Source organism: Theropithecus gelada, chromosome 3 (genome assembly GCF_003255815.1).
Source record: "Theropithecus gelada isolate Dixy chromosome 3, Tgel_1.0, whole genome shotgun sequence".
Taxonomy (NCBI): domain Eukaryota; kingdom Metazoa; phylum Chordata; class Mammalia; order Primates; family Cercopithecidae; genus Theropithecus; species Theropithecus gelada.
In genome coordinates, this window is record NC_037670.1 from 158,497,984 (window position 1) to 158,786,341 (window position 288,358).

Here is a 288,358-nt window from a genome sequence, read left to right on the forward strand (position 1 = left end):
ACATCTGGAATAAAGCAACAGTCCCACAGCTGATGTTTATATCTCTTGGTCTCTTCCCTTCAGCCATCCTTTGTGATGTAGATAGACTAATCATCCCAAGATATTGCTTCTCTTAATTTTTTGCCCAATCCTTAGAGTGACTTTTTTATAAATATACTATTTGGCCCAAACTTGTCAGGGTTAAAGAAAAATTTGCCTGATAACTGTTCTTTCTTAATTGGCCAGCATCTTCTCTCATTATTTAACCTTATGTTCCCACTGATTTAAGAGTCTTCTTTACGTGTGACTCACGGTCCATCCTCCAGGCCTTCTTTATTCTGGCTGTTCTGATTCATTCTTCAACTCCCAGCCTTCAGAACACATCACACTCGCACCCCTCCTCTGGAATAATTGACTGCTCCAGTTGACCCTCATTTTTCGGTTTTCCAAAGTCATTGGCATGTTACATGAAACCTCCATAATGAAGCACAAGGCATAAAACAGATATTTAATAATATTTGATCATTTCAAAGATAATTTTCCAACCAATGAAACTGAAGAGCAATAAAGGCATGTCTTGGGGAAAGCAGGTAATGATAATGGCAAAGTAATGAGTGCACAAATTTTTAGCAATATGTAGCTAATTCTGAGGTAACTAAAGCTCAGTTAATATTTGTAATATTGTTTGTCAGCAAAGAAAAATATGTGAGCATGTTTCAGGATGATACTTCTAAAGGATAGTCAATCACCTGTGGTACTATCATCAATGGTACTATTATTGGTCAGCATATGTGGTATCAGTGGTCGAGCCTTCTGTTTAATCAGGTGAATATTTAATATAACTTCCCAGATCTAATCCTTGGCTGAACTGTGACACGCGATCAGCTGGTGTGTACCTTTGCCCTCTAATAAAGCCGAATTATGCATTTTCCTTCCCCTCCCTAAACTGATGGTAAAAACCCACCAAATTTGCATATAGCCACCTCTCCCCGTGATTATGACATGAGATGTTTATAGATAGTTCTGTTTGAGTTGATCCTAAATAAGGGAAACTTTCACCATTGTAACTGCTATTCCCAAAGGATAACATACACTGCTTTAGTCAGCAAAATATATATATCATCTTTGCCTTGGTAGATATTGAATTGCTGACTCTCTCTTCTTTAGACCCAGTAGTCATTTCTTTACCTCCTTAATTTATGCAGGAAGCCAAAAGAAAAATTACTTCATATTCTTAATAAAAACGGCATAAGGTTTACATAATTTTTTACTATATGCAGTAAAAATGCAAATGTGTGTGGCTTATTTGCAAATGTAGACATTAATAACTGATATTTAAACAGGCTGGATTAGCAATTTTACTGATATATTTAAGAGATTTTTCCAATAATTTGCACACTCAAAATCAATTTGAATACAACATGTAAATTGAATTTAATTTTTTGATATAAAATTGTGGTTATCAGCTTGAACCATTAAATTTACTATTTAATATATGCTTTCCAGATCACTTGGTTAGAATTTCATTGCACCTTATCTATATAAATTTAATTAGGCTTGATATCATCAGTATATTATAGAACTAATTAAAGATTTAGATAAGTGCTGAGGGGGCTTATTGAAAACTCCATAAAGTTCCATTTGGAAAATGAGATATTCTTCCTTCAGTTCATTGTGAGAGAAGGAAACAGCAAGAATGTTTCTTGCAGTGTTTCTGAAAAATTATTTAACTGGATTTAATGGGCTTATTCCATTCTTTGAAGAGCTTTTTAATTACTCTGTATCTTTGTGCAGTCCAACAACAGTTACAATCTTTATTTAAAGGCTTTAAAATCCTCATTTCCCTCTTCTCCCACTGAGCCAGCTGTGTTACATTCTGCTGGGCGTATGTGCAGGTAGGCAGTACAGGGTTTGTGTACCCTGATTGCAATCATATAATATGTAGTGGCATTTGTGGGGAAGTCTATCTAGTCCTCCCAAGCAGAATAAACATTGAGAAAGATCAGCGAGCACTGCCATAAATGTCTTAGGAAAAGAGAAAAGAAAGAAACCCTGGCCCAGGAGGATACCTGGGAAAAACTGAGGCTTCTACTCAAAAGATACAGTGACTTTGAGTGAATCATTTTGCAGAAATCACTTTTGAATTCCCTTGTATCTGCATCTCTGCTATAGAGTATAAAGCAGATTAATTTAAAAGACTATTATTTCAACTAAGTGCTTTGTGTCTTCATTACAAAGTGCAATAAAGCTTTTTAATACAATAAAGCCTCTATTACTTTCAATTGAATATGCCTGGAAATAAAGCTGCATCAACCGCATTTCCTAGTGTGCTCAATGCTCTTGTCAAAAGCACTTTTTCTTCATTGCAGATTGAGTGACACAATGCATGCTATGAAAAAAAAAAAAAAAAAAAGGAAAGTGAAAGAACGCATGACAAATGTGGGCCATCTACAACTGGGCACACTGTTGATTATGACAGAGGCCTGAGGAAGCCAGGGAACTGGATAAATTGTCAAGAGCCTGTGTGGTGTAGTAGAAAGGTTAGAGGCTTTGGGCTCAGGATATGCAGATTTAAGTGAGAGCCCTGCCACTGATTAGCTGTGTGATCTGGACCTCGTCTTTCCGCACCTAAATCTCATTTCCTGGAAAATGGAAATAATATTAATAATGCTGCCTGGCCAGGCATGGTGGCTCACGCCTGTAATCCCAGCACTTTGGGAGGCTGAGGTGGATCACCGGAGGTCAGGAGTTCGAGACCAGCCTGGCCAACATGGCAAAACCCCGTGTATACTAAACATACAAAAATTAGCTGGCCATGGTGGTGGCATGCCTGTGATCTCAGCTACTGGTGCAGGGGGCCGAGGCAGGAGAATTGCTTGAGCCCGGGAGGCGGAGGTTGCAGTTAGCCAAGATTGTACCACTGCACTCCAGCCTGGATGACAGATCAAGACTCCATCTCAATCAATCAATCAATCAATCAATATAATGCTGCCCCTTCCCCCACTGCAGTTTCCCTCATAGGTTTGGATGGTTTTTAGACGTGATATATTCTAGTCTACTCCATTTTTTTCCCAGATATGGAAACTGAGGTACCGTGGGATTGTGTGGCATGATCGTGATCACTAGTGAGCTGGTGCTGGGGCAAGGACTGGAATAGATGCCTCAGAGATGTCATGTCATGTCTGCGCTGTCACACAGCACATAACAGAGCAGATAATAATTTTCTTAATGACACCCTGGCATTTGACACCCTGGCATTTGGTAGGGGTGGGATTTTTTTCCCCCAAGCAACGATTACTGAAACACATCACTGCTGTTTTCCTGCTCAAATGGTTTGTAAACATTTACATCCCCCAGCCTGAGAAAATATTCGCAGAAACATTTGGGTCACAAACCAATGTTTGTATCGCCACCACATTTGAAAGATTTCTCTTTGAAAACATTAGAATGTTTGTCAGTAAAACAGATTCTCAACAGAAGTATAAATCTGGAAAGGGAGGGACACCCACAGCCACCTGGTTTGGGGCATTCAGGGTCCTCCAGGGATAGCAGTTTCTTCCTGGCCCCTAGGAATGTGTGACACCTCCCAGCATCACCTTAGACTTTGACTTTTCTCGGGTGTAAACTATTAGGGGTACCTTGAGGAGTGCGATGGTTTTGGGGGAGGTTTGGCGGTGGCAAGTGAGTTCTCTCATGCAGCTGTGAATGGCCAGGGCAATCTCCCTGTAGAGAAGGACAGGCTGAGGCTTACTTGATTCTTCCTCATTTTTTCCCTCACTTCTCAGCACAGCCTCTGCAGCTCCAACACAGTTGTGCTGATTGGAAGTGGGGTCTTTAAAATAACCTTGGTTTGTAGTGCTGGCCTGATCAGTGATGAAGCATGGTCTAGGAACTGGGTCAGCAGTTCAGAGTCCAGGCAGAATGGGCAGAATCCTAACTCTATTTCTGACTCATGGATAATCTCAACTAATCCACCTTGCACTGGGTGAAGCCTAGTGGAGAAGAGCTCAAAGGAGCCTGTCCAGAGTTTGCCCAAGGGAGTCCTTGTCACCACCTTCCTCCCATTTTGTTTTCTCCACTGATATCCAGGTCATGAGAGCAGCCGTTCCTCTGAGCCACAGGGAAGTAATCAATAAGGCCACATCCCGCTCACTGACATCCCCACTGAAACAGGTGAAGCACCTGTGGAAGGCCATGAGATTTTTGAAAGCACTGGAAATTACAAGACTAATTCTGAAGGTAGCAAGTGTGACAGAAATGGAACCTCTGCTGCGTCGTGCCTACCACCATCTTCTGCAGGATTTGTGGAAAACTAGGTTCAGGTTTCCAGGCTACTTTTGCTGCCTTTTGAACAGTGTCTACTTTTTCTACTAGGGATCAGCATGTATTTTCTTTGACATCTGTATCTGCTGAGATCACAGGCCATCCTGGTTGCCACCTTGCTGTCTAGAACAGCCTCAACTCAACTGTGAACAGTCATCCATTACCACGAATAAAGATCTGAAGGTCTGATCTGTGAAAGAGCAGACAATTGCAAGGCATCTCCCCCTTCACTTTAATGTAGCACAAGTTAGCACAACATGCACACTTGGAGCCGTCAGCCACACCCCAGTTTCCTGCTCCCCCCATCCAGTGCTGTTAATATGTTCTTGCTAGATACTTATATTCACATAGCACTTTACAATCAACATAGAGCTTTCACAAATATGATTTCAGTGGGTCTCTTGATGAGTAAACATTTTTGTCTCCCCAAGCATTTTCTGATTTGAACTGTTTTCTCACAGCCTAACTCAGCAGTTTTTCTGGAATGATGTGTGGGAGGTAGGGTATGATAGTGTCTTGCTATATAGTCAAACTTTAACCCTGAAAGAATAACAGAATTCAATCCTGGTGCCAGCCAGGTGACCTTAGGCAGGTGTTTTGCCTTTGGAGCCTCAGGTTGTGAGGACTAAATGAGGTGTATGTGAAAGGACCTGGTATATAGTAAGTGTTAAATGCTAATTGTTCCCTATAATTATGGTCCTTCTTATAATAAACATTAATAGAATCTTTAGTGAATCTTTGACTGAATTATATTTCTATCGTACATAGAGTTGTTCCCAATTCTAACCTATATTTCTCGTAAGGGTTACTCATTACTAGTTGTTACCAATGTTTCTTGAGAATAGTATGTAGGGATGGAGAGAGTTCAACGGCATTTAGTACAAAGATGCTGGGGGTCAGTTAACTTACAAAAGTGTAGAGCCCTGAGACATGACTGTAATACATTTCTGGGGCACTTAGTGAAAATGTGAGCTGGCGAAGATGTTGCCATATCTGTCAGCTTACAGAATCTCTGCAATTATCACAGGAGAACATGGAACTGCAGCAAACGTCTCAATTAATGGATCAGACCTCACAACAGTATTGGCTGTGGACAGATGTCTTCTGTATAGTTAAGAAGTCAGGGTTCTAGTTTATAAGATTTGCATTTTTATAATAGTTTTATCAAGATATAATTTACATACCATAAACATTAACCCTTCTAACGTGTGCAATTCATTGGTTTTTAGTACAGTCACAGAGTTGTACAGCCATCATCACCAGCTAGTTTTAGAACATTTTCATCTCCCCCAAAAGAAACGCCCGTATCCATTAGCAATCACACCTCATTTCCCCTAAACGCTACCCCTGGCAACCATACATCTACTTTCTCTCTCCGTGGGTTTGCCTCTTCTGGATAGATCATAGAAGTGCAATTACACAATATTTAGTCTTTTGTGGCTAGCTTGTTTCAATTAGCAGAATACGTTCAAGATTTATAAAATTAGCACAGGTATGACACAGTTAAAAATATACTCATATACACATCCCAACACCTGGCCTACAGCCTGCTCTCCGTTTCATTTCCTTTTTCTGTAGGGGTGGGGAGAAGGAAGCTAAGGTGTTTATAGTGAGTATGGCATACACACAGTAAACTGCACAGATCTTAAGTACACAACTGGATTCCTCTTGACAAAGAGAATACACCCTTATAACCATCACTCCTGTAAAAATACAGAATGTTGAAACCACCTCAGGGCCGGGCACAATGGCTCAGGCCTATAATTCCACCACGTTGGGAGGCCGAGGCAGGCGGATCGCTTGAGGCCAGGAATTCGAGACCAGCCTGGCCAACAGGGTAAAACTCCGTCTCTAATAAAAATACAAAAATTAGCCAGATGAGGATAGTCCTAGCTACCTAGGAGGCTGAGGCAGGAGAATCGCTTGAACCTGGGAGGCAGAGGTTGCAGTGAGCCAAGATCACACCACTGCATCCCAGCCTGGGCGACAGAGTAAGACTCTGTCTCAAAAAAAAAAAAAAAAAAAAAACCAGCTCAGATTGCCCCCCTCCTAGTCATTGCCCTCACCACAGGCATTTCCTAATTTTGTTTGATTTTTTTTTTTCTGAGTTTGTTTCCGTATATATCTGTTAATACAGGCAGTAAGTATGGGGTCCCCTGAGCCTGGGAGACCTTTCCCCAGTACTCCAGGCCCCGGTTACCTGAGTTCGTTAATGTTGGTTCCCAGAGAAAACAAGCAGCATCAAACACTCAGGACCCACAGCCTCCTCTTCTGAACCCAGGGACTCCCATGCCTTTGTATTTTCTCCTCACTTTTGTCCCCAGCTTTGCTTCTAAACACCAGCGAGCTCTCAGCACAGGTCATTGCAAAAAACAATTCAGGGCAGTGGGGCGGGCTGTGGAGGGCAGCATTAATCCCCAGCAGGGACAGCTGGGGGCAAATGTTGAGCTCCAAAGGCAGGTGTTTTGAGGAGGACTCCTAATTGTGACAGAGGCAGCCCCTGCACACTGGATGCCGGCCAGCCTCTGCCATTAACTCACCTTCCTCCTCACTGGTGCGATCAAATCGGTACTGCTCTTATGAAATTATGTGTGTTAGCTGGCTCTTCAGAAATAAAATATCTTTTCTTAAAGAAATTAAGGTTTCATTTTAAATTCACTTTATGGTCTTTGAAAAACTTTAGTTTTTGTGTGGTCCAGAGCTATAGGTTAGCATTAGCATTTAAATAGAGGCATTAAACTTGCCTGAAGACCTTCCTCTCTTAATGTTGCCCTTTCTGAGAGGTTTTTTCAAATCAGATACTTTTTCGTCCTAAAAAATGAATGCAAATGCTCTCTATATTTTTCCCATCAAAGGCCTTTTTTCTTTATATATAGGCTTAAGAGAGCCACATTATGGAGCAGCCTCAGTATTAGTCTTTTTGTATGGAAAGAGCCACTTAAAAAAAATTGCTATTTTCTCCTGCAATGCCTGATTTTCTCTGCTGACTCTCAGGATGTATTTTCCTGTGGTTAATTTTATCCTATTATATGTCATTCCACTCCAGACACCCCCCCAAGGCACAAATCCCAATTCCACAACTAAGAATCTAATGTAAACTCCTGCTGTGTAACAGTGACTCCAGGAGTTCCCATTGCCCCCAGCAAATCCCCATAACTTTAGTAGAATCAGAGCTTGAGCTTTTGAATTGGATAAACTAGAGTTTGAGTCGTGTTCATCACAAGGAGGTTTCGTGACCTTCTTCTCTGACCCTTTATTTATCTGCCAAATTAAGGTTATCAAGCGTTTCTTGTATGTTTGTCAAGAGTTTAAATGAGATCATATTTGTACTCCTAATTTATACTCTGTGCTCTTAGGTCCTGTAACCTAACTGGACAGGTTCTTCCTGCCTGCTGCACAAATAAAGACCATGGCATTGCAGTAAAGAAAGAGTCTAATTGATGTGAGGCTGGCCATGTCACACAGTGGATGGAGTTGTTACTCAAATCAATCTCCCCAGAAATTCAGGGATCAGAGTTTTTAAGGATAATTTGGTGGGCAAGGGATCAGAAAGTGGGGGGTGCTGATTGGTTGGGTCAGAGATGAAATCATCGGGAGTTGAAGCTGTTCTCTTGCACTGAGTCATTTCCTGGGTGGGGGCCACAAGACCAGATGAGCCAGTTCATTAATTTTGGTGGTGCCAGCAGATCCACTGAGTACAGGGTCTGCAAAGTATCTCAAGCACTGATCTTAGTTTTAACAATAGTGGTGTTATCCCCAGGAGCAATTTGGGGAGGTTCAGAATTTTGCAGCCTCCAGCTGCATGACTCCTAATGCATAATTTTGAATCTTGTAGGTAATTTTGTAGTCCTGCAAAGACAGTCTAGTCCCCAGGCAGGAAGGGGTTTGTTTTGAGAAAGTGCTGTTGTCATCAAAGTTTAACTATAAGCTAAGTTTCTCTCAAAGTTAGTTCAGCATATGCCCAGGAATAAGCAAGGACAGCTTGGAGGTTAGAGGCAAGATGGAGTCTGTTAAGTCAGAGTCTCTTTCACTAATAACTTTCTCAGTTATAATTTTTGCAAAGGCAGTTTCAGTCCCCCTCCCTCACATTTCAACCAGACCAGTTGAGGAGTAGGTTAGGAGGAACCTTTGAGTAAAAGGTGTCCTCTTATTTCTTATATTCTCACTGCTAGCCTTCTCTTTCCTCTCAGATACTGGCCTCATCTCAGTACAGTTGTGTGTATGTTAATGGCCCCAGGTCACTGTTGACCTGAAGGAGACATACTAGAGGTGAGAGCCTGATGTGTTGTTCTTTACTGAGGTGCTGGCATCCTTCCCTCTTTGAGGTTGATTTTGTTTAGCTACAAGCTTGGGGATGTGGAGTTGTGAGGAAACCTTCTAGAAGATTGGCGTGGTCTGATACTAGAAAACAAAATAGCCAAGTTGCCCAACAGTCTGAAGGCTTTCTTACCCTCAGGTCCATCCACCATGCTGCAGCTAAAAAGGTCTTTCTAAAACACAGTTGTCATCACGTGTGACTTCTTTCTAAAATTGTTTCCAGATTCCTCCCTGTCATTGGTTCCAAATGCCAGGGTGTATGTAAACTGAAGCTGATTGTCCTTATCCATGGGAAAATTAGAAAAATAATGACTGTACTTTGTGAGTTTCTCATAAATAATGACTAAAAGTTTCTGAGTTTCCCACGCAACAAAACATTTGACCTTTTTGTTCTGAGATTATTTTCTTTCCACTTAAGGTGTGTTAACATACCTTCTTTTATCAAATCCTGGTAATAATAGATGGTAATTGTTTTGTTTGAATTATCTGGGCAAAATAAAGGTTAATTCACCTTCCTCCTTCCACTCACCCATGAAAGTCCAAAGTCTTAGCATGGCCCACAGGTCTGTTATGCTCTGGGCCCAGCTTTCCTTGCCCACCTTTCCCCTTCCTTGCCCACCTTTCCCCTTCTTTGCCCTTCCCCACGCTCCATGCACTCCAGTGAGCAATAAACCACTTGTCGTTTTCCCCAAATACCGTATTCTTCCTACTCTCCCACCCAGTTCACACATTCTGTTTCCTTTGCTTGTGGAGGATTTTCTTTCCTTCGTATTTGTCTCATTATTGATAACTTCTCCTTCTCTATTAAGCCTTCCCTGGCTGCTCTCAGAAGCCTACAACCCTTCCTGCCTGTGATCTTAGAGAATCTCCTCCGTACCTTTATTATAGCCACAGTCACATTGCTATAAGTACATACAGTGCCTGGCTACTTTCACACCAGACTCTGCATTGCCAGAGAACAAGGACTATGTTTTACTTACCTCTGCATCCACAGTGTCTACTGTATACTGCCTGATGTGTCATTGATGCTGAAATATTTGTTGAGCAAGTAAACAGATTTAAAAAGGACTTTGAAAGGCACTATATAAGCAGTGAGGATGATACAAAAAGTCGTAAGACACAGTCTTTGACATCAAGTAGCCTGCAGTCTAGGTGAGGATAATAAATACGTATAATGGTACATCCACACAATTGAGTACTCTGCCACCATTGAGAAGAATGAGGCAGGTTGATATGAACTGAAATGGAACCTTCTCCAAGCTCCATTGTTTAGTAGAAAAAGTAAGGTGCAGAACAGTATGTAAACACCATTTATCTTTAAATATATTTGCGTGTCTATATATACACACACACTCAAGAAAGACTGCTTGTATATGTATAAAATATATTTGGAAGGATACCCTGGAAACTAGTAACAGTAATTGTCTCTAGGAAAGGAAATGGTGGGAGAGAGGCTTTGCACTATATGCTTATTTTGTACCTTTATCTTTTTACGTAACAAGAATGTTACATGCCAGGTACTGTTCTAAGCACTTTACAAATATTAACTTGCTTAGTCTTCTTAACAATCCTATGAGCTAGGTACTATCAATATCCTCATTTAACAGATGAGGAAACTGAAGCCTGTAAAGGTCAAATAACTTTCCCAAATTCACACAACTAGTAAGTAAATACCCTAGCAACCTTTTTTATTGTATCATCAGCTCAAAAAGAATATTAAGAGTTGTTTTTTAATAAAAGGTTTGATTCTACACGATAAATGTTAAGTGGGTGACCCATGCAGTAAGTGACAGAGAAGAAATAAATTGCTCAGGATAGCTTCAGAGAGGGTAGAGGATTTAACGATTTTGAACATGAAGTAGGCTCTGGATACTTAGAGCCAAAAAGTACTAAGTATTATTCAGGGGACAGTGAGGAGCTCAATTTGGCTTGAATGGCAGGTTGAAGCAGGGAAGAATTGGGAGAAAAGGTGGAATACAGGTCAAGTCTTTAAAAGGCCTTGGATGTCAGTGTTGGAAGTTTGGACTTGATTCTGTTAGCACTAGTGAACACACAATGTTTTTTTTTTTTATTATTAAATACAGAATAGTGATATGATCCAACTAAGAACTGGGGGTTAGTCTAGGAGGAGTGAGTGAGTGAGGTGGCCAGTTAAGAGGCAACTGTAGCAATCCAATGAAAAGTGTGTAGGACCTGTGATAGTGAGATTGGAAAGAAGAAATGAACATGAAAGATGTTGCAGTGATAGACCTGGTAACAATTGGACAAAAGAAATGAAGGAGAGCGAAGATTCCAGGTGACACTGAGATTTTGAGGTTTTGCAAGCTAGTACCGTTAAGCAAAATTCAGAGGCTAGGGAGGCCACCTGACAAGGGCAGCTGATAGAAATGTCTGCAGACAAGTGAAAATGAAGCTTTAATCTATTGAGAGACCAGATCTTGAGAGAGACATCTGAGCATTACATGCACAGATAAGACTTTCAGAAGCAGAGGGAGAAGAATGGAGGGCCACCCCCCCACCCGACTGGCAGGAACACCTGCAGCAAGCAGACACAGAGCCAATAGCAGAATCAGAGAAGAAACTCAGAGGGAGCTGGGAGAAGTGCCTTAAAAATGTGGCTCCATAGGGCCGGGCATGGTGGCTCATGCCTATAATCCCAGCACTTTGGGAGGCCGAGGCAGGTGGATCACTGTCAGGAGTTCAAGACCAGCCTGGCCAAGATGTGAAACCCCATCTCTACTAAAAATACAAAAAATTAGCCGGGCGTGGTGGCACGCACCTGTAATCCCAGCTACTCCGGAGGCTGAGGCAGAGAATTGCTTAAACCTGGTGGGGCAGAGGTTGCAGTGAGCTGAGATCGTGCCACTGCACTCCAGCCTGGGAGACAGAGCGAGACTCCGTCTCAAAAAAAAAAAAAAAAAAAAGTGACTCCATGGGCTGGCGCAGTGGCTCACACCTGTATTCCCAGCACTTTGGAAGGCCAAGGCGGGTGAATCATGAGGTCAGGAGATCGAGACCATCCTGGCTAACATGGTGAAACCCCTTCTATACTAAAAATACAAAACAATTAGCCAGTTGTGTGTAGTCCCAGCTACTCGGGAGGCTGAGGCAGGAGAATGGCATGAACCCCGGAGGCAGAGCTTGAAGCGAGCCGAGATTGCGCCACTGCACTCCAGCCTGGGCAATAGAGTGAGACTCCATCTCAAAAAAAAAAAAAAGAAAAGAAAAAGAAAAAAGAAATGTGGCTCCATGACAGTTGGGTTTAGGATGGAAAACTGTCAAGGAAAAGAGGACTTAGGAAAAGCCGCTGTGTGTGTCCATGAGGACGTCGTTGATGACCCTTTTCATAGATGCAGTGGAGGCATAGAAAGGACAGGCAGTGAATACAAATGATTTGTTCCAGAAATTCAGCAATGAAAGGGAGAAAAGACACAAAAGGAGAGATGGAGTGGACATGGGATCGTGTAAAGGGTTTGGGGTTTGTTTCTTGATTTGTTTTTCCAAAATGTGAGAAGCAGAAGGATGTTTGAAGCAGACATGAAAGAACCAGTGAAAAGGGAAGATACTGGATACAAGAATTAAAAACAAAACAAAAACCCAGCAGAGTCTTGAAAGCATTGGGAGGGGTGAGGATCAAAGGCATAGGGTTAATCTTATAGAAAGAAAAGAAACCCCTCTTCTTCTGAGTCGAGGGAATGTTTTTTAAAATGTATTTCGGTACGGAGGATGTGATACCTCATACAACTGTGAGACCCTTAGAGATAATGTATACGTGAACGTTGGCCAGTACAGACTACAGAGGAGTATGCAACCAAAGTTAGCAATTATTTTTATCATTTGTATTATATTACATAGCAGGTGTTCTATCATATCATTTGATTAGTCTTCAAACCTAATGTGATGTAATATTATTTATCCCATGCCTAAATGAAAAAACTGAAGTTGAGACAGGTTCAGAAATTTCCAGTCATGCATTTTAGGTAAAAGATGTAGGATTCGTGTCTAAATCTGCCAGAGAATGAAAAGCTGAGAAGGATTACAGATCACTAGCCAAAACATGGATCTCTGTGTCACCCCCTTTTCCATTAGCGACCATTATCCTGACCATCTCCCCCTGGAGTTACATCAGAATAACGTTTTGTGTTTTATATGGATCAATTATTTCATTCATAGTTCCTCTCTTCCCAGTGTCAGAGAATCATAGACTGCTTTTTAGATCGTATGCCATACTTAATGACATGTATAGACTATCAGCTCTCTCATTCATTCATTCATTCATTCTTTTTCATTTACTCAGCACTCACTAGTTACCGTCTCCTTAGACCAAGGGGTAAGAGCAAGTTGAATATAGAATTCAGCCCTGCTCTAGAGAATGGCGTGAACCTGGGAGACGGAGCTTGCAATGAGCAGAGATCACGCCACTGCACTCCAGCCTGGGCGACAGAGCGAGACTCCATCTCAAAAAGAAAAAAAAAGAAAAACAGAAGTCAGCTCCGCTGTAATAGAACCTGCACTGGAGGAGGGGGAAGCAGATACTTGTTTATGTACTAAATGCTTCTACATTCTTACTCTGTGTAGCCACTGTTCTTAATCATTTAAGCCTTGGAGCAATCCTATGTTACTATTTCCTTTTCTCAGATGAAGAGAACAAGGCACAGAGAGATTAATAACTTGTCCAAAGTCATACAAATAGGAAGAGGCAGAATTGGGTTGAAATCCCAGGCCACTGGCTCCTGAGTCCATGATCTTAACCATTGTATATGCTGATCAAAGTATCTCTGATTTTATATTTAAATATATAATTTTAAATATATTTTGGAAATACATTTTTTAGATGGAGATGAATGCTGAAAAGAAAATTAAAGCTTATTTAAAGGACAAAGCTTGATGAGGATGGAGCAAGTATCATTTAAAATAAAGGTGGTCAGGGAAAACCTCGCTTATTGACAAGCAGACATTTGAGCAAAAATTGACCTGAATCTCTCTTAATCTTCTATTTTCCCCCAACCTCCTGTCCCTTTAATCCCATCTGAGCCTCTTTTCTGATTTTCTTTCAGTTGGCTTACAGTATAAAGCAAAAGAAGAACTATGAAGTACAACAAAGACAAATCATTGTCACTTCCTTGCTCTATAGCTGGTACTTTTTCTTCTACTTTATTTTTTAATTATTTTTTCTAAGATGGAGTCCCGCTCTGTCACTCAGGCTGGAGTGCAATGGCATGATCTTGGCTCACTGCAACCTCCACCTCCCAGGTTCAAGCGATTCTCCTGCCTCTGCCTCCCAAGTAGGTGGGACTACAGGTGCACACTACCACGCCCAGCTAATTTTTTATATTTTTGGTAAAGACATAGTTTTGCCATGTTGGCCAGGCTGGCCTCGAACTCCTGACCTCAGGTGATCCACCTACCTTGGCCTCCCAAAGTGCTGGGATTACAGAAATTGTACTTTTTAAATAGGAAATAAGAAATGCTCTGGTTCCATGGCCCTTACCACCCACCCCAACACACCCACCTCCTCCTCCCCCCCACCCAGTGACCATTCACCCACCTGTTCTAAGGTTTCTCCCAACTATTGAATAAATATAGGAGGTTAGAATTTCTCCCAAACAAATTCACTTGGGTTTTTCTAAGATGAATCGCCTTTCATTACTTGCTTCCCATAATTCCAGATTCCCTGGGGTCCTTGATGTGATTTCTCCTTTTTTGTTGCCGTTCACAGCCCTTCCCCATTCACTAACATTGGCCCCTTTCACCACTCTGTATCTTCCTGTCCATTAATGAAGGTATTAAGTGAGATCAGTTCTAAAGCCAGCATCCTTAGCATTCACTAGATGCTTCTCTTCTGCATTTGTTGACTTGCCGTTATCATTACCCTCTGTTTGTTTTTCAGCCTGTGTCCTATCGAGGGTAGCCATTCAGAATAAATTCATTTTGCTAGCTATATTTTTCTAGAGGCACTGCATCAAATGGTTCACTGACATTCAAATATATATCAGCCACGGTAGTCTTTTCATCCACCAAATTCACATTGTTATCCAAAGCTATCCATCACGTTTGTCAGAGTATTTGGGTCTTTAATTAAACCTGCTGGATACTGTTCATATTTCCATTAGCTCCTTTCTAGTTAGTCTATTATTTTTCTAATTGACATCTGTTCTGAGTCACATGTCCTTGAATCTCAGGTGGCCCATTTTGTAGCTTTGGTTTATTTAGCTTTTCTGTCTTTCATAAATTACCTAAGGGCTTAGTTAATACACCCTCAAGTGTTTGCCAGTGGGACCTGCTGATTTGCATATGCTCACACTTCTCAAATATTCCAGAGTTTTTTCGTTCTTCTACGAAATCATTTTCCTTTGTGGCCCTTCAGTCCTGTAAGAAGTGATCTTGTGTCTCAGCAAGGCAGAGAGATCTACAATTTCAAGAACTGTGCCAGAGTCACTAACCAGGACCAGAGGGTCAGGAATCAGGGTTTGAGTGACTCAGCCAAGTGATGGCTGAATAGCAGTCCTTGCATCTTAAAACTCCCAGCAGCTGTAGTAGGTTGCAGTGAACTCTCCATTCAGCCTCCCCCAGCCCTGTCTTAACATCATTGTGAAATAGCTGGCTAGGGGCAGAGTCAGTGGCCAAAAAATAGAACGAATTGGCACCTGCCAGAATCAACCATTACCTTGGCCTCGCTGGCATCATGCTCATCATGCTCTCGTTGATGGGAGCATATGTTCCCATCAAAGCCATGCAGGCCATGCCTGTTGCCACTGACCATTCTCCTCACACACCCACAGGTAGGGCAAGATCCAGTATTATAAATACAGGAAGCCCCTTACCCATTCACTTCACCATCTCATTTCCAACCCTGGTCGTCATTTGGAGCAGAAGCGTTGTTTTTATCCCTTGTCTAGGGCACTCCAACTCTTTGTGCCCTTCTTATGTACCAGGAGACAAGGGCAGGCAGGCAGACTGCCAAACCCTAGATTTCCTTTACTTTAAATTAAAATGTTTGCTTCATGCCTTGGGTATTTTTGATCTGGGCCTGGATTGGATTTTAAAAATAAATAAATAAAGCTTCTTGAAGCCAAGGACTATACCTTTCTATATCATATTAACATTTAAAATGTTATTGGAGTTTCCTAAGCATTAGTAATAACATTAGGTTTTGCTTTGAAGAAATCCTTTGCATTATTTATTAAAAAATTAATGATGTGATTTTATTACTAAAAATTGAAAAAGCCGTAGGGCCTCTCAGCAGTTGTTTCCCGGATTGCTAATCTGAAAAATGTAGCTAATACACACTACAAGAGTCTTGTGCTAATTGGGTTAAATGATATGTAGCTTTGTGGTCACCAAAGTATATAATACAATGTCCTTTTTATCAACCTATGATATTAGATAAATTGTCTTTAAAAATCAGAAAGACTCTCTAAAGTGATATTTGATTAACTATTTTCTTAAATTGAAAAGACTCTAAAGTGATATTCAGCCCAGAATAGCATTCCTTAACCTGGACTCACCTTTTGATAATCAAAAGAACATTTACAGAAGTATGAGACAAACACAATTATGAAAGTAAAATGAAGGCCCTAAATAAAAAATCACAGAACAAGAGGGTAATTCTATTCACTCTTTCATATTTCATTATTTGATAACATCAGAAGATGAATCCATCAGAATTGTCTTGGCAAGTGCAAACAGAAATGTGCCTGATCAATATTTATTAAAACCTTCAAAATGGGAGAAGGAGTTGAGCAGACTTCTTAATGGACTGAATAATTATTCATACAAATAGGGTTTGACCAAAGGCAGTGCCAGACCAAAGAGACACAGTTTTAATTGTACTGAATTTCAAATGCAGATCTTTCTCCAGCCCTGTTGTAGAAAACGTAATTTTAAAAATTATCTGATGTAGCGGAGAGTGACATATGAATCCTTAAGTTGTTGAAGAGGACATTTCAACCATAGATGTTTATAAATTTAGAATGTGTTCCAAAGGCGGGGAGCAAAGTTGCTAGCTAGCTAAGGAAACAAAAAGAAATTTTAGCCCTATTTCAATGGCTGTAACCAAGCCTGGGAGTGTGTCATCATCTCGACGCTGATGGGGATGTCCTGGAGGAGTTTCTTTGTTTCAAGTGGTTTTATTTTCTGACGAGAAATAAAGCAAGGCTCTAGCTGCTGCTGTCTATCAAAAATGTCAGGATACCTACCTTCCTGAGAGGAGTGAAACAGCTGATTTTAACTTTCAGCGCCTCCCAGGAGAGCCCAACCCCTGCAGTACTGCCGAGGCCTGATGGTTATCAGAACAAGGCCAAGAGGTAACTGGTAACTGCCATTTAAGGATAGCGCCATTGACAAAGGGTGGGTGCGTGCATGTGTCACTATATATAAAAAACAGGTAGGTACATGACCGATCAAAGAAGCCCAAGCAAACCTTAAAGCAACAGGCTCCCAGGCTATCTTTACCTCTTGAATGATTTTCTGCTGCCACCAGCTGAGGGAATATAGGCAATATCTTTTCTAAAGACCATTCTTTGCTTCTAGCATGTCCTGGTCACAGCAAAAACCTGTACAATCTGTTGTGAGAAGTGGAAAAAAAAAAAAAAGAAACACTACCCCGATATAGAATATACACCTAATTGTGCCATGAACTGTCTGAAAATTATTTAGCTTTTCTCTACCTTAGTTTTCTCATTCCTAAAATGAAAATAACTTCAGCTCATTTTAAATTGGAATTTTCAATCATGTTTGTAATAAACTCTAAGCTCTTCGAAGGGGAATACAAATAAGAGCAATTAGATAACACTTTTTAATAAACTAATTTATTCTTCTGACACACAGATTACCATCCATTTTATTATTGGTCTGGAAAGTCCATTTGAGCTGAGATTACACTTGTTCAGAGTTTTCAAATCAATTGCTACTGCCTCTTGTCTACCATTGCTTGAAGAAAAACAGCATCAGCTAATTCTGATGGGAGCCCCATGATTTTAAAGGACCAAGCAGGGGATGCTGTAAAGGTTTAAAATCCAAAAATGCCAGTGCTTATATAGCATCTGCTGTAACCTTTCTGCTCTGGACTTGAGAAATAGATCCAGAGAGCTGATGGTATTTGCCCAAGGTCACATGGCTAGTTAGTAGTGAGGAATGAAAGACTTATCCAGGATCTGAGTTTAGTTGATCTCTTAAATATTTACCTCACTAAGTTGTTATGTTATAACCATGACCTCTCAATTATTTATGGATGTTATAACCATGACCTCTCAATTATTTATGGATGATTACTCTTTTTTCTCTTGTCATTTCCCTGTTATTATCATAGGTACCACTGAGTGGGTGGAGAATACAGGAGTTCACTGCTTCACTTGACAACTTAGTGACCTGTCTACCATTGGGTTTTTATTAAAGTGCTCAAAATGCTATAGATATTGGCTAAAAATAATGTTGGGAGCTATGGTCAATACTAAGTTTTATTCAGCTCAATTTTTCTCCCTCTCAAATTTGTATTTCAAAAGTCAGATTCAGCACATAATTCATTTGTTGACATTAATACTGGAACTTTATCTTGGGAAGGACTACAAGAGAAAGTCTTTACAATGAAAATAATTGTCTCCCTTCCCCAAAAATGTACTGAATCAGAGGGACAGTCAACTTTTGGAAAGAAAGGTTACTTCATCCATTACCAGCTTGAAGGGGCAAAAAAGGAAGAAATAAAAGAAATAAAAAGAAATAAAAAGCGAAAAAATCTTTCCTGTAAACTCCCAAATTAAGTGTTAAATTTACAACATGACTGCATTACTTGGTTTAGAGCACCGAATTCCCAGATGAAATCCAGTGTTGTTCAAATATAACCGCAAAGTTTGTACAAACGAATTTGAATTGCCACAATACTGGCTCATTGCATTACAATGAAAGGCAGAGCTGAGTATGGGAATTTTATTTAATTCATATTTGTGTACTCAAGACTCAAATGAGTCAGCGATAAAAATATTCTTTTCAGTTCTTTTGCTTTTTATAGTTTCAAATATTTTTGTATTAAGGTGGTTTTAGAGTAAATACAGGGCTCAAAGTCTTTCATTTTGAGGCCTTAGACAAATCACTCATACTCTGTAGAGCTCAGTTTTCTCATATGTATAATGTAGATAATTGTAGTACCTATTTAAAAGGATTTAAATGCACCTAAAAGCTAGACATTATTATTAATATTCTACAATCAAGACAGATTCCAAAACCCAGCATGAGATGTAGCTATATATTTTAAAACACAGTTTCCATCCCGGGATCTAGGACCTGAATTCTACAAAGTAAAGGAAGGCAACAGGCAAAGCTTTCCTCAGGGACCTTGGACAGTTCCCCAGTCAGGGCCTTGCTGTCACCCCTACAGGCAAAGTGTATTGAACGCCTACAAGTACAGGAACAAGAGTTGCCATGGGTGGGAATAGTTTATGTTAGTGAATATTGCTTCCCTCAATTTGCAAAGCAGGGAACTGAAACTTTCTAATCACTTTCAGAGATACAGTACTAATTTTTGCACTGAGTATGCCAACGTGGGAGGTAGAACCAGGGATGACAAAACTCCCTGGCCTCTTGTCTATGAAAATTTATGAAAAGCTTTTAAAGAGAAGTCAGAAAAGCACTAATACTTAAAGATCGAAAGATACCAACAATTCATTTATACATACACACATACCTACATACATTAAAAACAAGTCGATGAAAAATTGTTCAACCTCATGCAAATTCAAAAGAATGTGAGTTAGATGCTGCCCATATGTTGTTGATAGGAGGATAAATCGATAGAGCTTTTTTAGCAAGCAACTTGGCAGCATTGTCGAGTGTCCTCAATAATATACTTATCTTTTAACTAATTCTGTTTTTAGAAATCTGTCCCTGAGAAAGTAAGTCTTTATAATTGGAAACAATTGAAGTATCCAATTGTGTTTCAACCTAAATATTTCAACTATAAGAAAAAAATTGGCTAGAACCCTACATGTGGTGGGGGCAAACTACAAGAAAATATGCCAAACTGTGGTTTGTCTTTATGATGGAATTCTGAGAAATCTTTCTCTATGGCCCATATATTCTATATGGCACATGTATTAACTTTCCAATCAGAGGAAGATAAAATTTTATTTTAAAACTTTAAAAATATCTGCCCACCTTTCCAAAATACCTTGCATTTCCTTCCTGGTAGAAATGCTTTCAAACAGAATGTATGGGGGAGAAAGAGTCACAGTGCTATACCGTTAAAATAAAGCACAAAAGAAAAAGCCACAGAGAACAGTCTGTTGATAAAGCAAACATGAGGAAGATAAGAGAAAATGATCTGTTTGCACCAGAACAAAGCATAAACATTGTCATGTTCTAGACTCTGCACATAAGACCAGTCTGTGAAGTCACACCTCCATTTCTTTGTCGCTCCACTCCCTCACCCTCTCTGCTCATAATACTTTGGGAACTGCTGCTCAAAGGCACACAGCAAAGGGTAGGAGAAACCACAGCAAGGCACACATCTCCTTCCAGAACGTTCCATCCACCAGGGTGACATGAAACTCTTTGGTCTCCAGAATAAGATATTTGGTGTACATCTAGCAATTGGCTGCAGAATATTGTAGGCTATGAAGAGGCTGTGAAGGGCTATAAGCCCTGAGCCAGAAAATGTCTCAATCAAATGTGCATTCACTGATCCCATCCAGGCAGCCCGAGCAAAGTGTCATCAAATGGAAAACGTGTTGCCCTGGAAGCCATGACTGCTATTTTAATGCTCAATAATGAAGACCAAGCTTTCAATTTCCTGGGGCCTCAATAAGTGTTGATAAATTACTTACCCCTATTGGGTGACATGATTTCATTTTGGTCTGTCAGTGTTCATCATGGAAGCTCATTCTAATGGTATAGTTTGGGGCATTTTTCTATTTTCTCTTCAGGGCACCTGGTAGCATCTTTTCCCCACCTCCAAGTGAAACTGTTGCTATGTCAGTGTAGTCATCTTTGCCCCTGGGTACCATTCTGAAAGACAAATGAATTTTGTTCTGTCTTTAAATATTTATGATTCTTTATGATCTAATATATCATCATGGTTATGGAGGAATTTTTTCTCCGTAACTATAGAAAATACACCATCAGTTACCTGTCAATTTTGTTGAATAACTCGCTTTGCAATTCAGGGGCACTGTTCATCTGAGGCTCTTGAGGACTCTTAGTCTCTCAGTCCACTTCAGACTGTCATTCTGGGATTTATAAAGGTCTTCATTGCACAGAGGATATTGAAACATTAAGGACTTAAGCAGCATGCCCTTTATCACTCATCACACTGGACGAGCCAGGAGTAGAAATGCAGGCATCTTTGTTTTGTTGTTTGCTCCCAGCGTGGAACAACAGCCTCTGTAGAAAAGCAGCCAGTATCCCTGGAAACAATTCATCAGATTTTTCAAAAGAAATCCAATTTCATCTGGCATGATGGGTTCAGTGTTGCTTCTTAAGATAAATGATAAAAATACCAACATCCTAATACAAAGAAATCCAGTTATTTTGGTTTAATCTCAGTGAAAAGCATCACAAACCTTTTATTGCTTCTGTAGCCTTCCCTGATGTGTTTAGGTCCTTGGCTGGAGGAGACAGTAGTTCTGTAACTGTTTGTCTACCAAACAGAGTCTGGCTGACTCGTGGCTGGTTCAGAACCTTTAAAAAGCACGTATCTGGGGATGGGGCCTCAGGAATCTGCACTTTTCATAAGCACCCCAAGGTAATTCTTAGTTAGGTACCCTGAAGTTCAAGAACTGCTAGTCTTGAAACCACAGCTTTCAAGTTCCTTCTAGCTTTAAAAAAATCGTGAGCCCCAGATTCGCTCTCATTTCATTTGGTGAATCTCGATGCATGTATGAGCTCTTCTTGGGCAATTTTTAAAAATGTATACTCTTAGGAAGTTTCATTAATAGACAACTCTCTCCTTCACCTGTGCATCTACAGGGAACAGAGTTAGATGACATAGGGCATCATTTCTCAAAATAGGGGCCAATATCAGTGAGAGCCAGGGGACATGCAAAGCTGTAGGATAAATATTAATATGATGCATCTTCCTGCAGCATCAAGTTTTTCTTAGAAACTGTATTTAAATTACAGCAGATACATTGAGGAGTAGAATGCAAAGTTCATGTGAGTTTTATGCTAAACATGAAACTTCAAAAGATTTACTGATTGTAGCTGATACTGGGGTCTCACACCTCTGGAAGTGGAGTTTTTTCTCCTCTTCTACCAAGCATTTCTGTCGATATTCAGGGTCGCCCTCGACCAGTGATTACTATATATCTGGTTCTGTGATGCCAAAATGAACATCGTTTGAAACCACTGTAGAAAATTAGCCCCCTGTGCCAGGTGCGGTGGCTCACGCCTGTAATCCCAGCACTTTGGGAGGCCAAGGCGGGCGGATCACGAGGTCAGGAGATCGAGACCATCCTGGCTAACACAGTGAAACCCCGTCTCTACTAAAAATACAAAAAAATTAGTCAGGCGTGTTGGCGGGCGCCTGTAGTCCCAGCTACTCAGGAGGCTGAGGCAGGAGAATGGTGTGAACCCGGGAGGCAGAGCTTGGAGTGAGCCGAGATTGTGCCACTGCACTCCAGCCTGGGCAACAGAACGAGACTCCATCTCAAAAAAAAAAGGAAAAATTAGCCCCCTGTACACAAGGAGGCTGACCAATTTGCTCCCAGGAGATCCTCATTAACTTAAAAATCTACAAAGAGCCCTTTGAATTTCTGCCACTATTTGGGGAATAGTCACAAAAGATTATTCTTTCCCCTATTTTTTAAAAGAGTGTGTTAGTTAGAAAAGGAGGCTTAGCAGGAGGAAAAGAAGCTAACCATGTGAAAAGACACTGCAGCTCTTCCTGACCGCATTCCCCTTGCACCAGCAATTCAGTAAAACAGGCCTGAAATTATGGAGCTCCTAGAATGTATTTCTTACCACAAGGATAGCTTCATTTCCCCGTAGGAGGCTCTTTTTCTTCAAAATGTTCCTGATGAGAAAGAAACAAATTCATGGCCCTGAGTCTAATAATACAGGATTTCTGAGCCACTGATCCTGTTTGGTCTGGAAGATTCTTTCGCCCCCAAGAGTTGCCTTGAGTGCACTGCCTGGTTCTGTCCCCTCAATCTTGGCAAAGTTACCCTTCACATCAGAGAGAAGTGAGTAACACTCTTCATTTCTCTGACAAGCTGTGATAAGCCTTGCTGGCTCAGAGTCTGTGTTGAACTTGACCTCCTGGGTAATTTGGAGTGGCTGTGCAAGTCACAGCCTCAGAGTCCAGTAGACTCTGAGAGAGAGCAGTGGCACAGTATTGGCTTAAAAAATGGTGAGTGGTCATCTTCTCCACTTCCTGACTCCCACCTTCATCTTCTCGCTGCATTGAAGAATCACTCTAATGCATATTTCTGTTATAGGCACAAGTCTTTCTCCACCGCCCGGGCCAATGGCCTTGCCATTAAGTGGCTGTCAAGTCTCCTCTTTCTGCTAGAATTGTAACCAATGCCCTCCCAGACCATTCTGCATCCCGTTGTCACATTAGTCTTCCAGAAGCACAACTTTGAATGGCACCTCTGATCTCTGGAAAAAGGAAGTCCTTTATTGGCTTAAGTAGGTCTAAAGTCATAGCCTGATGTTCAGAGGCTTCAACTGCCTTATCCCAGGACTTTCTGCTATTGCTCTGCACTCCCCAGTCTAACCAGATTACTCATCCATGCCTTTTCTCATGCTCTTCCCTCCAACTAGAATTTCCTTTGTGGAAGCCCTGCCTGACAATCTTACCCATAGGACGTCTTCCTCAGTCCCACACCATCCCCTCAGCATGGTGCAATTTCTCCTCTTCTGCTATTAATTCACGGTACTAGGACCTCACTTACAGCACATAGAATATTCTTGGGAGTTGTCAAATGTCCATGAAAAAACATTCTTGAACTTAGAGTCAGAAAACCTGGATTCAGATCCTGGCATAGTCAGCCCCTGTCTTTGTGCCATGGGCAAGCCCTGTAACTTCTCCATGCTCTGGTCTTTGTGTCTGGGAAAAGGCAGGCGTAGCCCCTGGGTGGAGTGAGGGGTAAGTGGCACAGTGCATGGGAATGAACTTGGTCAACAGCACTGAAATCCTTCTGTCTCTGCTTTCCAGGACCTTTCCTCCTTGTCTCTGAGCTACTTGAGGAAAGGGGCTGTGTCTTGCCCATCCTTATGTACTACTATTAATTTTATCACATTACTATCACACATTAGCATCATTATAGTTCTAATACTAATAGTTAATCTTTATGAAGCACCACCACTCTGAGTGCTTTGTATGTATTAATTAACTCAACTATTTCAATAACCCCAAGAGGTAGGTACTATTATTAACCCACTTTATGGAGCAGAAAACCATGTACAGTATTTCACAGAACCTCCAATGAATAATGAATGAATGAGGGATTGAATGAGACAAAAACCTGTTAACAATGCCTTCTCTCCTTCTTCAGGCTATGCCCCTACTTTTCTTTCCTCTCTCCCACGGTAAATGCAAAATTAGCAAACAATGTAGAATAAACTGAGCCACTGAAAGGTATGCAGCCTCCCTGGGTCCTCACTTAGACTTCTCCTGAAGAGAGCTCCTGTGAGCTCCAAAGGACAGAGCTTGTGGCTGTCATGTTCTTTATTCTATTGGTGGGGCCTAGAACACTGCCTGCTGATCAATTTTTATGAAGTAAGTAGAGGAATCAATGTATGGACAGCACATTTGTCCCCTCGAGACGGATGTTACCAATGGTGGAGCTGGTGAGCAGTGTTCTCTCTTGCTTTCTCAGGCAGTACTACGAGATGCTTTACAACACAGCTGACGAGCTCCTGAACCTGGTGGTGGACCAGGGTGTGAAGTACACGGAGCTGGAGTACATCCACGCCCTGACCCTGCTGCACCGCAGCCAGACAGGGGTGGGGGAACTGACCACCCAGAACATGAGGCTGCAGCGGCTCAAAGAGATCATCTGCGAGCAGGCTGCCATCAAGCAAGCCACCAAGGACAAGAAGATAACTACCGTTTAGCAGGGCCTACTTCGGTTGGTAGCTGGGGTCCCCTCAGTCACACTCACTTTTTCCCTTGGTATGTTATTGGTATATTCTGAGCTTAGTTTTCTCTACACTGTTGCTTTAGTGGAGAGGAGGTATAAGGATTTTTTCTCTCTAGTTTGACTTTTCATATAAATGCTAAAGGAAGGCAACAGTACTGACTGTTTTGGTTGAACAACTACTTTAATGCAGTCAAGTCTAACGGGACTAGGGTGGGATAGGGAGGAAGGTGGTATCAAATTGCTGGACTCTGAAAAACGAGTGGATGGATTACTAATATTTCATTTATTACTCTCTCTATATATATATATATATATAAAATTCCAGCCTTGGAAAGTAGACTGCTACCTAAGTTTTGGTCCCTTCCTAAAACCATTTAGTAGGGTTCTATTACATAAACAGTAGGATTTTTTCCTCTCCTGACCTTATCCATTTACAGTTCAATGAAATAAGTGTCTGTGCATTGCTGTCTGTCTCTATTGGCAAAGTCAAATAAATGGCTTCTCAGCTGCTGTTTACAACAAACTTCCCTAACAAAACAGAACCTCTAATTTAGGGCTGGGAATCGAAGTCTTTTGGTCCCAGTCCCCGGACATTTTTGTATGCTATATCTTGTACACAGGTTGTAGGTTGGTTTATTGCCATTTTGTTTTATTTCTGCTATATAAAAACCAAGAGCCATACAATTAGACAAATATGGAGGAATGAAAGGCAATTCAACCATCTGCTTGATTTCCACCCCCCCACCCCCACCCCCGCCGCCCTAATTTCGGAGAGAATAACGGTTAGAGAACATTTCATCTCACTTGAAACATCCTTTGGGAGTAAATGATTCTTAGGTGCTCACTTGGTCTGAGCTCAGCTGAATGCAGGGAAGATGGGACAGAGTGACATTTCTCCTCTGTGTGGCCTCCAGCTGAGCCTGTCCCTGGATTGTCCTCTCCCCCGCATTGTGGGCATTTACCGTGTTCCTGGCACACTGGACCTCACCATGTCCCCAGTCCTCTTGCTGGCCATGGTTCATAGGTCACAGAAGGCAGCAAAGCACTGACTGGGCCACATCTTGAAAACTCGTGGAAAGGGGAGGAGGAGGGACTTTGAGCACACACAGTGATGCCTCATACCCTGAAGGTGGGGGATTTTATACCTGTTTGTACAACTTCGGTCTTGATGGGAAAATGGAATATTAAAAAGTGTTTTGAGAAGCTTAAATGTTTCATGTTATTTTTCTTGTATTCTTTATTCAGCAAATATTCCCCAGAAGCGTAATATGTGCTCCATGCTGCCACACACAGGAGCAAATGGATACATGAAGAGGACACCCTTATTATCTAAGAGTGTGGGAACTGGACTGGAGTCAAAAATCCCAACAGCTCAAACTCAGGGCTGGGTCAGAATCAGGTCAGGCAGTGGGGCTGCCGTGAAGGGGATTCACTGGGCAGCTGGAGGTTCCAGGGGATTCTGGTGGGAAGGAATGTAGTCAATCTGGCTCCAAGGGCCTAACTGGGAAGAAGAAGAATCTCTGTAGGAGACAACTGTGGGAAAACATACTGCCCTAAACAATATCATAAGAAATAGTCTACCCTAGAAGCAGTAGTGGGAGAAGGGGGATGAGAGGAGACTAGGGTTGCCTAAGCTGCTTCTTCATGGCCATGACCCCCAGCATTGATTCTGTACCTTTTCTTTTTCTTCCTGTCCACTCCAGGTGGAGAACCCGGAGTGGTGACAGTGATGGCAGCAGAGCCAGGGTGGGACTGAGAGTGCTCAGACTAGTTTTTTTGGGGTGTGGAAAGAGACATGGGTTTGGATTGAGCAGAATGTCAAGAGCCCTGAGAACCAACCTGAAAATGACAGATGAGCTGCTTCAGGGGCAACATTTAGGAAAGTGAAATCCCTGCTTTGCTTACAATGACGGGACTGAACACGGTAATTCTGCACAGAAAAGGGGCTCTAGGACTCTTCCAAGACATTTAGGACATCCAAGTTTCTTTGAAGGTTGGCACATCAGTCTTTATTCTTCCACAGGTAAAGAACAGCCAGTGACACACTCAGTGGATAGTCAACGTCTACCTCAGAACCTACATGCCTTTGAAACACAGTGAATATTTCCACATTTTGATCCTACTTAGGGGTATTTTGTGAGACTGTTGTGCTGTTTACAGCCTTGACCAACCAGAAAGAGCTAGAGAGAGCCAGGGTCTGCCAAGGACAGGGCCCACCAAACACATACAGAGTTACATAATGTTCTTGCATGAAGACCTCTCCCTAAGTGTGCTATTGCAGATAACAAGGCCAACAAAGACTGGGTGCAGGACTCACGCCTATAATCCCAACACTTTGGGAGGCCAAGGCGGGCGGATCAGGAGGTCAGGAGTTCTAGACCAGCCTGGCCAACATAGTGAAATCCCACCTCTACTAAAAATACAAAAATTAGCTGGGTGTGGTGGTACGCACCTGTAATCCCAGCTACTCAGTAGGCTGAGGCAGGAGAATCACTTGAACCCGGGAGGTGGAAGTTGCAGTGAGCCAAGATTGCCCCACTGCACTCCAGCCTAGGCAACAGAGCAAGACTGCGTCTCAACAAAAAAGCCAATGAAATAGGCCTTACCAGAAGGGGTGCTGGAAACAAAGCAAACCATTTTCTCATTCTTATACAGAGGTACAAACGGGAGGGACATGTGGACTGCTGCCTGCATCACTAGTCACTGCACCGTGGAGAAGGCCCACAGGAGTAGGAGGGATCCTGAGATGAGAAATCAACATGACCATGAAGAAGGAAGGCTTTGGAGTGATGTCATCTGACTTGGTTATCCGTACAGCAGCTCCCAGAGAGCACTTCCTTCTGCTGACACTGTTATCTACTCTCTGGTACTTAGCATGTCTTCCCATTTTGTCCTCACAGCAACCCATGTCATAAATATTACTTTCCTTTCTTCCATACCCAAGGGCCCCGAAACTACTGAAAGAATCTCTTCCAAGTTAGCCATCCTTGGAATAAATTCCTTGAAAAAGAAGTGCTAGTTCATCAACTGGGATCCAACTATTTTATATATATATACATATGTATGCACACACACAGGCAAATTGTGTTCTCAGACGTGCAGGTAGTGGTTTCTTCTACATTTTGTGGTTACTTTTAGCTATCGTATTATTGCCTGTCAGTATACCTTTTAATTTATAAATGAAACTACTCTTTGGATGATATTGTGCCCCTTACCCCACAGGCACTTCTTTCTACCTGCTCTATTAATACAGTTTCTTTCAGGGTCTTATCCTAGGACAGTGTTTTTATTCCCGCCTCACAGTAGGGTTTTGTTATCTTACTGCCCAACTAGAACGTTTTCCCCTCCACACTGATTTCATCCCAATGATTAGACAAGGATTGGTTCCTCAGGTTGCCCTTGCTGTAAGAGGACAAGCCCTGCTTCCAGGCTCTGAAAGACAAGTTTATTTTTTAGTATGTCCAGATCAGCTCAAGTTTCGTGGTAAAACCAGGCCTGAGCCGCTACAGCCCTTACTCTTGAAACAGCCAGTGACACCGCACTGGAAAAAGCAGAGGCTTTTCATGAGCTTTCCTGCTTGTTTCTGACCTACTTGAAGAAAGGGGCTGATATGGTTTGGCTGTGTCCCCACCCATATCTCATCTTGAATTGTAGCTCCCATAATCCCCACGTGTCATGGGAGGGACCTGGTAGGAGATTAATGAATCTTGGGGGTGAGTTTTTCCAGTGCTGTTAATGTGATAGTGAATTAGTCTCACGGGATCCGATGGTTTTATAAAAGGCAGTTCTCCCACACACTTCTTGCCTGCCGCCACGTAAGATGTGACTTTGCTCCTCCTTCACCTTTCGCCATGATTGTGAGGCCTCCCCAGCCATGTGGAAGTGTGAGTCCATTAAACCTCTTTTTCATTATAAATTACCCAGTCTCAGGTATTTCTTCATAGCAGTATGAAAATAGACTAACACAGGGGTTGTGTCTTGCCCATCCTTAGGTACTATTACTTCTACTACATTACTACTAATCTGGTAGGACCCTCTTCTGGCAGTTACTGCCCTCTGCAGAGTAACCCCATTCCAAGAACCCCCAGCCTCTCTCCAAGACTTTATTCTTGCCTGAATGTTTTCTGAGCCTGACAGTCCTTATTTATGTTTCAAATAGCTTGGGAGGAAAAACTCCAATACAGACAAGTTGAATTGGCAACCAAACCCTGATGCTACTTACTGTCAAGTCATATCCATGAATTTCATAGCATTAATGCTTGCATTCAGTCAGTCAAATAGATAGAATTGCCTGTTACAGCTCAGGTTGATACGGGAGTCAAACAATGGCAGGCAAAAGAGACAGCCCCTTGTGACACAAAGCTTATACTTCCACTGGCTTCTTACAACTCCTCTCTGATACACCCTTCCCAGAGTCCTTATTTCCCACCTCGATTCTCCGAGACCACCCTTTCATTTCGGAAGACAACTCGAATCTTCAGCCTGACTCTGTGCACTCTCTTCTGAGCTTTGCTTCTCTGGAAGCTTAAGACTCTCACGATCCACTAGCACACCTAGCAGTTCACCCTTTACCATTTTTTGTTCCTCTCCTCGTTCCTCCTCCCTCCTCCTCGTCTCCTCCTTCTCCTCTTCCTTCTCCTTCTTTCGTCTTTCTTCCTTCTTCTTCTTTGAGACAGGGTCTCACTCTTTTGCCCAGGCTGGAGTGCAGTGGCACCATCTCAGCTCACTGCAACCTCTGCCTCCTGGGTTCAAGCAATTCTCATGCCTCAGCCTCTCGAGTAGCTGGAACTACAGACCACGCCCAGATAATTTTTGTATTTTTAGTACAGATGGGGTTTCACCATGTTGTCCAGGCTGGTCTCAAACCCCTGGAGCTCAGCCTCCCAAAGTGCTGGGACTGCAGGCGTGAGCCACCACACCTGGCCACTTTACCATTTCTTGATGGAACTAATGGATCCCCACCCCCACAGCCTTTATGAACGGACCGAGGCCATTGAATTCAGGATTCTTGCTCTGGTGTGTAGCTGTGGCTGCCTCCCTAGGACCAGGGCACAAAATTTCACAGTAACCATGAAGGAGACGAGAGGCCAGCTCCAAGCCAGAGTCATTTCATTCAGGGCAGATGTGATCAGAAGACCAGCCAAGGAGCTGTCCCTCTAGCAGGATGTGAAAATAAGGAGAGTCCTGGTCAACACAATTTTGCTTTCCGAAGCAAAGTGAATGCTGAAATACACACACCTGAGAGTGATTGTCTTAATGTGGCAGGAATGTAAAACAAATTGGACATAATTGGGAGGGAGTGTAATGAGGTACCAAAAACAAGAAAACATAAAGAATCACTAGGCTCGGCAAGGTGTCAACCCTGTCCTAATTAGGCACAGTTGTTATAAGAAGTACATGATTAATAAGCATGTGACCAGATGTGGAATACAGCAGAGGTTTTTCCTGAAATGGAGGCGGGGCGGGGGGGGGGGGGGGGGGGGTAATGAACTGTGCGCAGCTGGAAGTAGTTGTCCTAATTTGGCGGAGGCAGAAGGCCTGCCTGGAATTTTGAAGAGGTGTAGTAAGATGCACACCACAGGTTTACACCTGAAAACAACTAATCCTATTCCAACTGGGCTGGGGTGTAATGGGATAGAACTAATTATCAAGAGTGTAATGAGATGCAAAAGCCATTGGAACTGAGCTGGAAATTTCTTTAAAAGTGAACTAAGACACAAACACCAGGAGAGAATTTCTGCTAATGGAGGTAGGTGTGAGTGTGATGAAACTACACGATGTGGGGAGGGGCCGTTTTCGTATGTCTGGGCCAAAGACACATCTGTAATTAAAAATATTGCCAGGATATTCACACACCTGGAGCAAGAGTCCCCGGGAACCTAAGAACGCAATAACTTGTAAAAGCCACATGCATACTATTAAGATGTATGTGACCGCTTATGTGTGTACAAATAACCCAAAAAAAAAAAAAAAGGAGATTAGGTGTTTTCAGGTGAGTGCTTGATCCCCTTTAGAAAAATGACCTCAGATTCCTGCTGACTTTGCAATAGATACTCTAGCAGGAACCTGATTCCAAACGGAAAACCCGGCAATCTCCTCATCCCAAACTGATTTAATTATCACCAGCTCAAGTTTTCTTTCACACAGGATTTATGTACTGTGTGTGCGAGATCAGGAAACCATTAGTAGCTGGTTTTTGTGGTTGTTTTTATTTTATGATTGCTGCTATGTTATTCTAGACACCATTTATGGAACCCTTCATGTGTATCAGGTTCTGTGCTAAATGCTTTACCACATTATTTCATTTAATCCTCACAATAATCTGACAAGATGTATACTATTATCATCCCAACTTTACAGAGAAAACTAAGGCTCAGGTTAAGGGCTTTGCACCAGACCTGGTAAGTGTGCCAGTTCTGCCCAACACCAGAGTTCATGCTTGGAACCATAGCCAAATCCAAAGCTCATACCACTCGTCTCACAACAGCCAATAAGACAAGACATACTCAACTATTTTTTTCCAAATAAAGGAAAGTGACTTTATTTCAGGAAGCTGGCAAACCAAGATGGCGGACTGGTGTCCTAAAGAACCATCTTGAAAGGTATGAATCCCAAGCTGCTTTTTATATTGGGTAAAGGGAACAAGGAGGGGGTTACAGTCAGGAGGTGACAGGTGACCACGGACATCTGGGTGTCAGCAAGAGTCTGAGGGAGTTTCATAACTTCTTTATCCTTGGTCAGGTCACAGCGCTCCTATAGGTCTTTAGCATAACATTGTTACTTGGTTGTATGCCCTCCTTATCTCCTTGGGGGTTACTTTGGGGAAGGCCCTGTTATCATCCCTGCTTTGAAGTTAAGCTACACACTAAATTCCTCCCATGGTTAGCTGGGGCTACACACAGGAATGAGCAAAGACAGTTTGCTTGGGGGTTAGAAGCAAGATGGAGTCAACTACACTAAATTTCTCTCACTGCTACAGAAACCCCCTCTGCTCTTATTTTGAGCCAAACTCCCTTGTCTAGTGTGGCAAAGGCAGGGACTCTCACATGCTATACTTGAGCCCCAACTGACACTGTTTGGTAGTCTGACTCATCCATTCACCCTGTCCTCTCCTGTAACCTCCAGCAGGAACCATTTCTGGACTACATTTGGGGCCACCATTGCCCACTCTCCTCTCTGCTTCTCTTCCACCCCCAGCTGCCCAAGCCCATCCCTGTAGCCAGTACATTGACAGAAATCTTGGAAACACAAACCTTTGGTTCGGGGGCTGACCCCAGCCAGTTGGAGACTGGAGATAACCCCGAGAGGCTGAGGCTAAATGCTCAGGTTCTAGAATCTGGTGTATCTTGGTTCAACATATTGCCTTAGCCTTTGTAGGGAAGGCAACTTATCTTTTCCTTCTATCCATCTTAGGTTCATTGACTGGAACCTCTGTAACAAAAGACAGGTTAAGAAGAAGAAAGCATGCTAATTTAATATAACTTATACATGGAAAAAAAATAAAGACCCAAAGAAGTAGTTAAACCTGGGTGGGGTTTTGTTGTTGTTTACGGTGGTGGTGGTGGTATTTCAGAGGCAGGGTCTTGCTGTATCGCCCAGTCTGGTCTCTCACAGGAGGGTCTTAGGCCTGCTTCAGGGGAAGGTCAGAAAAGTCTTCCTAGGTTTTATGACCTGCTTCAGAGGGGAAAGAAGTGGGATGGCAGGGGGAGGTCAGAGAAACCTTCCTGCACATGCTGTTTTTTTGATGTGGTTGCATGTGCTTAAAAATGCCCTCAGTTGCCTCATCTTTGAAATGGGATAACAGTGATACTAATAGCTCCTGTCCAACAGAGGCGTTCAGGGCCTGGCATGTCATAAATATTATATATACATAACAAATAATATCTTGTCTGTTTATTTGAGGAGTTTCAGACACACTGTCAAGAAAGCCTGCTGTGTTGAAGTGTAGTAAGAGTGCAACCCCTCTTACCACACTTCTTAGAAAAGCCCAGGCTAGGCTGGGCATGGTGGCTCATGCCTGTAATCCCAGAACTTTGGGAGGCCGAGGCGGGTGGATCACTTGAAGTCAGGAGTTCGAGACCAGCCTGGCCAACATGGTGAAACCCTGTGTCTACTAAAAATACAAAAAGTTAGCCAGGCATAGTGGTGGGTGCCTGTAATCCCAGCTATTCAGGAGGCTGAGACAGGAGAATCACTTGAACCTGGGAGACGGAGGTTGCAATGAGCCAAGATCGTGCCATTGCACTCCAGCCTGGGCGACAGAGTGAGACTTAGTCTCAAAAAAAAAAAAAAAAAAAAAAAAAAAAAAAACCCAACAAAACAAACAAAAACAAAGGAAGGCCCAGGCTATGGCAGGGTGGACCCAAGATTGTTACTTGCTGTATGTGGACACCTGAAGGCCCCCGGAACCGGATGTCCTCATCATAGGAACTGGATGTTCTGATCTTACACAATTGTTTCAGCCCCCTCCCCACACAGGCCGACTGCCCTCAGTGTCTGGCTCCTTAAGCCTGCTTCCATTTTAGCTATTAGCGAGGGTTTTGCAGCATATTATGAGCATCTCATTAACTCAAGGCTCCAGTACCCTTTAGGGACCAGACCTTCACAGACGTAATGGCCTTCTGCCTGGGGTTTGAGTTTGCTGTTACTCTTTCTACCTCTGCTGAGGAATGTCAGCCCCTGGATTTCTAATAAGTTCACAAATTGCTCTATGAAATTGAGGTGAGAAAAATGTCATATTCCTTTTTTTTTTTAATTTTAAAAATCAAATCTGGCTCTGAGCCCCCGCTTGCCATTCTCGCAGAAGTCCGACTCCAGTCATTGTGAATTCCTCACGGGCCGGGGATGGGGGTTTTGGGGAGAGGCCTCCCCTTCATCGGGTTGCACCAACACCCTGCTGCTGAAGCAGGTCAGGAGAGCGGGGTGAGCACTACATCATCAGGGCATCCTGATCACTCTGTCCCCGTGCTCCTTCTGCGACACAGTGAAGGCTCTAAACACTGTCTGGTGCTGTCCTCAGGCCCTGTGCTCCAACGCAGAGTCCTTTCCAGTGTGCCCAGGCTTGGTTCCGGGGACCTCCAAGCCTCAGTGTCCATCCACCACAGGCATCCCTCACAGCTGCCCGACACAAGGGCCTGCCCGCGTGGGCACTGTGAGCTAGATGCCGTGGAGCTCCCGTGCACGCTACAGCCCTTGTCTCTTCCCAGCTTTGGGGGATCCAACACTCCAGGTTGGGCAGCTCTCTCCTCTTTCCTCCCAGTGCCAAAGCCTCTTTTCCTTTCTGCCACTGGGAGAGCAAAGCCTCCTTCCCTGGGCCTATACCTTTCAAAACAATAGGCTGCTGGAGGGAGTATCTGAGTGAAGATAAGTTTTCTCTCTCCCCTCCCCTCTCTTATTCTCCCCTTTTTTTTCCTTCTGCCCTGAAACAAGAAGTTTGTTAACCAGACCTCTGAGGATAAAGAGAGCCTGGACTCAAGAGCAATCCCCAAGTAACCCTACAGGGTGGCAGTGGGAATCTTTTATCCTAATTTGGGATGGGGGGTTGGCATCAATTACTTTTGCAATAACTTACCCTGTTTGGATTCAGAGAACTGGATATAACTTGAGAGAGCTTCCATCCCAACCATCTCATTTTTCAAAGGAGCCAGAGGAGCAAAGGGAGCAGGCCCAAGAGAAGAGAGTGGGGATGCCTAGTTCATGTCTGAGCCAGGACCAGCATCCAGGTCTCGACTACCATTCCCAGGGTCCTGCATTTGGGAGCCCCCATGTGAATCACGCTGTTAGACTGCCAAGTAGAGGGATAGAAGGGAAGGTCCTGCCTTAAGAGACATGACTGTTGCATGGAAAGAACAGGGCAACACACATGAATCCACTATGGAGTATGGTAAGCCAGTGTACCACTGAAACCTCACTGAGTGGTTTCTGAGGAACTCAGAAAAACGAATAATGATTGTAGACTATCGTTAGTCAAATACAACTTAATTGGGAAAATGGAACTGGACCATGGTCTTGAGAAACAAGTGGAGCTACAGAATCAATGTGAGGGCTGAGATGAAGGTATGCATTTTGTCAACCTCCACAGGCAGTCAGCAGATACATGGGATCTTTGAACCCTCTAGAATTACATGCATACAGCATGGGTGATTGGAGGTGATGGTGTATAAGTGCATTATATGAAATCAGGTCTGAGGTTTTCATTAGGTTCTCAATATATCTTGCTCTTCCTCTTCCAGGAGTATAGTAGGATTGCATTTCTGAGCCTGTATTGATCCATTTTCACACTGCTGATAAAGACATACCCAAGACTGAGTAGTTTATAAGGAAAAAGAGGTTTAATGGACTCACAGTTCCACATGGCTGGAGGCCTCGCAATCATGGTGGAAGGCAAAAGGCATGTCTTAGATGGCAGCAGGTAAGACAGAATGAGAGCCAAGTGAAAGGGGAAACCCCTTAGAAAACCATCAGATCTCATGAGACTTATTCACTACCGCAGAGCATTGTGGGGGAAACTGCCCCCATGATTCAGTTATCTCCTACTGGGTCCTTCCCACCACATGTGGGAATTATGGGGGCTACAATTCAAGATGAGATTTGGGTGGGGACACAGCCAAACCATATCAAGGCCCTTCTGTGTTTGGGTGGTACCATGTGATTATTTGGCCAATAAGTTATGAGTAGAAGGGTGTCACTTCCCAACCAAAGCCATTTAATTACCTGTGTGAAACCCTCCAGAGCTCAGTGCCCCCTCTGTCACAATGACCAGCAATGTTCCAGATAGTGACCACTCACTCAGCTAGGGTTCCAGAGGGAGGAAGATGCAGACCAGAGCCCCAGCTGACCTGCAGTGGACACATGAGGTAAGTAAGAAATGCATCTTTGTTGTTTAAAGCCATTGACATTTTGAGATTGTTTGTTACTGCAGCATAACCCTGCCTATCCTGACTGATACACACAACAAAGAGGCTGATCATGGTGAGGAGAGCAGAAAGAGCAAGGGAATTTTAATGAGGGATGAAATTTTGGCTTTAAAGAGAACTAGTTGAGTGGAGGATTGAGAATAAGAGCCAAATTTTGAGGCTGAAGGGGGAGAAAAAAGATAGTGCTTTCCCAACAAGTCCTCAGTCAGTACATGTCTGTACTAAAGACAGAAGCAACAAGTATGCGTTGTTCACTCAAGGAGTGTATTAGCCAGGGTTTTCTGGAGAAATAGAACCAATAGGATATATATATGTATCTTTAAGATATATATATCCAACATATAAACAAAAATATATAAATATGTATCTAACATATAAACAGAAAAAACTATTGTCTATAATTTTATATATATACATGTATGTATATCTCAAACAATAAATGAAGAACAACAAATATTCTTGACTTTTTTGTTCTTACCTTGTTAGAACTCAGCAGATTCATGGAATCTTTGCACCCCTAGTATTACATATACAGATGATCCATGACTTACAATGTTTTGATGTAAAATTTTTTGGCTTTACAATGGTTCAAAAGCAATACTCATTCAATAACACTGCTTGACTTACATCCTGTTAAACACATCATAAGTTGAAGGCCTGCATATATGTGTGTGTGTGTATAAAAGAGAGAGCAGAGCAAGACAGAGAGAGAGACGAGGAGACAGAATTATTATGGGAATTGGCTCACGTGATTATGGAGACTGAGAAGTTCCATAATCTGCCATCTGCAAGCTAGAGAATCAGGAAAGCTGGTGGTGTAATTCAGCCCAGGTCTGGAGGCCTGAAAACTAGTAGAGCCAGTGGTTTAACTCTCAGTTGGGGAGTTGAAAGTGGGGGACTGGTCTAAGTCTCAGAGTACAAAGGCTCAAGAACCAAGAGCTCCAATGTTTACAGGCAGAAGAATATGGATATCCCAACATAAAGAAAGAGGGAAAGACTTGTCCCTGCTCCACCTTTTTTATTCTAACAGGGCCTTCAACAAGTTGGATGATGCTTACCCACATTGGTAAGGACAGATCTTTACACAGCCTGCTGCTTCAAATGCTAAGCCCTTCCAGAAACACCCTCACAGACAGACCCAGAAATAATTTATTACCGGTGATCTGGGCATCCCTTAGCTCAGTCAAGTTGACATAAAAAACTAACCCTTGTTACAGGATTCAGGAGGACAAGAGAGACCTCGGGTTGAAACAGGAGAATCTTTATTGAGTGCACTCAGGCCCAGCTGACTCATCCCCAAAAAACTGGACTTGGAACAGAGACTGCACTTGACTTTTATACACACTTCACAAAAGGGGATGGGCTAGCTTGAAGCAAGCTCACAGCGGCATGAAAGCAGGGATACAGACGCAGGACAAAGACAGGATTGCACATGACTGTTGCCAAGCAACCTAGATATTCATTCCCTAGGTTTGTCTGGGAATGGACCTATCCTATAACCTTCATTCTGGTGCCCAGGCAGCTGTAGTTCAGGCCTACTCAGGCTTCTCATGACCTTCGTTGTACTTCTTAGATAAAACAGAATTCTTTAAGTCACTCGTTACAGAGAACAGGAATCTATAAACTCATTCCATAAAACAAAGGAAAATTTGTTTTTCTTCTCCTTATGTTGAAGGAGTGCTGGGAGAGTCTCCAGAGCACATTACATATTACCAAGACTTTTCCTGGGTCTGGGCTGTGCCTGTTGCTGCCTCTGGGGTAAGTCAGACTAATACAGGAAAACTTATTTCTCTTTCTTTTTAATTTATTTTTCTTTAATTTCCTGCCTCGACCATCACAACAAGCAACCCTGGATCCCCCTAGTTTATTTGTGTCTTTTGCTTTATCCACCTTTTTCCTTTATTTGAACTCCTATAGTATTAGTGGGCTCAAATACATAGGTCTTAATTCAGTGTCTCTGAGTATTCATAGGAAAGCCTCTATGTAAATCCAACAAACAGAATAAAACTATAATAGTTAACTATGTATAATATTATAATATTATAGATAGATATTATAAATCTGCTATCCATAATAATTAGCTGTTATGGAAGCTTAAAACCCCCTACAAGATGCCACACATCCCTGCTCCAAAATCCTGATGTCTAATTATCTCACTGGACCAGCCCCTTTTTCCTTAGGAACTTTCTATTTCAGTATCATTTATTACCCATCCTCAGCAGTAAGTGTTTACCTTCTAACAACGTAGGCCCAATCACCAAAACATGAAAAAGATTCAGGAAAAGAATGTATTTTTCTACCCTCCTCCCCAACAACTTAGAGTTCCTTGTATTTCTCTGATATCCCAATGGATGTAAATGCTAATGGTTTTGAATGAGATTTGAAGTTGCAATCTTAAAATGAGGAAACATAACACTTAAATGCTGTTAACTCAGCTCGCTTTAAGAGACTAATAAAGCACAAGGTACTAGCCTCTTAGCAGTTAAAGAGCAATTCATCATCTATGATAACAGCAAACATTAAAGTGTTTTCATAGGGGATATAGAAATTCTTGCATCTTGCAGTTGTATTAACTGTCATCGTTTTCTTGTATTTTCATTTCCGTGTTTTCTGGATGCCCCTGAGGTGCTTACACACTGTTCCAGACCCTACAGAGTTCAGAAGGGAAGTAAGAGTAGTTACACCATTCGCCCCACATCCCACCCTCCATCGAGGACTGATCTAGGGCAATTTGACATTCCTGCTGTCCAAATTCCTTCAGTAAACATCAGTAGCCTTCTGCCATAAGCAGAGATGGAAGCAATGTGGCTCCTCCTCACAACTTTGCTAGAAGGTAGTATGCTACAAAATAAACAGTCCACAGACAACATTCATTAGCAAGCGAGCACAAACATCGTCTTCCAGCCTGCTCAGGAAGCACTCTCTGTCCCTATTCTCTGTCCAGCACCTTATTGGAAAGTTTCCTCTGAGGCAAGCACAACGATGTTCTGTCAGCAGGATCAGACCCACCTTCTAGTTTTATCTAGAGACAGAGTTCTGCATGCGTTCTGGGTGCTTGAGGACCCCCAGTGCTGTTTCATAGCTGTCAAGTACTAGGTTTACTTATTTTTTTAATTCATTCACAAAAAGTTGCTAAAGCCCATAAAGTCTTACCAGCCCACCACGTCTTGAACAATTTCAGCACTCATTTCTTACCCCTTTTATGCTGATTAACCAACCCTCCAGTACTATTCCTGTTTAGATGGCAGTCCTTGAAAACTTTGCCACAGCCACTTCTGGGAAGTGTGTTCTGGAAGGAGGCGCCTGAGTCTGGTCTTTAAGGATGTCATTTCTCAGGGAGCTGCCCAGTTTGGGCTATCCTGTCCCTCCTTAATAAATGCCGTGCCCTTCAGATGCAGTGTCAGTTCCTCTGGTCCTCCACAATAGGACATCTACTAACCATGACTTTCCCAGTTATGGGCATGAGTTTGCACTGAGCCATCCACATGTCCTTGGAAACTTCAATGCAAATTTTCAAGGCAGGACCCAGGGAGCAGTCCTAGCCTGCCTCAGAGCACAAGGGATGCTAAACACATTCACCAGAAATACCCTCCTGCCCGCAAAACCTAACCCCTGATGCTAGTCCAAACAGGCTCCCTCTCCAAGGATACAGAGCCTTGGACTCTGATCACGCCAAGATCTAGAGTCCATCCAGCTTATGCTGTTAATAGCTGGGGCCGTGCTACCAGACCATAGCTTATTAACAATGTATAGCTGCAGCCCCTGACTTAGTTCAGCTATAAACATTCCTCACCTGCATGATTAGCTCCTTTCTTACTGATTAGAAAGCTTCATCCTGCCACAAAACCTACCCTTTCTGAATGAATGGCTCTTTTAAAGGCAGCCAAGTTCTCTAAAACACATCTCAAACCCAAATAAAAAAGAATCTACAACAAAAACAAAATTCCACTATTTTCTTTATGGAATGAGAAAAAAAAGAGCTTCAGAAGGTTTTTAAAAGTTCAGCTCCATGCTTACTGAAAGGACTAAAAGTAGTTGTGACTACAACTGGGGACTTGGAGAGATAAGGTTGGAGAATAATTCAGTGGCCAGTAGGAGATATTAATAAGTATATATTTTTTTATCTTGAGGGATCTGGTGTAACCACTAAGGAGTTTTAAGCAAGAAAGTAGTATTGGGTTTTGACTTTACAGATATCACCCTGGAAGATGGATAATGGATTGGAAGGCAGATGGCAGGAAGACTAGTCAGTGGTCAAGGAGAATGACAGTAGTGGCTTCAACTAGGGTGGTAGTAATACAGATGGAGGGAGGTGGACAGATTCAGGAAATACTTAAAAACACAATGGCCAGGTGCAATGTCTCATGCCCATAATCCCATTCCTTTGGGAGGCCAAGACAGGATTGCTTGAGCCCAGCAGTTCCAGACCAGCCCAGGCAACATAGCAAGACCCCATCTTTAAAAAAAAAAAAAAAAAATCTAAAAATTAGTCAGGCATGGTAGTACCCACCTATAGTCTCAGCTACTTGGGAAGCTGAGGCAGAAGGATTGCTTGAGTCCAGAAGTTCGAGGTTGAATTGAGCTACGATTGTAGGCTATGGCATTCCAGCCTGGGCAACAGAAATGAGACCCTGTCTTTAAAAAATTGTAAATACGTAAATAAAAGCGTGATTGCTCCCTCACCTCCTTTAGGTCTCTGCTTTAATTTTACCTTCTAAATGATTCCTTTCTTGACCACCTATTTAAAACAGCAGCTCTGGCTGGGCGTGGTGGCTCACGCCTGTAATCCTGGCACTTTGGGAGGCTGAGGCAGGTGAATCACCTGAGGTCAGGGGTTTGAGACCAGCCTGGCCAACATGGCAGAACCCCACCTCTACTAAAAATACAAAAATTAGCTGGGTGTATTGGCACATGCCTGCAATCCCAGCTACTCAGGAGGCTGAGGTGGGAGAATCACTTGAGCCCAGGAGGTGGAAGTTGCAGTGAGCTGAGATTGCACCACTGCACTCCAGCCTGGGTGACAGAGCGAGACTCCATCTCAAAAAATTAAATAAATAAATAAATAAATAAATAAAATAGCAGCCCCTTCCCCACACCATAAACTTTCTCTGCTTAATTTTTCTCCATGGTTTTTATTGCCATCTGGCATTCTGTACAACTCAATCCTTAATTTGATTATTGTTTGTCTTCCCCAACTAAAGTATACACTCTTTGAGGGCAGAGGCTTTTATATCTTTTGTTCTCTGTGGCTCCAATACTTAGAACAATCCCTGGCACACAATATATGGTCAATAAATATTTTTAGAATGAATGAATAGGTGAAAGATGACAGAATTGACAGGACATGATAATTGGTTGAATGGGAAAGGGTAAGAGGAAGTGGTAAAGGAGCAAAGGTAGGTTCCCCGGTTTCTAGCTAGGTTAACTGAGGGGATGGCCTGCTATTCAGTGAGATAAGGAACACTAGGCAGGATGGGGAGAAGCAGGTTTGGAGGTAAAGGGTTGGAGGTGAAGGAGGTGATAATAAACTTGAGGCACTTGTGGGCCGTGTACAGAAAGATGTAGAGGCAACAGGACTTTGGGCTGAAAGAATAGATTGTGCAGCCTTTGGAGTCCTTATACATTAAAAAAAAAATTGTTGTGAACCCACTTGGTTCCAGACCCTACACCAAGCATGTTGGATACACAGATGAGTAAACAGGTTGTTACCAGAAAGGGGTCCTGATCCAGGCCCCAAGAGAGGGTTTTCGGATCTCACACAAGAAAGAATTCAGGGAGAGTCCATAAAGTAAAGTGAAAGCAAGTTTATTAAGAAAGTAAAGGAATAAAAGAATGGCTACTCCATAGGCACAGCAGCCCTGAGGGCTGCTAGTTGACCATTTTTTTGGTTATTTCTTGATTATACGCTAAACAAGGAGTAGACTATTCATGAATTTTCTTGGAAAAGGTGGGCAATTCTGGGAACTGAGGGTTCCTCCCTTTTTTATACCATATAGGGTAACTTCCTGGTGTTGCCATGGCATTTGTAAACTGTCATGGCACTGATAGGAGTGTAGCAGTGAGGATGGCCTGAGGTCACTCACATGGCCATCTTGGTTTTGGTTGGTTTTAGCCAGCTTCTTTACTGCAACCTAGTTTTTATTGTTGTTGTTGTTGTTGTTTGATACTGAGTCTCGCTCTGTCACCAGGCTGAAGTGCAGTGGCATGATCTCTGCTCACTGCAACCTCTGCCTCCCGGGTTCAAGTGATTCTCCTGCCTCATCCTCCAGAGTATCTGAGACTACAGGCACATGCCACCAGGCCCAGCTAATTTTTGTATTTTTAGTAGAGACGGGGTTTCACCATGTTGGCCAGGATGGTCTCAATCTCCTGGCCTCGTGATCCACCCGCCTCGGCCTCCCAAAGTGCAGGGATTATAGGCATGACCCACCACACCCAGCCTACTGCAGCCTCTTTTATCAGCAAGTTCTTTATGACTTGTATCATGTGCTGACCTCCTATCTCATCCTGTGACTTAGAATGCCTTAACCGTCTGGGAATGCAGCCCCCTAGGTCTCAGCCTCATTTTACCCAGCTCATATTCAAGATGAAGTTGCTCTGGCAAAGGCCTCTGACAAGGTCATGCAAATGGATGACATTACATATAAAGTCACAGTTACCACACAGTTGATAACAGCCAGTGTTACTGAGGGGGCAGTAAGTAAGCACTCTCATAGACTTTGGAAGCAACTGGAAAAGGGTGGAATCTTTCTGGAATACAATTTGACAGTGTGTATCAAAAAGTTTAGAAATTTACATATCCGTGACTCAGCAATTTTCCTTCTAGATATATATATTTGCTAGTCATAAGCACACGATTTGCTATTCGCCAAGAGGATAAGGGAGGGTATGACCAGCTAGTGTACTAAGCAGACACCTAGGAGCCCCATTCAATGATGCACCAGCAGGACACCCTAAGAGAGGTTATATGGGCCCCATCTAGATGCAGCTGCAGAAATGTAAGGGTCTATCTCTGGTCCCTTGCTCATGTCTAAGGCAGACTCTCACAGAAGGGCAGCTGGCTCCCTGTTCTCATTATTTGTCTCTGCAAAACAAACTAATCCAAGACTTAGTAGCTTAAAACAGTTATTGTATCTCATGATACTATGGGTCAGGAATTTGAGGGGTGATCAGCTGGGTGATTCTTCTGTTCCATATGGCACCAACTAGTCACCTGATGGTACTAAGCTGATACCTGGGCCAGTTTGGAACATCCAAGATGGCTTCATTCACAAGCCTGACACCTTGGTGGGAACAGCTCTCAGGCTGTAGTCTCAGAGCCTATCCATGTGATCTCTTCAGCAGGGTAGTTGAACTTCTTAAACAGTGACTCAGGGCTCTAAAAAAAACCAAAACAGATGTGACCAGTCCTTTTAAATGCTAGTCCTAAAATGAGCATAGCATCACTTTGACCATACTCTGAAGGTCAAAATGTAATAGTCCAGTCATAGATCCAACCTCTCAACATGAGGAATATCAATGAATTTGCAGCCATCTGTAATCTGCCACACTGTCTGGTTCAGGATTTTCAAGGGGGCAAGGTCTGACGCATATATCCAAGTTGTTCTCCTTCTGCTCCTCTTACTGTGTGGGCCAATTTCTCTCCAGAAGTGTCTTGCAAAGTCAAAATCTCTCCACTTCCTTCTTCATAGGAAATGAGGCTTATTATAGCAAATAAAAAGGATCCCTTATGCTATCACTCTAATACCAAGGCTGTCTGGCTCCAGTGAGATGCTAAGCTGGCTCTCCCGAGAAGGCCATTTGCTGTGAAAGAGATGTAATCAGCCTGGAAACATGACTCATCCAAGGGTGTGGAGTTTCTACTGATCAGTTATCGCACTGGTCACCGGCAATAACTGGCCATTCTGAAGGCAGCTGCTGCTAAGCCAGACGTGCAGACCTTGTTTATAATTCGGAATATTCTTGTGAAAGTCATTGAGACTTCCTTATTTCCCAATAGTGAAGAGATATAGCTCTTGCCAGTGTTACAGACAGTTTAAAATCTCTTAGGGCATCACGCAGTACACAAAAAGTGCCTGAGGGGTGGCCAAAAGTGAGAAGATAGCTACAAATTGGTGAGGCACCATCAAGGCAAGGAGAAGAGCGACTAGTGGCACTGGGAAACCTCGCTGAGAAAGCTGATCGGAGAGAAGGTCCCCAGAGGCTGGAAGATCCTCTCATCTCAGGCTGACATTAGGACTCCCCTTGGATTATCTTTGTATCAGTAGGGCCTCAGGAAGGTTTCTCTGAATGTGGATACCTTTCTACCTTGCAAGGCTGGCAGGTGGTTACAAAGGGCACAGGCTTTCCAAGTGCTCAAAGAGAGGACAGGTGGCTCATGCCTGTAATCCCAGCACTTTGGGAGGCCAAGGCGGGCAGATCACGAGGTCAGGAGATCGAGATCATCCTGGCTAACACAGTGAAACCCCATCTCTAATAAAACTACAAAAAAACTAGCCGGGCATGGCGGCAGGCACCTGTAGTCCCAGCTATGCGGAAGGCTGAGGCAGGAGAATGGCGTGAACCCGGGAGGCAGACTTGCAGTGAACCGAGATCGTGCCACTGCACTCTAGCCTGGGTGACAGGGTGAGACTCTGTCTCAATTAAAAAAAAGAGGGAAAGGACAGAAACTTCTGGAAAAGCATTTGGTGCAGCTGTAAAAAATTTAAAAAAATGAAAAAATAAAAATAAAAATTCACCAAAAGGACAGTCTTCCCATCCCCTTAATTCCATTGCTAAGCCTCTGTTAAAAGAAAAACTTCAGCCAAATTAAATTTAAAGGAGTTTAATTGAGCAATGAATGATTCACGAATTGTGCAGCCTTCAGAATCACAGCAGATTCAGAGAGACTACAGTGATGCCTGGTGGTCAGAACAAATTTATGGACAAAGAAAGAGAAGTGACATACAGAAATCGGAAGTAAGGCATAAAAACAGCTGGGTTGGTTACAGCTGGGCATTTGCCTTTTTTGAACACATTTTGAACACTCAGCAGTATATGAGTGGTTGAAGTATGGCTGCTGGGACTGGCCAAGACTCAGCTATTGTTACAGGTGCATACTCCTAAATGAGATTTTTAATCTTGTCTACCTATCCAGTTAGGTTACAGTTCATCCACAAGGACTCAAATATAGAAGTATGGAGTCCTTCTCAGACCATGTTTAGTTTGCTTTAATACCTCATAACTGTTCATTGCAGCTCTAGGTCAGGTTGAGAGGTTGGAAACTTCCAGAATGGTGAAGTAATAACCTTCCCAAAATCCACTATTAAGAATACATGGCCAAAATAATAATAATAATAATAATAATAATAATCAACTTTTTTAAAACTCTGCAATTAACCAAAGGCTTGCAAAAAATCCAAGGAACATTTATGCAAGAAAAACTGCTGAATCTTGGTAAGAATAGCAAAATGTTGTAACATGATAACTTGCACTATTCCTGTACTCCTCACTCCCACTCTGCAGAAACCTTGAAAACAGCAGCTCTGCAATTATGGAAGCTATGAATATGAGCAGCCTTACTGCCACCGGAGGTATAACCTGGGTTTAGAGCTCCCCCAAAAGCACATCTCCTTAGATTTGTCACTATTTTACCTGTCTTTCAGCTCCCTGGAAAAGCTCCATTCACAGGATGTTATTGCCATTATTTGATCTGATTCACAACTCATTGCTTGGGATCTGGGGAGTAGAACTTATCCCTAGGGTGTTTGTCAAAAACAACCAATAGCAATGATTTAACATGTGGCTGCCTGAGGCTGCAATACCAGTTGGGGCAAATGGGAGCCTGGCAAAACATTTAAAAGGAAGATCTTGGGAAGGGGATATTCACAGGGGGCTTTGAAAAGCTCCAACATATTACAGGGGATCTGGAAGGCCATACACATGGCGGAGCTGTGTGTGCTCAGGAAAGACCTAAGTGGAACCTAACTTCTCACCTCTGGCTGACCTTGCAAGCAGGAAGTCATACCAGAGCATTGAAAGTGTGCCCCAGCACATAGCTAACAGTACCCCTTGGCTAAGGTTAGAGACTTATTAGTTCAAAGATCTTAAGAAAACCTCTGTTCAATTATTAGCTGACCACTAAGTTAACTGAGTAGGACTTCAATCATAATAGGAAATACTTATTTACAGAATTTGTCCAGGAAAGTTACTAAACAAACAGTAAAAACAACAAAACAGCAACAACAAACCCTGGATACAGAGGGTACAGGTTGAGCATCCATAATATAAAAATCTGAAATTTGAAATGTTCCAAAATTTGAAAGTTGAGCACTGACATGATGCCATGAGTGGAAAATTCCACAGCTGACCTCATATGACAGGTCTCAGTCAGAACTTTGTTTCATGCACGAAATTATTAAAAGTATTATAAACAATTACTTTCAGGCTCTGTGCATAAAGTATGTAGGGGAGCAAACATAATTTCTTTTCCTTTCTTTTTTAAGTTCTTAATTGAGACACCCTCCTGAAAACAAAAGTAAGATTAACAGAAGAAAAACAAGTAGAAGTTTAGTAATGCATGCTGTACCCATTGCAGGGAAAGCCCTCAGTTCAAAAGTATTTCCCTCTCAAGGCAGTGGTACTGGGGCCTTGCTTAAATAGTATTGTTAACAAGAGAGGGGTCCTGATCCAGACCCCAAGAGAGGATTCTTGGATCTTGGGCAAGAGAAAGTTCAGGGCGAGTCCACAGTACAAAGCAAAAGCAAGTTTATTAAGAAAGTAGAGGAATAAAAGAACGGCTACTCCATAGACAACGCAGCCACAAGGACTGCTAGTTACCCATTTTTATGGTTATTTATTGATGATATGCTAAACAAGGGGTAGATTATTCATGCCTCCCCTTTTTAGACCATATAGGGGAACTTCCTGTTGTTGCCATGGCATTTGTAAACTGTTATGACACTGGTGGGAGTGTAGCAGTGAAGACAACCAGAAGTCACTCTTCATGGCCATCTTGGTTTTGGTGGATTTTAGCCAGCTTCCTTACTGCAAACTGTTTTATCAACAAGGTCTTTATGACCTGTATCTTGTGCTGTCCTCCTGTTTCATCCCATGACTTAGAATGCCTTAACCATCTGGAAATGCATCCCAGTAGGTCTCAGCCTCATTTTACCCAGCCTCTATTCAAGATTGATTTGGTCTGTTTCAAATGCCTCTGACATTTCCCCCCACCCCTTCTTTTAAAAGACAATCCTAATTTCAAGGTTTGCAGAGGAATGAAGATCTATCTTCTGTAACTTCTTCAGGCAGAATAGGGGCAATGATGTTCATGCCTAACTATTAGAGTCTCTTGTATTTGGGGTAGAGAACAGCTCAGTCAGAAAGCATTGGTATGATGAGGGCCATTCATAACTTTTGAGTTCCAACAAAAGGTGATATCTGGAATATTAATAAGTGTTCAATTTAAGAAAACATTGAGTAACCTCATCCTCATTCCTACACAAAGAGTACAACAGCAATATATTACACAAGAGTAAGGCAAAATAAGTAAAATTATCCCAAGTAAACTAAATTAGAAGGCTTTCCATGAACTGGTCAGCTGTTGGAACCAAGCTGATATGGGGTTGCTAGATGATTTCAATATGTGCCTAGAATTAGAATATTGATCCAGATTTTTACATTACCCATGCCTCTTGTTTCTTCTGAGCAGCAGCCAGAGATCATTGGTTGGTTCACAGGAATAAGCAGGATCAGTCTTAATTGCAGGAAATAAACTGATAAACAACTAATGAGACTAGAATTTAATAACAAGTGTACCATAGTTCTTGAAACATAATTTTTCTCTCTCCAGTTTCCCATTTTTATTAAGATAAATCATGGTAAGACTGATTTGTTTTATTTTACTTGGCCTGATTATTTGTATAAAGTGCAGCAAGAATAATTATTTTTCACATAAGCTGTCTTTAAATTGCCATTGATGGAACTCTGTTCCATAAAAGGAATCTTAGATAAGAATTTTTTAGAGCTGAGCCCTGCCATGGGTTTATACCCTCAAATACCTGTAAGTTGAATAAATTCCTCTCCTCTTGAGGTTTCAAGATAACTTAGCTCTCCAGGCCTGATAGAAAGTGACATTCTTTACTTACGACATGTCAGGAACCCTGTACAGGGACTGTGTAGACAAGTTATGAAGCCAGTTTTCCCAAGGGACTTTTATTGGCCCTGTAAGTCAAATTTAATTCCTTAAAGGAAAACACACCATTCCAGTCAAAGCCTTGGTAAAATAACTAGTTTTTCCAATTGTGTCCTGTTACAAAAGAAAACAGATTCTTATTGCAAATAACTTATGCAAATAACTATATTGCCATAAATTAAGATTATTCACATGTAGTTTCCAAATTCTGGAGAAACAAGGTAGAGAGAAACAAATATGCTCCAAATTGGGTTCATAGGAGTATACTTTACCTAATTGATAAAAGCCGTAAATAGCTTAAAATTTGTTTTCTTGACTTTGAAAAACAAAACAAGGCATCAGCAACGTTTTAAGCAAAAAGTTAAAAAGATTACTTTAGACTTCTTTTAGTTTACTCCATGCAGTTAATTTCTCTTCTGTTTGATATTCATGAACATTTCAGTTCTCCATGAGAGTTATGAAAGTTGTTTCTTCTATCCTAATGTCACAATTTTCAAAGTTATCAGAAACCTGCATTTAAGAACACCTGTTAGAGTTCTATAGCTGACTATAAGCCACCTTTTGAAGAGGATTAAAACAAGACAACAATTGTTTGTGGATGACAAAGTGTTTTAGGACAACAACAGCCAAAAACATGATTGAAAAAGAAGTTTGGTTACCTCTGTGGCATACAATGATTTTATGTAACAATTATAATTATTAATAACCTACAATAAGTTTTATTATATTTGTCAGTGCTTCTTGTATGATTTTACTATACCAAACAAAGCAAATTTTACCTTTGCATTAGTGTACTGTTAAACCCAATTCTTAATAAAACCTTATACATAAATCTGTCCAATCTTAATCCATTTGACCATAAGATAAGATTTTCATAAATCTTGTATAACCCTTTACAAATTTTTATTAAGAGCAGATTATAAGCAGGTTTTTGCTTTAAGAAAAACTTGTTGTTCTTTTATTCCACTGTTCAATTTATGGAAAAACTGAATGATACCCCTTTAACTTCAGCCAATATGTTCACACACAGAATCTCTTTTACAACTAATTTTTCACAAACCTTCCACAACTTGCTTAAATCTTCAGCTTTACCTTATCTAACTTAAAACAATCCTTTAACACTTTAGGCATAAAAAATCCACATTCCTATGACTTCTTATAATCTTTTACCAAAAACACATTTCACTTTCTTTACACACCTTGCACATAAAACTGTTTTTTAGTCTCAAATACATGTTACACTGTTAACTCTTAGCAACTCTTACTTCTGGTGAAAAGCCTGGTTAGTAAGCCATTTTAATTATGTACTAGTATGGAGCCTAGGACCCAGACAGAAGTGCAGATAAGTCCTTACTCTTTTCAACATCTAACTTCACATGTCCCAAGCCTTACCTAGCTGTAAAGCAGGCAAGTTGTACAGTTAAGCATCACAGTAGTATTCTATGAAGCATTTAGGAGGCCTAATCACCTTTAAATTTTACATTTCTTGCATAAATTCCCTGTTATGGGAATTTCGTGACCTACACAGACTATCTACGACATACTTTGACTTTGTGACTTATCCTAAACATCCCTTTTTTTAAACAACCAGTTATTTTAGTTTAGGACAAGAATTTACCATATAAGATCCTTTCTTATATGAAGTCTCTTTTCTTTATAAACTTCTTTGCATAGCTATGGGGTATGGCTAATTCTACATGTCTCCAGGCCTTATCTAGAATCTAGTGCTTCAAAGTAGGTAGACTGAACAATTTTTAAAAGTCAAAGAAGCAGTTTATGACCTTAAAGCATTTAGTAAACTTAATATCTGACCTGCATAATTTAGACCAGATGTTTACATTTTGGAGGATATTTTTATTTTACCAATAATTTAAAAAACCATCTCTATTTTCCAAAGATTATTAAAGTCACATGAAGTAAAAGGCATTACACTTTCTACTTTTTTTACAAAATATTTGATTTAAGCACTTATTTTTAAGCCAATTAATCAAAGCTCTTTCATATATAATCACACACACAACACATATAAATACACAGACAGACAGAAGATAAAGGACTCATTCTCTAAGCCAGGAATTGGACCCTGAACCCAGGCCACCATTGTGAAAGGAGAAAGCACAGCCACATGGTTACAAGGTCAAGCTCCCAAGGACATACTAGACAAGAAGGAAACCTCATCCAGTTTTTTTCAGGGACCTGCAGCAAAGTTTGTAGCTGACCAGTTTGTTGGGCCATTTTGAAAAGCCCTATCCTAAGGTACCCCTCTTTATGACAGAACTATCCTAAGGTACCCCTCTTTATGACAGAACAATACAGAAAAACACACAAAGCGCACCAGATTCACTACAGCTTAACACTAGTCTCTCAAATCCTTTTTCCATTAATCATAACTTTACAGAGGAGATAAATGTGATTTTTACCATTAATTCAACTGGTTAGCATAGAAAGACAGACAGAAAGAGAAAGAAAGCATTGCCTGAGGCAGGGTGGGGAAGGCGAAGAGCTCAGGGAGACCAGAGAAAGATCCACCCATTGCTCAAATGTTCAGGCAGCTGCTTGTTGGTCATGAACGGATCTTTTCCAGCAGTTTCATCAGCTCTTAGGTTTTCCCTTTTAGGGAAGAAGACACTCCCCATGTCCCATGATCCTGCACATGCCTAATCCTGTCACCCACAGCCATCAGCAATGAGTGCAAGGTAGATTAATTCAAAGAGAACAGCAGTTAGCATCCCATAGTGCCAAACCCATCCTTAGCCAAAAGAGACTTTACCAAGAGGGGCCTCTAACCCAGTTTGTCTTAGGAGAGACTCTAACTCCCCAAAGTTGAGCCTCTAACCCAATCCCATTCTTTACCCAGGTATATGCACCCCACTTACCCAAAGTCAGCCAAAATTGGTGCGAGCAGATGATTTTTAGTTGGGATTAGGGGTCTCTTCAGTATCATCCCTTCATGGTTGCCAGAAAGATGTTACAGGAAAGTGGTCCTGATACAGACCTCAAGAGGGGGTTCCTGGATCTTGGGCAAGAAAAAATTCAGGGCGAGTCCACAGTGCAAAGCAAAAACAAGTTTGTTAAGAAAGTAGAGGAATAAAGGAATGGCTACTCCATAGATGGAGCAGACACAAGGGCTGCTGGTTATCTATTTTTATGGTTATTTCTTGATGATATGTTAAACAAGGCTTGATTATTCATGCCTCCCCTTTTTAGACCATATAGGGGAACTTCCTGTCATTGCCATGGAATTTGTAAACTGTCATGGCACTGTTGAGAGTGTAGCAGTAAGAATGACCAAAGGTCACTCTTCATGGCTGTCTTGGTTTTAGTAGGTTTTAGTCGGCTTCTTTACTGCAACCTATTTTATCAACAAGGTCTTTATGACCTGTATCTTGTGCTGAACTTCTATTTCATCTTGTGACTTAGAATGCCTTAATCATCTGGGAATGCAGCCCAGTAGGTCCCAGCCTCATTTTACCCAGCCCTTATTCAAGATGGAGTTGCTCAGGTTCAATGCCTCTGACAGTATTTTCACAAAGACCCATAAATCTTATATAGTGACAAGACAAAGAAGGCTTCCAAAAGGCAGGAAAATGTGGAAAGGTAAATTTATGAGAAGAGTAAAGTCTGCTCTAGATGATCTAGCAGCACTGTTTCTGACTTCTGTCTCTCAGTTTATAAGCAAGCATTATAAAGGGGCCCATCTTTAGGTGGGAAAGGCAGAGAGCAGGGTCAGAGTGTGCCCCTGTGTTTAAACCTTTTATAAGACTTAACTAAAATCCCCAGTACTTTAGAGAGGAATATTTTTGTTTCCTTCAGCTGTATATGAAACACAAATGAATTTAATATTTAGACTTGGGTCCCATCCCCAATATATCTCATTGTATATATGCAAATAATCCAAAATAAATCCAAAATCCAAAACACCTTTGTTCTTAAGCATTTTGAATAAGGGTTATGTGACTTGGTCTGATTTCCAGAGTTACTACATTACATTATTTTAAATGTCCAGTTTTGAATTACTAGGTAAGGGGTTTCTTTTTGGGTTGATGAAAGTGTTCTGGAATTAGTGGCGATGCTTCCAGAACCTTGTGAATGTGCTAAAATCCACTGAATTATATGAACATTTTAAAAGGGTCAATATTATAAGACATATTTCAATTTAAAAATTTTAAAGAAAAAAAGTCCAGTTTTTAACAAAAAAACTTATGAGATGCACAGAGAAATCAGAAAAAGACGTACACAGGAAAAGACGAGTCAATAGAAATTGAGGAAATCCAGATACTGGACTTATTATACAGATACTTTTAATCATCCAATATGAATATTTTCAAAGAATTAAAGGAAATCATGTCTAAAGAGTTAAAGGACTGCATAATAATAGTATCTACTCAGCAAAAACCTTATAAGCCAGAAGAGACTTGGGGCCTATTTTCAGCATTCTCAAAGAAAAGAAATTCCAAACAAGAATTTCATATCCCACCAAACTAATCTTCACAAGCAAAGGAGAAATAAAGTCTTTTCCAGACACGAAAATGCTAAGGGACTTCTTTACCACTATACTAGCCTTACAAGAGATCCTGAAGGGAGTTATATACATTGAAACCACCTGGCCAACATGGTGAAACCCCATCTCTACTAAAAATACAAATATTAGCCAGGTATAGTGGTACACGCCTGTAATCCCAGCTACTTGGGAAGCTGAGGCAGGAGAATTGCTTGAACCCAGGAGGTGGACGTTGCAGTGAGTCAACATTGCACCACTGCACTCCAGCCTGGGTGACAGAGTGAGACTCCATCTCAAAAAATAAAATAAATAACATAAACCAAAGAATGATACCTACTGCCAGAAATACATACTTAAGTACATAGACTACAGACCCAATGGAGCAAAAACACAATAGAAATTACAAAGCAAAAAGCTAACAACTTCACTATAGTATCAAAACCTCACACATAAATATTAGCCTTGAATGTAAAAGGCATAGAGTCGCAAGTTGGATTAAAAAAACAAGACCCTTCCTTCCATGTGCTGTGTTTAAGAGACCCATCTCACACATAATGGTGCCCAACGGCTCAAAGTAAAGGATTGGGGAAAGATCTGCCATGCAAATGGAAAACAAAACAAAACAAAAAGCAGGGGGTCACTCTTCTTATAACAGATAAAACAGAGTTAAAACCAACAACAGGAATAAAGGACAAAGAAGGGCATTACATAATGATAATCCAATTCAACAAGAAGAGTTCATTATTCTAAATATATATGCACCCAACATTGAAGCACCCAGATTATTGAAACAAGTATTTCTAGATCTACAAAAAGGTTTTAGACTGCCACACAATAGCAGCGGGGGGCTTCAACAACCCACTAACAGCATTAGACAGGTCATCGAGGCAAACAACTAACAAAGAAATCCTGGACTTAAACTCAACACGTCACCAATTGGACCTATTAGATATATGCAGAATACTCTACTCATCAACCACAGAATACACATTTTTCTCATCTATATATGGAACATACTCCAAGATTGATCAGATGCTCATTCATAAAGCAAGTATCAATAAATTTTTAAAACTCAAAATTATACCAACCATACTCTCAGACTACAGTGGAATAAAAATAGAAATCAATACCAAGAAGACTCTTCAAAACCACATAATTACATGGAAATTTAATGACTTGCTCCTGAATGACTTTTGGGTAAACAACAAAATCAAGACAGAAATAAAATTATTTGAAATAAATGAAAACAGAGATGCGACATATCAAAATCTCTGGCATGCAGCAAAAGCAGTGTTAAGAGGAAAGTTTATAACACTGAATGTCTACCTCAAAAAAGTTATAAAGATCTCAAATTAGCAATCTAACATCACACCCAGAGGAACTAGAAGAATAAGAGCAAATGAACCTCAGATCTAGCAGAAGAAAAGAAATAACTAAAATCAGAGCATAACTGAAAAAAATTGAGTCCCAAAAATCCATACAAAGAATCAACAAAACCAAAAGTTGGTTATTTGAAAGGATGGACAAGATTAATAATCTGCTAGCTAGGTTAACAGAAAAGATCCAAATAAGCACAATCAGAAATGACAAAGATGACATTATAACTGATTCCACAGAGATACAAAAGATCCTAAGAGACTATTATGAACACCTCTACACACACAGACTAGAAAATCTGAAGGAAATGGATAAATTCCTGGGAACACACAATCTCCTAAAACTGAATCAGGAAGAAATTGAAATACTGAGCAGACCCATATCGAGTTCTGAAATTGAATCAGCAATTTAAAAACTACCAACCAAAAAATGTCCCAGACTGGGTGGATTCATAGGCAAATTCTACCAGACATACAAACAAGAGCTGGTACCAATTCTGCTGACACTGTTTTAAGAAATCAAGGAGGAGAGACTCCTCCCTAACTCATTCTGTGAAGCCAGCATCAGTTTTGATAACAAAACCTGGCAAAGACACAACATAAAAGAAAAACTACAGGCCAAGATCCTTGATGAATATAGATGCAAAAATCCTCAAATGCCAATCATTAAATGCAAATCAATAAATGTGATTCACCACATAGAATTAAAAACAAAAACCATATGATCATCTCAATAAATACAGAAAAAACTTTCAATAAAATCCAACATCCATTCATAATGAAAATCCTCAACAAACTAGGCATCAAAGGAACATATCTATGACAAACCTACAGCAAACATCATACTGAATGGGCAAAAGCTAAAACCATTTCTCTTGAGAAGGGGAACAAGACAAGGATACCTTCTCTCACTACTCCTGTTCAAGATAGTACTAGAAGTCCAAGCCACAGCAATCAAGCAAGAGAAAGAAATAAAAGGCATCCAAATAGGAAAAGTTAAACTATCTCTCTTCATGGATGATAGGATTCTATACCTTGAAAACCCTAAACACTCCACCGAAAGGCTCCTGGAACTAATACATGACTTCAGCAAAGTTTCAGGCTACAAAATCAATGTACAAAATCAAATACGTAATTTCTACACACCAACAACAATATTCAAGCTGAGAGCCAAATCAGAACACAATTCCATTTATAATAGCCACACCAAAAACAAAACACCAACAAAAAAATCCTAGGAATACATATAACCGAGAAGATGAAAGATCTCTACAAGGAGGACTACAAAACACTGCAAAAAAGAAATCATAGATGGCACAAACAAATGGGTAAATACTCCATGCTCATGGATTAGAAGAATCTATGTTATTTAAATGGCCATACTTTCCAAAGCAATCTACAGACTCAGTGCTATTCCTATCAAACTGCCAACTTCATTTTGCACAGATTTAGAAAAAGCTATTCTAAAATTCGTATGGAACCATAAAAGAGTCCAAGTAGCCAAAACAATCCAAAGCAAAAAGAACAAAGCCAGAAGCATCACATTACCCAACTTCAAATCATACTATAAGGCTACGGTCATGAAAACTACATGATACTGGCTCAAAACCAAACACATACACCAATGAAACAGAATAGAGAACCCAGAAATAAAGCTGCCCACCTGCGGCCATCTAATCTTCTACAAAGTTGGCAAAAATAAGCAATGGGGAAAAGACTTTCTATTCAATAAATCTTGCTGGGATAACTTGATAGCCACATGTAGAGAAATGAAACTGGACCCCCACATTTCACCTTATAAAAAAATAACCCAAGAGGCATTAAAGTAAATGTAAGACCCCAAACTTTAAGAATCTTAGAAGAAAACCTAGGAAACACCATTTTGGACATGGACTCTGGGAAATAATTTATGACTAAGTCTTCAAAAGCAATTCCAATAAAAACAAAAAGTGACAAGTGTGACCTAATTAAAGAGTTTCTTCATAGAAAAAGAAACTATCAACAGAGTGAACAGACAACCCACAGAATGGGAGAAAATATTTGCAAACTATGCATCCAACAAAGGTCTAATTTCCAGAATTTATAAGGAACTTAAATAATTGAACAAACAAACAAAAAACATTGAAAAGTGGGCAAAAGACATGAACAGACACTTCTCAAAAGGAGACATACAACAATATATGAAAAAATGTTCAACATCACTAATCATCAGAGAGGTGCAAATCAGAAGCACAATGAGTTTTAATAAAAGGAAGAACTTTACCTAGGAAGACTAGCCCACAATAGAGTAAGTCACATTTTAAAGTGGTGTGCTGCTTTTCACTTAAATACTTCAATCCAAGATAGAGGGCCATTTATCACAATGTTGAATGTGATTTTCTTCTCTACTGGGTAGAGGATTTTTTAGAAGACCTCTTGTATTAGTCAGGATTCTCTAAAGGGACAGAACTAATAGGATATAGGTGTATATATGAAGGGGAGTTTATTAAGGTGTATTGACTCATACAATCACAAGGTGTAAGTCCCACAGTAGGCCATTTGCAAGCTGAGCAGGGAAGGGAGTCCATCCCAAAACCTCAGATGTCAGGAAGCCAACAGTGCAGCCTTCAGACCATGGCCAAAGGCCCGAGAACCCCTGACAAACCACTGGTGTAAGTCCAAGAGTCCAAAAACTGAAGAATTTGGAGTCTAATGTTCATGGGAAGGAAGTATTCAGCATGGGAGAAAGATGTAGGCTGGAAGACTCAGCAAATCAAGTCCTCCCACATCCTTCTGCCTGCTTTATTCTAGCCTCGCTGGCAGCTGATTAGATGGTGCCCACCCAGACTGAAGGTGGGTCTGCCTCTCCCATCCACTGACTCAAATGTTCATCTCCTTTTGTAACACCCTCACAGACACAACCAGGAACAATACCTTGCATCCTTCAATCCAGTCAAGTTGACACTCAATCTTAACCATCACAAGTCTGTTTTCAAGTTGACTTATAACTTGACATCCACCACCACCACCATTTTTTTTACAGAAAAAAATATGAAGTAGTATGGAATTATGATATATACACATTAAAAAGATATAAATTTTAAAAAACAGAGCTCAGAAACCACATGGAAGACTTAGGAGAGTAGCAACAATTAAAATTAAAAATTTGAGCTTATGGAAGTTCAAAGAAGAAAATTCAACTCCCAACCATTGGAGATGTTGATTTAGTACATCTGGAGTGGAACTGGGTAATATAGTCTTTTTTTAAGCCTGTTATCTAATTCTGGTTAGAGATCGACTGTCTCAGACTGTCTCTCCCAGCCCTTGGTCATCTCCTCCATGATTTTGTCAGGGGCTAAACGTTACCCAATTTAAGGTAAGCTTAAGAGTATTCCTGTTACAGATAGAAGAAAAAAGTTCATGGGCAGCAGTTCCCAGAAGGTGGGTATGAAATGCCTAGCTCCCTCCCTAATGGAGAAAAGCAGATCTCACCATTCATTATTCACAGGGACTGCTTTGTAGTTCCCTGAAGCAAGGTTGTTTTATCCTGCCTAACTTGGGAGGCATTCTCTTTGGTTCACTCTAATGGAAAACGGAAGAGAAGATGGTTTATCGACTATTCTTGCTGAGACAAGCCTCTCAGTGACCCAAAACAAAAATCAACTAACCAATCCCAAGGCTTCCTACACATTGGCTGGAAATCTACCCCCACAAGTTGACGTGGGAGGGAAACACCCAAGTTTCCAGAAAATCCCATTTATCCATAAGACCCTTCTCCTGGTTATTTCAGCCTCCCTAGGGATAGACACTAAGGTGTTATAGCTCTGGTCCATTGCATGAAGAGTTTTCCGGGGCCTGGAAGATGTTCATGGTGGCATCAACTGGCCACCTCAGTCATAAATGGTCCTGGAAATCCGACTTGGATCAGTACTGCCTTCTGATCAAAACTCAGATGATCAGTGATATCCAAGGTCCCTAATAACTACTGGATTCTCAGATTCCAGTGTGTGAGCATGAGACAATGAAGGCAAATGGGTAGAACCTGGCACACACACATCCCAAGCACTGTCACGAAAGGAGGATTCATACATACCAACATAAAGTCTCCGACCAAAGCCAAGAAACAGCACCTGATGTTCTTTTCAACCAAGACCCCTGCTTAATTCCAAACATATTCTTCAGGCTGGATGTCGGGCAGCTGAAGGGTGATCAGTCCTCTGCTGGAATTAAAGCCTGCTGTGATGTTAATGAAGAACCGCCAGTGGGTTTGCTGGAAGGTAATTTAGATCTACATAATTATGACTTAATCCCTCACCCGGTGACATCAGAAAGGTCCTTACCCAAGTGCAAGCTGCATGATTTCATGCCACAAAGAGTACAGCTGTGTGACTCCTGTTCTCTTTTGTGAGTAGTGCTCACATCAGACATGATAGCTTTATTAAATGGTGTAACCCAACCCAATTCTTGCACACGGAGTGCTATTTCCTAATCAAAACTGCAAAATGTGGCTGAGCAAGCTGTGAAAAGAAAGCTAGGTCTGCATCTTAAATAGCAGATTAACTGCTCTGCGTGGGAAAGTTGCTGGGGTGGAGGGGTGGGGACAGCTGAGAACATCAGTACTTCAGGGGTGGCAGTTGGAGGTAGTGCCTCTCTAGCAGGTGGAAGTGAAGAAATCCTCACAGCTGTCTTCAGAACTCTACCTCTGGTTCTGGGGACAACTGTCATGGCAGGGACACACATTCAGCCAGTTCCCAGGGCCAACGAGAGCTCTCACTGAAGTGTTTATGCTTCTTGTCCTCCATCCTCCAAGGGAGATGACACATGGGTGTGAGAAAGAGAAGCCCTTTAGAAAATAGCTTGGAGCCACGTCCAATACAGTGCCTGACTCAAATGCAAAGCCAGTGTTTTGTGCCATCACGTATGATAAAGATGTAAGAGTTTCTTAGGCCAGAGGCATTCAAGGAGGGATAGAGTTTATGTCAAGCTTGGGGTATGGAGGTGGGGAAAGGGTCAAGGTTGTTTCCAGAAGGAGATGGCGTTTGGGCTTCACCTAAAGGATGGTGTTATGAGTTGAACTGTGTCCTGAGCCAAAATGCGTATTTTAAGTCTTAACCCCCAGTACCTCAGAATGTGACCTTATTTGCAATTAGGGTTATTGTAGATGTAATTAGTTAAGATGAGGTCATACTGGAGTAAGGCAAGCCTCTAATCCCATAAGTGGTGTCCTTGTAAAAAGGGTGATGGGACTCAGGACATGCTACCGAAATTGTGGCACTTTGGCATTTGAGAAAACAGCAGAAGCAGGAAGGTCATTTTCACCGTCCTCCTCACCCTTTGTCCCTGAAGCAGGCCATAAAACCTAGGAAGATCACTCTCTGACCTCCCTCGCTTCTCTCCTGGAGATGCTCATGTGACAGCTGTCCTGTCTTATACCTAGAGGGAAGGAAAGTCATACAGGGACACCAAGAAGGAGCTAGACAAACAGGCCTTCTAGCTCCCCCCAGTGTATTATCATTAGATGGTTCCCTTTGCTCCTTCCATCACACTTCTTTTTTTTTTTTTTTTTTGAGATGGAGTTTTGCTCTTGTCGCCCAGGCTGGAGTGCAATGGAGCAATCTCAGCTCACCTCCACCTCCTGGATTCAAGTGATTCTCCTGCCTCAGTCTCCCAAGTAGCTGCGATTACAGGTGCCCGCCACAACACCCGGCTAATTTTTGTATTTTTAGTAGATACAGGGTTTCACCATGTTGGCCAGGCTGGTCTCGAACTTCTGACCTCAGGTGACCCACCCGCTTTGGCCTCCCAAAGTGCTGGGATTACAGGCATGAGCCACTGCACCCAGCCCTCCCATAACACTTCTGCACAGGTTTTCCTGGTTCTTTGGGTCTTTATTTATTTATTTATTGAGATGGAGCCTCACTCTGTCGCCCAGGCTGGAGTGCAGCGGTGCAATCTCTGCTCGCTGCAAACTCCGCCTCCCAGGTTCAAGCGATTCTCCTGCCTCAGCCTCCTGAGTAGCTGGGATTACCACGCCCGGCTAATTTTTGTATTTTTAGTAGAGATGGGGTTTCACAATGTTGGTCAGGCTGGTCTCCAGCCCCTGACCTCGTGATCTGCCCGCCTCAGCCTCCCAAAGTGCTGGGATTACAGGCGTGAGCCTCTGTGCCCGGCTGGATTTTTATTTCTAAAGTCTTCCATGTCACATAAAACTTAAATAAACATATGCATTTTTCTTGCTGATATGTCTTTTGTTATAGTGGTCTCAGCCATGAACGTTGTTAATGGGTGAGGAAAATACCTTTTTCTCCCTACAGGGGGAAATTTGGAGACAGACACATACATGGGAAGATGCCATGTGAAGTCTTGAGTTCTGCTGCCACAAGCCTAGGAACCATTAGAAGCCAGGAGAGAGGCCTAGAACAGCTCCTTCCCCAGCACCTTCCGAGGGAGCAAGGCTCTACCAACATACTGATTTTGAACTCCTCGCCTCCAGAACTGCGAGACAATATATTTCTGTTGTTTTAAGTCACCCAGCTTGTGGCACTTGGTTACAGCAGCCTTGGGAAACGAATACAGGTTTGTAGGACTGTATTTTTAGAAATGGGAAGGAGAACCTCAAGTGGATGGAGGAGCATGAGCTTCCTGGGGTAAGAATATGTTGAGAGCATTCAGCAGTTTGGTTCTACTGGAACCAAGGTCTGTAAAGGAGCATGGGAAGGTTATTGTGGCCAAGTAACAGAGGCTTTGAATGCTGAAAAAGACATCTAAATTTTGGGGCCAGGCACGGTGGCTCACGCCTGTAATCCCAGCACTTTGGAAGACCAAAGTGGGTAGATCATGAGGTCAAGAGATCGAGACCATCCTGGCCAACATGGCGAAACCCCATCTCTACTAAAAATACAAAAATTAGCTGGGCGTGGTGGTGGGCCCCTGTAGTCCCAGCTACTTGGGAGGTTGAGGCAGGAGAACTGCTTGAGCCCAGGAGGTGGAGGTCGCAGTGAGCCAAGATTGTGCCACTGCACTCCAGCCTGGCGACAGAGCAAGACTCTATCTGAAATAAAAAATAAAAATAAAAATAAAAAAAAAGACGTCTACATTTTTATCTAGCGGAGTTTGCTTGTTTTGTGTTAATATTTATTTCTATCTATCTTGGCCTAAAATGATTTGAGGTGGCTGACCTTAGCATGTAGATCATGGCAAAGCAGATTGTGGGCCAGGAAGTGACTTGATCAGCACCTGCACAGGAAGATAATCTCGGATGCAACTCCTTGGAGAAACAGAGCCAAGCAGCAGCCTAGGTGAGAAGCTGTGGCCATCATCTGAAAACTATGCAAAGCAGGTCTGAACTAGGAAAAGGGCAGCAGGTCAGAGAAGAGGGGATAAAGACAAGAGGTGAAATGATAGGTTGACCTGGCAAATGCTTGCATGTGGGAGGAAGGGAGAGAGAGGAATTGAATGGAACGTGGTCAACATTTCAGCCTGGTGACTGTGAGGACAGTGGTGCCATTTGCAGATTTAGGAGGAAGCATCACGTGGGGGAGGTGGAAGAGTTTGTTTTGCACACATTGACTCTGAGGTGGTGGAGGGGTCCAGCAGGCAGTTGGACTTAGGAGAAAATGCACCATTTTTCTTTTTTTTTTTTTTTTTCTTTGAGACGGAGTCTTGCTCTGTCGCCCAGGCTGGAGTGCAGTGGCCGGATCTCAGCTCACTGCAAGCTCCGCCTCCCGGGTTCACGCCATTCTCCTGCCTCAGCCTCCCGAGTAGCTGGGACTACAGGCGTCTGCCACCTCGCCCGGCTAGTTTTTTGTTATTTTTTAGTAGAGACGGGGTTTCACCATGTTAGCCAGGATGGTCTCGATCTCCTGACCTCGTGATCCACCCGTCTCGGCCTCCCAAAGTGCTGGGATTACAGGCTTGAGCCACCGTGCCCGGCCAAAATGCACCATTTTTCATCCAAACAAGAGAATTGAGGTTTTGAAGCAGCTAAAAAATAATGGTTCTACTCTGCAAGAAATGAAGTGAAATGGTTAAAAAAAAATACACAAAAAAGCAAAAAACAAAATAAATTAATCCATTTAGAGGTTGTTCTCATCTAGTCAAATGTGTGTGTGTGTATGTGTGTGTGTGTGCACTTAGGTACTCTTAACAAAGGAAAGGTCTGGTCAGTGGCAAAAACTACTTGAACACTGCTTTTAGCGAAGTCATCCCTCTCTTCAGAAGGATGAAGTACTCTTGTTTGTCAAGGAAGGTCCCTCTCAACTAGAAAGACAGATGCAGGAACTCCAGCCCGAGGTCCCCGCAGCCCGCAGGGGTGATCTCTTGCTTTGTTCTCCTGGCTGTCTCAGGAAGCAGAAGTGGAAACATTTGAGATGATGGCAGCTCTGCTTTCTTTGTAGAGTTAATTAGCTGGTGAAGACTGAGTTCTCCCACAGAGAGGAAGCTCGGGTTATCAAAGTATTATTAATTGATGCATCTGGAGAAAGAGAGAAGCAGCCCCATCTGGATAGAGCTTGGATGCTTTTAGCGCCAGAATGGAAGAAAGGCCTTTCCTTAAAGTACAGTAAGAAAAGCCTGGTTCAGCTAAACAGTGAGGGGTAGTAGAATCTAACTCACACTCAACCCTACTCAACACCTTCTATTCTTAAGTATTTATTAAGCCTGGTACAAGTGACAAATACCACATGTGATCTGTTGTCACCAAAACTCATTAAGACAAATAATATTGAATAAGATCACATAGGATGGCTTGTCGTGGGAACTACTTACTACTTCAGGCCGGGTGCCATGGCTCATGTCTGTAATCCCAGCGCTTTCGGTGGCTGAGGCAGGTGGGTCACCTGAGGCAAGGAGTTCAAGACCAGCCTGGCCAACATGGCGAAACGCCATCTCTACTAAAAATACAAAAAATAGCTGGGCGTGGTGGTGGGTGCCTGTAATCCCAGCTACTCAGGAAGCTGAGGCGGGAGAATCACTTCAACCCGGGAGGCGGAGGTTGCAGTAAGCCAAGATTGCACCACTGCACTCCAGCCTGGGCGACAGAGCAAGACTCCATCTCAAACAAACAAACAAATAAACAAACAAGCAAACAAACTACTTACTACTTCAGCAGTCTCCAATAAAAATAGAATACAAGCCACATATAACTTTAAACTTTCTTTTTTTTTTTTTTTTTTTTTTTAGAGACAGTTTTGCTTTTGTCGCCCAGGCTGGAGTGCAGTGGTGCGATCTCAGCTCACTGCAACTTCCACCTCCCAATTGGTTTCAAGCAATTCTCCTGCCTCAGCTTCCCAAGTAGCTGGGATTACAGGAGCCCACGACTACACCCGGCTGCTTTTTTGTATTTTAGTAGTGACAGGGTTTTGCCATGTTGGCCAGGCTGGTCTCAAACTCCTGACCTCAGGTGATCCACCCACCTCTGCCTCCCAAAGTGCTGGGATTACAGGCATGAGCCACAGCGCCCAGCCAATAATTTTAAACTTTTTTGTAGCCACATTTAAAAAAGTAAAAAGAAACAAGCAAAGTTAATTTTAATAATATATATTATTTAACTCAGTGTGTCCAAAATATTACCATTTCAACATGTAATCCATATTTTAAAATTATTGAAGTATTTTACTTTTTTTTTTTTGGTGTGAAGTCTTCAAAATCCAGCATATACTTTACACTTAAAGTGTATCTCAGTTTTTTGTTTTGTTTTGTTTTGTTTTTTGAGATGGAGTCTTGCTCTGTCGCCCAGGCTAGAGTACAGTGGCGCCATCTCGGCTCACTGCAAGCTCCGCCTCCCAGGTTCTCGCTATTCTACTGCCTCAGCCTCCTGAGTAGCTGGGACTACAGGCGCCCGCCACCATGCCTGGCTAATTTTTTATATTTTTAGTAGAGACAGGATTTCACCGTGTTAGCCAGGATGGTCTTGATCTCCTGACCTCGTGATCCGCCTGCCTCGGCCTCCCGAAGTGCTGGGATTACAGGCGTGAGCCACCGCGCATGGCCACATATCTCAGTTTTAAGTGTTTGAGGGTCCTACGTGGCTGGTGGCCCACTTATTGGGAAGCACAGCACCATCTCTTCTGAACAGAAGACTTCAGTCCTTGCTATTTATACAAACCCATTCTCTAGTTATGGCATCACACCTCATTTTCACAATGGATGATCTTTCTTCTGATTGAAAAAAAACTTTAGACAAGATACATTTAACAGAACTGGTTTGAGCAAAGAACAATTCATGAACTGGGCAACAGTCCAAAGCAGGAAAGGTTCAGACAGCTCTGTAGCTGTAGCAGCATGAGCAGTGAGCTTTTATAGGCTGGCATGGAAGTAACACAAAGAAAATCTATTTCATTGCTTACAGTAGAAAGATCTTAGTTGGAGGTTTATTGGCAGTTTCTGGTTGGTGAAGTTTTTAGTTTTGTTTTGTCGTTTACATCAGGCTTTGGTCTGCTTACGTAGAAAGTTAAAATGTTGGAGTCACCCCAGTCTAATGATTCCCCATTCCCAGATTTTTTTTAACACTTCAAAACGTGTGACCAGTTAATTTTCTAGAGATTTCTTCAAAATTATAAGGTATTTCCTCCTGTTTGAAAGCTACAGGACTCAGAGCTGTAGGTGGTGGCTCATGCCTATAATCCCAGCACTTTGGGAGGCCAAGGCAGGCGGATCACTTCAGTTCAGGAGTTTGAGACCAGCCTGGTCAATAGGGCAAAACCCAGTCTCTACTAAAAATACAAAAATTAGCCATTCATGGAGGCATGCACCTATAGTCCTAGCTACTAGGGAGGCTGAAGCATGAGAATGGCTCGAACCAGGGAGGTGGAGGTTGCAGTAAGCTGAATTGTGCCACTGCACTCTAGCCTGGGCAACAGAGTGAGACTCCATCTCAAAAAAATAATTAAATAAATAAAAGCCACAGGACTCAGTTTACAGATATTATTTTGTGCTGATGGGGTTCGGGATTTGCTACTCCAAAATATGGCTACCTTGACATATCGAATATTGTAGGCTGAAAGAATTTGAGAAAACCAAAGAAGCAGGAGGGTCACTTTCTGACTCTCTTTCACACTTCTCTTCTGAAGCATAAAACCTAGGAAGGATTTTCTGACCTTCCCCTGCAGCAGGTTATAAGACCCTTATTCAAGAGGTGCCCTCTCTACACCTGCAGGAAAGGAACATTCTTATCTTTGAGGATACAAAGACACAGAGAAGAATCTGAACAAATAGACCTTGCTGAGATCTCCCTAGTTTATTACCATCAAATCATCCCCCCTTTATCCAGTCATATTTCTCTATGACTGTCCATTCTTCACTAAACTTAGCATTAAATTATACTTAAAGTATTTCTTTGGGTTATTTTTTTATAAAGGCTCCATGTGTGTAAAACTTACTAAATAAATTTGTATGCTTTTTCTCTTATTAATCTGTCTTTTGTTATAGGGGCTTTAGCCATGAAGCTAACAATGGATGAGGAAAAGATGTTTTTGTTCCCCTACAGTGCAAAGGCAAGCTTGAATCTCAAATTTTAATGGAAAGGAACTGGGGAGAAGGAGAACATTTACCCAGTGTTTTTACTATGTGCCACATACCATGCTAGGCACTGCATTTACACTATTTCAGGTAATTCTTACATTCAGCTGAGCAACACATAGATTAACACCATTTTTCTGTTGGGAAAACTGAGGATATAAGAGGATAAATGCCTTGCCCAAGTACATATTACCAGTAACAGCTGGTGTTACCAGTAAAGGCCCTAATTTTCAGTATTACTGGTCCTTTTTACTGTAAGCATCATAAGGACAGAAGCCAACTCTACTGGCAGTACTTGGTAGATTTTCGTATCTCTGTCATTGAACAAGTCACATGGCATGTGTTACAATGTGCTCTTTTAGTTTTGCCATCTGTAGGTGGCTTGTGTTAATCAGTTCAATTAGACCCTGTGCCTTATCACAAAGACAGAGGGCTTTCTGTATTCGGGGGTTCTTGCCTTACTGTACTGGAAAAATTGAATCACTCATGGGCTTGGAGAATGAGGGCAAGGTTTTATTGAGTGGTCAAAGTAACTCTTAGCAGATGGACGGGAGCCAGAAGCAGGGTAGCCTTTCCCTGGAGTCACGCCCCTCAGTGGCCAGGTTCTTTTCCAACCACCCTTGACTGAACTCCACATTGTCCTGTTGTACATGACCTGCCAGTGTCTCTGGTGCCTGCCGGTGTGCTCTTCTGCCAGTGTGTTCCTCTTGACGTCCAACCACTTGTGCCTGTGCCCGCTAGGGTTTTGGGGTTTTCATGGGCACAGAATAGGGGTGTGGCAGGCCTGGGTGGTCTTGCAAAATGCAGCATTTGGGTATGAAAACAGAAACGCCTGTCCTCACTTAGGTCCGTGGGCACAGGCCTGAGGGTGGAGCCCTAACCAGGGACCATGCCCTTCTCTACCCAGCACTTTCCTGCCCCTCTCCTGTATCAAATGCAGGCCATGTGGTGTCCAAGCCTGTCTCACATTCTCATCAAAGTATGTGGCTCATTGGATGCAGCCCATCCCACTGCCCCCATCCCAGCCCACAACAGTACCAGCAAATCTCACTCAACCCAACACTGAAGCCACGTACACCTACTGATAGGGTAGGGCAGACAGGGAACCTTATTCACAGACAGAAGCCAAGGCATCTGCCCACTCTCTACCCTGGGAAGCCCCAGCCCCTCTTCTGTTAAACTCTTGTTCCCTCAGGTGATGCTGAGGGATGAGATTTTACTCAACATGCTGGAGCTGGCTCTTCCTCATGCCCAGCCTTAGAAGATCCCAGGGAGAAGGGGTGGCAGCTAGCAGCAATAAAATATGTTACTGGTGGAGGGTGTCCAGGCTCTTGGCATATTTTTTTTTGGAGACTGAGTGTCACTCTGTTCCCCAGGCTGTATGTAGTGTAGTGGCGCGATCTCGGCTCACTGCAACCTCCACCTCCCTGGTTCAAGTGATTCTTCTGCCTCAGCCTCCCAAGTAACTGGGATTACAGGTGTGTGCCACCATGCCTGGCTAATTTTTGTATTTTTCGTAGAGACAGGGTTTCACCATGTTAGTCAGGCTGGTCTCGAACTCCTGACCTCATGATCCGCCCACCTCAGCCTCCCAAAGTGCTGGGATTAAAGGCATGAACCATGATGGCCAGCCAGTTCTTGGCATCTTGAACAAAGAATTGGACAAAACGCACAGACAAATCAAGGAAAGAATGAAGCAACAAAAGCAGAGATTTTTTGAAAACGAAAGTATACTCCACAGAGTAGGAGCAGGCCAAGCACAGGGGCTCAAGAGCCAGTTACAGAATTTTCTGCCATTTAAATACCCTCTAGAGGTTTCTACTGGTTACTTGGTGTATGCCCTATGTAAATGAGGAGGATGAAATAAAGTTACAAACTCATTTACTTGGTGTATGCCCTGTGTAAATGGAAAGGATATTTCCTGTCATAGCTGAAATGTTTCCATTTGATTTAGTTCTAGGAAGTCAGCATGAATTGGCCTTATGTTCCCTGCCTCCAGATCCTATTCTCCTGCCTCAATACTACATTTTAAAAAGTGGTTGAAGAGAGCTCCTCATTGCAGAGGGAAGGCAGCAGTGCACAACAAGGGGCAATGGGCTAGTTAAGAAGAGAGTCAAGAAAAGGGTGAGGTGGAAAAAATAGTGGGGGGCCGGAACCTGCAGTGTCCTGCAGTTGATCTGCAAAGTGAAGGAGGCAGAAGCTGACTCCCCTCTTCTGCCCCTCTCCCCCTGTCTGCTCACCCCCAAGGCTCACCTGCCCTTTCTTCCTCAGCTGGTAAAAAATGGTACCCTGATTTGTACTCTCTGCTTACTTTACCCTGATTTATTTCCCTTTCAAGAGTATAAGCTGAGGGCAGAGACTTGACTTTACTGGAGTTTATATCTTGCATCACACTTACCACAGTGCTTTGCACATAGTAGGCAATCCACACTATTTGGTGAATTTAGTGATGAAGATCTGGGGTGCCCTGTGAATTTAAGATTGTAAAGGGGTTAAGAGTAAAAAGACAGAGAATATTGAGACATTTCGTTTGCATCTGAGAGAGAGGAGTGGGAGGAGGATACAGAGAGGAACCAAATTGGGACAAGAGGTACAAATAGGGTGCAGTCTGCAGACCCTTGAAAAGCCCCAGAGAAATCTGAGACCTAGCATTATCTCATTATCACATTAAAGAGCTCCAGCCTGAATGACTGCTTTTTCTTGACAGATACCTGTTTGATCTTACAAAAGACCATGGGGAGATCTGCATTTCAGAAAGAAAGCTGTGTAAATTACAAGAACAGAAATGAATGTGTAGTAATTAATTGCCCCAGATTCTCAAAAAAAAAAAAAAAAAAAAAAAAAGAAAAAAAATTAAAAGCCCCAATTTCCAAAAAAAAAAAAAAAAAAAAAAAAAGGCAACATAGTTTAAGTAACCATTTAGCCATTGGAAACATCCAAAGGCAGTTACTATCATCAAGGGAAATAAGGAAAGGTCCAAGCTGGTTTTCTGTGGGATGCACAGAATGTGGTAGAAAGAGCATGGGTTTAGGGATCGGAAGACCTGGGTTGACATTTTTTGCGGCACCACTGAGTAGCTTATGTGCTCTCAGTCTTAGGCAAGTCACCTAAACTCCTAAACTATGTTTGTTCCTCTGCAAAATGGGGATAATAATTCCCACCGTTATAAATATTAAGAAACAGAAAGTGTGTGAAGAACTCAGTATAATGCCCGGATTATAGAAGGTGCCCTTACTGTGAAATCCCTTTATTCTATATATGTCCAAAATGGTGGCAGTACCTGGTGGGCCAGCTGCTTATTAATTTGCTAGCGGGTTGACATCCTAGATTTGTTTTCAGAGGAAATGCAATAAATAATTTACAGTTCACAGTGTCCACAGAGAAAACTGGTAGGATTGCGTATCTTCGTAAAATATTGAGGAAGGGAGGCACCTAGAGCCGGTCAAGCAAATTAGGAGGCTCAAACTGAAAAGGAAAACATTGGCATGGTTTCTCTCCTCACTAGGACTTGGTACTCCACTTGTTCACTAGTCTATGAAGTGAGAACTGGTGGGTACAAAAAGAGCTCCAGTGGCCCCCATTTCTGCTGCTTTCTGTTAGCCCCTGGTCCATAGCTCCATTAGTACATAATCGCATTGTATTACCACAGCCACCCAGCTTTATGAGTCGTCTGGACTTAGTTCACTTTCTTCTGCTAGACCACGGGTTAGCCTAGGCACTTTTTAAAAAACTTTTCTTATCTTCCTAAGGGAAATCCCAGGAATCTAGAAGCTTCTGTGTAGTATGTAAATTACAGAGAAAGACTGCCGTTTTCCAACTGAAATATGACCCCTTCTAGTGCTGTGATGGGGTCACGGGATGTTCATTTCCTTGTGTCTTTAAGGGATAGCCGCAAAGTTAACAGAGCTACTTTCAGAGGAGCCATTAGGAAGGCAAGGGAGGGCCGGGCGCGGTGGTTCACGCCTGTAATCCCAGCACTTTGGGAGGCCGAGGCGGGCGGATCACAAGGTCAGGAGATCGAGACCACGGTGAAACCCCGTCTCTATTAAAAATACAAAAAATTAGCCGGGCGTGGTGGCGGGCGCCTGTAGTCCCAGCTACTCGGGAGGCTGAGGCAGGAGAATGGCGTGAACCCGGGAGGCGGAGCTTGCAGTGAGCTGAGATTGCGCCACTGCACTCCAGCCTGGGGCACAGAGCCAGACTCTGTCTCAAAAAAAAAAAAAGGAAGGCAAGGGAGGGCTAAGGCTCTGACCCACATTTCATTTTTGTAAGGGTCTGCCATTTTCTTGCTGAGTCGTTCCTTTTTTTTTTTTTTTTTTTTTTTTTTTGAGACAGAGTCTGGCTTTGTTGCCCAGGCTGGAGTGCCACGGCACAATCTCACCTCAACGCAACCTCACCTCCCAGGTTCAAGTTATTCTCCTGCCTCCACCTCCTGAGTAGCTGGGATTACAGGCACCCTCCCCTACTCCCAGCTAATTTTTGTACTTTTAGTAGAGATGGGGTTTCACCATGATGGCCAGGCTGGTCTAGAACTCCTAACCTCAGGTGATCTGCCTGCCTCGGCGTCCCAAAGTGCTGAAAGTGCTGGGATTACAGGCATGAGCCACTGTGCCTGGCCTTATTCCTTTATTTTCTTTTTTCTTTCTTTTTTTTCTTCTTTGTTAATCTCAGCCTCTCATGGCAGCTCTCTAACTGTTGGTCTTTGAGGGGGAGTTCTTGTTCCTCTATTCTAGTAGAGTGGCTCCGAGTTTATGGAATCAGCTTTCTTTGATTTGCTGTTGTTCCTCTAGAAGTTGTGTGCTTACCAGAGCTGCTTTAAGAAGAATGTTTGATTTTCTAGTAATAGTCTTGAGTTGAGCAGTGGTGGCTTCATCCTTGTTTTGCATTTCTACACATTACTCATGCAGTGATACTTCTTCACCTTAGACACTTTGGTCTTTGAGTGGTTGAGCTCAGAATTGTAGCTTTGACAGTCTATAGCCAAAATTCTACAGTTTGTCACATAATTAAAATGCCTGTGCTCTTTTGCCCTCAATTAATATATCAACGGGCCTGCTTAACAATGAAATGTATCCAGTTTCTGTATTTATTATCTGAAATCGTGAACAAGGTAGGTGGGTAGCCCTGGTGATCCTAATAGTAGACCAGCATTTGTTTTGGGAAGGGAAGGCAGACTAGGATGGGAAGGGGTAATCAGGCTGCAAACCCAAGTCCTGTGCCCTATAGGAGAGGAAATTGTCTCCTTCTACCCATCTTAGGTGCATTGGCCGGGGCCCCAAAAGACAGGCAAACTTATTTAATATAAGTTTTATGTGATACAGGAGCCTTCATAAAGAAGACCTGAAGTGGTTAAACCTCAGTATTTTCTCTTTTTTTTGGAGATGGAGTCTTGCTCTGTCACCCAGTCTGGAGTGGAGTGACGCTGCCTCGGCTCACTGCAACCTCCACCTTCCGGGTTCAAGCAATTCTCCTGCCTCAGCCTCCTGAGTAGCTGGGACTACAGACACATGCCACCCACACCCAGCTAATTTTTTCTTTTTTTTTCTTTTTGGATTTTAGTAGAGACGAGGTTTCACCGTGTTGCCCAGGCTTGTTTCAAACTCCTGAGCTCAGGCAATCCGCCCACCTCAGCCTCCCAAAGTGTCGGGATTACAGGCGTGAGCCACCGCACCTGGCCCTGAGTATTTTTTAATAGTAGGTTTGATGAAGAGCAGAAAATTGTGGAGAAATATGATAGGGCAGAAAAGGAATGATCTAATGGTAATAAACTGAGGGAAACTTAGCAAGCCCTGTTCAGATTCTTCTTGCCATCTCTGTGTCTTCAAAGATAAGAATGTTATTTCTTCCACATGCAGGTGGGCACCTCCCACATTAGAGTCTTTTGACCTGCTTCAGGGGAAGGTCGGCAAATCCTTTTTAGGTTTTATGATCTGCTTCAGGAGGTTGGGGAGGGTGGGTGGCAGTCAGAGTGACCTTTCTGCTTCTGTAGTTTTCTCAAATTCTTTTGGTGTGAAATATTCAGTACCTCAAGGTGACATTTTGGGGTAGCATTTCTCAAACCCCATCATCCCCAGGTAAGTTCTGGGCACCAACTAATATCTCAATGATGGAAGTTTGCTAAAGGCTTAAAGCCAATAGCCACACTGTCACTTGAAGGTAAGCGGACTTGTCTTTGATCTTGAATAACATGACTTTCCCTGCTAAAGCACCTGATCCTTTTCTGGACAGTACCTGGCCCATGCCCACGTTGGTGTTCAGCGCTCTCTTCCCCTGGGTTGAGGAGCTTGCCTCTGCTCTTTCTTCTTGCCCTCCCTCATTCGTTCCCTTACCCCTGGAAACGGTATTGCTGCTTCCCATCTGAGTCTGCTTATGCAATCAAGACTCGACATAGACCATGGTGTATTCCTTTCTCTCCCTATCTTTCCCCTCTGTTCATCTATTTCTTCCTAAGCAATTCAAATGACAACCTCTTCCTACAATGGCAGCCTGTCTGGTAGATACTGTTGTAAAACAATATAGATCTTTTTCTTCTTCACTCAGAAAAACAAATGTCTTTTGTGGTCAAAAGAAAATTAGTAGCAGCTAAAAGTGGAATTTTAATGACAAAACAACCTAATTGTTATTCAGCTTTAACTTTCCATCCTACCTCCTCTTCCACAAATTCCTATTAATTCATCAGCTAAATAATATGGCTTCTGCTAAAGATTCTGACATCTAATTCTCTGCCTGTGCAGGTTTATTGCCAGGGTGAAAAATACTTTGTCTTTATATTTTCATTTTTAAAAACAAGCATAATGAAAATATAAAATATCGTTTAGGATTTATCTAAGAAGATTTGGCAGCTTCTTTGAGAAATGTTGAGATAAAGAAATATGTATCAAATTTAGAAGTTGTCTCTCCTAGCCTTAAGTCATTATTTCAATACATATAAGCTGATTAGATGGGGAGAAGATCTCTCTATCTATAGTTTAACTGTGATCCATGTCCACTTATTTATTTTTAAAAGTTTAACATAAAGAGTAATTTTTGAGACAACAAAGGATTAGGAAGTAGTCATGTAACTGTGTAAATTGTGATGGTTATTATCCTTGAAATAGGTTGGGTTTACAACGCTCATGCCTGACTGGCTACCTACTGTAACAGGAGGATACAATCCCTTTGAAAGAGGACTAAAGGAGCAAGAACAAGAGAAATAGAACGCTTTGGTAGTCCCAGATTGGTGTCATAGCTCTCATTCACTTATGATATGATAAATTTTGGTTAATGTAATCCAGTCCTGCATTCACTTGTTATGTCCAAATTATAAATGTATTTCTGTGGCTGAGTGATACATAAACAATGCTTAACGTCTTGTCTGGGTTTAGGGAGACTGAAGAAACCCTCCTGGATCCTTTAAGCTGCTGGTAGTGTAAAATCCTATTACTTGTCTGTGTATAATAACTATATGAATCACCACTCAGTAAGAGATGTTGGTCTCTTACATCAAGTTTTCCCTTTGGAATCCTAGCCTTTAAAACACACACACACACCCCCCTCACCTCAGAATTTCCCTTTCCTTTTTTCCCTCACAGTTCCCCACCCCCATACAGAAAAAAAAAAAAAAGGAAAGAAAAGAAAAATAAGAAAGAAAAGAAAAGAAAAAAGAAAAATAAAAAGCACAGGAGACATGACTCCTGGGTCTCTCTCACTTAACCGTCAACTTCCAAACAGGATGTAAGTACCATAGTGAATATCTCTCTAGACTAATTAGTTTTGTTGGCTCCTTTCAAATGGTTGTCTTTATGTTCACATACCATTCTTATTGGGCAGGAGCCCAGCAGGAAACATTTGACCCACTCAAAATTCTGAAGAGAATTTAATAAAGGGTCGATGTACAGAGGTATGGGCAAGGTTAAGGAAACCAACAAAGGATGCTGAGGTCCCTGGGGCCTAGCCACAGCAGGAAGCTGAAGGATGAAGAGAAGCAAACAGTATATTTTTAAAAAGCAGTAGGGTCTTTTCAACAGATGATGTTGGGACCACTGGATATCCACAGGTAAAAGAATGAAATTGCACCCTTATCTCACACCATGTATAAAAATCGACTCAAAATGGATTAAAAACTTGGCCAGGCATGGTGGCTCATGCCTGTAATCCCAGCACTTTGCAGGGCCAGGGCAGGTGGATCACCTGAGGTCAGGAGTTTGGGCTCAGCCTGGCCAACATGGTGAAACCCCGTATCTACTAAAAATACAAAAAGTATCTGGGTGCAGTGGCACACGCCCATAGTCCCAGCTGCTCGGGAGGCTGAGGCAGGAGAATCGCTTGAACCTGGGAGCAGAGGTTGCAGTGAGCCCCAGATCGCACCACCGCACTCCAGCCTGGGTGACAGAGCAAGACTCCATCTCAAAAAAAAAAAAAAAATAGCGATTAAAAACTTAAACATGAGACTTCAAACTGTAAAACTACTAGAAGAAAGCACGGGAAAAAAATGATTCTTAATGTTGATCTTGGTGTAAGCCAAAAATAAAACTCTAAGCTCTCCCCCTGATCCCCAACTGACTGAATGACTACTCTCTCAGCCAAGGACATTCCAAAGTAAACCTGAAAAACTAGTTCAGGCCATGGGGGATCAGACATTATACCCTCCTCCCTTTAGAATACAAACACAGCTGACCAACATTAACATTAAAACAGAGATCTTAAGACTGACAAAACAGACTCTTGTAACAATAAGATACTGAATTCCAACCTGACTCTAGTATACCATCACATGACAGGTAGCAGGCCCTGAAAGAAATCAAAGTGTTTTACCCCAAAATATATTTCTTTGACATATTTTGAAATGGCCCTGCAAAACTGTTTCTTGCAGGGAAAATTTACATTCTGGAGAGAATCCCCTTCCATTTCCAGTTCACTTCCTGATCCAGGAGAGAACTAACTAAGAGTCTGGCACCTTTTTAGGTCTGATAAGAGACATTTACCATCCATCCTCTCTGAAGCCTGCTACCTGGAGGCTTCATCTACATAATAAAAACTATGGTCTCCACAACCCTTTATCTTAACCCAGACACTCCTTTCTATTGATTCTAGGTCTTTAGATAATTACTTAACTCTTTCAACCAATTGTCAATCAGAAAATCTTTGAATCCACTTATGACCTTGAAGCCTGCACTTTGAGTTGTTCCATCTTTTCAGACTGAACACCTTACATATATTGATTGATGTCTGATTGAAACTTCTGTCCCCCTAAAATGTATAAAATCAAGCTGTAACCAACCACCTTGGGTACATGTTCTCAGACCCTCCTGGAGAATGTGTCATGGGCCTTGGTGACTTATATTTGACTCAGATATTAAACCTTTTTAAATATTTTACAGTTTGACTCTTTGACTCTTTGTTGACACTGGTCTTGGCAACAATTTTTTGGATATGACAGAAAAGCACAGGCAACAAAAGCAAGGATAAACAAGTGGCATTGCATCAAAATGAAAAGCTTCTGCACCACAAAGGAAACAATCAACAGAGTGAATGAGAGAAAATGTTTGCAAACCACATATCTAATAAGGTGATAACATCCAAAATATACAAGGAACTCGTATAACTCAATAGCAAAGAACACAAATAACCTAATTAAAAAAGGAGCAAAGGACCTGGGTAGATATTTTTTCAAAGAGGACATACAAATGGCCATAGGTACATGAAAAGATGATCAACATCACTATCAAGGGAAACAGGGGTTGGTGAGTGATACGGTTTGGCTCCATTTCCCCACCAAAATCTCATGTTGAATTGTGATCCACAGTGTTGAAGGTGGAGCCTGGTGGGAGGTGATTTGATCATGGGGGTGGTTTCTAATGGTTTGGCACCATCTCCCTAGTGCTGTCTCATGATAGAGTTCTTGTGAGATCTGGTTTTTTACAAGTGTGTAACACATTCCCCTTTGCTCTCTCTCATGCCAGCCACGTGCTTACTTCCCCTTCAGCCTCCACTATGATTGTCAGTTTCCTGAGGCCTCCTCAGAAACAGAAGCCTGTACAACCCACAGAACTGGGAGCCAATTAAGCCTCTCTTCTTTATAAGTTACCCAGTCTCAGGTATGTCTTTATAGCATTGTGAGAATGGATTAATACAGTGAGGATGTGGAGAAAATTGAACCCTTGTACACCATTGGTAGGAATGTAAATTGATACAGTCATTATGAAAAACAGTATAGGATTTTCTTAAATTAAAAATAGAGCTATCTTGCCCGGCTATTTTTTTTATTTCTTAGTAGAGACGGGGTTGCCTGTAGTCCCAGCTACTCGGGAGGCTGAGGCCGGAGAATGGCGTGAACCCGGGAGGCGGAGCTTGCAGTGAGCTGAGATCCGGCCACTGCACTCCAGCCTGGGCTACAGAGCGAGACTCCATCTCAAAAAAAAAAAAAAAAAAAAATAGAGCTATCCTGTGATCTGGCAGCTCCACTGTGGGCACATAGCCAAAGGAAATGAAATCAGAATTTTGAAGGAATAGCTACATTGCTATGTTCATTGTAACATTATTCACAATAACCAAGATATAAAAACAACCTAAATGCCCATTGGCAGTTGGATGTGTAAAGAAAATGTCAGATACATGTGTGTGTATATATATGTGTGTGTGTGTGTGTGTATGTGTATGTATATAACATTGTGTGTGTGTGTGTGTGTGTGTGTTTTGAGATGGAGTCTTGCTCTGTCACGCAGGCTGGAGTGCAGTGATAAGATCTTGGCTGACTGCAGTCTCCACCTCCTGGGTTCAAGCAATTCTCCTGCCTCAGCCTCCTGAGTAGCTGGGACTACAGGTGTGCACCACCACACCTGGCTAATTGTTGTATTTTAAGTAGAGATGGGGTTATGCCATGTTGACCAGGCTGGCCTCAAACTCCTGACCTCAGGTGATCTGCCCACCTTGGCCTCCCAAAGTGCTGGATTACAGGAATGAGCCACCAGTCCTGGACAGTATAAAACATTGTTGATTTTGATGTTTGATGCACATAAGTTTTCCATTTTGATATCATCTTGCTACTTGTCATCTTTGCTTTTGTTTCCTGTACTTTTATGTCATATCCAATCATATGTATTATATATATACACATATACATATATATACAACAAACATCTATATAAAATGAAATATTATTCAGTCTTAAAAGGGAAAGAAATCCTGTCATTTGCAACAACATGGATGAAACTGGAAGACATTATGCTAAGTGAAGTAAGCCAAATACTGAAAGGCAAATAGTGCATGATCTCATTTATATGTAGAATCTTTAAAAAGTGAAACTCATAGCAACAGAGAGTAGAATGGTGGTTCCTAGGGGCCTGAGAGAGGACGAAATAAGGAGATTTTAGTAAAGGGTACGAAGTTTCAGATATGCAAAATGACTAAGTTCTGGAGACCTAGTGTACAGCATAGTGACTATAATGAACAATACAGTATTGTATTGTATACTAAAATTTGCTAGTAGAGTAGATCTTAAGTGTTCTCACCACACACGCACACACACACACGAAAGAAAATGATAACTATACAAGCTAATGATATGTTAATCAGCTTGATTGTAGTGATCATTTTACAATGTGTACTTATATCAAAACATCAGATTGTATACCTTAAATATATAAAATTTTAATTTGTCAATTATACCTCAGTGAAGCTGAAGAAAAAGAGGGGAAAGGCTTAATGATATTGGATTTGGCAATGACTTTTTGGACATGACAGCAAAAGCATAGGCAACAGAAGTAAAAATAGATAAACTGGACTACATCAAAATTAAAAACTTCTTTGCATCAGAAGTCACAATCAACAAAGTGAAAACACAACCCATAGAATGGGAGAGAAAACTACTTGCCAACCATGGATCTGATAAGAGGTTAATATCCAAAATATATAAAGAACTCCTGGCTGGGTGTGGTGGCTCACGCCTGTAATCCCAGCACTTTGGGAGGCTGAGGTGGGCGGATCACAAGGTCAGGAGTTTGAGACCAGCCTGACCAACATGGTGAAACCCCATCTCTACTAAAAATACAAAAATTAGCTGGGCATGGTGGTGCACGCCTGTAATCCTAGCTACTCAGGAGGCTGAGGCAGGAGAATTGCTTGAACCCAGGAGGTGGAGGTTGCAGTGAGCCAAGATCTTGACATTGCACTCCAGCCTGGATGACAGAGTGAAACTCCATCTCAAAAACACAAACAAACAAAAAGACAAAACAAAACAAAAACTCCTACAGCTCAATAATAACAAAACAAATAACCCAATTTAAAAATGGGCAAAGGACTTGAATAGACATTACCCCAAAGAAGATATACAAATGTCAAACAAGCACATGAAAATATGAAAAGATGGTTAACATCATCAATAATTAGGGAAATGTAAATGGAAACCACAATGAGAAATAATCTTGCACCCTTTAGGATGGCTGCTATAAAAAACAGAAAATAAGTGTTGATGAGAATGTAGCAAAATTGAAACCCTTGTGCAGTGTTGGTAAGAATGTAAAATGGTGCAACCAGTGTGAAAACCTATATGGCATTTTCTAAAGCCAGTGTATTACCATATGATCTAGCAGCTTGACTTATGGGTATATACCTCAGATAATTGAAAGAAGGTTCTTGAAGGGATATTTGGACACCCAAGTTCATGGCAATATTATTCATAATAGCCAAAAGGTGGAAGCAACCTAAGCGTCCATTGACAGAGGAGTGGGCAAGCAAAATGTGCTCTATCCATACAATGGAATATTATTCAGCCTTAAAAAGGAAGGAAATTCAGACAGAGGCTACAACATAGATGAACGTTAACCGTGTTATGCAAAGTGAAATAAGCCAGTAACAAAAAGGCACATACTGTATGATTCCACTTATATGAGGTATTTCGAGTAGTCAAATTCATAGACGCAGAAAGTAAAATGGTGTTTGCCAGGGAACAGGGGAGAAAGAAATAGGGAGTTATCGTTTAGTAGCAATGGACTTTCAATTTTGGAAGGTGAAAGATCTCGAGACAGGTGGATTGCACTGCAATGTGAAAGTATTTAATGCCAGTGTACTATACACTTAGACATAGTTAAAAGGTAAACTTTATGTTATGTGTATTTTACCACAATGTTTTTAAAGGCTGTAGTATTAAGAGAAACTCAATACCTAAAGAGTTAAAATCAAATTTCTCTAAAATGGTTTTTCTTCAAAAGAATTTTGTAGAAGTCCATGAATCACTTTCAGAATGAGTTTCCAGTCAAGACGGACTTTTGAGTAGCTTGATTTGCTCAGGAATGAAAGTCAGAACATGACAAAGTGAGAACTTCTTGAGGACGCCTCAATAATGAATGATTTTGAAAAATGCACTATGTCTCAATTTATTCATGATGGAAATACCAAGCCTACTCAAAGCTGTTTGTATGTGCAAGACTGTATATGTATCAGTAAATAATTCAAACACGAAATCACTCACCTTGATATCTAAAGGCAATGAGGGAGAAAGGTCAGGCTTCTGTCTTATTCCTCACAAGGCAATGGATTTTTGTCCTCCGGAAATACATGTTGCTGATGTCCTACGCCTCACCAGAAGGCCCTGTGTGAAATGACTCAGGGTGTGATTCTCTTTTTATGATACTCTTTCCATTTTAAACATTTAAAGTTTGATTTGAAGGGGAAGGAATTTCAAAGCCACTTCTTGTCTACTTGTACTTTTTCATTCAAGTGTGGCTCTTTTCACTATTATTATCATATTATTTCTATGTGCATCCTAGACTTTGTAGTATTCTTAATGGTTTGCATCATCACAAACTTTAAGGAAGGCTGGAGCACTTTGCAGACAGTGGTGCACAAAATGGGCGAGGATGTTCATGCAGAGCACCCATGAGGCCCACCTGGCTGGATGGGAAGGCTGGTACAGCAACATTCAAAGATGTAAGGTTTGTTCTTTCCATTTAAGAGATTCTAAAGGACTTTCTGTTTGCTGTGGTTTGAACATCTCCTCCAAAACACATGCTGAAACTTGGTGGCCATTGTGAGGTGTCAAGAGGTGGGGCCTTTGGGAGGTGGTTGGGCCATGAGGACTCTGTCTTCATGAATGGATTATGTGTTTTTCATGGGAGTGGGTTAGTTATTTTGGGAATTTGGCCCCCTTTCGTCTCTGTCTTGTGCCCTCTCACCCTCTCTTGCCCTTCTGCCTTCTGCCCTTTTACTGTGAGATGACCCTTGCCAGATGTGGCATCACGCTCTTGAACTTCCCAGCCTCCAGCACGGTAAGAAATAAAATTCTTTTCCTTATAAATTACTGTCTTTGATATTCTGTTATAGCAGCAGAAAAAAGACTAAGACACTGTTCTTTACTTAGAAACTTCTCTAAGTGTTACATGCTGTGATAGTTAATTTTGTCAATTTGAGTGGGATATGAGGTGCCTAGATATTTGGTCAAGTTTTATTCTGGATGTGTCCGTTAGGGTGTTTCTAGATGAGATTAACATACAAATGGGCGGACTGAGGAAAGCAGATTGCCCTCCCTAATGTGGTGTGCTTCATCCAGTTAATTAAAGACCTGAATAGAACAAAAAAGCTGAATAGGAGGAAACTTTGTCTGCCTGGCTTCCTGAGCTGAGACTTTGGTCCTCCCCTGCCTTCAGACTGGCATTTACACCATTAGTTCTCCTGGTTCTCAGGTGCTTGGACTTGTACTGGAATTTTACCACCTGCTCTTCTGAGTCTCCAGCTTGCAAACTGAAGATCATGGAATTCTTAATCCTCATAATTGCATGAGTCAATTCCTTATAATATGTATGTATATATCTATAGCCTATTCTATTCATTCTGTTTCTCTGAAGAAACATCTTCCATCCTATTGGTTCTCTTTCTCTAGAGAACCTTGACTATGAATACACTTGCACTGTGGGAAAGATTTGCAGCTTCTTTTTTGGCCTTTATAGCAGCAAAGATTTGTTTAATACGGAAGATAGTACTCACAGTAGCAAAGACTAATATGAAACTAATCACTTCAGTGAGAGTCAGAAAATAAAGTCTTTTACTAACCAGTTGAGTGAGACTGTAGGCATCTCACATCCTATATACATCCAGGTACTGTATGTATAAGTTAACTTTTACTGCCTTTCAAACTATCCCAAATATTAGTGGCTTAAAATAGCCATTGATTTGGCTTATGATTCTTTTGGTTGCCTGAGCAGTTCTTCTGGCCTGAGTCATCTCGACTGATTTTTACTGTGCTCCCTCATAAATCAGTTGGCAAGGCAGCTGGTACCAAATAATCTGGGCTAGCTTCATTCTCATGTCTGGCAATGGGATATGGTTGGCCAGGCCCACAAGGGAAAGTGGCCCCAGCATCTCTTGTTATCCCACAGGCTAGCCTAAGCTTCTTCACAGGGTGGTCACAGCATTCCCAAGAGCAACAAGAACGAGTAGCCAATGGCCAAGCATTTGTACCACATTTGCTACTGTTTTTTGGCCAAAGCAAGTTTCATGGTCAAGCCCAGATTCAAGGGGTAGAGAAATAGACTCCACCTCTTAATTGGAGAACTACAAAAGTCACCTTGCAAGGGTTGTGCGTGCAGGGATGGGAAGAATTGGTAGCTGTCTTCGCAATCTAGCATGCTGAATCAGCCAATTTTATACTCATCTCCTTTAACTTTTCCTGTAACCTTGGAAGGTAGGCATTCGGGCTAGTTTGGATTAGATCTCAGGTCTGACTCTAAATGAGTCCTGTTAGCCCCTCTGAATGCTAGTTTGTGTCTTTTTAATTCTTTGGAGGCTGCAGAGTCTAGGCACTCCTCTCTGAGACAAGCATCCTGATCATTTCATTCCAAACACTCATCTGCACAGATGTCATTTCACTTAGGAGGAATGAAGTGGCAGATGCATTTGGCATAATCACCATAAACATAAGTTTGTGAGCAGTTATACATGTTTATAAAGCATACCACTATGTGCAGGAGACTTTCGGCAAAAAAGAGAAACACCCTTGTGGGAGAAAAGTAACTGAGGAAGTTTGGATACAAGGTATAAATAAAAGTTCTATAAGGTGCCTAAAAGGTAAGGTAGATCACAGGCAACAGAGTCTCCTATTAACCTCATGGGAGAGCATCATCTGTGTGTAATAGACGTCACCTAAGACCAGGAGTTATAAGGTTCCTGCCTTCTCCTCACTGCTGTCAGGGCCTCTAGCTGTGCCCATCTTTTCTTCCTTTGTTTTAACTCTCATCTCTAGATTCTGCTTAGACATTTGACACGATTTCCTCCTTTTCCTAACTCATGTCCCTTTTCTTACAGGAAGGCAGTACCCTCGTCCTTCTTCCGACTTGCTGTGAGCAGAGTTTATTTCTATATTATTAATAATTACTTCTCAGAGACTTCCTGCAGCACAGCCCAGCCAGCCTCCTCCCCTTTATCTCTACTGCTTCCCCTTCCCAGAACGCCCACTTCCTTCTCCTCTTTCAGGGTCTCACTCAATTCTTACCTCTTCCCTAAAGCTCCTGAGCAACGCTGTCTTGGGACAGATTTGACCCCAACTGAGATTTTTCTCTTAACTCCCCTGGACTGGTTCGAGCATTGCATTATCTGAGTCCAGGAGTGAGCCCCGTCTGCCAACAGTGGTAAGGGGAAAGTGATGGCCACTGCTGCCTCCAATTCAGTCCCTCCGTGAAGACCTGTAACATAACTACAGACCAATCAGGTGGAACCTCTCTCCTCTTGTATACTTTTAACTTATATGTTTGATGTAGGTGTCCTGCTGCTCCAACCGTAATGCAAATCCCTTGAATAAAGAGACCAAGACTTTAACTTTTTCTGTATCCCCAGTGCCTGAAACAGCCCTCTCTGTGTAGTAGGGCCTTATAGATTGTATGACCAGTCGGTGATAGTGGTGACTTGGGTGTTACCTGTGCTTTATATCAGAGCCTGCATGATTTGCTTTTCCATCAAGCAGCACTGCTCCACACTTGTTCTTAACTAGATGAATTGTGTTGCTACTTTTGAAGTGTATGTGCTCTGGCAGGATTTCTCGAACCTTTCATGTGTCTGTCTTCTATTTGCTCTTCTTTCGGTTTTTATTATTCAGTGCCACTGGGACGCTTTAGTTATTAAAACTTGTGTCTCTCAAGCACTTCTTCCTTTTACCACCTCCTGTAATCACAGGAGTGCCTAGACTCCGAAGGCTCCCAAGAATTAAAAAGACACAAACTAGCACTCAGAGGGGCTAATAGGACTCATTTAGAGTCAGACCTTAGCAATTACTCATAAATTTCTTCCTGAATTTCTCCTGGTCGTCTTTGATCTCCCGACTGTCCTAGTGTAACATTCTCAAGTTCTCATATCTTCATCCCCAAAAGATTTCACACAGTCCCTTCTGGTCATCATTTTAATCATTTTGATTTTAAGTCTTTGTGACTTCCCTGATGATATCCAGTTTTGTGTCTGCTAAGATAATCCGAGCTAGAAATTCTCAGTAATCCTTATCTAGTCCTGTGTTCAGATTTTATTCACAACATGATGCTTGCAATTCCTTTGCAACAATTCTTCATTGGCTTAACTTTTTTTTGCCTTGGTCTCTGAGCTTTTAAGATTATCTTTTCTTGGACTGCAATTTTTATCTTTGATCTCAACACCAGTATCTGATCTGGGTTTTCTATTATTGGGGCAACCTCCAAAGCGTCTTTGATAATCTGTTAGGATGGATATTATTCGGCTCAGTCGAATTCTGCCTAGATTTTATCAGATCTTATTAGCGCTATTACTTATGACAATTATATTCTGAATGTAGCTGATTTCTGCAAAGGTAACACCTGCATTCCTCATCCGTTGTTGGCTTTTCCCAACTTTATGATCATGAGGCTCTAAGTGTTTGTCTAACATTTTAAAGGGCCCCTCTCCACCATACTGGGTCAAGGCTCCAGGTGAAATTCTCATAGCTCCTATGTTTTCCCTCCTTAGCCCTTATGACAAATAAAATGACACGATTATTGGTGTAATCGTTTGCTTAATGTCTATATACCCACTAGGCTTTTATGAGATAATAAGCTTTCTTTTCTTCTTCCTAGACAGGGATAAGAGACCATCAAAGGATAATAAGTTAATTCATCAAATTATCTCAAATTTAAGGTTCTCCTCCATAAAGTTTTACTGAAGCAGTTGAGTGGAAGCATAGCGTTTTGATTAAGGATGTAGGCTGGGAAACCAGACTTTGTATCCGAGTCCTAGTTTTGTCACTATTTGACACAGTGGATTGAAGGTTACATGACCTCTCTATGCCTATTCTTCCTCATCTATAATATGGGAATAATAATATTAATCTCTAGGGATTAAGTGAGTTTATATATGTAAAGCACTTAGTTGGCATTTAGCAATTACTCATAAATATGAATGTGGTTGTGTTTTAATTGTTATTATTATGTTAATACTAATGGTGCCTTCTATTGTCTATCTTCTCTCTTCATTTCAAAGTGTTCTGTAAAAATTACAGTGTTCCATAAAAAATCACCATGAGTTTGAAGTGTTGCCATCTCAACTTGTCTGAGAAGCACTGTTTGTCCTTGCACAAAAAGGGTGTAAGTATGTACAGGGGAAGGGGACGCACATTCTTTGCCTTGCCCAAGGTCCACACTCCTAGAAAGGTATTCTTTCCAAATATAGGCAACAGAAGGTGCACCTGGCCTCTTCTTTCCATTCTGAATGAGGTTAGGTGCTGGCTCCAGACTGGGGGAACAACTCAGTTGCACACAGAAGAGTTTGAGGTAAGTAAGAGTTAATAATAACACCAACGCAAAGATATCATGAAGTTGAAGCTGGAGTCAGCACCCTCTTTCCAACTTAAGCTCTTTACCCCTTTGGTTCTCCCTCCAGGACATTCTATCCTGGATGCCCTCTCAAAAAAGGCACTCTTGAGTATCATCATGTCACTCCTCTACTTTCTCCTTCCTCTCACCCAAGGTGGCAAGGATCCAGTGCTATCACAAAAGACCCTGCTCTCTAAAACAATCATATCCCACTGTCTTTGCCCACCTCACTTAATTCCCTGGTTGGAGAAACCTGAGGTCTCCCTGCCTGCTCCAACACACACACACACACACACACACACACACACGCAAGCATGCACACACGCACCCCATTCTCACTCTCTCTCTCCCATTTTTAGAGTCTCACCAGGGCCAGGTTCTCTATGCCTTATGATAAGTTCCTGAGCAACTAATTCATACTTTTGGAGAAAGAAGAGTATTAATGGTTAATTTTAGGGACTTTGGATCCAGGAAGACCTGAGTTGCAATGCCACTTTAGACACAAATTTTGTAACTGGGCAATTGCTTACCATCTTTGGGCCTCTTTCTTCTCCTTTGAAAATAGGGATGTCAATCCTATTTCAGAGGGTCATTGGAATAATTAAACGAGATATGCGTACAGCACTTAGAACAGGCCTGGTTTACAGTAAACAATGAATAAATGGAAGTGATTATTGATGTTTTTGTACTAATCAGAAGAGTTTAGAGTAAATAGTTCCTCCCCTCACCTCCTCTCCCTCTGTCTAATTCTGTCTTCTCTGCCTGATAAAATAACTTGTTTTATGGATACAATGCCTTGTAATTCGATGCCCAGAATCCCAAAGTAGGGATTCTATTAGTAAAAGTCCAGCCTAGTGAGCAGTTTGGTGAACTAGCATGAGCAAAAACTGAGCAACAAGAGGTCTAGACTCCAATTCCTGCTCTGGGGCTTACAAGCCAGGCAGTTTGGGGCAAGTCATTAGCCCCTGAAGGCTATTAATTTCTTCTGTAAAAAGAATTGGGATAAGATGGACTTGTAGGTTCATTCTGATTTTTATATTTTATGGTTCTATATGAAAAGGTTTTTCTCTGAATGAATTCTTTCATTAATACTTAAAAAACCTCGACCGATGTATTTTTTCTTCTGAGACCTCTTATTGCATAGCTTTATCTTGACTCACATTTTTTTTCCACATGCAAAAGTGGTAGTTGAAGGTGGACTGTGGAGTTGGTCATTCTAGGTCTGGACTTCAGTACCACCACTTGGCTTTTGACCTCTCTGAGTTATTTAACTTCTCTGAGGCTCAGTGGTCTCATCTGTCTAATGAGGATAGACAGAGGGTGGATATGAAGATGAAAGGAGGCAAAATTCTTAAACCATATGACCTCTAAGGCTATAGTTTGATTGCCCTGTGGGACATTAACCACTTTTGTCTACAACTTGGCAAACTTATTTCAGAATGTCTTTTCTCATGGACTCTGAATACCTAATTACTATCTTCCTGATTTCTTCATTAATTAGTGAGTTGAATAGAATCTTTCACATGTGCTTCATTCTATTTTTTATATAAGAATGCTGTTTTTAACTTTTTGAAAATTATTCTTTGACTGCCTTCAGACACTCTCCTCAGTAGACCGACATTGGTGAAACTCACTAGAAATGCTGATTAAGTTACTGAAAAAAAGAAAAACGATCGAGATTTGCATTTTTACACTTTCTGCCTGATTCTTCCCTATGTCACTTAGCCAAAGCCAAGCCCTACAAGGGTTAAGGTGGGGAAAATTCCCTTGGAGGAATCTCTACTTATTGGAAAAAGAAATAAGCAAAAAGCAAGATGAGCCTGGCAGAAAGAGATACTTTGCTTATGGCCTTTACGTTTATGACTAGCAAGATAATGAAGGAAGGTAATTCTGAAAGCTTTATGTCAGTTTTAACGGCCCCTCAAGCACTGAGAAAGATAATAGTCAATGGATGGTGTCCATAAGGATTTTTTCTCCTTCTCCCCTGACAGCCATTGACAGGATCATTTTGTATTTGCAACTGCTGTCACTGAAGCGTGCAGAAAAGGCCCTGTAAGGCCAGGAGGATGAGGGTTACTTCCCTGCAAGGATCTCTATTGTCATCACTATGGCAATAATAGTTACTATAATTTTCATTCTGCTTTTCTATAGAGTGTCGACTTTGTGGAGCTTAAGACTATGGGATTCGGGTCACATAAAATCACACTAGCATAAAATCACGCTTTGTTATCTTGCAAGAGTATTTTTTTAACTGCAAAGAGAGCCTATGCAACAATATTAAAATAATTGCCAATGCAGGTCACTTGACTAATATAATTATTTATGGGATGCTAATAGCTTTTCAGACGCTTTCAGATACAGTGTCAATTTGACAGCAGTTTTTTCTCTCTCTGTTTGGATTGTTAGACCACTGCCAGTTTTTCTCCCCAAGGACAAGGCTTATCATTGGGGGGTGGGGGTGGGGAATGTAAATTAATTGGAAATCAGCTCTCAGGCGTCGTCCGGTAGTTTCTCTTTATTATCTGCAATTAAATCATAAGGACAGGAACCATGCCTTCTATTTCACTTGTATGCACCCTCATCTCCTAGCATCGCGCTCTGCATAAATTTCAACGGTACTAGCTTTCCTACAGTCAGCTTTAGAGACATTAGACACTTCCAAAGTACGACTCTGCGGAAAGAGCCCTTTGAGAATGAAGCGGGAACGTGGCGCACCTGCGATCCTAGCGTGGGATGACAAAACTCTAAGAGGGGTCTCAGGGTAGGGAGGAAACAGCGGGAGACAAAGAAAGGGGGTATAGCGAAAAGAGGTGAAAACAAGAAAGAGAAGCGAACAGAACGGACCAAAGAGAGAAAAATAACAGAAGAGACTGAGAAAAAGAAAAGTCAAGTGGAGCTCCCAATGCCCCGCCTGCAGAAGGCGAGCTCGCGCGGAGGAGACTACAGGCCCCAGAATCCCCCGCGGTTCCCCTTGCCTGGGGTCAGTCTCCTAGGCAACCCCGCTAAACAAGATGGCGACCCCCAAGAGGGCTCTCCTGAGGACCAGAGCTTCCTCTCTCCTGAGAGGCTTGGGCAGATCCCGAACTGGAGCCCGATCGTTACAGTTTCGTTCAGAAAAAGAGCGTCAGCCTTGCTGGCCTTCTTTTCCCATGGGGCAGAAGCCGAAAGGCAGGTCTAACATAGCCTCCTCCCACCTGCTCCAGCAGCTCATGCACCCGGATCAGGAGCTGGACGTGGACGGAGACGAAGACCAGAGCGAGGGCGAGGCGGGATCCGAGGAGTCCTCAGAGTCCGAAATGCTGAATTTGGAGGTGTGTCTTCCCCCCGACTCCTCACTCCCTGGCTTCATCGTCCAGCCGTCAGGCCCTGCTACTTCAGCAGCAGCTTCCTGATGCACCCCCACCAGCCCGAAGTTTCCCACACCTTGTCAGGCTCTCTCGCCTCCAGGAACGCCTCTTCCCCCACTTTTCTTCCCCTGTCTGTTACCCCATTTTCTCACCCCCTGCCTGAAATAGCTCTAAATATCTCCTTTCTTTTTTCATTAACACATTTGATTTCTTATGAGTCAAGTTAACACAGCGTCACTTTGAAAGAGTGTCTAGATAATTGTCTGGGAATTATGGCTTTAGCTTTTTCAAAATTATACTTTGACAGTCTTGTGAATAGGCAGAGTTCATCTCTGACATTGCCAGCACCTGTTGCCCATGGCTATGACATACTTCCACACTCTTCCTCAGTTTTAGTGCCGTCAGCCTCTCTCCAGGGAAAATAATAATAATAATAATAATCCTCTTTTGAAAGTGCTTCTTCAAAGACTAAGTGACTTAAAATTTGAATACATTACTTCTGTCAGGGGCATATGCCTTATACAAGCAACATGTACACACACCAGAAAAGAGCCCTAGAATGTTCAAACAGTCAGTTCATTGTGGGAGTATTTTAGGATGTGGGGAATGTTTCCATCATCCCACCTGTATTGACTGGGGTGGCGGCTTCACGTTTCACGTAACTGCTGATTCGATTCCCTCCTTTCTACAATACGTCTTCTGACCACCGCACAATTCCTCTTCTTTCTTACGCTTATTGTCGTCCTTTTCCTTTCTTAGTCCACTGCTGTCTTCTTGTCCTTTTTCACTTCTCATCACATCCCTTTTTTCTCTTGGCTTCCAATAAATTACTTTCTTTCAGAAGCGTAATTTAATTTGCTTCCTTTCTATTTTATTTACTTGTTTTTTGAGATGGAGTCTCATTCTGTCACCAGGCTGGAGTGCAGTGGCGTGATCTCCGCTCATTGCAAGCTCCACCTCCTGGGTTCAAGCGATTCTCCTGCATCAGCCCCCTGAGTAGCTGGGACTACAGGTGTGTGCCACCACGACCAGCTAATTTTTTTTTTTTTTTTTAGTAGAGACGGGGTTTCACCGTGTTAGCCAGGATGGTCTCAATCTCCTGACCTCGCGATCCGCCCACCTTGGCCTCCCAAAGTGCTGGGATTACAGGCATGAGCCACCGCACCCGGCCTAATTTGCTTCGTTTCAATACACTGTTAGGTTCTTCTCTTTGTCTTGGCTGCCAGGAAACTTAGATTCAATAGTTTTTCTTAATTTCAAAGTTTTCTTTATGTTTTCTCTCCCCTTTCCTTTTCTTTGACAGTATAAATTGCTTGAAATTCTTTTCAGAAGTAAATATAATGTAGAGAAGTAGAATATTTTCTTTTCTTCTTTCTTTCTCTTTCTTTCTTTCTTCTCCTTCCTTCCTTCCTTCCTCCCTCCCTCCCTCCCTGCCTTCCTTTCTCCTTTCTTGCCTTCCTGCTTTCCCCTCCTTCCCTCTTTTCCTTCCTTCCTCCCTCCCTTTCTTTCTTTCTTTTTTCCTACTTTCTCTCCCTTCCTTCCTGCCTTCCCCCTCTCCCTCTTTCTTTTCCTTCCTTCCTTCCCTTCCCTCCCTCTCTTTCTTTTTTCCTTCCTTCCTCCCTTCCTTCCTTCCCGTCTTCCCCCCCTCCCTCTTTTCCTTCCTTCCTTCCTTCCTCTCTCTTTCTCTCTTTCTTTTCCTTCCTTCTCTTTTTTTCTTTCTTTCTCTTTCTTTCCTTCATTCTTTCTTCCCTCCCTCCCTTCCTCCCTCCCTCCCCTCCACTCTCTCCTTCCTGCCTTTCTTCCCCCTCCCCTCTCCTTCCCTCTCTTCCCTCCCCCCTTCCCCACCCCTCCCATCCTCTCCTTTCCTCTCCTCTTCTCTCCTCTTCTCTTTCTTTCACAGGGTCTTACTCTGTCACCCAGACTGGAATACAGTGGTGCAGTCATGACTCACTGCTGTCTCAACCTCCTAGGCTCAAGTGATCCTCCTGCCTCAGCCTCCTGAGTAGCAGGGACTACAGGTGTACATCAGAGCGCCTGGCTAATTCTTGTATTTTTTGTAGAGACGGGGGTCTCGCCATATTGCCCAGGCTGGTCATTATCTCCTGGGCTCAAGCAATCTGGCCACCTCAGCCTCCCTAAGTGCTAGTGTTACAGGCATGAGCCACTGTGCCCAGCCTAGGATATTTTCAGTGCTCTCACTCTGTGATATTCTTCTGGTTTCCCCTCTTTGCATCTTTGCATCTATTCATAGTCACCTTTTCTCTTTGAGGCCAAACATAATTCTGTGTTACGCCTGTTCCCTTTCACAAACTCCTTTCCTCATTTGTCCTATTTCTCCTTATTCTCCCCTTTCTAACCTGCAGTGTCTTCTGTTACTCTGATTCTTCTATTAACCACTTGGGTTCCCCTTCCTTTGTAATGTCCTTCTGTTCACTTTCAACATTTGGCCTGTTTTTTTTTTTTTTCTCCCATCCTCATCCTCCATTTTGTCTTTCCCCTTTTTTTACTTCCTTCTACTTGAGCTAGTTCCCATTAGTTATGCTTAAAGTTGACCATAGAAAGCTATTAATTATTCTGTTCATTATTACTTCTCTTGTCTTTTGTTGATTTACTTTCTATCTTTAACAGTGACTATTACAAAACTCTAGTGGTGTTTTTGCAACTTTGAGATGTTTGTATGGTTTCCACCAGCTTCCCCCCCAGAGGAATTCACAAATGAACCACCAGTATATTTTGTTATTCTAATTAACACATAGCTCTTCGGCTGTGGGGTTCATTAGCACTATTGTTAATCTGTCTTCAGTATGCCATTAACAAACCATAGAAGAGGTTGACATGAACTAGCTATTCGTTTTTGGCTTATAAGACACGTGTGGAACAGGTTCATTATTTCTTCCATTTATATTCTAAATATTAATTTTGTGTTTTTATTCTATTTTGGCTTTTTGTAGTATTGCATACATATTAATATGCTAAATAAACTGAAACAAAGTTTTAAAAAGAAACATTTGGAAATTCATGTTCAGTGATTTATTATTCCCATCTTAGCCTGTTATTCCCAGCTTATTCCCAGCTTAGCACCTTTGCAATGCTATGATGGTCACAATGATTATTGAGTGCCTTTAATACAATATGCCTTAAACCTCAGAAACCCTTATGAAGTAAGGGAGGCAGTATGGACCACCTGTTCAAAACACTGCTGTTGGAATCAAAGATTTGTGTTTGAGGCTTGATTCAGCCTTTTGTTAGTTGTGAGATCTTGAGCAAGTTACTTAACCTCTCTCATTGTTAATGTGGGAATTATAATAATACTTAAACAATTGTGAGAATTAAATGAGATCCTATATGTTAAACGCTTATCATAATATATTTTGATACAGTTAATAATACAAATAGTAACTTACATGTTTTTATCTGCTAACTACAACCCATTAAGTGATTTGATTAATTTAGCCTTCATTGAACAAGCATTTACTGAATGATTGCTATGCAGAAAGCACTCTTTGACTGTACAGAGCAGAAGTTTCTAGGCCCAAAAATTGATGCATGAAAAACACTTCTTTTCAGTCCCTTAATATGTGTAATAATACCTACTCCTGGGATAGTTATGAATATCAAATTTGATAAGAAACTCTACATTTAAAGTTCTTACTATAGTGTCTCATACAGAATAGACTCTCAAAAAATTATGGCTGCAATAAATAATAACAGTAACGGTAGAGAAAGATGAGAACATGATTGAAGACATACATGGTCCCTGCTCTCAAAGCGACATAAGAATGTGAGTAAATAATAGCAATTCAGCATACCTGTAGTATGTCATACAGAGATGAGTACAGCTGACACTTGGATTGCAGGGACATTGAAGACTTCAGGGGAAGGAGACTCTTGCCTGGGTGGAGAGGTGGTGTGTGGGCAGGCAGGTGGCAGCTTTTCCTAGTGATGAGTTACAGGTGAGAACAGAAGCAGCCTCCTAGGTAGGGGTGAGATTGTGGAGGGCACTGTGATACCGTAGGAACATGGACTTGGGTCTCTACACAGTGGGGAACTGCTCTGTTGGCCAGGTGGTATTAGATTGGAGGATGGTAATACTGGAGGCAAGGAGATCAGTGAGAAGATTCTAGCAAAATCCAGGGGGGAGTGAGAAGAGCTTGGATTAAGGCAGTGGCAATGGGAATGGAAAGGAAACTAAAGATAAAACATATTCAAAGTATTTAAGATGGTTCAGTTACAAACTAAATATTAGAAGTCTAGGATGACTGTTAGGCCTATGGCATGGTCTGGGGTAATATTAAGGCTGTTGTCTATCATAGGAATCAGGGACAGATGGAGCTATTTGTTAAGGAGTTGGATATATGAACCATATGACTGGGAATCAGGGCAGGGATCTCAGAGTAGGAGACATGGGAATCATTACCACTAGATTCTGGGAAATCATCCCGGAAGGAATAGGAGGGAAAAGACCACAAATAGAACCATAAAGGTACAGATACTAAGGGTATTTAAGCGGTAGGCAGATGAAGCAGGGAAGAAAACTGGGAAGGACTGGTAGAAGTAGGAGGAGAAAGAAGACCTATATGATAGGGAAGCCAAGAGTCTCAAGAACATGATGACCGGGTGCAGTGGCTCATGCCTGAAATCCTGACACTTTGTGAGCCAGAGGCAGGAGGATAGCTTGAGGCCAGAGTTTGAGACCAGTCTGGGTAACATAGTGAGACCCCATCTCTATAAAAGATTTTTTTAAAATTAGCCGATGGATCATAGTGGTATGCACCTCTAGTCCCAGCTACTTGGGAGGCTGAGGCAAAAGGATCACTTGAACCCAGGAGTTCGAGGCTGCAGTGAGCTATGATCATGCCACTGCACTCCAGTCTGGGTGACAGAGAAATCCCTTGTCTCAAAAGAAAACGGAAAAAAAAAAAAAAAAAAAAAAAAAAAGAAGAAGAAGATGGGAATGGGTTATGCTACAAATAGGTTAAGTGGGAAGAGGTCTAAAAAGTGCTCCTTCATTTTGCCTGTTTGAGGGTCATTGGAGACATTGGCCCGTGTGGTTTTTATGAGGTGGGTGAATAGGAGGCTAAGTGAGGTTGAAGACTAGTTGGGAGGCGAGGAAAGGAGCACTAAGGCATAAAAAACGAACATCTCTAGAGAAGATTGGTTATTAAAGGAAACTCTAGTTTATAGCTAAAGGAATCTGCAGAACTGAAGACAGCCTCTGTAGGACAGAAGCGTCTGACACATTTGTATGGCTGGAGTGGGAACAGTAGAGAGTGGTGGGTTCAAAACACAGACGAAAGGGGGCAAAAATGGTCCCCGAGGAAAGAGAAGGGGGTGGGACCCTGAGTAGAGAGAAGGCACAGTCTTCCTCTAAGACCTGAGTGAGAAGCATTAGGACAGGTGCTCCTAGGAAGCTGAGAGGCTTAACATCTGAGAGCTTCCACTTGTCTCAGAAGTAGAAGAGAAGGGCATTAGTGGAGAATAGGGCAAAGGAGTTGAGGCACTGCACAGCTTGAGAGTGATGGAGAGCTGGGTTAGTCAAGAAGGGGAGTTGAAAAGGGGCTGATGAAGAACGGGAGACTTTCATAGCAAAGAGGCCCAGCTGAAAGTCATCTTTACAGGGTCTCCAGGATGCAGGGTTGTGGGGTCTTCTCCAGCCCACTCAACAGCTAGGGGGCAGAAGAGGTGCATTCATTCATTCAACCCATGTTTGAGCACTCACCACGTGCGAGCCACTGTTTGCCTCCTTCACACTTAGGCTTCAGCCGTCCTGAACCTTCATCGTTCTCTCAATAGGCCATGCTTGCTTTTGCCTTTGGGATTTTGTACATGCTGCCCCTTTTGCCTGTAATACTATTTCTTGGCTCGCTCTTCAGCTTTCTCTTCCCTTTGGCCAGAGTAACTCACAATTTGGGTCTCAATTGAATTGCTCTCTCCTAGGAAGATTTTGCTAACCACTTACTCCACCCTGGTACTGACATACAATAGGGGCCCTGCTCATAGTCAGCAGACACTGCTTATCTCTATTATACTATTTATCAAATCCAAAAATTGTTTGCATACTTGTCTGTCTCCCAGACTGAACTGTAAATCCCTTATAGACAGGCACCATATCTGTTCACTGATTCACTGTGTCTTATCCATTGAGCCAAGCAGAGTGGCTGGCATGTGCTGGGTATTCTATAGATTTTTTTTCCCCTGATGAATGACGAACATGACACAGTCCTGCCTCAATGCAGCAGTTGATTGTGAACTTGATTCTGATTTGTATATGGATGGGGTAGTTGTAACCAGGGGACAAGGATCAGAGACTTGAAGATAGAGAGAAATTGAAATTGCCTATGGGGCCAGGTGTGGTGGCTCATGCCTGTAGTCCCAGCACTTTGGGAGGTGGAAGTGGGCTGATCATTTGAGCCCAGGAGTTTGAGATCAGCCTGGGCAACATGGTGAAACCCTGCCTCTATAAAAAAAAATGATAAAAATTAGCCAGCCATGGTGGCACATGCCTGTAGACCCATCTATTTTGGAGGCTGAGGTGGGAGGATGGCTTGAGCCTGGGAGGTTGAGGCTTTGAGCTGAGATCACAACACTACATTTCAGCCCAGGTGACAGAGCGAGACCATGTCTAAAAAAAAAAAAAAGAAAAAAGAAATTGCCCATGGGCTACCCAGTAGGGAAGGGAGTATAGTTAGACGGGAACAGATAGACTCTGAGAAAGGTGTCTATCTGTGAACAGACTGGAGATTTTGTTGTGGTCAGTGAACAAGTTCAACAGGTGCTAGATAGGTTGAAGGATAAGCAATTGTGGGATTAGAGTGGAACACTGGGGTCTGAGGTTTCCAGGGTGGAGCAGTTTAGCATGGTGACTAGGTCCAGGGCATGGCCGTGAGAGTAAGCTGTCTGGAGCTGAGGCAGTAAAGAATTGTGCATGTGTGCATGTGCTGGGAATAGGGTGTTGGATGGCCATCCATAGGGATTCTGAAGCCACTCAAGATAATGACAGGAGCTTGAAAATGACCAAAGATCAGAAGGAGAAGACATGATACTGCCAAATGTCAGGAACCTCAGGAGGTGTGAGGAGGTTATTGTGCAGACTGCTGCCTTCCCCAAGGAAAAATGGTGACAGTGTTGCTCATCTCCATGTCAGTGGCTAAGTTGAAAAATAAGCATCCACCTGCTAGATGTGAAGATGCAGTGTCTTCATATTTCCAGGAAATGGATGAACTTCAGAGGGCTAGGTGGAAAGTTTGGAGGGAAGGTAACATTCCTTCCCGGCCTTATGTAATAAATTAGAACTTCATTTAGAAAAGTAAATGTGTTTTGCCCATTTTGTGAACAGGCTGATTGGCATAGATGAGTGAAACATTAAGATGCAGAATTTCTGACTTCATCAACTGGTAGTAACAAAAATCGTCATCTATTGGGAACACTGTGTTGCACATACTGTGCTGTGAGTTTTATATCCATTTTTTCCTTTCTCTAAAAATATTAAAAGAAGGTGCAGGGAAGGAATGACTTTCCCTCTACTCTCCTGGCTTTTATAGCTGGGTCTACAAAATAAACTGACAACAGGTGGATTAACAGGAGAAAAGGTATTATACATGTATTAAGTTTTAATAAATGTTTAATGTTTGTAGGGGACATTGCAGGAAAAAATAAAAGTGAATAATCAAAAAAGCAGTGAGATTTCAGATGTTATGTACCATCTCAACAGGAGAAGAGGAGAAGGGATTCTGGTCACTTAGGGGAGAGTAAATGCTTTTTAGGGAATAAATAGTCTCTTAGAAAAACAGACATGAGGTATGAAAGTTTGTGACAAAGTCTTTCTGAGTGTGACATTGACTTCTGGTCTCCTCTCCTGAGTGGGTAAAAGTCATTCTTCTGTGTTTGATGAAACCACCAATGGGGAGGAATTTAGGACAACTGAGTTTCTTTTGGAGGATCTGCCTTTAGGCAGATAAAGGGAGTTCAGAAAGAGCCTTTCCCTGTGTTTGCTGTTTTTCAAGTGCCTTCAGCTCAAAATAATCAATATACCAACGTGGCATATTTTAGAGCGACATGTCCTGAATTTCTTCAAAGGTAATAACATTTCCTATTTATAGCTGAAAACTACAAGGCTCAGTGAAAACTTTACCTCCCCAAAGTCACACATCCAAAATGGCAGGGCTGGGGTTCAAGCCACGCCTGCCCAATTCTGAAGCCATGTGCTGCCTCCCCGTTGGTGGTATTTACTTCCCTGAATCAGTGGAAACTTGCCAGGAAAGAAACTCTTTATAATAGCACAAGCCTACATGCGTATGTCGTCAGTACCTACAGCCGGAGCAGCACTGTTGATTCCTGAATTCATATAGAGGACTTAGAAAAAGGATATTTTGCCATTATAGTCTATATGCTAGTCATGGTTAGTTATGTTGGTGTGACTGATGTGATCACTATGTTTTGTGTCCTCATGTTGATGTCAGTGTCAATGTGTTGGTCATTATGGAGCTGAAAGCAGCACAAACATGATACTGACCTACCTGTTATCTCTTTTGTCTGTCATTGTTGGAGGAAGGGCATGTCAGGGTGCCATTGGTCCGTGTGATGTCTATAGACCAAGGGCCAACCTTCTTATGGAAATGATCATCACCTTTTTAATAATCTTGTACATTTTATAAATCTAGCAACATTGACTAATAGGAAGTGAACTGAAGGACCTGTTTTCTCCAGCACGAATACCAGATTAAGAGAAATAATTGCCTTAATTTGATGTAACCATCCTTTAGGGTGTGGGTAAGCAGTCAAATGCAGTGGTTAGGACAGTTTTGGAGAATTGCCCTGGGACTGGACAGATTGGGATTTTCATTCCAGCTCTGTCACATACTATCTGTTTAGTTTCAGGCAAGTTAACCTCCAAACCCTAATTCTTCCATCTGTAAAGTGGAGATAAGAGTACCTATCTCAGTGTTGTCCAAAGGATTCAATGAGTTCATCCATTGAGAGCTGTTAGTGCAGTGTCTGGAATAGAGAACCACTCAATACCACCACTGATACTACTGTTTCTACTGCTACAGTGTTCACTCAACTTTGAATGCCTAATGTAAGTGACCACCTGAAAAAACCAGTGCCAATGAAAACATTGATTTGGCAGATAGTTATTTAATTATATGTAATACGTATATGTTATCAACACAGAATTTTTTGGGGGCTTGGTAAATTTTGGAGGGCTCAGCTCCTGGGTATAAAATATACTAAATAAGTGTTGGATATGACAAGATAGATTATTTCTTTTCTAATGAGAGTCTTTTCTTTGTCTACCTTTCTGGGTGTTTTACAGGAGGAATTTGATGGGGTCCTGAGAGAGGAGGCCGTGGCCGAAGCACTCCATCACTTGGGGCGCTCAGGCTCTGGGACTGAGCAAGTCTACCTCAATCTGACTTTGTCAGTGAGTATGACAAAATCTCCATTGGCTGGATACAGCTTGACACTGGCTAGACCATATTCATTTTCTTCCGTACTCATAGCTTTTGTAAGGGCAGAAAATCTTGGAGCCTTGCATTTGACGGAGACTGTTGATAAGAGATATTTATGTAAATATTAGACTCCAGAGAGCTCTGACCAATCCAGTAATCAGCCCCCCAAATTTCTTAGTTTTCATTCTCTTCGCACTCTATTTCTTTCATCTTAAGTAGTCTGTATTATAGTAATCAATGCTTTCTTTCCAGGAGGTTGAATTTGATTCTGTAAAACCAATCAAAGACTAAGAATTTTCTCTCTGATCAGTGGAAGAAGCATTAAACTTTATATCTGAATCCAAGGGAACAAAGTATTTTGATATTGACTTTCCCCACTAAGTATGTCAAGAAATAAGAGCCTTTGAGCTATATCTTACTTTCCAAAAGATACCTACCATTAAAGAAAAAAATCTATTATTATTTATCAGTTTTTAAGATTTCAGTACTCGTCATAGAGTAGCACAAAATCTTGGCTTCAATTTTATCAGAAGAGAGGCTGTAAGAGCAAACTACTGGGAATACTTGCTTCTTTCCTCATTTTGTTTCTCTGTAGTCCTAGGAAAACAATTTAAGTCATTTTGCCTCCTTATATTGTAAAGCATTAAATATTCATTGGAGATCCACAGAGTAAATTTAGCTACATATGAGAAAAAAAACCGCACATTGAAATTTTACCATGGCACCATGATTTGGCGAAAGGGTATATATAATTCACTGTAAGCCTGTTCTATCTTGGATTTGAATGAGTAAGCTATGCAAGAAATGTTAAGCTGTTTTCACCTTTGCTAGTTCCATGGGCATGTCCTTCAAGGTCAGCATATTAAAACAGTAATCTTTTTCTATTTTCACTTTATAACATTTTATGGATGACTCAGTCAGTCAGGCAATAACATACAGGGACCACCCTGTATGCATTGCACTGTGTTCAATGCTGGAATATGGTATATAATTCCAGCAGCCAATGCATCCCCACACAAGCCCCTTTCAATCAATATTCTACTTATGTAGGTACTGCTATGCCTTAAATTGATCTACCCCAAAAAGCAATCCTTTAAATCTTATTTCAGCTGGGTGGACTGAAGCTTAATTTATTTTGCCACTGACCTCCTTACATTTGAGATATTACACGTTGAATTACTTTGACTTAATAACCTGTCTTACTGAATACACTTTCTTAGAGTTGCCTGGTTTGGTGATTTTTTTTTTCCTTTATGTCTTACTTATGTTATATGTTATTTTTTTACTTTCTCTTATTACTTGTGTACATATCTTCTCTTCTACCAAAGTCATAAGTTTCTTAAGGGCACAGTATAGCTCTTTTCCATCATTGTATTTTTCATCATGCCAAGCACAATGCCTTATACATAGTAAATATTCAGTAAGTGTTTATTTATTATTACTATTCTAGCGGCCTTCATTAAGCAATCACCATTATTCTATATGAGAACCTGCTTATAATGACTCTTCATTGGTTTGCTTTTTTTCTGACTCTGACATCACGACATAAAACAGTCATAGAAGTCTTTGTTCCACTCAACCGAATTCCCCTCAACGTCACTTGAAGTTGACTAGAATCAAGATTTCCTGAAAAGAATTTTGGACAAGGATTCAAGAGACTTAGATACTGCTTTTCTATCACTAACTTGCTGTGTGATTTCAGGCTATTAACATACCTCTCTGTACCTCACACCCCTCATCTCTAAATTGGGAGTAAGCGGCCCTACAGATTTCACAGCTGTGTTTGATCAGATGCGATTATTGTGAAAGAGCTTTGAAAATGAACCCGGTGAAAGTGTAGGTAGTATTGTTATTAATGATCTCCTGATGAGCTGTGAATTCTCTTTAAAACTTCATTTAAATTCTAGACATTTTTTTCTTTTCTTCTACTAGATAAAGGCCTTGTCTTTATTGCTATTGTGTGATTTATTAAAAGAAAAAAAAAAGACTCTGTTCTAATGGTCTCCATGAACACTGCTTTAAATTGGCCTTTCATGTTGTATTTGTTTTTGCTAACAACACTAATATTACTAAGCTATTATTGTCTTCAAAGGAAGGGCTTTTCTTTTTTTTATGGCATCTGTTTTGAGATCCTATTAGTAGCAGGCTTCAGATTTTGTTCTCTCACTTCTATACTTGTGAAAGAAATTCTGGATTTCTTTCCATCAACAGTTATTGCAAGAAGGCTGAGTAGTAACCTGAAAAAGCAACATTAAGGTCTTTTACCTTTTATTTTCTCAGGGTTGTAATTTAATTGATGTTAGCATTCTCTGTGGATATGTTCACCTACAGAAGTTGGATCTTTCAGTGAATAAAATTGAAGGTATGTAATTGTCATTCTAGATTGATCACTGAATTTTCTGAAAACTTAAACGTTGCAGTAGGTAATATGGTTTAATAATACCAAACTTGATATAACTAATTTGTGTATCAATCTACATATTGATCCTTTGCTTTCCATGCAAGAAAGGCACCGATAACTGATGAGAGAGAAAAAGGCACAGATCTGCAATATTATGATGTGGCTGAGATGCAGTCAATGATATTTAAGACTAGGAGATGGAATGTTGGCTTTATTTTTTCCTTTTAAGAGATCGATCATTACTTCTTCAATGCCCCCTGAATGTTTAATGATTTCTTTTCTTTTCCTCTGTTAGTTACTCAGTGCAGATGAATTAGTCTTTTTTTTCTTTAATGGATTCTTTTCTTTATTTTGCTTTTGATTTATATTTTATTGCATTCCTTATTTTGCATTTTTAAAATCTTATTTTTAAAATTAAAAAAAAAAAATTTTTTTTAGATGGAGTCTCACTCTGTTGCCCAGGCTGGAGTGCAGTGGCATGATCACAGCTCTCTGCACCCTCCACCTCCTGGGTTCAAGTGATTCTCCTGCCTCAGCCTCCGGAGTAGCTGGGATTACAGGTGTGCACCACCACGCCTGGCTAATTTTTTGTATTTCTAGTAGAGATAGGGTTTCGCCATGTTGGCCAGGATGGTCTTGAACTCCTGACCTCATGTGATCTGCCTGACTCAGCCTCCCAAAGTTCTGGGATTACAGGCATGAGCCATCACACCCAGCCATCTTATTTTTGAGACAGGGTCTTGCTCTATCACCTTGGCTGGAGTGCAGTGGCGTGATCACGGCTCACACAGCCTTGACATCCTGGGCTCAATCAATTCTCCCACCTCAGCCTCCTGGGTAGCTAGGACTACAGACATGCCACCATGCCCAATTTTTTGTATTGATTGTAGACATGGGGTTTCACCATGTTGCCCGGCCTGGTCTTGAACTCCTGGGCTCAAGCAATCTGCCTGCCTTGGCCTCCCAAAGTGCTGGGATTATAGGTGTGAGCCACTGTGCCTGGGCCTACATTTTGTGTTTTAAATCTGTTAGCTCTTTTATCCTTATTATTGAGCACCAGAGATTCACAGATACATATTTTTCATTCTTTTTTTGCTGTCTTTGTTTAGTTGATTCTTTCAACTCTAACTCCACCATTTGTAGTTCTATATAATTTATTTGTTATGACACCTTGTTCACATTTAATGAAATTAGTCCTACCATTGTCAAATTTTCTTCAAAGCTTGATCCTTGTTTATGTTTTTCTGATCTTATTTGAAGTTGACAGTGTACAATGTTTTTCTTTAGATTTCTAGGGAAGTGAGCAAATCATTACTTCTGACCTGCTTTCTTCACTGATAATCTTTCCGCTTGCTTCTTTTGCCTGCCTTTTTTATGACAAATAAATGTTGCTGATATGTCTTCTCTGTTTGATTTTGTTTTTTCCCCCCCTTCTAGGACCCTAATAATTAAAGTCCACTTTTTAACGATTAAGAAATATTCTAGCCCGTTTTCATTCTTAAAATGCTACTGTTTTTGAAAGACTTTTAATTATTTTTTTTCCAGTTTTCTAAAGCTTTATTATGGAAAATTACAAATATGTGCATACATAGAATTTTGGAATGAATATTTGGGTTCAACAATTATCAGTCCATCTATATACCTTCCTGTCCCGCTTCCCCAGGGTTATTTTAAAGCAAATCTCAGATGGTCCTCTCATCAGAAGGCCGTGAGTTTTCTAGTGTTTCTGGCAGGAGCACTTGGCCTACTCCATACCTCCGTGGTTGTTTCCATTTGCCGGGTAGGAAATCGCGGAGTGGTGGGGGCCTTGCCAATGCTCAGTGCTGACAACAGGAGCAGGGAGCCCACAGTTACGCTCCAGGCGTTCCTCTTCAGCCGGGTCAGTACTCATGAACCTTGGATGGCACATTTCACTAGTTCATCAACTGTTTGAAAGCCTCCTGTGTGTAAGGTACAGCGTATTTTTCTTTTTGTGATGACAGCCTCACTGGTCTCCGGGTGTAGGCCAAACTTCAGACTGCGTCCGAATCACCTGGCAGCCCTGATAACACAGATTTCTGGACCCCACTCTCAGGGTTTCTAATTCCGTAGGTTTGGGGTGGGGCCTGGGAATTTGCGTTTCGAACAAGCTCCTGCGTGAGGCTGATGCTGCTGGTCCGGGACCACACGCTGAGAATCAGTGATGGAGACACGAGGAGCTCCTGCCCTCTGGTGGGCAAGGAGGTCACTGCATTGATAGGGACCACAGGCCAGCTCAAGTTCAAAGTCCAGCAACCCAGACCAGGGACTTTTTTCTGTCTTGATATGAAAACACTGGCTATGTACAGTGTGTGAAATGCACTCACCATCTCTTTGGCTCTAGCTAAGTACTAGCTGCTGCCTCTGCTTCAAGAAGGATCTCCATTTACCTGCCCACAGAAAGATCATCATTCATGAGGGTCTGGGTGTCCTGTGAAGTTAGTAGAGTTGAGACCACTACTGGCAGACATGTAGCTGAGCTCAGCGTGGACAAATTGATACCAGTTGGAAAGCAATCACAGTTTCTCCTTAGGTTTCCTCAAAGAGTTCTTCCTTGATTTGCTGATTCATTTCCAACAAAGTGTTAATGTCTCAAAGTATTGTCTCTCCTAGAACTATTTACAGTTAGTAAGGAAGGGCATGGTTTCATCCAGAGAAATAACATAGAAATTGGGGGGAATTTTCTGGCTTCAGTGACTATTGAAAAGGGAAGATACCAGGAGGTCCCTTACACAGCGTGTCCCACCCATTTCAGGGCAGGGCCCCAGCTACTCCAGACTGGCTTCCTTCCCCAGATCTGCATGTGTCTGTGCCACCTGGAGAAAGGTAGAAGCACTTTGCTTGGCTTTGGGTGAGGAGGCTCCACTCTCCCACTAGAGGCCATCCCCAGGGGATTGTAATAGCGCATACTGTGATCCAGAATGAGGAGCGAGAGGGAAATGCTAGTATTGTTGCCATTTTCAGGCGGAGAAAGGACTTATTGGTAGAGACAGGGCCATAACCCTTCCTGTGTGACCCTTCCTGATTCCTTCCCTAATTCATTCCGCTACCTCTGTGTCTGCTGTAAAGTCATAGAGAAATGTAAAGCAATAGTTCATATCTTTTATCTTTTATATGTAATTTCATTAGCAGTATCCTTTATTAGCATAGTAGTCCTTTACTTAGTATTCAAGATTCAAAGTGTGTGCTTGGGATGAAATGCAAAACTCGGATGTGCATTTGATCCAATCCAGAGTCAAAAATCAAATAACAGCAATGAGTTAAATCACTTCAAATACTTAATGCGATCTGGTGCGAAGTCCAGCTGAAACAAAATTTAATTTACAACAAAGAGAGTTTCCGAATTGTGGCATTTCCACTCTTTATGAAAAGATCTAATTTAGTTATTTAAGGGCTAATTATCAAGAGGATTATCAAGGCTTTTGCTTCTCATCCTTTTCTCAAAGGCTGGCAAGTTTTGTAGCATTTCACTGTTAGCGGGAGAGGGAGCGGGCATGAGGAAGAGGCCACAGAGATTGGTTACTTGGCTGCCCCCAAAATAGGGCATACAAGGATTGGCCACCCCTGCAGAAGAGGATTAAATTATTGACTTATCGAGAGTTTTCCACATTTTTTTTTGTATGTTTCACATACTCCTGATTTTATTCCTCTCACTCATATGGAATAATTAAGATGTCTTTGCAACCGTTATAATTTTAAAATATTCTGAGGTCATGTATACTGTTTTTAATGCCTTTGTCTTGTTATTTTATTGGCTCACCTTATTCTGTATCTGTTTCCCCCCTAGATTTATCTTGTGTGAGTTGTATGCCTTATCTCCTAGAACTTAATGCTTCTCAAAATAATTTGACTACATTCTTCAATTTCAAGCCACCCAAAAACCTCAAGGTAGACTTTATGAATACATTAATTACACATGTTTAGGGGTTTGCAAAAGTGCATTAAATAAGCAAAATACCACTCAAATAGATAATTCAGAAAGAATAAGATACAGAGGTAAGTAATGTAAGTTTCTGAATTGAAATAAAAAAGGCAACCTTGTGTATCCTTTATTTTGGAAAAGGGATATGGTCTGTCAGTGGATAGGCTTTCAGCAAGCTTTGTTCAAACCTGGTGTTCAAACTAACAAACTTTCCTCTGATCTCCTTTTTCCCTCATTTGAATAGTAGTTATTATTGCACTTTTTTGTTATTATAGCAGAACAATTTAAAAAAAATATTACTTGGAACATTTTATTTAAAGAAATGCATTTTATTGTATATATTTGAGATGTACAGCATGATGGTATGGGACATATAGCAGAATAATTTATCTGAAAAATTTTATATCTGAATAATCTGTAAAAATGTCCTAGGCTCAAACTTTGCCCTTTTATTTATCCAACTTTACTTTTTAAGAAAATAATGCTTTCAGATCTCCGTTCTTGCTTCTCTGCACTTGCTTTTGCATTTCTGAAGCAGAAATAAACTACCTGTGAACAGCGGTGGATGGAATAGTTTGCTCTGCCCTAGAGCAGTGAGTCTGTTGCTTAAATGCATGCCCAAATCACCTGTGGTTCTTGTGAAAAGGGAATTCTGACCCATTGGGTCTGGGGTGGGGCCTGAGCCTGTGATTACTAAACACCTTCGTGGTGATGTCATGCCACTGATCCATGGGTCATACTTAAGTAGCAAGGTCAGAGAGAAGTGGTTCCTACACTTTTCTGCACTTTGGAATGCCCTGGGAGAGTTTTCAGACCTACTGATGCCCAAATTCCACTGCAAGAGATTTTGATTTAAGTGGTCCAAGGTAAGGCGTGGGCTTTGGACATTTTCTTTTTGGAGATAGGTTGGAGTGCAGTGGCGCAGTCTTGTCTCACCACACCTTCAGCCTCCTGGGCTCAAGTGATCCTGTTGCCCAGGCTGGAGTGCAGTGGCACAATCTTGTCTCACTCTCACCGCAACCTCGGACTCCTGGGCTCAAGTGGTCCTCTCACCTCAGCCTGAGTAGCTGGGACTACAGACACGTGCCAAAACACCCAGCTAATTTTTTTTGGTATTTTTTGTAGAGATGGGGTTTCACCATGTAGCTCAGGCTGGTCTTGAACTCCTGGACTCAAATGATCCACCTGCCTCAGGCTCCCAAAGTGCTAGGATTACAGGTGTGAGCCATCACGCCTGGCCTGGACTTTTAAAGAGACTATCAGGTGACTCTAATGTGCTGACAAATCTGGAAATGATCGCCCTGGGTTTTGTGATTAGTGTTGTTATATTGGACTCAAATATTTAACTAAAAAGTTATTTTAAGGAATGGACATCAACTATTGCCTTTTATTATCTATTAGTTTTATTTTATTTACAAACCAAATTAACTTAAATCCAAAATATTCTATGGAGAGTTGCACAAATAGGAAAATCCATTTGAAATCAAGAAACAGACATTCCCTTATACTGATGAGAGACCTTAATTTTCAATTTTTCTTCTATTTTATATCATTCCGTTATCAATAGCACACTTTTTCCCTTTGAAATTGTAGTTTTTGCCAGGGTGACATTCCTTTGTGCAGGAAGCCGCACTAGGTGCCTGTCTGTACTCAGTGTGGGGCCGCAGGGTTTTGAGGTTATCAGGAATTGAATTTGCAGAGCTGATTTGCTCCTCCTTTTGCTGTTCCAGTCGCCTTGCCTGAAGCCACAGGGCAGTCATTCATGGTAACAGCATGATCCCTACCCCAGGAAAAACTCTGGAGTTTCTCCCTTTCATACCCCTTCCTTGCACTCTCCCAGAAAGACCCCACAAACAAACAAAAACAAATCATAGACCCCATCTTTAAGGTTCTGAGCTCCTGGAGAATTATGAGCAAATATATTGGTCATTTTAGAGAAGTGTGTACCAAGTGCCAGGCTGTACCCTGAGGTGCTGTGAGCCACTGTGAGCTCTGTGTAGACCTGGGAAGGAATGATGGTGGCTTCCTGGTGTTTGTTTTCTTTTCTTTTCTTGTTTTTTTTTTTTTTTTTTTTTGAGATGGAGTCTCACTCTTGTTGCCCAGGCTGGAGTGCAATGGTGAGATCTTGGCTCACTGCAACCTCCACCTCCCAGGTTCAAGCAATTCTTCTGCCTCAGCCTCCTGAGTAGCTGGGATTATAGGCACGAACCACCACACCTGGCTAATTTTGTATTTTTAGTAGAGATGGGGTTTCACCAGGTTGACGAGGCTGGTCTCAAATTCCTGACCTCAGGTGATCTGCCCGCCTTGGCCTCCCAAAGTGCTGGGATTACAGGTGTGAGCTGTTGCGCCCAGCCTCAGGTGTTTTCAATGTATTATTTAATCCCGCCAATAAAGCTGTGGGGCAGCTGGTACTGTCCTGATACTGAAGCATGAAAGGTTAAGTAACTAACTTCACCTTTGCTGGGAGGTAGCGGAACTGGGATTGAACCCACTGTCTGAGACCCCACAGCCTGCATCTTTCCAGTAAGTCAGGCTCGTGTACTATCCCCCACCCTCTTGAGAAGCTCCACTTCCTTTTCATTTAATATCTATGAACCTGGTACCACCAACCAGAGAGAACATGCATTTCCTAGAGTGGGAACTTGTACGTACACTCTTTTTGTATTTATTAGAATGCTTTTGCTCTTACTAGGTGAAAAATGTTAATTTGACTTGATGGCTACTTTTTCCAAGCTGTAGGTTCCAATGGGAGTCCAAACAGTGTCACAAACCCCTTTAAGGTCTTTCAAGAAACCTGACTGGGCGCAGTGGCTCAGGCCTGTAATCCCAGTACTTTGGGAGGCTGACACTTGAGGTCAGGGGTTCGAGACCAGCCATGGTCAACATGGTGAAACCCCACCTCTACTAAAAATACAAAATTTAGCCTGGCGTGGTTGTGGGAGCCTATAGTCCCAGCTACTTAGGAGGCTGAGGCAGGAGAATCGCTTGAACTGGGAGGCTCAGGTTGCAGTGGGCCAAGACTGAGCCACTGCACTCCAGCCTGGGCGACAGAGTGAGACTCCATCTAAAAAAAAAAGAAAAGAAGAAGAAACCTAATACCATAGCTACATAGAGAGCATAGTATTAGCTCCCCTGCCTGAGGTGTAGTTACACAGATGTCATGCTATGGCACCAGAATGAAAGGTGTTCATGAAAACGTGTCAATGATAAGTAAGCCCTATATGATAAGTTTATTCCTAGTTTATTATTATTCTGTAGAAGAAAAAAATGAATGTTAAACTCCATTTACATCATGCCAAATTGACTTATTTCATAGTATGCATTTTACCTAGCTCCCATTTGCGTATGCATACATTTGGTGTTCTGATTTTTTTAGTAACACTTTTATTTGTACATTTCTGTTTCTTCATATGGTCTGCTCACTTATTTTACTAAGTAGTCCTGTTGCTTGCTATATTGCAATTCACTTCATCAGTTTTCTATGCCATTTGAGTTGTATCTAAATTAGTTTTTAGTATTTAAAGGATTTAGTATTTAATGTGTTGCTAAAATAATCTCCATAAATTTGAGGGGTGAAATCACTATTTTAAAGGACATGGAAAAATAAGAATAGCACTTATTATGTAATTGATTGATGGTTTTCCTGAAAATGATTATCATGTACCCAGCATATTATGAATGCAGTGTTTCTAAAACTTGAGTTTTTCTTTCCTTAAAAAAACTTTTTTGTTTATCTTTTGCCAGTAGGTGAATAATTAAAGTTATTTAATATTGTTTTTTAGTCTTACATGTTTGACTAGAAACAACAGATGTTGCTGAAAATGCTTTCCTACAGTAGTCAACTTTGAGAAAGAATGTAAAGTTGAAGAGGCATTGCCTGGAGATGAATAAGAAAGACTAGGCCGGGCATGGTGGCTCACACCTATAATCCCAACAATTTGGGAGGCCGAGACGGGTGGACCAGGAGGTGGGTCAGGAGATCGAGGCCATCCTGCCTCATTCAGTGAAACCCCGTCTCTACTAAAAATACAAAAAAAAAAAAAAATTAGCGGGGTGCGGTGGCACACGCCTACAGTCCCAGCTATTTGGAAGGCTGAGGCAGGAGAATTGCTTGAACCCGGGAGGCGGAGGTTGCAGTGAGCTGAGATCGCACCACAGCACTTCAGCCTGAGCAACAGAGTGAGACTCCACCTCAAAAAAAAAAAAAAATTGAATATTTTGGCATTTAGAGAGTATCATGGGACAATATATGGAAATAGGAATAGAAAAGGTAAAGGAACAGGAAAGAAGATATGCACAGAAATGAAGTGAATACAGTTTACTGGGCAGTAGAGAAAATAAAATGGTTGTAGGTAAGCATGAAATTGAGGTAAATCCTGCAGGAAGACCAAGGAAATTTAAAATAAATGCTAAAAGTGGAGAGCATGGCTGCAGGAATTGAAAGTGTTTAGGTTATTGGGAGGTTCCTGTGCACCATAAGGAAGAGGCCTTCTTACTATCCTCAAGGTGGACAGAAAGTATCCCAGTTAGAAAATGATTAAATGGCTGGGTGCGGTGGCTCACGCCTGCAATCTCAGCACTTTGGGAGGCTGAGGTGGGCGAATCATGAAGTCAGGAGATTGAGACCATCCTGGCTAACATGGTGAAACCCCATCTCTACTAAAAATACAAAAAAACTAGCTGGGTGTGGTGGTGGGCACCTGTAATCCCAGCTACTCAGGAGGCTGAGGCAGGAAAATCGCTTGAACCCGGGAGGCGGAGGTTGCAGTGAGTTGAGATCATACCACTGCACTCTAGCCTGGGCAACACAGCAACACTCCATTTCAAAAAAAAAAAAAAAAAAAATTAAAGACAGATGACTCCTTTAGCCTTAGTGTACTTTCAGTAATGAATTCTAACTTTACATTCAGAAATACCTTCTTCTTGTGCAGTTAATTGTGGTAAATATGAAAAATAAAATATTAATGTAACATTTTGTTCTCTTTTTCTTGCCAGAAGGTGGACTTTTCCCACAACCACATTTCTGAAATTTGTGATCTGTCGGCGTATCATGCTCTCACTAAACTAATTTTGGATGGTATCCTTTGAATAAGTAAAGGGGAAAATTTTAAAAACAATATAAAAATTAAAGGCTACATATTCAAGAATTGTACTAGATTACATGGACTAGTACCAGATAAGCAATATAATAGAGATGTGATTCATTTAAATGACTAGGAATTGATATTCACAAAATGAGGATAAATATTTTATTTACCAAGAAATGAAGCTGTGAGTCAAAGCTTGCCAAGAGTATCTTACCCCTGAAAAGCTAAGTAAGATAGTCATCCTTCTGATAAGTGTAGGCTTATTCTTATTCTAGAACTGGAGAAGAAGTTCTGTTGTAATTAACTCCTTTCTCAGTTGGGTGTGTTGGCTCACACCTGTAATCCTAGCACTTTGAGAGGCCAAGGCAGCTGGATCACCTGAGGTCAGGAGTTCAAGACCAGCCTGGCCAACATGGCGGAAACCCTGCCTCTACTAAAAATACAAAAATTAGCCAGGTGTGGTGGGGCGCACCTGTAATCCCAGCTACTTGGCAGGCTGAGGCACAAGAATTGCTTGAACCCAGGAGGCAGAGGTTGTAGTGAGCCAAGATTGTGCCACTGCACTCCAGCCTGGGTAACAGAGTGAGACTACATCTAAAAAAAAAAAAAAAAAAAAAAATTAACTCCTTTCTTCAAATTTACTGAAACTTGTGTCCTATTTTATATAAATTCAGTATTTGAAAATCTAGATATGGTCATAAGGAAAATTAGTGATTATTTATTTTACAATGAGTTCATGCTAAGTTCTCTTTAAATAGTAAGCTTTTTAAATGTATTTTAAATATGCTTTCATTCTTTTTCTAAAAAAAGAACTTTTGATATGATTTGAACATACCTATTTCATGAGCCAGGCTCCCATGCAAGCAGAGCACCTACTTTAAAGACAGCGAGCTCCAACTTCTAGAGCCTAAGGGGCTAATTGGAGATCCTGAGTTTAATGAGCTTGAGTCTCTTCTTCACACCAGAGACTGATGTTTTCTTGGTGGCAGGGGAGCCAGTAGCTTCTCTTTCTCAGTAAGTATCTTTCTATTCACCTGAGGATTTTTGGGGACAGAATGGAGAATGAATTGATTGCCTTGGGTGCCTCATTCAGGGATATGACAGCAGCTAGTACATACTACATTTGTGATAAGGCTGAGATGAGGGACAACAGAGGGTACATCTTCTTGAAGACGTATCTTGTAAAAGAAAAAATGCTTTATTCATATATGATGGAAAGCTTGGAACATAGCACCACTCTCTTTAGAACCTGTGTGTGAAAATGAGCAATTAGTGGACATTTAGATGATGCTTACATGAGCAAGTTTTTCTGATTATAGTCTAACAGAGAAATCAGAAAGTGACCAAAATAACACGTTTTGTTGACAAACTAAAAGCATACACATTAGCAGTGTATCTCTGTAGAACCTTCACTTCATGCTTGACTATCATATATTTTGAGTTTGCAAAGAGATAGCCGGACAGTCCAGAAGCTATCTGGCTCAGACATCCATTTATCTCAGGCTGTGTAGAGTGCTTCACAGGAAGGTCCACGCAGCAGCATCACCTGGAACTTCATAGAAATGCAGATTCTTGGGCTCCATTGCAGACCTAAGAAATCAGAATTTGCATTTTAATAAGACCCCCCCACCCAAAGCAATTTGAGCACACATTAAAGCTTAAGAAACACTGGGGTTGGTCTAGGCCGGGAGTGGTGGCTCACACCTGTAATCCCAGCACTTGGGGAGGCCAAAGCGGGCGAATCATGAGATCAAGAGATAGAGACCATCCTGGCCAACATGGTGAAACCTTGTCTCTATTAAAAATACAAAAATTGGCCGGGTGCGGTGGCTCAAGCCTGTAATCCCAGCACTTTGGGAGGCCGAGACAGGCGGATCACGAGGTCAGGAGATCGAGACCATCCTGGCTAACACGGTGAAACCCCGTCTCTACTAAAAAAATACAAAAAACTAGCCGGGCGAGGTGGCGGGCGCCTGTAGTCCCAGCTACTCGGGAGGATGAGGCAGGAGAATGGCGTGAACCCGGGAGGCGGAGCTTGCAGTGAGCTGAGATCCGGCCACTGCACTCCAGCCTGGGCGACAGAGCGAGACTCCGTCTCAAAAAAAAAAAAAAAAATACAAAAATTAGCTGGGCGTGGTGGCGCGTGCCTGTAGTCCCCAGCTACTTGGGAGGCTGAGGCAAGAGAATCGCTTGAACCTGGGAGGTAGAGGTTGCAGTGAGCTGAGATTGTACCACTGTACTCCAGCCTGGCGACAGAGCAAGGCTCCGTCTCAAAACAAAAACAAACAAACAAACAAAAACACTGGTTGGTCTAGAAGTCAGCAGCCCCTAAATTCTTGCTAGCCAGAAGAATTCAGCAATTAGGGTACCTGGAATGCTGATGGTGACATGACAGTCTGGAGTTTGTTATGGAGATCTCTTGTTCCCCCAGAAAACATTCCATGTTTTGACATGGAATTGCCAAAGAAAACAACTCCGCAGTATTTTGGACTCAAAATACAGTTGAAAACATTTCTATCATGAGAGTCTTAATTTCTATATACATTTAGCTTTCCGTGTAAAAACTAAAGTATCATGACTTTGTAAATGTCAGATATCATGAAAAAAGGAATTAGGGTTTTTTTTTCCTTGACATTAGATGTAGCAATTGAGTCTTATCACTGAAGTATAAAAAGCTGTAATTATTACATCAAAACCAATAGAAGTTCAGAACATGGGTATATAATTAGAGTGTAACGTGGCACCATTTCTTGCCTGTGTTTTAAAAAATGCAAAAACAAACTATCATTCATCAACTGTTAATGAAATAAACTTCTTAGATCTTTTGAAAAGATAGTAGGCTAGTTTTGAAACAGCATGAAATATACTTCTTTCTCTCCGGTTCTGTGTAAGCATATCATATTGTACATGATACAGGTGGTGAAGTTTCACAAGCTTTTCTGGACAGCAGAAAGCAAAAATGTATCTAGATGATAAATTAAGGTCTTGAGAAGAAAAATCACTAGATCAGACTGTTTTTGAAAATATTAAAAGTTTGATTAAAAAGAGAATTTTGAAACAACTTTTATGTCAGTACAGTTGAGAACTTGGATGAAATACAAAAATTCCTAGGAAAATATTACACATCTAGCTTGGAAATAGAAACCCTGAGTAGTCCTATAACTATAAAAGTAATTTATTATAAATTAAAATAAGCTAAATTAAAAAATTAAAAATCTTCTACCAAAAAAGCCTAGACCCAAAATTTTCAAAACAGACCTTCCAATAGTGAACAAATTCTTTCAAACACTAAAAATAGAAGGCATAGTCACAATTCATTTTAATGAGGTTACTTTGATATCTAAGCCAGCCAAGGAGCAATAAGAGAAAGGAAAATGACAGGCTTGTCTCACCCATGATGTATCTGTAAAAGTCCTGAACAAAATATTAGCAACAGAATCTGACAGTGTATTAAAAAGACTATGTATTACCACCAAATTGGGTTTTTCTCAGGAGTGTATGGAGAGTTTAATATTAGAAAATCTATAAACATAATTAACTATGTTAATAGATTAAGGGAAATAAACGTTATGATCCAGAGATATAGAGACTCAACAGACAATTTAATAAAATCCAGCTCTCATTCACAATAAAAACTCTCAGTGAACTAGTAATAGGGAATTTCCACAAATTCATAGAGGATGTCTACAAAAATCTTTGAAATACACTTTATCCTAACTGGGGACATGTTCTAAGCTTTCTCCTTTAAAATGGGAACAAGTTAGGATGTCTGCCATTGCCACTTCAACCCATCATTATTTTGGAGGTCTTAGCCAACACCATAAAACAAGAGAAAGAAATTAAAGGTGTAAAGGTTAGTAAGGAGAACATAAAAGTCATTCTTTGCAAATGACATGTTTATCTATAGAGAATATTAAAAATGTGCAATAAGCTACTAGAAATAATAGAGTTTTGAGGGTTCAACAACATGACTAGATATGACTTCAATAAACAGAAATCAGTTGCATTTCTGTATGCCAGAAACAAGCAATTAGAAAACAACTTTTAAAAGAAACACATTTATAAAAACAACAAAAACAAATCTTATTAAAGATGAATAAGACTTGTGGGGGTAGGGGGACTAACAAAACTCTGTTTAAGGGTGTTGAAGGCCTAACTAAAGAGAAATATATCCCATGTCCCTGGATAAGAAGATGGGCAAAATAAAAGATGAGAAAAAGAATTTTATGGAAAATAAATCAGAGAAGGCAAATAAACATAAGAAGAGATATCAACCTCATTTGTATTCAGATAAATGCAACTAAAGACCACATGATATGTGCTCTTAATGGATATTAATGGATATTGTATTATATCCATTCACTTGACAAAATTTAAGAAATCAAAACATACCAAGTGTTGGAGAACTTGTAGATCCAGAAGATCTTTTTACCTTGTTTGTGGGTATGAAATTAGTTCAACCACCGCAGGAAACAATTTTATATTGTCTTATAAAGTTGAGCATCCAAGTTCACTATGACCTAGTACTTTTACTCCTACACGTGGAAAATTTAGCATATGTGTACCTGGAGCATTGTATAAGAATGTTCATAGCAGTATTGCTTGTACTAGTAAAAAATTGAAACAGCCCAAACACACATTCATAAGAGAAAGCATGAGTTACAGTATAGTCACACAACAGCATATCATACAGTATGAGAAAATGAATGAAATATATCTACCTGCATGTAAATAAAATTTAGGCTTAAAACTAAGGGAGGAAGGTAAGAGGAAAGAGACAACTGAGCATAGTTACTATCTCTGGGAAGGAGACACAGGGATTTGACAGGAGAGGTATGCAGAGGTAGGTTCAAGTTGTTAATTTTCTACTGATCGGGCTGAGGGGCACTAGTTTCAAGCATGCTCATATGTTTAAAAATAAAATCAGTCAAGCATAGGTCAATGGTGAATCAAGTATTAAACTTAACTCAGCTCTATGTAAAAATTTAAAAACCCGAACATTCTAAATTAATTTCTTTGAAAATAATTCTTTAAAATAAAAACAAATCAGTTGAGCTAGTAATACCGACAGTGTAATTGTAGTAGATTATATCAATATTTCAGAATGAATCGGTAACTATAAGATATCAATTTTTTATCTTACACTATTTTATCTTTCCATATGTGGATAATTGATGATTAATTGATAATCATCCTAAATTGCAATACAATAAGCTTTGCCAAGGTTAAGTAAGTATATTTGTTCTTAAGAAAGGGCACAGTTTATTCTTTACCTATAAACATTGACTAGTTGTTTATTAGAATTTATGATGATAGAATAATGGAATTTAAAAATTCATAGAAATTTAATTCCAGACAGAAATTTAGAGATCAGCTAGTGCTAATCACTATTTTATTTTATGGAAGAGGAGCCTGGGACTCCAGAAGGGTCAATAACTTGCTAAATGGTTGAACTGAGACTTCTGAATTCCATTGTTTTTCCCATGTTGCAATTCATTGAGTAATTACAACTTTTGTCACAGAGGCATTTAAACTATGCGTGTTTCATTTCTTGGAGAGATTCTCTCCCACAGTGAAGAGCATTTTTCACTGGTAAGGTGATATAGATCTTTCAGGATTGGTTTTGATTAAAGCCATCATTGCAGCTCTCTCCACTAAGAAGACTGTGATGGATTTCCTACTATTTCTCAGTAACTGTTTTCTATACACCCGAACCATATTTTATGATTGTAGACAAATGAATAAGAGCAAATACTGAACTAGTGAATAATTCATGTCAAGCATTGTGAACTACTGACAGCATCATCAAAATGTAAAAATATATTGTTGGGTTTTTCCCCAGTTGTAAAGTTATGCTTAAGTGCCACAGGATTCTTTCATTCAGTTTCCCCAAGGATCTGCAATTTCACTTTAAAAGATTTATTCACAGAATCATAAAAGTTTAGAGCTGGAATGTGGTATGATGATTTTGAGTTCTTTTGAGTTTCTTTCTCCCGATAGTGGTCTTTTAAAATTAAAATATACCTAAGAGGATTAACCCAGTAAGCTAACTCATTGTAATGTGTAGTGATTTATCAGATTATGTTTCTTTTTATCAGGAAGTCCCAAGACCTATGAAAGAACACGAATAACGTTAGGAGGAAGGGCAAGTAACATTTTCTGAAGGTTCTTAAGAGAACGAGAGTGCCGGGCGCGGTGGCTCACGCCTGTAATCCCAGCACTTTGGGAGGCCGAGGCGGGCGGATCACAAGGTCAGGAGATCGAGACCACAGTGAAACCCCGTCTCTACTAAAAATACAAAAAATTAGCCGGGCGCGGTGGTGGGCGCCTGTAGTCCCAGCTACTCAGGAGGCTGAGGCAGGAGAATGGCGTGAACCCGGGAGGCGGAGCTTGCAGTGAGCCCAGATCGCGCCACTGCACTCCAGCCTGGGCGACAGCTCGAGACTCCGTCTCAAAAAAAAAAAAAAAAAAAAAAAAAAGAGAACGAGAGTTTGGGGAGATAAAGATATTGAAGACCAACTATGAACTCAAAGCTCTCTATGGCCCAGGCCTGCATATTGACTGTTGGCAGTGCCGCCAGGCACACATGAGGTGACTGTGGGAGCAAGTAGAGGAAAAAGCTGCTGTGTCACTATAGAAAGTTCTCTATACTCAGAAGCCTGATTAATTTAGAGTGCCTGAAGTTCCCTGATATTTAAAAGAGAGTGAAAAGCTGAGAAATAGGAAATAATTTTTCTGGAATGACCATATTTCTCAACAGAGATGTTCAGGCAACTCCTGCTCCTTTGCCTCAGTGCTGTTAGTGACTGCAATGGTACCTGCAGAAACCATGGCTGTGATTGCAGTGAGCGTCTGAATTCCTCCTCCTCTCTGTCCTTGCAGTGCTAATTTCAGAACACATGACTAGCTGTGGGAGTCCAAGCCAGAGAGTAAGTTGGATGTACCAAGGGAACTGTGGTTAGCCTCTAATGTCTTAGAAAATTACTGTAGACACAATAAACAAGCTTTCCTTTTTGATTCCTGATATCTCTTGATAATTTCAGGATTCCTGTTTTCTAGTTTTCTGATCCTTGCCTGCTTCCCATGAGAATACTTCCTGAGGCAGATACCCACAAGCACTGGTTTTATTCTGCCGTGATTCAGAGTATCTTCACCTTGGTTGGGGTAGAGCTACCAGGACACTCTAGTGCTCCCAAAATAGGACTTAAACGTGATTCCTGTCTTTGCTAAACTGAGACAGATGGCCATTCGAAGTTTTCCTTGCATAGTTTTTGTTGCCAAAGATCGCCCGCTCCAAGGGTATTTTATTTCATCCATACCTGAGTGAGATAGTTTGATCTCCTATTTCTCATGTTTCATATTCATATTTTGTTACAATCTGTATCTACAAAGATCTGGTCTTTGTTCTAGTTTCAGAACAATTATTTAAGCAGCCCAAAGAAAATAGAACCAGAAAGGATAGTATTTGCGAGCACACACATCTGTTTGAAGGGCTATTCTGGCAGGAAGCTTTATGGAAACAGATTTGAAAACGCATATTGACCACAAACAGAGCTGTACTTCAATCCAAGGATTGAAACTGAAACCATTGAGGAAAACCCAAGAATTTCTGGTACATTTTACATTTTTGTCTAGTTTCCTTATTTACCTCTTTCTCTGGCCTAAGTATTTTCAGGCTTAATCCTAACCTCGAATTTTTCATTTCTGTGCTATTGGCCAAGAGATAGAGGACGTGCTTCCTTGGCCTCATGTAATGTAATTTGGTAATGATATCAATGCCTTTTAATTGTGAGATGATTTATGGTTTGTTGCTCATTCACACCCATTTTCTAATTTTTTTCCCATGACCTAACTTTTGGCCTTAATGGCCACCTGATACTATCCCCACTTTAAATGAAAAATCTACTAAGTAGTAGAGTTGGGATAATTACAAATAATTATGGAGGCATAATGTTTTTGTGATATTTATGACTTCTTCCTTCTTTTTTAAAAAAATTCTTTGTTTCTCTGATTAATGGAAGGAGATAGCTGGAGATTAGAAGATGACCAGGAGAGGCTTTGAGGAAGAAATGGTTGTCTAGAATACATACTAAGAAATGGAATGGCTGTGACATATTTACAGTTATGATAGACATTGCAAAATTGCCTCTAAAGTGGCTATATCATAATGAACTCTCTCAGTAGTATAAAAGTATCTGTTACTCAAAACTTTTTACTTTAAAACGTTTGCCAAGCTGATGGGTAAGGAATGGCAGCTTATCTTAATTTGCATTCTCGTGACTACAGGTGAGACAGAATGTCTTTTCATATGTTTATTAGCCACCTGGATTCACTCTTTTGGAAATTGCCTGGCCATATTCGTTGTCCATTTTTTATTGGGTTGTTTCTTTTCTATTGATTTATTGTCATTTTTAATGTATTCTAGGTAGAATCTTTTGTCTCTTAATATATGTTGTGAACATGTTCTTGTAGCCTATCATTTTCACTTATTTATGTATTTAAAAAGTAATAGTAAGAAAATAAATAGTAAGAGAATGAGTGTTATATGTCAAAAAGAAATACTTAAGATATTGATTTAATGTGAATGTTAAAAACAAAAAGTGGGATTTGGAGTTGTCTTGAAGAATGGGTGTGGTTTAGAAAGAAGTAGGGAAAAGAAAGTTCTTGGTACATTCCAGAACTATTGAGAAATTGACCTGGCAGGAATAGGGTATTCTCATTGGATGATAATGTAGATGGAACTGGATAAACAGGTTTTGCTTATAGTAAAGGGCCTTAGATAGAAGAGTGAGGAATTTGGAATTCGATGAGAATTTTTAAATTGAAACATGATATTCAATCAATATTTTAAAAAATTAATCAGCCTACAGTGTGTAGAGTGACTTTAGGGCAGAAAGTAATGGATATTAGTGTAACTATTGATGTTAACGGTGAGTTAAGTTGGCAGAGGAGTGAATAAAAAGGAAAGAAATCATTAAAGAGATATTTTAAGGCAAAAACATGGCAGGTCTTGGTGATTGGATGCCTTGCAGATTATGAGTGGCTGAGAAATGGAGATGTCATGGGTTACTTGAGAGGAAAACCTGAGCTTTGATGGGGAAATGACATTAAATCCTGGAAATTGGTCAAAGAGTTTGAGAACAGAGAGAGCTGAACAGAATTAATGACTTTGAGATTGTAGTGTTAGGTGACTACAAGATGGAACACAGAAGATAAGCTAAAATTTTCACAATAAATGGAACTTAACAGATGAAGAAAGTAAGACAGAGTTTAAGCCTCATTGATTTTACAAAGAGAATGGAGGTCAATGTAGACAGAAAGAAAGGGCTGTTCCTTTCTATAACAGGGTATTTGTCTTTGGACCACCCATTTGCTACAGATGACATCTCCCAGGCTCTTAGCCCAGTTATGAGGATAATAATGCTTGGTGCATGTTGCCCCTGCAGGGCGATCTGGTAGTTAGTTCTGCCTGTGGGAACACACATGAGTTTCTCATGGGGACTTAACTGATCAAGGGAAAACACAGTGCCAACGAGGCAGCTGTGAGCCACGGTGATTTTTCTTTCCATACCGATTAAATGAGTCAAATACAACCCAGCACACTCAAAAGCTATGCCTTTTTAATTTTGAGATGGAGTCTCGCTCTGTCGCCAAGGCTGGAGTGCAATGGCACAATCTCGGCTCACTGCAAACTTCGCCTCCCAGGTTCACACCATTCTCCTGCCTCATCCTCCCGAGTAGCTGGGACTACAGGCATCCGCCACCACACCCAGCTAAATTTTGTATTTTTAGTAGAGATAGGGTTTCACCATGTTAGTCAGGATGGTCTCGATCTGCTGACCTCGTGATTTGCCCACCTTGGCCTCCCAAAGTGCTGGGATTACAGGCATGAGCCACCACACCCGGCTGCTATGCCTTTTTAAAATAAAAATTGTATAAAATATGACATGTTCTGTATGGAAAAATGTATTTCAGGATTAATAATCATCCTATATTGGGCATATAATCATTCTTTATTTAAGCTGCGGGCTGCTTTGTCTACTGATGATTTAACACTGATTCTTTTTTTCTTCCAAATGCTTTTAATAACATTTTCCTTAAACGTAGTCATGGTATATAGGCAATGAGATAGAAGAAATCAGTGGACTAGAGAAGTGCAACAATCTAACTCACCTTAGTTTGGCCAACAACAAGATCATGACAATTAATGGCTTAAACAAGTTACCAATCAAAATACTTAGTCTGGTGAGTCTAACAAAATGTCCTTCTTTATAGAAGTAGTAGTTCATATTTTTAGTAACTGCATGAATTATGACTACTTAGGATTCAAATATATAAAGAGCAAATTCCTTCATGAAATGTTATTGTCTTCAGTTTTGTTTACTCCTTTACCATTTGCGTGTGTGTGTGCGTGTGTGCTTATGAGAGAGAGAAAGAGAGACAGAAAGCAATATTTCATGCTAAAGTAAAATGATTTGCTAATTTGTTATCCAAATTCAATATTTTAAATGATTGACTTTTTATACTAGGGAAGAAAGGTATACTTTTAGCATGTATTTACAAATATTTTTTATAATATCTTATTGGTGAAAATAACATTTAAGGATACTTAAGCATAGTATTTATTGCTGTTAACACTTTAACTGCTTTCAAATGAACCACAAGATGTTTTCTGGGCACTGAATTTTGACAGTCCTTTTATTTTAACATGTGTTAGTTAGTCTTCCACTCTACAAAATAAAAAAGAGTGCTAAGAATAAATGAACAATTCCAATCAGAAAGTTTAAATGGGATTATTTTTTCCCACAGAGGGCACTCTTTTGAAGCTGTGTGACCTGCTGTGTGACTATGACTCAATTTTCAGAAATTCAGCAGAATTCTAATAGTCCCAAAGATATGCACAATATTTTTGAAATAACAGTATAGCTCCCTAACTTGGGGGTCTACAGTATTGTCTGTAAAATATCCAGGATTCTTTCTTCTCCTTCCTCCTACCTCTTACCCCCTTGGGTGGCTTTACTGTTCTTCATTACATCTATCATGGGGTGGGCAGGTGGAATTTCAAGCCATGAGGCTTGTAGCTTGTAAATTTCTTACGAGAACTATCCCACAGAGGGTTGTTGAAACTGTTGCTTGAAATGACATCTTGGGCCATGCACTGCAATTCATGCCTATAATCTCAGCACTTTGGGAGGCTGAGGTGGGAGGATCACTTGAGTCCAGGAGTTTGAGACCAGCCTAGGCAGCATAGCCAGACCCTGTCGCTACAAAAAATAAAAAATTCGCTGGGCATGGTGGCGCAAGTCTGTAGTTCCAGCTACTTAGGAGGCTGAGGTGGGAGAATCACGTGAGCCCAGGAGGTCAAGGCTGCAGTGAGTCATGATCATGTCACTGTACTGCAGCCTGGGCAACAGAGTGAGACCCTGCCTCAGAAAACAAACAAACAAAAAAAGAAATGACATCTTGGATTATCTGCTGATTTTTGACATATGCAATACACTATTTCTGTCTTATTTAACCACAGATCACTGAAGATTGGCTATGTGTTAATTTTTTTTTCCCCTTAGCTTAGAGCTCGAAGTGCTTTCTTAAAACTCTTCCAGGCTGGGCGTGGTGGCTTATGCCTGTAATCCTAGCACTTTGGGAGGCCAAGGCAGGTGGATCATGAGGTTAGGAGTTCAAGACCAGCCTGGCCAAGATGGTGACACTCCATCTCTACTAAAAATACAAAAATTAGCTAGGCGCGGTGGCGGGCGCCTATCATCCTAGCTACTCGGTAGGCTGAGGCAGGAGAATTGCTTAAACTCAGGAGGCAGAGGTTGCAATGAGTCGAGATTGTGCCACTGTACTCCAGTCTGGGTGACAGAGAGAGCCTCTGTCTCAACAAAACAAAACAAAACAAAACGAACAACAACAACAAAAACCACAAACCAAACCTCTTCCATTCCTGCAGTGAGTTAGGTCAGGATAAAGCACTGGCATCCCAGTACTGAGGATGAACCTGAGGGTTTAATAATTTTCCTGATCTTTCATGTTTTCTGCCCATGAAGGCATGTAAGCCAAACATAAATGAAAACGAATTTGATAAATTAGATTGAAAATGTTCAAGTTAGAAAAGAAAGTCACATTTTAAAATTATGACAGTCTGAAGGATTTTTTAGCAGCATGTATGCTTCATTTTGTGGTCTGTTGGAATCTTGTTCTTTTCTTTACGTAACTTCTCTGTATTGATGTTCCCATTCATTTAAAGTGGAGCATGGTAAATAGAAAAAGATATAGGGGTGTGCTTAAGGAAATGAGAATGAACTCATTATTAAGAATAATAATATGTAGCATTTTCATCCTAAGAGTGTGTTTCAATTACAAAAGAAATAATCCATGTTGACAGTTCTGTCTCAGGTAGCTTTTAGAAAAAGGATAGAATACTTCTATTTTCTTAGATTTGGTGGATTGTTCCCAATCTCTGCCCTCATCACCCAAGATCAACTAGAATACATGGAATATACTATCATTCATTTTTCTTAATTTTTTGAGAATAGAAAGGTTTTCTTTTCCAAAGTTTAATAAAATCTGTAAAATTTGTTTCAATAGTTTTTAATGCTTTTATTTGTAATTCATGGAATCAGGAAACCAGCAGCTTTAGTTACTATTGAAAATAATTTACAATTTAGAGAAAGAAGAACAACTCACCATACAAATCAACTGTTAATTCTCGAATATGAACTTTTGTGATTAATATAAGTGGAAAATGTGCTTCACTAATGGGCTATTCTGTCACCCAGCTTCTTAGCAAGTAATAACAATGCATTCCAAATTCATTTTGTCACAGTAAACACTACTTGATTTTTTCTTCCAAAATTGGTTCGTTAAGAATGTTTCTAACTTCATTTATTCAAGAAAATGGCTTTATTCTAAAAGTCTTTTCCCAAATAATCATTATGAAACAAGCAGAAAGAAGTTTTTGTGCAGAAGCTGGATGTCCACTTTTAGGAGAGATGCATTGGTTTTTCAGCATTGGATAAAGAGTTTAACTAGAAAACTTTCAATTCAGAAATTCTGTGATTCTAAATTTTTTTCAGTTCTGGTTTCTTTTATGACTATAGGCTATCTAATTAAACTTTTCTATGCTCACTCTTCTCATGTCATCTACCACTTTGAATGCCATTAGAGATACTGTGGGAAGAATTACAGTCTATCTACCACACCTAAAGGACTTCAAAGTTCTCTGGGAAGAAGTGTATTAAGAATTACAGTCTATCTACCACATCTAAAACATTTCAGAGTTCTTTAGGAAGAAATATATTGTATATAAATTTGATATGTGGGGATATTTTGAATAGGCTATTGGGGTCTTATTGCAGTATGTTAAATTAATATGGATATGATGTTAGGTTTGGTGTAGTTTTTTTCTTTCCCTTTTCTATTATACTTTATATAACTTTTGAACTCTGGACAGAAGGAAATTTGACTGTACTTTGGCAAATGGATTATGGGTATTTTTTTCTATTTATTATGATATTTTTCAAATAAAAATAAAAAGAATACTATGATAAACCCTTGTGTGCTATCACTTAGCTTTGTAGATTATCAACATTCTATTAACATGGTTTTAAAGCCATAGAATTAAACTAATGAACACAAATCTTGCTCATTATTGAAATGAAATTAAATAAAAAAAAATAGGATGAAAATGAGCTCTTGCTATCAAATGTACCAGGGAAAATACAGAGGGAAGAGAATTATTGTTATTGTCATTTGTTGTTATGGGTATATGGAGATTGGGGAAGAAGACAACGTTTCAGTCTTAAATCTTTGTTTTATTCTCATTGGTGAGGAAGATGCTTTTGTGTGAATTATTGAAAAACTTGGTTTGGTTATCTACTGTTGCATTACAAGCTACCACAGTTTTAGTGACTTGGAAAAATAACCATTGTATTAACTAACAATTCTGCAATCTGAGCCAGGCTCAGCTGGGAGGTTCTTCCACTGGGCTTGCTGCATTACCTGGCATATTGGTTGGGGGCTTGGCTCAGTTGAGAGGCTGGGATGGCTAGGTTTTTCTATTTAGTGTCAGGATGTCTCCCCATGTGACATTTCCTTTTCCATATAACCTCTCCACAAGTTCTCTCCAACAGAGTAACTGCAGTTCTTATGTGGTAGCTCAGTACTTCTGACACACAAAAGCAGAAGCTGCCAGGCCTTCTTAAGTCTTAGGCTTGGAACTGGCATACTTCTACCATATTCTTTGGTGAAGCTAAGTCATGGTCCAGCCTAGTTTAAGAGGAGGGGACCGCGGCCAGGTGCAGCGGCTCACACCTGTAATCCCAGCACTTTGGGAGGCCAAGGTGGGTGGATCACTTGAGGTCAGGAGTTTAAGACCAGCCTGGCCAACATGGTGAAACTCCATCTCTACCAAAAATACAAAAATAAGCCAGGCATGGTGGTGCGCACCTGTAGTCCCAGCTAGTCGGGAGGCTGAGGCAGGAGAATCACTTGAACGCTGGAGGCAGAGGTTGCAGTGAGCCGAGATCGTGCCACTGTACTCCAGCCTGGGCTACAAAGCCAGACTCTTTCTCAAAAAAAAAAAAAAAAAAAAAAGAGTGGAGGGAACTGCACAAGGGCAGGAATAACTGGGGGCATGACTCATTGGAGAACACTAAGATAACAGACTACTAGCACCCTCACCACATGAGTGATTATATTTAGGGTGTTGCTGAAAACAAAATGTATGTGGGGATTATAATAGTCAAGTGAGTCAAGTGGCTTCTTGTGATGATGATGAAATAATTACATTACATTTATATTTCTAATGATATATCTGGAGTTATGCTGTCATTACATTTTAGGTGTGCAGTGTTAAAAGCTTAAATTACCTGCCTTTTTCTTTCTTACTGATTTGAATACTCATCTTGCTTTAACCTTAATGAAAATATTATATTCTGAGTTTTCCAGCTGAAACACTGGAACTTCTTTCTGGGATATGTGTATGTGTTTAGAGTGGTGAATGATGGAAATGGGATGGAGGGAAGGACAAGAATGCCTTACTGATTTTTTTAGAGAGATTTGGGTCAGTATCCAAAATGAAAACTTGCCATTACAACTTTTCCTTGAGAGGTCTTTGAGACATTAAATGTATTTTGTCTATTTTAGAGCAATAACCAGATTGAGACAATCACAGGTTTGGAGGATCTAAAAGCCCTACAGAGTCTGGATCTGTCCCACAATCAGATAAGCAGCCTCCAAGGCTTAGAGAATCATGACCTCCTGGAAGTGATCAACCTGGAAGATAATAAGGTAGTGTTTTATTTCACATGTCTTGGTTTCAGTGTCGACATAAGAGGACATACTAGAGAAGCACAGACCCTTCATTTTTGGTTTCTCAAGGGTGGACAGATTAAATGCCAGCTTAGAAATATTGTTCTAGCAAAATTCTTAGAGTAGTTGCAGAAGGATTGTTTTTAAAAAGTACTTAAAATCTTAATTATTGAAAATGTGATGATTCCTAATTACATTATTTTTAAGATTTAAACTGCAACCACGTGTGGATGATTTTCTGAAGTATACGTGTTCATACAAAATTTTGTGTAGAAATGTGGCAGTAGGAATGTCTGAAATATCAGAGTAAGGAAGTTAGAGATATAAGAATAGCCATAGGCTGGTGTTGCTCCATGTCTGCCATTTAAAGAAAAGTCTAGGGCATTGGTAAGGGAAGTGTTGGGAAGATGTCGGTCAAAGGATAAACATTTCGGTTACATAAGGAGTTTGTCCCAGAGACCTATTGTATAACATGGCAATTATAGTTAATAAAAATATATTGTATTTTTCCATGCTGAGAGAGTAGATTTTAAACATGTTTACCACAAAAATGATTACTTTGTGAGGTAACACATATGTTAAAAAGCTAGATTTAGCCATCCCACAATGTAACATGATGATGTGATGAATTTCAAGTCATCGTGTTGTACACAGTAAGTACCTATAATTTTATCTGTCAATTTAAAATAATTAAAATGTTTAAAAATGCAAATACCTTAGGAAAGGCTTAAACCCTTAAAAATAAAGAGAAGAGGCATGGGAAGGGAGTTCTTATATACCAATCTACATGATGGGTTGGGGACTGGGTTTATTCAAATTTTAATGTCTGGCTTAATAATGCACACTTCAAAAATCACAGAAACGGGCTTTCACTCTTATATTTTATTTTTAATAAAGCATTTGTGCTCCTAATCATGGTATATTAAGTTGGTAACTTTACCTGACTTCTTATGCTGTAAGGTCTACAAAGTTATTTTATTTTTATTGAATACTTCATCACATTTTTGGGAGAACACTTTCATAAGGAGGTTGAATGTTTATTTCTTCTTGAAAATGAAAAGTTGGGCTGAGCCTGAAAGGGACAGTTGGTGTCAGCTCAAGTGAGCTGGCCCGTAGTGGGGATCTTGCTGTGTTCTGCTGTGGTGGTGCTTGTCAGTTTTGCGCGATGAGCCTTTTATTCCAACAAACTTCCCTCATCTGTTTGGTTGCTAAGAATCAAGAAAAGTCAGTTATTAGTCCTGGGAACAGATGAGTTTTGAATCACAGACAAAACTGTTCCTCCTCATTCTCCTTGACTTGTGTGTGTGTGTGTGTGTGTGTGTGTGTGTGTGTGTGTGTGTGTGTGTATCTTTTTATTTTTTTTGAGACGGAGTCTCTCCTTGTCGCCCAGGCTGGAGTGCAGTGGCATTATCTTGGCTCACTGCAAGCTCCACCTCTCGGGTTCACGCCATTCTCCCGCCTCAGCCTCCCGAGCAGCTTGGGACTACAGGCGCCTGCCACTACGCCCAGCTAATTTTTTTGTATTTTTAGTAGAGACGGGGTTTCACTGCGCTAGCCAGGATGGTCTCTATCTCCTGACCTCGTGATCCACCTGCCTCGGCCTCCCAAAGTGCTGGGATTACAGGCGTGAGTCCTTGACTTGTATGTTTAGTTGTTTTGGCAACTTCTCCAGTTAATTCTAATGGACAATCTTTGTTCACTGTACCACGTGTCTTAGGAAGTCCGCACAATCTCTGTCTCGTGTGGTTTTAGTGTCCTTTTCATGCATTTGCCATTGAAGGCTGATTTTTAGAAAATTTCTTACTTAAAATGGTTCTCACATATATACAGGGGCTGTTGAAAAGGTGGAAAGCACTCATTAAATCTCAACTCAATGCATCTAAGGATTTAGGAAAAGGAGTAACAGTAATGATAATAGTAACAATTCTGGTCATAAAATAATCTAGAGATATTTGTTGAGGATCTTTATGCACCAGGTACTTTCCTAAGCACTTTATCTCATTTAATCCTCATTATAACCCATTATTCATTTTACAAATGAAGAAACAGGGGCAGAAAGAGGTTAAGTAACTTGCCCAAAGTCATATATCCAGCAAATAGCAGAGCCAGTCTGCACACAGAGAATGGTTTGCCTCCGGTTTCAATGTTCTTAACCTCTGCAGGGTGATATAGTACATAAAATGCTAATGGGCCTCCCTTCTGAAAGGGCCTGTTGTAATGCCCCAATACAGTGCTTGCTCAGCGAAACATCACGTGAGCCACAGATGTGAGCCACAGATATAATCTAAAATTCTCCAGTAGCCACAGTAAAAAGGTGCAAAGAAACAGATGAAATTAATTTTAATAATGCATTTTACTTAACCCAGTAGATCCAAAATGTTGTCATTTCAACATGTAATCTACGTACAGACTTATTGATGAGATATTTAACTTTCTATTGTTCCATAAATTTCTGACATCCGGTGTGTATTTTACACTTAAAGTATGTCTCAGTTCATCCTGGCCATATTTTAAGTGCTGGGCAGCTGCATGTGGCTAGTAATTATCATATGGGACAGTGCAGATCTAGAAACACCTCACAAATAGTATGTCGTTCTCTTCCATTTCAAGAGACTTTTCAAATTGTATTTGACAAACTTTAAAGAAAAAAGAGGAGTATCATCATGTGAAGAAAGGAGTTTATAATTTTCAAATGTTAAAGAGGATCCGTTAAAAAAAAATGGCCACGTGTCCCAAAGGGGGATCCTTTGGCACTCATGAGGTCTGTAACAATCACCTTATTCCCGGGCTCCCCCCTGGGCAGGTTGAGGAGCAACCAGCAGTACTTTGAAATATTCTTTGAGGCTTCAGGGGAGTTCCTCAGAGAACTCTCCAGGACTGCTGAGAATACTGTGTATCAGGGGTGGAAAATTTATCATTAGGCAGAAACATAACCTAGCTTCTGCTTCTCATATGATTAATCTGACATTAAGAATATTGTTTTATTGGTAGCACTGCATCAGTATTAGGTACTTGGTTTTAGCAGTTGAGACATTGTAGCACCCACATGTGATCATTTGAACATCTTTTTAAGGCCACTTGAGAATGTTTACCATCAGCTGGGGATTTGGGGACCTTAGTTACCCTCTACTCTGTAGTCTTGTTAGATTTTACATCATTTCCTGCATTTAAAACATATCCCAAGCTGTTAGCTCTATTATAACCTCAGTCCTTTCTTCTAGAAGCAAGATATCAGTTTGGGAGTGACTTAGAAAAATGCTGTCTTACTTCTCTAAGTCTCAGTGTCATTATTTCACACTGTCGGTTCCCAATTACTTTTCTGAATTTTTGTGAGGATTCGCAAGGTAATACTCATAAAGCAATGGAAGCATGGAGAGAACTTGAATCCTAAGTAATAAAAGTGCTCCTCCCAGAGCTTCCTGTCTCTTCATTCTTTGCAGTGCTCTGGCTTTCCTTCTAAATCATTCTCCTTGAATGCTGACGGGGACAATGGCAGCTGAAGGCCATTATTCCACTCTATTTTTGTGATGCTTTGTATAGGCAGAACATTCTTTGCCGAGGACCCCTTGCTTCTTGTTGTTCAAAGACAGATGCCATTTAATGTCCCTGGCAAGCAATGTGCATTACCCCCCTCTTCATTGAACCTTGGCTCACACTTCTCTTCACATATGTGAGCAAAAGGAACTTTGGGGGCATTAAACCCAATCAGACTTCTAAGTGAACTTCATTTCTCTCTGGATTTAGGTTTGTTAGGTTAGGCCTATAATGAGAAGGGTTGGACTGGGTGAGTCCTTGGGGCCTGCAGGGGCTGAAAACATTGATGCAGAGGCATACCATTGATGCCGGTGTGATCAGATCTCCTGCTAAAGTCAATCTCCATTCCACCTGGCCAACATACTCCTGCCCTGGGATGCAAGCAGGAGGGAGGCCCCCTTGGAGGTCTTTGGCCTCCTTACACCCAAAGGGGATGCCCAAGGCAGGATATCCTGATCTGCTCAGCAACTGCTCTCTGGATAGTCTTGGCTCTCTGCAGAGAGTGCTAATGGTGCACACTTTGAGTCCAGGTTTTGATGCTGCTTCATCACTTTTAGAAACAATTTTTGAACTCTCAGATCAAGGTGAATGTGACTTTCCCGTTTGCCCCGACCCCTTTCTTAACGCTTATATCCCAGTGATGGACTTGGCCTGCTTCCTGGTGCCCTGGCTCCATGATGATGGGGTCAGCAGAGATAGTTGCCCTTTGCCTGCTTTAGCACTGGCTCACTGAGTAGAGTGCCGGCCATTGACCAGGAGACCACATGTTCCTCGCCATCTGACTTGGTTAGGCCGGCTACGTAGGACTGGCTGTCAGTGGCCAGTTTATGTGACTGGGGATGGAGACCAGCACTCTCAGGGGCAGCTGGCGGGGTGAGTGCTTCGTTGCAGAAGGACTGGGAATGTTAAGTCAGCCATTTTCTTCTGATCCTCATGCAGATCCAGCGTATTTCCACCTCTGGAGCTTCATAACATCTGGTGTCTCTGCTGGAAGCTTTTCCCCTCATCTTCAAAAAAATTCACTTCATTTCATTTAAGCCTCTGGCAAACTCTCACAAAAAATGGCCTCTGACCCCCCTCTGGCCTCTCCAGCACCCCTCCCTGTTTTCTTTATCCCTTTACACTTTTTAATTTATCATTAGTACTTACTATTACCTGAGATTGTGTCATGTTGCATATGCTAGTTTCACATCTGTTAGAGTTCACTGGCTTTCCAACTAGAATGTTAGCTTCAAGAGCTCAGGGACTTTATCTTGTTCACTTTGAGCAATGCCTGGCTCAGAGATGGCACTGAAGAATATTTGTTGTCTTGGCTCCAGGCATGGTGACTCACATCTGTAATCCTGGAGCTTTGGGAGGCCAAGGTTGGCTGATCACTTGAGTCCAGGAGTTTGAGACCAGCCTGGGCAACACAGCAAGACTCCCATCTCTTTCCCCCTCCAAAAAAAATAATAAATAACTGGGCATGGTGACATGTACCTGTAGTCCCAGCTACTTGTGAGGTTGAGGCAGGAGGATGGCCTGAGTCTAGGAGTTTGAGGCTGCAGTAAGCTATTATCACACCACTGCACCTCAGCCTGGGCAACATCACGAGACCCTATCTCTTAAAAAAAACAAAGAATATTTGTTGACTGAATGCAGGACCCTCAGGAACTCTCAGGAATACCCAGATTTGCCTCCCTTCTATCAAGTGCTTGGGTGATGTTTGAGATGCATGGGATGAGATTCTGGAATGATTGTGTATAAGAAGTGAGGCTCGAGTGTCTTCCTACAGGGCAGAGAAGGGAGATGGTGACTGGAGATCAGAGGAGTGGTTTGAGCTGAGTGGATGAGGGCCTTCAATCAGGTAGCAGTAGTGAGGAAGGGGAAGGAAGGCTGGGGTCTAGAGATGTTTCTGAGGAAGAATTACTAGGGCAGATTGGAGGTGGTGGATGAGGAAGAAAATGTTTCTGAGGACGACTCCCGGGTTTGCAACTTAGGTGACTCAGGTGACTGGGTGACAGTGCTGCCATCCAGCCTCCTTACTGTCATCCAGAACCCCTGGTGCATGGTTCTTTATCTTGTCCTAAACCTTAGAGGCAGAGTGTCCCATTCCAACAGCAGGGTGGGGGCGTGCTGTGCCAGCTGTCTGTGACAGAAGGCAAGCCCTGTCTGTGGAGCCACTTCTCTTGGAAGCTAATCCTTACTAAGTATAGCAGGTGGAATTGTGTGCTCCTCTCCTCCAAAAAGCCTACCCCAGGAAACTGTGAATGTCCCCTCATGTGGAAAAGGGATCTTTGAAGATGTAATCAAGTTTGGGATCTAAAGAGAAGAACATCCTGGATGTAGGGTGGCCCTAAACCCAATGTCCTGATAAGAGGCTGAAGGGAAGAAGACACACACACATAGAGAAGGCCATGAGATGACCCAGGCGAAGATGGGGCAGAGATTAGAGTTATGTTGCTGCAAGCCAAGCAAGGTCTGGAGTTACTGGAAGCTGGAGAAGGCAGGGAAGGGTTCTCTAGAACCTTCTGAGAGAGCGCGGGACTGCTGACACCTTGATTTCAGACTGCTGGTCTCCAGAACTGTGGAAGGAAGAAATTTCTGTTGTTTTAGGCCTCCAGGTTTGTGGTAGTTTGTTATGTAAACCCTAGAAAACTTATATATCAAGTAAAACTGTATGTCTAGGGACTAGAGTATGAGGTCTGAAAGTTATTCTTCACTACGGTCTTTTGTAATTTCTGCTTTTTATGTTTTATTGAAGAAATTTTTCTATACCCCAGGTTTTAAATATTCTCGTATATTTTCTTGTAATTTCAAGTTTTGTTTTTCCATATTTAGTCTTTAATCCAATTGGGATTTACTTTTGTGGGTAGTGTGAGGTGGGCATCTAATTCCCAGGTAGGAAATAAATTGTCCCAACATTTCAGAATTCTGATTAATACTGGTAAAATATTCTATTGAATGGATATGTCAGGATTTATTGAGTCATTTACTTATTGAAATTTATGTTTAAAATTTGTTGTAGCGTATATTCTTATATATAAACCTTTAAGTATATTTTAAATGATTTACTTAGGATAGATTCTTGGAAATACTATTACTGGATATAGGCATTTTTAAGACTCTTACTATATTTCATGCAGGTTCATACTAATTAATATCCTACCAGTTAGAATACTATATTATAAGTGTATCTTACTACACCTTTGTGAGCAAATATCTTTTAAAAATTATGTCACTCTGGTAGAGAAAAACAGTATTTTGCATTATTTTATATAAAAATTTTTGATTACTCATGAGGTTAAACATTTTTTTGACCTGTTTGTTAGACACTTAGTTTTCTTTTTAGAAATTGTCTATTCATGCCCTTGACTATCATTTATATTATTATCGTTCTACTTTTCGTTGTACTCATTGTACTTTTGCTATACATTTGAAGGTAATTTCTGAAGTCTATCAGTATTTTTCTTTGTGTCTTCCTTTATTATTTTTAAAGTGTTTATGAAGTCTTTCTCTGTTCTGAAATCTGTTAGGTGTTCACCTAAACCTTTTCCCCCTGGTTTCTTTTATTACCTTTCAACTCTTAATCCATAATTTATTTTATGGTATAATTGAAACAAACATTTTAATTTATAGGAGGAATAAGATCTAGTATTCAATAGCACAATGGGGTGACTATAGTTAATAATATTTTACTGTATATTTCAAAATAACTAAAAGAGTAGAATTGTTACATTTCTAACACAAAGAAATAATAAATGCTTGAGGTGATGGATACCCCAGTTACCCTGATTTGATCATTACACATTGTATGCTTGTATCAAAATATCACATTTACCCCATAAATATGTACAACTCTTATGTATCCACAATAACTAAAAATGTAAAAAATCAATTTACTTTTTTCAATATCTAATAGTAATATAATAACAGCTATCATTTATTGAGGACCCATTATATCCCCAGCCTTGTGCTAACCAATTCACATGAATTAACTCATTTAAGAAATAGTTTTATTGAATAAGACTAATTTTCTCACTGATACAGAATAAATATTTTCTGAAGTGTTTATTCTGTTCCATTGATCTGTCTGTTGATTCTTATTCCAGTAATGCGCTTACCGACATCATCAACTAGTTGATAGATCCCCACAGTTTGAAAAATATTTGTGGTTCATCTTTTAAATATACACCATTCTTATTTCTCTTAAGATTCTACTAAGGTACAGAAAACTTAAATAAAACTAGTTGTCTTTAGTTTAGTGAAGAATTCAGGCCTGCTGCAACCCAAATTCTAACCCTGGCCAAATTCAGGAAGTCAAGCAATCTTGTTTTTTCTTTTTTTCTTTTTCCCCCTTCTTAAAATTGTGAAACAAAACCAATACTGAAAAGATCTGTTTCTGGAGTATTTATTCTGTTCCATTGATATGTCTGTTGATTCTTATTCCAGTAATGCACTTACCAACATCATCAGCTACTTGATAGGTTCCCTGCAGTTTGAAAAATATTTTTCTGCACAGATTTATGTTTAAATGTGGCAGTGAAAAAAATTTTAATGGTTGTACCCAATTGTTTTCTAAGAAGACAAATATATATGTGTGTGTGTATATATAACATATATTTATATATGCTTATATATTTTTATATATTCACATATATAAATATATATTCACATATAGAAATTATATATGTATATATAATTTTTTTTTTAAATAAAAGACTTTGGTAGTTCCCTTGAGATCTGGATGCTGATGCTTAGTGACTATGGCCTTGAGGGAAATGGTAAAAGAAGAAAAGAAGAGGAAGTCAACATGCTTTGGGGGTGGAGTTGTGGACTATCATCAATAGGGGCAAAGGAGGTGAGAGAATGGGCTGGACTGGAGTCTGGGGATCAACTGTGCTAAGATGACATTCTTGGCAGCGGATGACTGAACTTCCCATAGGAACATAACTTTTCTGGCAGTATTTCACTGGAAGCTGTTTGGGGTGCTGTTGTCTCTACTCCTGCTGTAAAAGTCTGTTATGTACACAGTCCTGGCTTTGTGGGCTTTGCAGAGAAAAGATGTGAGGGTGGAGTCCTTGGGTAGGTTGTGCAGGAGAGGGAGGGCGCATGCAGGGCAAGCAGTATCTGTGGCACTTTGCTAATTCAGTAGACATGGGGAGGTGAAGCCAGGCCACCCCATACCTTCTCCCCTCTCACCTCATCCTACCTATGGAAGGCCAGGAAGGGAAAATGTGTCCCTTTCATTTGACTCTCAAAAAACCAACTGATCCCAGCTGACATCTTGCGGCAGTATAATTTTGTATATTCCATGACCACTGTGTTCATGGTGTTTGAAACATATCAAGATCTTTCCATGTCAATCACTGTAAATATCACTATCCTCTAAAATGAGCGTGTAGTGTTGCTACTATAGGACTGTACTATTACCCATTTAATTACATGATCGTGGTGTTCTTAGGAATTTACACTTTTTTAACTTTTATTGATAATGTTAGACTGAATGTTCTTGTATCTAATTTTTTTTACAAAAAATTAGAATATAGAATATTTCACATATAGAAATTACATATTATATATATATTTTTTTAAAGAAAAGACTTTAGTGGTTCCCTTTAGATCTGGATGGTGATGCTTAGAGACTATGGCCTTGAGGGAAATCTAATGTTTACAAAAAAATTAGATACAAATGATCTCTTTAGTATAAGCCTCTTGAAGTGGGAAAGCTGGTTCATAGCTTATGAAACACATTAAATACATCAGGTTGCCCTATAGAAAGAATGCACCAGTTTCCACTCTCACCAGCAATGTATGCAAATGCACATGGCCACAACTTGTTGGTGAGACGTGATAAATGAAGGAACACATCTCTTAACATTAGTGTTAGGTCCAAAAACAAGAGCAGGCCAGTGTGGTGGCTCGTGGCTGTAGTCCTAGCACTTGGGAATGGGAAGTTGAGGTGGGTGGGTTGCTTAAGCCCAGGAGTTCAAGAACAGCCTGAGCAACATGGCAAAACCCTGTCTCCAAAAAAATACAAAAATTAGCTGAGCTTGAAAGTGCACACTTGTAGTCCCAGCTACTTGGGGGTGGGGGGCTGAGGTAGGAAGATTCCTTGAGCTAGGGAGGTCGAGGCTGCAGTGAGCCGTGATCATACCACTGCACTCCAGCATGGGTGACAGAGCGAGACCCAATCTCAAAAAAAAAAAAAAAAAAAAAAGAACAAGAGCAGGTGGAATGCTAGAAGAAAATTAATCCATTGTTTACAAGTTTACTTTTCCACTTCCCTGAATAATACAATAGAAAACAATTGATCCCTTTTTTTAAAAAAAAAAAGATAATCCAAATGGCAGGCTGATGGACAGTTTAGTCATCTTATGGAAAAAGATGTGTATAATAGTATAATGTTGCTCTAACAAGATTAACGTGTGCAGGTTGTAGATTGCAACTCTGGTGTTCGCCTTTCATATTATATCTTTGAAAATGGCATCCTTTGAACATGGTGCATATGTTTGTCCTCTGACTTGGCTTTGGGTCTAGTTTGCATTTTAATTGTGTATTGTGGTTGGATAACTCAGGAGTTATTGGTGACCCTTCTGTTGGAGTGCTTTCCAATGCATGCAGAAATGATTTGGAGAAAAATAGAAATGAAAAAGTGATGATTAACTTTTTGCAAAAGTTTAATATCTACACTTGATATAAAATTGTAATTATGCTAATTACAAAAATTTTAATAAACCTATTTGCTTTTAATTTAGTGGAGAATTCAGGCCTGCCACAACCCAACTGCTATTCCTGGTCAAATTAAGGAATTGTCAAGCAATCATTTTTTTTTTCTTTCTGTTCTGCTACTTTTTAAAATTGTGAAATAAAACCTATACAGAAAAGTATATAAAACATAAGTGTACAAGTTAGCTAAAGAGTTCAAGGTGAACAGTACACACCCATCAAGAAATACGTCATACGATTTTTAGTTTTTTACCTTTCCTTGAATTAATTCTCTGGTGGAAAAAGTGATAAAGCCATATATGTGCATGCAGTAAGAAGACTTTGGCCGGGCGCAGTAGCTCATGCCTGTAATCCCAGCACTTCGCGAGGCCAAGGCAGGCGGATCACAAGGTCAGGAGATTGAGACCATCTTGACCAGCATATTGAAACCCCGTCTCTACTAAAAATGCAAAAATTATCTGGCGTGGTGCTGTGTGCCTGTAATCCCAGCTACTCAGAAGGCTGAAGCAGGAGAATCGCTTGAACTAGGGAGTCGGAGGTTGCAGTGAGCCAAAATCACACCACTGTACTCCAGCCTGGCAACAGAGTGAGACTCCATCTCAAAAAAAAAAAAAAAAAAATCACAAATGACCAGGTGGCAGAAGCAGAATTGGGAAAGGAAGTTGGGGGGCTGGTGGGCTAGGAACGGGCGTGGGGTGGGTAACCAGGTCATCCTTGGATGCATTTTTGTACTGTTTTTCTGACTGTGAATACTATTTTATTTCTGCCTTAAAGTGAACATGGGTAAGAGGAGGAAACTTACTGTTCCCTACCTAGAGAAGAAAAAAGAAAACGTGGTTGTGTGCATGCATGTTTATAGAAGGGGTATGCACTCATTCCCTTGTTCTGTGTAGTTCTGTGGAATTCTCATTAAAAAGCTGGACAGAGCAATTTTTAAAATAAGTTGAATTGAAAGGACCCAAACTGGCTCCTATTGTGTTGTTTTCTGTTGTGTTTGTGCATTTAGTCTGTTGATACTTTTTTTTCTTTGATTGAACAGATTGCTGAGCTGAGAGAAATAGAATACATCAAAAATTTACCCATCCTTCGAGTTCTCAATCTTCTGAAAAATCCAATTCAGGTGAGACATTACTTATATCAGGGGAGGGAGAGAGAGAAGAAAGTGGGAGGGTGGAGGGGAACTATCTAGGAATTCTTTAAGAAGTACTTTTGGTAAAAGAATATCAGAAATGTGACTAGAATTTGTCTATCTTCCTTCTCTCTAAGGAAGGATTTAGTAGTACCTACAGTGACCATTTTTTTTTAAGACTTAAGATCTTCTTTCATGACTAACAAGCTGTCACATGACTGTCAGTGAAGGAAAGCCTGAAACTGAATATCATTTAGTTGCTCTGCTGGTCATTTGTGACTCATCCCTGGTGGTACTAAAGGTTACAGGAAAGAGGTAATAAGATTACAGAACAATGTTCTCTCACATTAGACAATGCAAGACGTAGGTGGAGACAGAATGTGATCCCTATTTTATAACAAGGGAAAGAAAATCTAAGATTAGATACCTAATTTACCTGGATATAGCCATGAAATTGATGTATATGTAAAATAATTATAGAGCAAAATAATACATTTCCCAGGAGTTCTTCACACCTCTGGGTTTGAAGGATCGGGGACTGTGTTTCGAGTCCCTCTCTTTCTCTCCATTGATTGATGCTTTCTCCCGGCCTCCTTCCCTCCTTCCTTGTCTGCTTGTCCTTCATTCCATTCTTCTACCTGTATCCTTCACTTAGTTTCCACAGGCTCTTCACTTTGCATGTAGCTCTTAGTAACCTTCTTTTTGTGTGTATCTTGATGAAAATGTCCAGATTGGTGAAAAAAAAATAAGAAAGATTTATAAATTAAAAACTGCCCTTGGGACAGGAACAGTGAGAGGCAATTTAAAAACATTTCTGGAAAAGTAAGAGGCAGGGTTTAAAGTGGCCAGCACACCTCAGTTTCAGATCCCTGAAGGGTGTTTGTGCCTACGCATGAATAAGCATCACAAGCCCTTTGACACATGTTAATTGATTTATACACAAAACCTTCCCCCCAACATTTACACCTAAGCTTTGTACATTCACCTCATATACGGTCTCATCTGTTGGGAGGGCACAAAAGTAATTGTGGTTTTTGCATTATTTTAATGGCAAAGACCACAATTACTTTTGCACCAACCTAATATATAACAGATTATCTGCTAATATCTAATGTCTTTTTTCCCCTCAAAGAGGCATAGCTTTTTACTACGAAAACTCTAATTATATTTCCAAAAGGCAGATAATCCTGATGGTAGGGAGTAATAAGGAGTTTATCTGATAAATGAATATCATTTTATTATTACAAAAATTCATAATAAACAATACAAATTAATATGAAATATTGCATATAAATAATAACAAAATAATATAAAATATTAAAGTTTCATTATTGGCAGAATTGAGACTTGTTGGAGTTAGAAGACAGGGTTGAAGTCACTGGCCACGGGATCTTAGATGAGATGCTTCACCTTTCTGAGGCTTGGTAGCCTTTAGAAATGAGGATAATCTGGAAGCCATTATCCTCAGCAACCTAACACAGGAACAGGAAACCAAATACTGCATGTTCTCACTTATAACTGGGAGCTGAACCATGAGAACACATGGACACAGGGAGGAGAACAATGCACCCTGGGGCCTGTCGGGGGCCAGGAGCAGGGAGAGCATAAAGATAAATAGCTAATGCATGCGGGGCTTAATACCTAGGTGATGGGTTGCTGGGTCCAGCAAACCATCGTGGCACACCCTTACCTGTGTAAGAAACGTACACGTCCTGCACATATATCCCAGAACTTAAAATTAAATTGTTATTATTATTTTATTTTATTTTATTTTTTTGAGACAGAGTCTTGCTCTGTCACCCAGGGACTGGAGTGCAGTGGCGCGATCTCGGCTTACTGCAAGCTCCACCTCCTGGGTTCACGGCATTCTGCTGCCTCAGCCTCCTGAGTAGTTGGGACTACGGGCACCCGCCACCACGCCTGGCTAATTTTTTTGTATTTTTAGTAGAGACGGGGTTTCACCGTGTTAGCCAGGATGGCCTTGATCTCCTGATCTTGTGATTCATCCGCCTTGGCCTCGCAAAGTGCCGGGATTACAGGCGTGAGCCACCTCGTCCGGCCCATTAAATTAAATTTTAAAAAAAGAAATGAGGGTAACCCACCTGTCCTGTTAATCTCTAATCTCACAGGGAGATTAACAAGAGTGTACACTTGAAGACCTTTATAAGTTACAAGGCACAGTCTGCATTAAGTTAATGTAAGGGGACTGGGAAGTGTGAAATGCATAGCCCTGTGAGGGTGTGTGTGGGAATGATGAGGTAGCAGGTGAAAGGCCCAAGCTCATGAAAACCCAATGTTGGTGCTTGTTATTTTGGGAAAAGGAAGGCAACTGAGCAGTCCTCTTAATATTTTAAATAGGAAAAGTCTGAATATTGGTTCTCCGTAATTTTTATGCTTCTGCGATTAACAGAATTAGATCAGAAGAAGATTAAAGTGGAAGAAAAGGTATGTAATCATGTCATACCATTGCCATTGTGTTTATGGGTTAATATGCTCAAAAGCTCGTGTTGCCTACTGTGGAAGCAATATAATCAATAAATAAGACACATAACAATATGTACATTAATTCATTTAGGGAATGTTTCCTTGTCTTAGGATCTGTTTGTTTAACCCTCTGCAAAGGTGAGTATCAACACAAATGTAGTGAAAGGCCTGATGACTTGCTGTTAGTACAGTGAAGAGGTTGGCCGTAGGGAACAGAAGCAACACTCCACTTATATAGGTCATAGCTTTATGGCAGACTATCAGTTTGAAAAACTATCCTATTTGGAAGGTGTGTGATTCTATCTGTGTTACCTGAAAAATTCATTTAACAACAAAATGTACTATAATGTCACTCTACCATATAATCGAAAGGTACTCAAATAAATCACTACTCTGATATTTTAAATCCTTAATTCTGCTCTTTAAAATAATGATTCATCTAGTCACAGAATTCCAGAATAACCAGACCTTGAATGCTAGCACCTGCCTCCCTGCTTTTCAAACTCATGGTCACTGCTTTGGCTTGCTTTAGTGGTTGGTGACAGCCAAAATCTCTACTAATGAAGGATTTCTTACACTGGATGCAAATTTGAAATGGGAATGAAAACAGGTATAAATATGTAGAGAGGCACGTATTCCATCTCATAAATGCCTTTCTGAAATCTTGGTTAAAAATAGTTACAGATGCCAGACTGTCATTATTCTCACACTCAAAGGTACTTCTTAGATTCCTCTTTTCCTTTAACATTTTGCAAAAGGAATACAATTTAAAACCATGTATTAAGTAAAGATATGGCATATGGTAGATGAGGATAATGTATTTAGAAGAATGGGAAAGACAAGGGGATGGAGAACTGTACATTATGAAGAAAAGGCCCATATCCTTGAATGAAGAAAGTTATGCTAAATGAAGAGGAAGTTTTGGTAGAATTTGAGATTGTGGGAATTGTTCTTGGTGAGATGGTATGAGGAAAACATTCCCCACGCATCAAAACCTGGAATCTACAGCTATAAGTTTTATTCATTTTTCACATATTAAAAGTTGGAATGTTTACTATATTAAAAGTAATCATAGGCTTTAGAGGGGCTGTGGGTTTTTGTTTGGTGGTTTTCTTTTTTTTTGTCATTTTCCCTCCCAAACCAGGCAGTATAAAGAAGTAGGAGATCAAAAGACTCCACTCAATATTTTAAAATAATTATCATTTCTTAAATTTTAGGAAAATTAGCATAAACATGAAGACTGAATACTAACATTCATGGGCATGTGTTAAATTATTTTGTGTACCTGGCTGCATGTATACAACATTTCATTAAGGAAAAATCCAAGCTTCGTTTTCTTTTTAGAAACAAAACTTTTTTTCCCTTTTACATCTCTAATTCTGGAAAAGGTTTCAGCAGTGAATAAATATGATCCTCCCTCTGAAGTGCTTGCAGCTCAAGACCACCTGACCCATGTTGTCAACAGCGTGATGCAGCCGCAGAGGATCTTTGACAGGTATTTATTAGGAATCCACAGGCCAGAATTCAGGGTGAGCAAGCACAAGACAGCCTCATCATTTCCCCTAGCCCTCTATTTTGTGACCCCTTTATTTCCGATAAATGCTGCTTTTTACCCTTCGCTCAGGGAAAGGGCCAAGTCTTTATTTGATAGATGATATTGTCTCCGTTATGGTATATTATTAATATCATGTACTTGCAATGTGCTGCTTGCTTGCTGGTATTTTCCCAAGCATGGTGATGAGTTGATTCATCTTCACTAGTTTGTCTGGTCCCTTGTATGGTGGCCATTCTGTGCCATACAACACTGAAATCTTTGGGGAAAGAAAAAAAAGTCAATTTTTCTGCCTTATGAGAGAAACACAGACCTTAACCTTAACAGAAAATTGTGATAATTTATATCCATTGTAAATTTTCCCTCAGCTGTGAGTGAATGCTAAATACCCTTGCCAAAGACTGTTCCATGAATTCACATTATTAGGGAGTCCCTTAGAAGGAAGCCCAGCTAGCCTAAGGGAAACCCGAAGCAGTCTTTGCACTAAGCTGCAATAAACTCAGTAGGGAGGAGTCACCCAGCTCGATGGAGCACATGAACAGAGTCTCTCACCTCTGAATTCGAAGACAGATTTACCATGCTTTCTCCATTTCTTTTTAAAACAATCTGTTGGAGCAGATGGCCATATATGCTATAAGTATAATGGAGAAATTCTATCAATACCCAAAGGCATTTTAAAAATACTTGTAAAATCTCTTGGATATAAATGGCTTCTCTTCTTCATGTGGTATTTGCTCCTGTACTTCACATGGCTGGTTTCCCAAAGAGAGCAAAATGTTTTATTTTGCAACCCAGGACATGATTTTTACATATAATTTAATAATGTAGACATTGACAGTTTTACATGTTTATGGTGGCCCTCTAGGTGAAACGAATTATCATTTATTTACATGCATCTGGAAAAGCACATTTGATTCAAAAGAGGGGCATTTATCTCCTCATTGTATTTCTTTTCTAGTTTATGGTATTGCTAGTTGTTTCATGCTTTAGGGTACACTTAAATAAAAACATATATCAAAGACATTTGCAGCAGTGTTTGATAAACACATATGTCTTGATCATTTCTGGCTGTCGGGCAAACAAGAACAAAGGCCAAGTAGGCCCAGATGTTCCAGGATGGAGTGGCATTCATTGTGGAAACTCATGGACACAGGACCAGTAGCTAATGTGCAGGCCTGCAATGCCCTTCCTACTCTGTCTAGGCCAGTATACCGCTCTCTGTCAGCACCAGAAGTCAAGATTCAGGAGAGGAACCCCAACCCTTGACTTTGGGACTTGTATGCTGCATTACTGGGGAATCACTGTCCCCTCTCCTGGTAAAATTGAGGTGAGGATACAGTATTAAAATGACATGACCAAACCTTGACTCTGGTCTGGTAGTCATGATAGAGACTTCTGATATGAGAAGGTTCTCCAGACTCATCTTGTATATGTCCTGTCCCAAATCTGTAATCAGCCTTTTCTGCAAGAAGCTCCAGTTTTAGTGAAAAGTAGTATTTCCCATTCCAGTCTGGGGGTTAAGATACTCATTGCTACCAGGTTGGTCATTTATTTTGAGGCCTTTTAGTGGAAAGAGCTAAGAATGTAAATCTTTTCATCAGTTCATCTGTCCATCCATTCATTCATCCATCCATCCATCCACCCATCCATCCATCCATCCATCCAATCTATTTGTACCTGTCTATATTTGTTCTATCTATATCTATCTCTGTCTGTTTGGGTAGACCTACCTGTGTTTATCTATAGATAGATGGATTAAATACTTTCTGAATTCTTGATATTTACAATTTGATTCCACAACTACAGTTAAGCTTTTACTCAACCTCCTTGCTATTGTATGGGTATTTCTTTTTTTCCCACACCAAGAAAAGAAATCTGGTTCTAAGGGACACAGAGGAAGATGAAATTACCAAATCCCATAATTACTCATTTGAAAAAATCCTAGATTGTGGCACAATGGTATCAGAATACAAGTACTAATACTACCACCAAAATGATTCCTGAAAACATTAAAAAAATTTTTTTGCCTATAATTTACCAATTCCCTCCCGTGTTTTTTACTGTAGTAAAATATATGTAACAAAATTTGCCACTTTAACAATTTTAAAGTGGACAGTTGAGTGGCATTAAGTACATTCATAGTGTTAAGTAACCATCACCACCATCTGTTTCCAAAACATTTTCATTACCCCCAACAGAAACTCTGTACCCATTAAGCAATAACTCCTGGTTCTTCTCTGCTCCCAGCCTCTGATAAGCTCTAATCTACTTTTGTCTCTATGAATTTGCCTATTCTATGTATTTCATATAAGTATCAACCACCCCGTTTAGAAAATAGTGTTGTACTATATTTATATTGTCAAAACTTATAGCCATCACATACCGTGCTTTCTCCCTCTTTGCTCTCATTTAGTCTTAATTCTCTGGCTAACTACATAGTTGTTGCTTACTACCAGTTGTTAACATTGATGTCCCTTGAGTCACTTTGGTCGTATGAAGCTTGTTTTCTAGTAGATTCCTTAGGAAGGGATATAGGATCAGTATCCTCTGAATTCTTGCATGTTATAATAATGTGTGTCCTTTATACTTGAAAGTCATTTCTGCTAAATATAAAATTCATGACCCATGCCTTTTTCCTTGAATATATTAAAAATGTTACTCCATTGTCTTTTGGCATAAAACATTGTCAAAATTTGATGATAATTTAATTTTCTTTCCCTTATAAGTAATGTGCTTTTTTTTCTCATTGGAATTTTTTTTCTTTTTCTTTAAAGCCCAGTAATTTTACTAGACTATGTCCTGGTATTAGTTCCGGGCTGATATTTCAGGTATAATGTGTGCCCTATCACTGTATAGTGTTTATTTGTTTTGTTTTGTTTTGTTTTGTTTTAATTTCAGAGAAGGTTTTTTGAAGTATAGCCTCTGTTTTCTGTTCCTTTGCTTTGGTTTTCATCTTCAGGAAGAAGATCTCTCTTGCTTATTTTCAATATTTGTCACTTTCTTTTTCTTAGTTATTTTTTTGAAAAAATATATTTTGAGATAATTGTAGATTCACATGAAGTTGTAAGAAATAATACAGAGAAATTCCATATACCAGTCACCCAGTTTTCCTCAATGGTGATATCTTGCATAACTATAGCAGAACATTAAAACAAGGAAATTGACCAGGAAATTCACCAGCCTTATCGGATTTCACCAGTTTTGCATGTACTCTTTTGTCTTTAGTTCTGTTTACCTCTGTGCAATTTTATCACACGTGCAGATTCATCTTAGTGCCACTACAGTCAAGATATAGAGCAGTTTCATCACAAGGATCCCTTGTAATACTCTGTAATAGCCGTAGCACCTCCCTCCCCCTCATCTTCCTTAACCCCTGGAAACCACTAATCTGTCCCTGTCTCTATCTATAATGCTGTTATTTCAAACATGTAATATAAATAGAATCATACAGTATATAGACTTTTGGGATTGGCTTTATTTGTTGCACTCAGACTAATTCCCTGGAAATCCATTCAAGTTGTTGCATGAGTCAATTGTTCATTCTTTCTTATTGCCATGTAGCATTCCATGGCATGGCGGTATCATGGTTACTTGAATTGTTCACCTGTTGAAAGACATCTGGACTGATTCCAGTTTTGGGTGATTGCATATAGGGCTGTCATGAACATTCACGTCCAGGCCTTTGCGCATGTATACAGCTTCAGCCTGCCTGCTCTCGGCAGGTACACAGTGGCTGTTTTGGGGTTCACTTGCTCTCAGATCTGTCAGATGCTGCCCATTGCTTCCTGCTTCTTCCTCCTGCGTTGATTCCAGTACCACACAGGTTTTGTGGGTCCGTGGCTCTTGGTGATACCGTTTCATGTACTTATATGTGTTTCCCTTAGGCTTTTGTTCTCAAGTTTTTCTGTTTTTCTGTGGGAATTCAGAGAGACTGAAAAACTATGCTCTTTCATTGTTTCCACAGACTCTCCTCAGAATCTACACCTTCATCTTCACAGAATCCACACCTGAGCCGTGTGGTTTTTAAAAACTTTATATTTGATTCTAGATTGCTACAATTTGTGTCATGAGTGGAGTCTAAACACATCGTTCAGTGTGTTGCAAGAGATTTTAGTTTTATTTATTTTATTTTTTATTTTTATTTTTGAGACAGTTTCACTCTTATTGCCCAGGCTGGAGTATAATGGCACCATCTCGGCTCACTGCAACCTCCATCTCCCAGGTTCAAGAGATTCTCCTGCCTCTGCCTCCCAAGTAGCTGGGATTACAGGTGTGCACTATCACGCCTGGCTAATTCTGTATTTTCGGTAGAGACAGCGTTTCTCCATGTTGCTCAGGCTGGTCTTGAATTCCTCACCTCAGGTGATCTGCCTCAGCCTCACAAAGTGCTGGGATTACAGGCATGAGCCATCACGCCCAGCTGCAGTAGATTTTATCAATGAATTCATTCTTTAGTCCAGTCTTCAGGCTTGGCAGTCAAGCCTCCATTTGTATATCAGCTCTCCCTGATTAACTATCACTTTGAGCAAGTTAATTAACCTCCTTGTACTTCAATTTCTTCATACGTTAAAAGGGGATACTGACAGAAACATCTTCATTAGCTTCTTGTGATAATTAAATGAGATAATACATGTATGACTCTTAGAATGCTTCCTGGCACATAGTAATTGCTCAGGTAAATTTTACCTATTACTGTTAAGTTACTGCATTCTAATTCAGTAGTTATGAATATTTATCTTAACTTTACAGTCTTATGTAACTTTAACAGTCATTTCTTTCATTGATCAGTTTTGGGGAGGAATATTTCACTCTAGCAATCAAGAACCAATAAATATTAATAGTTTTCCTTTAAAAGTCATGTTAAAGCAAATGTACAGGTTTTCGTATTTTACCTTATACTGTTATCTATGCTTTGAATATGATTTTTGACATATAATCAATCTGTTTCCGGAAAGGACAACTATTCTTCTACGCAGTGTCTTCTGTAGCGAGTCCTCATTCAGCCGGGTTAATGATGGCCTAATGGATGTAGTTCATGTGCTGTCTCCCTGGCTACAGTAGGAGAACTGACTCTGCTCCTGTGTTGTAGCACTCTTCCCAGCCTGGATGCCCCTTATCCCATGCTGGTACTAGCTGGTCCTGCAGCTTGTGGGAAACGAGAACTTGCCCATCGCCTCTGCAGACAGTTTAGCACTTACTTCAGATATGGGTAAGTTTGTTTATTGGCTTGCTAAGACTTGGAAATTTATCTGAATTATTGGAGGTATCAACAGTTCATTTCTAGTAAAATCTCTGATATTGCTAATGTTGGCTATTAATTTTAAGCAAGTTCAGAAATGTACAAAACAACTTAATATTTAAGTTACACTTTATAGCAAAACCAAAAGTGGTAAGTAAATTGAGTGGTCAATAGATATTAACTCTTGGTAAAGACAGAGCACCATGCGAGTATTAATCCTTGACAGTAAATTATTGATAAAATTGGATCAATGTGATTACCTGGTTCTGGAATGATAGAATCTTGATTCTTGTGCCATTCTAATCGATATGGTAAAGATGATTGCTAAAGTATACTTCTAGCAATAGAAGAACTTACCATATAGCAGGAAGAAACAAAATAATTTTTCTTTTTTTTTTTTTTGAGACAGAGTTTGGCTCTGTCACCCAAGCTGGAGTGCAGTGGTGCGATCTCCACTCACTGCAAGCTCCGCCTCCTGGGTTCACGCCATTCTCCTGCCTCAGCCTCCCAAGTAGCTGGGACTACAGGCGCCTGCAACCTCACCCAGCTAATTTTTTGTACTTTTAGTAGAGACAGGGTTTCACTGTGTTAGCCAGGATGGTCTCGATCTCCTGACCTCGTGATCCGCCCACCTTGGCCTCCCAAGTGCTGGGATTACAGGTGTGAGCCACCACGCCTGGCCAAAACAAAATGATTTTTCTTTTGTGAAGCAGACAGTAAACATACAGCAATGACGCCCCTGTTCCCCACAAAAATAAGCAAGCAAACCAGCATGGTTCATTCATGCTGTTCCCCATCTTTTCCATAAAAGGCTTATCAGCTTCTTTGTCATTTATTATACTGTAATATACACTGTATTTTTTTTTAACTTTAATTTTCCAAATGCTTAACTTAATTCAGTCTCAGCCCAAATCACCCTCCAGGGTTTGAAAATAAACATCTTTTTAATTAAGCATAATGGCATTTGAAGGCAGGCTTCTCCTGTTGCCTTGCAGTATGACAGCATGAATTACCGTGTTGTGATGTGTGATGGGCAGATCTGTGTTCAGGGACAGACTGTCCTGTCTGAGCTTGGAACATGTGCCAATGGCACTTCAGCTTCTTCGTCTCTGACAGGTCTTCCTCTTTTTTTTTTTTTTTTTTTTGAGACGGAGTCTCGCTCTGTCACCCAGGCTGGAGTGCAGTGGCCGGATCTCAGCTCACTGCAAGCTCCGCCTCCCGGGTTCACGCCATTCTCCTGCCTCAGCCTCCCGAGTAGCTGGGACTACAGGCGCCCGCCACCTCGCCCGGCTAGTGTTTTGCATTTTTTAGTAGAGACGGGGTTTCTCCGTGTTAGCCAGGATGGTCTCGATCTCCTGACCTCATGATCCACCCGTCTCGGCCTCCCAAAGTGCTGGGATTACAGGCTTGAGCCACTGCGCCCGGCCGGTCTTCCTCTTTTGAGGTGTATTTCAGGAGGAAGGAAGAAGGGGCAGCAAGTTTTTCTTTTTCTTTCCTTCAGGTTAGCATTCAATACACTTCAAGTTTTCTGGAGCAAATATTTTGCTTAGTGATGTCTTAATGACCCAGTTAAAATAGAGGAACATATCCAAAAAACTAGAACCATCAGAAAACACACACACACACACACACACACACACACACACACAAAACTCCAACTGAGTTTAAAAAGTTTTTTAGAGCCTGAGGATAGTGGCTTATGCCTTTAATCTCAGTTCTTTGGGAGGCTGAGGGGGGGGCGGATCACTTGAAGCCAGGAGTTCGAGACCAGCCCAGCCAACATGGCAAAATCCCGTCTCTACTAAAAGTATAAAAATTAGCTGGGTGTGTTGGCACACACCTGTAATCCCAGCTGCTTGGGAGGCTGAGACATGAGAATCCAAGATTGTGCCACTGCACTTCAGCCTGGGCAACAGAGCGAGACTCTAGCTCAAAAAAAAAAAAAAAAAAAAGATTTTTTTTCAGAGGTTTTGGTGACTCAAATTTAGAATTGTCTGTCATCTCTGAAACTGGTTTCCTCTTGTATTTTTTATGTATGGCAAATAAATTACTTTTAGATTAGTGGTTCCTGTCAGTGAACTGAGGATGTGACTATGAAGATATATAGGACAGCCAGAAAAATAAGCGCAAATTATTTCCTAATGCTATTACAAAAAAAAAACTTCCTTCCCTGAAGCTACACATGTTCAAACAATGTAAACACTATTTCAAACAGGTCCATTTATTTAGATATTTAAAATTACATCCTTTATTTGAACAACTCTAGGCCACAAACACTATGGAATAATTTATTGATTAATATATTTTAAATACCCTGAAGTAACAAAAATAAATTAAAAGTTAATGTTAGAATAAAAATACAGAGTACATTATGTTTCTGTGGATGTACTGAACCTGTTTTAAAAGATAAGCTGAACACAATGAATGGAAGGTCAAACTAGGGCAAAAGGGTATATGCTATTTTCTAATGCATAAATTTGGAACTTTTTAGCAAACCAAAGTGACCTATGAGGAACCAAGGTTTTCTCCAGTTCCTTTCACATCTCTGATACCAGTTATGTAGCAAATGATTGGTAGCCCAGTCCTGTTTATTTCTTTGTGATATGCTACTGCCAAGACATGCTTTGTTGGATATGTTTTTAGAGGTGTTTATTGACTCATCATCAAGATTTGGAGCCAATTTGCCCTTACATTCTTATCTGGCGAGGCCTCCCAATTACTTGTTTTCATTAAATCTTTTATTTCCCTAATTAGAATGCTTATCCATCATGCTTGTGATGAGTTGATTTAATGTCTGCTTTCCTTACTTGTATGTAGCCCATTGAGGGTAGGACTCATGTCAGCCTTGTTCACTATTGAGTTCTCAATGCCCAGTATATGGCCAGACACTTAATATGTGTGTAATAAATATTTGTTAAATAACTGACTGACTGACTGATTGAGTAAATAGTTGGCTGAATTAATGGCATTGTGTGCAACAGATCATAGAAATGACTACAATAAGAAGCATGGGTGATTTTTCCCCAGCCTCCACTGATGGAGCTATGCAGAGATGAATGGATTCGTCCACTTGTTCATTCTTTCAATGAATACTTATTGATTTCCTCTCTTGTGCTAGTCCCTGAGGGTACAGCAGGAACAAGATTGGTAAGGTCATTGCCTTAATGAAATCTGTAATCTAATGGGGGACTCAGACCTTAGTTAATTAGTGCTATATGAAATTTAGGTGGAGGCACAAGATGGCCAAACAGAATCCTAAAATTAGCGTCATGCTCCAGTACTGTTACTGCTGCCACTACTATTTTTCTCTTCTGGCTGGAATTAGCGGTGAGTAGAAAGATACTCCTAACTGCCCCCCTCCCAACTACAAACTCATTCATCTACCTCCCTCAGAGGTTCAGAAGCACCATCCAACCATTCACTGTCATCCCCATGAAGGCAGAGGTCAAGGTTTGTTCAATGGCAGATTATTCTAAGGATTTCATCAAGGCATGGATAAAAGACTATGCATCAGATGAAAAAGGGTGTTAGGTAGTTACTTTATCCATTGAGAAAGTAAGATAGTGCTACCATTATATACAGCAACTTTCTAGTTAAAATTTAAAAATAAAACCAAAGCACCTTCTCACATTCTTAAGGGCAAGTCATTGCTCTTGTTTAGATTTTCTTTTCTATTATTCTTTATCCAACATAAGTTTTATTGATTTTTAATTATGTAAAAAGAAAGGCATGAATAGAGTCTCATGGTGAAACATAAAAGCATTTACAAAGGCACTTTCTCCACCATTTGCTTGAATCATTTATTTCCCTCTTCCTCGTTTAATTTTTTCCTGGTATTTTACTTCCTTTCTAAATTGCATCGACCCAATATCAAGACATTCAATGACATTTTCACACACTAAGTTGCATATCCAGTTATATAATTGTTGAAAACGTAACTCAGTCACATAACAAATATTGGTGTGGCTGAGAGATTTTGCTGTGGTTAGGTTTTGATTTTACTATTTGTTCTTGGTTTTAGAAATATGTTGAATGTTCTTTCTTTACCAATATTAGTTATGGGTGACCTGGAGATATGCATTTACTTTCTTCAAAGTCTCTCTATTGATTTCTAGCTGAGCACCCACGAATCAGTGACTTCCTAGAAAAGTGCCGGATAATGAGGGCAACACAAAACAGTATCAGCATTCCTGTCTATCTTCTAGATTTAAGGCCATGAAAGTGATCTGAATGGCCCTGAAAGAAAAACTTTATTCTTTTTTAGATCATTATTTTATAGCCATCTCTATTTTCATAGGCTTCTTATGATGTTGACTACTAAATATATTTTATTTTTAGCATTGTAATACAGTAAAATAAAAGACCACAGCTATTTAGCTACATGAGATGATATGAGCTGCAGCAGTCTAAATGCAGTCTCAGCTAATGTGTCTGTTTATACACATGTGACAAATTTGTAGAATGGTTCATTTATTCATTCAATATTTATCGAGCACTGTGCAAATGCTATATGTGGGTGATGAAACTGTGAAATGAACAGGTATGGGTCTTCTCCTCCTGGCAGCTTACAAAGTAGTATGGGATTTAAACAGGTCAATGCTCACAAGATAGTTTGATGGGTGCTATGATGAGGGAGGTAAAGACCCTCTGAGATAGAAATAAAAGAGAAGTGGGAAGTGGGGCTTGAGGTGGGGGTGTATTCTAGGCAGAGAGTACAGCATACGGCTCAGCTTGGACTATCAAGGGAGATGGCAAAAGTTAAGACCGGAAGGACAGACAGGGGTCTGGTCATAAAGGATTTCTAAACAGGGAGGGGAATGATGTGATCACATTTGCATTTTAAAAACCGTATCCTGGTGGCAGTCTGGGAAAGGGCTTAGGGAAGGAAGTCTGGAGACAAGAACACCAGGTAGAATGTAGTGACAGGTGATGGTAGCGTGAGTCAGAAAATGGTGTGTAGTTACTGAAAAGTGGGCAGAATAGTGGCTTCATGGAGTTTGATACTTAGATACAGTATGTGCTGGAATCTTTTGTGTGGAGGATCACTTAAATTGTGTCCAGCAAGCTATTGACATATATCTGCATTGGGTGTTCAGACCAATTTCATTTACTTCCCACATTCCTCTAGTAATACCTGGGCTTTTGTGGCTACCCATTGATAGAGCTCACTTACTAATAATATGATGTGCTGTAATGTGCTTGAATTCAGATGTGCTCAGAGCCAAGCCTCTGCCTAAATATTTGCAGTAACAAGTTCATTATTTCCTGAGGCAATCTGGTTCAGAATTAAGATTCTAAATCTGCATGCTTCTGAATGACACTGAAAAAAATTCTACTTCCTCATCCACCTGCTAGCTCTTCTTAGATATCTTTTCTTCCTGTTACATTTCCCTGGATATTTTGGGATTCCATTATTTGGCCTGGCCTTCCAATTCCTTTTCCTCTTGGTCATCTCCTTTCTGTGAATTCGGTTTGGTAGTAGCTTCAGTGACACCTGGCCATGAATTGGCACCCTTAGACTTTTAGAACCAGAGTTGGAGTCTGGGGTTCATCTCTAACTCAGTCCTTTTCTGTGTCGAGTGAAATTACTGGAATTATGGCTCCTATTACAAACCATAATTTAACTAGTAAATTAATTAGTAAATAATGAACCTGCAGAAAGATTTAGACAAGGGAAAAGAAAAATTTTGAAAGTCCTGGCTCGAGCAAATTTCTTTGTCTAGAATTTGGTATCATTTTTCCTATGTAAGTTGAGTGAAATGTTGCCTTCACTGTGAAGCATTTTATTTTTGAGATGTTCATATTTGGGCAGCATATAACACAGTGAACATTTGTATATGTGGAAATTGGATGACAAATTCAAAAACACAGATCATCTTAGGTTCTTCTTAATAGAAAGTCTGCAGTGGCTGCAGGCTCTGTCATCAGCATTCTGCACACCAGTGGAGCCATCTCTTTTTTTACCTGCCTAGAAGCTTCAAATTGCTTCTTTGTTTTGTCTTTCTTGAGAAATTCAGAAGAAATTCTTGCCACTCAATTCCTTTGTTGAGAACTGTAAGTTCAGCATAATGTGTACAGGCTATGCTTAGGGTTTGCTGCAAGGGTGCCAAGCTATTGATTTATCTTCCCTGACTGTCAAGGACGCCAGTAGACAGAGGGTGTCAGGTCTCTGCTAAGGCGTGTGAAGAAATGCCAATGTATTCAAACAACAAAACAAATGCCACGGTGTTTTGACAGCCTTCTCTTAGAATGTGCTCTCTTTCCTGAGTATGTAATTTAAATATGATGTTAAGACCTTAAAATTTATTAGTACAGTTAATTCTTGAGTATAATGGAAAGGGAGCAGTGGTATGAATTATAAACATTTATTTGCCTTTGACTTTGCAATGAAAAGTCTTTTGAGGTTGCAACTTTACTGTCTGAATTAGTATGATATTAACAAGAATTGACTTTTGAGTCATCTTGGCATTGCTGCTTAGTAACATTCCTTAATAGCTGTGCCTCAGTTTCATTATCTATAAAATAAAAATAAGAAATAATACTTAGCTCATGGTTTTTGTAAGAAATAAATGAAATAACATGTCAAGTGTCTAGCTAGTCTCATCTCTTATTTTATTATGTATTTATTGAAACAGGGTCTTGCTCTGTTGCCTCAGCTGGAATGCAATGGGGCAATGATGGCTCGCTGCAGCCTCAAACTCCTGGGCTCAAGTGAGCCTCACATCTCAACCTCCTGAGTAGCTGAGACCACAGGCACGTGCCACCACACCTGGCTAATTTTTAAATTTTTTTGTAGAGACAGAATCTCACTATGTTGCCCAGGCTGGTCTTGAACTCCTGGGCTCAAGCAATCCTCCTGCCTTGGCCTCCTAAAGTACAGGGATTGCAGGAATAAGCTACTGTGCCTGGCTCTCATCTCCTATTTTAAAACTACAGGAAAATCTAAAAGTCAGTTTGCATTTCCTGCACTTAACAGTGGAAGGCAGAATTATATGAATTCAAGAGTCCTGGTGGTTGGGACCACCATATTCTTGTTGTAGGACCAACACTGGCCTGCTGTGTGACCTTAGAGGAGTCATTTTTGTAGTCATCTATAAAAGGGAGTTCTTAGCAGCTGTTATCCACTTCTCATGTTTCATTTTTCATTCACTTTACAAAATTTTATCAAATGCCTACTGTGTGCCAGGCTTTGGGAATGCAGTGGTGAATAAGACATGGTCCTCCCCTTATGATTCATATGTTCTGCTGGGAAAGATGGGGAAAAAACCAGATAAATATATAAAAGAAAGCAGTTCTGGTGATAGACAGTAGTTGAGCGGTGTAGTGGGATGGGGAGGCTATTTCAGACAGTGGAGAGAAAAGGCCTCTTTGGTTGAGTTGAGACTTCTGTTCAGCATTGGCACCATGGATTGCCACAGGAGGTTTATACACAGTGTTGATATGGACCAAGCACAGGGCACATGAGACAGATTTGCCCTCAAGTGGTGGAGGGGATGGGCCCTGAACATATAATTGAAATGCAATTGGCACAGACACTGAGGCTGTGGAAATATAAAGCGATGAATAATCCAGCCATAGAGGTCAGGAAAGGATTTTTGGAGGGGTGACATTTAAACTGAGTCCTAAGAAACGAGTAGGCCAGCCAGGTGGAAGGAGAGACGGACAGCCTGTGGAAAAGGCTCATACATTAAACATGGAAGCAGGTGGGTGGAAAATAGTTAAATGATAAGTATTGATTTACTTCTTAAAGTATTATTACATGATGGCAGAGGAAGAGGTTCAGAAGGTGATAAGTAATAATGAGTAAAAATTTGGTATGGATGATCCAAATTTTATATAATCCTTACAGATGATAGCAACTGAATATAATCTAGCACTTTGAAATCAACATATTCTCACAACTGTATTACTTTATGATTTATGGTATGTGGATTAACTTCATTTTTTAAAACATACTTTATACTGAAACCTTTTCCATTTTGAATTTCCATTTAGAAATAGACTAGGATGATCTGTTTTATGATTTCAGGGCCTGTCATACCACAAGACCACCTTACTTTGGAGAAGGGGATCGAGTTGATTATCATTTTATCTCTCAAGAAGTTTTCGATGAAATGGTAAACACGGTAAGAATGTTGCCTTTGTTTTTATTGCACAAGAAATGCACGTTCTCTGGCAAAAATGTTAGGAAATAGTTTAAATAAAAAAAAAGGAAGAATTAAATTTTGTGCTTGTTATGAGAGGTGAGTTCATATTGGTTTTTTTTTCTTAAAGTGCTTAATACATCATTCTTCACATGCTTTTTTATTTTATGGTCTCGGAGAAAATATTGTAAATTTCCAATAAAAATAAATGAGTAGGCATTTTAAGGAAATAGAACTAAAGCAGTATGAAAAATTCTTGTGATCTGTGTTTATCAGTTGCTGCTACTGTTATTAGTCAGATTTACTCAAGAAAAACAGTTCTTACAGAACCGATGGTGCACAAAGCTTGTAAATTAAGTATGTCTGGAGATTTGGCTACTCTGTCCAGAGAGTACTCTTTCTGTGTATTATCAGTGGTGCTTTCTAATTGTTTCAGCCCTAAGCACCATTTCAATATGGTGTGTCCCATTTAGTTGGCTTTTTCTGGACATGTTACCTTCCATGGTCATGTTCCTGTCTGAGAAGTTCTCAGTCCTGGAGGCCAAGCAGTTCACTAATGCAGATGGAAGCCCTTGCTAGAAGATGGGAGATGATCCCTAACTTCTTTGAGGACTGTTTTAACAAGGTCAAGGTAATTACCATGCGTTAGTCCATTTCACAGGCACTCAGAGCAATCTTGTTTAAGTTTTGGGTTTTTTCATTGGTTTGTTTTTTACTGAAACCCTGACAATCTAGTTATTGATAGTAACTCAAAACACTCTTGTCTTTGAATTCATTTTCTTTAAAACAACTTATTTGTTCCTTCTTGGCCTTCACATACAAAGGGAACCCTCATAGTCCTAGCATGTTTTATCTGTTGAAAGTATATGCTAATGTAAATATGTATCTTCCCATGACTTCAGTTAAACTGAAAGAGGAGTTCATATTTTCATCACGACCAATGAATCTGTAAACCTTTTGTTTTTACTTCACCATGGCCCTTATTTTTGTTTATATCTTCATTGTTTCTATCACCAAGTAAATCCTACACCACTTCCTTTTCTTTTCTGAAGCCCACTGAACTATCAGATGAGGGACTCATCTGTGTTTCTGCTTTTGAAAGATTACCACCCAACTGGTGATTCCCTTATAGCTATATATCCTCTTCCCTCTTTCCCCTTCTTTTTCCTTCTTCCTTCCTCTGTTCCCACCCCCAAAATAATGGACCTGGCTTATTCTTCATTGTACAAAATCATGGACCATTTCAGCAGAGGCTTTGCAGTTTCTATGAGTTTAATTTTGAATGGCCAACTCTATACATGGTGCATGTTTTCTGGACTTCTCTTGTGTTTGTGGAGACATACAAGTGAGAAAAACGTATGATCCCTGTTTTCCTCTAACCTTGTCAAAAGAACATCTTGGAAATTCTTTATAATTTTCTCTCCTAGGGCTATATTTTGGCAGTTCAGTTTAATTGATTAAGAATACTCTGGGATTTTGTTTCTAAAAGCCTCAATAGAGATTTGAGAAGTTATCTTGATATTAGTAAGAAGTATTCTCTTAGGACTCTTTAGGTTGAAAGGCAACTAGTTCCCAAAATTAATGTTAATTTCTCTTGTTGGAGTATGAGGCATTTTTTTCTCATGTCAGTTCATCTGTTCTCAGAACCCCATCTGCTCTCTGGTGTTTCATACCTTATCAGATCTGTAATCTAGTCTGGTTCAATTCCTAGTCTAAAAAGTCACTACACTTCTATACTATATTTAGTCTTAGAATTGTACTACCTCTACAAAAATCCTCCTGTGTTTGAGAAGTACTTATTTTTACAAATTCTGATAATATATACATATACTTCAGGATAACATAATTTTCTTGAACTTGAATTGTGCCTCTGATCTCTTTTCCTTTAATGTAAGCTTGAAACTGTTTCATGAAGAGAAACAAACTTAGAGATGACAAACTCATGACACATTGTCAGCTTTGCCAATCACCCACAGACACTCAGCCCCCTGTACACAGAACGCCCCTCTACACAGTAGCCACCCAGACAGCCTGCCCACCATCTTCCATTACAGGAGGCCCACTGACGGACAGCCTTGGCACACCCTTACTGTGGACAGTCACACCTTCCTGCTCTGACAGGTACAACACATAGACCTGCACACCCTCCCCAACACAGGTGCCTCCTCCATCCCGTCAGATACTTCCCCCACAACACACAATCACCCCCCTAACATGCCTGCAGATATGAGAACCCTTTTTATGGACACATACATAGTCCCCACAGAAACTCTCCCTCTCCTGCAGAAATCAAACCACAGACCCTGAGGTTTCTGGAGTAAGACTATTGCTATTTATTAGGAAATCCACATGCAGCAAGAAACCAAAGTAGCATCACCAGCCAGAATGGGGTAGAGGGAAACCACTTAATCCCAATTCTTAACAAACTTGTAATGGAGTCTTTTTTATACCTATGTACTATGCAAGATTCCTCCCAACTCTACATCTCTACATCTTTCTAGAAAATGGGTTGGTTGGTTTGGTTTTTTTGATCCACAGTGGAAGGTCCTTGTACGTGTGAATAAACAAACTTACAGTATATATCTGAAAAGGAATTCAAGTATACATTTTGAAAACAGGGTGAGTCATAGAGTGTTAGTCAGGGTTCTCCAGAGAAATAGAATAGGATGTGTATATGTATAGAAAGAGATTTAGGGTTGGGCTCACCCCTGTAATCCCAGCACTTTGGGAGGCTGAGGCGAGAGGATTGCTTGAACCTAGGAGTTTGAGACCAGCCTGGGCAACATAATGAGACCCTATCTCCTCAAAAAATAAAAAATTAGCCCGGTGTAGGGTTTCATGCCTATAGTTTCAGCAACTCAGGAGGGCTGAGGCAGGAGGATTGCTTGAGCCCAGGAGGTCAAGGCTGCAGTGAGTTATGATTGCCCCACTGCACCCCAGCCTGTGTAACACAGCAAGACGCCATCTCTTAAAGAGATTTAGTATAAGGAATTGGCACACATGGATTATGGGGACTGGCAAATCCAAATCTGCAGTGTGAGCCAGGCAGCCAGGAAATCCCAATGGGTTCACCTTGCCCACTGCCTAGACAGAGCCGATTTATCAAGACAGCGGAATTGCAGTAGAGAAAGAATAATTCACACGGGGCCAGCTGTGCAGAAGACCACAGTTTTATCATTACTCAAATCAATCGCCCTGAGCATTTGGGGATCAGAGTTTTTAAGGACAACTTAGTGGGTCGGGGGAAGCCAGCAAGCCGGGAGTGCTGATTCGTCAGAGATGAAATCATAGGGAGTCAAGCTGTTTTCTTGTACTGAGTCAGTTCCTGGATAGGGGCCACAGGATCAGATGAACCAGTTTATCAATCTGGGCGGTGCCAGCTGATCCATCAAGTGCAGGCTCTGCAAAATATCTCAAGCACTAATCTCAGGAACAGTTTAGGGAGGGTCAGAATCTTATAGCCTCCAGCTGCATGACCCCTAAACCATAATTTCTAATCTTGTGGCTAATTTTTTTAGTCCTACAAAGGCAGTCTAGTCCCCAGGCAAGAAAGAAGTTTGTTTTGGGAAAGGGCTGTTATCATCTTTGTTTTAAAGTGTAAAGTAAGTTCCTCCCAAAGTTAGTTCAGCCTGTGCCCAAGACTGAACAAGGGCAGTTTGGAGGTTAGAAGCAAGATGGAGTCAGTTAGGTTAAATCTCTTTTATTGTCTCAGTCATAATTTTGCAATGGAGGTTTCAGTGGTGCAGATGAAATCCAAAGGCTGATCTTTTTGTTCTACTGAGGTCTTCAACTGATTGGATAAAGTCCACCTATATTATGGGTGGCAGTCTGCTTCCTTGAAGTTCCCCAATTTAAATGTTCATCTCACCCCAAACATCTTCCAAGCTGACATGTAACACTAACCAGCAGATGCAATAAACAAGATAAAGTGTCTCTCTGAAAGGAGAGCCAGACATATATCTATACAGGTTTTATATATATACATACATATATAGAAAAGTAGTCACATACATATATGTGACATATATATGTATAGAAAAGGAGTCACAGTATTTGTTCCAAATAACAAAGAAAGTATGACTTTGAAGGAATAAAATAGTAAGGATATTTATTGTTGAGTTTTTAACTTTTGGAATACATAACATAAACTTCTTTTGATTATGGGGGATGTAGATTTTCCTCATCACCCGCAGCAGACACATTGCCCAGAGACCCATCCCCCAACCTCAAAAGACACCCTATGCCTTCTGGTCTCTCACCTCTCTTCCCTGACAGACAGCCCATCCATGTACCCTCACATTTCCAGAACATCTGGGGCCAGGACACAGGGCAGCAATAGACCCAGCTGCACTGTTCTTAATGCTGTCACCGCCATTTGATGGGATTCAGTGCAGCCCTGAAAGTTTTCACTTCATTGTTTATTTCAAAATCACGTATATGAGAAGTCACACTTGCCGAGATCATCCACATTTTTATTCCTTCTGTTGTCATCAATTACGCAGTTTAGATTTGACCTAGTGGTTTAATGAATATAGTATTGCCAAAGAAAAAGTCACAGACAATTTTGAGAGACGTGTTTTTACTTGCCTTTTTTTTCCCCAAGGGAATACAGTTTTTGGAAGAACTGAGCTTCCAGAATACAGACAGAGGCATCATTTATAGTTCAAATGGCTATAGGGCAGACACCAATTCTGTTGGATAACATTTGCGGCAGTTTCAGTAGAAAGCTATCTTTATGAGGAAAAACAGGATGGGTCTGCTTTTTCAAAGCTTTTAGGATGTCCCTGTAATTCATGGCCTTCCGGAATTATCTATAACTCATGGCTTATCTTGGAATGCAAGGCTGTTGGAAATGGAGGCCTTTTCTGGGTTGCCTGGTGTGCTGGCAGAGCTGAAATGGCGGCGGTAAAGAGCAGGCCATTAGTTTTGTTCTCTCAGTAATGAAGGTTTTGGTGCGAGTTTGACAGGAAGTGGGTAAGTAAACAAAATAGTCTATTTTACCATATGCTGCAGTGCCTTAACACTCCTCAACATTTTGTCAGCAGATTATTTCTAAAAACCTATTTTTTTTGGTCAGCTGAGAATTCTGAATAAATTTCTCTGTCACAGTTTGAAATTAAGTTTCATGTACCCCATTGTCATCCGTATGCAGTTGCTAAAATTTGTAAGGTTTTTGAAATTATTTAGAATAAGACATCAAATGATTTTAGTTGTGATCAAATTCCATGATGGCTGCTGTTATATGAAAATCTTTGTTCTTCTCGAATTCCAGGGGAAATTCATTGTAACATTTAGTTATGGTAATCACAAGTATGGATTAAATAGGGACACTATAGAAGCTATCGCAAGAGATGGTTTGGCAAGCTGTGTTCATATGGAAATAGAAGTAAGTGTTTTTCATTCCACCAATTAATGTGTGTGTAGTTTGTGTGAGTGTGGTGGGTGTGTGTGTGTGTGTATGTGCGTGTGTGTATATATATATATAAATTTTTTATTGATACATAATTGAGGTACATATTTGGGATACATGCGATAATGTATATACATATTTGAGGTTGGGGAGGGGGTTACAATGCACAGGCGACACATTGACAGGCACAAGATAAGATATTCCATTTATAATTAGTATGGGGGGCAAGACACGTGAAACATTAAGTGACAGGAGTTAGGTTACAATACAAGAAATTGCACAGATATTGTGAGTGTAACTGCCACTCGAGCTTTATTTTCTGTTATTTCCTCACTAAATGCTCCTTTTTCTTTTTAGAGCATGGCCTCTGTTTATATAAAAGGCTGTAGATAAAGCCTGATTCGTAGAGTGTGGAACTGGTTCCCCATGCCCTAGGACAATGACAGCCCCATGCGGTCAACTTTGTTCTTTCGTTCTACATGAGATGTGTGAGCTGTGCTGCCATTTAACTGCAGTTGCTCACTGGGTGTAATATTTTCATACTTCTGGCAATGTAGACCTGTAGATTTCAGAGATTTTTCTCTCTACCCTGATACCGTGTCTTCCCCCAACAATGATCTATAATTAGAGTATATAGAAGCTTCTCCAAAATTAAGATCCAGAGTAAAACTATGAATATCCCACTCATTTATTTTTTTAAAATATAGCTTTATTGCATACTTGGAACCTTCAAAGATAGTTGATTGTTTTTTCAAGATCCTTTAACTGAGCAGTATGACACTTTTGGAATTAAAAAGAAAGCAATTATAAAACTAATTCAATTAGACCAAACGTACAGAAAACAAAACCTAGGCAAATTGGGTGCATAATCCTTTGATGTCAACTCTGAATCTTTCTTTTTTCCTCTGTGACTTCACACAGTAGGAGACTGCAATTCCCTTTTGACTCCTTGTGTTGGTATAAGCGTTTCCTAGCTTACATATTTCTTCCAGCTCTTTAACTTTCCTGACTTAGACTATTTCAAATCTTATTTCTCTGTGATTAATTGGTTTTGTATCTTTAAGGAGAGTTTTCTTTGTTTCTATAATAACTAGCAAAAATAAAAGGTCTTTTCTAAAAAATTTACTCATTTGACAAGGCAGAAACAAAAATTAATGCATTTGTGAGTCCAGAAACTCTCCGTCCTTTCTATCTATCTTTCTCTGGTCCAACAGTTATCTGAGGAGTGGCTCCTGTTTCACTCTTTTTCTCCCTGGGAGTTCACTCCTACCCATTTCCAGGAGGTTGAGTCTATAATCCATGCTTTATTCCCCTGATTCTCCCCAGCTGAAGTATTATTCCAGACTGCCCTGGTCATTGACTTGGAAATTGTTTTGGAAATAGCCTGTATTTCTTCCAACTGAATTTTTAAAACAAAGATTTTGAACATTGAGTGAAACTGATTGAGATGGAAGGGACTTTAGAGTCCATTTGGAATGGCTCTTTCATTTCACCCACGAGGAAACTGATAGCCAGAGAACTTGAAGGATTTGTGCAGAGTCTACAGGAGCTGCAGTTGTGACCAAGCCCTCCAGACTCACAGACCAGTCAGTTCCTTACACAGTTCCACGCTGTGATCTCCTGGTCTGCAGGCTACCAGGAACTTGGCCTTCCCAACCAGGGTGCCGATTTAGCTGCAGAAAGGGTCCCAAGATGATGACAAAGGGGTCACAGAAGAGTCTTTTCTCCCTGGTAAGATCTCTGTCTCCTAGTGCTCCACAGAAGCTTTTTGAAATATAGAATTGAAATTACCTTTCTGTAATAAAGTTGCAATATTGCTATGAATGTACCTATTTTATATCCAGCAATTTTCTAACAGTCATATTCATTAGAATGATTAATTAAAGGAAAGCCAGGTGGAGTGAATTCTAATATTTCCAATGACAATTTAAAACTTGATGAAGAGAGAAATGTAATCCAATCTTGAGATATTTATAGAAAAATAGCAGCTAACTCTACAGGTGAAATACATTCTTCAATATATTAATAATACTACTTCTTATACCCATGTTGTCAGATGGCTCCAAAATGATTTGTAAATCATGTATGTGTTTCCAATTTATTATCTTCCTTTTAATGCACAGGGTGTAAGAAGTTTAAAATATTCCTATTTTGAGCCTCGTTATATCCTGGTGGTACCCATGAACAAGGAAAAATATGAGGGATATTTGCGGAGAAAAGGATTATTCAGTCGTGCAGAAATTGAATTTGCTGTCTCCAGAGTGGACCTTTATATTAAAATTAATCATAATTTTCCGGGATATTTTGATGCAGTAATCAATGCAGGTTGGTAATTTTCAGCAAAGTTTTATTTTTGAAATGTAAGATTACTGAATTAAAAGTTTGTTTCATGGGGATAAAATTCTTGGGTAAAAGCTATTTTCCTTGTAACAGTGAATCACAAAGAACACGAAAAGGGTAAGAATCCAAGAGGTCTAATTTTCTACTGTTTTAATGACAGCATTGTCTCAATTATTTTTTAAGATTGTAGCTAATAACATTTGGTGTAAAATGAGCCTGAACTGAGTTCATTTTTTAGGGGACATTGTGAAAACAAAGTTAAATTTTATGTAATTTGAAATACACATTTAAATTTCTAGAAAGGCATATGAAACTCAGGTAATTTTATTATAATCTACACATAGGTTAAAAACCCAACTACTCAAAATATAACCATAAAAATGTATGTGTAAAACAAATATTTTCAGAAACTAGTTTATAAATGACCATTTAATTTAAAGCGATAGTTCATGGGAGAATTTTTTGAAATGTGAAAATTTCTATATATATGTATATATATTTTTATACATATAAAATTTCTATAGATATATTCTAGAAATTTATACATACACACACACACACACACACACACACACACACACACATATATATATATATATATATATTTTTTTTGGAGAGAGAGTCTCGCCCTGTTGCCCAGGCTGGAGTGCAATGGCGTGATCTTGGTTCACTGCAACCTCTTTCTCCAACTCCCAGGTTCAAGCAATACATCTGCCTCAACCTCCCGAATAGCTGGGATTACAGGTGCCTGCCACCAAGCCCAGCTAATTTTTGTATTTTTAGTAGAGATGGAGTTTTGCCATGTTGTCCAGGCTCGTCTCAAACCCCTGACCTCAAGCAGTCTGCCCTCCTCAGCCTCCCAAAGTGCTGGGATTATAGGCATGAGCCACCATGCCTGGCAAATTTCTATATATTTTTAAACTGCACTATATTACACAGTCATAAAAAGTAAAGAGAAAGTTCTCTGTGTCCAGATAAGGAAACATCTTCAAGTCATACAGTTACTAAAAAAGACAGGTTTATAATATAGTATGCCATCATTTATGTAAAAAAATTATGTAATTATATTTTCTTGTACTACATAAAAAAATTCTCTGGCAGAATCTGCAAAAAACTAATAACCCTGATTACCTCTTAGGGGAAAGGGAAACTAGATGAACTAGATGGACAGGGGACATTAGTTGAACCATATGAAATTGTTGATATTCAACTATTTTGACCTATGAAAACAGCAATTTCATATGGTTCAACTTATTAATAATAGTTTTTGGTCTCTGAAACATGTTAATGTATTACACAGTTGAATTTGTTTTCTATTCCTGCATAGAAATTATCACACTTAGTGTCTTAAAGTGTCAACACCCATTTATTAATTCACAGTTTTGTAGATAAGAAGTCTGGTACAGCATAGCTGGATTCTCTGCTCCTGAGCAGGAGGCTGAGGTCTCATCTGAAGGCTCTAGGGATAAGCCTCCAAAGCTCATTCTTGTTGGCAGGATGGAGTTTCTTTTGGTTGTAGAACTGAGGTCCCAGTTCTACTGGGCTGTCTGCCAAGAATTATCCTCGGTTTCTGGAGGTTGCTCTCAGGTCTCATCCACGTGGCCCCACCATCTTCAAGCCAGCACCAGCACATCGAATCCTCCTTGGGATCTGAGTCTCTGACTTCTTTTTCTGCCAACAGCTGGAGAGAACTCTCGTTTTATGCGGCTCATGTGATTAGGGTGGGCCTGCCTGGATAATCTCCCTTTTGATTAACCCAAAGTCAACCCATTAACAACCTTAACTACATCTGCAAAAATCCCTTTTGCTGAATGTCACACAATCGTGGAGGTGGTATCTCATTGCCTCCACAGGTTCTGTGCACACTTAAGGGGAGGAGATTGATTATACAAGGGTGATGTGTCCTTAGGGTCATCTTAGAATTCTACCATAATATATATAAAATTCTACCATAATATATATAAAATTAAATGCAATAAACAAATCATTACCACCAATAGTTAAACATCAACTGTTTTGGATCTGATCCTGTTGTTTTGAAATGTACTCTCTCTGCTGCAGATGATCTGGATGTTGCCTACCAAAACCTGAGTCAGCTCATTAGAGAATACCTTGGATTGACTGAGGAACCTGCCAAGAGTTTAGCTACAACTGCAGGTACTATCCTATCTTTTTTGTGCCAGGATTTTTTTTTTTTTTTTCATGGAAAGGAAAACAAATCTGAGTTCCTATTTGGGTACTCATCACTTGGGCTAAAGCTGGTTCTCTTTTATTCCTGTACTTCTTCTGGGGCAACTGTCCCCAAAACAAGCAGCATGAGTCAGCCTTCTGGACCTGTAACTCTGCTTGTCTTCATGGTCATGATGGGCCTCTGGGGACTGCCCCTCAGGAACAGGCTGGGCAGTGCCTTGATAGAGGTAATAGATAAAGGTTAACCTCATGGCTCAGAACTTAGCCTTCCAGAAGTTTCATTCCTTAGAGAGCTGAGATGTTGTTCTACTTGTCGGGTTTGTATTTAGTCTGAGAGTTTTCTTTTCCCTTTTCTTTGTGTTACCCCAGTCCTCAAAAGACTGTGCTGCGGAATATTGTGGCAAGAGCACTAGTCATAGGATCGGCGCTCCTGTCCTAGCCCTGTGCTCTCTTGGGTCAGCTTCTTTGCTGTTCGGAGTTTCAGTTTACTGTTCTGCTACATAGACCTAATGCTCCTTATCTACCACATGGATGGTGAGCAGCACATGATGTAGTATACGTAAGAGTGCACCCCCTTAGAATCCAGGAATTCTAAAGCCCTAAGTTAGAATTTTGGTACATGAATTTTGAGATGTATTTAAAAGACTCCCTTGAATCTACCTCGCAACTATTAGGATGGCTACTATAAAAACAAAATAAAAAAACAAATTAACAGGTGTTGGCAAGGATATGGAGAAACTGGAACCCTCGTGTGCTATTGGCATGAAGGTAAAATGGTGTTGCTCCTGTGGAAAATGGTATGGAGGTTCCTCAAAAAATTAACAATAGAACTGTCCTATCATTCAACAATCCCACTTCTGATCTACCTCCAAAAGAATCGAAGGCAGAGTCTCAAAAAGAGAGCTGCACACCCATGTTTTTAGCAGCACTATTCACAATAGCCGAAAGGTGGAAGGAACCCATAAAATAGAATTTTATTTGACCTTAAAAAAGGAAGGAAATTCTGGCACATGCTACACATAGATGAACCTTGAAGATACTGTGCCAAATGAAATAAGCCAGTCGCAAAAGGACAACTATTTTATGATTCCACTTACATAAGGTATCTAGAATAGTCAAGTTCATAGAGCCAGAAAGAAGAACGGTAGTTGCCAGAGGCTAGGGAATGGGAGTGGTTTAATGGTTACAGTTTCAGTTTGAGAAGATGAGAAGAGTTCTGAGGATGGATGATAGTGATGGTGGCACTGTGTGAATACACTTCATGCCACTGAACTGGGCACTTAAAAATGGTTAAGACGGCCATGCGCGGTGGCTCATGCCTCTAATCCCAGCACTTTGGGAGGCCGAGGCGAGTGGATCATGAGGTCAGGAGATAGAGACCATCCTGGCCAACATGGTGAAACCCTGTCTTTACTAAAAATACAAAAATTAGCCAGGCATGGTGGCACATGCCTGTAATCCCAGCTACTCAGGAGGCTGAGGCAGGAGAATTGCCTGAATCAGAGAGTAGCAGTTTGCAGTGAGCCAAGATTGCGCTACTGCACTCCAGCCTAGCGTCAGAGCGAGACTTCATCTCAAAAACAACAACAAGCAAAAAAAATGGTTAAGATAGTCAATGTTGTGTTATGTGTATTTTGCCACCATAGTAAATTTTAAAACTTTCCCTTGATGGACTGAACCCCATTCACACACTGCATATTGTGAAATGTTAACCCGAGACCCTGGCTGTTTTGCAAGTATGTTCAGCTTTGCGTTTTAGCAGTTGTGACTTTTTGCCCAAATAGGATTTTGTTTACCAGGTTGCATCCTGCCAGACTGAGGCAGGGCAGGTCATGATCTTGCCAGACTTCAAATCAATGCTGTTTTGTAATTTTGCACACTTCTCCCAGGTTGAGGGCCCCTGGTGTTTTGGAATAAGGTCAATGTGAAACTAGTAAAAATCAACAGATAATGGCTGAGAATTTCCTTCTCCGTATGTCTATAGGAGATGAAGTGACCAGGGTATGACCTGCTGAGTAGAATGTTCCTGGAGAAAGTCTGACCTGTCTGAAAATAGACAGGAATGGAGGACTGGAGGACTATGCTCAGTCTACGAAGGGAGGATTGGGGGACATTAGATTAGGAGCGTGTCAGTGTATTTATCCAGCCCTGCTCGGAATCTCTGCACTGGGCGTCGGTTCTTTAGAAAGCCATCTCTATGGAGAAGGACTGTGTAGTGTACCTAATGAGGCTTCTGTAGCTCAGTAGAAGTTTCTCTTGAGGAAATCGGGCTCCCCTTGCCTTAATTCTTTGCTAATCAAGCAACCTTCTGATCTTTAATTTGGTCCCATCAGGTGGACCTGCTCCTGTGGGGGCTGTACCCTACGTTACTCACCCTGCCCTGATCCCTGAGCCAGGCTTGTCTCCATTGTAAATTAAGTAATTGGTGTACTGGCTTTTAAATCAGCCTCTTGTGGGTTTGGATAAACATGAATCAGTCCCCCCTGAGCCTGACCAGCTCTGAGTCACTGAGAACAGTGTGTTTCTCAATCTGAGATTGCCACTAACTAGTGGGGCTTGAACAAGACTTTGCCTCAACAGCCAGTGAGAGTCCATCTCTGTATCTTTTCTTATTCTACAACTATCAGGAACACTGGCTATTGGGTGCAGTTGCCATTTGGTAAATTAATAGATCAGATAATGTGTGCATAGAAAAATAGACTTTGATTTTAACGGGTATAATGAAATTTTATTTATTTGGACTAATGAGGTCAGGCTTGGCTGATTTAATGAAAAGTGTGAATTACTGAATTTGTAAAAATGTGATAGCTCTCAGTTACATTTCATAACTGAAACTGAGCCATCTAGTTATTGACTAATAGAATTCCATCTTTAAAAGGTAGGTAGGCAGATTTGTAATTAATGTATCAAATCACTAGCCTCAAGGCCCCTTTGTTTTTTTGGCATGTTTAGTATTTTGAAAAACAATGTGTTTTCTGAAGCCAACCACTTTATCTTATCTAGACAATTAATTTGCTGAGGAAGTTACTTTTTCCACTTGTGGGTTTAAGGATAAGCTTGCACATAAAGTAACATTGTAGAGGCCAGACATTATTCAAGTGAGTATCTAAAAAGTTCTAATGGCCATGGTCCTTATTAATACACATTTAATGATGTCTCTAGTGGGACAAGAAGGAGAGCCGATGTTCTTCCTGAGTCTCAGGGCTGTGAACAAGGTGCCAAGGAGTTGGGGCCAGATGTTTACAGGTTCAGTACACGAGAGTGGGGACAACCATAATTACCTTAAAACGAGTGTCAGTGTGTCTGGAGTTGGTTCCTGCAGGTGGGTTCGCGGTCTCGCTGACTTCAAGAGTAGAGCTGTGGACTTTAATGGTGAGTGTTACAGCCCTTAAAGATGGTACGGACCCAAAGAGTGAGGGGTAGCAAGGTTTATTGTGAAGAGCGAAAGGACAAAGTGTCCACGGCATGGAAGTGGGTTGCCACTGTTGGTGGGGGTGGACAGCTTTTATTCCCTTATTTGTCCCCTCCCATGTTCCCTTTCTGTCCTATCAGAGTGCCCTTTTTTCAATCCTCCCTGCGATTGGCTACTTTTAGAATCCTGCCAATTGGTGCATTTTACAGAGCACTTATTGGTGTGTTTTACAATCCTCTTGTAAGACAGGAAAGTTCCCCGAGTCCCCACTTGACCCAGGAAGTCCAGCTGGCCTCACCTCTCATCAGTACTCCCCAGGAAGGGACCCAGAGCCCCAGCAGAGTCACAGTCATGTGCCCAGCTGGTGCTTCACCTCATTGCTCCTGCTCTGAGCTGGGTCACTCTGATTTTAAGTTCTATAATTTAGATATATGTGTATAAACACATTACTCATATAAATGGGACCTCTAGAAATAAACAATAGTTTTAGTATAATGAATTTTTTAAAAAATAATTAAGCTGTCAAAAGGAAGAAATTGAAATAAAAAATATTTACGATTCTGTGAAAGACAGCTTTTCTGAGCAATTAGAAAACTGGACTAGAAATATGAAGCCTTGGTTTTCTATTCTAAATCTAACCAATAACCATTAACTTGATTGGAGAAATAATTTTGAGCTCCAATTTCTTAAAATAAAAACCTATATATAATGTCATGGTGCACTATTAGAATCTGGCTGTCCAGAGCTGAGGTTTTTCCCAATTGGATTAGGCATCAGTACAAACAGAAATCTTATGACCAACACCATTGTTTTTCTTAAAGTGGTAATCCTGTATCAATGCAAACTGAAAATTATTCCCAGATATCTGAAGTAGTAATACATAGCTTTATATTTTGTAATTTTACATTGCTAATTTTTAACTAAGAATACAAGCTGAATTTCTACTCTTAACAATGAGAATGGAACAGAGTGATAAAAGGAAGTGCAAGGTTTATCAGTTCTGAGTACAGCATCTTTCAGCCTGGACCCAGAAATGTAAACTTTCACCAATGGATGGATTAATTGAATTTTCACTTAATGCATGTATAAAATAGTAACTTTAGGTACACAGTGATCATAAACCCTTGAAATCTTCAGATATCCCCTTAATTTAAAATATATATTGACCGGGCCCAATGGCTCACGCCTGTAATCTCAGCACTTTGGGAGGCACAGGTGGGCAGATCATGAGGTCAGGAGGTTGAGACCATCCTGGCCAACAAGGAGAAACTTAGTCTCTACTAAAAATACAAAAATTAGCTGGGCGTGGTGGTATGTGCCTATAATCCCAGCTACTAGGGAGGCTGAGGCAGGAGAATTGCTTGAACCAGGGAGTCAGAAGTTGCAATGAGCTGATATCGCAGCACTGCACTCCAGCCTGGCGACAGAGTGAGACTCTGTCTCAAAAAAAAATAAAATAAAATAAATAAATAAATAAAAAATATATGTTTTTATATATATATGTTTTATATATATATACACACACACATCTTATTTTCCCTATTGTAATGTGAATAACATTTATTTCTAATACCCAAAAACTTAAAAAGCACAAATAAATAAAATAGTTTATATAAAATAAGGAAAAACTATATTCACAACTCAGTATTAAGGGATGTCTTTCTTTCCATTTGTCTCTAAACAACCTACTTCTGGGATAGTTAGTGCTTCCAGTAAAGCTTTTAGAAAGCTGGACCAACTATCACCCTGAGTTCTTGCTATATAAATCATAAAATAAAATTATATTTGCAAATCATTATTCTGACTAATGGTAGAAAGAAATGATGATGGTTATGATGAGTCAAACAGAGGAGAACTGAGCAGTTGACTAGTCCATAAAGTTTCCCTTTATCTTTAATAAAAGGCCTGGTATGATTTGCCAAGTTATGTCAATTGTTAAATTGTAAAAGTAGGGAACACATCCTTATATGTCTGATTACAGTAAACCAAGAGATTAAGGAGCAAAAGAAGCTTTAGCACAGGATTTCACAGTTCTGATATTTTTCCACCTTTTAAAATTACTTTTATATTTTGGTTAAAAAGCATACCATAACATAAAATTGTATGTTTTAAAATTTAACCATTTAAGTGTACAATTCAGTGGTACTAATTACATTCTCAGTGTTGTATAACCATCACCAATACGTGTTTCCAAAATTTGTCATTACCCCAAACAGAAACTCTATACCCATTAAACTGTTACTCCCCTCAACTCCTGGTAACTTTGAATCTACTTTCTTTTCTCTATGAGTTTCACTATTCTTGATATTTTCACAGTTTAATTTTTCAATTTAACCCTGTTTCTTGTCCAAGCTAGTATTTCAGTTTATAGCTGTTATAAACTAGGGAGTTCCAAATGATGAACAGGGCATCCCCTCAGAAACCACACCGAGGGATGCCTTTCTTTGCTCCCACCTGTCCCACCCTCTCCCTAGAGAACACCAGTTTGATGGGATGCAAAGGGTGCGTGTCCAGACTAGGGGCTCAGTGAGAACCCAGCAGTGCAAGCTCATCTGCGTCAGTGGAGGGGATCGGGGGCTGGGAGCCTGGTTTACCTCTGGGGAATGGATCACTCCGGGTCACCTCAGAGGTCTGATTTGGGTTGGAGTCTCTGAGTATCAGATCTCCCCCAAAGTGAGCTGAAATTAGCTTCTTCAAGGCTGTTCCAGGGTCAGATCTCCCCCAAAATGAGCTGAAACTAGCTTTTTCAAGGCTGTTCCAGACTGGTGTACCACCTCTGACCACTCCACATTTCAGAGCTATGTCCTTAGGACTGGGGTAAGACGGTATTTGGGCCCCCAGAATCCATGTAGTGAACAAGTTCACTGAACGAGTGCCTGCTGGATGATGGCATCTGTGAGACTGTCCCAGAGATCAGTCATTCTGAGAACTTGGTGTCATGGTGAATGGAGGAGGACCCCCTCTCTGCAACACCAGCATTGCTAGTGGCCTCTGAGAGCCATTTTTGAAGGCAAGGTAGATGTGGAAGTCCAAGGGGAGGCCTGGGGATGTGAGTGGGGGGATATAGCAGCCTGGATGGGGGTCCTCAGGAACAGCTGCTCTGAGCCATGGTGCCTTGTGATTCTGTCACGCTGATTCTTTCCTTCCTTCTTGCATTCATCACCCATTTCCTCAGTTCCTGCCCCTTTGCCAGGTATTGGTGAACAGACATAACGCTTCACAGAGCTCACGGCTTATATAAGGGGGCTGCCGTTAAACAAGGAAACAAACCAGTGAGACTTCATCTGGCTTGGATGTGCATCCTCTAGTTTCTACCATCAAAAGCAGCACTGATACTCTAAGTTGGTATAAATTTAAAATCTCATTCACTTGGAAAATGTCTCACCACCCACAAACCTGGATGTAAATTTTGGTTCTATGAATGAGAACCAGACATAAACCTCTTATGTTTATTCATTGAAGTTGATGTTTTCAGTTGACTAAAATTGTTCTAAGTTCCACAAAATAAGAGAATTATAGACACTTAGTATCTTCAAGGAGAAGGGAAGGTTTAGTTCTCCTATATGTGTAATTTTATTCCTTTCAAGGGCCTATGTGCATCTAACGGGGAAAAGATATTTTTCTTATTAATTTCTAAGCAGTTAGTTAACTTCTGTTTATAGTCAACTTCTTTTTATATTAAAGCAGGAGCTCCCTCTAGCAAGAAGACTCTCTCTGGGGTACCAGCACACCTGGTTCCATCTCCCAGGCGCTTGGCAAAACTGCAAGCAGATGGCCAGATGACAGAGCATCTCTCTGGAATGCAAATTCATGCCAAGAACCTAGAAAATCAGAGCCTAACTCCTGCCCAGAACCAACCGCGGGCTCAGGATGGAGAAACCCATCAAAAAGAGCTTTCTCCTAACAGCCATCTCAATCCTGAGCCCCCTCAACACCTCAGTTCATCGGCACTGGGTCTTCCTCAGCAGGCCCAGGACCTAGCCCTAAACCCGACAGAAGAGGATGTCCAACAATCCCATCTTCCTCTAAAACAGATAGCCACTGAGACAGATGTCCCTGAGGTGAAAGCCAGTGAGGTGGGGCAGTCTCCCATCACCCCTACCCTGGCGCCTCCTGCGCACCCTTCCCCTCCCCTGTCCGGCGGCCCTCAGCCAGGCCAGGATGAGGAGTCAGGGGAGGCCCAGGTAACCCCCAGTGGCCCTCCTCTGTCTGAACCTCCGCAGGCACCTGGCCCCACTCCCCTCAGCCCTCAGAGAATTCAGGATGAGGAAATTGAGTCAGACGAACATCTACCCAGCAGTTCCCACCATGATCCTCCAGAAGATTCTTCCCACCCTGAGGTGGTGCAGAAACTTGCTGGAGATTCTCAGCAAGCTCTGAAGGAGGAAACCTCCAAACCAGAAGCCATCCGGGTCAGTAAGCCTCACCCAGAACTGCCACGTCCCCAAGACTTAGCAACAGATACCAAGCAGCCCCAGGCCAGGGAAGCCCCAGGGACCTTGCTCTCTAGAATACGGCTGGCTCCCACTCGGCTGCCCCAGCCTCAGGTGCTGGCTCCCCTCCAGAGCAGGAGGCCCACACTCAAACTCCTATCGCCCAGCAGGGAAGAGGCTTTAGGAACAACCTCCGATCAAACCATGACTCCCTCTCCCAGGCCTCCACCAACCCGGGAAGCAGACACCAGTAAACTTCCTCCCATCAGCCCTCCGCACTCAAAACCACCACCAAATCTGAACCCCCAGGCAGCCCACAGTCCTCAGCAAGTCCAGGAAGAGAAGGTCAGTGAGGTGAAACTCCCTCTTATCAGTCCCCCTAGCCAGGAGCAAGCAGCACCGCGCATCCTCAGTCCCGCCCTGGAGGAGGTGGCTCAGAAAGTGAGGCTCCCTCGCATTCCTGCTCCTCTCCCGGAGCCAGGGCTGCCCCAGAACTCAGGGGCTCAGCCTGATCCAAGGCCTGCAAAGGAAAGGAAAGCTCCCCAAGCAGGCGGCTCCTCCAGGAGGAGGATTCCAGACATGCAGGCCTCACCCCACAACCAGGGGCCACTTCAGCAGACAGGGGTTAGGAAAAAAAAACTCCCCATCCAGAAAGGGACGGCTGGAGGACTGGCACCTCTGGAAGAGGCACCGCCTGGGAGCCACCAGCCAGCCTCGCAGCTAGAACCCCTCCGTCAGCCAGCTCCCGCCATGGTGCCCGACCATCCCAACCCCAGCCCTTCTCTTGTTTCTTGTCTAAGCTAGTATTTCAGTGTATAACTGTTACAAACTCGGGAGATCCGAGCAACCAGAGAAGCAAATTCCATACACCAGAAATTCCTGAGCCCCCCCATGCCCAGCCATCACCTAGAGACCCCCAATTACAAGAAGATAAAAAACAACATAATTCCAGAAAAAGGGCCCATACCGACCTCCCCACAAATGACCTGCCTTGGAATGTAGATGTGTCCAAACCAGGGCCATCTTGGAAGAGAGATTTTTGGAGGATTATCTCAAGAAAATAAAACTCCCATCAACGGCGATCGGCCAGCTCAGAAGAGGCAGCCCTCACCCAGGAGACCCCTCCAGAGGGAAGAGGCCCCTGTGGAGTCGCTACAGGATAGCTCAGCTCCTGTGGAGCATCCAGGGAGAAAGGGACAGGTTCATCGAAAGGGCAGGTCTCAGAGGAGAGACATTGCCTCGCAACCCCCAGAGCAGGACAGTGAGCCCCCAGCCCAGCAGCCTGTCAAAGACACACCAGCCCATCAGGGAGAGGTCAGGCCAGAGAGAGCTCTGTCCAAAGGCACAATGCACTTGATTCCAAGCAGCAAACCAAAGAGAAGCAAACCTGAAAACATGGGGCAGTGCCACAGGACAAAAGCCCCGTCACTCCCCAGAACCAGGTGTCTGCTGTGGAGCAGGGCAGCTGGAAGGGAAGACTGAACACCAGGGGCAGTCAGCGCACCAAGGTTTAAGCCATCCCTGGAGCCACCAGCTCATTAAGGTCTGGGAACCCCAAGGCAGTACTGTCAGAGAACGACCAGCTATGGCTGTGTGCTGTGAGTCTCCACACTGGCTTCCTCCTGAACCCATGGTCAGCATAGGTGGAGGGGCTGGTCAGTGCTGTCCAAACCTTGGATTCCTAGAAGGCAGCCAATCTGCACTCCTGTGCCTCTTCTGCTGTTGCTGTCACACCTGGAAGAGCAGCTGTCCCAGAGGGATGCGGCTTGATCAGCTGCTGCCACCAAATTGAGCTGTTCTGGAAGGCTGGTGCCAGCAAGTAGCCTTTGTGTCCAGACACGAATCCAACCTGAGTTCCAACTCTGAAGCAGGGCCATATTGCCATTAAGTTTTGTTCCCTTCATAAGGAAAATTCGCTTCTAGACTTCTAGAAAATCCTCTTATCCCTCTTGCATTATTGAGGAGTTCCAAAGCAAAAAGAACTCTTGAGGCAGGAAGCCTTTGCTGTTCCTGGAGATTCCAAACCTACAGTTAACTTGTGGGAATCTTCTGTAGGGAAGAGGACATATTTTGCATGCGTGATGCTGTGATCAAATGCTTCAGATTTGTCTTGGCAATATGTTGCCTGAAACTTATTTTGCTTGAAATGTATTTCAAAATGAATACCTTCCTTCTATCTCTGAATAGAAATCTCATGTAAATTAGCCCATGCCTTTATTATGCCAAACCATCTGGTTGAATCAATTAAAAGAATTAATGGGGAGAACATTTAAGTGAATCAGTTGCTCATTTATTCATACCATCAGGATTCTTTCGCTGGCAAATGATAGAAGTCCACTCTAAGCCAGCTTGTGTGACTCTATTAGAAGAGAGTAGAAGATTTCATATGACCAAACTATGGGAAGGGCAGGGCTACAGCAGGTCTCAGGGAGACTGGGGGCCAGTTGTGGAACATAACCAGGACTCTAGTCATCTCCTGGACTCTGGTCTAGGACTCTCACCACTTCTCATCTCTGTTTCTTTCTCCATGTTGGCTTCATTCTTTGGACTACAAATGACTCTTTCAGTTTCTGCACATGTCGGGGAACAAGGCCACCAGCAGCTCTCAAGCCCACATCTGATTTTACCTCTGGAAGCTCCCACTACTGTAAAGAGATTAATTTGAATGAATGTTCATTAATCCTAATCCAGAGAAAGTCTTGTTGGCCTAGCTTGGTTTAGGCACTCGTTCTCAAACCAATCTACTCTGGCAGGGACCAGGGTTACCTTTAGACATACCTATTGAACCAGCTCCTATGTATGGACACTATACTCCACCCAAAAAGAGGATAATTGTGACCAAAACAGACAACCCAAGATGTGACTCTTAAAAAGCTACAAGATATCTATTGACCACTTACTGTGTACACAGCAGCATGCTAAACTGTGTTTGGTATCTCATATTTAAAAATGTAACTGATGATTAAATGCCTTTGTAAATGTATGTTATCTTACACAAAAGAGAGGTGTCTGAGAAACTATGAATTTCAAATGTTATTTCAAGGGCAGTAAAAGAAATTGATATTTTAGAAATCCAGGATATAGAAATCCTCTGGCAAAATGAAAAGCATATATAATGCCAGTAATTACCCTCTGATTTATCTGATTTGTCCATGATAAAAGTAATACAGTAACTGTAGAAAACATATCATTTATTTCATTCATTTATTTATTTTTACTAAAAGTGTGTTTATTTTTACTAAAAGTTCATTCATCCAACAAGCATTTATTGAGCACACCCTATGTGCCAGACACTGACGGTTGCTAGATGAGGTGAGGTGATGAGGATACTTCAAGAAGCTTTGTCTTTTATCAAGGGAGATAGATAAGAGGGTTCATTATACTAATAATGCCATGTGATTAGGGCAACTGAAGGCCCCACAGTGTGCTAGGCTATATTTTGCATCCTACAGACAGGAAAATCCATTTGTTAACTTTTCCAGACTGTCATAAGAATACCAAGGAAGGACACTGAATTTGGCCTGGGATACAAACATTGGATCAGGAAACACTTCGAAGAGAAGGTCAGCCTTCGGCTTAGTCTTTGCGGTTGCAGAATTAGTCAGCAGACTGATGGGGAGAGGAAGTTTTCTTAGCAGAAGGAACCACGTATGCCTAAGCAGAGGCACGCGCAGGCATAGCATCTTCTAAGGACCCGAATGCCAGGAGAGGTGTAGTTCTATATAGATCCAAAGTCCCTTTTGTGCTACGCCAAAGAGCTTGGAAACTTGATCTTTAACAATGGGAGCCACTGAATTTGTATCTGAGAGGCATCTGTGTCTGGAGGGGGTATAGAGGATGAATTTCAGGAGAGCAATACAGGAAGCAGGAGGAGTGGCAGGGAAGTTATTGCTGTAGTCCAGAAAAGAAGTTAGGCCTGAAACAAGGCTGTGGGGCAGGAATTGTCAAATTAGGTAAATATTTAGCTTGGATGTCGGGGAGGGCAGATTGTGCAAGAGAGGAAGAAAATTAAGATAATTACTCATTTTCTATGAGCTGGGTGTGCGGCACTTTAGAGTTGTCCATGTCTCATTTAGGTGAAGAATTTCCAAATTTAAAATTACTTTTAGAAATGTATAATTTTCCTCTTTGGGCGCCTGTTTCTGAGGCTCCTGAAGGCATTTGTGGTTGCATTTCCATTAGGGTACAAAAGGGAAGTGATAAGCCAAATTTTTGTTATCACTTCTTTGTGTTTCTGTTATTGTTTTGGTAGTATACATTCCTAATGTCTTAGACTCAATGGAACTGGACAACATTTTGTTTGTGGTCGGAGGAAAGGAGAGGAAAAGAGTATCAACAAGAGGTCTTTAGTGCTATTATTGATTTTCTTGGTATAAGGGAAACCTCTGATTTTTACACATAGAATAACAATGTTTAAAATTTGCCATTTTCCATCTATATTTGCAAAGTTCCTATCATTCCCATTTGATATATTGTTCAGCAAGGTGATCTTTATAGGAGCAAAAAAACATTGTGGCTTATAGTTACTACGTTAGTAATACCATCTTTAACTCCTTTAAAGAAGACCGGCATCTAATATTCAAATCAGTGGAGATAATAGTGCCTCTTGGCATGAAAGCCTTCCTCAAATATTTAAAGATCTAAATCAGTTATTTCCAAAACCTCAAAAGATAATTGAACAAAGGGCATGATTGGGAAATTCACAGAAGAGGAAATAAAAATGTCCAATGGATATGTCAAAACGTATTTAATCTCATTATAAGTTAAAACAGGATAGACTTTTTTTTTTGTACTGAATTGGCAGATGAAAAACAACTTAATGTCTACTGTTGGCGAGGCTGTGGGTAAAGGCACTTTCTATGTCTCAGGAGAGAAGGTCAATTGGCACAAGTTTTCTGGGACACGTTTTACAATTTTCTGTCAAAGCCTTAACATTTTGTATATCTTCAGTCTAGTAATGCGAATCTGACGATTATTGTAAGGAAATCGCTTATGTGCAGGGATGTTCATATTAGTGTTTTTTTATGATAAAATCTAGAAATAATCTAGCTATCTAATGGGATTTTAGAAATAAGTTATGGTATAACTATATGCTGGAATGTTATGTTGTCATTATAATCATGTCGTAGAAGAATATTTAATTGGAAGAAACTATTGCATAGTAAGTAGAAAGCAGGTTAAGGAGGTAGAGCCAGGATGGCTCTAGTTATTAGCTCTGGATTATGGATTCTGCATAATTTTTATTTTCCCATCTATGCTTTTTAGTATTTTTTTAAAATTTTTTACCATGACCTATGTTTATTCAGAAAAAGTTATATAGAATTAAATTTAAACACACACACACACACACACACTTTGAAGAACTGTCATACGAAAGCAATAGCCTTACATTCTGTTTTGATTTGACATCATGAACTTTCTAAGAGTTGAGGTGATTTGCAGAGGAACAGACTGACTTGCTCCAGAAGTTAGATGCTCTGTTATGGGAATCTTACAGAAAGTCTTCATATGTTGGGTGATTAGTTGGACTGGCTAAAATGTAAGGTTCATTTTATGATCTAAGATCCACTTACTGCAACTGGCTCCATTTGTTTGTTATGAGGAATCCTGTTTTATTAAATGTAATGCTTAGTACTAGAAAATTATATGTACTTAGTACTCCTTAGATATGTGGCTTTCAAAGTTTTATTGACCAAGATCCATAATTAGAAGTATACATGTTGCAATATCGTGACCCAGTAAACACATACATACCTGGCAAAAAAAAAAAAAAAAAATGTGTCATAAAACACCCTTACTATGGTGATAGATGACTGATATTTTCTATGGTGCTGAATTTCAATTTTTAATATTCTGGTCGTGGCCTCCTAAATTGATTTCACAATTTTGTTTGCAACCTGCAGTTTGGAAAACACTGCACTGAGTGCCCTAGAGCTTTGCTTTGATGTTGTCCTTACTTGGAGGCCTGCTACCAGACTGCCCCACTGCTCTGGTTGCCTTCAAGTGAGGTTGGATGGGTTGACATCATTTATACTGAATTCTGCTCTGGGACAAGGATCTGGTGTATTGGCAGTTATGTTCTTTTTCAGTGTTGGGGCTCAGGATAAGATACATCCAAAATTCATATGCATACATTTTATATAGAGCTTTTTTTTTTTTTTTTTAAAAAGGCACTTCAGAACAATCTTGATCAGCTTACTTCCTTGCCTTTTGCTCCATGACAAGTCTGAAAATCATCTAATTACCATAAAAGATCCACCAATTTCCACTTCAGATAATTGCACTATTTATATAGTATGTAGCACAGTGTGTCTGTAAATGAATTTAATTGCGTAGTCCAATTTGAAAGACATAATTCTAGAAATCACTTTTCTGTATTGACCAGGCATTCAGAGAAGAGGATAAGAACGGCCTAACCATTTCTGTGTTGATGACAGATAAATGGTGTTACAAGATCAAACCTCTAATCTTAAAACTGATTATGAGAGTGCAGTCATGATTTGCAAAAGCTGAAGACCTTTTATTACAGATTGTAACCTTAGAAATTCATGATTGCAGATAACACTAAAATTCAAAATAATCCTTGAAAATTCCAGTTGCATTACAATCTAGCCATGTGACCTTGGGCAAGTTTCAGAGTTCTCATGTATAAAATGGAGGTAATAATAGTACCTACCTCAGTGTTTTTAAGGGGATTAAATGAGTTAGTATACTGGAAACCACCCAGAACAATATCTAGCTCACAGTAAGTGCTTCTATGAGTAGTGTGTGTTCATATTAACAGGAAAGCAGCAAAAATGTTTGCATTTCCTGTTCATTGAAAGATGATGACACTGTTCAAGCTGGGTGGAAATATTTGGTAAATGAGATGGTCTTTGTGGAAATCCTTTTTTAAAAATGTGACAACCTTGATTTAATTTAGGAACGTAAGATTAGAGTAATATTGGAAAGAAATTGTAGTTGAGCAAAATATTACGAAGACCAAGAGGTTTGTCAATGGGCATTCATAGGGAGCATTGCAGTTTGGAGAAGTGAGTAGGGAAACATCAGTTCTGAGATTATTATGAATGTCCATGTGATCCACACATGAAAGACCTGTAGTAACACCTGGCACATCGTACATGCTCAATAAATGCTATCTATTATTTTTACTATGATTTCATTATTGATAAAATCAAGATCATTTATATTCTGGGTTTCAGATTGGTTAGATAGTGAATGCTGTCAAGTCACTGGTCCAGATAGTAGATATTTTATTTTCTCTTTGAGACTCAGTTGAGACAAAGACCAGCTTCTACAATTACCAGATCTATACCCCCTCGGTGTCCTAGGATAAAAATAGAAAAGCAAAGTGAAGAAAGACAGAGAATGTTTTTGCTGGAGAAAGTGACCAATGAAGTAACATCTTTGCAAAACATGTTATTCTTGAAGGATAAGCCCTTAGCAATCAAAGATCATGCTTAGGGTGTGGGATTGGGTGGAAATCCTATCAGAAATACAGTCATTTGAACATGTTAGTAGAAGGAAAGGAAGTCTTTAGTGTGTATTGAAGGTTCCTGATGATGTATATCCTATTTTCTGCCAATCGTTGCTACCCTTTTCCTCTTTTCTTTCCCAAATTCTTCTATATTAATGCAGATCGTATATAGCAAGTTTTCACTCTTGAAATTTACCTGTTCTATGTGTTTTATCTTCTTTAAAGTGTCAACTAACTACTTCATTATATACTCATCCTTTTTTTTTTTTTTTTTTTTTTTTTTTGGAATTCTGGGCCTTATTGCTCTATGTTTTAATTGGAACATTCTTGATGCAAGGCCCAAATATTGACCCATTAGTTCACCTCCACTGAAGACATCACAATGTATGAAGTTTACTGGAAAAGAACATTTTTGTACTTCATTTGCTCTTATGAATGTAAATGTGTATGTTTTCCTTTTTCTTGATATAGAAGTTGGTTTTGTTTAACTAATTATTTCTTTGATTAGACACTCAAGAATATAGCACTTCACTGTTAGCATAGTTTAATAAATGTATTCACTTTACCTTATATAACATGACTACAACATTAGTACTGTATTTCCTTGGACTTATGTTAGTTTTCTACTCTAAAAGTTTATTTTGCTATGGAAAATTATCATGGATACTATGCAAAATTATTATTTTTCTAGTTGATGTTATTCTTTTCTTAGAAGCACAGATAGACAAGACTTTTAAGATGTAATTCTGTCCTAGAAAAATAGCTTCTTTTGTCACCTTTAGTTTTGTGATAGCACTTCCTAATAAACTAAACTTTTGTCTTAATTTTCCACTACAAATTATCTATCATATTAAAAATATTTAAAATTCGATAGCAGATTATTGTGTTTTCTTTTAAGCTCTTTTTTGTGATTACATATTTCAGTATCAAGACTTATAGAGATTTTAACTTTACAGGTATTTACATCATATGTATATATGCATTTAATCATTGTAGGTATGAATTATTCTTGTTAGTTTTCCTTTTTTTTAAAAAAGAAAAACCCTTGCTATATGGTGTTGTTGTTGTTGTTGTTGTTGTTGTTGTTGTTGTTGTTGTTTTTAGATGGAGTCCAGCCTGGAGGACTCCCAGGCTGGAGTCTAGAGTGCGGTGGCACGATCTCAGCTCACTGCAACCTCCACCTCCTGGGTTCAAGTGATTCTCCTGCCTCAGCCTCTTGAGTACCTGGGATTACAGGCACATGCCACCATGTTCAGCTAATATTTATAGTTTTAGTAGAGACAGAGTTTCACCATGTTGGCCAGGCTGGTCTCAAACTCCTGACCTCAAGTGATCCGCCTGCCTCAGCCTCCCAAAGTGCTGGGATTACAAAGCCGCATTTGAGTGGGGGAAAAAAAATCAGTGATTCTGAAGTCGTCTGTGCATCTGAGGACTTTTTTTTTTTTTTTTTTTTTTAAATTAAAGCCTGTTTCCAAGTCATCCATTTCTAAGTGCTTTCAAAGAGAGATCAGCTCTAGTGTTGATACATTTTTTTTTTTTGCAAGGTTTTATTTAAATGTCAAAAGCTCAAAAGCTCATATTGAAAAGTAATCAGTCATATTTTTGGACAGGAGAATGACTAAATTGCCTTGCTATATAAGAAATCTTATTAATGTAGAAACACTTGTCATTAAAATAGAGATTTTGTTTTTCAAAATATTTATAATATGACCCCCAAATGGTAAGTTCATCACTAATTATTGACCTGGCTACGTGCCTGTGATACCAGATCATCAACATATTATATTTTTAACTTTCCTTAATGCAGTAAATGGCCCTATTTAGTCTGTTTGATGATATAATGTTAAATATACGTACAAATCTTTTATTCTTAGGTACATGGCCTCTACTGCTTTTGGTGTTTAGTTTGGATTTTATGCTTATTCTTTTAAAATGTTTTATACAAATATTATTTTAATTTGTTTGACTTCAAAAGAGTATGTCCAACATAAAAGATCTAAGCCATTTAGAATTAATTTGAAATGTGGTTCCAGTTGTTCCAGATACTTCATTTACATTTTCCTGCATTTGTAATGATACTAATCCATAAAATAACTTTAAAAATCTGCCTTGGATCATTAAATTCATTTATGCTTCATTGCAGGTATTTAAAGAAATTTAACTAGCATATATACTGAAGAACTTGGTTCTTTTTGTGGACTGTAAAGTAGTTTATATATATTTAAAATGTTGCCTCAAGGTTGACTTTAATTTAGATAGCTTGAATAAAATCACATTAAGAAAATTTGTCGCATGGTGTTCTAACATTGGTAATTATGGTTTTCTCCTTAAATTGGGAAGTAAGCTCTTTTGTCCATTGATGTATTAAGACATTAGACAATATATTAAGAACTGTATGAAACTCTTTATTATAGGAGTTCAAGTCGTTAAAGTGGTAGTATTACAATGTAGTTTAATAGTAATCTAAACACATTATCTTTACCCAGAATGTTTTGTTGCTGAGAAATCACTAAGACATTAAATTATTGGAATTACAGCTGCATTGTGTCATCAGATGGAACTTGACTTGTTTACACCACAGTACAGACAGCTTATGTCTTAGAAAACTGGAAAAAGGAACCCGGACACAAAAACTATATTTTGAATAAATTTTATATATTATGTAGGATCTATTCTATGGAAATTATTTCAGTGAATATAGCTTTTATTTCTTTAAATTCTATCTTATTGATATGGTTCCAGTTCATCTAGTCTTTTTCCTAATGCTCTGTACTTAGAGTGACATCAACAGGACAAGGGTTTTTTCCAAAAGATAAATTAGCACAGGATGCGCCTCCTTCCTCTCTCTCTCTCTCTCTCTCTCTCTCTCTCTCTGTTTCTGCCTCAGCCACACTGAGTTCTTTACTGTAATGCAGTTATGTTAAGGATACATCTACGTTCTTATACCAGCCACTTTTTCGGTCTCATATAGTTTCCCCCAGATGTTTGAATGCGGTTCTTCTTTATGCCTTTTAATATGTGTTCAGATGTCACCACCTTAGGTGGACTTCCTCTGACCACCATGCCATCTCTCATGCTGTCCCCTCATCCGGCTTTCTGTTTCTTCATCACACTTGTCATTACCTGATGTTATTTAATGTGTTATTTGTCTGACTCCAATATTAGCATGTAATCCCCACAGGTCATTAACTTTTATTTACTGCTATATCCCCAGCATCCAGAGCAACAGCCAGCACATAGCAGGTGCGCAATAAATGTGGGTCAAGTGACTTTTATCACAGAGATTCAACAGAGAATGCTTCTGCATACAGTCGTTTCCTTTTATCGCTTTGTGATTAAACACAGTTTCTTTAATATTCCTTTGTAGATTGTTCTATTACCTGAAATTCTTTGGATATAGTCCTCACCCATTTGTTGCATCTGTTCAAGCTCCCTTTCTCAAGACAGGGCCTAGGTGGAACTTTAGACTTCGTTACCATGATTAAATACTTGTACTTGTCTGCAACAACTTTGACCTTGTGTTATTGGTTTGGGATTGCCACACAATTTGGGTGAAGTTCAAGTTCGGATTCCAAACCAAAGTAGAGTCTGATTTCCCACAGGCGTTTCTATCGTCTGGTTAAGTAAGAATCTGTCCCCAGACAAAGCCCCTTCGTCTGTGGACTGACATTTCCAGATACCCCTTTTCCAACTTGTCACCTTTTCAAACAGTCCAGGTCTCCTCCTCCTCCTCCTTCTTCTCCTCCTTCTTCTCCTTCTCCTTCTTTTCCTCTCCTCCTTCTTTTCCTCCCTCCCCTCTTCCCTTCTTCCTCCTCCCTCCCCTCCTCCCTTCTTCCTCCTCCTCCTTCTTCTTTTCATTTTTTTTTTTTTTTTGGTCATTGTTGTTTTGAGGCAGGGTCTCACTCTGTCACCCAGGCTGGAGTGCAGTGGCAGAATCATGGCTCACTGCAGCCTCTACCTTCTGATCTCAAGTGATCCTCCTATCTTAGCCTCCCAATTAGCTGGGATAACAGGCATACACCACCACATCAGGCTAATTTTTGTATTTTTTGTAGAGAAGTGGTTTCACCATGTCGGCCAGGCTGGTCTCAAACTCCTGGGCTCAAGCGTTCCACCAATCTCGGCCTCCCAAAGTGCTGGGACTACAGGTGTGAGCCATCGTACCTGGCCAAGTCAGGTCTTGTATGCCAAGCATGCAGGGACTGTGGCTTCCCCTCTCAGACCACGTGTTCAAACCTCAGCCCCCGATGCCCTCTGACCTCTTAGCATCAATTCCCACTCCTCTGACTTCGAGCCTTCACTACACTTGTAGTATCTAGAAAATTTTCTTTCTTGGTTTCTGCCTTACTAAGTATTAAAAACAAAACAAGTTTATGTTATACATTAGTGTTTTTCTCATCTTTGGGTGGGGGTAGTTTTCCGCTTCTGCTCAGTCCGTCGTATTGACTGAAGGTACACGTGGATATCATTTGTTTTAGCACTTTAAAACAATACTCCTGAAAGCGTTGATGCTCCCATATAGCCAAAGCTATTTACTCCTAGCCCCTCTGTGAATGAGCAGTAATACAAATGTATACAGTATTCTTATATGCTAGGTCTCTGAACATTCTAACGTCTTAAAGGAAATATAAGATATTATTTATGAATAAATTCTGCTAAACAGTGGCCTCAGGCTGGGCACAGTGGCTCACGCCTATAATCCCAGCACTTTGGGAGGCCGAGGCGGGCGGATCACAAGGTCAGGAGATCGAGACCATCCTGGTTAACACGGTGAAACCCCATCTCTACTAAAAATACAAAAAATTAACTGGACGTGGTGGTGGGTACCTGCAGTCCCAGCTACTCAGGAGGCTGAGGCAGGAGAATGGCGTGAACCTGGGAGGTGGAGCTTGCAGTGAGCTGAGATCACACCACTGCACTCCAGCCTGGGTGACAGAGCGAGACTCCTTCTCAAAAAACAAAAAACAAAAAACAAAAACAGTGGCCTCATCATTCTATTCTATTTCAAAGCCTCTTAGCATTGCATAGTTTATTTTCCTTTTAGCCTCTTGGACTTTCATCAAATGAAAAGTCATTATAAGGGTAATTTTTCAATTAACTATCTAAAAGCTACTGTTTTTGACATGGTTTACTTCTTTTGATTCTATTTATAAGCCTGAATTGATTAAGTATTGGGTATATTCAGAGGATATATCTATTAGGTGTTACAGACTGACTTTATTATTATGAGTTATTATTATTTTATTGTAAGATATATTTTTATTTTAAAGTTGAAATGCACAGACTTTAAGTATCTAGCTTGTTATGTTTGGGCAAATAAAAATATAAAACATTTCTATCCCTTCAGAAATTTCCTTTATATTATGCCTTTTATTTTAAACTCTGTTTTTTTCTCCTACCAGATGGTAAGACATCCCACCTGAAATCTGAAGTGCATCCTACAAAGTATAGTTCTTCGAATATTGGTGATTTCCTGCATTCTACAGACAGAAACTACCTTGTTAAATTATGGGCCAAACTTTCAGCCAAAAAAACACCAGCGGTAAGGGAGGGATAGAAGGGGGGAAGCAACAACTGGGCTCTACACAATGTCAGACAAAGAGAGGATTTAATATTTTGAGACTCATAGATTTCCCCAAAATTATTCTCTCGCTAGTGTCAGCTGAAGACAGGATGTTGCCTCTTTGTACATCCCTGAGAACAGACACTGGTTCTAAAAGTAGAATATTCAGTATCAGATTCTGTGAGTACCTTTCTCCCGGGCTCCCAGTGAAAATTCTGACATTCAAATCTTCCATTTAGTAAGAACAGAAAAGCATTACAAGAAAATTAATGCAGTGAAAGATGTATTCCAAGGGAAAACTTGTTGCTAGGGTATAAATTTGAGTATTCTTGGGCTGAGCCTGAAAAGTGAGTCCACTCAAAGATTCCGTGTTTTATAACTTAGCACTTCTTAAACCCGTCGCATCGCTTAGTCCCAACTTCATTCTTTGAAAGTTTTGAGAAAGCAGCATGCACAGGAGTATTGAATGCAAAATTGGCACGGCATTCAGATTAGGTCATACTTGTTTTCCATCTGTAATCATTTTTATGTGATGATCTGGGAATACAGAGACTTACTTGCAATTGCAATTTGCTGCAGAAGCAGCAGAACTTTTTGTTTTGGTTGTCAGTTCCTTGTTTGTGTTTCCTTAAGGCTAGCCTGTTTTTTGTTGTTGTTGATTTTTTTTTTTTTTTAGACGGAGTTTTGCCCTTGTTGCCAGGCTGGAGTGCAATGGTGTAATCTCCGCTCACTGCAACCTCCGCCTCCCAGGTTCAAGCGATTCTCCTGCCTCAGCCTCCCGAGTAGCTGAGATTACAGGCATGCACCACCAAACCTAGCTAATTTTATACTTTTAGTAGAGATGGGGTTTCTCCGTGTTGGTCAGGCTGGTCTCGAACTCCCAACCTCGGGTGATCGGCCTGCCTCAGCCTCCCAAAGTGCTGGGATGACAGGTGTGAGCCACCACGCCCCACCAAGGATAGCCTGTTCTAAACAAATAGTTGCATCAAGTCAGAACCATTGGCAGTGTTCAGTGCCAATGGTTCAGTGGTCAAAAGAATCAGACTGATTACTGATTACTTCAGGCAAAAAGTCTCAGGCTGGGGCATATACAGATATAGTATAGCTATATACAGTTTACTCTTACTGAGTCTTAATAGTTTTGAGTGTTCTAGGTGCAAGAAACAGTATCTCTGCTTCTATTTCCTGCATGTGGTGGCCCTCTCTCTCCTGGCTGGTCTCTTCCACTCGCCCACAGACTTTGCTCCCACTAGCTTGAGCACGCTCTCATGCGCCATCCAGCCCTGACTGTCCAGGCCTCTTGGCTCTGTGCTCATTCTTCCCAGCAACTTCCTTCCATCTCTTTAATTCAAGTTGCTGAAGGCAGGGGAATCTACCCAGCCCAGCTTGAGTTTTCAAGCCTTGCTGTGGAGGTCATATTAGCCTGCCTGTCTGGTCACCTGTGGCAGGGCAGAAGGCATGACCTGTGGCTTAGGCTGTGGCTTCTTAGAGGCCGCAGGGGGTAAGTCGGCGCGCACTAAACATCTATAAATAAGATGAATTTGTTCCATGATACTGAGTGTAGGAAAGTCGTATTTATCCAAAATTAATTAAATCTGGGATTGTTCCCATCCCACTAGGATTTGTGGGAAATCAAATGTCATTAGAAATGTGGATCACTCCCCATATTTGGATTAAGCTTAAGAATCCTGAAGGTTCCACCATCCTGGGAAATTGCAGAAGGGCGTCTAGCTTAATAACCACCATGGTTACCATGGACATGCTTCTTATCTAAGGCACTAACTCCCATTCTGAGCCAGTGGCCCTGGTATTCTCCATATCTTACCTTTTCCTACTATTAGTAGCTTTTTTCTTTTATTTTTTTATTTTGTAGAGACAGGGTCTTCACATGTTGCATAAGCTGGCCTTGAACTCCTGGCCCCAAGTGATCGTCTCTCCTCAGCCTCCCAAAGTGCTGGAATTACAGGCATGAGTCAATGAGCCCAGCTAACTAGTAGGTTTTTTCCTAATACCTACCCCTGACATCTTGCTATACCTGGGGTAATGGGTGGAAGTCAACAGGTAAGGCTCCCTCTACATGAGGAACCCATCACTCTCCGTCCTTCTGGTCCTGGGAAATCCACCTCTTTCCAGATCAGCCCACAGCTTTCTCTTCTGCCCTTGGTATTCCAGCCTTCTTGGATGGTGTGGCTTGATGCTTCTTGGACTTTCAAATACAGCATCAGTGTTTTAATGTTCCCTTGGGACATGGAAATCCAGAGTGCAAACCTTCAGGCCACTAAATCCTGTCCACCTATTTATTCCTTAGTGTTAAGCCTGCGCCCTGACAATCAGAGGCAGCCCATTTCCCAGGTGAGCTGTCCTGACGCACAGCTGGATTCACACTGATAGGCAGAAGCACACACCATTGACTTGCACCCCTCTTCCACTTAATGGGTATTCATGGTTTATTTAAATGTGTTCGGAGATCACGTCCTTTGCAGGAACACGGAGGCCATTGTCCTTAGCAAACTAATGCAGGATCAGAAAATCAAGCACCACATGTTCTCACTTATCAATGATGAGGACACATGGACACATAGAAGGGAACAGCACACACTGGGATCTTCAGAGGGTGGAGGGTGGGAGGAGGGAGACGATCAGCAAATTAACTAATGGATACTAGGCTTGATAACTGGATGATGAAATAATCTGTACAACAAATCCCCATGACACAAGTTCACCTAACAAACCTGCACATATACCCCTGAACTTAAAACCTAAAAAAAAAAATGTCCAATCTAAATATCACCTGTTAGAAAATGTTGGGGCCTAATTAAAGAGAGTGCTGGTCGGCTGGGAGCAGTCCTCATGCCTGTAATCCAAGTACTTTGGGAGGCTGAGTCGGGCGGATCATGAGGTCAAGAGATCGAGACCATCCTGGCTAACATGGTGAAACCCTGTCTCTACTAAAAATACAAAACATTAGCCAGGTGTGGTGGCGCGTGCTTGTGGTCCCAGCTATTCAGGAAGCTGAGGCAGGAGAATCGCTTGAACCCGGGAGGCAGAGGTTGCAGTGAGTGGAGATTGCACCACTGCACTCCAGCCTGGGCAACAAGAGCGAAACTCCGTCTCAAAAAAAAAAGCACTGGTCAAAGGCAATAAGGTACTAAGGGCTGGGGACAAGGGAACAGAACCGGAAAAAAACCAAAAAACAAAAACCCACTCTGTGCTCTTAACTGTGATTCAGCTCTAACGTTTTAATATAAAATGAAAACAGTATGGGGAAACCGGAGAGAGGATAAAAAATCTGTAAGAGTGGAAGGGGCCACTGTGGTGATGATTGATGGGGGAAAGGACCCAATATCCCAGGCCACCTGTTACTGGAAAGAGTTTCATGAACTTTGACACTGGATTGCTCCTTGCCTGCAGTGCCGCTCCCTGAGAAACTGAGCAGCCCCCATAATCCATAGCATCTGGAAGCCTGTGTGGAGCCTGTGTTGTGTCCAGTGTCAGCACTGTGGCATTTACTGACCCCTGATAGTAGTAATTTGCAGAGCCCTGAGGTTCTGGTGCCTTTGCATCTCAGTGCTAGTAGTTTAGGTGGAAATACAAATGTAACAAGGTAGTTTCATAGAAAAGCAAATCAAACCCCCTCAGAACTAACAGATTCACTCTTACGAAATTAGGGCAAATGTAATAACTGAATTGCTCTTGTCATATGTATGGGTGAATTCAACTAAGATTATGTTTGGTGCCTCATTTTTCTTTTAAAGATTATGGATTCAGTGCTCTTGGAATTTGTAAGTATTTATCCCATTTTAGGAGATCTCACGGGTTGTTAACCTTTTGCACAGCTGTTATAATGCTGCAAAAGAAGCAATATACCTTTTTCAGACCATCACAACAGAAGTTTCAGTGAGACATTATGACGTGTGTTAGAGAACATACATTGCCTTTGTGCAGCATTTATAATTTAGAAAGAGCTTTTGTGTAGGATGTCTCACATACGCCTCACTGCAACCCTAAGGAGAAGATGTTGTTTTTCTTCTCTTGCCTTCCCAAGGTAAATTTCCATGTCTTTTTGGAACTTTTTAGTGGATGGAAGAAAGTAATTGCAGCTGCCTTTGTCAAAAAACTGTATCTTAAATTATCCAAAAGAAAAAAGGCATTTTTGTGCTTTTTAGTGTCTTAAGTGTACATTTAATGTATTTATATTTTCTTTTGCAAACTATTAAGAGGGCTTTGACAGTGATGGACAAGGTAGCAATTCCCATCTCCAGTGTGTGTGTGTGTGTGTGTGTGTGTGTGTGTGTGTGTTTCTGTTTCTGGTTCTGTTTCTCTGAAGCACCATTCTCACTTATGTCAAAGATTGCATTCTTTCTCTCCTGCTCAAATCCACCTCAAAACTCACTGTGTACATGAGGCCTTGTCCATACTGCTTCTGTAATCTAATATTCTCCTCTTCCCTTAGCCATTGCGTGCAGTGACATGTGTGTGAGCTGTGATTACAAAATAACGAGGCTGGTTTTGTGTATGTCTTAAGGAAACCAGTCTTATTTCTTGGTAGTCACATATGGCACATGTCATAACTAGCTCGGTAAGTACATGTTTATGTGTGTATTTGGTCTATGTTCATGTCTATTTCCATTTAACTACTGGCTTCTTGACCCAAGAGGAAAAATGCACTAACTTTTGAATCATGTGACAGCCTTGCCATCTACTGGGTGATCTTACAAAAGCCACTCATCTGCTATGAGATGCCATTTCCTCTTCTATAAAGTACATACAGAGAAATAATAATACCTATCTTACAATGTCATGGTGTCAAATGCATATGAAACTTCTTTGTAAATGATTGACTACAGAACAAATGTTGTCACTATGGCGGTGATGGTAGGCAGGGAGTGAGGAAGGGCTCAGGCCTCAGCTGTACTTCTTTATATTCAAGAACAGCAGCTCTCCTTTGGGGGATTGTCGGCATCTCTGTATCACCAAGAACCTTCAGATACCTGAAAAGTGGTTAATTGAACTTTTGCTTCCACTAAAGGCAGACCTGGTAATTTGGAGTAACCTTCTTGCTGAGAACAGCTAGAAAATCTGGATTAAAAAAAATATCTACTTGAAGGGATTAGAGAATAAACAGAAGAGAGAGTTTATCTGGCCAGGAATTAGGGGAGGATGATCCTGAGAGGTGAACCTGGTACCAGAGGCCACTTACTCCTGTGGACCTTTGCTAATTGAGGTAGACATGGCTGAAGGCTGACTTGACACTTTGAGAGTCTTGTGGAACTAGGACAATAACATCAAATGTGAGGTCCATCAAGGAGGTAAACTTAGTGAACGATGCTTTCTTTAGGTTGGTAACTAAAGGGCTGCAACCTTGGAGTAAAGGTGAACAAAAAGTAGTCAGGACTTCATAGGAGCCACAGTTAAAGTACTCTTATTCCTGAAATTATATTCAAAAGATCTCAGATGTCCCTAGGTCCATGGCAGAAAAAAAATATATAAATAATGTTGTAAATACACTGTCTAATGCATAATGAAAAATAACTAGGCACATAAGGACATGGGAAAACTTGAACTAAAAATAACAGAATCCCCAGATGATAGAAACAGGCCTACAAGACCCTCCAGATTTTAAATACATATTTTGAAGCCTTCATGCATCGATGTTATCAAAGCAAGACTTTAATGTGACTGTATTTATAATGTCCAAGATATAAGACAAAAATATAAATTTCAGCAAAAGTGGAGACAATAAAAACTAACTAAATGGAAATGGTAAAAACCTGGGGGAAAACAGTAACTGAAATTGATACCCCATTAGACACAGCTAAAGAGAGAATTAATAGACTGAAAAGTTGATAAGAAAAATAAATCTTAGAAACATAACAAGATGGGAAATACAGTGGAAGAGTGAGTAAGAGACATAAAGCAAATGTGAGAAGTTCTAACATGTGTTATTGAATCCTAAAAGGAGAAAAGAAATGGAACAGAAACAAGATTTGAAGAGATAATGGTTGAAACTTTATGGTCCTGATAAAAGTCATCAAGCCATAGATTAAATCTTAAAAACCCAACTTAGACACATATTTGTTTTGAAATCATATTGTACTAAAATTAAAAACAAAGGAAAACATCTAAAGAGCAGTCATAGGGGATAAAATTACTTTCAAAAAAGTAATATTCCCGTCTCTACTAAAATACAAAAAATTAGCCGGCGCGGTGGCGGGCGCCTGTAGTCCCAGCTACTCGGGAGGCTGAGGCAGGAGAATGGCGCGAACCCGGGAGACGGAGCTTGCAGTGAGCCGAGATGGTGCCACTGCACTCCAGCCTGGGCGACAGAGTGAAGACTCTGCCTCAAAAAAAAAAAAAAAAAAAAGTAATATTAGGTTAACAGCTGACTTTCCAAAAGAAATCATGAAAGCAAGAAGACAGAGAATATCTTTAAAGTGATAAATTATTGCCAACCTAGAATTTTGTACCCAGTGAAGATATCATTCAAAAATGAAGGTGTATTAAAGGTATTTCCAGACAAAGAAACAGGATTTGTCACAGGAAGCCTACATGAAAGGAAACACTAGAGAATTTTCTTTTGGCAGAATGAAAATGATTTCAGATAGACAGCGTCATAGATAGAGAAAAAAATGAAGAACAAGACAAAGGGTAATACAGGAGTAAATCTGAATACATGAGTAAATCTAAAAGGTTGTTGACTGTATAAAACAGCAATGGCTTTAACAATATATAGAATTAAAATGTATAAAATTAAAATATGTGGAATGAAGGGAAAAATGTAAATGTATTTAATACCACTGAACTATACACCTACAAATGGTAAAGACAGTAAATTATATGTGTATATTTTACCTCAATAAAAAAGTTTAATTAAAATATAAAAATTAAAAATAAAACTAAATTTATGACAACAATTATAGTAAGTCAAGAAGGATGTAAATGGAGATGAAATGTTTTAGAATCCTTGCATTTGAAGTCTAAGAAGAGGGTAACTATAATAATATCAGATTATCAGATTTTGATGAGTCAAGAAAATATTTTAATCTCTAGGATGATACTAAAAGAAGATTAGGAAATGTATTTTTTAGTCTAATTGGGGGAAGGAGTAGAATAATAAATAAATAATTCAACATGGTATCAGAGGTCATAGCCAGTGCAATAAAGCATAAACAAGAAATAAATGGTGTAAAGCTTGAAAATAGTTAATAAATGCATTTGACAAGATTATTAGAAACATAAAAAATATAAAAATAAATTTCTACCTAATAGCAACAATTTTAAATATATTTAATTTTAAAAATATATATATTCAGGGTGAGTGCAGTGACCTACGTCTGTAATCCCAGCACTTTGGGAGGCTGAGATGAGAGGATCACTTGATGTCAGGAGTTTGAAACCAGCCTGGCTAACATGGTGAAACCCCATCTCTACTAAAAATACAAAAATTAGCCAGGCGTAGTGGCACACGTCTGTAGTCCCAGCTACATGGGAGGCTGGGGCATGAGAATCGCTTGAACCTGGGAGACTAGAGGTTGCAGTGAGCTGAGATCACACCACTGCACTCCAGTCTGGGTGACAGAGGGAGACTCTGTCTCAAAAAGCAAACACACACACACACACACACACATATATATATTTGGTAACATCCAGAGTGTCAAATATTTAAAAACAAATTAATAAAAGGTGTGCAATGCTTCTACTCAGAAAAATGTAAAACACATTTTCTAGAAAAATTAAAGACCTAAAAAGTGGAGAGATAGACCATGTTTATGGATTGCATGGCTCCATATTATACAAATGTCTGCTTTCTTCAACTAGGTCTATACATTCAAAGCAATCCAGTCAAAAACATTCTCACATTTTTGTGGAAATTAATAATCTGATTTTAATATGTACCTGAAAATGCTGGTATCACCACTAAAATAGACAAGTAAAATAAATAACAGCCCAGAAATAGATCCATGCACACATGGAAAGTTGATTTATGAAAAAAGTGACACTGCTGAGCAGTAGGAAAATGATGCCTTTTGTATAGCATTAATTAGATATAAATAGGAACAAAATCAGATTTAACCCTGATCTCACACCATTTATAACAGTTAAGGTAGATTGTCTATAAAATGTGAAAAGCAAAATAATAATCAAAAAATAATGTAAGATAATATTTGTATGATCTTGAGGTCAAGATTTCTTAAATGTCACACAAAAATCATTCATTACAAAGGAAAAATCTGAAATATTTTTTAGTACATAAAACTAAGATCCGTTAATTGAAAACACAGCATTAAGGAGGGGAAAAAAAAGACTACAGAGAGTGAGGAGACATTTGCCATAACAATCAACAAAGTGTATCCAAAATATATAAAGAACTCCTACAAATTATTAAGAAAAAAACATAAGTAACCCATAGGAAAATCCCTTCACAAAGTAATATCCAATAGCCCATATTCTTATGAAGAGATACCCAGCCTTATTACTAATCAGGGAAATGCAAAATATAATCGCAATGAGATACTACTATGCATAAACTAAAAGTACTAAAATTATAAAGACTATCAATATGTGGGGCAATGGAAATTCTTATAAGACAACAGATGGGAAATTAAATTGGTATACCTTGAAAAATAGTTGAGCACTATTTACTAAAGTTGAACATGCATATACCCTACACCTCAACCGTGGTATTCTTGTGTATATACCCAATAGAAATGAGTGGTTATGTGCACCAAAAGATATGTGCAAAAATGTTTATAGTAGCATTGTTCATAATAGCCCTAAGCTAGAAATTCACATGTCCATCAGCAGAATGGCTATGTAAATTTTTGAATCATCATATAATAAAATATGTACAGTAATGTAAACCAACACACTTCTTGGTTGTATTTCACAAACATACTGTTGAACTAAAGAATTCTAATGCAAAAGAATACATGCTATACGTGCCATCTGATTCCATTAATATACAATTTAAAACAGGCAATATTAAACCATGGTATTTAGGGATGCACATTTAGGTGATAAAACTATAAAGAAGAAGTAGTTACTGTAAAAGTCAGGAGAGTACTTATCTCCAGAGGGGGAAGATGTGGTAATAGTTGAAAAGGGTCTTGAGGGACCTGGAGACGTTGGCAATTGTTTGTGAGGTTTAGGAGGCCACCTGGTGAACTGGAATGCTATTTGTTCTGTTCATTAGCTGGACAAGCCACAGTGAGTTAACATAACCCACTCTGGGATTGCGTAGGATTTTCTAAGGGCTGTAGTTTGAAAAATTAAGAGTAATCTATAAGGCGAGGATCCAAGGGTGATGCTGAAGCCCAAACCAGCCAGAGTCCAACTTGATGATCCATCTGAAGGATTTGAAGTGAGTGAGGATCCATGGCAGTAGTCCAGATTAGGGGGAGACTCAGCTTACCACCCCACTGGACATAAATCTGAGAAAAGTGAAATAATGAGTCAGGGGAGGTGTGGCCACATAAGAAAGTAATGTCTGTGGTCTGTGATAGTTTGTTGGCAGATGAATTCATTATGTCATTGCTAGTTGATCAAGCTTAGAAAGAGCCTTTGCTCTCATAGCCATCGTCTCCATTCCCATATTCAAAAGGACCTTCCTTCCTTCTTTTTTTCTCTCCTCTCCTCCTTTCTTCTTTCCTTTCTCCCTTCTTTTCTTTCTTTCTTCCTTCCTTGTTTTCTCCCTCCCTCCCTCCTTCCTTCCTCCCTCCCTCCCTCTCTCCCTTCTTCCCTTCCTTCCTCCCTTTCTCCCTCTCTTCCTCCCTTCTTTCCTCCCTTTCTCTCTCTCCTCCTCCCTTCTTTCCTTCTTATCTTCCTTTTCCCTTCCTTCTTTACTTTCGCTCTCCCTTCCTTTCATTTTTCTCTTCCTTCCTTCCTCTCTTCCTCCCCGCTTCCTTCCTTTCCCTCCCTTCCCATCCCTTCTTCCCTTCTTTTGCCTTCTTCCCGTTTCCTCATTTATTTATCTACCCATTTTATATTTGTTGAATTCCTATCATGTATGTAGGATATTGATTTGCTTTTTCAATATGAGCAGACATTTGTTGATCAGACCCTGCTGCAGACACTAGAACAATATGGGCCTGTTCCCTGATAGGGGAATGGGCCTAATCCTGATAGAATTAATATTCTAGTAGTGAGATCCTCTGGTCTACTTTTACTGATGTGATAAGGTCAGTGTATCCCTAGTCTTCTTACTACTACCTTCTTTCTTTGAGTAGAAAATCCCAGCACTTTGGGAGGCCGAGACGGGCGGATCACGAGGTCAGGAGATCGAGACCATCCTGGCTAACACGGTGAAACCCCGTCTCTACTAAAAAAATGCAAAAAACTAGCCGGGCGAGGTGGCGGGCGCCTGTAGTCCCAGCTACTCAGGAGGCTGAGGCAGGAGAATGGCTTGAACCCAGGAGGCGGAGCTTGCAGTGAGCTGAGATCCGGCCACTGCACTCCAGCCTGGGTGACAGAGCGAGACTCCGTCTCAAAAAAAAAAAAAGAAAATCCTCGGTATTACTGACTTCCAATATACTGATAGTTATTTTTAATCTTAATATCATAATACAAAATTATCATAATACAATATAATTTCTTACCCTTTTTTAAATTATAAAATTAAAAAACAAGTAAAATAAATATATAGATTATTATAAGGCAAATCTCCTTGTCACCACTCCCCAAGTTGGGACATGGAACTTTTCCAGTCACTCCAGAAGCCCTCCCATGAGCCCCATCCTACACTCCCTCCAAAGGAAACCATCATTTTGACTCTGTAGTAACCAATTCCTTATATTACTTTTGGTTTTATTGCACAAGTGTGCATCCTTAGATTCTAGTTTAGTCTTGTCTATTTTAAAATAAATAATATATATTTACAGTATCTTTTAATCTACAGGTTCTCCACCCAGCCTTTTCTTTTCTTTACAAGTTCCTGTTAAAGGACTCTGTTTAGACTGTAGCATCTCCCACACTTTGGGTTTTGCCAGTTGCATGCTTATGGTGCCATTCATCATGTTCTTCTGCCCCTGAATTTCCTGCAATTGGCAGCTGGATCCAGAAGTTTGTTCAGACTCAGGATCTGTTCCTTTAGCAAGACAGTAAATAGTGGTATTTATTTTTCATTAAAGGGTAATAACATCTGTTTTTCTCTTTTTGTGATGTTCTTCCAGCAGAAGTTTCCTACACCCGTATGCACCTATAGGGCCATATAGATATCTAGCTCTGAAAAGTAAAAACAAGCTTCTTTTCTGAACAGTTTATCAGGTACTGTTTTCTTTCAATGACAGGAAGAATTTAACACTAAGAGGATTTGAAGGCAGAAATTCAAAAGAAGCTAGCAGAAGAAATTTCTGACACTTTTGTTACTATATTAGCTGTTGTTCAATACCTAGTTCAATTAATATGTTGAGGATTGAAAACTGATGATTTTGTAATTCTATCATTTCATTTTCTTTTATTAGTTGGAATAATACTATGAAGAGATGCTTCTTTCATCTCTCATCAGTTCTTATAGGATCAGCAGGCTAAATGCTTTTTTCTTTTTTTTTTTTTTTTTGAGACAGTCTCTCACTCTGTTGCCCAGGCTGGAGTGCAATGGCACGATCTGGGCTCACTGCAACCTCCACCTCCCAGCTTCAAGTGATTTTCCTGCCTCAGCCTCCTGAGTAGCTGGGACTACAGGTGCCTGCCACCATGCCCGGCTAATTTTTGTATTTTTAGTAAAGATGGGGTTTCACCATATTGGCCAGGCTGGTCTCGAACTCCTGACCTTGTGATGTGCCCACCTTGGCCTCCCAAAGTGCTGGGATTACAGGTGTGAGCCACTATGCCCAGCTAATGCTTTTTTCAAGATAATGAATTGGCTCCCATTTATTCTCTGAAGGTGACCAATTAATTTTAAATTATCATTTATGGTCATTATGATCTTCATTTAAGCATATTTGAAGGATACCACCCACCACATTTTTTATCCTTATTGAAATTCATATTATCTTACCTTTGGCTAATGGAAGCCTGTTCAAGTTAACATCTGTGTCCTTTAACATGCCCTGTGGAGTCTTTCATAGCTGTCTTACTGTCCGTTATGACAAGATAATCCATGCTTTCTTGTACTTTCCCTATCCCAGACCTGGAATCGGTCTTTTCTTCGAGAAATCTTGGTTTCTTTAAGTGAGAAATGGTAGTGCAAGAACACATTGTTGTTACCAGGGATGTTCATTACTATTGAGGTGGTTGTCATTTCTAGGTCTTTTAGGTGGAGAGATAAAATATTTCATGAATTCAGTTAATATTTCCAATTGAAATTCAGGACTTTCAAGATTTTTACTTAAGTTTTTTTTCTATTATGTATTTCTCTTTCTTCCACACTGAGAACCCTGATTCTGAAAGACACAGGAGATGATACAATCTCCCATTAAATTACTCCTTTGATTTATCCCACCTTACACACAGAACAGTCTCAGAATAACAATACTAATACCGCCAGCACCCATTATGAAAACTAAAAAATAGTTAAGAACGTTTTTTACAAATGTTCTCCCCCCATTATTTATGGATTCATAGCTACACTATCAAAGCATAGTCATTGAATACTCTCCTTTTTAACTCTCATTTTACCTTCAAATTATTTTACCTTAGTTCTCAAGTATGTACATGCTTAATACTCATCATTAAACCATAGGTCAACACTGCTCTAGTTTTTTGTTGTCTAAGCTTATTCTTCAGTAGCTACAAAAAGGATTATGGAAACAATATTTCCTGAGCTCTTGTATATGGATAACAGTGTGTGATACACTTATACTTTACACTGTAATTGTAGTTTTTATCATTACCCTGTTTCCTTATTCTGTTTATTTTGTCAAGGAAGACTGTTGTTTGTGTGTTGAGTCTTCTTTATCTTAAATATTCATCATTTTCTCTTGAGTCTTTTTTTACCTCTATTCATTTCTTTTTTATTTAAAATTTTTTACTCTGCTCACATTCTATTTTTTTAACCATTGTTTGTTGTGTTTATTCACTCTTCTATTTCTTCTAGTTTAGTTTTCGTTTCTAGGGTGGTTTTTTCTCTATTTCTAATTCTTTCCTGAGTTCTGCCACCTAGTTCATGAGTTTTAAAAATTGTAATTTATCTGTTCCTGATGTTTTGTGTCATTTTCTTAATGTTTTTAAGTTTATTCTGAAGTAGTAGATTGCAGATTTTTTTTTTTTTCTGGTTTTACATGAAAGCTTTCATTGTCAGAGTGTTACTCTCCTCCTTTTTCTCTCACAGTAACTTTGTGTGGGATTCCACTTGATACTTTTTTTTTGCTCATTTTTATGTGAAATTAGTTTTCTCAGACTTTTGGAAGGGAGCACAATTCCTTCAAATAGCATCAAAATGCATGGCAGCTTTCTTCCTGGGATTTCCTGGCTCTGTTCTCTGTCCCCACCCCTTTGGTCTAGACTTTCTCCTTCTTTTGTTTCTGTTGACTGCGTTCTAATACATTTTTATTCCACTCCCATCACCTTCTCTGAGTGCGGAGCCTGTCTTAGCAGGGAGCCCCAGGTGGTCAGTTTCAAGAATTCACAGTTGGCCCAGCTCCTTTAGAAGTTCCTATGCCTTCTTACACTCAAACACTACTGGAGTGGGAACAACCCCTTTTCTGTTTCAGCTGTGGTTCCCAGATTGTCCTGCTTTGCTTTTCAGTGAATATTTTTCAGCTGTCTTGGCGTTCCCCTGTTTCTAGGTCTTTCAGTCATGGTGCTGCTTCCTTCAGTTTCCTCCTGCATAGGCACGCCATGCAGGTGTTGTGGCTATCCTCTGACTTTCTCCTGCATAGATACTGATACCATGCAGGTGTTGTGGTTATGAAAGCCCCACCTGCATTTTGGGGTTTGAGGAGATACTCTGTCATCTGGTTTTGTTGTATATTTTTTGACATGTTTTTGATTTTGCTGTTTAGTTGCTATGTTTATTTTTATGTGGAATTCTAGAAGATCCAAAAAGTATGCTGCCAGTACCACTGTCATCTTCTCAGTTATAATAAAATGTATTACAATAAGGGAAAAAATAAGGGTGGTATAAAATGAAATCACAGTAGTAAATAGTGTACTACTATAAAGTGATTCCCAGCAAAATAATGACAAATTCACGGGAGAGTGAATAACAACAAACACAAAAAATAAAGTAAATTCACAGCAGACTTGGTTAATGTATAGTTATTTTTATAGTAATGTCAAGTTTTTTAGATGTATTCATGGAATTATTTAAACCTGTAGTTTTTAAATGGTGAAATGTAAATCAGGCCTGTTCCTTTCTTCTCTCATTACATCCTCCCCCGACTTTCCCAACACAATTTTCTCTTCATCTTGTTTACATAGAAACACAGAGCTCAGGGAAAGAGTAAAATGATTTTGGTAATGAAATATGCACCTGGGAGTGTGTTCAATGAGCCCATGTTAGCGCTCATGTGTCTTAGTCTCTAAGGAACAATTTCAAAGCTTGACCTAGACTTTTTCAAGCTAGGAACAGTGGACGGCAAATTCTAATCTAGGTTATAAAAAAATGGTAAACATTATTCACTCTTTACATTATCCCTCCCAAATGTATACTGTTGTACATTAAAGTGGTTTATTGAGGTCCTGCTTTGTGCTAAAGTGTGTGTGATGTGTGCAGGGATACAGCAGTGACAAAAGGGATGCTGATCTCTCTGGGATGTGACTTATTTCCAGAGATGTTAGGTGTGTCAGTCTTGGCATCACTACAGATAAGTTATTGTGATGCAAAAATGTTTTTACAATCACATCAACTTAATTCTTAAAAATTGATTTAAAAAAACTTCCCCTAAAGACATGCAAACAAACAATTGAAACTATGCTAGCCCCCAAGGCTAAGACAGGCGATTAACCTGGAGTTGTGGTTTCACCACCTTTAACTATTGGCTATCCTTCCCTTGCATGCTTGTTTGCTGTTATTTCCTGTGAAATTTTAAGTGAATGCCAATTTATAGTGGAGCCTGGTAATGACATAAAACTCAAAACAGCAAGGCTTATTTCAGATGAAGTCACTGGAAGCCAAGATTAATGTATTTTAAGTGTACTTGCTGTTTAAATAAATACCATTATAAATCCTCTTGTAAGTCTTTTATGTAAAACAAATAATCACTTGCTAATTTATCTTTTCTGTAAGTTAAGAACTTTATGTATTAGGTTTGCTTTAAGGGAGGAAATCCAGTACCTGAACAGTTGCGAAATAGGTCATACTCCATCAGGCGATCTTTGTATCAATACATCCTCTGTTATTTATAAAACAACATGCGCTATCTGGGTTTTATTTCCTCCTTTTTTGTTGCCTTTTGCCATCAGACCATAAACCTTTTGAATATAGAGACTATCTTTTATGTATCTGTATCTCCATTAAATGCTTACTAAACAGTGATAGTGCTATTTGTGAAATAATGACAGAAAGACCCCCCTGCCCCCATCAATTTTTCCTGTTTCAGGATCATAATTAAACTTTGGTGGCTATGTTCATTCAATCAGTTAGCTATTGTATGTGCTGAGATCTGAGAAGACTAAAAAGACCATAATAGTCTGTACCTTTGAGAAGTTTATAATCTTATTAGAAAGATAAAAATGCACACATAAAATGTGAATTAAAATTGCCATATTATTATGTAGATGTCAAATAGAGTTTATAATATTACAGTCTTTATAAAAAGATTTTGGTTTTATTTATAAAATTTGTTCTTTTCTTTTTCCTGAGCGAATATCAATTGTGTTTTATGCCTGTCTTTTTCCCCCTTTTTCTTTCCACATATTGGTCAATCTCTAGTACAAAAGAGAATTATTATAGATGTTTTAATCGTCTGACATTCTTAACATCAATATAATTCTCTAATGATATTTCTTACCTAGGAAAGAGATTCTATACACAGACAGCATGAGGCAGCCCGGCAAGCTCTAATGGGAAGGATACGCCCTGATCACACACTCCTATTTCAAAGGTAGCAATTTATCACATGAGCAACTTTAGATTGATTTCCTAGTGTTCAAATATATCAAATGAATCCTAAATCATGAACATAAGCAGAAACCTCTGCCTAAAATGGACCCAGTGATTCAGCAGTACACCCAGTTCTAGAAGTTGTATTTCCTTTTCATTTGTATACATTATTAAAAGGCACAATATGCTCATAGCTACTAGAAACTGATGATTTTTTGAAGATTGCAAATAATATTTCTTTGCAAGAAGAAGACGGGTGATTAATCTGGAGTTGTGGCTTCACCACCTTTAACTACCATCTATCCTTTCCCTTGTGTGCTTGTTTCGGTTCTTTTTATTGTTTGTAATTTTAAGTTATCTATTGAGAATCTTTAATCAATAGAAATACATTTTTGTTCACTTGTTTGCTGCCATGTCAAAACAGAGTGATTAATTTTCTTGATGTTGGTAGGCTGTCTTTGGATAGTCAGATACAAAACACAGGCTGTGTGATATATGCAAATTTGTATGGGGGGTTTGCGAGAGTGGTGGCCAGGAATGAGACACTGTCTCCCAGAGCAGCTGAAGCTGGGCCTAGGTGACCACTGCCCAGCGGAATGCCAGGCCTGTTCAAACAGTCTGGACAGAGAAACTATGCAATTTTAAATATGAGTTCCAAATGGGTCGTCACAAAGGCAGATAGATGCTTTGAATTTGCCTGCATTTATATGCAACTGGGCTGCTTTGCACATAGCAACTCCAGCAAGTCTGAAGAACAGCAGGGTTTATTCACGAAAAATGGCTAATGATTCTTTTTCTTTCAAATCAGTCCGAGGGAACAGACTTGCATACAGCACATATGAGTAGATGAAAAAGGATATTTTATACTAGAGTGTAGTTGAACGTATAATGATAGAATTTTTAGAAATATTTTACTTGGATACCATTTCAAAGCAGTCGATTATAAATAAAGTTGGAAAACACCTATTTTTAACTTTTGTAGCAGTTGATATATTGCCAACCCTTGCATAACAAATGGACTAGGATTTATAATAGAGTACATATGAATCTCCAGGAAGATAATTTGCCTATATTAGTACTTTAATGGCTATGGAATATTCACAGCAATGAATATTTACTTAACCTTCAAATTAGAATGTAATGATGCCAATGACTTAGACAAGCTCTGATGTGAATGTTTCTGAGTGAATACATTACATTATTCCACATAGATCTCATTGGCATTTGCATTTATCTGGGATATTTAGGTATACATGTGTATACACTTGTAATCATAACAAAATCCTTTGGGTTTTTTTTTTTTTTAATTTCCGATTCCAGGGGTCCAGTACCAGTACCTCTCACCAGTGGTCTACACTATTATACAAATTTAGAAGAACTACGGAAAAGTTTTGATCTTTGTGAAGACTATTTTAAACCTCCATTTGGACCATATCCTGAAAAGAGGTGAGTTGAGGTGTTTCGTTGGATGGAATTGGCTATTTTCTGCTGGTTAGTTAAAATCATGGTACTCATCTCTAGGCTTCAGAGAAATCCTAAAACTGGGAAGCAGGTTCCTAACTCCCACTGTAGAATTTGAAGGGAGTAGACCCTGCCCCTCTATGGAGGGCCCAGACATATAACCTAGGTTCATACCATTGGAAGCTTTTATCTGGGACTTTGAATCTTGAGGGAGTGATACAAAGACAGAGGGGCAGTTAGAGATTATTCAAGTCACCAGTAGCAGAAGAACCGAGATTTCAGAGGAAGAGCACAGACATCCATTGTGGTAAGGCAGGCAATGATGTTCTGCTAATCTCTTCCTGTACTGTGATTCGGCTGTGTTCTTGGCTCCAAGCTTACCTTTGTTCCTGCCTCATTTTAAAGCCTGGTTCTCTAGTTTCCATTAATTTCATAAAGTACCCCATAGCCTTCCAATAATTCCCTTTTTAATATTCGTCTTGGCCAAAGAGTGTCTGTATTTGCAACCAACTATTTTGATTAGTATGACGCTGTATTTCAAAATGTTTACCAATGGAAGTCCAATATATAAAAGGCCATTTCAGGGTCTCAGTGTTCAATATGTCACAGTGTGGCTCAAAAGCTGAACATGTTTAGGCTGAGGGCCCCATACAGACCACAACAGAGCCTCCATCGCTGAGTGTAGTGCTGTGCTTTTGCGAACATTCTACTACATTTTGTTTCTCCTTCAGTTGCTCCTGCCACTGCAACTGACCATCTCGCTGTAGGTCTTGAAAACAAATTTACACAAAGATCTAGCTGGTTGGGTCAATCGCCGTCTACTACAGGGTGCCTCTCTTGGGTAGCGATCTCTAGCCAGGGCCCTCATAGGTTGCTGGCTGGTCTATAGATTGGCTGTCCCTATGCCAGGCACCTATCTTTTAGCCAGTATTCTGTGGTCAGACCAGTGACAGCAAACCAAGTGGAAAACTCTTCAGCAGCAGTCTCTCTGGAGCGTCCAAACGCATGGCAATGTAATGGACATACAATGTGACTGGAAGAAAGCTCACCAAAATGTTAACACTGGCTATTTCTGTAGAATTACCAGTTATTTTATTTTTCTTCTTTATCCTTTTTTTCCTATAATGCCTAAATTATTTGCACAGGGATATACATTTTATTTCTGTATCCTAAAAAACTATTTAAAATCCCTAAGAATTTAATGAAATATTCAATAAATAGAAAGTAAAAATATTTACACCAAAATATTATGTTATTATCTTCTAGTGAATAGATTATGGCCAGTTTTTGTTCTTTTGTTCACCCCCCCACCCCATATTTTCAACAATGAACATTTTTATAATTTTTGAAGCATTAGTATTTCTTTACAAAGTTATTTTAGAAGTCTGTCACAGCAAAGGGATATTTTATGAGGGTGATATATCATAATGAGAATGAAAACTTTTTAAATGAGCAATGCTTTCCTTTATTTCTGAGTTTTATTCTTCTGACACTTGGGGTTTCCTTTCATACATTTGATGATGAAAAATAGCTGTCCCCTCTCAGTGGTCCCCTCTCAGTCTGCACATTTCTCTAGAGATGAGAGACCCTAGCATTATCATTAGTTAATTAGCTTTCTGTAACCATGTTGAAACTGTGATCTCTGAGGATTTGTTTGAGCTCTGAATTGTTAGTCCGGTGAGGTAGGCAGATGGGAATACAGCAAAAAAGAGAAAACAAAGTGGCCTAATGGGCTGCAGTAGGTTTACACATCATCTCTTCCTGTGGTAAAAGGGGTCAGGCCTGTGGCTCAAGTCGGACACTTCACCTGTGGTCATGCATATGTCTTTTAACTCCACCATTTTCTTTCTTCTGACTTTCAATGAGTATTCATTTAATACTTCGATGCAAAGGAAAAACAATTGTTGAAAGACAGAACTTGCTCTGTGATGACTTTTTTGGTGTGTGTCTTAAATGCAGACATATTCTTTCCCAAAACATATGTGTTATGGTTTGAGCTGTCCCCCATACTCCCAATTTCATATGTTGGAGTCCTGACCCCCAGGATCTCAGAATGTGACCTTATTTGGAAATAGGGTCACTGCAGATGTAATTTGTTAAGATGAGGTCATATTGGAGTAGGGTGGGCTCTTAAGCCAATAAGGCTGTCCTTGTGAAAAGGAGAAATTTGGACACAGGCACATGCATAGGGAGAATACCTTGTGATGAAGACTCAGATTGGGGTGATGGGCAGAAGCCAAGGAGCACCAAAGCTTGCCAGCAAACCACCAGAAGTGATGAGAGAGGCCCGGAACAATTCTCCCTCACAGACCCTGGAAGGAATCCACCCTGCTGACACTTTGATTTTGGGCTTTAGGCCTCCATAACTGTGAGACAATCAATTTCCGTTGTTTAAGCCACTCAGTTCATGGTACCTTGTTATGGCAGCCGGAGCAAACTAATACAACCTGTATTAAAAATCCAGTGAAATTTTTCTTGTCAATTCTTTCTGTGTTTCCTTTAACATGCTACATGGTTATATGCTATGTATGTATTTAATTTATATGTTATAAATATAACCTACTATTGTATGCACTATATATCACTTTGGGTTACTGCATTTTTCACTAAAAGGTGGAAGAACATCTTTATGCATCTATCATTTGATAAAAAGCTCTATCCCATAAAACATAAATGCATCTACTGCTGTATTTAGGGGAAAAGACTCAGTCTAGGAATAAATCTAAAGAGAAGATCCCATGCATAGGTTAATAATGACACTTTCCCAATGCAGGAAATAGGGGAGAGATTTGTCCTGTGACTGGAAGAGCCAGACGTTGGCAATATTGGTCTCAGTTTACTCTTCTCTAGAAAGTGCTTCTTGGGCAAGTTCAATTACCCTAGGTGGGAGCAAGAGATTGGGAAACAAGGTCTCCTAGGAGACTTTGCTCCATCTAAAGGGGGCCTAGGCCTGGTGTGGTGGCTCACACCTCTAATCCCAGTACTTTGAGAAGCCAAGGTGGAAGGATTGGATCATTTCAGCCCAGGAGTTCAAGACCAGCCTAGCAACATAGTGAGACCCTGTTTCTACAAAAAAAAAAAAAAAAAAAAAATTAGCTGGGCATGGTGGTGTGTGCCTGTAGTCTCAGCTACTCAGGAGGCTGAGGTGGGAGGATGGCTTCAGCACAAGAGGTCAAAGCTGCAGTGAGCCATGATTGCACCATTGCATTCCAGCCTGGGTGACAGACCCAGTCTCAAATAGATAATTAAATTAAATTAAATTAAAGGGACCTAACATTCTGGTGTAGAATTCCAAAAGCTATTGTCCAACAAAGAGAAGACAGTCCCAAGAACTCAGCCCAAGATGGTAAGACGGACCTCCTCCTTTGAGCAAGCAATTAGACTTCTCTGCCACTTGATAACAAGTAACCGATACTTCTAAGCAGAACCCTTAGGGTGCAGAGAGAATGCCCATCACAGAACATCTCTGTCTGGGAACGTTGGTGCCATGTAGCCCTAGCTGTAGTTGACAGACATCTGAGGTCCGAGTAGTAGGCAGGTGTCTATGCCCAGCAGCATGTGGGCTTTCCAGGAGAGCTGGGTTTGGATTCCCAAGTGCACCAGTGCTGTGGCCTCTGCTTGCCATTCAAACATGATACAGACAAAGTGAGTGGCGCGCATTAGCTGTGTCACCCTCAGTATGCCTATACCACCCCACTCCCTTATCTCCCGGCTCAAGGACAGGCCCAGATGATGGCTAATTGCACTATGTCTTTCAATACTAGAGCCCTGAACTCCTGGGGGCATTTCATTAAGACTGGCTTCTACCCTTTTCATCTCTGCCACAGTCATAATATCATTCTAGTAAATGTAGATGCCTTCATTTAAATGGCAGGCTTTACCTTGTATAGACCCAATTGCATCAGCCTTTCCTGTTGCCAGGTATGAATCTAAGTTAAATGTGGAGTGTGAACAAGTGGAGGTCAACTTGAACTTGATCCTGGAAATGTACTTCTTTGCTGGGATAGGGATCATAATATTGGAACTACAGAAAAGAAAGTATAATCACAGCCACCTGCTAGGTTCTGCAGCGAAAAATTACCTATTAATTTTCAACATTTTAATCAACCTTTGGCCAAATCATGAAAAGACAGAATTGTGAATACAAAGCTTAACATAATCAACATTGACAGTGAAAAGCAGACCTGTAATGACAAAGTTTAGGAGGTAGAGGTGGAGGGTCAATTTTATTATCTGTTGTTAATGAAAGAAGAAATGGAGTTTTAAAATATGATACACGAAGATGCAGATCTGACAGATGGAAGAACTGAGAATAGTGATAGAACTATGTAGGGGGAGTGTTATAAAGTGAGTTAAGTTCTTCTGTATCATAGCAGAAATCGTATCTATTAAAAGATATATTTAAAATTGATGTCAGGGTTGGGTGGTATGGCTCACGCCTGTAATCCCAGCATTTTGGGAGGCCAAGGTAGGCAAATCACTTGAGGTCAGGAATTCAAGACCAGCCTGGACAACATGGCAAAAACCCATCTCTACTAAAAATATAAAAATTAGCCAGATGTGGTGGTGCGCACCTGTAGCCCCAGTTACTGAGGGGGCTGAGGCAGGAGAATCAGTGAAACCCAGGAGGCAGAGGTTGCAGTGAGCCAGGATGGCGCCACTGCACTCCAGCCTGGGTGACAGACAGAGCCTCTCTGTATAATTTTACTTAATTTTAACTATATATAGAGAGCAGGTTTATTAAAATGTTAATGAGAAGTTTTTGGAGATATGAGAAAAAATTTGTCTAGGTCCAAATCAAATTTAAAAGAAAAACAGCAAGCTTTATACAATACAACAAATGGGTTAATATTCAATATGTAAAGAGTTCAGACAAATTGGTAAGAAAAACAGTATGGTCCTCAACAGATAAATGAGCAAAAGATATACATAGGTCACAAAAGGAGTATGGGGAGGAGCTAATGAATAAATATAAAAAATAATGTTTAATCTTGCTTGTGATTAGAAAGCAATTTTAAATAATATGCCACTTTTTGCTTGTTTAATTAGCATAACTTATTTTTAAAAAATTATTTTTTAAATGGTGCAAAGAGAAAGATACTGCTGGAGAGCCCAGATTTCGTTGGGAGATAAAATTTCACAATCTTTTGGGGAGCAATTAGGAAGTTTATAGCAAAATCCTAAATAATGTATTTACTATTGACCTAGTTATCCTGCTGCTGGGAATTGATGCTGTCTTAGACCATTCAGGCTGCTATAATAAAATACCATAGACTGAGTAGCTGATAGACAACAGACATTTATTTCTCCCAGTTCTGGAAGCTGGAAGTTTAAGATCAAGGTGCTGGCGGATTCAGTGTCTGGTCAGGGCCCACTTTCTGGTTTCCAGATGCCATCTTGTGGCATTGTGTAGATGTGTCCTCTACACAATGGAAGGGGTGAGGGAGCTCTCTGGAGTTTTAAATAATCCCACCATGAGGACCCCACCCTCATGACCTAAGCACCTCCTGAAGGCCCCGCCTCCTAATAGCATCACTTTGGGGACGAGAATTTCAACATAGGAATTTGTGGGGATGCAAACATTCAGACCCTAGCAGATACTACTAAATTAACATGTGGAAAATCATCATATACAAAGATATTCATTATGACAGAAAAAATTAGAAAGAACCTGAATGTCCAAAAATAACAGAATGATCAAATAAAGCATGAAGCGTATACTTGATGGGCTGTTATGCAGCAGTTAAAGATCAGGGTTCAGAAAACTGTTGATAACTTAAAATTCACTGAAATTCATTGAAAATGTGCACAATTACATAAAACAAAAAGAGCCAAACTGTAAGAGTGGCTTTCTATGTCTGATTTTCCTTTTTCCTTCTAGTTTTTTGTATTTTCTAAATTGTCTATAATGCATATGATTTAGTTTTATAATGAGAAGCAATTAGTGAACTTTGTTTTTAGGAAATTAATACAGTGGATAAAGATAAGTCAATCTAAAACAACTGAACTGAAGTATGAATGTGTATGGGATATGAGAAGCAGAGTTACAAAGCTAGTGGATCTTGTGTAACACTCAACCACATGCCAGTTTCTGTTCTGGGAATGTGACATATGTTATCTCAACACACACATACACACATACACACACACACACTAATTTATAACTACTACCCGGCGAGAAAAAAATGCTGTCTTTTTCCTCATTTTAAAAATGTGACAACTGAGGCAAGTTAATTAGTCGGTAAAAGGACTTGAAGCTATCAAGTCTCAGAGCTGAGGTCTGAACCAAAGCCAAAAGGCTCGAATCTTTGTGCTAAGCCACTTGGCTACACTGTTTACAAGGCTTAGAACTTAACTGGAGGAAGAAGACATGTATAGAGAAACACCAATGACACAGGCATGTCTGTGATGAATGAAAGACAATTAGTTCAGACATCTTTTTTGTCCTTCATTATTTTCTACCAGAGGTTTCTTTTCTCTCCCCAAACTACCTCTTATTTGCTAAAGCCCCCCAAGATATGCCAGCATCTCCGACAAAGAATTCACATTCTCTGTGGCTTTCTAAAGAAAAATTATTAAACTTTTAAAAATGGGAGGGCCCCATATTTGCATTTCAACTCTATGTCTGAGGGGTTCGCCTACATTTTTACCTGGTTTTTTTTTTTCTTTTCTTTTCTTTTTTTTTTTTTTACATTTCCTGTTAACTAGAAATCTTTCTGTGTGTGCATGGGGGATGAGGGGATCTTTTTATCTGGTCTCAGCATGATTCCTTGCCAAGGTCCTACCAATGGCTGAGGGCGCCCAGTGATGAGACAGCTGGGGAGGTCAAGAGCACAGTCTATAAATACTTCAGTCAGCCACCATTTGGTCCTGGAGTCATTGGCTGGTGAGATCCAGAAACATGGACGGGAACAAGCCCCCTGTGGCCTGTGTCAGAAGAGACACATGTCACTTGGGTTATAGCGCCCTCTTCCCAAGCCCTAGTGGTATAAAACTCCAGGCCTCATGCTTTCCCGCTCCTGCCTTTTCAGTAGTTGATTATCCTATTCCCATCCCCGAACCTTCTCTTTAAAAAGTCTACTTCTGGCTGGGAGCGGTGGTCCATGCCTGTAATTCCAGCACTTTGGGAGGCTGAGGCAGGTGGATCACCTGAGGTCCGGAGTTCGAGAGCAGCCTCACCAACATGGAGAAACCCCATCTCTATTAAAAATACAAAATTAGCCAGGCGTGGTGGTGCATGCCTGTAATCCCAGCTACTTGGGAGGCTGAGGCAGGAGAATCACTTGAAACAGGGAGGCGGAGGTTGCAGTGAACTGAGATGCACCATTGCACTCCAGCCTGGGCAACAAGAGCAAAACTCTGTCTCCAAAAAAAAAAAAAAAGTCTACTCCTTACCTTTTTCCAATTAGTTTTCCAAGCCAGCATCTTTCTATCATTCCTGAAGTTTACTTTGACTGAAGCATTCTGGAACCATTAAGTTGGAGAAGAGAAGTCTCCCAGTGAGGCCCTTCAGATGTCACAATGGTCCCTCTGCTGAGCGCATTCTCCTTCCTCCCCTCCAGTTTCAACCTCCACCCCACCTTCCCCCTTTTCTAGCTAATTGATCCCACATGTCTTAACTAAAATGGCACTTCCTCAAGGAAAGCTGTCCTGGAATGCCTAATATATCATCTTACAGCATCTGCGTTTTCCTTCATATCTCAGTTTTTGTAAAGCATGTGTGTGATTAGATACACCCCCCAGTCTGTAAGCTGGACAGGGCAGGTCCAGATCTCATGTTCACTGCTATATCCCCTGAACCTCCTCAGTGTTAGAATTGTGAATGAGACTTGATAAATGAGTGACAGAAAAGGGTTAAGAGTGTAAACAATCTTTGGGGTCCCAAGGTGGGAGACGGGGACTGCACTGGTGAGGGAGAGGGGAGAGGACCGTGTCCATCTTTCTGTCAGGTGGATTCAAAGCTGTCCCCCTTGCTGGGGGGACTACTAATGGCATGACTTCAATGTTCAGTGAGGAAATTTCACTCAGCAAATTTCTCCTGCCTTCTTGCTTAGGCCTGAAATCTGCCATGAGAGCTGCATTCTTTTAAGACTTTGGCCCTTGTTAAAAGGCAGGATTTATCCAAAACATAATGGCTTAAATATCAACCATTTTCTGTGATCAATTTCAGATTCTCCAATGAGAGCAAATATGGCGGGGATGAGGCACAGTGCATAGAAGTGCCTGTAAACAAGGTTCAGCTGCTTGCCAGGGCTTTGCAGGATGAGCTCCCCTGGTAGAGCTGCCTCCCTGGCAGGGAGAGAAGAAACAGGTGAATCCCAAAGGAGGGGAACCTGGCAGTAGGAAGTGTTTTGGCTCAGAAGCAGGGATTTCAGGCACCCAATCATACCTGAACATTATCCTAAAAGTGGAAACGAGTGTGGGGCATAGTGGCTCACACTTGTAATCCCAGTACTTTGGGAGGCCAAGGCTGGCGGATCACCTGAGGTCAGAAGTTCGAGACCAGCCTGGCCAACATGGCGAAACCCCGTCTCTACTAAAAATACAAGAATTAGCCAGGTAATGGTGCAGCCTGTGGTCCCAGCTACTCGGGAGGCCGAGGCAGGAGAATCACTTGAGCCCAGGAGGTGGACGTTGCAGTCAGCCCAGATCGTGCCACTGCCCTCCAGTCTGGGTGACAGAGTAAGACTCTCTCCAAAAAAAAAAAAAAAAAAGGAGAGGAAATCACAGTCCCCAAAACCTATACCCAATGTGAGGCCACCTAACATGGTTTTGTTTCTCTATCCTTGATATAGCACTGATTCTAAAATCCTGGAGATGAGGATCTGTGCCTTACTCATCTTGTTTTATACTCCAGCACCTATCATGATGTCTTGCCCTTAGTAGATACTCAGCCATGTCTTGTATAATGGATGGGACATTTATGCTAATGTGTACAGTACCTAATATACTTTAAGATATGTCAGCTGCTAGGTAGCACCTGCTATAGACACTGTTGAAAACTGGCTCAACACAAGGTAACCCAGTGAAGTCATAGGCATAGATCGTGTGGCCATTAGTATTGCATAGTTTGCATCTCAAAAAGATCTTTGATTTTTCATTATTTCAGTGGGAAGGATGCCTTGGTTTCCACGAAATGTTCATTGCTTCGGATCTGTCCATGGTCAAAAGAATTGCCTTTCCAGCCTCCAGAGGGGAGCATTTCTTCACACCTAGGATCAGGAACCAGTGACAGTGAGACCGAAGAGACCCTGAAAGGTATGAGTTAGGCCAGGCACCGTGACTCACACGTGTAATCCCAGCACTTTGGGAGGCCAAGGTGGGTGGATCTCCTGACATCAGGAGTTTGAGACCAGCCTGGCCAAAATGGTGAAACCCCGTCCCTACTAAAAGTACAAAAAATAGCCAGGCGTGGTGATGGGTACCTGTAATCCCAGCTACTCGGGAGGCTGAGGCAAGTGAATTGCTTGAACCCAGGAGGTGGAGGCGGAGGTTGCAGTGAGCTGAGATCACACTACTGCACTCCTGGGCAACAAGAGCAAAACTCTGTCTCAAAAAAAAAAAAAAAAAAACCAAAAGGGGGAAAAAATATATGAGTTGTTTCACATATAGTATTATAAATATAAGTCCATATTATATTTATATATGTTTCCCACTGTCTTTTTATTGATCCCGATTTTTGAAAGTTGAATGAGAGTATTGAGTCAGAATCTCCCTGTAAGGTAGAGTGTTATCTTGTTGCCCACTGTTGAGAAAGGTGGGGGATCCACCCACAGTCACTTAGCTACTTTGAGTAGAAGCTGCTGCACTGTCCACCTGGCCACATTATCTGCGCGGGTCTGGGGCCAGGACCACACGCTCTTTGGAAGAGGTTTTGGTGAGTTAGACTCCATTCAGTGAAGGGGAGGAAAGCTTGGAGGCTTTGCGTTGCAGTCCAGTCTTCACTGTGGCAGTTTGGCAGAATGCTGATGACTTTAGGCTCGAAGGATCTGGCCCAGCCCCCCTTCACCTCCTTTTTCTCCTAGATCCAAACACACATGTGAACGTGCATGTCCAGACAGAGGCAGAAGGGACATTGTATTTTTCTCTCTGGGCTCAGTGGCAGCGTTCACAAATAACACTGAGTAAAGACCTTGAACAGGAGGTGAAAATGGGAATGGGAGAGAATGATCTGGGTGTCAATAGCAAAGGTGGGGCTCTGTGAGTAGCCGATAGAGGAAGGAAGTGAACGGGGAGAGCTCTCTAACATTAGCCTTGGTGAGGTAGCTGTTTTCTCAAATGCCCAATTTTCAACAAAAGAGCAAAGGCATACAAAGAAACAGAAAAGTGTGGCCATAGTTTATGGACCCCTGCCTAAATAAAAGGGAAGTGAAGTTACTTTCAAGTAAATTTTATTTGCAGACCCCGTCAACAGTCATCATTCACGACAGTATTTTATAAATGCACAACAATTTCTTTAATAAACTGAAATTTGCTAAGATTTAAAGTCAAATGTGGTTGGGTGCAGTGGCTCATGTCTGTAATCCCAGCACTTTGGGAGGCTGAGGTGGGCAGATCACTTGAGGTCAGGCATTCGAGACCAGCCTGGACAACACGGTGAAAACCTGTCTCTACTAAAAATACAAAAAGTAGCTGAGTGTGGTGGTGCGCACCTGTAATTCCAGCTACTCAGGAGGCTGAGGCAGGAGAATCACTTGAACCTGGTAGGTGGTGGTTGCAGTGAGCCAAGATTGTGCCACTGCACTCCAGGCTGGGTGCCAAACTGAGACTGTCTCAAAAATAAATAAAAATTCAAATGTACTGGTTTGTAAACCTTTATTCCTATTTTTTTAAATGGCAATATTATTTGTCTCCAACACTGTTCTCACTGTGGATGAATCATCTAAGCCTGGATACTCTAAAACTGCTTGCATAAGCAATTCCAGCACCCCGAGATACAATTTAGCTGGTTGTAGGACTTGAACGGATTGAAAAAGGAGGCCTACTCCTCTACTGTCTGCTTTCTTCTCAACATGTTTGCTTTGCTCTTTCCTGTTTAAAAAATATCCCCACGGATAAAAACAAAAACCAGCAAACAGGGAAGGGCTGGACACAGTGGCTCACGCCTGTAATCCCAGCACTTTGGGAGGCCAAGGCAGGAGGATCACCTGAGGGCGGGAGGATCACCTGAGGTCAGGAGTTCAAGACTAGCCTAGCCAACATGGTGAAACCCCATCTCTACCAAAAATACAAAAATTAACCAGGCGTGGTGGTGGCACATGCCTGTAATCCCAGCCACTCAGGAGGCTGAGGCATGAGAATCATTTGAACCTGGGAGATGGAGGTTGCAGTGAGCTGAGATTGCAACACTGCACTCCAGCCTAGGTGACAGAGTGAGACCTGGTCTCAAAAAAATAAAAAAATTTTAAAAAAGGAGGAGTTTTTTTCTTTTCTTTTGCTGATAACAATATCCTCTCAAACAATGTCTTATTTTTTCTTTGACTATATCCTAAAAAGGTCAATGTTCCCTTTGACTTTTCATTCCCTATGGCCAATAGATCCAGTCTTCACAATCTTATCTGTCATTTCCGTTTCTCTCACTCTCTATAGAATCCTCTGCTTTACTTTCTCAATCCCTGCTACTCTGCTTTCTTACCAGTGAGCATTCTGCTATGGCCACCATGCCTCTATCTTTCTTCTCTATCTTCTAAACTCCTCCTGCTTCCCACAGTCCCTGGAGAAACCGAGATCCAGATGTCTTCCTGCTTGGTGAGCAGGCCAATCTTTAGAGGGCGTTAAATGAAGCTTCTATAGGAAGAACTTCACTGCACTGTGTGTGTGTGTGTGTGTGTGTGTGTGCGTGCATGTGTACGATTATGAAAGAATACCTAGTGGAGCATTGTTACAGAGGGCATGAGCAGGTGGAAGAATCGCTAGTGACTGCACACTGTAGTATCCTGCGGTCGTTGGGCAAGTCTATACAACCTAAGGCTTGTTTAGCCATGTACATGCTATAGTCTGACCTCGTCCACTATTGTTCTTCCTTGAATGTCATTTCTTTCTCTTTTTTTTTTTTTTTTGGCCTCAAGTGATCCACTCACCTTGGCCTCCCAAAGTACTGCAATTACAGGTATGAGCCACTGCACCTGGCCTCTTTTATTTCTTATAGTTTGTCATGAATGAATTCTAGAAATTGTTCTAGTGCTTATATCATGCAACACTTACTTTCTTTGTACCAAGAAACCAAGGGATTAACTATCATTTTTTCTGAATGTTTTACAGCAGAGCCTATACAATCATTTTCACGTGAAAAAGAGTCTCACCAACACAGAAAAGACTCGGTCCCAGTCATCAGTCGCCCAGGTTCCAACGTCAAACCCACCCTCCCTCCAATCCCTCAGGGCCACAGGTAGACCAGCACTTGATGTCTGATCCTAACATGGAAAACTTGCTCTGCTGATGTTGAATTCCTTGCCTTACCTGGCCATGGATCCAGCTTTTTCTCAACCCATTACCCACAGAAGAACGTTCTATCTGCCTTAATTCTCTCAATCAGTTTCTTTTGTGATTCTTTGGCTGGTGTCTTTAGATTTTTTAATTAAAAAAATTGTTTCTTAAATAATGTTTAAAGATGTGAGTTTTTTTAAGAATGTGAATTATTCTTAGCTTTTAAAAATATCATTTCTTTTTTTTCTATAGCTATAAATAAATTTTTTCCAGCTGCTACCTGCTTGGAAATATCAGATGGGAAAATCTCCCAAGATCCCTGCACTGCGATATACAGAGTGGCTTTCTGATATATCCAACTGGGATTGTGCTCTTAAAATTTCAACATGTCCATTTACAACATTCCAGTATGCTCTAGAGGATTGATTTATTTTGTTCTGATTATGAAAGGACTGCAGAGTTCCATTTAACTTGTAACCAACATGATATTGACTGCATCTCTCATAAGGAATTAATGTAATTTTTGGGGGGTTCTTGACTTGCTTTAGCAACATGAAACAATAAAGAGTAACAGTTGATTCTTTTAGTTCACCCTTCTTTGACTCTGATTATGGACTGCTTGTGATTAGATATACTTTTAGACAACTTTCATCATCTTTGTGGTTTCACTTCTTGTCTTAAAAAGAAACACCTCCATTGAGCAGTTACAGACAAGGCTGGTATTCAGCTAGTATGTGCCAGTAAGGCTATCCTGATTGTTAAAACTTTGAGATACATTCCTTTGTACTGGTAAATGGTCTCTTCTCTGAGTACTCTGTGCATGATGACTAGTGAAAAGAGAAGCCTCCACATAGTACTATACTCATTGTTAAATATTTTGAGTATCATAATCCTCTAATGACTTTCCTTTTTAAAATATCAAAACCCCTTTTAATAATCCACTTCCCTGTGACAAATTTGGTTGTAACACAATTTGCTGTTGGCTCCTGTCCTCCCCCAGTCCTGCTCTCAAACAGAAGCTGATGAAAGTTCTTTTCTTGGGATTGGTGAGGGTGAAGCCGGAGGACCATGAAGGAGATGACCAGGTTGGGCAGGGAAATTGTAGGCAGCTAAATCCTCTTCGGGTATGAAGGAGAAATCAAGACATTCTGAGATGAAAGAAAACAAAAATAATTTGTTGCCAACAAACCTATCCTAAAAGAATAGTTGAAGGAAATTATTGAAACAGAATGGAAATGATAAAAGAAGGAAACCTGAAAGATCGTGAAGGAAGAAAGAAAAATGGAAAGAGTAAAAATATGGAATACTACGCAGCCATAAAAAGAATGAAAACCTGTCCTTTGTAGCAACATGGATGCAGCCAGAGGCCATTATCCTAAGTGAAATGACTCAGAAACAGAAAATCAAATATCACATCTTCTCACTTACAAGTGGGAGCTAAACAATGGATACACATGGACATAAAGATGGCAACAATAGACACTGGGACTTCAAAAGGGTGGGGAGTGATATGGCTTGGCTGTGTCCCCACTCTAATCTCACCTTGAATTGTAGCTCCCATAATTCCCACGTGTTGTGGGAGGGACCTGGTGGGAGATAATTGAATCATGGGGCACTTTCCACCATACTGTTCCCATGGGTATGAATAATTCTCACGAGAACTGATGGTTTTATAAGGGGTTTCACCTTTTCTTGGCTCTCATTCTCTCTTGCCTGCTGCCATGTAAGGCAATGCCTTTCACCTTCTGCCGTGATTGTGAGGCCTCCCCAGCATGTGGAACTGTGAGTCCATTAAACCTCTTTTTCTTTGTAGATTACCCAGTCTCTGGTATGTCTTTATCAGCAGCATGAAAATGGATTAATAGAGGGAGCAAGGTTTGAAAAACTTCCTATTGGGTACCATGTTCACTATTTGCGTGACGGGTTCACTAGAAGCTCAAACCTCAGCATCATGCAATACGCCAATGTAACGAACCTGCACAAGTACCCCCAAAATCTAGAATTAAAAAAAAATAAAATAAAATACGTTGAACTGAATAAAAACGAAAATATACCATATCAAAATTTGTAGTATGCATCTAAAACAGTGCGGAAAGGGAAATTTATACCACTAAATGCCTACATTAGGCAAGAAAAGTCTTAAATCAATAAGCTCCTATCTCACAAACCAGAACAAAAGCAAAATAAACCCAGATCAAGCAGAAGAAAAGAATAAAAAGCAGACATTAATGAAAGTGGAAAAAACAGTAGAGGAAAATCAATAAAACAGGACTATCTATCTAGTAAAAACAGATGAAGATAACATAGTTTAATACAAATTACCAATAATATAAATGAAATAGGGGATGAAACTACAGACTCTTTGAATATCAAAAAGATAATAAGGAAATACTACAAACAACTCTACATATGTAATTTGACAATTTAGATAAAACAAACTCACTTCTTAAAAAACACAAATTCCCATAACTCACGCTGCATGGCATAGATAATTCAAATAACCCTATAAATATATTAAGGAAATCAAAGAATTAGGTTGAATTAAAGAATTTATAATTGAATTTGAAAAAGAATCTCCAAGCCCAAATGCTTTCACTGAAGAACCAATTGCTAACAGAAGCATTCACACCAATTCTATACAATCTCTTCCAGAAAACAGAAGAGGAAGGAAAACTTCCCAGCTCATTTTGTGAGGCCAATATTACCCTGATACCAAAATCAGACAGACAATATAAAAAAAGAAAACTACAAACCAATATCACTTATATACGCAAAAATTCNTTTTTTTTTTTGAGACAGAGTCTCGCTCTGTCTCCCAGGCTGGAGTGCAGGGGCTCCATTTCGGCTCACTGCAAGCTGTGCCTCCCAGGTTCACACCATTCTCCTGCCTCAGCCTCCCGAGTAGCTGGGACTACAGGCGCCCGCCACTGCACCCGGCTAATTTTTTTGTATTTTTAGTAGAGACGAGGTTTCACCGTGTTAGCCAGGATGGTCTCCATCTCCTGACTTCGTGATCTGCCCGCCTTGGCCTCCCAAAGTGCTGGGATTACAGGTGTGAGCCACTGCGCCCGGCTGCAAAAATTCTTAACAAAATATTAGCCAAAAAAGCCCAGGACTAGACAGATTCACAGCCAAATTCTACCAGTTGTACAAAGAGCTACTACCAATCTTACTGAAACTATTCCAAAAATCAGGAGGAGGGATTCCTTTCTTACTCAGTTCAATGAATTTTTAATTCCCTTTAGACTTCCTTGTAGATCAACGGATTATTTAGAAGTGTGTTGTTTCATTTCCAGATACTTACAGATTTTCCTGTTACCTTTCTGTTGTTAATTTCTAGTTTGATTTCATTGTGGTCAGAGACATACTCTATATGATTTCAATTTTTCTTTTTTTTTTGAGAGAGAGGGTCTCTCTTTGTTGCCCAGGCTAGTGTGCAGTGGTGCCACCATAGCTTGCTGCAGCCTTGACCTCCTGAGCTCAAGCAACCCTCCTGCCTCAGCCTCCCAACTAGCTGGGAATACAGGTGTGTGCCAGTACACCTGGCTAAGTTTCTTTTTTTGTAGAGATGAGGTCTCACCATGTTGTCCAGGTTGGTCTTAAATTCCTGGCCTCAAGTGATCCTCCTGCCTCAGCCTCCCAAAGTGCTAGGATTACAGGTGTGCCCAGCCTCAATTCTTTTAAATTTATTGAAGTTCTTCTGTGGCTCTGGATACATTCCACCCTGGTAAATATTTCATGAGCGAATAAAATTCAGCAATACATAAAAGATGTGTGCACTGTGACCAAGTGGGATTTAATCCAGAGATGCCAGGTTGGTGCGACAGTTGAAACTAACCAGTGAAATCTATCATAATAATTGGCTAAAGAGGAAAAATCAGAATATACAAATTGATGCAGGAAAAGCACTTGACAAAGTCCAACACCCATTCACAATAGAAGTCTAGGAATAGAGGGGACCTTCCTCAACTTGATAAAGAACAGCTACAAAATATCTACAGTTAAAATCATACTTAGTGGTTACAGGCCGAATGGTTTCTCTCTGAGAATAACAAGGCAAAGGTGACTACTTTCATCACTCATTTAACATAGGACCAGAAGTTCAAGCCAGTGCAATAAAGCAGGAAAATGTAATAAAAAGAATACACATTAGAAAGAAAGAAATCCTTATCTGCAGATAATATTATGATCTACAGAGCAAATTCCCAGAAATCTAGAAAAGAAAAACTCTTAGAATGACTAAATGTGTTCATTACGGTCTCAGTTATCAAGATCGATACAAAAAATCAATTGTATTTCTGCATACTAACAATGAGCATTTGGAAACAGAAATTAAACTATACTCACTCAGCAAAATGAAGTTTTTAGATGCAGATCTTTTAAAAATGCACAAGACTTACATCTTACAAGTGAAGAAGAATAATACAATAAAACTCTAAGCCCACAACATACCCACTTTAAAAAACAAAACATTACTAATATATTTAAGGCCCATTTTGTATCCTTTCTAATTATATTTTCCTGATTTCCCACCCTGACATAACCATTATTCTCAGTTTAGTTTTTTATCCTTCCCATGAATTTTTTACACTTTTGGTATATATGTGTCTATTCCTAACAATATATACTGTCATTCTCCATGAGTCAATACTTCATGTTACACTACACGTATTCAGCAATTAACTTTTTTCTCAACATTATGTTTGCAAGAGTAATCCACATAGTTTTTATTATTGTAGTTTCATAATTTTCATTGCTGTATAATATTACACTGTAAGAATATATGGTAATTTATTCACTTTTCTGTTGGTGAACACTAAATTTGTTTCCACATGTTTGTTATTACAAAGGATGCAGCTAAAAACATTCTTGTGTAGGGGTGGAATTGCTGCATTATCGGTATACAAATATTTAACTATCAGGTATTACTATAATGGTTGCTGTAATATGCTCTCAACAACACGTAAGAGAGTGCTCATTTTTTTCACATTTTCCACAAGTGGCATTAATAGTCTTTTGTTTGCTAATCCAATAAATGTTAATGTAATCTCATTGTGGTGTTAGGTTTTTAGTTTGAATTTCTCCAATTGTGAAGTAAAGTTGAACCTTTTAAATAAGCTTATTGGCCACTTATGGTTCTCTTCTGTGAATTGCCTGTTTATGTGTTTTGCCCAATTTTAAATTGAGTTATTATCTTTTTCTTATTGATTTGATGTATTTATATATTCTGGTTAATAATTCTTTGTTAATTATGCATATTACAAGGATCTTTTTCCAGGTAGTGACTTATCTTTTCAACTTTTAAAAAGTTATATTTTAATGAATGAAAGTTTTTTATATGGCCAACTTTGTCAATCTTTTTCTTTTTGATTTGTACTTTTTATATTCCCTATGAGTTTCTTTTTTATCCTATTGTCATAAACTTATGACAGATATATGTCAGATATATCTGACATATATATCTCAGATATTTTTCTAAATTTTTGTTAAGTTTCGCTCTTCCAATTTAGGCCTATATTTTACTTGGAATGAACTTCTGTGTATGATGTGAGATAGGACTGAATTTTTTTTAATTCCAATTGTCCCATTACTCTCCCCTCCTAGTTTGTAAGACCTTCTCTCTCATAGATTGTTTCCATAAATACTTGGATTTATGTTTCAAATTCTATAAACGCCTCACTTGGAGTTGGTTAGAATTACATTTAATTCAAAAATTTGAGGAGGCTTCTCTTTTTTTATGATATTTGCTCTATCTATAAACATTCTCTATTTATGTAGGTTTTCATTAATTTCTTTAATAAAATTGTATACTTTTCTTCATAAAGGACAAATGTATCTTTAGTGAGATTTATTCCTAGATGTGTTTTATCTTGGTTGTCGTAAATTGAATGTTTTTAAAGGTTATATTTTCTCTGTCTGGTGTATAAAATGCAATTCATTTCTACAGATAACCCTGTGTATTAATTCTGACAATGTACTATAGATTATTTCAGGATTTCTATGCAGATAGTATAATAAAAAATAACAATGTTCCCTTTCTTTCCATTCTTGTTATTATTTTCTTTTTTCCTTTCCTTTCTTCTTTACTAAGCTGCACTGGAGACAACCTTCAATACAATGTTGAATAGAAACAATGATAACGAGCATCCTTGTCTCACATCTGAATCTGTCTAATGCTTCACTATTAAGTGTGAGATTTGCTATAGATTTTAGATAGATAAACTTCTTTGGAGAAAGAAGTTTCATTTTCTTCCCGGTTTACTAAGAGTTTTACCATGAATAAGTATTGATAAGAGGGTGTTTTCTTTGTAGGGTACAAAAATTTGCAGTATGTATTAATTCAATCATATTAATTGTATTATTCAAACCATTTATTTCCTTTTTCTTTTTTTCCTACTTATTCATACTGATAGGTCAAAAAACTTCTCACTGTGATAGGGTTTCTGTTCCCTTCTCTTCTTTCCTTTCCCTTCTTATCTCCCTCCCTTCCTTCCTGTATTGCTGGATAGTTGTAGAAAAGTCAGTGGTGTGTAAGAAATGCTTACAGAAGAATCAGGAGTAAATACCACACAAATAAAAAGCGAGGAGGGATAGGAATATTACAATCAGACAAAGGAGAAGTCAAGACAAAAATCATTAAATGATACATAAAACACCTTTTACATTAAGTCAGGTACATCCCATTATTAAGGTATAATAACAGTTATAAGCCTTAATGAGTTGAATAACATGACATCAAAGTATATAAGGCAAAAAGTATGAGAAATGTAAATTACTTTCTATCTGAATGACAGTACTATCATTTATAAAACTAACAGAATTGCTTATTAAGAGTCTTGTGATGATTAAACTAGATAATGCATCTATGGTGAGTATGAATACTTCAGGTCACAAACTTTTAATTTGAAGTGCAAATCCAAAGCAAAAGAATTAATCTTATTCTCAGTCAATTCAGGACAATCTCAATTAATTCACAGTTTCTCCTCTCTTGCATTTTACTTCGGATTTTATCCAATTTCCAGGGACTTGTGGGGTTTCAAGGCATCAGGGAGACATTAGGTTCCTCCCTGAATTCATGAGAAAGTCTTCGGTATTGTCTATTTGCCAGAATGCATGCCTGGCTGTGGCTGCAGCCCCATCATTCTGAGCTCTCGAGGTGTGTCAACAGTCTTCTTCATGGAACTTCGGTTCCCTTCATGAAAGCACATAATAAATCAACTGCTCCCTGTGCCAAGAGTCAGGCTCAGCCCTTCTCTGCCTTGACACACACCTGGTCTTCCCCTGACTAGGGGAAGACATATTGGGATATGGACATATTGAGAACTTGGTGAACCTGATGCCTGGTAGAGCTCTCTATGGTAGAGCCAGGCAGTGGGCATGAATGCCCTTCCTCTCAGAGTCCCACACTCAGATGAGATGTCTATGGTACCGTGGTCCCTGAGGTTATGCCTCCGAAGTAGTTGTTCTCAACGTGGTCTGCATATCAGATTCTTTATAAGCTCCCCAAATACCAAAGCCCACTCTCCAACCCAAGCCAATTCAATAAGAATCTACGGGCAGGGAAGCTCAGGCATTGCATTTTTTTTTAAGTCCCCAGAGTGAGTCCAATATGTAAATAGATTTGAGAACCGCTGCTCCACAAGGTTGAATGGGGGCTTTCTAGAATGATTTTGTCAAATTTTTTAACTTTTGGCCTTCAGCAGTTTATGCGTGATCATATGAACACAGCCTCATTAGCATAAAGTATATTATACTTTTTCAGAATTATTAATTTGTTTGTTGAAAAATATGTTATTTTACTGATTGGGTTTACTATTGTTCATATGCTTATTTTTTGTTAGTATTTCCTTCTTAATTGAACCACGAATTGTTGGCTCATGTCTTTGTTACTTTTTTATTCCGGGATGTTAGTGTTTTCTCTTATATTTTTGTGAAAGTGATTCAACATTAATAATAGTCTATTCAATATTAGCTATGTGGTTCCCGTTTGTTATAAATATCCATCTCAATTTGTTATTGGTCTTCATTTATTTTAAATAGAGAAGTTTTTAGCTCTATATTTTGCTATGTAGTGTTTGTTGTGTATACGCACAAATCCTGCCTTCCATAAGCAGCACAGTCCAATAGAGCTTTCTGTGATGATGGAAAGGTATAGAAATACCTACATTGTCCACTATGGTGGCCACCAGCTCCGTGTAGTTGTTGAGCACTTGAAATGTGACTGGTGTGACTGGGAAACTGAACTTTTCATTTTACTTGTTTTAAATTAATTGAAAGGTAGATAATCACATGTGACTAGTGACTACCACAATGGACAGTGCAATTATAAAGGGTTTATCATTATAGTTTTGTGCTTTATGATCCAACAGTCATTTTGAGAGTTTTCTTCCTTATAAGTTCTAGTTTTGGTGAATTACAATAAAGAAATAAAAGTTTGACTTATATAGTTTATATTTCTAAATTTTATTAATGTTCTTTGTGCCTTATTGTAATGTGCTCAATTTTAGAAAATCAGTGGAATTGAAAAGAAAATCTGTGATATAAACTTTTGCTACATCTACTAATTCAGTTTTACTGATTATGTTATTTAAATTACCTAGATACATCCTCTTATTTTTATCAACTTGTTCTGTAATAGATGGTGTGGGATTTCAGTACCTAATGGTAATTGTGTTTCAGTCTCTTTCTTCTTATATATCAAATAGTTTTTTGCTATATAAATTTTGATGTTATGTTAATCAGCTCATAAATGCACAGGAGTATTATACCATAATTACAGATTTCATCTTGTTTCAATGGAAAGGAGTCCTTTTTGTTTCATTGTTGTATTGAATTGTTTTTGCTTTGAACTTTCCTTTGAAAATAACAGTGCCACCTGTGCTTATTTTTATTTGCCTTCTATACCTATCCTTTCAATCTTATCTTTTCAATGTAATTTAATTTTGGTCTCACTCTTGATCTTCTTTAACTCAATTCAAATCTTTCGTTTCAGTTGTAGAGCAAAACTATTTTAATTTATTTTTCATACTAAGTTCAGTCCTATTTCTACCATTTTGTTTTATATTTTTTATTGAGTTTGACACTGATGTTTTGCTATTTCACTTATTGGTTTACACTTTTTGCTATACATTTTTTTGCTCTTTTCATTTATAGTAATTTGAAAGGTATATTTTTCTCTACTCTGATATATAACATAGTATTTATTGTTTTTCATTTTTCCCTATCTTTTCCATTCCCACAATTATAAGTTTAATTAGAAATTACAGACTCAGTTTATAGAATCCCATCTCCATTTTTTTCAAATAAATCTTTAAGAGCTATTTTGACTTTGTATTCAATATGTATGTTATTGCAATTCTCTCTGAACTTTTTAGTAATTTAAATGTTTACTACCAATTGTTTTATATGATGACTGTCTCATGGTCAAATTCTTGATCTAAAAGCCAGAAAAGAAAGTGAGGGGAAAGGAGCATTTTGGAAAATACATGGTAATAGAAGAGTCTGCTTGATTTCTGTATTCCAGCAGGAGAGATGAGAGGTGAGAAATGACAGAATTTTTTTCTTTGCATTTCTTTTGCTATTCCCAGGATATATATCTTTTTTCTGTTATGCTCAGGATACTGTGCTCAGTGGAAATACCAAGACTTTGGCATATGGACTTAACTTTAGATGTTATTCCTACTACCAGTTACTCTTGTTATTGTTGAAGCTTTTTCCTGGATTTTATCAAGCTGTTGTCTTTCACCCCTTTGACAAATTCATTGAATGAGAAGTTTAGGATAGGTAGCTGCCAATATGCTACCATATTAACCAGGTTTATCTGCACTCCAATTTCTAGAGAGCACTAAGTTTTCAAAAGTTCATAAAAATGTGTGTATTTATGTATTTTTATATCATCTCATTCCAAAAATCTTTGAGAATATTTAGTAGTAAATTCAATTCAATTAGATAAAGCACAAAAAGGGCAAGGATATTGGGGCAAAAAGAAAGAAAAATGTTTAATATATCAAATGCAAGCTCCAATTATTAGAGTCACAAAATTAAGCTTCCTGGTAGCCAAAGCAAAGAAAGAAGCAAGCTCCATTCCACAGTAGCAAGACTCATGGTGGCCCTAAGACCATAAGTCAAACAGTTGCTCAGAAGCAGCACAGCTTTTCTTGCTAATGACTTCAGAGACTTACTTTCCCAATTCTCCCAAAGGGGGCAACAGTATGAAGGTATGGACCACACTCTCAGTAGCTTATAGGCATTAAATACAATCTTGAGTTTGACAAAGCCACTTCTATTCCTTGTAACGTCCTCTAATGTAGACTATAGAATACGAAATCACAATTCTCCCTGCCCTCACCAAAGGCGTGATTTGACAGACATGTCTAACTATGTAGGAAGGTATTATTATAGAATTATTCACGGTGGGAGACTGCTGTCAGAATTCCTGAGTTCAAATCCTGGTTCATCCCTTTTAGGATGACTTTAGGCAATTTACTCTGCTCTCTGTTTCTTCATCTGTTAGGCTCAGTCATGGAAGGACTGATGGCGGTGTCATTCACAGAATGGTGGGGGACGGGGTGGGGGAGATGGATGGGGGCATATCATGAATCAGGTTGAACAATATCAGGCAGGCCTCTAGCCTCAAGTCCTCAATTCCCTGTGGCTGCATCTTGGAAGAGAATTAATAATCAAGTGGTAGAAAATAGAAGGGAAAAAAAAGTATTCCATTGATTTTAAGAGGGCGTTTTTCACATTTTAATATCTCTAAACTCAGGGCACATTTAAAAATTGATGGCATGCCATGGCTGAACTGGCAGCATTGTTTTTCTTTCTTGGTGGAATAGAAAATGATGGTGTATATTACAATGTACTACATCCCAGATTCAATAAATTAAGGTGGCAATAATTATTATAAGAGACCAGCCGCTCCTCAGGGGCAGCCAAGGTCTGTCTGGAGAGGTGGCATGGATCTGGCTAAAGTTCTGGCAATCCAAGAGGACCATGTCTGTCCAGTTAGGGTGCCGTCAGGTGAGAAGGTGTTCAGCAGAAGCACAGTTCTCTTATTTTAAGAGGAATCCTTCCTAAGGCTAATCCTTGCTGCCGTTCCCAGCATCCTCGTAATGATGAAAAGGAACCAAGGATCTGCATATAGCAGAAAACTCCTTTTGTTTGCCAGGGAAAAGAGTCAGCCACAAATACACATGAGCATATGAAGGTCAGAGGAAGGCAGGGAGCAGGTCGACAGCCTTCCAGGGGCCTCTCCAGTACTATTTCCCTATGGTTATATGTTTTTTTCACCAGTCAACCAGGACTGTGGAGGTATCATTGCCAATGGATGCTTTCTCTGACCTTTTCCTCCTATGCTGTTGGCAAGACTGGCCCCAAATCCAACGGGAAGGATATCAGAGACCACTGGGTTTGGGGCACAGAGAAACTCATAAAAACGTGGGAGAAGCAGAACTAACTACACCATACCTGTTTTGGAAGAGGCTACATTTACCTTCAGGGGAAGTTTATACCCTATTCCCCTTGAACTGTTCATGTAAAGTGCTTGTCAAATGATCGATGCTCCATATAAACATGAGCTATTTTTCCTTGTATAAGTTTGTTTGCCCAGACAGGTTTGGAAGGTATGGAAGATCTATTAGAAAATCCCAGAAATGCAGCTCTGCATTTCATGGGCCTGGGAATGCACGATGCAGCGGGAGGGGAAGACCTAGAAGCGTCCCTGTGGGTTGAGAGATCCACGCACCTTGGTCTGCCCTTGGCTGTCTCAGTTTATGTCTATTGTCCCAGCAAAATTATTAACGGAGGTCCCTGTCACCCTCAAAAGTATTCTCATGCAGACAATAATTTCATGATCACTCTACATGTGGGTCATGTGAGTCCAACTTTCTGTTTCCTTTCATACATGTGAGAAATAATTTAAATGTAGAGAGATTAAAAAATGAAATCAGTAAGATATTCGAATGCTTGAGAACAAGAATTTCAAACCCAAGAAATCAGGAATAAATAAAAACACACATAAAAAATAAATACCATGGTATAGGACATTTCTATATTAGACTTGCTAAAGGTAGACACTTGAGAAGTTAAAAGAACTATTCTAATGATCATTGAAAAGTCAGGAAACAACATGTACTGGAGAGGATGTGGAGAAATAGGAACACTTTTACATTGTTGGTGGGACTGTAAACTAGTTCGACCATTGTGGAAGAAAGTGTGGCGATTCCTCAAGTATCTAGAACTAGAAATACCATTTGACCCAGTCATCCCATTACCGGGGATATACCCAAAGGATTATAAATCATGCTGCTATAAAGACACACGCACATGTATGTTTATTGCGGCACTATTCACAATAGCAAAGACTTGGAACCAACCCAAATGTCCATCAATGACAGACTGGATTAAGAAAAAGTGGCACATGTACACCATGGAATACTATGCAGCGGTAAAAAAGGATGAATTCATGTCCTTTGTAGGGACATGGATACAGCTGGAAACCATCATTCTTAGCAAACTATCACAAGAACAGAAAACCAAACACTGCATGTTCTCACTCATAGGTGGTAATTGAACAATGAGAACACTTGGACACAGGAAGGGGAACATCACACACCAGGGCCTGAAGTGGGGTGGGGGAGGGGGGAGGGATAGCATTAGGAGATATACCTAATGTAAATGATGAGTTAATGGGTGCAGCACACCAACTTGGCACATGTATACATATGTAACAAACCTGCACGTTGTGCACATGTACCCTAAACTTAAAGTATAATAAAAAAGAAAAAATAAAAGAACTATTCTAAACCAACAGTTCAAAATAAGTATTTTTAAGGTATAACATTAAAACATGTAATAATAAATCTTAAAGGACAAAATAGAGAACCTAAATATTTAAATAGATAAATTGCACAATAGGATGAATATAAATAGGAAACAAAAGAATAAAACTAGAACGAGAAAAACTCATTAAAGCAATACATAGCTGTATGTAATACACATATATATGTTTATATTTATAATAGATATAGATACATAATATTTATCTGCTTACCAAAACGAATAAACCAAAATCTAAAAGAGAAATGGGAAAAAATGAAAATTAGGCCTTAGCTAGAAGTCTATGAATAGCAACAACTCCTAAATTCTGTGGTCTAATGGTCTTCTCACAGTGCGGTGCCCAGGCAATGTCTGTGGCGGGGGAAGAAGAGGTGTGAGGGCACCTGGAAAACGTACCTTTCCTTCCTCTCCTAAATCACATAAAACCCTCTAAAACAAACACTTCTCATAGCAATATTGGTGAGACATTGCATGTATATTCATACATGTGCCATTTAGATTTCCAAATGCATAAGCATTCAATGTTATCATTGTTTACTTTTCTGAAAAAAAACCTTCCCTAAAGAAGTTGATTAATGAAAATACCCCAATCCCAAATGCTGTTAATAGCACAGGGGGTTGTTTAGAAAGATGATGAAATTAACACATGAAGAACAGCTACTCAGTACAAAAATCAGTGTAGCACCAGACAGGATCTGTGCTATTACTCTTTTTAAAAATCATATGCAGGAAGTTTTGTCAAACAAGAACTCTGAAAAAATGAGAGTAATTTGATTAACTAATTACAATGCTTCCATCAATCAAAGTGGCTCCACTAAGGTCATATACAACTTGGTTGCATTTAAGAAGGGGAAAGGTCTGCAGTTATATATTTTCTCTTGTTTACTAACATGTAAAAAACTTCAGGTTTTTTATTAGCCCAGGCAGTTGTTGGCATGAGAGATTAGTTTTTGCAATTTGATGAGGTGCATTCCACAGCATGTTAAATTAGAATCCCAGACACTAAAGCCCCAAATCTAATTTTCACCCTGGTTTATAAGATTCTCTTGAAAATTCTATTCTATTATCCTAATGCATGCCTCTAATTCTTTAACTCCTATAAAAGACCATGCCAATTATAAAGTCAAAATATTCTGAATTGCCACTGTGGAATATTTAAATTTTTGCATTTACCAGATCATTGAGCTTAGGTACAAAGTTCCAATCTATTTACCTAAAATTGCAGTTCTTGTAAATTGCAGCAAAATTCTGGATCTAACTATGAATTCTGCAAAATAAGGATTTGCTTGAGTCACTCAATTTGCCTAAATAATAACTACACTTGCTTGTTCTTGGGCGGGTCCTTAAAAAACTAATCAGTATACGGCTCAGAATGCCAGAGGATGGAGGGAAACGGAGAAACAGGGAAGGCAAGATAATGGAAGGTGAATGATGCTGGTTGATTTCATTGCACCAGTGTTGCAACGTGACTTTCACTTATGAAACTGAGCTACAGATGAGAGTGTGAGCATTTCCCGTAACTTTCTCCAGGACACTCTTTGCCCAGATCACCAAAGTGCTTGCTCCCTCATCTTCTCAGGTCTTTGCTCACACATCAACGTCTCAAGTCTTCCCTGATCATCCTATTTAAACATCTCTCTGTCTAGAGCCCCCACCTACATCCCACATCTTTCTCTTTGCCTGCTTCATTTGTCTCCGGAGAACTTTTCAACATCTAACATTTATTTTAATTATGTATCTTGTTTACCATGTGTTTCCTCTTATTAAAATGTAAGCCCAGAAAAGTAGAGATAATCTCGATTGTAAATTTCTAGACTGTGATTACCTTGTTTTGTTAATAGGGCATGTTGCTTGATGTTGCTAATTTTTGAGCTTTATGAAAATTCTATCATTCTGTTTGTTGTCTTCTGAGTCTGGCTTTTTATGCTCAACCTTATGTTTTGAGATTCAGCTTTGTTGATGGCTGAAGCTGTAGTACATTCATTACTTTTCCACTTTTCCATTCTCTTGTCAACAGCAATTTTGGTCTTTCCAGTTTTTTGCAAAGTAAGCAGTTCTATTATGAAAAATCTTATGTATGTCTGCTGGTACACATGTGAAAGAGTTTCTCTATGGGTATATCCAAGAGTGGAATTTCTGGTTGCAGGGCAGACAGGTCTTCAGCCTTAAAAGATAAATTCAAGTTATTTCCCAAGTTGGCTCTACCAATTTGAGCTACACAGTAGTATATAAAAAGTTTCTGTGCGTACACTCTCTGTCCAAACTTAATATTTTCTGGCTTTCCAATTTTGGCCAATCTGATGAATGTAATGTGATATGTCACTCTGGATTTAAAATGCATTTCTTTAATTATTAATGTGATCAAGTATCCTTCCCTGTTTAGTGACCATTGGGTGTTTTCTATTCTGTGAAATTCCTATTTTTGTGAAATATTGTTCATGCCTTTTTTGCCTGTTCTTCTATTTAGTTGTCTTTTCCTTACTGATTTTAGGAGTTCTTTCTGAATGCTGTTTTTTAATATTTTATCTGTTGTGTGTACACAAACATGTTCTCCTAGTTTGTGGCTTAATTATTATCCTTTCATCTTTTTCCCCCTCTCTTCCTTGTCACACTTTCCTCTGGACTATTTATGGATTTGGAACAGGAGGAGAACCCATTCATGTCAACTTGATTCGTCACATTATGCAGAAATTCCCAATAGACTCTTCCTTCCTCTTAAATTTTCCTATTCCTAGCATTTTTGGTAGCCTTTCCTAGATAACTTTGCAAAAAAAACAAAACAAAACAAAAAACAAAACAAAACAAACAAACAAACAAAAAAACCAAATAGCTAACACCTCTGGTGTGCAAATTATTCCTTTTCATTATTAAATTGGGGAGTAAAATAATTATTTTTATTTCTTCCTTTGAACACCATTTGGAGTTAAACCATTTTCCAATGTTCCTCCATAACCTTAACTAACTGAACACAATGCATAATTTATAGGTAATTTGACAGCTGCTACAATGCTTAGCACATTTTAATGTCATTTGTTTCCTGGAATTATTTGCATAAATGATATTCTAAGAGTCAAAGCTTTCTTTTTGTTCTTAATTTTTCCTTCCACTAAGCTTTTAATGTTGCATGAATTTAACATTAAATCTATAAAGATTATTGTTCCAAGATTAGATCTAGATTCTTGGTCAATGATAACATTTGTAAGAACAGGGACTCTGTTGATTTTGCTCAGCAATGTACTCCTGGTACCTAGCATCTTATCTGGCACCTAATAGCTTGCCCAATATATACTTGACTAATGACTTAGGTAAAGTATACAGCCACAAAATTGTCTTTAAGAATCTTAAATATTTATACTCTATGGACTAATATGTCTATCTCTAGGGATATATTCTAGGAAGGAAATCTGATCAATGCAGACATATTTACCTACAAAGACGTTTGTGGGATTGTTATTTATAGTAAAGTAAGTTTGGGCCAGGCACAATCCCAGCACTTTGGGAGGCTGAGGCGGGAGGATCACAAGGTCAGGAGATTGAGACCATCCTGGCTAATACGGTGAAACCCCATCTCTACTAAAAATACAAAAAATTAGCCAGGCATGGTGGCGGGCGCCTGTAGTCCCAGCTACTCGGGAGGCTGAGGCAGGAGAATGGCGTAAACCCGGGGGCGGAGCTTGCAGTGAGCCAGGATCGCGCCGCCACACTCCAGCCTGGGCGACAGAGCGAGACTCCGTCTCAAAAAAAAATAAATGAATAAAAATAAAAATAAAATAAAATAAGTTTGGAAACAGTGAATGTTAAATGATCAACAATAATGAATTTTATTTAAATAATTATGGAACATCCACATAATAGACTGTCATGAAGTCATGAAAACTCACATTTTCAAAGAATATTAGAAATGTGTACAAAACAGTGCTAAGTGAATAAAACAACATAGAGCTGTATATTTAGTACGATATTAATTTTGGCATATGGCATATAGGCAAAGAAAAAACTGGAAAGAAAAACACTAATATTTTTCAGTAGTTGTCTTTGGTGAGTGAGAACCACCACATCAGATGGGTTGGAGGCACCTTGAAATTAGTACCAAGGTGTTTCAGCTATGTATTTCTATAGCTCAGCTCAGTGCTTGTGAATTCTGGTACTCAACAATTAAAGAATTAGAATAGCACACTTAAAAACAATTAAAATTCTTAATCCTTCACGGCCCATTTTCACTAACTTGTCATTGGTCATGCATTCTAAAACCCTGTGTATCATCTCAAGTTTCTGCCTGCAAAACAGGGTGTGGGCCATGCCCTCCAAGGGCACTCTGGGGGCTGGAAATGGCAGAGGCACCTCACGGACTTTTCACCATCTCCTTTGAACGCCTGCAGACTGTGCTGACAAAGTGTGCTGTGGAATCTGTGCCTTAGCTGCTTGAATTGAACTCAACGCGCGGCATCCACAGCAGAGTGTGTGTGTTCTTGTTTGATTTGAAATAGAAATATTTCCATTCACTCTTGGTGGGAGATAGTCAAGCACAAGGCACTAAACATACTGAGCTCAACAACGCTGCCTTCCATCAATTATCTATTATACCGTGACTACATTTTGGCTACTCAAGGATGATTTGGGGATATGTTCTCATTCGAATTTTTTTTTTTGTATTACCCGTCGGCTGCCAATATCTGATCCTGGATTGACTATGTGTGACTCCAGCAGTAGTGACTGTGGGGCCTGGGCTTCCCAGACCATTCAATTATAGGATCACGTATTAGTCCGTTCTCACGCTGCTGATACAGACATACGTGAGACTGGGTAATTTATAAAGCAAAAGAGGTTTAATGGACTCACAGTGCCACGTGGTTGGGGAGGCCTCACAATCATGGTGGAAGGTGAAAGGCACGTCTTACATTGGCGGTAGGCAAGAGAGAGAATAAGGACCAAGCGCAAGGGGTTTCCCCTTATTAAACCATCAGATCTCGTAAGACTTATTCACAATCACAAGAACAGTATGGGGGAAACCGCCCCCAGGGTTCAATTATCTCCCACCGGGTCCCTCCCACAACAAGCGGGAATTATGGGAGCTACAACTCAAGATGAGGTTTGGGTGGGGACACGGCCAAACCACATCACAAGTCCTCTGGCCTGAGAGCCCTAGAGGTCCCCTGGCAGAAATGATGCAGAGGACTTTGGGAGAGTAGGAAATGTGCTCCCGGTTCCTCAGCAGAGGGTCACTCTGACCTGTAATCACTCTCAGATATGATCTTCTAAGATTGACTGATATTCCTGTGGCCACCCGAGAAAGAGAAATTCTCCTTCAGCATCACAAGTCAAGGAATGGGCATGGAAGCAGCAGCAGAGACAAGGCGACCCCACAGACCACAGAGGGCACAAGCCATACCGTCTACTTGATAGAGATGGTGGTGGTTGTGGTGAGTCCTCTTGGAATCTAGGAGAATAATAACAGGAAGACAGACAGCTCTAAATTAAGGAGGTGCCCCAATCCTTCCTCCACCTCAAAGCTACACTTCCAGTGTTTCACTGAATGTGATCTGCCTCTGCCATCCATGTTTACTCATTAAAATCCCTTTGCCAAGCTTTTATTCCCCTACTTCAAGCCCTTTGTGCTCTCTTGCCTGAGGTAAGCCAGGGTTTGGACCCAGGGAAATGCTCAGAGTTAAACGCCCAGGGGTAGCCAAGGCATTGTTTCCAGGGTCAGGCACCGGAGCTGCAAGGTCACCAGGCTTCAGGGACCACAATAATCAAGAATGGGCAGAAATGCAGAAGCCCCCATTCATTTTTTAAACATGACATTAGCCTCCTGGGTTTCTGTTTGGCACCAGGGAAATGAGGGTGCCTTAGCAAAGGTGGAGCTTGAGAGCTCTATCAATCTGGCAGAATGAGGGCTGGAGATGAGCGCTTGAAATCAAAGTCTTCATAACAGTTCTATGTGCCATTCCTTTCACAACCCAGTTTGTGTTGCAAAATTCATACCCATTGTACTCACACCCTCCGGGCTTGTGGGGAGTGTACCGATAATGAACTTGGGCTTTCCAAAGACTTTAGGGACAAATTCCAAATGACATCAACAAATATGGGAGTCAAAGACTCCCATAAAGTAAGAAGTTTTTTGTCTTCCAGCAGATAACAGCAAAGTGTTAATCTTAACATTGGCGAAATAGCTTCTGTCACTGTCAGCTGCCTCGGTTTTCTGTTACCCCTAAATGCCATTCGTGGTTTTATATTCTACCAAGTGTGCCTCTCTTTACATAATTAACAACTTCTGCAGTGGTTAATGGATGAGGAGAAAGCTCTCTAAGGAAGCGATCTTAATTCATCCCGCGTCTCCTACAGGAAGACACGCGCTTCTGTGCCAAGTGTAGACATGACATGATGGGGGATTTACACACGGCCTTTATAGAGTAATTTACTAGCAAACTTGGGTGTATATTATTGTAAACTGCTGTATACCATGTGATTACAAGATTAAGAAAGAAGGAGTGAATTGCTAATCTTGTCAGTCCAACTGTTTTCTTTCTTGATAACATTTGCGTTATTACACTTTGGGTGATGAAAGATTGTAATTGGCTGTTGACACTGATTGAAGGAAGGAGACGTGGCTTTTTCAAAAAAGAGAATTAATTAGCTTGGTGAGGGGGGGTAACACAATTCAATCTACAGCTCTCACAGCTGCAAAACAGAAGTGAACTGTCAAAGAGTGTTTTCATCTCTTTCTTTCCCACCTGTTTTTCTCCTTTTAATGAAATCTTTTCCTAGATTTAACACATTTAAAATGAGCCCATGAAAGAAAGAGGTGTAGGGGATTGGGGGAGCTGAGAAGCCTTCAGAATAAAAAGAAAGAATGTAGCTTTCAGGATTCACAGCAGAAATACTGTAAATGTGAGTGTGTTCCATTTGCATGTGTTTAAGCAATGTTTAAGGAAGACATCACAGACAGATTAAGCTCAGCCAAATCTCTTTATGCCACTCAAGTTGTTTTAAACCAGTAATGAACACCTGAGACCTCGTTGCTTGTCTGGCCACTGGAAAAGGATGATCTAGGTAAGTTGACACATCCTGGTTTACTTGGTTGAGTCTCCATGGAGGCTGATTGTATGATTAATGAAAACTTGCTGTCCTACAAGTTACAGTGTATGCTTAAACTGCAACCAGTTCAATATGGCACCTTTTCACCCACAAGAAACCCCAGGTCCAAGAGTTAGGAGATAGAAATGAATGGCTTCTCATTGTTATCCATAATAACCCCTTGCGAAATTTTTATTTCTGATCCCCACAACTTCAAGAGCTGCTGGTCTAGAAGTTTTAGTTCTCAAGGGAGGAACACTGTCACCAAGGAGTATAACAAAGGTTTAGTTGAGGAGAGAGTTGAGACTGCCACCCGGTCACATTTGCCTTTTTATGCCACTGAAGCAGTAGGCAAGAAAGACGATGACTACAGTTGCTGGGGGAATTGATCCTGGTTATCAAGGGGAAACAGAGTTCCTGCTACATCATGCAGATAAGGAATATGTGAAACTCAAGGCATTCCCTGTGTACCTTTCTTAGTACTTGCATGTCCAGTGGTAAAAGTTAATGAACACCATCACCAGTGTAGGCAGGAAGGGACTTTGAGTCTCCATTTTGGGAAAGAATGATAGCATGTTCATTTGCAGGAGGGATAGTCACATCATATTACAAGCATGCTGTTGTTGCTCTCATTTTTCTGTCTGGAAGTTAAACATTATTGTTGAATAGTCCACCACAGGGGTGGACTGTGCTGGATAGCGAGTGGCCAAGTCAGTCGTATTTCCCCATTCATTTCTCCCCTGTACCAGAGGGGCTGGGAGTCTTGGAATCTACATTTCCCACAATCTTTGCTGGCAGCTTTCTGGAATTCCTGTAATGACAGGTACTTGATGGGTGGAAGGCGGAAGTGAAGCAGAAGGCATTGCATTGTTCCTCTGGCAAGTGGGCTTTTGCAGATGTGCCTTTTTTGGTTTTTTTTGGTTTTTTTTTTTTTTTAAAGACGGAGTCCCGCTCTGTCGCCCAGGCTAGAGTGCAGTGGCCGGATCTCAGCACTTTGGGAGGCCAAGACGGGCAGATCAGATGTGCCATTTTATAGCAGCTTCCACTTGTTTTCCTTGACAACTTCCTTGAATGACTGACCCAGCCCCAATGTGCCTATCTCCTGTGAAAAATAAACCATCAGATTAAGTGACTGGTTTGAGTTTCCATTACATGCAATTAAACATAATCCTGATAAAATCTGTATAAAAGAGATGACTGCTAGTTTTCATTTTCTGACAAAATTACGCATGCAAACACATCTGTAGAGACAAAAGTTTTCTAGAACTAAAAATTGAGCCATAATATAACATGGATCCTTTTTTGAGTGGGGGATATTAGGCGATCTGGTGGATAATGGCTAAAGTATTAAACTCCATTTGTGTCAAAGCTACTGAATCACTGAAAATGAAAACTCTTGTAATGAGCCTTGTATAATGGTTGAAGGTTTATTATCAAAGGATAATTCAGGGATGACATTTATCCAGGTAGGTGAGATAATAGAATTTAAATGTTTTCTGGGACAGAACTTAGAGAAACTGAAAGACCAATTAATATATATATTAAATATTCTGTAAATTATACCTACTTAAGTAGCATTCATTGATATTTGGATTTAATTACCTTTTTCTATTCTGTATATTAATTATTGCTGATTAACCTGAAAGTCATATGCTACAGATACCAGAGAAAATGGGTACATTTTGATGTGAACATGTGAGAAGCGGAATGGTTTCAGAGTCCTGTTTTGCTGCTAACTTCCTGGGTTTTATTTTCTTCTTGCTGGTCGATACGGCTTGGCAATGTGTTCCCACCCAATCGCATGTTCAACTGTAATTCCCATATGTCAGGGGAGGGACCTGAGGGGGGATTAGATCATGGGGGCAGATTTCCTCCTTGATGTTCTCATGATAGTGAGTGAGTTCTCACGTGATCTGATGGTTTAAAGTGTGTGGCACTTCCCCTTCCCTCTTTCTCCTGTCACCATGTGAAGAAGGTGCTTGCTTCCCCTTCGCCTTCTGCCATGATTGTAAGTTTCCTGAGGTCTCCCAGTCCATGCTTCCTATTAAGCCTGTTAAGCCAGTGGAAGGTCAATGAAACCTCTTTCCTTCATAAATTTACCCAGTCTCAGGTAGTTCTTTACAGCAGTGTGAAAACAGACTACTACACTTGTACTATAGAACAGATCATAAGTTCTTGGAGAGGAAACAGGACATGAATTCAAACACATGATGACATGATAACGACTCAAGACTGATTGATGACATTTAGCATATAAAAATCTACACCATGCAGGGACACACAGGGCAAAGGGAGACTGTAGTCCCATTACTGAGATTTTTGAGGTGGCATAATGCAGGGATTTAACAGTATGCATTCTCAAATCAGATTTCACGGGCTCAAATCCCAGCTCCAAAATATAAGAGTAATTGAGGCAAGTTAGGAAGCTCATCTGAGCCTCAGATTCCTTACCTGTAAAATCAGGATAATTTTCTTGTCAACAATTTTTCATGAGGACTAAATAAATTGATATAAGTGCCTTGCACGTAGTAAATACATGTTTACTATTATTACTATGTCACTCCATTTAATTGCTGGAATGGAACCTATTATTTTAACAATGCTAAAGATTCTGGGAAATCGATACAGATTTATGGCCTTCTTGAAAGGAGTGTTTCATGCAGTAAACTTCATTCAAAGCTATTACAGGAAATAACGAAACTCCAGTAATCATAATCATAAGCCCCCTTGTCTTTAGAATGCATCCGTGCATCATGGAGTCACATGTAAAAATGGAGCCATATGCTAATTCCTTGAAGTGCTGATGAAGAAACAATCAGATGATAAAATAATTTTAATGACATGATTTTAATTTGCAGATAAAGAACATTACTGAAAAGTTCTATTAACAAACACTTGCATAGCCAGATGTGCTTTGTTTTTCCTTTTAAAGCGAAATGTTGACATAAACACATATTCAACTCATTGATATGTATTCATTTCTTATGGCTGCCTGATATGGTTCGGCTGTGTCCCCACCCAAATCTCATTTTGAATTGTAATAATCCTCACGTGTCAAGTGCGGGACCAGGTGGAGATAATTGAATCATGGGGGTTTCCCCAATGCTGGTCTCATGATAGTGAGTTCTCACGAGATCCGATGGTTTTATAAGTGTCTGGTATTTCCTCTGCTTGTACTTCTCCTTCCTGCTGCCATGTGAAAAAGGATGTGTTTGCTTCCCCTTCCACCATGATTGTAAGTTTCCTGAGGCCTGTTCAGCCATGCAAAACAGTGAGTCAGTTAAACCTTTTTCCTTTATAAATTACCCAGGCTTGGGTATCTCTTTAGTAGCAGCGTGAGAATGAATTAATGTGCTGCTGAAATGCTGAATGTAAGACGGGACAAAGAAATTGGGTCTTTGCTGACACCCACCTATGTGCTTGGAGCCTTTATTAATGAGGGACATCTCTGCCACTGCATTGTCTGCAATTGTGTTTTGCTGCTAGCCCCAGAATCAGAGTTCTGTGTAGAAGTCTCCTCCACTAACGAGATGATACAATTTGGTAGAGTTGAACTAAACCACAATTTTGTCCCCCAGAAGGTTCTTTACCTTTTTGCAGGCTTGTGGTTCATAACATCTTAGAGTTCAACACACTCTAAGGCCTTAATGACTTGAGAGTGAAAGGGCTTCAGAAGCAGTGAGACCATTCCTGCGTGTAATGACAGGCCCAGGGCTGTTTAAGAACATCCAGCCCTGTCCCGATAAAAGAGTAATGCCATTTTTAAAGAGATGAATTGTAACTATGCTATATTTAGTGCAAAATTTCTCATTTGTTTTTCTTTTTGTGTTCTGTACCTGGGGGCTACTGCATACCATGATTTAAAATAGGCTGGGTGTGGTAAACTGCTTTGAAGAGTTGCTTTCCAGTTGAAGTTTATTTAAAAGCAACATTTCAAAGACAAAGAGAGCTGGTCACTGCAGCTTACAAACGTCAATGTATTTCTAGCAAGGCAAAGAGGTTTTGAGAGATTTGCTACAGAATGTACTGCCACAAACCTCTAAAACTTCCAAAAGTAGGCTGATCCTCTTTAACTTCTGACGCGGGAACCGGCCTGAGAAGTGGTTTATTACTGATCCAGCTGCGAGGAATTAGGAAGACAGGTTGCTGACAATCGTTTGTAGTAAAATATGCCACTGCCACTTTACAAGGTAAAAATTGGAGAGCTTTTGAAACTGCATACAGGCACTTCAAAGGTAATGGTGATTGGAAACACCTGCAAGAAATGTATCACTTTTATTAAGAAACAATGATGGTACAATTCAAGATAAACCCCAGATGTCTGATGAGTTGTTTCAGAAGGTAAAAAATGGCACTCTATGAGAAATAATGGCAAAAAGACTCATTCAGTTTGGCAAAACATTTTATTCACAAAATCTCCCATTTCTCCTTAACTCTCTGCTCAAATAACTCTTAAGGCTGGAAGCCGATGTTTGATATTTACACAGCTCAAAATCTGAATACCCACTAATGTCTTGTAGCTGTTCTACATACTCTCAGCTTTCTACTCCCTCCTCCCCCATCTTTGTTCTTAAAACCTAATGGTAGTACTGAATGAAGAGATCAGACGGGATGAATAAAATCCCCACCGTCCCTCCCCACCACATAATTTGTTAGGAAATCCTACTTCTAAAAATCATAGTCTTTTTGGAGAATGAGGCCATTCTCTGGAATGAAAGCAACTGGCACAGAAATGACTGGCAATCGCAAGTGATACACAAAGGCATTTTTATTGCGCCGGGGAATAACCACTGCTGCTTTCTTTGGTTCACAAGAGTCATCTATGCATTTCGAAAGATATCAGTAAGTCAGTGTACCAAAGAAATTATTACAACTTCTTTCTTAGAAAGTATTAGGATTTCTGCTTTTCTTTTTTCACATATCTCTGGCTCCCTTGCAACTTGCCTCATTTGATTAAAATTGACAAATTTTGGTAGGACGGTTAGCAATTTAAGTAGGTAAGGGTCAGGGGAGGTGCCTCAGTATGATACTGAGATCAGAACGACAGACAGTGATCTCCAGGCATCAGCTTCACCTGCTGCAAGCTAACTGTACCAGCTATGGAGAGATGTAAGGGAGGCGCTGGTCACCCCAGGCAGCCTACTTCAGAAACTTTTAAGAATCTTTAATGTTCTATTAGGGATCTCCTTGCACTTTCTTCCTGAGCATCAAATATGCAAGGTGCTAACTACATAATGCTCTTCCCTTCTAACACCAGGCAATCCAGAGAACCAAAGGCCAGGTAGCAGGCTGCACACTGAGCAATCGCTGGTGTACTTCCTCCCAATGGTCCTTCTTCCTTCTCTTGCTTGGAATGTGAGGAATGTTTCCCCTTATTTGCTTTCTTGCTAACCAGCTGATAGAGTGGGAACAGGTATCAGGAACCTTCAGGTTTTCCAGAAACGTGAGGGAAGAAGAGATCTTGGCAAGCATTCATTTGTTCACGTAACATAAGCCAGACCATATGCCAGGGGTTGGCGATACAGAAATAAGACATGATCCCTGGCCCCTCTCATCCCTGGAATGTCTACTAGGAGGAAGCTGCTGGAAAAAGACAACATGCTACAAAGCCAAGAGGGGCCAGTCTCCCATTCCAGCTTGATACATACTGAACACATCCGAAGCTTATGACTAGTTCTTTTACTTACAAATATTGTTTAGACATATTTTCAAATGTCACGCCAATCAATACTAAGGAATGGATTTTATCTATATTGACAGTTCTTTCAACCTTAAGAGTGAACTGCCACACGTAAGATTCAAATTTTTCAGAAGAAAGCTATTGAGACCAAAATGGTTTGGTTATCTAATAAGGGTGGAATGACTTATAATGCTATTTCCTCCAGGCAAAGAAAAACAAAATACAATAGACATAGGATCTTGATTTCAATGTGGTTCTCCTCCATGTGGTGCATTTCTCTGTCTGCTTAGGTCAATGCCACCTGGTCCACCAGCGAACATGTCCATCAGCCCTGAGCTAACTCATTGGTTTATAATTATTCCTGACCTAAGGTGTTTTACTTCCCCTCTCCATAGGCATCTGGCACTGTTGAGTGAAACCAGTTAATGGGAAGGTAAAAATAGCAAAATAAGAACCAAATAGAGACGGGAATGGTGGTATAGATTCTCAAATAGAGAAGGGAATGGTGGTACAGATTCTCAAATAGAGAAGGGAATGGTGGTACAGACTCTCAGCCCCCATTTTGGGCTGTAACAGAATAAACAAACATTTCTACATTAACCCTTCATGTTCATCCTCATCTACAGATATGGCATTCACATACTCTGCCAGATATTCTTACTGTTACAAATGTACCCCCCCAATATCAATGCGTATAAGAATGTATAACAAAATACATGCTGTGCAGATATAAATACTCTGTAAAAATCCACAAAAACATCCAGAGGCCCCAAAGAATAGAGGCATAAGCAGATACAAGATCATAGGTCTTTCTTAGCAGAAAACACTGCAAGTGAAGAAACTGGAGTGAAGAAAGTGGGGGAAGGAGTTCGGAAGTGAAATAGAGGAAAGGTGCTCAGGAGATGACTGCGCGATATTTGTTAGAATCCTTGAAAAACATCACGCCCTCTTTCCAGAAGAAAAGAGGTTTACTCTGGGTGGCACAGACATTTCAGCTTTCATGGTCTTCCTCTGGAGCACTGACCAAATCAAAATACTGCAGCATTTCACTGTGGTTAACTGGATGGAAAGGAGGAAAAAACTAAAAACAAAGTATTTGGATTTGTCTAAATACTTTAGAACTTGATGTAAATGTATCAAGTACATTACAATGGTTTTAGTTGGATGAAAAAGAAAACAATAAAAAATAAACTAATAAACATAGAGAAGGTAACATGTTTCTAATATGACAATAGTTTTGGCCAAAGATGTGCAGACATTAAGCTAATACAATTCAAATAGCCACCATCTTCTGTTACCTTATCTGTTATACTGTCAAGTTATTCAGCAGGCACACAGGTGCACACACACATACATCGTATTTTCTGGCTAGTGTCCTTTGCTATTTGATTTTTGCTCTAGCATAGAGTTTTGGATGTCTTAAAGACTAAACTCTTCGTAAACAAACTATATCCTCATCTCTGAAGCATAAAATTACATGGTCTTGACCCGGAGAAAGAGGAGAGACATTTAATAGATATTTCTCTTCCAGTTAGGTAGGAGTCTGATCTTCAAAATAGTTTATTTGTCCTTTTAATAAAGGTTGAAAAAATGTCCATCCTGGATTGAAAAATCAGTTAACCAAGGGGAACTTTTTTTTTTTTAAGAGTAGTTTTAAAAAGTATTAACTGGTGTCCATTAGACATATTTCCTTATATTCAGCTACTAGAGAAAAACCAGTTCCCAGGGGATTTGGGGCTTTCTGCTTCTATATGTGGTCATCTTGTACGAGTGTTCTAACCTATTCTGTGCCCACGCATGGCCTCCTATTCATAAGACTGGCTTAAGTATTCACATTGAGATGAACACACGTGCTCTAAGACCAGATGCTAAAACCTAATGGGCCCAAGTGCTGTCTGCGCACATCAACACATACCCAATAATGAAAACCTGTAATGTTTTCATCAACATAAAATGGGTGTTATTATGTATGTGAGGCTGCATCCTACTAAGAGTTCAGAGACTCCAGATATGTGGTAATCAAGTCGCCTCTAGGGACAGGTTCTTCTATTAGGTGATAAGAAAAAAGTAGCTTTTGTTGCTTTTAAGAGGTTATATAACACTTGGATATTTCTAGCACCGTCAATTCTGAGGAAGTCTACATATTTCAAAGCAAGTGGCTTTTGATCCTATGAATGGGTTCACTTCTAATTGAGCATCTTTCAGAGGAGCCCATTACTGGCTCTAGAATACTGTCAATGTCCAGAGCAACACATTATTACTCTGTAAACTCAGTGATTTAGGTGGAGAAATAATATCCACATTTTAAGTAACAAAAACCCGAGGCAGCTTAAATGACTTCTTCTCCAAGCGACCTGGTGACTCTAGGACATTTATTTCCACTGCCGTAGCTCAAATCCATCAGAGAATAGCTCTGGACAGTGGAATAAACATACCACACCATGGAATGAGCCCAGGAGACCTGGAGAGCCACGTCTCAGTTTAAGAACACAATGTGCACACCACAAACACACACACACACACACACACAGTCTTTGTCTATAGGCAAAAGGAGAAGTGGCTGGCGAGTTCAGCTGCTTACAGGGGAGCATGTACTGGTATGTAAGGTCCGAGCTAAGTAAAGAAAGGGGATGTGAAAGCGCAGCCACTTCCGTGCCCTTTGATCACACACAGACTACAAAAAGTACACACAAGCTATGCATATTACAGCGACAGCGTTCCTCCTACTCAAGACTGTCCCGTGAGAGGAAAACTGGACCTCTGAAATGATTAGCAAAGACAGGCATGTTTCCACATCCAATAAAGCACATCGAACCATCCTCAATACCCACCGAGAATGGTAAGATACCTTATAGGGCAATAAAATAACAACTTTCAATTGTAGTTGAGGTTTGACCTGATTTACACATCACACACTACATATCTCCATCTATGCATTCCCCTGACTGGTCGTGACTCTATCAGAGTCATCAGGCAGAGGGGAATCTCCTGGTGGTGAAGCTTTATCCTCCCACTGGAGACCTACCCTTCTGCCCTGTGAGTGCCCGGTTGGGCCAACAGGGGCAGCCATGGCTCTTGCGGTGCTGGGCAGGGCCATCCTGCTGTCACCACTGTGGCCTAGGTAATGGGCTTCAGGGGTGCCCAGTCCATAACAACTTTTCTTTCTTTCTTTTTGAGATACAATCTCACTCTGACGCCCAGGCAGGAGTGCAGTAGCAAGACCTCAGCTCACTGCAACCTTCATCTCCCGGGTTCAAGTGATTCTCCTGCCTCAGCCTCCCAAGTAGCTGGGATTACAGGCATGCGCCACCACACCCAGCTAATTTTTATATTTTTAGTAGAGTTGGGGTTTCACCATGTTGGCCAGATTGGTCTTGAACTCCTGACCTCAAGTGATACGCCCATGTCAGCCTCCCAAAGGGCTGGGATTACAGGCATGAGCCACCGTGCCTGGCACAACCTTTCTTTGTTATGAACACTGTGTCTGCTGTGAGATATGCTGCAGGGCTGCCCCAACCACAGAAAGCAACGGATAGAAGCATCTGACTTTTGCATAGGGAAAAAAAAAAAAAGCAAAATCTGGGAAAGAGGAGTCCCACTAGTGTTGCTCCGGTGTCACTGGGAATCAGCTCAAGGGAACATCTGTTTCCTTCCCAAAACGCAGGAGGAAGTCCAGCCCCGCAGTTACCGGTGTCTCAGTTTACTTGGCCACTCCTGGTGATGGTGGTGCCTGCAGCGTCTGACTGACAGTGAGGTGCTGCTGAGGAAGGAAAAGGTGATGGGAGACAAAAGGGATAAGGCCACAGGATGACAATGACTGCTGTGGCAGAGATGCATTAGAACAGCAACAGAAGGGACAATGTTTTCCAAGACCATGGATAGTAAGCCAGTAGTTCATGGAGGCTCAGAATTCAATAAACAAGAATAATACTGAATATTTTGGTAAACAAAACAAATAAATGAATGGGCTGTTCAATAGTCCAGAACTGTTCTTTTTTCTATTTTAGGGCTGAGGGGTTTCTATTCAGTCTACACGTGTCAGTATGAGCAATGTGAGATGTCCCCTCCTCCTGAAGACTTCCTGTTGCATGGCTGGCTCAGCACGGCGGGTAGCTCGGCATTAACAAAAGCGAAACGGTGGTCCCTCCCTCACGACGACACTGGTCTACGTACTCCAGGCAGGTCTCAGTTCTTCTTGTTGTCCTTCTGAGGCTCACTTTTTGTGGTCCCTAGGTTGTTCCACACCTCTGTGTACATTAAGGTCCCAATGAAGACAAACAGGGTGCCCAGCCAGTGCCACAGGGTGAAGGGGTTCTGGAAGTACAAGATGGAAAAGATGAGACTCACAAATTTGCGTAGGGTCACGACGAGCGTGACGGTGAGGGAGGCGCATTCCGTGGTGAGGATGAACACTCCCCGGATGCACACGTACCTGGAGGAGTGGAGTCAAGGTAGTTTTCTGTAGACTATACTTGGGGGATCAGTGGGAGAACCTTCTGGCATGGTCCCTGGCTTAACTTCTCATATTCTAAGAAAACATGAAGTTCTGCTATGGCAGCTATGAGGCTCCTCCTGGGGAGAACCTGCAGAACAACTGTCCTGCCATTCCATTTGTGGGTACCAATTCGAAACCGCCTAAAAAACTGCCAATTATTCTTATGTTGGAGTCTTCCTATGGTTCCAATGACAGGCACCTCCAAGGTAATGACAGAGGGTGACACTCTTGGTAAGGGTGATCCCATTCACCTTTATTTATCTTGCCTCCAGCCCTTCTAAACTCTCCTCCAGAAAGGGACTCTATGGCAAACCAAGGAGCTGACTTCAGAGGAATGAGGTCAACTGTGATTCGTTTTACTACTTCAAAGACATAATTATTTTCATAATGAATATAAGATCATTCGAAATAACTATTTTAAAAAATGAAAGCTATTTTGAAATTTCTTTCTTTCTGTTTTTTTTTTTTTGAGACAGGGTCTTGTTCTGTTACCCAGGCTGGAGTGCAGTGGAGTGATCAAGTTTACTGCAGCCTCGATCTCCTGGACTTGAGTGATCCTCCCACCTCAGCCTCTTAATTTGAAATTTCTTTCAGGACTTTGCAGCAGCTTGTGATCACTGGAAATACCTTAGGACACCAAAAAATCACAGGTAGAAATCACAGATGATTCAAGCTATACAGTTTTTTGTTTTTTGAGATGGAGTCTCACTCTGTCACCCAGGCTGGAGTGCAATGGCATGATCTCAGCTCACTGCAACCTCCATCTCTCAGGTTCAAGCGATTCTCCTGTCTCAGCCTACGGAGTAGCTGGGATTACAAGCACCCATCATCATGCCTGGCTAACTTTTGTATTTTTGTAGAGATGGGGTTTCACCATGTTGGTCAGGCTGGTCTCAAACTGCTGACCTCAAGTGATCAGCCCGCCTCGGCCTCCTAAAGTCCTAGGATTACAGGCATGAGCCACTGCACCCGCCACTATCAATCAATGGACTCCTCTGCTTCCACTCAGGGCACTTCCTCCCGCTGCCCTGTGCCTTACTGACCTACTGCACCACTAGCACCTCTTCTGCCCTCTACAAGGAGTTCCCTGAATGGGTCTCTGTCTCCAGCTTGCTGCAGAATAAATCCAGCGAAAATCAGATTCAAGTCAACACACTGTTGGAAGACAAGAATGACCATTCCTATGCCAAAAGAACCTGAAGATGACATAAAGGTGACGGCAGAGTCCAAAGGATACTGAGTGATGATGTTCATGAGGAGGTAGAACCACATGATGGGCAGGGTCACTCCGATGCCTGGAATTTCATATAACTCTGTAGAGGTTACAAGAGGATATAGCCACATCACTTTTTCACAGCTGAATTTTTCATAGTTTGAACAGGGTAATACAGACTGAACATAATAGGAACAGCAACATTGTCTTCCTTGCAAATAGAATTGGACCACACATCACTTTACTCGCCTTGACTCCAGTCTATAGCAGCCACTAAAGTCATTAAATTGGTTTCTTAAAACAAATAGTCGTTTTAATTTTTAAGGAAATGCTTTACCGTTTGCCTGACTAGTACCTCACTTTACAAAGAAAGACTGTGAAGCACAGAAAAGTTGAGAATGATAAAATGATACAGACAGCCTTAACTACTCAACACGAGAGGAATGGAGGCTAGTAACTAAATACCGTTTGGAAATATGTTCAATCACACTAGTAATTACAGAATTCCAAAGTAAATAAGACCGTACCATTTTATAGCTACAAAATTAGCAATTCAATATTTATGTATTTATTTTTCAGACAGAGTCTCACTCTGTCACCCAGGCTGGAGTGCAGTGGCGTGATCTCAGCTCACTGCAACCTCTGCCAGGTTCAAGTGATTCTTGTGCCTCAGCCTCCCAAGTAGCTGGGACTACAGGCGCACAACAGCACACCTGGCTAATTTTTGTATTTTTAGTAGAGATAGGGTTTCGCCATGTTGGCCAGGCGGGTCTTGAACTCCTGACTTCAGGTGATTTGCCTGCCTTGGCCTCCCAAAGTGCTGGGATTACAGGCTTGAGCCACTGTGCCTAGCCAATTCAAAATTTATAAATAATATCTTAATCCGGCAAGTTGGTGATGGAACTGGCAGCCACAGGTTGGTGGCAGTATAACTTGGTTTCATTCTTCAAAAAATCAATTTCATAATCCTTATTAAGGGTCTATGAAACTATTCATACCCATCCTTCAGAATTAATCCTAGTTAATTCCAAGGAAGAAAAAGGTTCTGCACTCATTAAAGTACTACACATAATGAAGAATAACTCTGAATCAAAATCAATCAAATGTCCAATGATGGTGCAATGGCTACATAAACAAAGGTACTTTCATTAGAGGAGGCATTGTACGTTTGATAAAAATGAAAATCGCAGCGATTACATAGCCACATAAAACTCAGAAAAAAAGTAAAAAACAAATATAAAATTATATTCACCCAAGGATTACAGCTATGTAAGAATCTCTGTAAATAGACATGGTCTAGAAGAAAACCAATAAAAATAAAATTAGCAGATGTGTAGGTTGATGGAACAGTGAATAACTTTAAATATATTCTTATGTTAGTTTTAGGCCAGGAGTAGTGGCTCATGCCTGTAATCCTAGCACTTTGGGAGGCCAAAGCAGGAGGATCCCTTTGGCCCAGGAGTTCGAGACCAATCTGGGCAATACGGAGGTCCTGTCTCTCTTAAAAGACAGACACACACACACACACACTCACTCACTCTTATGTTAGCTTTATACAATGACACTTGCACAGTAAATTTGTGGGAGGAAATAAAATATCTAAGATGAAAGAGAATAAAGACATAGAAATCCTCAACGGGTCAGTTTTTTTGTATTACTAAATTGTTTTCAGGTTTTGAATTATACAGCATAATTTAAGAAATGCTGATACAATGATGCTGAGATCTGGTAAGAAAATAAACATCAATTTTCTTTCACCAGTAAAATGTCTCATGTATATATACACACACACATAAAGACTAAGTTTTGGAACTTGGTTCTGGATCAGTGGGCAATGCCAATAATCTGGTATTCTATTGTCTTTGATATACTTAGCAAATATTGAAATGAAAAGGAAGTTAACAAACGTGACTACTTTTTAATAACTTCAGAGATACACTGAATCTCTGAAGGAAAGACAATGAATATCACTTATTTTGATGGACATTTAGCTCTCTTGGAAAATTCATGGATCTCAGACACTTAATCTCAAGAAAAGCAAGAGAAGGAAAATGTATCTTTAACTTGGAAATGATTCTGAAGAAGTTGAAGGCAGATTCTGTAAAACATTTTATCATAAATGCCTAGCCCTGTGATTTTTAGGAGGATTCTAACAACTAAATCAATCACATGGAATTTGACATTTTTATTTCAATAGCTGTTTGCTGCGTGGGATTTCTCAGAGATCTTAAAAACTGTTGTGTTAATATGAAGAAATGATTAATTCAGAGTAATTCAGATTAATTTGAGTAATTCAGAGCCTTACAAACTTTTTTACACACTACCTTCACATTTTTTGGGGGTAGGGCAAATGGGAGAGGCAACACTATAAATGCAGAGAATAGTCATAACTTCACGATTCATGCTGAGATAGCAAACAAATGTTTACTGAGCACCTACTGTCATTCCACAAAATGCACTTAAGCATTTGAGGTGTGTGCAACATAAAAGCTTGATTTTAAAAATGTTTATTTGTTCCTTGTGTGTTCACTGTCTATATAATGCTGTTAGTAGATAATCAGATCATATAAGTGATCCCTTTCAAGTTAACTGACAATCTATAGCTAATTTATTGACTGGCCATTTAAAAAAGTGACAGCTAACTTACACTAGAAGCTTGAAACTAATTTTGCTTATTCATCTGCTGCCTATCTCATGTGTAACTAGGAGAAAAACCTTGTCATCATGGAGCTCCCCTCTTGCTCTGCTCCACGGTAGCTTGGGATGGATCTGTGAGCAGCTCTGCCTTTCAAGACAGAGAAGGATAAACAGCAGTTGAGCGAGCTGGACGGCTGCCCAACTTTGCAGGGTTCCAGTCTCTGCAGTGTGCTATAAGTATTCATTTGCATTCTCAAAACATGAAACATTTCACATTCAAATGCAAACACACAAATATCAAAGCAAAATAGAAAACTCAAAAACATTCTTTTACTTCATTTGTAAATAATTGAGAAACTCCTCTGAAAGCTTTGGCTGCTGCAATGACTGGAAAGTGGAATGGAGACATTTTCGAAAGGAACACATGATTTGAATAGGATCATGAAAAAGGCCGTGGTCAAGTCAAGAGTAAAACTGAGACTCTGCCTCAGAAACTGTCAGGTAATTCTACTGTCTAACCCCAAACTCACCAGACTTATTGAATAGAACTGCATGGTCATAAATATCAGAAGCCAAGAAGATGAAACCGGGAAGTGGAAGGGCGTGCTGTGGAAAGAAATTGGTCACATAAGTGTAAGTGCAAAAACATTATAGAATAATTAGAGTAGCTTTACAATGATTAAAAGTTGTACAGGTTGTTTGACAGCAATATAAAGAAAAGCAAGTTAGACTTAAATGTATACGGTGCTTCTTGACTACTTCACATTGTATGGCAGGATATCAACTCCCAAATTATGGTTCTTGCCCTTATAGGGTCTAAGGGCCATCACAGACAAAGCAAACAACGGAGCCAGCATCCTTTCCTCAACAACAGGGAATGGAGAAATTTAAACATATAGTCATTCTGCACAAAAGGACTTGCTAAATATGCAGACACAATTTAATTCGCTTTGATTGATTGTGTCATCTCATGCAGTGAACTGTGACTCAGAACCCACCAGAGCATCCCATCAAAACCGCTTCAGTCTGTGGGTCTTACAGCCATCTACCAATAATCAACCTCCAACTACACCAGAAGAATGGGAATAGTTCACTTGGAGTAACATATTACATCAGAAGAATGGGAATAGTTCACTTGGAGTAACATATTACACCAGAAGAATGGGAATAGTTCACTTGGAGTAACATTTTACAACTTAGGAATTTTCATGCTCCCAGGTTCAACAAGTGGCTTACATTATAAAACAAAGCCTCCTTGGAGTGTTTCCCAAATTGTTTGTAGAGGGTCTCTTGGAATATACCCATCCTTGCGGACATCAGAAGAGCAAAAGTCAGTGCCCCAATACCTAAAAAACATCAGGTTACAAGATGTCTGCATTTGTTCATTTCCAGATGTTCTTCTTGAAGAACATTATTGTTTAAAGTCCTGCAAATATTACAAACTAATTGTAGAACACGTACAAAATTGTAAAAAGAAATAAAAATACATTATTACCATCTAGTCCTTTACAGCTTTCTACATCTCCTTATATATTCATTTATGTAAATTTTTTTACACTAAGACAGGATCAGATTGCATATGGAATTTTATATCTTGCTTTTTTCATGAGCTTTTGCCTGGACTTTTCCTTCAAATCAGTCATTAAAATTTTTTCAAAAGAATGCTTTTAATGACTATGATATGGATATAGCATACTTAGACGTATGAGAATGGTTATTTCCAATTATTTCATTATTAAAATCAATGTACATCCTTGTATACAAATCTTCAAACAAATGTTGATATATTTTAGGATAAACCCTCATAAGTGGAATTACTGAGTCAAAGGCTGTTGGACATTTAAAAAATACAATACTTTTTATAAATAAATATATTTAAAAATGTACATATATATTTTTCTGTAAAAGCTGTGTCCTATTTTTATAAAAATAGTTGTCTTACTGTACCCTCAGCAGCAATGACATAACCATTTATCATCTTGCCGGTATGATAGGCCAACATAAAAAGGTATTGCATTTGGGTTTCAATTTGCATTTATTTGATTACTAGACTAGTGAGGCTGAACCTAAAATTGTTGGGTACTACTATTTCCCCGTGAACTTTATGTTCACATCCTTTGCACATTTTTCTCATTGGGTATTTTCCTAATAGCGCATGAGGATCTTTCTATGTTACAAACAGCAACCTAAAGGGATAAAGTTTCAAAGCCAAGAAGCAAGGAGAACACAGTTCTTTCACTGCTATTTCTCTTCCACTTGGTCAGTCTCAATCTGTTATTGTTATCATTGAAAGCCCCTGGGACGATCTCACCTCCATATCAAAAAACAGGAGAACAAAGCTCTCCAGGAGCTGCCTATTTAATTCCACAGAGAGATCCTTGTATTTTTAAAAATTCCCCAGGAGATTCTGATGATCAGTCAGGTTTGGGAACACTGCCATATGGAACAGCTAACCTCTGAAGAAAATAAGTCTATAGAAATGAGTCCCTCGGAAATTTAAAGAGTCAATTGCTCTAACGTGCCCTTCTCTTGCAGAAGCTTCAGCTCGGCAGACAGATCGTGAAGAGACGGATGACATTCAAAGAGTGTGATGGGCAAGTAGACACACACTTCTTTCTACACCAGTGGCATCCAAGAAAAACATGGATCCACGTTGTAGAACATATTGCCACGGATGTGGGGGCATTTTCTTTTTTTCCTTTCTTGAACGCTAAGGTTCAGAGAAATATGATCCCAGGTGCCTCTCTTCCATGGCATAATTTGTTTAGCTGAAGCTTCTTGCCAAGAAACATGTCTCTTAGGAGAAAACTCAGCAAACACAACTGCAGAGGCAATTAGCTTTATTATAATTATTGTACTTGCCTAGTAACCACCACACAAATGCCTGGAATCCATCATTCTCACTCAAGCTGGACTGGGAAGTCTAGGAAATAAGAAAATAAACTAGGTACAGAGAGCAGAACTACATGCAAGGCGCCAACATACAAGGGAAATATTTATGTTACCCATTTCCCTCCCCTCTTCTCTTTCAAAATCTTTGTATTACCTAAAATTTTGAATTTTATTAACTGCCTGGTAACTGGGCCCCAATAGCAAGTAGTGAATATAAAATGATTTGTGAGCTTCTTACCACCTGCTTTGCTGACATAAAAGTGCAAATAAATATTCCCACAGACACCAGGGCAATGGAGGTATATTTGAATATACTGTATCTGCAAAGAAAAAAAAAAAAAAAAGGGAGAAAAACACCTTAGGAAAGCAGAGATATGAATTTCCCAGTGATATTTACAGTCAGATGGTGCGTGAAAGTACAAATCACTAAAATATGACAGACAGGATTATTTTCCAGCAGAGTCCACAGAAGTATGCATATGAATGAATCAGGATACTGACTGGTTTCTAACCAACACTTTTCCTTGGTACTGTTTAGTCTGTCTCCAACACTTTGTTGACCAATCGATTATTTCATCAGGAAATAAAAACAGAAATAGACCGGATGTGATGTTGCATTCTGCTCTCAAGAGTCCAAATGAAAGCCTGACCCAGTCCTTAATAGGATCTGTTGCTTTTCCTGTCTTTAGGGGACCCAAATCTGTGTCCTAAGACACACTATGCAAGTGGAAGAACAGGCTATCAGGTGCAAGTAGCAGGATTCAATACTCAGAACATTATCCAATCATCCATTCTCTGGGGGAGGCTTGTTTTTTTAAATCTCTGAATGACTTAATGTTGTTTTAAAATGTTAGCATAGTTGGATGAGGGGAAGGATATTCAGATTATAGAACTACAGGCAGTAATAGTACCATTTCACATTAGCTAGTATCATTAGCACCCTCTCAGATTCTTGGTGATCAAGCAAAAGGCCTCAGGCAAGGATTAAAAGAAATTTAACTAAGAAGATGAACCATCCCAGGTTTTCTACTCAAATACATAGTATTGTTTTGGTCACAGTACTTTGTAAAAGGCCAGAACTAGCTAATAATCAGAGAAAGGAACCAAAAGGGCCGAGAAGACCATGTTAGAGAGCAGCTGGGGAGGAAGCAGGTATGAGCGGACGTACGGTAAAAAATAATGAACCTCTTCAGTTCGGAAAGATCACGCTGAAGAGGTTTACAACTCAGGCCAAAAAGAATAATAAAGGCATGGGTAAGGTGAATATAGATTTGATCTTCAAATCTTGGAATGAGGAGCACACTATGAACTTGAGGGTCTTCTACCCAAGAGAAAAGGAGATAAGAAGTTAATTCACTCTATTGGAAGGTTAACTTATGGAAATTCCTGCTCTATGGGAAAGAGATACACATAGAAAAGAGTCAAAAGGCTTAGACAGATGCAAGATGACACCGTCAGAACAAGTTCTTAAGGGCAACAGATGCTTGGGAAAGACCCCTAATATTTTGGGGCAATACCAGGAGAACACAACTCCTCTTATAACATGTTCTTTGGCATCCTTGTTACGAGCCAGAATCAAAGGTTGGAAAAGAGCACAGGCCTGTCCCAAGGCGAATTCCACACTGTAAGAAGCATGGTGATCACTTCAAATGTAATACACCTGACCATCATATGTACACATGTTGAAATGCAGAGAACCAAGAAGAAAGAAAACTACAGTAGTACTTTTCAGGGAATTCATAAGCCTCAGGAGATAAAGGGTCCATGATACGGAGCCTAGTAGGACAGGACAGCTGTTCTTTTTATGACACAGCCCTTAATACTTAAAAACTCTAGGTTCTCACATTCTGAATTGAAAGCTACTTTCCAAGCACGTATAGAGAGCTTGGGGCTGGATATCAAATACATTGAAAAGTGGCCATCACTTACATAGTTTTGGTCTTACCAGTGAACTTTCCCTGAGAAATTTCCCAAACTGTATGTGTTGTCTCTCGCTAACATCCTTCCTGCTTAGGAGTGAGGGGTGAAGCTCAGAGTGAAGGTGAGAGACAAATACTTTGAAAAAGCATCCCAGGTACTTCTGGTACCTCCTGCTCTTATCCCAAAGACAGCCATTGGTGATGGTCACAAAGAACAGCCCTGAACCTTTCCTCCCATCTTCTTGGCTATTTGGGCCTTTGTTAGGAATTTCCTTTTTAATATGTACAACCATTCCTTAGTTCGCTATGCTGTACTCATAAGCATCTTCTAGGGCAGCAGCGTCCCATGGAATTTCTGGGATGTTAGAAATGTTCCACGTCTGGGCTCTCCAACATGGTCGCCACCAGCCACATGAGTCTACTGAGCACTGAAAATGTGACTAGGAGTTTGAGACCAGCCTGGACAACATGGCGAAACCCAATCTCTACCAAAAATACAAAAAAAATTAGCTGGTCATGGTGGCACATGCCTTTGGTCCCAAATACCTGGGAGGCTGAGGTGGGAGGATCACTTCAACCTGGGAGCTGGAGGCTGCAGTGAGCCGAGATCGCACCACTGTATTCCAACCTGGATGACAGAGTGAGACCTCGTCTCCAAAAAAGGAAAAAAGAAAAAAAAAGTGTACATCACTAATGAAACTGAGACGCTAAATATTTAATTTTCTTTAATTTTGAAAAATGTAAATGTAAATAGTCACACGTGGCTAGTGGTGACCATACTGCATAGTGAACCTCTCTATCATCTTTATAAGTTGGCTTTGCAGGTTAGTATGATACTAAAATTCAACGATGGCAAGAGCTATTCAGTTCTACATAGAGACCCCACAGGTGTCGCCTCTTACCTGGTCAGCTGCTTCAGGACATTGCATGATTGGGCCTCACTGGTAAAGAACTAAGAAAAGAGGCAGATGGCCAGAAGCAAACTTATCACTACTTTGAGACAAGGAATCCAGATGACTAGCTTATGGACAGGGGCTCAGGATATCATTTCCATTCACAAAATATAGAAGTATATTGTTTACCTTTTCTTCAAAATGATAATTCCTAGAATCATGTTGGCAATTAGAGAACCCTGCAAAAGGAGACAACAGTAACAGGTTTAGTGCACTAGGAAAAAAACATAATTTGAGATGAATAGGAACATGGGCAAGGGGGAAAAACATGGAATGAAGGAGGCTAGGATGAGTAATTAGTAAGATTTAGTTGTTCTTATGATGGCAAAAGTATAAACCATAAAAAGCTATTATGATGGCTGGGCGTGGTGGCTCACGCCCATAATCCCAGCACTTTGGGAAGCCGAGGTGGGCGGATCACCTGAGGTCAGGAGTTTGAGACCAGCCTGGCCAACATGGTGAAACTCTGTCTCTACTATAAAATACGAAACTCAGCTGGGCATGGTGGCAGGCGCCTGTAATTCCGGCTACTCAGGAGGCTGAGGCAGGAGACTCGCTTGAACCTAGGAGGTGCAGATTGCAGTAAGCCAAGATGGCACCATTGCACTTCCAGCCTGGGCAACAAGTGCGAAACTCCGTCTCCAAAAATCTATGTGTGTGTGTATATATATTTAAAAAAAAACCCTTTAAAGATGACAATGAGAATAAAAAGGATCAATTCTCAATATAGTCATTATCAGCCCTACTTATAGGCATGTTTTACATCCCACGAATACTGTATTTTCATATTTGTTTGAAAAAAATTCGCATATATGTGGATCCACACGGTTCAAACCCATGTTGTTCAAGGGTCACCTATAATTGGTCAGTGCTGAAGCTAGGGCTAGCAGGAATAAATGATATCATGGACTTATATTTGTCAAAATTTCCATCTACCTAATTTATAAGAGCTTTTAATAAGCTTCTCCCTATTACCTGCACCCTCCACCCCCGAACACTTTTTTTTTTTTCCTCAGACGGAGTTTTGCTCTTGTCGCCTAGGCTGGAATGCAATGGTGTGATCTTGGCTCACTGCAACCTCTGCCTCCCGGGTTCAAGTGATTCTCTTGCATCAGCCTCCCAAGTAGCTGGGATTACAGGCATGTGCCACCACTTCCAGCTAATTTTGTATTTTTAGTAGAGACGAGGTTTCTCCATGTTGGTCAGGCTGGTCTTGAACTCCCAACGATCCACCCACCTCAGCCTCCCAACGTGCTGGCATTATAGGCGTGAACCACCGCGCCCAGCCCCTGACTAGTTTTAATGGGAAAAGTCATGCAAGGATCTCTCTGCTCTCTAAAAAGGCGACAATCAATCAACAGGTGTTTATTGAAAGTCTACTATGTTTTCAATGCTTTGAAGGTCACCTTAATTATTATAATTGCTTTGGAAACTCCCTCCGGGAACAGTACAATCTCACAAAAATCTCAGACCACATGGAAATGTTATCATCACAATTATCAGCCTTTTTTGCCTGGAGTGCTTTGGGAGAAACCCTACCTTCATCAAGAATTTCCCTTTATTATCTCAAGTCTCTGCTTTAAAAAATAAAATCAGAAAAGACAAGTATCTCTTTCATGTTCTGGAAGTAAATGTACTTTTATGAAAGAAAGAAGTAAGTGATAAGAAATATGTTAAATAACATAGCATGTTTGAATATAAAATCAAAGAGATGAGGGGAAATGAAGGCAAAATCTGTTTCCTAGGGAAAATTTAATTTTCTTTTTATTAATCACTCATTAGACCTCAGATGAATAAAAGTAAACCATCCACTTTGAGATTTCTCTTTTTGCCTTACTTTTCAGATGAAAGCCATTTTCGCTCATGCATTCACAAACCTATTCTTCTACTCAAGACCACTTACTACAAGACCCTTCTAGTTCTGCCATATATTCAATTGACCTATTTAACTATACTTTTCAGACGAACATACACACGGGACCCGGCAGCACTTACCGATCTAAATATCATATGCAGGGGCATGGCAATGTTGAGATTCAGGGCATAGTTGTTCACCACGCTCACGGTGAAGAACATGGTCACCATTATGGCATAGTACCTGAAATGCAGACAGAATAGCTCATCAAACGGAATCTAGGATTTCAAGAAAATCAAGTATAGGAAATATGTATTTTTGGCTAAAAAGGCATTTTGCGTATTTCCTCTGCGTTACAAAATTGCATCGCTATTATCATGCAATGTCAACTACTAAGTAAGTATCAAAATGCTTCACAAAGCCAGACTAACATGGGAAAGTCTGAGTTATAAAATACATTTAAAGAAACACTATTTAATATTTTTCAAGTATACATAGCAACTTAAAATGATTGCACTGGTTCTTTGTAAATAATTTTCATATACCTCTGCAGAACTTGCAAATGGCTGATTCTCTCAAAAACGTCCTCTATACACTTGTTTGTACTGTTAATTTTCGCTGTTTCTAAAGAAAGTATTTGCTAAGTTAAGGATTATTTTCAGCCTAGCAGCTGCTAAATTCTCCCGCATTCTGAACTAGTGGCCTCCAAATTAATGAGGACATGGTTTGACTTGTACAGATTTTTATTTAAAATCAGGGTCTCTGTTTTTTGAAAGTTTATAGGTCTTAAAATAACAGAAACAAAAACAAACAAACAAACAAAAAATCCAATAACCCTAATAACTTAAAGGGATAAATACAAATGAATAATTATGAACAGATGAATAAACAAACAATTTTACATTTGTATGTCATCACTGTGATCCAGAAAATACATAAGATGCCTTCTACATATATTGGGCTAAACCATATAAAATTGCCGTTTTTATAGGTCAACAAGTTGAATGCCAGAAATTTCACATGACTCAACTTACCATATTCAGTAAGAGAAAAAACAGTATTTAAAATAAATGGCTAAAGAATGCAGGGCAAAGGCAAATATGTGGTTCCATATTCTTCAGGAAATGTTGATCTTTGAGATTCCCAACCATTTTCCACCTTTGCACAGCTGAAGGATATGACGGCACTGAGTCCTAAGCGATCTTCCCTGAAAGAACCCATTCTGCGTTGCTAGTTAGGTGTGGAGCCATACACCACAACAGGCCAGTCAAGCCAAGGCTAAACTAATATAGTCTGGAGAGTCTGAGGAACTTGACAATGAACACACATGCAAAATTACCAGCAACAGCTTCTTCACAGCTTCTAAACAACATACTATCTGCAACTTTATCAAGTTTCTTGCCAAATTTTCTTAGTTCTATCTTGAAGACGTGCCATTTACAGAGAGTTTGTCAAAGTCTTTCAGGACAATTAATTTATTCCACATTGCTTGCCTAGAAATTGTCGATGGGGATGAATGACATGAGCAAAATTTTGATTATGGCTCCACCTACAGAAAATAAAATGGCCACCGCACATAGGACATGCATGGGAATATGGTTATGAGGGCAAGATCACAGAGACCCTCAAAGGGCAGGCTGGGGAGTCTGGATGTCATTCAGAACATCATGGTAACCACAGAGTGAGGCCACGTGATAAAATGATATTAAGTGAAATGGACGGATGACGAGGTGGGAGGCAAGGAAGTCAGTCAGCTAGGATGCTATTATAAAAGATATGGTGACAGGGTATACTTCCTGATCTATGCTAGTGGTAGAGAGAATGGGGAGAGACGGTGGGAAGAGGCGGGAAAGGGCCAGAGGAGTCAAATGCTGGGGCTTTTACTGTAATGTAAATGCTGGCCTTTAGGGGCAGAAAGTTTTATGCAGATACTAAAGCCAATGAAAAACAAAAAGTATCTGGAATATTTAGCATCGCATTGGGAACTTTAAAAGTATAATATTAACAAAATTCAGCCAGATTTTCTATAGCAGGCTACGTAGGAATGCTACAAAAGAAAACCAACAAAGACGGGCCTTCGCCTTCATACTTGGATATATTCATAGCAGAATGTAGCTCTAAAAGGGAGTAAGTGATACCATCCTACTAAATTCTCACAATTGGATGGATTACACTTTTATCTCGAGTCACTCTCAGCAAGAAAGGTGAGTTTTCAATACATTGTTTATCGTAAGAACTGCCCTGTTTTCTATTTGGCCCCATTAGTACAATTAGGCAAATTTGGACTAATGGACTACAGGTCTGGCATCAACAAATTTTGACTTCGCTTGCCATTCATTTTCTTTTAATTGGGGTGAAATTCACGTAACATAAAATTAACCATTTTAAACTGAACAATTCAGTGGCACTTAGTACATTCACAAAGTTATGTAACTACTACCTCTATTTATTTCCAAAAGCCATTCGTTTTTAAAGAGAAACAAGGATACTCCTCTTTTAGAATGTTTGATAACTTTACCAACACAGAAGACAGCATAAAATTTGTGGTCACACTAGGCCTTCTGAGTAATCTCATACTAAATAAGAACACACACACATACACACTCTTGTCTCCATCATGGTTATTTTAAATCTTGTGACAGAAATTTTAGTTTGGAAGTAGGCACCCTGGATTTTCACAACGTATTAAATTCAGAAAATGACTTAGTATTCTACTGATATCTCTGAAATAAATCTTAAAAAGAATGTCTCATACTCCTTTTATACAGGTACCACCTCTTTACTTTCTTAAAAAATCCAAAAGCTAAAAGAGACTCTAATGTACCATACCTTATTGGGATAGCTGGTGGCTTCCTTCCCAAATCAGCTTCAAAGAGGAAGCCTTCCACAGCAATAAATAAAAACTGTGCAAATGTCACAATGTTCCCACATCCTGGATGCTTCCTGTATAGTGAATAACAAAAGAGGAGGGGAAAGGCACAAAAATTGAGATAACACTAAAATGCCTTCTAATTAGAGGGCCAGAATAACAGGGTGGAGGGATTTCGATTACCCACTGTCCTTTCTCTCAATGTTCATAGCCTTTGGATCACATATATTTAGCATTGATCTCACAGAGAAGAATGTCAAGCTTTCTTATTTTACTCTTCCTTGCGTGTACCAGGCCATGAGGGAGAATTACTGTGACACACTTGTTTCCAGAACTATGATACAGCTTTCCTAGTAAGCTGTAGGAAATTGGTCTTAAGTTCTTATTGGGATCTTTGCTTCACCAAAAAGGTCTTTAATCAGGATCCTAGTCAGCTTAGGCAGCAAAGCCCAGAGACAGAAATATGCTCAGGTCTCCTGGAATGTTTATATATCCCTCCTGACCAGGAATCACCAAGACTGCTGTCAAATGAAAAACGAACCCAGTGTTGATGATAGGGACATTACTTTAATGGTAATGGTGCCCAGCAATGGGGCAAAACTTGGTTCTTGGGATGGGGGGAATCTTATTCTTTTTATAATAATAAAATACAAATATACATACAGTACCTGAACCAGTACACCTGGGGGAGGGATTAAGAAAACAACGTCTAAAAAGTATTCTGGAAGAGGCATAATGAACAAAAGACTGAAAAACACTGCCGTAGTCTACTATTCTCCACAACACTTAACCCAGTGTTTTGAATATATTAGGCACTCAAAAAATGCTTGTGGAATTCAATAGATTCTCTTTAGCGGTCTATGAAATAGTTGGGGAAGATACCCCACGTTCAACAGTGATTGTTAGGAACAAATTTACAAAGTTAAAAACTTTCTCCTGACATTCATCTTGAGGCACTCTGAAAACCAGTCATTTAAAATGTTCAGGTTTTCTTGAGCTTGTCTTCCATTCAGCTCTGCTCAATCGCTGGAAGAAGAACAAAGTGAGCAGTTATCTTTGCTCTCCTGAAGCTTCCAGATTTCCTATAATCCCAATATTCACCCGCCTTCGTATTCTGCGTTTTCATCTTGACCGAAGGCATTTACCTGAAGCTGATGAAGACAGAGATGTAATTGTATTATTACATATTAATATAATGCTACTTATCAGAAATGACTCCATTCTCCATTGGTGGTGTTAGGATTATATATAAAGCAATGCCAAGATATACAAGTCCTTAAATATACCCATCAGGCACAAAAATAAGACAGCCCAGGCAGGAGCCATTCCTACAGAGCGAGGCTTACTAACTGAAGCAGAACTGTTGCTACTCTTTAAGTTCTGCTGCCTATGGTTTCCTTGAAAACTGCTACCTATTCCATTCAACAAGTTCTCTTTGAGCACTTCTTATGTTCAAAGGACAAGGCTAAATGCAGGAATCCATAAATAATCATGTAAGACATTTACCTCATTCAAGGAGCTAATTAAAACCATTAGCCTAAATATGAGCAACAGAAAGAACTTTAACTCTAGACGGTTGCTAGCACGGGTGCTTTGGAATGCGGGCCAGCCTACTCTGCTCTTTAAAAACCTGTTTCCCAAATGGTCAGTACGGTGGCTCACACCTGTAATCCCAGCACTTTGGGAGGCTAACGCAGGTGGATCACCTGAGATCAGGAGTTTGAGACCAGCTTGGCCAACGTGGTGAAACCCTGTCTCTACTAAAAATACAAAACATTAGCTGGGTGTGGTGGTGTATGCCTATAATTCCAGCTACTCGGGAGGCTGAGACAGGAGAATCACTTGAACCTGGGATGTGGAGGTTGCAGTGAGCTGAGATCACGCCACTGCCCTCCAGCCTGAGTGACAAAGCGAGACTCTTGTCTCAAAAACAAACAACAAAAAAACAACCTATTTACCCAAAGAGGCTCACTCTCCCACTTCTAATCTGATTAGTCTGGGGTAGGACCCTGGAATCTGTACTTTTAAAAGCTTTCCACTTTATTGTCATGTGCAGCCAGGTTGGAGAAATAGCAGTTGAGGTGCAGGGAAAGGGTTGAGAGTGTGTGTGAGTGCACGTATCGCTGTGTTTGTGAATGCACAGGTAGTTCTCAGGTGCTGACACAAGGTTGGGAACCACCAGGCTCCACTGTGCTTAAAAGTACACACTGACATGCGAGATGATGCTCTGTCACTTGCTGTGTGACAGAAGTGAATTATCTAAGTCTGGTGTTTTTATCTTTAAAATGGAAACCATATAAGTGCCTATCTCTTTGATTTATTGTAGAGTAAATGAGTCATCCCTGAAAAGCACTTAACACAGTGCCTGCCACAGAGTGAAAAAGGCAAGTATGATGACCAGTCTTCAGGATCTTGCATACCGAAAGGTCTTCAGTCTTTAAAAGGTCCTCCCCCTTTTAAAGACATTCCAGTTGACTAAGTTTTCTCATCTCTAAAATGAAACTGACTTCACTGTTGTAGTGAGTATTCAGTGAGAAAATACATATAAGCGCCAAGCACAAGACTTAATCCAAAAGAGGCTTAAAAGTTTCCTTCTATGTTCTCTTTAACAAGCTTAGGCCAAGTCAGCTAAAGAACAATGATCAAGACCCAATTATGTGTACAGTTAGGTGGCAGCTACCAGGGAGCCCCCACCTTGAAGTGGACTGGATCCCTGCCCAAGAAGATGACAATATGAGGGAGCCAGACATGAAGGAGGAGGCCGTCAGAAGCCAGTGCCTTAGCAGGGATGGTGAGGGGACAGACCATGTCCCTTTACCTTTCTGCTCTCACTTTCGGATCAGTGACCCACCTTCGCTCAAGCAAGAGAATGAATGGGAGTGTTCCAATGTGATCTAGAATCTTATAATTTCTACGAGAGATAAAAAGAGATTTAAAAAACGATTCACTTTACATGTGTATTCTCTACAGGATTTTTTAAAAGGACATCCTAATACTTGTTATTTTATGGAGATGGGTATTGATATGCCCATTTCATTCCATTACTAAAGACGCTGAGGGTCCCATTGCACTGCGTTAGGTAAGTCTCCCAGGGGTCAGTGGCAAAGAAATGGCATTTGCGGTTACCCTTAGCATTATGATTATTACAATTCAGTGGGGGTTGGTATGGGTTTTTAGTTATGCAATAATTGCCACTAATGTTAGGACACTCCCAAGAGATATTCTACTCCCATTTTGAGTCACTTTCCATTTCTTGCTTTTCCCAGTCCAGCAACAACCCTCATTTACTTTTTGTTTCTATTTCTATAGAATTTGCAAATCTCCCTAATGTGCTCAAATAATTTTTGAAAACTCAACTTACGAAGCCTTTTCGAAACACACTGTTGTATAGCTACCAATGGAATTATTTATTTTAACTTGAATAATTCATTTTAAAACTTCAGAGTAAAAACTTGGATCCCTTAATCTTGTTTTCTTGAGCTCGATTCCTCAGGAATTATAATCACTAACTGCAAACAGTTTCTCTTACTTTGAATTCTCTTGGCAAAAATTCAAATTTTTATTTTAAAAAGGATGCAACTTTGAAGAGAATGAATTGGGCAGATAGTTTATGCCTTTTGCATTTCTTTTGCTGAATTTAGGAAACGATTTAATTCGAGATCAGGCACTTGAATGAAAAATAAAATGGGGGAAAAAAGTTTCAGATTGTTTTCCTGATGTATGGCATGTAATACCTTGCCTAGTTAGCTGGTGTGTGTATATCTTGTTTCCAAGGTAGAATGTAAGCTCCCTAAGGAGGAATATCAAGGCACTCGTCCCTTACTACCTATCTGCTCTGTCCACTGCATTGTGTTTTAATATTGGTTCCAATTGTAGGTATAAAAATCAGAAAGAAAAGCCTAAATTTGTTTTCCAATTTGGGGAAAATGGTTAAAAATGTCCTCTTCTTCCTGCAAGTCACTTAGCATTTATATTTAGTATTATACTTGCTACTTATTAGGGCACCTAATGGCTGCAAGCCAGCCAATATAAAAAGCACAGTTCCTACGCTATAAAAATTTATGGGCCTTCTTCCACTGTGATGTCCCAAGATAAAGTCACAAATTCCAAGGCCACATCTAGAAAGAAACTTAAGGCCATCTGGTTCAACTAGCTCTTATTTTATTGATCTGTAACACGAGAAGTAGAGACTTGTCTAAGCAACTTAGGAAAGGGCTGTATTCAGTCTGGTGCACCATTGATTATTTCAATAAATGCACCTCCTCACCACTTTATGAAAAACCATTGTTTTATGCAAAAAATGCAGATTTACCAAAAAAAATAAGAAGTGATGATTTATTTACAAATTATTCAAAATATTTTAAATAGAAGCTCCTATAATGCATGAAAATATTTTGTAAAATCAGATTTATCCAGGACTTTGCAGGACCATCTCATAAAGGAAATATATCTGTATTGAAACCAAGTTGTTGGAAAGAATGGGAAGCCCTACAAGTGTGCTTTAGGCTTTATACTCACATCTCACTTCATCCTTCAAAACTCTGTGAAGCTGGAAGAACCATCATCACCATTACCTCCTTTTACAGTTGGGTCAGACTCAGGGAGATCAACTAATTCAGTCAGGGGCTCACAAAGTCGTGAAGAGGGGATTTAGTTGCTTGCATATTCTCATGTCATATAGCCTTTGGCAAGATTTAATTTAATGGCATATTCAACACAAATATTACCATTATTCCCTGACTTTCATTTCCATGGCTGGCCTGATGAAATCACTTCTTGATATTTTCTTTTTTTATTTTTTGAGACGTAGTCTCGCATTGTTGCCCAGGCTGGAGTGCAATGGTGCTATCTCGGCTCACTGCAACCTCTGCCTCCCAGGTTCTAAGGATTCTCCTGCCTCAGCCTCCTGAGTAGCTGGGATTACAGGTATCTGCCACCATGCCCAGCTAATTTTTATATTTTTAGTAGACACGGGGTCTCACCATGTTGGCCAGGCTGGTCTTGAACCCCTGACCTCGTGATCCACCCACTTTGGCCTCCCAAAGTGCTAGGATTACAGGTGTGAGCCACTGTGCCTGGCCGACTTTTTTATATTTTCACATCAACTGCTACCAAAGTGGCCTTCCTTTAAAAGTGTATCAGACTTACAGTTGGATACAATTTTTTTTTTTTGTCATTTTTATATCCCTCACCACCTTCACCCAAGTCAAATAAAAGACCCTCACCTAAGTCAAATAAGAGACCTTTATCAACACTTTCTGTATAACAAAATTTCAAGCTCCGTAACAGCAAAACTTAACCCCATACAGACTTTACCTTAAATAAACTGGTTGCTTCGGGATGACTTAATCAATGATATCCAATAAAATAAACTTCTAGTAGGCACCACATGAAGAACTGGATAACCAAAATCTATGGGCTGCTCAAGTTCAAAACTCGCAGGGAGGTTGAAAAAGGTATTGGACTAGGAGCTTAGATATCTTGGCTCCCATTTCTGGCTCTGCCACTTACAAGCAGTGAAAGGTCACCTAACTTCTTTGGACCATTTCCACTTCAGTAAAACAGTTTATAATTCTTGACCTATCTTCTGCACAGGATTGTTCGGATGATCAACAGAGATACAAGCTGAGTATCTCTCATCTGAAAATCTGAACTCTGAAATACTCTAAAAAATCTGAAACTTTTTGAGCACTGATATGATATTACAAGTGAAAAATTCCACACCTGACACCTTTGCTTTCTGATAGGTCAGTGTATACAAACTTTAATTCATGTACAAATTATTAAAAATATTGTATACAATTACCTTCAAGCTAAGGTTATGTGTATAAGGTGTATAAGAAACACAGACGAATTTGTGTTTAGATTTGGGTACCATCCCTAAAATATCTCATTATGTATATGCAAATATTCCCAAATAAAAAAAAAAAAAGAAATACAAAACACCCGTTCCCAAACATTTTAAATGAAGGATACTCAACTTGTAATGTATAGATTCAGAAACACGAGCTGGAAAACACTATAAGTATTGTTTTACTGCCAGGAAAAGGAGGCCCAGAGAGGCTAAGTGACTTGAAGGGCTACACAGCCAGTGGATGACGGAGCCAAGAATGAAATTTCACAATACAGCTTTTTAGTCCTGGAGCCTTTTCCACACCACCTGTTGTCTCTTCTGTAATAGCTTCTATCCACTGAACTCTGCACATTCAAAGCGACCTCAAAGAGCCCTCTCGGGTCACTTGGACCAATCTTCTCCATAATTTTTTTTTTTCTTTTTGCAAGCCACCTCAAAGAGCACTCTCGGGTCACGTGGACTGATCTTCTACATAAAAATCTGTTCTACCGCATCATTTATGTATGCACTCATAACCATCTCCAAGGCCAATAAAGCAAATGCTTTGCAGGACGCCGTAATAAAAGTAAAACTTTCTTTGCAGCATGTACAAAGACTCTGTACGTCAAAAACCTCTGCTAACGTCCAGCCTGTGCCATTTAACAGGATCGAAAAAAGAGCTGGAGTTGGATGGGAAGGAAGAGAGAGAGTGGTTTGGTGAAGGAACCTTGGTTTTGACACTAGCTCTCCGCCGACCTTGGACCGGTTATGTGAAAAACTCTTCAGGCTTCAATCAATCCCCCCCGAATGTGGAAAAGGGGTGACAACAGCAACACCTTGAGTGTTCCCCCCGCAGGAATGCTTTGAAACTGTTAGGCGGGACTGCGGCCGGTGCGCAGTTTTGGGAAGCAGCGCACTCAGCGGGGTCCCAGGCTGCCCAGACAGGACGGATTGTTGGGGGGCTCAGGCCGTCCTGCCCCGGGCTCCGTGGGCGGCGGGGTGGGGCCAGGGCGTGGGCGCGTCCCGGGGGGACCTCTCCTCCGGCTTCCTCCGCCCCGCCCCGGGAGACCGGGTGCGGCCCGAGCGGGTCACTCACCGGGCCAGGAGCTCTAGGAAGATCACGTTACTGCAGCAGCCTGCGAACACCAGGCCCACCGCCAAGGCCGGGCGCATGGCCGGTGCAGGGTTGGGGGAGCGAGCGCACAGAGTAAGCGCCCGCTTATACCGCTACCCCAGGAAGCCGGCCTCCTGCCTCGCCGCAGCGCAGCACATCGCACGGTCCTGGAGAGCCGCTCTCACCGGGGGCGCCGGGTCTCCCCTTCCCCCGCGGTCAACACCGACGCTGCCACCAAGGATCTGTAGTTCGCAGTCAGCCTCGGTCCCATTCATCCGAGGGGGCGTCCGAGCCCCAGCCAGACTACATGTCCCAGGATGCCGTGCGCCTTTACGTCAGGCTGCGCCGTTCCCGCTTCCGCCAGGCAGCTCAGCCAGAGAAGACAGGGGGACGAGGTGCCCGGCATCCCTCGCGCGGTAGGCGGCCGCGGGGCTTGCTGGGAAATGAAGTCCCAAAGGTGACTTTATTGCGAGAACGCCCAGAGCGCAGAAAGTAACTCGGCCGCCAGGGTCACAACAAACTTGCTGGCAGCGGCGGCACTAGAACTACAGAGATGTGACTGCTTGTTATAGATACCTTCTAGCATCTGAAACAACTCTGCTTCTTGAACTAAGTGGAAGTAGAAATTCATCTGAACTTACCTCTCTACCTCTAGTAAAGAATAGTGGGACTCAGAGGTTCTGAGGTTGAATCTTGGCTCATCAGCGCTGCTGTCTCAGGCTACTTCTCTGAGCCTCAGTCTCACCTTTGGTAAAGAGAGGATCGAGAATGCCTATCTCACCTGGAGGTTGTGAGAATTAAAATATATGAGCTCTGAAAAGCCTAACATACTAAGTGTATTGCTTTTATATTATCATTCTTAATGAGGCACCCAGGGCACTAATTGACTCTGTTAGCAACTCTATTAGCAACTCTATGGTGAGGACTCTTTCTTTTCTTCGCTTTCTCTCTCTAAGAACCAACCTTCCTTCCTAGCTTGCTTCCTTCCTTCCTTCCTTCCTTCCTTCCCTTCCTTCCTTTTTTTTTTAATTTTAGTTTTTTTCACCCGAGACACAGTGCCCCCAGAACATGTACCCCAGGACTTTCTTTCATTAATTGTTGTAATGTGCCAGCACTGTTCAGACTCAAGAAGGGTGCTCATTAAATACTGAATTTCACAGGTAGTAGGCATTCTATTCATGTTAGTTCTTCCTACTCACCTTTTTAAGGCAGCAGTTCTCAAATTCTAGAATGCATTAGAATTAGAACGTGGAGTGCTTGTTAAAATACAGGTTTCTAGAGCCCATACACAAGGATTTTGACTTGGTAGGTCTAAAGTGAGACCCAGTAATCTGCACTTGATAACGAGTACCTCAGATGATTCCAGTGTGATCTCCCAGCCACGGGGGAAAAAAGCATTCCAAACTATGTTGCAGATCTCGAGAAAGACTTCAGAGGGTTCATGTCTCACAGGAAATAGCAAAAACAATATAACATTCCAAAATTCTACCTAGCTTTGTACCGTGTACTTTGCTATTGCTGTTGGATTCTATTCAATGGAAATATTTGGTGTGGTAAAACACTAAGCAGTAATGCTAACCTTTTATAGTAGACACTGGGAAGCAAAAAGGAAGTGTAAACATGTTTCCATCAAAAACTAGTCTTGCTGGGTAGATGAAGTGTGCATACCTATTTTACAAATAAAGAGCAGTGGGGCACTAGCTTATGTACATAATATGTGCTTAACAAACATTTGTTGATTGAGTAAATAAGAGTCAAGTCGAATGGCTCAGATTGAGTGCTATGAGAATACCCCTGTAAGAAGAAGGAAGTGTGCCTTCTTTTCACCATTAAGATCTGATTGCTGATACAGGCATTTTTGCTGGTAGAAGTGCCTGGACATTGGCAGTTTTCAAAGCCCCCAGGTGATTTGACTGTGGCCTGAGCGGAGCGGGGCCAGCTAAGTTTGAGAACCACTGAGGTAAAGGAAGGGAGTACCTTAAAGAGCTAAAATTAAGGATAATAGCAATGGATCATCTTTAAGACTGCACCTCAGTCTAATTGAATCAGAATCGCTGGGGGTGGGACTTGGCTATCAGTCATCTTTAAAGCTCTCCACGTGATTCCAATGTACAGATGTGGTTGAGAGCCACTGCTTTACTTGAATTCTCAGTGGCTCTCAATCCTGGCAGCATAATAGAGTCACACAAGATATATGTGTGTGTATATATGTATACACACACACACACACACAAACACATATATATACACACACACCAATTATATATATACACACACACGTGTATATACCAGTTATATTCATATATACATATATATACATACACACACATATATATATAACTGGTATATATACAGGTATATAGTAGTGCCAGTTCTACTTCAGACCAAATAAAGCAGACTATCTGGGAGTGAGGCTGAAGCAATGATACTATCTCCACCTTCACTATAGATAATCCTACCAAGAGGAAGGCTGATCTGGATTTTCATCTGGATTTCATTAGAGGAGATTTCTCTTCACACAGACCTTCATTTTCCATATATGCCAAGAATTTGGAAGCCCTTAAAGGATGTTCTAAACATTTTTCATTACATCTCAGATAAAAACCAAAGCATGCCTAAGTGATTGAACAAGAAAAAATGGCCTGAGTACTGTAGTATCTACACGAGTTCTGTATCTTCCTTCCTTCCTTCACATTTCTGTCTTGACCTACTGCAGTGAGTAATTTAATGTGCATGTTAATCACCTGGGAATCTTATTAAAATGCAGATTCTGATTCACTAGGCCTGCAGCGTGGCCTGAGATTCTGCATTTCTAAGAAGCTCCCGGGTAATGCTGATGCTACTGACCTGTTGACCACAGTTGGAGAGCAGAAGCCTGTAAAATCGTTAACTCTGAAGACCTCTCTATCCTCCCCTCTGATTTGCTCAGAGAGCTTTTGCTAGCAAACCCGTCCTCAGACCAAAATCATGCTCAAAGAAACTAACTTATCTTTCTTCCTCCCTCATTTTACCATCAACTGTCTTTAAAGAGTAATCTATATTTGTAGTCTTTACTTGTTAAACCTCCAATCAGCTTCTTAAAGTACTCTGATCAATGTCAGGATATTAAAAGTAGTCCTGTTTAGAGCCGTAATGACTTTTTAATTGTCAACACCATATACCACAGTCTCACCTTACTTTTTACAATGAAAACCCATTATTTCTGGACATTCTCTTGTCCCTCTGTTTATAAGACATGAGTCTCCTGTTTCTCTTCTGACTTCTCTGGCTTACCCTTGCCAGTTTCCTTAATGGGCTCTCCTCCTCTGACCGCTGGGTTCGCCTTTCAGAGTTCCATCATTTATTCCCTCCTCTTATTGCCCTGCACATGTTCTCTTGGCAATTTCACCTGTGGAACTTCCACCATTACCATACGGAACAGTGATCCTATGTGTATGTCTATGTACAGCCCCCATCTCCCTGTGTCCTCAACCAAAATTTCCAGCGTCTTTGGAATGTTCACTAATATTTCCCTGTAAACCCCTCACCATCAGGGCATACACATTTCATTACCTACCCTCCCTAATAGGCCTTTATTTCTATTAAGAACACTGTACTCTACTTCTTCTCTTTGGGAAAATCCTGAAAGATTTACGTCTTCCTCTTTTTTCCACTGCACATGTATTTGCTCTTTATATCCGGTCGGTTCCACCTCACAAGTATCTCTAGATTCCAGCCTTTCTTTTCCATTCCCATTGACATCCACTTCTCCTCCTGTAAAGGCCTCCTAACATCTTGATACCTTCAGCCTCTGTGTTCTTTAACCCATCCTTCCTGCTGCCTCCAGGCTGATTCCAAAAACCCCAAATCTTCATGTCTCATTGCTATTCCAATTGTGTAGTACAACATAACAAACCACCCCAAACTGTAGTGATTCAAAGCAAAACAAACAAAGAGAAAAACCCAAACACTGTATTTCTCACTCAGGTTCTGTGTGTTGACCATGCCCAGCACACAGCTACTCTGTCCTCTGTTTGGATTCTCATGCAGTTGCAGTCAGATGTGGGCTGGGGCTGGAGTTCACTGAAGGCTCAAAAAGGTTGATCCCCGAGATGGCAGGAGCAAGTCTCTTAACATGGTGTCTCTTAGGCCGTGCTTGCTCACAACATGGTGGATTCAAGATAGTTGGAATTCTTAAATGGTAACTTATTTCACCTAGAACAAACATTCCAAGATATTAAGGCCTCTGAAGTCACACAGTGCCACTTGTGCCACACCCTATTGATTCTGTAGGACCAAGCTTGATTCACTGTGGGAGAAAAGTAACACAATCATCAGTTGTGTCTGTGTGGGAGGAATGTCTTTGAAGTCTAGCTATATACAGTGTTCCTTGATTCCTTGTGTAAAAGTCACACTTAGTAGAAGGCATATAAACATCACAGTCAAGCCTCAGTTTGCCTCTTTGGTTTTATCTTGTGTCATTCTCCCTAGAGCTACCTGGGCTCCACTCACATAAACTCACTCTCTTCTCTGAGTTTACAGTAACTTTCAAAATTCCTACCTGTGCATATGCTGTTCTGTCTGCTTGGACTATCCTTTTCTCTTTAGCCAACTCCTGTTCATCCTTTTACAGTGGCCAGAGAGGACAGTAGAGTGAGTAGATACCTCTACGTTGTGCAGGAGGAAGGTGCCATACTAAGATGTCACTTTTCTGTGTGTAGCTTTTCTTTCCTCTTTTCTTTGTTTTTGGAGGGGGAGTTTTGCTCTTGTTGCCCAGGCTGCAGGGCAATGGTGCGACCTTGGCTCACTGCAACCTCTGCCTCCAGAGTTCAAGCCATTCTCCTGCCTTGGCCTCCTGAGTAGCTGGGATTACAGGTGCCTGCCAGCATGTCTGGCAGATATAAATATATGTATAAATATATATATAATATTTTTAGTAGATAAGGGGTTTCACCATGTTGGTCAGGCTGGTTTCAAACTCCTGACCTCAGGTGATCCACCTGCCTCAGCCTCCCAAAATGCAGGGATTACAGGGATGAGCTACTGCTCCTGGCTGCTTTTCAATGAACCATTCATGGCTCCCTTCTCTATAACTCCAGCACTCCTCCATACCCCCACTAATCCATTAATCATGTTGCACTGTAGTTACCTGTTTTCATGTTGGTCTCCCCCTCTCGACTAAGCCTTTGATGAACAGAATCCACAAATAACTAATTTATCTCTAGATCCTCAGCATCTTACATGGTGACTGGTATATAATATGTGCATATACTTTCTATTCAATGAATGAATGAATCAGCTTGACGTAGTCAAATAATTCACACCTCATGAATATATGATATTTTTCAGCTTGACTAATTTTAAAAATGTAAACATCAAAAATGTACTGCTCAGTGAATTTGCATAAACAGTGGTGTATAACCAATACTCAGGTTCAGAAATAAACGAGTACTAGCATTCCAGCAGCTCCTGTGCCCCATTCCAATCTCTAACTCCCTCCAAGGGCAGGCACTATTCTGACTTTCTAGCACCAAAGATAAGTTTGGTCTGCTTTTGCACTTTACATAAATGGAATCATGCAGTATATTTCTTTTGTTTCTGCTTTTTTTGCTCAACATTATGTTGTCAATTCAGCTGTATGTATTTGTAGCTCATTTATTCTTATTGCTGTATAACATTTCCTTGTATGAATATACTATAATTTATTTGTTCTCTGGTGATGGACAATTTGGCTATTATCAATAGTGCTACTGTGAAATATCTTGTACATATCTTTTGTACATTTCTGCTGGATATCAGCATATCAATCAAGGTCCAGGCAGGAGACAGAAATTATATAGTAATTTGAACAAAGAAAGTTTAATATAAAGAATTATTAACTAATAGTATTAACTAGAAGATTAACTACTATAAAGGATTAAAAGAACTCCCTAGACTATAGGAATAGCAGATACAAGGAGTAGCCACTACGTAAGACTGAGTCAGACTACCCAAGAAAAGAACATATTTGGAAAAAGGTCCTCTCCGCTCCTCCCCAAATGGAGATTCAGCCCTCATTGAAGAGGGTAAGGCTGTAGTCCTCTGGCTAGCAGAGAAGTTCAGTGAGGTGCTGATGAAACTCACTGATGGTCACCCTCTGGGGTCCAGGTGGGGCACTGGCCAGCTCATTGAGAAGCTGCTGGTGGAACTTTTGTACTTGCTAGGAAGCTGGGTGGGACTCTGACAGAATTTTCTGGATACCAGCTGTAGGGGTACGGTTGAACTCACCAGGGTGAATGCACCAGGGTGTCCTGCATGCTGGCTGAGCACTGCATGAACAACACGGAGGAAAGCACATCAGAACCAGGAAGAAAAGCCGCCTCCTCCCTCAGTGTCCCTGCAGCCCCCTCTGTGACAAAGCTCCACACTGTGCCCCCTGTCAGAGGAGAAACGTCCACAGGGTCCAGCTCCAGCATCCCAAACAAGGCTATGAAGGGTGTATTTTGAGCAGAGAGGCCATAAATTGACAACTAGAACATCCAGGAGTTTTTATAGAGGTCATGTCAACTTTGACATTTTGTTTTATCATAAAACCAAAGTTATGAAGTATAGTTATGATTTCATCTCATAGACCTTTTTTTTTCTTCTTTTATTACCCTGAGTTCAGAATTCTAACATTTTTGAATGACTAGCAACTTCTTAGACACCAGCTGGGCTCAACATGTTTAAACCTCTTCACAGTCCTCTTACTTTATAAAGAAGGATCTATCGTTTTAGGAATGTTCATCATCTTTGACCTAGTGTTGTCAGTGGAAAAAGCTGTTAAGCTTGTTCTAAAAGCCATTTTTGTATCTAGTTCTAGACAGTCAGACATATTTTGAATCATTTGTAAAATTCACTTACACAACTTGTTGAGAAAAAATTAAATAATATAACTCTGATGGAATACTGCCTGATAAGTCTCAAATTGCCAGTCCTACAGAGATCTGTCATTTGATTTTTTAAAACCTCTTTTCCATATCTATCTTATGAAGATTGTTTTCTCATCTTTGCATTATGTAAATCTTGAGATATTTAGAGCTGTGCACTATAAATATACTTAAGATATTATTCATAGAGTCAAAATATTCTTGTTGTTTGTTTCATAGGTCAGATTCAAGCAATGCCCTGGTATATTAATAGACTTATGAACTTTAACATTTTCAAGGGCATTATTTGAAGATATATTTTTTCAGATTACTGTAATTTGGGAGCATGACGTTTTGGTTAGGAAGAAAACCTTCTTGACCAGAATATTAGTGGCCCAAGGACAAGCACTTTGTCTTATTAGCCACAGTATCCTCCACATCTGGATGACATCTGGCTTTTAGTAGGTGCTTAGTAAGTAACAGCTGGAGGGAGGGAAGGAAGGAAGGACGGAAGGAAGGAAGGAAGGAAGGAAGGAAGGAAGGAAGGAAGGAAGGAAGAAAGAAAGAAAGAAAGAAAGAAAGAAAGAAAGAAAGAAAGAAAGAAAGAGAAAGAAAGAAAGAAAAGAAAGAGAAAGAAAGAAAGGGAAGGAAGGAAGAAGGGAGGGAGGGAAGGAAGGAAGAAGAGAGAAAGAAAGAAATAGGAAAGGAAGAAAGAAAGAAAGAGAAAGAAAGAAGAAAGAAAGAAAGAGAAAGAAAGAAAGAAAGAAAGAAAGAAAGAAAGAAAGAAAGAAAGAAAGAAAGAAAGAAAGAAAGGAAGGAAGAAAAGGAAGAAAGAAAGAAAAGGAAGGAAGAGGACCTTTCAAGAAACCAGTTACTTTTTAAGGGACTCATAAAGAAAACAGGTGAGGGTTTGAAAATAGTGCCTGCTATGAGAGAAATTAAGTACGAATAATTACCTGAAGAAAATTTGCAAGGAACTCAAACAACTCAACAAGAAAAAAAAATGTTAAAAAGTAGACAAAAGACATAAACAGATATTTTTCAAAAGATGACTTGCAAGCAGCCAATAAGCATGTGAAAAAAATGCTCAATATCACTACTCACACCATTACACCAGTGAGAATGACTATTATTGAGAAATCAACAAACAACAGATATTGGTGAGGATGCAGAGAAAAGGGAACACTTATTCACTGCTGGTGGGAATGCAAATTAGTATAATCCCTATTAAAAACAGTATAGAGATTTCTTGAAGTAATTCCACTACTGGGTATCTACCCCAGAGAAAAGATATAATTATACCAAAAAGATACCTGCACTAGTATGCTTATTGCAGCACTATTCACAATAGTAAAAACATGGAATCAATGTAAGTATCCATCAATAGATGACTGGATAATGAAAATGTGGTATAGCTACACACACAGTGGAATACTATTCAGTCATAAAAAAGGATGAAATCAAGTCTTTTGCAGTAACTTGGATGGAACTGGAAGCCATTGCCTTAATGAAATAATTCAGAAACAGAAAGTAAAATACTGAATGTTCTCACTTATAAGTGGGAACTAAACGATGTGTACACATGGACACAGAGAGTGGAATAATAGACATTGGAGACTGGAAAGGGTGAGAGGGTAGGAGGAAGGTGAGGGATGAGAAATTACCTGATGGGTACCATGCACACTCTTCAGGTGATGGGTACACTAAAAACCCAGACTTCACCACTATGCAATTTATCCATGTGACAAAACTGCAATTGTATCCCCTAAATCCATAAAAATAAAAAATTTAATTAAAAAAGAAAAAAATAATAATTCCCCGAAGAAACAAACATTAATGCCCATGACTGTGGGGGAGCTCCTGAACAGCAGGTACCAGAGCTCGTTTGTCTACGTGCCTTATCATTTTCCCCTTCATTGTTCCTGAGAAGATGTTTGTTAAATTATATTACTGAACTGAAGTGGCAAATCTAACTGAGGAAATGAGACTGTGTATACCACCTTTAGGCGCGGTGGCTCACGCCTATAATCCCAGCACTCTGGGAGGCCAAGGTGGGCGGATCACTTGAGGTCAGGAGTTCAAGACCAGCCTGGCCATGGTGAAACCCCGTCTCCACTAAAAATACAGAAAATTAACCGGGCGTGGTGCACGCCTGTAATCCCAGCTACTCAGGAGGCTGAGGCAGGAGAATTGCTTGAACCCGGGAAGCAGAGGTTGCAGTGAGCAGAGATCATGCCATTGCACTCCAGCCTGGGCAACAAGAGAGAAACTCTGTCTCAAAAAAGAAAAAAAGAAAAAAAGAAAAAAAAGAATCGTGTCCAAGAATCAAGTTTTCTTGGTTCTTCACCCGTGTCAAGTATGAGAAGCCTCCAAGGTTTTTTTTTTTTTTTTTTTTACTGTTCCTCTACCCCCCTGCCTTGTATAACTGATAATATCTTTTTGTTTTGTTTTGTTTTGTTTTTAGACGGAGTCTTGCTCTGTCACCCAGGCTGGAGTGCAATGGTACGATCTCGACTCACTGCAACCTCTGCCTCCTGAGTTCAAGCCATTCTCCTGCCTCAGCCTCCCAAGTAGCTGGGACTACAGGCGCACACCACCATGCCTGGCTAATTTTTGTATTTTTAGTAGAGACAGGGTTTCACCATGTTGGCCAGGATGGTCTTGATCTCCTGACCTCGTAATCCACCCACTTCTGCCTCCCAAAGTGCTGGGATTACAGGCGTGAGCCACTGTGCCCTGCCAACTGATGATATCTTAGGGGAAAAAATACCAGACCTATGGGATCATTCAGTTTTCCTACCCCGACTGCCACGTTTCTCCTCTGATTCAGGCATTAGGTGCCTGAGCGGATGTTACTAACCCACGTACCAAGCATGTGCTTTGAGCTGCTGTTCCAGGAAGTGAACGCTGCATATCTCAGTTTCTGACAGTTTCAGCTTATAAAGTGATCCCATACAGAGCCCATCTACCCCCACATGAATCATATGAAGCAGATAGGCATTATTAGTCCTAGGAGAAATACGATTAAATATATTTTCCAAGGCTCACTGGTGTGAATGCGTGAGGCCGGGCAGGTAAGGTAAAGTGGGTAAAACTGATTTCTAAGGTAAATGTGTGAAACTGGCCCTAAGTCACAGGAGTTTTGTTGGGGAATTAAAAAGTGTAAGCTCTGTCTGAATATATTTGAATTTGCATTTTCAACATTATTTTTCACTGTGGTAACATGCACGTACCATAATCATTTTGACCATCTTAACCATTTTAGAGTGTAGGGTTCTGTGGTATTAAATACACTCACACTGTTGGGCTGCCATTCCCACCGTCCAGCTCCAAAACTCTTTTCATCTTTCAAAACTGAAACTCTACACCCATTCTACAATAACTCCCCATTCTTTCCTCCCACCAGCCCCTGGAAATCTCCATTCTACTTTCTACCTCTGAATCTGACTCCTCTAGGTACTTCATATAAGTGAAATTATACAGTATCTGTCCTTTAGTGACTTATTTCATTTAGCATAATGTCCTCAAGATTCATCCATGTGATAGCATATGTTAGACTCTCCTTCCTTTTTAAGACTAAATAATATTCCACTCTATGCATACCGTACATTTTGTCTAACCATTCGTCATCCACAGACCCTTGGGTTGCTCTACCTTTTAGCTATTGTGAATAATGCTGCTATGAACACAGGGGTACAAATGTCTCTTTGAAACTCTTTCAGTTATTTTGGGGATAGACCTAGAAGTGAAATTCCTGGATCATATGATAGTTCCACATTTAATTTTTTGAGGAACCTCCATACTGTTTTCCACAGTGGCTGCACCATTTTATATTTCTACCAACACTGCACAGGGTTCCAATTTCTCCATGTCCTCGCTAGTACTCACTATGTTCTGGTTTTTGTATAGTGACCATTCTCGTGAGTGCGAGGTGGTATATCTCATTCTGGTTTTGATTTGCATTTCCCTAACAATTAGTGATGTTGAGCAACTTTCCATGTGTGTATTGGTCATTTGTATATTTGTATATCTTCTTTGGAGAAATGTCTCTTTAAGTCCTTCAAATTCACATTGTTAAGACATGGCATACACCAATCTTTGAGCCAGATTTCTTCTCTAGGCTGCTGACTTATGCCCCCGATCCTGTCCTAAGTGACAGGGCCAGGAAAAGGATGAGCCAGCTCTTTAACACCCTCATTTGACACCAGCTCAGTCACTCCACCAGCTTACTCCGATATATTACTTTTGGGATTGGTTACATGGTACAAAATTCAAAAGGCCTAGAGGATACCAGTGTAAAATAATTTTCCGTCCATCTCCTGAGCCCCAGTAACCCACTGCTCCCACTTTGAAGCAACCAGTGTCACCAGTGTTTTGTACATTCTTCCATTTTCTACAAAATATGTAGTTTTTTCACTCACATGCTGTTTTTTTCCCTTAAAAATAGATGTTGGAGAATACTTATATTAGTAGTGTGCTGTTCTTTTTAATGACTATATAATACTCTACTTATGATTATACCTCTTTTATTTAACTGTTTCTGTTATTGGATCTTTAGGTTGGTTCCCATCTTTTGCTGTAACAGCCAGCACTGCATTGAATATCATGGTACGTATTTTTGAGTAAACTAAATACATGGACAACTGGCCCTTGCTTGGCTATGAAACTTAGATTAACGGACGAATCTAATGCTTTAGATTCGTAACTGTAGCATTGATAGTACAAGCTTTCAAAGAACTCCTGTAGCTAAGGATTCTTCTTTCCAAATCTTCTCCCTATAACCAGATAGTTTAAAAAAAATCCAAACCCCAAATACAGATAACACCAAAGCAGATATTTTGTTTAATACGTAAGTATAATATAAAATGTTATTATAGTATACTTTATATATTGTCTGAAAAGTACAGTCTACAGTAATTCCTCACAGATCCAGTATCATTAGGAAATAACTCATTCCAACTAACCAAGAACTTCAAGATAACATACTGACTTTAGAACTGAAATTTTTTGTACTAAAGTAATTTTGAATGGAAGTCTTCATGCAATCCCCTGCTTTATCAAGTATGATACATTGAATGTGGGCTATCCTCGTTTGTACGCTCAACGCCATGGTTTTGAGCATCCCCTATTGCAATGTGCTGATTCTCACTGAGCCACTGGGTGAACCATGGTCTGAGAACCCTCGTACGAAATAGCCCCCATTTCCTCCAGGAAGTCGTCTGATACCTAAGACTGATCAATGCTCCTCCAGTGCCCTCTAGTGTCCTGTACTCCCCCTTGGCCTCTTAACATATTGTATTGAAATCATTTCTTGCTTGTCTGCCCCCACCACACCCTTGTGTATGAGCCAGGGTGCCTCTGTGAAGGCAAGGATATGTTCTTGTCACTTCTATGTACCCAGCTCCTCAGGATAGTGCCTAGCCTACAATAGTCACCCATAAATACGTGTTGAGTGAATGAATGATTAAAGGAACAAAGGAATAAATAGATTCCTATATTCCTTGAGTCTTTCTTTCTGCTTTTTATAGCTTTTATTTTTGTCTTCTTTCACACTGTTGCTCTTTTTAAATTCAGCATGTTGCCCTTGGCCGCTGTCCCCCTCTAACTCTCTGCGGCTTGAGAAACCCAACTGCGCCATTAAGATTGGGTTTAAAAACGAGTAGGGAATGGAGGCCTCTCCATGATTCAGGTTTGTAGCTTTAGTGCATAATCTTTCTGACAGGTGTTTTGGGAATTCCAAGACATATTTTGTTTTCCTCCTGGCTCTTGGGTTCTGAATGGAGTCGTCAGTCAGCTGATTGCTAGATTTAAAAGTTACTGCTATTTTGTAAGTCTACAAAAAATTAGTGAAGAGCCTAGTTATGTGGCCAACACGACACTAGGAAGTATGGGATTATCCATCACAGTGCTTGCACGTGGTAAGAGATTAATGTGTATTTATTGATAGGCAAAAGAAAAGTTCAGAGCATGTTCCCCTTGCCCTCAGTAATATCTGATGTATGGAGCAATTACACAATGCCAGGAATTTTATTCAAGTTATCTCATTTAGTCTTCATAAAAATCTAGTGAGATGGGCACTATTATAATATTCATTTCATAGATGAGGAAATTGAGGCTTAGAGAAATTAAGAGCCTTTCCAAGGCGCTATTAAGTTGGGAGTTTGGCTAACACCCAGATGGGTCTGATTCTCAAAACCATAGTCATAACTACTCTACTCCACTGATCCTCGAGGCTTTCAGTTTCATCAGAGAGGCAAGATAAACACAGATGCAACCACTAAGACTGTTCAAAATACTCCAGTTTGTGGCCTGGCCCCTGGTACCTTTCTCCTACTCATCTGCCCACTCTTGCCTGTGCAATCTGCCCTCCAGCCATGCTGGGCCCCTTGCAGCATACTGAGCTCATTCCTGCCCCAGCGTCTCTGCCCGGGCCATTTCCTCAGCCTGGAACACTCTCTCCTGACGTGTATCCATGGCTCTCTCCTTCCTTTCATTTAGTTCTGTACTTAATGTTACTTTCTCATAGAGATCTTTTTTGACCACCTTATCTAAAATAGCATCCCCTGACTCTATGTTTTAACTTACTCTGCTTTATTTTCTTTGTTTTACCATTACGTAACAGGATATCAATTATCTTTCTATATTTTCATTTTTATTGCCTGTCTCTTCCACTCGGTAGTAAACTCCAGGAAGCCGGAGACTTTGTGTGAATCTCCAGCACCTAGAACAGTGCCTGGCACATAGTGGCACTCAATATATACTTGTCAAATGAACAAACGCCTTTACTATGTATGTCAGTGTTCTTTAAGGTAATTGACATATATCGAACAGCAATCCTGTGCCTGGTATTTTGCCAGATGTTTTTCATTACAGTATCTCCTATATTACTTTGCCACAGCCCTATGGGAGAGGTGTATTATTTTATTTTCATTTTACAGACACAGATAAGGAAATCGAGTTCAGAGAGGTTAAAGAACAGGCTCCAGGCAGCTGGTGGCCGAGCAGGATGTGGACCACAGCGTCTGATGTGGAGTCCATGCGCTTTTCCACTGTGAGTTTGTCCCGGGAGTTCATTCTTCCAGTCTTATTTTTCTTGCAGTGCTAAAGTCTACGTCTCCAAAGCTGTTAGTGGCAAGTAGTTTCCCTTCCATTTTGCCCTCATGGTATTTCAACAAGTTCTAACAGGATAGAGAAGAAAACTGAATTACAGGCTTTTCAAGTTCCAGTCCAATGTCCACAACATAACCTCACAAAGGTCAGGGTACAGGAAGCCTGCTTGTTCAGGATCAGATTTCATCCGAGATCCTTCATATCTCTTTACTTTTCAACCATGGCAGATGGCTTATGTGAGTGGTAATGAGGAGTGGTCGGAGGAATGCAAAGCAAAGAAGGCTTTATGTTCCTGCCCACCCCCTAACATAAGGAAAACTTGTTTCCTAGAAAGAATGTCTCCCAAAGTTTCCGATGACATGGCAACGGGGTTTGTTCAAGTGCAGTTTGTTTGTTTATTTGTTTGTTTGTTTTAGATGGAGTCTCAAGGAAGATGGAGTCATCAACCCTATAGTGGTGACAGCTAGGAAAGGGAAGGGTCGGCATGCCCGCCCCCAGGGTGCTAAGTTTTCACAAGGCAGCTGGGAGAACCCTAGGCAACTAACTTTTATCCTGCAGTTACTCTGCTGCAGGCAACATACTGGCCCTTACACAGATCCCCAAAGCGGGTGTCATTATCCACAATTCGCAATTTTCAAAAAAATGAAAGAGAAGCTCAGAGAGGTTGATAGTTAACCCAAGGTCACATATGTAAGATACACTTTTCTGTTTAAAAGCCTTCGTGAATCTCTTATATCTTTACAGAAAAAGAAATTCCAAACTTGTGTCCGGGGCCCTTCACACCCTAACTTCCCAGTCTCATTCCACAGCCCTCCACCTCCTGCACGTGGACATACCTGAGCATGGCCACGTGGTCCTGCTCTGATGCTTTGCACCTGTTCTTGTCTCTATATCCGATGCTCTCTCTGTAGGGCCACCTGACAAATGTCAGCTAATTTTTCCAAATTCTGCCCAGGTGTGTCCTCCTCCTCCAGGAAGTCTTCCAAGCTCATCTTGAGTTAGGGTTCCCTTTTACGAGCTTTGATAGCACCCTGTGCTTTGTGTATCTTCCACGATGCTGCAATTCACTACAAACCCAAATCTGACTGTCACTTCCAGACTCACACCCTTCAGTGGCTTCCCATGGTCCAGAGAATCCAAGGCCAAATTCTGAATGGAAGTGCGGCATCTGATACTCAACCCTCTTGATGTGAAGTCTCTTCCCCAACCTTTTCTTCTCAAATTGCATTGTCCAGTTTGGTAGCTACTAGCCCCATCCGACTATTTACATTTAAAATATGTGAAGTTAAAGAAAATGAAAAATTCAATTTTTTACTCAAATTAGCCACATTTTAAGTACTCAATAGTCACATGTGGCTAGTGGCTAGCATATTAGTGCGTTTTACTGTGTAGATTTAAGTTATAAAACATGATGTTATGGGGCATATTTAGATAGTTAAAAGGTTGTGATAGTGAAGCAACTTAACGTAACCATTATCTCAGATAGTTATCTGTGCTTTTTTGTTTTTGGGGCAACAGCAGCTAAAATCTACTCATTTATCACGAATTTCACATACAGTAAATTTTATTACCTATAGTCCTCATGTTGCACATTGGATATCTAGACTTGTCCATTCTACATACCTTCTCCTTTGGCAGTGCTGATTTACAGAACGTTGCCATCATTGCAGAAAGTTCCACCAGACGGTGCTGCTCTGGAGCCATCTATCTCCGCTTCTTGCATCAATTTTGACACTGATAGATTAAAATTTCTTGTTCCTCTGTGCATCTGCTTGTGCTATTTCCTCTGCCTGGACTTCCCTTTCTACTCTCGCCTCCTGGATCAATTTTATATATCTCCCAATATAAGTTCAGGCGTTGCATCCTCCAAGAACCTTTCCATGAATCCTGACTGGGCTAGGAGCCCCTCTCTGTGTTCTTACAGCTTCCTTTTCCTACCTCTCTCACAGCACATATCCTCTTGGGTATTCAGCATATCCCAGTTGGAGAGGCCATGGGGGTAAATGAGGACCCTGGGCCTTATTCATCTATTTCTTGCTCTGTTGGCTCCATGTAGCCAGGGTTGAGCTATTTTTTCAGCACTGGAAACCTAGTGCCTAGAATAATATTGGTTCATAATGTATGCTCAATAGACACTTGCTAAATGAATGAATGACTCTACGTGGGTCAGCAGTAAGACATCCTTGGGAGATCCTGGAGGTGCAAACATTGACATCCACTCGAACAACAGAGTGTGCTATTAGATCATTTGTCTCTCCCCTCCCCACCTCTTCTCCTCCTCTCCTTCTTCTTCACATTTTTGGATGTTTTCTGCTGTTTACCACAGAATAAAAGGGAAATGCTTAAAAAATCAAGAAAAGACATAAAAATTATCCATCATGCCAACATTGAGAGATGATGATTTTCCAACATTGTTTTATTAGCATTATTAACTTTTATTAGCATTTTTATTAGCATTATTATTTTATTAACATTATTATTTTAACTATTAACTCTCTGTCAGTATTCATTGAATCAGTATTGATTGTTCAGTTTTTGCTTGGTTTGGCATAGCTGAAAATTGCACTCAGCAAACGGGACAAGGGACAGTTGGGCAGTTGTGCATGATGAATCTTTCCAACAAAACTGGACAGAGAACTGTGAGGTTATTCTCTGAAAAGAGCTACTCTCTGAAGGGCTGCTACTAGTTTGTCCAGAAAATGGCCCTTCTTTAGTGTCTTGGCCCAAAAAGGTGGTGAAAAGAAGGTTCAGAAGAACATTGGTTGATTCATAAAAACTATTCAGCAGCTCAACAAAACAGCAATGCTTAACTTTGTCATAGAAAACTATACAGGTTATTCTCCGTTGTCCCTCCAGATTCATTTTCCACCCTCTTCTGTCCTGTTTTGAGCCCTGAGAGTCCCATCTCTACGGAACATGCCACCCAGGTACCAGTCAAGAGATCAGAGGGCAGGAAGAGAGAGAACTCAAGGTCTTTCTTGCCCCTGCTACTTGACCCCATGGGCGATGGTTCTGGCGATGGCAGCATCTTTCTACCTAGGACCATAATTCCTGATAGGAAAATCCTCTCCCATGAATATAACTCATGCCAGGTTCCCTCTCTTTGTCCCTTCAGGCCTAGGGTTGTACTGTTGCTAGCCTCTGGAGGTTTAACCATCCTTTATTCTTAACCCTGTGCACATTTTCCATAGCCAGCCCCTTCATACAACTTTGTCTAATTAATCTTTTGAATATGTCATCTGTTTCCTTTTGGGACCCTGACTGATAGAGTGGCAAATTACACACTGTCTGCTTTGGGGGTCTACCTCTTCCCCAACTTAATGTAGACATTGATATTTGTGGGCAAGATGCTACAGAGAAGGGACTGGAAAACCACGGAGACAGACAGCACAAATGCACCCGCTGTCTGTTTTTGTAAACAAAGTTTTATCGGACTCCGGGCACGCCCATTGATTTACATATTTTCTATGGCTGGCTTTTGTGCTGCAACAGCAGAGTTGTAAATAAAGTTTTATCGGACTCCAGGCACGCCCATTGATTTACATATTTTCTATGGCTGGCTTTTGTGCTGCAACAGCAAAGTTGTAAGAAACCCTAAAATCTACGGGCCAGGCGCGGTGGCTCAAGCCTGTAATCCCAGCACTTTGGGAGGCCGAGAGGGGCGGATCACGAGGTCAGGAGATCGAGACCATTCTGGCTAATATGGTGAAACCCCGTCTCCACTAAAAAATACAAAAAATTAGCCAGGTGCGGTGGCGGGCGCCTGTAGTCCCAGCTACTCGGGAGGCTGAGCCAGGAGAATGGCGGGAACCCGGGAGGCGGAGCTTGCAGTGAGCTGAGATCCGGCCACTGCACTCCAGCCTGGGCGACAGAGCGAGACTCCGTCTCAAAAAAAAAAAAAAAAAAAAAACCTAAAATCTTTGCTATCTGGCCTTTTAAAGAAGCAGTTTTCCAACCCCTGCTGTAAAACCACGCAAAGTCCTCTAGGCTAAATTCATCCTTGCATTGCTCTCTGTGCCCACAGACTCATGTAGAAAAGTCACACATCCTTTGCCTGTGCTGACCCCATCCTTGACGCCAATGCTGTGAAGTCAGCGTTTTATGGTACATCAGATTGCAGTTTATGGCGCCAGACAGACCTTGGTTCAAGTCTTAGTTCTAACATTTACTAGTAGACCTTGAGCAATTTTTTAGAATTTTCTAAACCAAACTCAAGTTCTTAATCTGTAAAAAGGAAATAATACTACCTCCCTCCCTCATAGATTCATAGTGAGAAATGAATAAGATTGTGTAATGTAAAATGCTTAACCCAGGGCCTGGTGCATAATGAATGCTTTGAAATTGTTAGCCCTCTATGCACCAAGCCCTGTGCTAAGAGGTGGAAATAGAAATATGTAATACATAGGATATAGTCTTTTGCCTCAAGGAGCTCATAGATATAACAAAAGATAGAGATGGCTTCCCTATAGAGATTTTCTCATGTCCAATTTGGTACTATAATACAGCCTGAACCCTTGCACCCACCTCCCCCTGCACATCCCCGCTCCTTTTCAAATTCCTACGTCTGTCCTGTCTAGTCCCAGTTGGGCAAATTGCAGAACCTCGTGTTTGGTGGAAAGGTCTTTGATGTGGTTTGGACGTTTGTCCTCTGCAAATCTCATGTCGAAATGTAACTCCCAGTGTTGACGGTGGGGCCTGGTGGGAGGTGTTTGGGTCATGGAGCCAGAACCCTCATGAATAGCTTGGTGGTGTCCTTGGGATAATGAGTTCTCGCTCTGAGTTCATGTGTGATCTTGTTGATTAAAGGAGTATAGAGCCTCCCCTTCTCTTGCTGCAGCTTTCACTATGTGTATGCCTGCTCTGCCTTTACCTTCCACCATGAATACAAACTCCCTGAGGCCTCACCAGAAGCCAAGAAGATGCCAGCACCATGCTTCTTGTATAGCCTGCAGAACTATGAGCCAATTAAGCCTCTTTTTTTGTTTTGTTTTGTTTTGCTTTGAGACAGAGTCTCACTTTGTCAACCAGGCTAGAGTGCAGTGGCATGATCTCAGCTTACTGCAACCTCTGCCTCCTGAGTTCAAGCAATTCTCATGCTTCAGCCTCCCCAGTAGCTGGACTTACAGGCATATGCCATCACGCCCAGCTAATGTTTTGTATTTTTAGTAGACAAGGGGTTTCAACATGTTGGCCAGGCTGGTCTCTAACTCCTGACGTCAAGTGATCTGCCTGCCTCAGCCTACCAAAGTGCTGGGATTATGGGCGTGAGCCACCGTGCCCAGCCATAAACGTCTTTTCTTTATAAATTACCCAGCCTCATGTATTCTTTTATAGCAATGCAAGAATGAACTAACACTGTCTTCATTATTGCCACTGCCCTGTAGTCATCCATCAGGTGGTAGTAGCTCTGCTCTGTTAAAGGTGATTTGTGAACTACTTGGAGGTTATCACTTCAAGGCCTCCCAATTCCATGGGTTCAGATGGAAAGATGCAGCTAGTGTGCAATGTCCTTTGCCTTTTATCTGCCTCATTGAGCTGAGATGCAATGATTCATCTGCAGTAGAGTCTTCCATACTCCCACATCATCAGAAAGATCTCTGCTTACTTATTGGCATTCCGTGGGAGCCTTAGTGACAATGCTGAGCTGATGGAAGGGTCGTATGCATCATGAATATGAATATCATTATTCAAATTACCCTGGTAGATGTTGAAGATAAAAGGCAATGTTTTATTTTGTGTTCATTAAGCACTAGAGGGTATTTTCCCGTGGCTGCTGACTCATTATGCATGTTATGGTTAATGGGAGTTAAATTCCAGCATCATATTAAGGGGAAGAGACGATCCCTCAAGTATTTGGAAACTCATTCCTCCAAATTGCAGATCAAAGCTAGGTTAGGAACTTCTATGCTGTCTCGCTAATGGATTAGACAAATTGCATTATTTGAATTTTTCTCTCCAAACGCTAACTTTCCCTAAGTAGAAATGATTACAGACATTTTGTAAGCATGAGAGATTGTGTGGTCTACTAGAGCCAGCCACCTTTATGGCTTTTGCCTCCATGGGAGAAAAAGTAACATTGTCTAGGCCTGGTTCGGTGGCTCACGCCTGTAATCCCAGCACTTTGGAAGGCCAAGGCAAGCGGATCACGAGGTCAGGAGATCGAGACCATCCTGGCCAACATAGTGAAACCCTGTCTCTACTAAAAATACAAAAATTAGCTGGGCGTGGTGGAGTGTGCCTGTAATCCCAGCTACTCAGGAGGTTGAGGCAGGAGAATTGCTTGAACCAAGGAGTTAGAGGTTACAGTGAGCCAAGATCGCGTCACTGCACTCCAACCTGGGCAACAGAGTGAGACAGCAAGACTCCATCCCCCGCTCAAACAAAAATTAACATTGTCTAAATATCTGTTATGTACCAGGGGCTCTGCTTATGTCTCACAGTGGACAAAAGCCCCAATGAGACATCATATATATGAGTAAGCTGAGGCCCAGAATGGTTAAATTACCCAACCCAAATCACCCAGCCGATGGGAGCGCCAGCCAAGCAGCCCAGGGCTTTCTGGCTTAAAAACATGAGAATCTACTGTTTGGGGCCATCTCCCAAGTGTCTGTCAGATGCCTGCTTTAGGAGAATGTTATGTTCAAGGATGGAGTAGGCATACGAGAAGAGCAAAAACTGAGCTTATAACAAAATTGCCAGAGAGGTGTGGCTGATTCATAAGAACCCATACAAGCTATCTACTTTTGTGGTTTTCTCCTCTTCCATAAACCTGCTGACGAGAAAATGAATTAATTCCGGGTTACTGTGGGTGAGAGCTAGGTAAGAGTCCCTTTCTTTGACTTGGGAGAGTGAAGGAGCCTGTCAGAGGTGAGGGAATGTGAGCAGGAAAGAGCAAGTTGCTGGGTCGTGCCTTCAGCATCCTCCTGGAATAGGAGGCTCCACCTTGTCTGTCACCTTACTGTAGAGTAGGCTTTTAGTGACTTCTGGAAGGAAAGAAATCCTAGAAAGCTTAGCACCATGCAGGTTTTCATAACATTTAAGACAAAATGTCTCTGCTGCCACATAACACCTGTTCTCTTGTTGTCACTGAAAGATGGAGTAAAAATTAATCCCTGCCCTCTTCATAGCATCTCTTCCTGTGACTTCTTCTGGGCCCTAAATAGAACATGGCCCAGCTTTGTATCTTCCTCCCAGGACCCATTTTCTGGGTCTGGGTAATGTCTGTGTTGTTCTCCTTTGTGCCCTCTTCAGCTCAGCTCTGTCTGGAGTGAAATGTGGGGCCCAGGAGGAAATGGAAATGGACCCGCTAAGCAACACTTGGAGAAACAGACGACTCTGCTGAGACCCCACCTGGAAGGCTGTGCTCAGCTTTGAGCACCTAATTACCAGCCAGGTACAGACAAATGGGGTGAGCGTGAGGGGAAATGCAAGAAGAATGATGGAGAAGGACAACCTGATTTATGAAGAAAGATTAAAAGAGCTGAATAGGTAGAGCTCAGTAAATGATGATCTGGAAGAACTCTGGGACCATCCACTTTACAGTTGAAGGTTGTAAACAGTCAGCAGAGTAAGAATTATTTTGGTTAGAGCTAAGAAATATAACAAAGAGTAATGAAGAGAAATTTATAATAATAATGGACTGTAATGTTATACCTATTTCCAACTCAAGAAACCTTAAGACATTTTATGGCTAAGTATAATATACACACTACAATGAGGCGTACTCAGACTGTAAAGTGGCTTGTAATTTAGCTAAAGCCTTTCCAAAAAAAAATGTAGTGGGAGGGTAATGGGCACTTTGTGTGTAAAGCGCAGGGCCTCGGCTTTGTTTTGCCGGCTGCCCACTCACAGGCACAGTGTAGGTGGAGAATGGTGTTGCTTTGCATAAATAAGACCACTTTCAAAGTTTCCTGCTGCCATGTTCAGAGATGCACAGAATCCAAACCCCATCTGATAGAAAAAAGTAGCAGGATCTTCACAGAGAAATGTGGGTCTGAGAAAACAAGAAGGCTGCTACAGCTTAGTTCTTAACACTAGCTGACTGCCTCGGTCCATTCAGGCAGCTATAACAAAATACCATGGACTGGGTGGCTTATAAACAACAAAAAATTATTTCTTGTGGTTCTGGAGGCTGGGAAGTCCAAGATCAAGGTGCCAGCAGATTGGATTCCATAGATGGATTCACAGATGATGTCCTCCTGCTGTGTCCCATATGGCAGAAGGGGCATAGGAGCTCCCTGGGGCCTGATTTATAAGGGCAGTAATCTCATTATGAGGGCCTGGCCCTTGTGACCTACTTACCTCCCAAAGACCCCACTTCCTATTACCATTACCTTGGTAGTTAGATTTCCAACATAAGAATTTTGGAGACACACAAACATTCAGAACCAGAGCACTGATGGAGTAGGTGGGACTGCAGCCAGATCTGCATTTTTTTTTTTTTTTTTTTTGCCTTGCTTCTGTCCAGACTGTGAAATGGTGTGGATTTACCCACATCTCCCCTTTCTCTGGACCTCAGCATCCTCAGCCTCTGTTTGAGGAAGCAAACCTTTGTCCCTTTTCTGATTGGAATACTGAGGGATGGGTGAGCCTTTGCATTTTGCGCTTCTCTCTGCTTGGATTGCTTCGTCCTCAGATATCCACATCACCCACTTCCTCACTTCATTCGGATTCTGCTTAAATGAACTCGTTAGAGAGACTGTACCTGGTCATCCTGCCTAAAATAGCAGGACTTTTTTTTTTCCCCTTTATCACTCTCCAGCAACTTACTCCTCTTTATTTTTTTAAGCATACTTATGCAACCTAAATAACAGAGAGGTTTTCTAAAAGAAAAGGTATTTATTTAGAAATAGAACATTGCAATGGTAAAATGTGTGTGATAGTAAACTATGTGTGTATTCAGGGAGATAAAGGGAGACAAAAGTTTCTAAAGGAAAAATGAGGAGGATTACATAGTTATTTTGAAATAATTATCCTTGGCTACACAGATCACTAACAAGGCTGACACCAGCCCGAGGTTACACAGCAGGTGCTGGGCAGATGTCCTTGCAAAAGTGTTTTTTTGTGTAACGTGATGATGGCCTTTGGGCAAGGTTGTGGTTTTTGCAGTTGTAATAGTCTATTCTCACACTGCTAATAAAGACATACCTGAGACTGGGCAGTTTTAAGGGAAAGAGGTTTTTTGTTTTTTTTGTTTTTTGTTTTTTTTTTGAGAAGGAGTTTCACTCTTGTTGCCCAGGCTGGAGTGCAATGGCGTGGTATCCGCTATCTGCAACCTCCACCTCCTGGGTTCAAGCGATTCTCCTGCCTTAGCCTCCCCAGTAGGTGGGATTACAGGCACCTACCCACCATGCCCAGCTAATTTTTTGTATTTTTAGTAGAGACACGGTTTCTCCATGTTGACCAGGCTTGTCTCCAACTCCTGACCTCAGGTGATTTGCCCGCCTCAGCCTCCCAAAATGCTGGGATTACAGGTGTGAGCTATCACGCCTGGCTGGAAAGAGGTTTAATGGACTCACAGTTCCACATGGCTGGGGAGGAGTCATAATCATGGTGAAAGGCAAAGGAGGAGAAAAGCCACATTTTACAGGGCAGCAGGCAAGAGTTTGTGTAGGCGAACTCCCCTTTATAAAACCATCAGATCTCGTGAGACTTAATCACTATCATGAGAACAACATGGGAAAGACCCACCCCCATGATTCAATTACCTCCCACCAGGGCCCTCCCATGACACGTGGGAATTTTGGGAGCTACAATTCAAAATGAGATTTAGGTGGGGACACAACCAAACCATACCAGCCGTCTTTTGTGATAGTTTTTGTTTTCATGAATACAAGTGTGAGACCTCTCTTCACGGCCTTCCTCGGCTCTATTTGTCAGGTTTTTCTTTCATTTTTTTTTTTTTGAACATTAGACATCTCATTTTGATTCTGACAACTTTCATACTTATCCACACCACAAATTATTGTATTACCCATATCATATAACTATTGTTTCCCATCTCGTCTGACTTGAATGTAAGCTCCTTAAGGACAGGAACTTTGTCTGTTCTGG

The 288,358-nt window shown here is 40.4% G+C and overlaps 3 protein-coding genes across 5 annotated transcripts in view; 2 read left to right on the forward strand and 1 right to left on the reverse strand.

Annotated features, from left to right (window-relative positions):
- The window catches only part of EXOC4 (exocyst complex component 4), an 845,850-nt gene extending 819,945 nt beyond the window's left edge, over window positions 1–25,905 (forward strand). The window contains exon 18 of one of the 3 annotated variants that reach the window (XR_003118525.1): window positions 24,432–24,748. Coding sequence is in view for 2 of the 3 variants with exons in the window: in XM_025378967.1 (XP_025234752.1) it covers window positions 24,432–24,669 (238 nt within the window). In the remaining variant the exon portion in view is untranslated. Of the gene's footprint in view, window positions 1–24,431 lie in introns of all 3 variants that reach the window. The other 2 variants (XM_025378967.1, XM_025378968.1) reach the window with 2 other exon arrangements.
- Window positions 25,906–86,874: 60,969 nt separating this feature from the next.
- Window positions 86,875–213,540, forward strand: LRGUK (leucine rich repeats and guanylate kinase domain containing). The gene is made up of 20 exons (XM_025380184.1): window positions 86,875–87,243; window positions 96,593–96,700; window positions 99,009–99,090; window positions 102,935–103,035; window positions 108,068–108,149; window positions 118,280–118,404; window positions 123,310–123,453; window positions 134,756–134,836; window positions 137,204–137,290; window positions 138,718–138,824; window positions 143,971–144,090; window positions 152,150–152,246; window positions 157,537–157,650; window positions 159,798–159,999; window positions 162,076–162,171; window positions 182,929–183,068; window positions 198,984–199,072; window positions 200,392–200,517; window positions 209,642–209,790; window positions 212,794–213,540. The coding sequence occupies exons 1-20, from the start codon at window positions 86,944–86,946 to the stop codon at window positions 212,922–212,924; spliced, it is 2,481 nt and encodes an 826-aa protein (XP_025235969.1). The 5' UTR covers window positions 86,875–86,943; the 3' UTR covers window positions 212,925–213,540.
- Window positions 213,541–237,619: 24,079 nt separating this feature from the next.
- SLC35B4 (solute carrier family 35 member B4) lies at window positions 237,620–264,745 on the reverse strand. Its single transcript, XM_025380005.1, has 10 exons — window positions 264,312–264,745; window positions 257,343–257,456; window positions 254,654–254,756; window positions 252,788–252,837; window positions 250,025–250,106; window positions 249,757–249,817; window positions 248,131–248,240; window positions 247,425–247,500; window positions 244,282–244,357; window positions 237,620–242,981 (listed from the first exon to the last, which is right to left on the reverse strand). Exons 1-10 carry the CDS (start codon window positions 264,386–264,388, stop codon window positions 242,735–242,737), a joined length of 996 nt encoding a protein of 331 aa, XP_025235790.1. The 5' UTR covers window positions 264,389–264,745; the 3' UTR covers window positions 237,620–242,734.
- Between the last annotated feature and the right edge of the window lie 23,613 nt (window positions 264,746–288,358).

Coding starts and splice junctions, on each gene's coding strand:
- SLC35B4 (XM_025380005.1), bottom strand. CDS start 264,388: ATGCGCCCGGCCTTGGCGGTGGGCCTGGTGTTCGCAGGCTGCTGCAGT. Junction 252,838..254,653: donor TGCATATGATATTTAGATCG/GTAAGTGCTGCC, acceptor CTCCTTTTGCAG/GGTTCTCTAATTGCCAACAT. Junction 250,107..252,787: donor ATTATCATTTTGAAGAAAAG/GTAAACAATATA, acceptor TTTTCTTTGCAG/ATACAGTATATTCAAATATA.
- LRGUK (XM_025380184.1), top strand. CDS start 86,944: ATGGCGACCCCCAAGAGGGCTCTCCTGAGGACCAGAGCTTCCTCTCTC. Junction 99,091..102,934: donor TTCAGTGAATAAAATTGAAG/GTATGTAATTGT, acceptor TTTCCCCCCTAG/ATTTATCTTGTGTGAGTTGT. Junction 162,172..182,928: donor GAGTTTAGCTACAACTGCAG/GTACTATCCTAT, acceptor TTCTCCTACCAG/ATGGTAAGACATCCCACCTG.